Source organism: Epinephelus fuscoguttatus, linkage group LG9 (assembly GCF_011397635.1).
Source record: "Epinephelus fuscoguttatus linkage group LG9, E.fuscoguttatus.final_Chr_v1".
Classification (NCBI taxonomy): Eukaryota; Metazoa; Chordata; class Actinopteri; order Perciformes; family Serranidae; genus Epinephelus; species Epinephelus fuscoguttatus.
This window is the reverse complement of record NC_064760.1, coordinates 5,609,335-5,897,692: the sequence shown is the minus strand read 5'-3', so window position 1 is coordinate 5,897,692 and position 288,358 is coordinate 5,609,335. Positions and strand designations below refer to the sequence as shown.

The window sequence follows — 288,358 nt, the reverse complement described above, 5'->3', positions numbered from 1 at the left end:
CGCCCTGATAATACACTCACGTACTGAACCTGCAGTGATCTCTACTGATTGCTGAGACACTTTGTTGCTCCGGTGGCTCAAACTGCCTTGTATACACTGTGGAGAAACATTATTTTATCAGGAAACAACAGCAGGCTCAAGTTTGGGAAAATTGTTTTCCGACTGTAAGATTGCTGGGTTGAATACCAAGGTCTGTAACACTTCCTTCCTCCCTCGGTATCTATTGTTGAGTCGCCCTTGAATAGGACACAGAATCCCAGACTGCCTCGGCGTAGCTGTTAAGTGCCCACTGTACTGTCCTACTGCACTGGGTAGTAATAAAACTTTATTTTTATCGCACATTTCACACCGTGAAAGCAGCTGAAGGTTCTTCACAGGCAGCGCTACCACTGTGCGGCAGAGAAAACACAGCCAGAAGAAAAATATTAAGAGCAATTGATTGTCAAAATAAGCCAAGAGAAACTGCTTTACAGCTTCGCAGCAGCTTATTTGTTCGATACGCCTTCAGTATGAGGCAGACAGAGGAAGTGTCCCTCCTCATAAAGCTCCCTGAAATGTATCATGATGTGATCCAGACTATAAAAATTGAACAAACAGTAAAAAATCTATCTGTTACTGAGCAGTGCTCCACATGAGGCCCTTCTCCCTGGTGTTGTTGGGTCATGGTCTACCTATTTAAAATCAAATCAAGCCTCTGCAGGCTGTTGATTTACAGTACAGGCCTCGTCATGAAATTTACATAAAAGCCTTCGCTTGTTACTTTGTGGCCTTGAGGTTAAAAATGCATTTTTATGTATTTTGACATGTTAATTGCATTCCTTTCTCTTCATCTCAAGCAGGAAATTATTGCCATTAATGTAAGTATGCTGCATATTTGTGGTGATCCAGTCAACCCTGTACCAATTAAGTCTCATTTAAATCTTCACCTCAAGTCATTCCCAGTGTGACGACCCACTTGTAACTCTTTTTTATGTGTAAGCACATTAAACCACAGAAATTTGAGACTTTTAGAGCTACACATAGCAGTGCTGCACATTAGCTGCTCCAACTGACATCCTGAGAGAAAAGTGTGAACAGAAGTATGGTTATAGTTAGGGCTGGCTCAGGCTTGTCTTGGTCCAGCCCCTAGTTCGGCTGGTATAGGCCTAGTCTGCCGGTCTACCTCCTATGCTACACTGAAGCCCTTCTCTCCTTCTCTCTCTCAGATTCTGAAAAGTTGGTTCATCTTCATTTGCTAACATCCATGTCCTCTTACTGCATGTCACTAACTTGGCCTCTTCTCCGGAGCCTTTGTGCTCCACTGTCTCGCAGGTATCACTGGTATCGCAGCTACGCCTGAATCAATCTGAATGGGTTGTGGTTACACTGCTGCCGTGGTCCTGCCTGATGCTGACTACTACTGCTGTTACTATCACGCCTCGTTTCCACTTACGTATGTATACGGAGACGAGGCATCAAGAAGTCCATTAATTCCTATGTGAATCTCTGAGTTCCGGATATCACATTGGATATCCGATGAGCCTGTGAAACTCCTCCTCACCTCTGTAATATTTCTGTCTGGAATTTGTCTTGTGAAACTGAACTTTAGCAGTGGATTTTGGAGGGACGTCTGTCCGTCCTCGAAGAGGGATCCCTCCTCAGTTGCTCTTCCTGAGGTTTCGACCATTTTTTTCCCTGTGAAAGGGTTTTTTGGGGAGTTTTTCATCCTCAGCTGTGAGGGTCTGCGACTGCAACTCAACCACATGTTGTGAATAATTACACACAGGTATATAGTAGTATAACAGGAGGAGCCAGCTCAGTGGCCTAGTGGTAGAGTGTCCGCTCTGAGACTGGGAGGTCGTGGGTTCAATCCCCGGCCGGGTCATACCAAAGACTATAAAAATGGGACCCATTGCCTCCCTGGGTTGGAACTGGGGGGTTAGATCACCACATGATTCCTGAGCACGGCACCGCTGCTGCTCACCGCTCCCCTAGGGGATGGGTCAAATGCGGAGAACAAATTTCACACACTCAGGTGTGTCACAATCAGTGGAACTTTACTTTTATTATAGACCTTTTTCACAACAGACATTTTGATCTGTCATAGTAAGAAAATCACAGGTGTTCACAGCTCATTATTTCCAGGAAGTTACCATATGTAACTGTAATATTTCACAATAAATCATCATTATCACCTCACAGGCTTTTACTGTGATGTTTAACCAAATTCAGAACTTAACTGTGAAATTCATGCAGGTAGTTTTAGTTTAGTTTATTTAGTCCTTTGCAAGGAAATTCTTTTTTTTTTTTTTACAGTCAGTGCAAAAACATTAACAGACAAACGGGGGTTACATGATGTGGACAATTACATAGATATACAAACACACTGCAGGCTGGAACATTGTCAGACATGTTATTCATACATTTAAGGCACTTACAGCTGCAGGAATGAAACTCTTGTTGAACTTGGCTTTTTGTGCAGAGGTAGCCTGTACCTACGGCCAGAGGGGAGGGGAATGAAGTATTGGTGGAGTGGTAAATATAGTAATTTTACCGATGCTAAATCACATTGATATGAGGAGTGTGAGTTTACAGTAAAATACAGTAATTCTGCTAAATCACAGTAATCAGATGTACATAATCTGTGACTATTAAATTCAGTCATTTACAGGAATGTACTGCTAAATCACAGTAATATGCAGGTATAACTACTGTGAGATCACAGTGTACAGCTGCCATTTCACAACAATTTACTGTAAAAGTTACACAGTACTTTACTGTAAAAGTGATCCAACTGATAGCCAGTAATTTACTGTAAATGTACAGTCAAATATTTACAACAACATTAATGATGGCTGCATTCCACTTAGAGGAGGCCTTGATATTATGCATTCTGGTAAGAAGAGCTTACTGGGACACTTAATGGAACTGAGTCATCGTTAATGTTATCAGTTTCACCTGTGCTTTTCCTACTGTAACAAAGTTAAAATGTCTGCTGTTGTGTGGTCATTACAGGTCTTTCCCAAACCACCGCCGACACTTTCCTCCTACCCACTTCCACTCTGTTTCAAATGGAGGGTCCGCCACATTAACTGGCATCCTAAACCAATTAGCTGGGAGTGAGAGTGGGTTATAAAGCCTTCCAACAGGGAGCCTGCATCTCTGCAGACTTACTCATCAGGTGCAACACTGTGTTGTGTTCATCAAGGAAGACGCTCCGTACGAATGTAGGCTTCATGCATCTGCCCTCATATATGTAAACTACTCAAACTAAGACGGACAAGGACAGACAAAAAAAACAAGCAGTTAATTAACATCAGAGTGAAAAGCAAGAATATGTTTACAAAAAATTAAGAAGAAAAGAAAGAAAGAAGCTTGTGAGTAACTTTTATTTCAATTTATTTAGACTTTTTTAATGACAAAGGAATAATGTGCAAAAAGTCAGGTGAACAGCAGCAGAACATACAGATCAAATAAAGAGATATATGACATGTTTAGTGGGAGTGGGGAGGGTCAGGAAGGCTCTATGCTTTACTCACTTTTTAAAGAGAAACCTGACGAGATACATGGACACAAGTACATAACACCTTGTGAGGTACAAAGCTGGCAGACATGAGGAGACACCGGCAGACTCACAAAAAAGAGGGTTATATTAACTTAGAAATGACGCTTACAATTTACAAAATATGTAACAAAGTTCTGGCTGATAAGAGGTCAACTAGCAGAAATGAAGTTCAGCTTAAGTTCAGTCAGGGAGACTATCTTTATGTTATATCCATTCCCAGTTCCCTCTCTATGCCACTGGTTCCTCCAGTCAGCTGACTATGGGCGTTCCCTCTCCTGGTTAGCCAGTCAAACTTTGCCACGATCTCCTTCAGACATTCATGTTTAAACCTCTCCTTCTCTCTGCTCCTGTCAGCTGTCATTTTCGGCAGAATCATCACACCCTCCTCTATCTCATTCACCTCCAGTCACCTTATCCAGACCCCAGAACGAGCTCATCCAAAGCCCACTCCTCTTCACATCCAGATCCTCAGCTTCCTCTTCATCTCATCTCATCACCACCACCAGCATCTAGAGTCTACAACGTCTTTACCACCCTCCTGGAACAGATGACATCACGATGGGGTCTAAACGCCAATGATTCTTCACATTTCTCAAACCTGTGTGCACATGTAAATAAATATTCTTTTCTCTCGGAACGACTCTCTTCTGATTGAACTTAATGCAGGCTGTGCTAATGTCACACAGACTGGATAAAACTAACCTAACAAAAACTAAACTGACCACAGAGGGAAACATATATATAATGGCAGGTCAGACCATTTCCAGAACGACTAGATAACACAGAGACAAACACTTCCAACTTAACAACAAATAAAACGAAACAGGACATTTAGTCCATCAGTATACATATTTCGTCAATCAACCAACCACAAAAGCAACAACACACTTATGTAGTCTAAAGCTCTGGATCTTAACTGGTCCAACAATGTGGTCAAGACTTCTCCTCAGTCATTAATTCAAGGCCCACACAGTTTAATATATTCAGCATCACACTAAGATCATCACACTACCTGGCCATGTTGTTGAGCTAGTTTGCTGTCTCTGTCAAGTAACTGTCCATTAGTCACTCACTCTACAGCAGGAAACTGAACTTCAAAATAAAAGCTCTGTGCTGAAAATTTACTGCACTTAAAAAATAAAGTGTTTTTTTTTTTTGTTTTTTTTTACAAACTTTTGTGTATGTTTACGAGTCACTTGCAGTCCATTCAGAATGGACCTGTGACCTACTTTTGGACTGCGACCCAGTTGGGAACCACTGGTTTAAAGAAATAAACAAAATGAATTAGATACCCCAATCCCCCCCATGATGTGACAGGCACTTGGTACATTCTGATTGGCACTTCCTGTATTTAAGAGCTCTGATTAATGTGGTGCGTCTTTTGCTTCTGTCTGTCAAGATGTCCCTCCAGCACCTTCTGCACTGACAACCCAAAGACAGAACGATTCAAGTCAAACTAAAGTGTGACTGGAAGTTAACCAAACATGCATGTGTCACAGAAACTCCTGGCAGCAACACTAAAACTGTGAGTAATTATGTATGAAACGAACATTACCTGCCATTATTTATGTGTGTGCTGCTGTACGTGCAATGTGCATGAGGTCGAAAGGTCAAACTCAGTGAGGAGAAAATGAACTCTACAGAAAACTAAGGTGTGTTCAGGGGTGTTAAAGGAGGTAATGCATCTAGTGTAGTTTCCTAGATCAGTGGTTCCCAACTGGTGCAGCCACAGGGTCCAGATTTCTCCCTCAATCATTAGTTCAAGGTCCACACAGTTTTAATATACTCAGCATCATATTTGTGTTTGGCCATGTCACTGAGCTAGTTTGCTGTCTCTGTTAAGTAGCTATCTGTCATTTACTCGTTCTACAGCAGGAAATGGCACTTCAAAATAAAAGCTCTCTGCTGGAAATGAACTGTACTTAAAAATAAAGTGTGTTTTTTACAAACTCGGTGCATTCCCGAGTCACTTGTGGTCCATTCAGACTGAACTCATGACCCACTTTTGGACCACATCCCACCCGTTGGTAACCACTGCTCTAGATTGACTATGTTCCTGTAAACGCTCCAGAGCGTGGGATGAGTCATCACAAATATCTTAACATTTTACAGGAGGAGACAAGGCAGGGATTTTGATAAATAAATACTCCATACGATTTTTTGACACATCTCTGACAGATACTGGGGACACGGGATAAAAGCCTGGAAAAATTTCCATACCTGGCATCAGAATTTCATTTAGGCAAATAATTTAAATGTGCAGATGGCAAAGCTTTCAGTAACGGCCTATCATGATGAGACAGGTGGATTTTCAGTGCCTGGTGCACTTTAACCGAACTCTTTAAACTCATTGCACCCTTTTAAAGAACGTTATCAGATTGAGCACAGACGGTGTGTCAGCATATTCTGTCTGCTTACACCTGGATTCAGCAGCATGTGTCACACTTTCCCAGACACATTGCTAAACTCAGCAAAACAACACTGCCTAAAAATATTGTTGTGTTTTTCCTTTTTTTTGGTTTAGAGTAGTTTACATTTCAGCTCACTTTTTTTTCTCTGCATAGCTACAAAGACTCATTTATAAGTCCCCCCCTCCTCTCGCTCTGAAGTGTCTTGGTTTCCAGTAAGGAATTTGTTTACTGGCTGAGATGGCGATGGAGCTGTAAACTCCTGTTAGAGCGTGACAGTAATCCCTGAGCTGGATCTCAAACTGTTTAAAGCTAAGCCTGTTCCTTACAGTGGGCTTTTTGGAACGAGCCTGCGCCACATGCTTCCGCTGGCTGCTGGCCACACTGGACACACACACACACGAAGGTATGCGACCCCACGCAGATGGAAATAGATATAAGCACGCTGGCACACCCGCTGTTAGATCCAGAGTTTAGAAACATTAAGACATGCTCATAGCTTTTATAGCATTTCTGTGCATTTAATGCACCGAAACATCAGTCACAAAATAATAAACAAAACTAATAAAATATAGTAAATTTTATACACAAATATTATTTAAAATCAAAAACAAATTGACATAAAAATACACACATATTTGAGATTTTTCATGCCTCTGTGTCGCCGATATCTGTGGACATCTGTGCGTCCATCTCATTCCTGTTAACATGATATCTCAAAAAAATTTGGCACAAACATCCACTTGGACTCAGTAATGATTTTGGAGGTCAAAGGTCATGGTCACTGGGACCTTGGTCTGTCTCATTCTTGTGAATGAATAACTCGATAACACATTGAGGGAATTTCTTCAAATTTAGCACAAACGTCCACTTGGTGTGAACAGTGAATTTATTAGAAATTTGTGGTCAAAGGTCACTGTGGCCTTGCATCCGTCTCATTCTCATGTACGCAATATCACAAGAAGGCCTTGATGGAGTTTTGTCAAATTTGGTAAAAACATCCTCTTGGACTGAAGAATAAACTGATTGGACTTTGGTGGTCAAAGATCAAGGTCACCGTGACCTTACAAAACATGTTTTTGGCCATATCTCAAGAATTGATAGCTAACTATGACAAAATTTCACATAGATGTTTAACAGGATAAAATGATCAACTGATGACATTTTACATCCAAAAGGTCAAAGGTCAGCTTCACTGTGACAACATGATATTCTGTCTATTATTCGATGCCAAATCTCAGGAACAGAAGAGGAGACATTTGGTCAGGTACTGAACTGGTGACTCTAATTTTGGGTGTCCACCTTGAAACTGTGCTGACTGTATAGATCCTCTGAGCTGTCGGGGGGAGAGATGTGTCTGAAGCATTTTTATTTCCACAGACATGAATATAAAATGTATGTGCAACTTGACTGCTTCGCGGAGGCATGCAACCACAAAATGGTAATTCTAGCTTTAATTGGCATAATTAAAAGAAAAAAACAATGTCAACATTTTACCCTCCGAAGTCAGTTCTGTAAGAAACTGAAGCCTATAAATACTTCAAATCCAAAAGCAGCTATAATCGCAACTCAAACCACAGATGTGTTACATTATGTGGCAGATATTGTAGGCTATAACTTAATGTTTCAACAAAGCTGTAGTGAATGTATGGTGAGGTTTATTGCTGGTTATCGTTAGGAAATACTCCTGTTTAATATCTACGGCTCTCACCAGAACAGCAGCTATGATTGTAAAAACAATGGCTTTTCATGCTACTATCCCAGCAGGAAACATATTGACGTCTTGGTAAAAAAATAACCACTTTTCATGCCACTATTGCGACGGGAAATGCAGTGATGTCATGGTTAGAAACAACCACTATTTGTGCTCTAATCCTGTTGGATAAACAGCTGTGTCTCAGTGCAATACAACTCTCTTTGTGCAGTTATCACAGCAGGAACAGCAGCAATGCCTTGATTCGAAACAACAACCACTTTTTGTGCCATAATCAGTGCTGGAAAAGCAGCCATGTCTCGGTAAAAAACAACTGGTTTTCATGCCACTATCCTCACTGGAAAAGCAGCAGTGTTTTGGTAAAAAAAATACCCATGTATGGTGGCTGTACAGCCTTTGAAAATGCAGTGATGATTCATTAAAGCATTACTCGTTTTGGTATGTTTGAAATGTGCAAATGTAACATTCACTAACATTTTCTTTTGGCAACTGGGCTAACAACCAGTATTTTTATATTAACAAACAATAATGAGTCACATGTAGAATCCCATCACTCACAGCAAGACTGATTTGGAAAATATGCTTTTAGGGCCTTTATTAAAGCATCATGAGCCTGTACATAGACCCACTGAAACACAATCATTAGTGAACACACAAGAACATTTGACCCACATGTTCTGATGGAAACAAGTTATGCTCTTACTCCGCTGCTCTAACAATATATTTCCTCTAAATGTGTCTGACTACCTGTAGATGTGAACACACACACACACACACACACACACCTGGCTGCTGTTCCAGGGTCTGTTATAATGAGGCTTACATGTCAACAGTGACACAGACTTACACTCTGTCACTAAACAGCAGAACTGTTGACAGTGTAAGCAGCCAACATAAAGGATTTTAACCAAAACCCAAACAGTGCTGAGCCCGATAGGGGAGATGGTGATCTGATCAGAGTCCATGGGAAGCGGCACTGCAATATTGACTCAACAATTTAGCTCAGAGTTTTTTTTACTCTGCAAAATCCATGGCAAAACAGCGAGATATCACATGACGGCACCTGCTACTGCTCAGTCGTGTTTCAAGTTTAAAGAAGGAGCAGATTTGTGACTGCCAGGCTTTTTTTTTAAACTCGTTTCATTACTTATAAAAACCCTCTGTACCTTTACTTCTCAGCGAATATTTTCTCTCTGAGCGCTCACTGTAGAGGACCTGGAATTTGTTTTACAGTCTATGAAGGTGCTGCGACCTCAGGCTCATAGTACTCATCACTGGTTTCCCATCTAGGTCGAGAAACTCACTTTAAGTCACGTTGTGCAGTAAATTAGCGTCAGCAAATATGTACACATGACCTTTGGAAATTGTCCATGTGTTGCTGTATGCGCTGCCAAATGACGACAGTGATACATGCCTCTGTGGTCTGAAGGGAGCAAAGATTAGTTTGTATAATGGAGAAGTCTGTTTGATGTGAATTAATGGCTTTAAGGCGACAGAATTAAATCCTGTGAACCACATGAATCTATGAGCTCGTGTTTTATTTGCTCTGACAGATGCGTCTGGTCCCTCTGCCAGGTCCAGGTCAGGCCAATCACAGCCAATTAACTTATATAGGGCACGTTTGAGATGATGACTGACAACTGATGGAGCTTTTGTGCTTTATGCAGAATACATAATGACATCAGTTTCAGCCTGCACACCCTCTCACTGTGGACATATAGTGAGCATAAACCTAGTTTAGTGAAGCGACCAAGATGGTTGCAACCAGTGTTGGGCTTGTTACTCCAAAAACATTGTTCATTACTCGTCACTCTTTTCAAAGTAATATCATTACTGTACTTATTACTCCTAGCCAACAGTAATTATACTACATATTATATTACTTTTCTGTTACACCCCATAAATTTGGTAATTGCGTATCTCCCCAAATTTCAGATGTGTGCCTGAGGTGTAGTGAAGTGTAGCTAAGGCTAAACAGCTTCTTCTTTTTTTTTTTTTTACGTTGGGTTTTCAGTTGCCTGTGACCGGTATTTTCCCAAAGATCTGCCTGACTGGTGGAGAGTCACTCATGGAGCAACATTTCATCCACCACATATTCAACCACAAGCTTCATCACTTCTTTGTAGCTGCAGCTGTCCACGAGTAAAATCCAGTTTTGGTTGTTTAGCCAGTGCAGGGCTACAGATGTCTGCGGCCAAGGAGGGCTCACCTTTGGTGGGGTGTATTTCCTGGAGCTTCACGTTGTTGTGTTGTCAGTATTTCAGACCGGAAGTTTTAGGACGTGTTTTTCGCTGTGGAAAGAGTTTTGTTACAACTACCTGCAGCAGCAATGTTCTTGTCATGTTTCCTCCTGACAAACTCAAAGTAAGGGAAATATTTCCACCCGCCAAGGTAAGCATTTCCAATTAGCTTGCTGATTTGTGACTCGTTACTGGAAAAAGTAATATTACTACTGTAGGGTGTTACTAGTAACGTGTGTTACTTACCTTTGCAGTAATGCCAGCTGCAACTGATGATGAACTTTCTGTTACAGTTTCAAATTCAGATGGCAAAAAATTGCAACAACAACAACAAAAAAAAAGATGCTACACTGTCCCAGGGGGATTGGGGGGCTGTTGAGAGAATGGTTTGGGGGTCCGCTCTCTTTAGAGCAGAGAATGGGCCCTTGTGAGTGACATACAAATGCTGTTTTATGCCCTTGAGAGAGCATCTGTCACTTTCTTTTTTCTTTTGTGAAATCTATAACATTATATGCTCATTTCACTTAAACTATATAAACTATAAATAAACTATCTTAAAAATCTGTGTGATTAATAATTTCTTGTTTACTTTGGTATTTTTGTCGTATACAGTTTTGCAGTGATGATTGCTGATATGTATGTTGAGGGTGTCCATCGTGAAGTCTGTATTTGATCATGTGACGATACTGTAAAATGTAAGGCAGCTGTTTTGACGCAAAATCTGGCACTGGGGCCCGTCATAAATACTGGCCCAATTCCAGTCCGGCTCCTAAAGACTCAAGCCCTGAACCCTCACTGACTTAACTGACTCAGCTGTAAGTGATGGAGTGTGAGAGTCTGAAAGTGCTCCGGATGCTACAAATAGGAATGGGACAGCACTTATCTCCCTCTCTACAAAATGTTGTTAACATTGGCGGCTCTGGGCGTGATCATTTATTGGTTATTGTCAGCATATATTCCACACACAAAGAATATATATCTATAGATAGATAGATAGATAGATCTATATATATATATATATATATATATATATATATATATATATATATATATATATATATATATATATATATTCTTTGTGTGTGGAATATAACCACTGGTATTCCTCTGACTTCATGTGTGTTTATGTACCATCTTAAATCCTTGTTAATGTAATGTTTCATTGTTTATCTATCTGTTTTTTCGCTCTCCTTCCATAACGTTACCGTTTGCATATCTGCCGACCGTGTTTTCGTTTTTTTTTTATAACACTTCTGGTGTTCCGAGGGAAACCCCTGCATAGATATATATACATAGATGCCGCACCCTGGCTTGTGGGATGCGTCAGTACCGCCGCCATCTTGCCTAGGTGCTCTGACCGGTTCAGACCCGTGTCAGACTCGGCAAAAATGCCACATTTTTGCTCTGCAGTTGGGTGTACGAATGAAAGAAGTGTTAAAACCAACCAGAAGGGAATAACATTCCACAGGTAAGAAGTTGTTTTACAATATTTTACTGTTATGAACATGTTTAATGAGATATATATCTCAAGAAGTGATCCTTCTTTTAAGCTAATCAAGTAAAGTAACTGTCCTGATCTGTTCCTAATGCCAAATTAAGCTAACGCTATGTCACACAACTTAAAGAAAAAAGGTTAACATTTAACGTTATTAATATTACTTATAAAATTATGATGCTTTGTCAAACAGCTATGTTGGTGTGTGTGTTATTCCAAATTGTCAACTATCTGTTTCATGGCACCAACGTGACATAACACAGCATAACGTTAGTTAACTTGTGGCCTGAATTGTAACTACAAATTATGTGGAACTGCGTTTTTCTGACACACTTATTTTGTGTGTAGTTTCCCAAAAAACACAGATAGCAGACGGGCATGGGTAGCAGCAGTGAGGAGAAAGGACTTTGTCCCGAGTGACTCCTCAGTCATCTGCAGCTGTCACTTCAGACCTGAGGACTTCGACAGGACTGGGCAGACTCCTAAAAATAATACTAGCTACTGTACACTGTATGTTTTGTAAATATGACCTAATAATGTAAGCAGTTCTGTGTCCAGGCTCCCATGAGCACTGTGGTGTTATACATATGAGATTAAAGCAAAATTTTGTGTAAACATGCAGCTCTAAGTCATTTATTTTCACTTGTACAAAACCAACATTTGTTAATCAGAATCTGCACTGCAGCTCGGCACAACCCTGCTGATACACTATTTTTTGCACATTGTGTGAAATGTGGATAAACATTTATAGTCAAAATTGATAATTAAATGACACCACGGTGGGCATTGTACATCTAGTAAGAAAAAAGAATATTTATTACATGGGGGAAGTTTAGTTTAAATGTGTTGTAGAACTATTACTGTTACTTTATCTACATAAGATCAAATATTTTGGTATGAAAAGCTGCATTTTTTATTTAACCAAGTATCCTGTATCATAACTAATTTTAATCATAAATAATCTCCTGCCTCAATAGACATACATGCATTAGGCAGCGCGGCTCCACCTGGTCAAGATGGCGGCTGCATTGACGTATCGCTCCAGTGACGAGCGCAGTTGAATGGGGCATCTACGTATATATATCTATGCAACCCCTGTATTTGACGTCACAACGCTATGAACTGTGGGTAATTTCCTTACCGTAAGTCCGCATCGATGCTGACCCACGGTAAGGGGGCATAAAGGGCTCACTCACTGACTCACTGACTTGACGATTTGACAATGGGACAGTCCTCACACACTCACGCACTTCACATGAACGCGCCTCTAAGTCAGTGAGTCTGTAAGGGATCGGATTGGAATTGGGCCACTGTATGCCACTGCTCTGGCCCAAAACTGCTGTTTGTTGGGCCTGGATAGAAGCTACGTGGGTTCATGCAGGGTTAGGCCTCATTATTTTGGGCCTGATCATAGGTCTAATTTGTCTGTCACTCAACACTACGTCATGTTTCGTTGCTCTGATTGGTTTTTGGCCTGTCTAATTGCTTCCATATGAATTCTGATCTCAGGCTGTTGATAACTGCCCTTGGAAATCAAAAATGAACTGAGAAGTCCCAGACTAATCTGCATTTGTGATTTGGTGATGTCAAGCTAATAGAATTTGGTTCGTCGGTGTCCTCGCTCCGCAGCATACCTGTTCATCTCACCACACCTGTACTCTGTTCTTGCTCTGATTCTTTTGTGTGTGCTCCACCTGCTAATTATGTGTCTGGCAGACACACAAACAGGCTGGAGGTGCAGCAGGCTGGTGGGAACATACCATGTTTTACTGGTGTTGTAATGGTCTTGTTGTGGATGGTATTTGTGGGACAGGGTCATGTTGTGTAAGTATAATGTGGAACCTTCCTAACCTGTGTGTGAGACTGTGGGACGCAGGCTCATCCTAGCACTTAATAAAGGTCTTGTCATAAAAATGTGCTTACAAAACAATATACACTAAGACCGTTTTCATTAAGTACTTATAATGTGCAGTGTTATGAACGCTCTTATGTTATTAAGGGGCTTTTTAATTGCACCCAAGAGGGCTCTGTAGTACAGTGGGCCTGCTGTGTCAAGTACGGGTGGGATAAGAAAACATGATATACTGCAACATTTTTCTTTGTGATACATTGCTGTTATCAGCACAAGTGATACACTTGCACAGAGAAGTATTGGACCAGGAACTCTATTGCTGTGAGGCCACAATGCTAACCATTGCACCATCATGCTTTTAAGTAGTTATAATTTATCTGCATTAATATGAAAGATCTGTTTATAGAGATTAGCGAAAATGTTGTCATGTCTGGAGTTCATAATCGAACTGTAAACAATGAGCGTCACACAGAAAGTCTTGGCCCGGCTATCTGCTGGCTACATCAGATACAGTTTGGCTGTTGCTCCCAGAGGCTTTAATGTGATCACATGATCAGTGTGCTGACACGAGTAAAGAATGAAGTGGGAAGCGGTCTTTTAAGGAGGCAGGTTGGGGGCTGGATGGGTCACAAAATTTTCCCCTGGAGACAGGTGTTTGGAACATTGAACCTGGGACCTTTGAGTCATTTGAAGGTATGTCGTCACCATGTTTCTTTACCTAATCCTAACCACAGTAACTTGACTTGCCTAAACCTAACCTCCATCTTTACGTTAAGTATGTAACATCATTCATGGGGCACTAATTCGTAAGATATCATACAAACTGTTAAATGAGGATATGTTAGAGAAACACACACACACAGACTTAAGTAGGATTCATACTTATGCAGTGACTCGATGCTGCTCTGCATCGAAGCAGAGCCCACGCTGTACCTAATACTGTGGGCTGACATGCACCTTCCTAGAAATGTAACTACAGTCTGTCATTGTAAGCTGAAACCATTTCCCTCAGTGGAAACAAAGCTTTTATTTACTTTAATTTCACAGATAAGAAACAATAAATTGTGAAGACAGTAAAGCCTCCACAAAAATAGCATTTTAAGTCTTGTGTGTGATTTATCCTGGCTTCACATGAGCAGAGGGAATATCCGCTCATCACTAGGCTAATTCATACAATGTAAAATGCCATAGGCTTGTGCTAATAACGTTAGCATGTTGTATTTATTTGGAAAACGTGTTTAGTATAAGACAGTTGTTTTGTCAGTGAACCTTGTGAGTTGTAATGGAGCCGAATTTTGTAATGTTACCTTTGTTAAATGTTGCTGTTGTCCCTGGCTTCATATGAGTAGAGGGAAAGTCTGCTTGCTGCTAGGCTAATTTATACAATGTAAAATGCCATAGGCTTGTGCTAATAACGTTAGCATGTTGTATTTGTGGGGAAGATGTGTCCAGATAAAGGCAAGTGTTTGTCTGTGAATGCTGCGAGTTATAGTGAAGCTGATTTGTGTTTGAAACTGTCTATTATGTTTAATGTGTGTTTAATGTGTTTTGAATCACCTAAACTTTACAGCACTTCACAGAAACCCCGCCACAGACTAGTGTTTTGGAGGTGTGACTGCAGAGCGACACAGACACACCACCACACAAGTATAAATGATCACAACAGTGCAGGCGACGTGCGTAGGCTACGTCATAGGCCCTGCTGACAACATTACTCCATGATATCTTTACAGAGCAAATCATTGCTTGCTGCTATATTAACACTCTGAATGTTAGTAGGCTACATGATGTCATGACACCCCCAACTCAATATAGCCACCTGATGAAGTGAAGCCACAAGTAGGCACAAGGTCTGATGTGTGTGAAGCTTTGTATCTTCTTATTAAGCATCGATATAGTGGAGGACCTTTGGCAGCCCAACTGCACATTATCATAAAGAACACCTTGGTGTGAGGCCATAATATTTGACCAAAGGAGTTCACTGCTTTAAATATTTATTGCGAACTAAATATAAGTATCATTAATGTGACAGGCCCACTGAATGAACTTGGCTCATAATACAATGGCAGAGAGTGCACTGAGAGTGTATTGTCACGTCTCACCTGACAAATTCAGTGTTTATCTTTTCTCCAGGGAACCACGAAGTCATCACAGACACACAGGAAGTATTTGTGTAAGGTCAGTGTCAGATAGTGGAATCTAATATGTAGTTTTGTTGTGCAGCAGGGAAACTGTTGCTGCGGAAACATCATACCGGGAATATTTTGGATCCTGTGCTTCCAATCCCATGTTTTTCCACATAATATCAGCAGACACCAGACAAGACAAACATTTCCATGCTTGGTAGGCCTTCGACACAGGCAGCAATGCTGGAGTTTGCTCCCTCTGTTCTCTGTCTTTGAGTGTGTGTGTGTGTGTGTGTGTGTGTGTGTGTGTTTACAGTGTCTCGACACGGACAGATTGACCAGGACCAGACAAACTTTGAGAGTTGGTAAAAACGAAAAAGTCTGACATGCTATCTATCTATCTGTCTATCCACCGTATTTATCTGTCTGTTACTGTCCTCCCTCCGGCTACTCTTCTGTCCACCGGCTGTGCCCACCTGTCACCAGTAGGGGGCTGTGGGGAGTTGTGAATTCCTCCCTTCGACAGATTGATGAGTGCCAGTAAACAATGTACTGTCTGTCTGTCTGTCTGTCTGTCTGACTTGTCCCTGATGAGACACTGAGGCATCATTTAATGTTTCAGTCTCCTACACAGACTTCCCATTAGCCCTCTGTGATGGGCTATTACCACACACACACACACACACACACACACAATGTATAGCTGGAAAATAACAACGCTGCACCAGTTAAGTGAAGGTGGAAACATTTCCTCTTGAGAAGGTGAAAAGATCCTCAGTGTTTCGAACATGTTGGTGAAGTCACACTTGAAGAGAACAACAAACATTTAGAAGCAGATGTTTGATCATAATTAAACCATAATTTGTATCTTAGTTTGACTCATGAGTGGGTCAGTCGGTCAGTGGAGGCGACTAGATGTAGTTTGATTGACTATACTGTATATTTACAGCACAGTCTTTGTGCTAAGCTATGCTAACGGGCTGCAGGCTGTAGTCTTTATTTAACTGACAGAGTGGTGTCGATCGTCTCATTTAACGTTCTGCCTGAAAACAAATAAATGTACATTACTTCTTAAACTGTGAAGCTCAACACAGAGGGTCACGTTATTAAATAACCTTAAGTTTTTTGGGCTTTATATATTGTGGTGTGCCTGTGTGTGTGTTTTGCTAGCTGCTCGGCTGCTCACCTGGCAGCTGTACCTCCGCTTCTATTTCCTTCCATGCTTGTCCTTCTATACGCGATCATGGTCAGAGGTGGAGGACACATCATACAGGCGAGGCTTCTGCTGCCACAACTCCACAAGGTTTTCCTCTTTGCTGGAATCCCACACATTTTGTTTAGTGTGTTTTGCCTCCATGGTGAGCTGCTCTCTGTCTGTTTGTTTGGGTTTAGCACCGGTGCATCATTTCATGCTGTGTTTCTATTGGTTGGTTAGGAGACGTAGGTGGCAACAGCAGTCACACTGTGAGATGGTCATCCCAAATCTCTGACACTGTCAGAATTTTATCCCATGCTGTCTTTGATCGCAAGACTGTGACAGCGGCCATCCTTGAAGCTCTCTCACTGTGCAACGTAGGACCATGGTTTGAGAGCCACAACCAAAGATATCGCCACGTTTTTTTCACAATGATCATCTTGCGTCTGGGACAGCCCAAAATTGCAGTGTATACCGGGCTTAAAGACATGGTCACACATGAGCAAAATTAACATTCGTGAATATTTGCTTCCTGTTCACTTTCATAAAATGCAAGCAAAGAGGAGAATAAAATTTTCACTTCCGATTGACCCTTTCCTAAGTCCCGCCCCCGGGCACAGACCGGCCAGTCATAACGTAGCATCAGGCCGGCTCAGACCAGGGTCCGACAACAACACAGCTGTGCTCCATTGACTCTAATGCAGTCGTTTCAGATTTCCTTCATTTTCAGGCTGGTGTTGTGGATCTGGAGCTAAATGTTGTGCCTGGGGCACGTCGTGTATTAATGATACTCGTTACCTGGAGAGGTTGGAAAAAGATATACGTTTCTTCCCTGTTCCAAAACCAAAATCAAACCCTGAAAAGTGTAGGGTTAGCTAGCTAGCTACTGAAGATATAGCCTACTGAATGCATACACATGCTGCTTTTGCTTTGTAATGATTATAACAGTGAAACAAAGACCGACCCTGCTGTACAGGAACCAGTGAAGGGAAGCAGGGAAACTTTGCTGATATTGAACCAGCTGTGTGGCACACAGTGTGTGCAGATGAACAGGGATCTCCAAGGGAAGTCAAACAACATTCATCTGCACACACTGTGATGACACACAGCTGGTTCAATATCAGCAAAGTTTCCCTTTATATTCATTGTCTTGTGTGGCGATCAGCAGTGATGTGGTGGTTCACTTTTACACTGTGATCTGTAGCCTATAGTTCGGCTTTAGCTTCTAACTGTCTTTGTCTTTTTAACCTGTTGTTGCTGCTGAGTCAGTTTGACATCCTGGATATATCCTTCAAACACAGACTGTAGACCCCTCTGTCTGCTTCTCTCTGGAATCACTCAGTGTGGGCTCCATGTTTACTCTGACAGCTTGATGGACCATCACAAATGGGCGGGGCTTAGCAAAAGGTCAGTTTGGTGATGCCTGCAATACAGAATTATCAGCTGAATCTGCAGCTCCCCTCAGCTTTCTGTCAAACTTCAGCTTCAATGTCTCAGTTCACTCTCACAGCTATTTCAGTGATGTCTTCAGCTACAGCTGTTTCCAGTGAAAAAACCTTTAAAAATCCACTGTTCACTACCTGCTCAGCAACTAACCACAGACATACACAGTTAGAGACTAGCAGGTGAACACAGTGGAACATTTAGCAGCTCTTGGGACACATATTTCACTCAGGAGTTGGTGGAGACCAAAAACCGAGCTAAAAGAAGGTTGACATTTAACTGTATCAATTTAAAAGATGAAGATAAGTTTGTTTATGCTGCTGCCAACTGGCTAAAAATCTTTTTTTGCAGGTTTAAATACAGCTTTAGTTGAAAGCTGTGGTATTAAGAAAATAAATAAATAATAAATAATAATAATAATAAAAGCCAAATCCTGGTCTCTGTGTGTGTGTGTGTGTGTGTGTGTGTGTGTGTGAGAATGTTGGATGGATGAAAGGAAGAGACAAGAGACTGTTTTTGTCCCTCAAGGACATTTGGCCAGATTACTTTCTCAGGCACACAAGGCTTTGTAGAGATGGGTACAGGCCGTCCAGAAGATAAACCTGTCATTAAGGAGCTCAGTCCAGATTGGATGATGTCAGGTGTGAACTGGTCTGGACTGGATACACTGGTCACCTGCCTGTGGTAATCTTTGCAGTCAAATCATCCCAGTTTTTCTTTTTGTTCACCTTTTTCTCATAGTTTCTCCTCTCCTCTTTTTCCTCTACATTTCTCTCCTGTCCTTTACTTTCCTATCTCCTTGTCTCGACTCGTTGCCTCAATGCCTAACTTTTTGTGTCCTCGCCTCGCTTCCCAACTTTCCATCTCTTTCCATCGTGTACACACACAGTCTTGCTGTTTCCTATATTTCTTGTGCAAAGGAAGTTTGCCCCTGAACACCATGCATCCCATCTATCATGTCTGGGTATTTATAAGCATTTGTATGTGTGTGTGTTAATGTGTATGCATGTGCACGACCGGCCATACATCAAACCTGCGCATGTGGACAACCTGTGATGTGCCCAGATTTATACCAGAGTCAGTGCACTGCAATCCCAAAACACATTTTTTTTCCTGTGTGTGTGTGTGTGTGTGTGTGTGCGTGTGCCAATGTCTCTCTCGTCACTGTGACTGAATTCATGCTGCTCCTCTTTGGTCGTCTATTAAACATGAGAGTCGGTATCTGGATGGCAAGCTGCTGCCAGCTGCAGCCATGCTGTGTTTGGTGATGAGGTGACTCAAAGTTCAGAGGAGTGAAAAATTATTATGTTTTTGCAGTATTTTATTAAAACAGAACATGGACAGATGTGACTTTACTTTCTCGAAAAGCCACAAGAAGCTTCACCTTCCTTCTCCAGGCTGTGTTTTCAGTTTGCAACACAATTGAATCAACTTTAATTTCCCACAGAACAGACTTTACTCACCTGAACACTTGGGGGAGGAACTGTTTTGCTGTGCACCAAGATACATGTCAAGAAACATTTCACAGAACTGCCAAAGCTGTAGCAAATTCAGCCGCAGGTAAACAGACTAGATTTATAATTAATTACTGTCTATTTGGCCCCATTGCGAGCTGAAGGTGTCCAGTCAGCTCCACAATAGTTAGTTTCGAACCCTCTGTTACTCAAAGGATGCATCTGGTTTGTTAGAATTTGAGTACTTTTGTGATTTAGAATCCAGATGGGCCGAGAAACGCAATCTGTAAAATGATAATACAAAGTTGTGAACAAAACTTTTTTGGCACAGAAAACAAAGGCTTAAAGTAAAACTACCCATCTGTCCTTTCTGAAAATCCACCACAGTCTGCAGAACATTATGGTTCAACTTTGATCTGCCATGTTCAACAATTGCCAAGTTGTCGAAATCCAGCACTTGGGCAGTGATTTGCAGCATCAGACGACAACAAAAGCCGTCCTTTGACATCGGCATGATACCTGGGAAACGATGCAGGTTGGGCAGGCGGGAGGTGTGGTGGATGGGTCCAACGAACACTGACTTTCACCTGGGAGAGTGGTGTTCACAACCCATAAGATTTTGAAAATAGACAATGTATGTAACAAGCTGAAGTTGATGCAACGTCCCAGAACCAGTGCACATCATATGTCGACATGGAAAGTCCACAACAAAACGTTGATAGGTCAGAGTGAGAATGTGTCATGTGGTGTATGGGAGTGCTGGGTAACAATAAAGAGTGGAGAAGGGTTCGGGTTTTTAAGACTTATGTATATGAAGAGCAAACATGTTGACAGATTTTAGTAACGTCTAGATACCAGACGCCAAGATGGCACCAATTGATTCCAATGGAGTTGCTCACCTGGTGTGTATGCCAAAAAAGTTTTCTAGCTTCCAGGTTTACTTCTGCGGTTTGCAGCCAATGAATACGCACAGTGGGGTTTCTCCTGACGGTCCGCCCACGAGTTTCTGCTGTGCTCATAGACTTTACATTTTGATGACGTCACCGATTTTTAAATTTCTTTTTCTGGGCTTGAGTAAAGTTTTACAAACATAAAACCACCATGGCTCAAAAAATCTGAATAGAACGAGTTAAACTTGACCTTGATTGCAGTTCGAGGTGACCTGTCAACAGATTTACTGACGTCACTTTTACAATGGTAGCCTATTGGGGAAAATGCTTTTTCTTGCAGTACTGCAAGTGACCGCTAGGAAAAATTTGCTGCAAGGCTGAGCATCTTCCATGGGGGCCTGGCTTAAAGACACAGGCGCTGAAATGGAGTGACACAGACATAGAGTGAATACAGATGTTCCAGCAAAAAAATAAAGTATCTTTGAACAACAAAGCATGTAAACATGTCCCAGTAGAAACCCAACGTACAAGTACAAACCTGAAAATTAGCATAATGGGTCCCCTTAAAGTCTACAAACTTGCTAAAAAATTTCCCCCGTGACTGATTTATTATAATAAATTACACCAAAAGATTATCTACTAATGCATGCTAGTTTTAATATTTATACCCACACATAAAGAGTCACCAAAGATAAATGTTGTGAGATGATTAATGGGGTTTGAGCCCGGCTACTAATTTAAATAAAATCATCTGAGAAGTTTACAGAGGAAATGTTTCTTTGGTGAAACTTAACGGCATCTAAAACTCCAGCGGCTGCTTTTTTAAAAGGGGTCACAAAGTGCCTCACAATTGTACTTAAATACAGTTATAAAGTAAGCTAAGAGTACTTAGTTACTTTCCACCCCTGCTATAGAAATACTGAGTGCTTTTATTCATTCACTCACAGCTGTCCTCTCTCTTCCTGCTCAGGCTCATGATGATGGATGGACACAGAGCGAAGGGGCGTGGTTTCTATACTACGCATACAAACACACATGACCATAAACATGCATGTTTTCCAGTGACATCACACATGTCGGTGTGTAAGAGAGCAGATAAGTGTGAACGTAGAGCTGCGTGTGTGTGTACGTGTGTATGTACTGCCCTACTTTCTAAATGATCAATAGTGTTGTAAATTAGAGCTGAAGGCTGAAACAGGACGGTCAGCTGGTTCAATATGTACGTACAGACTGTGTGTGTGCGTTGTGCATGTATGCATCTCTGTGTATGGTTTAATAAATAACTGTCTGTATCCTAGTGTGTGTGTTTTAGTGTTTGAATGTGTGTGCATGTTAAGGTGTTTTTGTGCATAGAAATATCATTGGGTGTTGTGGTGCATTAGTGTTTGTGTGTGTCTCTTCTCAAGAGTGTATGTGTGTGAATGCATATCTCTGTGTGTGTGTGTGTGTGTGTGTGTGTGTGTGTGTGTTTCAGTGTTTAATATGTGAACTGGATTTCATTTTTGTTGTCTTATCAGGTTAAACTCTGAGCAGAAACTCTACCTGCTTATCAGCGCTGCAAGTAGAAAATTAACCAAAGAACTAGAACAATTATTACTGAATGACTTATAGAAAAGTCATTACACTGTTAAATTTTATCAGTTTAGTAGATAATATTGTCTCCCTGGGAATTTCTTGAGAAGTTTTGCCATTGTTATACATTATAATCCTTAAGATTTCAATCCTGATTGATTTGGTGAAGACTAACCTCTTTCACAAACACACTGCTACGTTCTGTGTTTAGTAGTAGTGTTTAGTGTTTTAGTAGTAACTTAACACCTCTCTGAGCTGTAGGAGAGTGAGGCCTTTATGCATAGGTAGGGGACACCATAGACATGATGCATGATTTGATGCAGCCCTTTATGGGTCAACAGTAGAGTTAAGAGTGATATGGACTGCGTTGCATAGCGTATGGATGATCCATAAGGGGAGTAAAGTGGACAAAATGTACAAACATAAACTTGGATTTCCTTCTAACACTGGTCTTAAGCTGTGTTCCCACCAAATGCGATGAACGCGATTTAATCGTTCATAACGCGAGTAACGCGCCGCCCGTAACGCTCGAGTTTCGACGCCTGACCATTGTTTGTTAATTCACGTTATCGCGTCATTCGTGCGAGTAGCGGGGAAGCCGGCTGTGCTAACTGGAGCTAAGCTAGTGCTAACATTCATAATACAACCATTCTGCAAACTAATTAAAGACACATATTTACAGAACTTACCAAGTAGACCAGTCTCCTCGGCGTCTTTCACCCAAGCCTGCTCCTTTTTGTTGCGGTCTCTGTAGAGTAGACACGTAGTATCATATAGCTCCAGGTAGCCACTGACGACCATGGCTGAGATAACCACCATCGCTGCTTTGTACCTGCTCTGGAAGTCCCAAATGGGCCAAACGCCATCGTTTTTGGGTTCACCCTATCCTGCAGAAGCGCATCCAGCTCGGCGAGTTTCACCACCTCCTCCAGGAACTCCGTCTGGATGATAGCCGCATTCAGCGGTACTTCAGGCTGACTGGGGCCCAGTTTGAGGACCTGTTGGCGAGGGTTGGCGCCAGGATCTCCCGGCAGGACACCAACTACAGGCGCTCCATTTCAGTTGCGGAGCGTCTGTCCATCTGTCTCCAGTGAGTCGCAGTTTATTACTGTGTCAACAACTGGACGTTGTTGACACACCCCAGTGACGTCGGGAGAATCTCAACGCTGATTGGCTTTCGCGGCACAGCGTTACGCGAATTTGCCTCAAAAGTTCAATATTTTCAACTCAAGCGATGATTCGTTGGACACGAATTTCGTGTCTAGCGCACTGCACTAGACGCCTCTATCACGTCCATTGCGTCGCGCTAGACGCGTCCATCGCGACGCGTCTAATCGCGTCTTTGCATTGACTTTGTATGTAATCTTGACGTGCGAATTTGCGAATTCGCGTTTGGTGGGAACACAGCATTACACCAAACAACTTTTTGAGCGATTTCATAGTCGTAGTCAAATTACCAGTGTTGGCATGAAATCATGAGAGATTTACCTCAGCTGATGCGTGCTAATGTGATCTTGACTGTTTGATGTAAGATGGTCATAAACCTCAGTCGGATCAGTCTAAAGCCCAGTTCAGACCAAAGATTCACGATGAGACGAAAAGAAACTGTTTTAGAACGTTTCAGAGAAAGATTGCAGCAGTGTGACCTGGCCGGTCTGAGCTCGACTCAAGCTGAATGATGGTGTCACCTGCAACTCAGCTGGTCAAATCACTAGTGGCTGGTTATAGAACGAAAAGTTAGTCACCTGTTTCAGCAGCCAACCGGCTCGTAGTGAAGTCTGCTGGTCAAGTCGCATTGCAAGAAGTTGCCTGTTTCTACTCATCTCATTGCAAATCTTTGGGCTGAACTGGTCAGAAAATTTAACATGTTTTTAGCCTTGGCTGAAGCAAATAGTGAAGAACAGCTGCATTGTCTGCAACACCAGACAGGAAGCAGCAAACCAGTTAGACAGTAAACATGGTGGGGACTCTGGGGGGCTGCAAGAACGTGAACAAGTCTCGGTTCTCTTGGACTGTGGAAAAGGAGGAGAAACTGGTGGAGTTGTGGAGCGAACAAATCTGTGTTCAATTCAGCAGGTATCTGATCCACCTACGGAGGCTGGAAGCAAGTTAAAGCAACAACATCCAAAATGTAAAGTTTGTACAAAAATACAGTTTCTTTATGGATTATATTGATGTCGAATTGACAGAATACTGTCGACGTATGATGCTTTTTATCTTGTGTTTCTAGAAGTGTGTTTTTGCAGATACGTAAGGAATTTTTGATATGTCGTGTTTCTTAAAGGGAGATTGGTGTAATATTTTTCAGCAGGAACAGGATGGGAAATAATCTCAGTCTTTTAAAAGTCTCCTAGTCTATGTTAGGCATGGCTCAGATTAATCACAGACTATGGATCATTATTACAAAGCACAGAAAAAGTTCATGAAGAAAGAATTTTAGAAGGAATGTATAAATAAATAATATGTGAACAAGAACATTAAATACCAAAGAAGCAAAAACAAAGTAATGACTAACTATATCAAAGATAATTGAGCAATTCAAAGAGCAGTAATCACAGGAAGTGCCCTGCAGTCACAGTTTGAGCACAGAGACGACAGCAAAGAGTCAAATGTTTCTGTAATGCAGGAAAAGTCCTGGAATGACAGAGGACAGGAAATAAAAGCAGAGGCGAGAAGGTGTGAACGCTCGTGTCTTGTCGACAAGAAGAAGTGTTTCTTGTTGACAAGAGGACTGTGGTGCTGATGATGGGTGACACATTCAGGGTCAGGGGTCACAGTGACTGACAGCTCAGGCCAGGCGTGTGTGCAGCCTCCGGCCTGACAGGCATGACGGACAGGCGGAGAGAGGATCGGTAGGCGAGTGGCTGCATGTCAGGATCACAGGCTGAAACCGGGAGGTGTTGGTCTGCAGTGTGGGCCAGTTCTGCTGGTGTGATGAAGATGATGATTTTTGCCTATTTTGCATACGCAATGGAAAGCCTATGACAGAAGACTAAGTCCAGAGTGTTTGTATCTGAAAGGTACAATCCTCTAGCATCTGCACTTGATTGGCACGTGACTTAAACACAACCTACCAGTTCAAACATGGCTCCAAAGACTTTTTTCGTTCCTTGTTGAGAATAAGCTGTATTTGATTGACAATATCTAGGACATGCTTTATGCCAGACTGTGCAGACCACCTTCTTTACCTCCTACATCTTTTCAACCACGCCTATTTAACATTTCAGACATCTATATCTAACCTTATGGGAGCTATGCAGCTATGGTTCAGTTTGTGATATCACTGATGTCCCCCGATATCCCCAAAATGTTTCTAAAAGCTCTATGCTTTTAGTCACCTCTGTCAAACTAGAGACCATGGCTGTAAGCAATTTATTTTTCCTAGGATGGTTATTTTTTAATTGTTATTTGTCATTTTTATTTACTTATTTTCCCTTCTTGTTTGTTCTTCTTTTTTTCTCCTTGTTAAAGATCCAGCGTGTGGGATTTAGGGAGATTTAGGCCAGTAACATACTTGCTGCAAACAACGCAAACGCATCATGGCATGTGTTTGTTTGATGCGTCGGTCGCACATCTCAACACGAGGTACCGTGACGCATGCGCGAGATGCAATATTGACATGACCACTAGAGGCGCTCGTGTGAATGAACATAGTGACTGTGAGATCAGACCAGACGGAGTCGCTGTCGGAGCAATGGCGGAAACTTTTGAAGAGAGGCTGACAGACCTGGTGCAGAACTACCCGCTTCTCTATGATGTTTCCATACCGTTACATAGTGACATAGTTCTTCTTCCTCATCAAGCATATCGAGGGCATCCACGTTTGTTTACAACACACGGCATGCACTACCCGATTCCTGGGTTATATTTCTGTTGTCTGCCCCGAGTGGAGACCAACAGTATTGTGCTGCATATAGTGCTGCAGCAAGTATATACACAGACACGGCGCATTGTGTACGCGTACGTTCGATCAAGCGGTAAGTCTTTTACGGCCCTTGGTGGCAAATATTGATGAGGATGGCAGATTGCAACCAGATGAAACTTCCTCAGGTTCCTCAAGTGTTCATCGCTCAGGAAGCTGAATTATCCACAGACGTCTCTTCCTCTCCAAACAGACCAGGTGATTTAAACTGGTAAACACACTGAATAAAACCGTTTCACGTTTCACCTGCTAACATGCACACATCTTTCTTCTCTGATAATTTAAGATCCAGATGTTCAGGAGGTTTTTACTGGAAGTCGAGGTATCCACAGAGGTCTTCTTCTCTCCAAAACAAACAGACCTTGTGATTTAAACCAGTAAACACGCTGAATAAAGCCGTTTCATGTTAGAAAAGTCAGTGTTTGTCTCACGCTGCTTGCTGGGGAGGGAATTCTAACTACAGTGGCTGATGTAAAAATCTGTCTCTATTCTGGGCTACTGTAGAAACATGGCGGTGCAACATGGCGATCTCCATACATGAGGACCAGCTCCCTATGGAGATATAAACAGCTCATTCTAAGAGGCCGTTTACACGTACACAGTGATTTTGATAAACGGAGACATCTTCCTTCGTTTGTGCCCTTCGTTTACACGCAAACGGAGATTTCTCCTCTGAAAACGAGTCTTTCTAAAAACTCCGGCCAGAGTGGAGATTTTGGAAAACTCCGGTTGCGCGTTTGCATGTAAACCGAGATAAACGGAGATAAACACAGTTATAGGCAGCTGACGTCGCAGTATGCGCCGTAACTTGCGCCTGTGTCAAAAGTGCGACCTGTGTTGCTATGGCGACAATGGATACATGGAAGTCTTGAGCTTCTCGTTACACTGCCACCTACAGGTTTGGCGTGCTCTTGTGTGTATATATACACGGGTAAGTGTAAACGAAGATCTTTTTGAAAACGGAGACGGTGAAATGTCCGTTTATGAAAATAGCCGGCAACGTGTAAACGGCCTCTCAGGTATAAAAAACACAACAATTACTGTTTTCAGGTGATTATACACTAAAGAAAACATACGTATTATATTATATTACATTTCAGCCAATACACTCCTCTATGTCCTGTACACTGGACCTTTAAATGGGCCCTGTAAGAACCAAAACTATGGCGTAGTAATAGTAGTAGGATTATAGTAGTAGTGTTAGTATAAAGGGAAGCGGACAGTCTGTCTGTTAATCTGTAGGTCCTGCAGTGATCAGATGTTGGACCTTCTGTCCTCTTTAGCCAGCTGTAATCCCACATCATCTGAACACACACACACACACACACAGCCATAACTAATTTCATCAGATCCAGATAGCCTTTGACATAAAGTCATTATATTCATTTTAAAATTCATACACTGTCCGACTTTAATAACACTCTGTGGTATAATCACAGACTCACACTGACTTTAGAAAACCAGCACATAATGTTTGTACATTCAAACTGTGTCGAGATGATACTGAAGCGGATTGAATGCAAAGTATGAGACACCTTACAGTGAACATAATCTCCGTAAAAAATCAAATTCATTAAATCTTATTGAGAGGTTTACATTATCTTACTGTGTTTGAAAGTGTGTGTGATTGCAAACTTTTAATTTATTTAAATATTTTTTATTGAAGATTTATGCAAAGCACTGTGAGCTGTATATTTGTAAAGAGACAATCTGATATTATCTGTTTATCTACTCTCCTTGGTTTGGAGAAAATGTAGGCAAATGGGACTTATCAGAGACAGTGATATCTGAAGTCATGTGTGTGTGTTAACCTGCATTATATGGAACACAGAGTTAATGAGTAAATCACCCTTCTCTCTTACACACACACACACACACACACACACACACACACATGTTTGACCTCCATGACTCCGGTTCTCCTGTTCGCCCTTCATGCCTCTGCTGCTGCGTGTTGCTGGCCCATCGTGCTGCTGATATGCTTACTGCAGCACTCTGTTTCCTCAAAGGCAAACCATTAACAGCAACACAGCAGCATGACACGGTGTTTGCCTGATAACTGAGCTGCACCTCGTTACAAACCCAACACACACAAACGCATGAGTGACTTTGTCAAAAGATCAAGTGTGGTCTTGATAAGGAGCTGCCGATCGGCCTGAGTCGCCTTTGAGCAAGGATCAAAGTCGCACAGAAATATCCGAAGGAGGCCAAAAGATTGTGCTCCATCCTTTTTCATTCATCAATGCTATTTGTTTTTACAGGATACAGCGACATTACAGTCACACCTGGAGCACCTGTTCTTAAAGGTCCGGTCTGCAGGACGTATTGGCAGCGTTTGAAAACAAAATTATCAGTCAGTTTTTTTTAGTGTAAAGTTGCCTGAAAGTAATGATTGTTGTTTTCCTTATCTTAGAATGAGCTGTTCAAATTTAAATAGGCAGCGGGTTCTTGTCCACTGTGATTAACATGTTGCAACACCATGTTCTGACATAGCCCAGAACAGACAAACCAATCAGTGGTTTGAGCAGTTTTCATGTTTGTGCATCGGCCACTGTAGTTAGAAGCCCCTCCTTATGACCAGCTCACCAAAAACACGTATTCTTTTAACCTGAAACTGCTTTATTCTGTGTTTTTACCTGTTTAAATCACTGGGTCCACTTGTATCGGAGAGCAGAACACCTCTGTGGATAATTTGGACATCTGGATCAGGAAGTAGGTGAGCACACATTCTCATGTGGTGGCCTGTCGGATATAGATTTAGTGTGTTGGTCCAACTAAAACCAGACTTTTAAAATACATAAACTTGTTAGTCTGACTGAAATTAGTCTTACCACCAGACAATCAGAGATCTCCGCCTTCTGATAGTCTGGGGACACTCCTTTCTAAAGTGTGTTTAACACACCGGAGAAAACGGCCGGCAACAAAGCAACAGCTCTTGCATTTTTGAAAAGGACACGCCCTCCCGGAAATGTGCGCTCCCCCTTTTCTCGTCCGCAAGGAAACAAACACACAGAGACCTTGAAAATGGATGCTGAGAGATTTAACTCTGTTTTATCAAACGTGTGCTCAGTCCACAAGATTGTGGAAATGAAGGACTTAGAGCGACTTTGTTTAAAACTTTTAACACAGTTGGACTATGTTTACGAGCACAAGAGTTCAGCGAGCCACCGAAGGACCGCCCTGCGGATTTACTATTGGTTCTGCAACGTAGGGAGTTTTTTTAAACTCTGAAATTGTATCCGCCCATCTAAACACAAAATCAGGGAGAAAGTCATCAGTCTTTAGTTAAGCAAAGCGTCTAAAGACTGACTTGTGAGTCTAGACTGAAATAGTACTAAATTGAATTTCAAAATAAATGTCACTGGGAGTTGAATTCCTCCTGCATGTATACAGTCAGTTGGACCCAAACTGGCCGAGGCGCTCTGAGCATGCTCCAGTTTCCGCCCCGGGATTTGACCCAGAAGTTGAAAGTATTAAACGTATAACAGAGGAAGATGCTGGTAACAACATGGAGAAATCTACATACAGAGCTGTGTATTTTTGGATGGATGAGGAGACACAAGCTGGATCTCAGTTCAGGGGCTGCAGCCTACGAAGGCTGCATTTGAAGACCGATTGCATCACACTGGTGCAAACAAGGCTGTCCCAGTTTGAAGGCACCTTCTAAATGCAGCCAAGAAATGCAGCCTTCTTTCCTGGAATTCGGAGAATGCAACGGATGATTCCTTCGTGGCCCAGCCTTTCCCAAGATGCAGTGCATGCCAGTGATGATTATATATTTAGTTAAGTAACAGCTTAGCTGTTAACTGGTGTTAACATTGCTATTAGCTAAAAACACACCGCTTCAACAATCGCTATCTCCGGCGGCGAATCATCTCCTCAAGTATTAAATAATAATATCTCTGGGTCCATGATTTAGGGTTAACTAACTTACCAGCTTACTCCTTCTCTTGTCAAGCGCAGCTGGTTGCTAGGTAACAGGAACGCCAATGGGTTGGGGTGATAACAACTGGTGATGCAACCAGGAAATCCTCCACAGACCAGACCGTCCCATTTCCAAGACCATTTGGTGTGGCCGATGCGGCCTTCAAAGGCTGCGGCCCCTGAATTAAGACAGCTAATGTTCGTGCAGCTGAAAGAGTTAAATATTTGAAGACACATGAGATGTGTCATCAGATGGGAGGAAAACATGGAATGGCGACGTGTTCAAAAAAGTGTTGGAACAGCTGGACGATGATCAGTTATTTGGAGAGAAGAAGGTCCAATCCTAATAAACTGGAAGGGGGCATATCGTCACCTATCATAGAGGAGTCGGACATACTTTGGTCAATAAATCAATTCCCCTCCTGTGCTTATATAAGAACAGTAGTTCAATTAAATGGCCTAGTGGAGCTGTAACTGTAGCTCAACTTAACTGTGCATGTAAAGTACTGACTGATTTGTAATGTGAAACTGTTTTATTGACTGTTTTCACCGGTTTTAATCACCTGGTCTGTTTGTTTTGTAGAGGAGGAGACCTCTGTAGATAATCTGGCTCCCAGTGAAAACCTCCTGAACATTGAACACTGAAGGAATTCTAACTGAGAGAAGTTTCATCTGGTTGCAATCTGTAATCCTCACCACTAGATGCCACTAAATCCCCCTAAATCTTACACACTGTTCCTTTAATCAACTTAGCTTTGTGTTCTGTGGCATTGTCATGTTGAAACAGGAAAGAGCCTCCCTCAAACTGTTCCTTGATTAAACCAAAGGCCCAGAGCTGAAGCTATGAAAAGAAGTCAACACCACAAGAACAGAAAAGTATTTTAGCAGCATCAACATGTTTTAATCTGCCCACTGACTTTAATTAAATGTAAGAAGTTTACTGCACATGTTGAAGCCTCGCTTCCTGCTGTTACAGTGGATTCTTGTTGAATCAGGATTTGCTCGCGCTGACAGTTTTAGTCACGTGACCAGCTGTGAGTGTGGTGTGTGTGTGTGTGTGTGTGTGTGTGTGTGTGTGTGTGTGGATAGTGGGGTCATCGAGTGGCTACCAGCAGAGTTATTGATGCTGGTGACCTTCAGGCCCTGAAATGACGGCGGTCTTCTCAATAATGGATTGGACTGCTCTTATGGGGAAAACTGAGTGCATGCATGTGTGTGTGTGTGTGCGTCTCAGTGTGTGTTTGTCCGTGTGTGTGAGAGAGAGTGAAAGAAAATGACAGATAGCTCTTTATAAGCACATTTGTGAGTGTGTGTGTGTTTGTATAAATGACTTTGAGTCTGTGTGTGTGTGTGTGTGTGTGTGTGTGTCTACCTGTCTGCATCTGCAGTGTGAGTGAGGAGGTGCAGGGGGAGTTCATGGTTACGGTACACATGCTGCATATTTGTCTCTCCACAGGAGGCAGAGAGATGCACAGAGTCCCATCAGAACCATGGACAGCTTCAGCGGGGGAGGGAGGGAGGTAATCGCTGCCTTACACCAAATATTATTAAAAAAAATACCTCTCCGCACTTACGGGGAAATTTAAGCCTATGTTTTTTTCAACTTATATCACAGAATAATTTTTAACAGATGGTGTGACTCATCTCTTTTAAAATGTTTTTGTGTCAGACCAGAGGTGTATGTGGTTCACCCACTGGTCGCAGTGTCAGGGCGCAGCAGTGGGAGAGAGTGGGTAAGAGACGTCCATGATATTAGATGTAATCAATATCAGTGATAATGTCTTTGCGGACCGGTAGCCAACACTGCATCGACCACTCCCAGGCCAAAGCCTGGTTGCTGTTAATCCCCGAGTGACCTACAGTTGCAGAGATGTAAACAAACAAACCACCATGTGCAGATGAACTTGTAGCCGGGTCTGGAGAGAGATCCTTATCCAGCTTGGTACAGGGCTCAAAGTGGGATGGTACTCATTGTTATATTTAACAAATTATATTTAATAAAATGCTTCCCATATCTCATATGTGCAGTGGCAAGTGACTTGGAAAATGTGGTGAGCTAAGCCAGTTACTCTACTTAAAAATGAAGTTTCATCAGGGGCGATTGCTCTGAGACAACAAAGGAGGCTGAACTTCCCCTAAAATTTCATATAAGAAGTGGTCAAATATGCACTATTGAATTTACATTAAAATAAGAATTTACTTTGCATTAAACGTGCGCTAGGATGCGTTTCACATCATGACTATGATGCTCAAACGTCAGCTGTTTATCACTAGTTTTCAAACGCGACCTCCCTGTCATACATTCTCGTGTCAGCACGGTGGACGCGGAGCCTCCAAGCATTCCTATGAGACAGCACTGAGCAGGTTTTTTTCATGCAGCAAAGCGAGACGCTCACTGGATAAATGCGACACAATCGTCACTTCCAGGGAGGCTCAGCTTCCCTGGGACCTAATGGAGCAGTAGGCGGGAGAGGACGCTCGGTGTCTGCGTGATGATTGGAGGAATTGTCTAAAAGGCTGAACCTCTTTGTGACTGACAGCGCTTCGCATTTCGAGCTCAGTCCCATGCGGATATTTGTGAGTGGAGTCTTCTGACAAAGTACCATCTGGAGCCATATAGCTCATTTTCACTGTTATCTGAAAATCTTTGAGGTGTGTGTTGCTGTGGTTCTATGGCATGAGTGTGGTTGAAAAAAGGCTTCAATTAAATGTTCCTTTTATAAGTTACTGCCTCGCCACAATATGACAAATTTTATGATGTAAACTTAAAGTGAGCTTCCCCTGTTTGAAAGACCAGCAGCCGCCACTTGACCATATGTCAAATCAGCGTTTTCTCAGTGATCAGAAAAACTGTCAGCTAAACAAACAGACAGGCAAAAAAAAGTTCAGTTAAACTGTTTATTATAAAATAACATACTTTAATGAGAAAATGGTCTTTTTTTAAGACCTTGTGACATTTGAACATGTCCTCCAATAACATGACATCATCAGTCGGCCTCTTTCTCTTGCTCTCTGGCTCTGTCACTGATTCAAAAACAGAATTCCGCAGTATATTTTTCAGTCAATAAAACCATAACAAATAAAAGACAGTAATTTAAATAATAAAATTAACAGACCTAAATGAAAACTTTTCTTTCTTTGGGACATTAGAACATGAACATGTCCTGCAAATAACACATGACGTCACTTCCTCTCTCCTCTCTGCCTGTTCTCCCAATGAGCAGCGTCAGAAAAACATTTATTTTTTAAACCTAAAACTGCTTATTTGGTGTTTTTATCAGTTTAAATCACCAGGTCAGTTTGTTTTGGAAAGAAGGAGACCTCTGTGAATATTTGGCTTTTGGTATAAACCTCAGTAAAGAGATAAAAAGGTGTGCACATATTAGCAGGTGCCGGGCTGGCGGCTCGTCTGCGATGTGCCGAATAGCATCAGAGAAATACCGATTAGTAAGGTGAAACCACGCTTAAGGCCAAGTGACTCTAGTCAGTGCTCCTTCACACTGAGAGGAACTGGCTGAGGTAGTTTGGGCGTCTGATTAGGATGCCTCTCTGTGGATGCAATGTATTCCACACATTACAGTCTGGGAGGAGACCCTGAGGCCCAGAAATGCTGGAAGGGTAATAAAACCCAGCTGGCATGGGAACAGTGTTGAACATCCCAGGAGGATGTGGAGGAAGTAGCCAGGGAATGGAGTGATAAGATGCTGGATGGAAGGAACGTGTTATTGGAAAGTACCTTTTGATTTTCTTCAGTTCATGTTGTCAGGTGCATCCAAAAGTCACCGCCATGATTTTTAAATCCCAGGTTGATATTGAATCACGGACAGTTTGGCAAAAGAGTCGTTCTTGTTGCTTCTCTTTATCCTGTGGAACTGAGCACTTCACTTTCCCGCATGATGGAAGACATTTTCTCAAAGCCAACTATTTGGAGGGAAAGCTTTCTCAGTTCTCCTCAACACAGGAAATGAATAGAATTTCGTGCCACTGTTCATCTCTGTTTGTCGCTGTCAGTCTGAATTGGACGTAGGAGGAGCAGAGAGGTAAAAGCAGGTGACGGGGAGCCGAGGTGAGGAAAGAGAGAAGTAGGAGGATGAGGTGAAGAGGGAAAGCAGCGCTGCTTTGAATGTATTAGTCATCTGAGATTTACAGTGAAGTTGTGTTTTACTGTGTGAGTCACTGTTCCACTGGAGAGAAGATGGAGAGGGAGAGATGAGCGGCACCAGCATCTAAACGGAGCTGAGAGTCTCTACAGCTGAAACTTCAGAGTGAGTAAGAAACAGATGAAGAGACAGATGAAATATTTAGTGTAATAAAGTTCAGCTGGAACAGAGAGGAACTCAGAGAGAGGAGGGGAGAGAAGCATAAAGACAGAGGCTCAGAGAGGCTCAGAGGCAAATGCTGGGTGGCCATCATGCCCACACACAGTTGAAAGCAAGTATATCACGAGGATCTATCGTTGGCTCCATCATAACAGATCTGTGTGTGTGTAGAAGCACTTTCAAACCCAAAGAAATCTATTTTAGATTCTACTTTAGTTCAGAGTTTTTGAAACGATCTCCGTTCACATGGAGCCGCAAAATCGAGTAAGGTAAAGCTGCAGTACCAGAGGCTGCAGTTTCAGGACTGCAGTTTTAGAACCGTTTAATTTTCCGAGTGAAGGCTGCAACCTGAGGTTTATTTTCATTTTTTTTGCTATACCCAAATACTGTTTCTTATTAAATAGTTCTAATCAGTGTTGGGCAGTAATGCGTAATTTGATTGATGAAGCCCAGGTAACTATACATTTCACTTGCCGGTCCTCTCCGCTCCTCTCACCCACACCTAAACACTCGTTCTGGGATGCACAGTGTCGGCCCGCTTTGCCTGACCTGACCGTGGAGGTCAGGCCGGGCGGGCCAACACTGTGCATCCCAGAACGGGTGCTCAAGTGTGGGTGAGAGGAGCGGAGAGGACCGCGACGAGGTGGAGTTGCCACAGTAGATCTACACTTTGCTGGAGAAGCGTTGATCAGTTCAACAGGGTGAACACCACAAACAGAGCTCAGCATTGTTGTTGTGATGCTCGACTTTCTCGCACATGCCTAGTGCGCATGTGCGAAAAGTCTCCGTTTTCAGAGGAACTGCATATTGCAAGTTTACATGACAACGGAGATGCTGCCGTTTCCAAAAAATTGCACTCTGAAACCCATTTTCAAAAAGTTGCGTTTTCAGGCACCCAAAACGCCGCTGTCGTGTAAACAATCAGCCAAAACACAACTAAAGTTTACAGTTTTCAGTTGAAATCGTTGTTGTATAAACAGGGCCTTAGTGAAGTCCATTTAAAGTAATCTTTACTGCACTAAACTGGTTACAGTTATGTTTTTATGTGTTGTTTTTATTTTTTATGGCCAAAAGCGAAAAAGAAAGTGCTGGCAGCTTCTTCTGTAACTAATTGTGTTAAATGATTGTATGATATTATGTCATACCAGTCGCAGGCCCCTGAACTGAACTGAATCAAAATCATTTCATGGCAAACTCTATAAAATATTGTATTATTGTCCAAAGAATTGATATATCATATGGTGTCGTCTGATGAAACTAGTGATTTACACCCTAGTGACACATCACGTCAGCGGAGTGCTGCACCGTGTGGTCGAGCCTACTTCACTGTGTGCATATTAAGTTGTGCCAAGTGATAACACAGTTGATTATGCAGGGTTTAGAAGCGTAGGCTATATTGACCTATAATTAATTAATAACTGGATCACTTTAACAACAGCATGCATTGATATGATTGGTTTATTTAAATATGAAATAAACACCCACACAGTTGCTCTGCTCCATCACGTTGCCTCTGGTACTATCAGATATTCATCCGAATCCTTTTTGAACATTTTTATGTAGCTGTTACCTGTTGGAGGGCTGTTGAGCTGCGTAGAGGAAAGAGATGTGAAGAAGAGCAATGCAATGTGCAATGCCCGCACCAGAAAGTGCTGCCCCCATGGTCAGTGTAGCAGCTTCAGCTGATTGTAATGGACGACCTCTGCTGCAGGTATGATGCTGCTGAAGCAACATTTAAACTTCTGCATTGTAGCAGCAACGCAGACCTCCTGTCTGTCTCTGTGAGCTGAAACCATTTCCCTCAGTGGAAACAAAGCTTTTATTGACTTTGATTTCACAGATAAGAAACAATAAATTGTGATATTGTGTTATCCTGGCTTCATATGAGCAGAGGAAACCTCATCACTAGGCTAATTTATACAATGTAAAATGCCATAGGCTTGTGCTAACAACGTTTGCATGTTGTTTTGTTGTCACCCTGAGCCAACTCAAACTCAAACTCTCAAACTGTCAGGTGACAGGTGCAGCCCTACTTTATATAAAACAAAGAAAAGAAGCAACTTCTCACATTTAAGAGAAAACAGTTGATTTAAAATGGAAGGAAACTCAAAGAGACAGATAAGAAATGTGAACATTTATCATACAGAGCACTGGAGCAGGCTGGTGAAGTATATATTATGTACTGTGTGATAGTGTGTGATAAGACAAGACTTTATTTATCCCACAGTGGGAAAATTCAAATGTTACAGTGGCTCAGCAGTCAGAGGTAAAAAAAAAAAAAAAGGGAAAAGTGGTTGAGTGCTAAATAAACAGGGATGAAAATACAACTAAAATTTTGATTAGATAAAATTAAAAAATATATAAAAAATCTGGATAAATTGTATAAATCATTCTCTTGTAGACACTGTATGTCAGTGGTTGAGAGAAATGGTAAAAAAAAAAGTTTTATCTGCATTTAAAGCTCCTTAAGTGAGAAATTCTCAGAGGAGCAGTGATGACTGTTTTTGCTGCGGCACCAGAGAGCGACAGAGCGAGAAGGTTAGAAACACAAATGACTGATAGAAAAAACAAGTAAGATAAGCTCAGTGTGCGGGAGGGAGGGTGGAGACAGGAGGTGTGTGTGTGTGTGTGTGTGTGTGTGTGTGTGAGAGAGAGAGAGAGAGAGAGAGAGAGTGTCACTGTTCAAACTGCCCAGGTCAGGCATCTTCGTGCCTCTCATGCCTGAAATATGAACTCACGCTGTTTTGAAGTAACAGTGCTGAGAGAGGACACACAGCAGCACTAAGCGTGTGTGTGTGTGTGTGTGTGTGTGTGTGTGTGTGCTCGCGCACGCAGTAGTACTGCAGCAAACTCTGATGATGAGTAATACTATAACACAAATCTCCACTGTGTCTCATTAGCAATGCAGGAGAATCACACACACACACACACACACACACACACACACACACAGAGGATTTTATTTTAGGCTCAGAATTCCAACATCGTCATTAAATATTAAACAGTTTATTTTCGCAGGAGCTCAAGGAATGATCACACCATAATAAACTGATTTTTTTATTTAAATTTATACTTTAACTTTGACGTTTTCATTATTTCACTTTAAAATTCAAAGTTAAAGCCCTCATTACACTTTAATTTTCTTTTTTATTAGACTTCTACATATTTCCATGATTATTTGTGTTGTAAAAATAAAAAAGGAAGTGCATGAAGTGCATTAGAGAGTAAATCATTTAGATATTAAACCAAAAAAAGTCTCTATAGAAGCACAAGTGGTCTGTGAAGAAGAAGTGCACCCTCCTCAGACTGAGCGGTGTGTTTGCAGAAGCTCATCAGAGCCAAGGTCAGATAGTGAGATGAGCAGTTTGATGGGATGTACGAGGCAGCGTTTGTAGTACGTTCACTAGGTGGGGAAATGTGTGTGTCTGTATCTGTATGTATATGTGTGTGTATGTGTAAGTGTGTGTGTATGTATGAATGACAGGGTGCTAAGAGTGCTGTCACAACTACCAAAGCATCCTAAGTGTTTCAGTTTCATTTTTAACATCCCTGGAGTGTCTGACCTTTCACACTGATCCACCTGCTAGCACACACACACACACACACACACCTAGTTCAAAGCCAAGTCAAAACACCTTTAATAGAGATTTAAAAGAGGCCGTGAGAGGCTATTCCAGATCTTTGAAGGGCCTCCTTCTCTCTGCGTCCGGTCAGGCAGCAACAACTGGTCGTCAGCAGACTTCGGGGTGTGAACAGGAATGTGTGGAAGGAGAAGGTCATCAGTGGAGGAAGGAGCCAGGCCTCTCTGAGCCCTAAAAACAAGCCGTGAAGCTTTAACATTGATTCTGAAGGATGCAGAAAGTAGGTCAGGGAGATGTGATGTAAATGTGACTTCCTATTTTGTAACTGCTAAAATCTGTGTTGTGTTTCCCATAACTTCAAGAGAAATAATTACCTGAGCAGGCTGAGTGCAATTCGAGAGTTTTATCTATGCCCCTAAAGTCAATATGCAAAATTATGTGTCATAAATTAAAGTTTTTTAACTCAGTAGGCAGCTTTGAAAACAATAGCAAGATTCCAAAAAATGTTCAAATTCAGACGTGAGCACTTAATTTGTAGCACTTCCTAGATGAATCGAAGCTAATGCATGCTAACTATGCTAACAATGGATGAGAAATGTGAAAGTTATGCGGGTGATGAGTTAAAATTTATGTAACTTTAAAAAAATATGGAAGCCCTAAAAGGCTGTGATTGAAATATTTTGTTTCCTATATTCTCCGGTGATGGCAAGTCAGGTGTTAAAAACTGTTCTCTCAAGATCAAGGTAACGGGGTCATTTTTGCTGACAACTGATAGATGACGCGAGCACTTTCGTAGTTGGCTATTGTGTAATTTGTAATGTGTTATCTTCAACAGGAGCGCATGAAGTAGGGTCAGCTTGTGTCAGGCTTTGATTGAAGAGTGATGCAATGATCAATATGCTCTTGTTGATCAGATATTGCCACACAGAATGCAATGGTTCCTGTAATAGTAAAAAACTTTTTTTCTTGCCTGTGTATCATTCTGTGTCTCCGCTCAAAATTCTGAGTTTTTTGCGGGTCCGTGAACGAAGTGCAGGCGGAACTCTTCTTTGAGTCATTGGATGATCAGTCGATCCGATCAGAGCTGACCGGATCAGATCGATGGATAAGAGGAGTAGCTGTTTGTGAGTGAACTCAATGAACTGTAAAGTGTAACTTTAACTGCGCCTGATGCTCTGCTGCTCCATCTGTTCCCACCAGGGGCGATTGCTCTGAGACAACAAGGGAGGCTGAACTTCCCCTAAAATTTCATAGCAGAAATGGTCAAATATGCACTATTGAATTTACATTAAAATAAGAATTTACATTGCATTAAACGTGCGCTAGGATGCGTTTCACATCATGACTATGATGTTCAAACGTCAGCTGTTTATCACCAGTTTTCAAACGCGACCTCCCTGTCATACATTCTCGTGTCAGCACGGTGGACGCGGAGCCTCCAAGCATTCCTATGAGACAGCGCTGAGCAGGTTTCTTTCATGCAGCAAAGCGAGACGCTCATTGGATAAATGCGACACAATCGTCACTTCCAGGGAGGCTCAGCTTCCCTGGGACCTAATGGAACAGTAGGCGGGAGAGGACGCTCGGTGTCTGCATGATGATTGGAGGAATTGTCTAAAAGGCTGAACCCCTTTGTGACTGACAGCGCTTTGGAAATACACACCGGCATCGTTGCATTTCGAGCTCAGTCCCATGCGGATATTTGTGAGTGGAGTCTTCTGACAGAGTGCCATCTGGAGTTCCTTATTTCCATAAGCGATATAGCTCATTTTCACCATTACCTGAAAATCTTTGAGGTGTGTGTTGCTGTGGTTCTATGGCATGAGTGTGGTTGAAAAACGGCTTCAATTAAATGTTCCTTTTATAAGTTACTGCCTCGCCACAATATGACAAATTTTATGATGTAAACTTAAAGTGAGCTTCCCCTGTTTGAAAGACCAGCAGCCGCCACTGGTTCCCATACTACGCTCTGCGCTCAGACAGTGCGGAGAAATGACTGTATGGTATATATATTCCAACAGGGCACCGGATGAACAGTCCAGCTCCAAAAGTAGAAAATCAAAATGGTGGTGGGCTGCCACATAACAAAGAATAGGAGGGAAACCCTGCCTTATATAGCCTACGCTACCGTATCTTGTCTCAAGCTCTTGGGAAAATGTTCCAGTTATCTTAGGAAAACATTTGGTATTTTGAAATAATGACATAAATAACATGATTTTGAGAAAACAATATTAACTTGAAGGAATAAAATGTTTCAATCCATGGCTGTTTAGTGCTTCTGTAGACATGTTAGTTCATACCTATGACCAAATTAAACCATCTTAACAGTGCTGACCTTTGACGTATCCATTTTATGATGAGACAATGCGATGGTTAGGGTTGAAGCACCGAAACAACTTGGTTACAGGTCGAGGAATGTCATGGTTTCGGTTAAAATAAGAATTTTGTAAAGGTTAGGGAAATTTTGTGGTTAAAAGAAACCAACATTTACTGTCTGTTGGAGATGGGAAACAAACAGCGGTCTCCTGTGTTAAAGTCTGATGTGTTGTTGACCCATCCATCCACCTGACCTCAGCATCACCTTACTTCCTCCTTCGCTCCAGACAAACAAGAGTCGTAATCCCTACAGCCACTTGTGAGAACAGTCTTGACCAGGCACTGCACCTTTTGCTATAAAATATATGTGTTAATAATATTACATTAAAATACTAAACTGCAGCTGAGGAGTTGAGTCAGAAGGTGGGTCACGTGTTTAAATGTAAAACAATGTTGATTTGATTTTATAACACTGGTCTCTATTAGTTTCTCAAATCAGCACGGATTCACAGATTTACTGGCGTGATTATAAAAGATATTATTCACTAATTGTTATTATTATTGTTATCATTTTGTCCCCTCTGAGTTTCTCTCTTTCTGTGGACGCCTCTCACCAACACTTAGTCTCATCTCTCATGACAATGGGAACAACACATTTCTGTTACGTTCCAAAATTAACAGCAACACAGGAACAGCATCAAAAGTACCCAAACACAGCCCACCTTTCTCCAACGAGATATTAACATTTCCACCCACACTGTCAGAGAGAAAATAAAAGGGAACTAAACGGTTCTGAAAAGAAGGTGGTATAAATAGTAACAGGATAAACCCTGAGGAGAAGTTCAGCGTCCTCTCTGGTTTCTGTTCGCAGTGATGAAAACTGAACCATCTGAGAACTGTGAATTCTTTAAAACCAGAAGAGTAAATAATAAAGTACAACATTCACTGAATTTATGCAAGCAGCATGGCTTTATAGGGACGACAGTGTTGGTCTACAGCGAAATATCTTGACAAATATTGGATGGGGTGCCATTAAAAGTACAGATAAGATCCACAGTGGCTGAATCCTGATAACTTTGGTGATCCCTTGACGTTTTATCTGGGGCCACCACCAGGTCAACAGTTTTTGGTTTATTCTGAAATATCTTGACAATTATTGGATGGACTCCAGTGACATTTGGTGCAGACATTCATTCATTTCTTAGAGGATGAGAACAACTTAATTCTGAATCATAGGACATATTAACTGGTGCATTCCAACATGTGGAAATCTAATAACCTCTAACTGTACGTTCACAGCAGAACCTTCCAAAGGGGCAAACTCTCTCGCGGATGCCCAAGAAGCACGACTGTCAAAAATATTTGTGGCAGCTTTGGTTGCTCTAGTCGCTCATCACGTGAATCATTCGAACGTTCGATCGAAAGGAGCCACAGAGCGGACTACTGGCTTGAAAGCAGCGTAGTTGCTGTTTGCTGTTGTCCAGTCAAAAAGCTCATAGTTGGCCTACACAAAGTTATGTTTGGTCAATGAAAACAGAAAATGTAGGTCATCCCATTCAAACCAAGCAAGGAAGACTTGCATGCTACGTCGCAACATTAGCCTGCTGTTCTCTCCTCTATTACGAACATTACACACTTTAAAACTCACCGGACCAACCAACTTCCTCCGTGACGCGCTCCCAAGCCCCATTCTTTTTATTTTGGTCTCTGTGTGCTGTAGGAACCAAAGTTACATGGCTTGCTCTCTGGGACCCGCTTCATCGAAGCACGTCAGCATTCCGACTGCCACCGAACTGCGTCAGAGCTCATTACCATTAAGTCAAACGAGTTTTAACTCCCCTCCTGAGCCGCTCCAGTTGCTTTGGTCTCCCAAGAGGTGCAGTTGACAGCCAGATGGCCCACGTCGCCGGGCTCTCATTGAAAATGAATGACTTCCGCTGCTTTGGAAGCTCTGGTCGCTTTTGGTGTGAACGTACAGTAAGGCTAACCTGGCTGATCTGTCTGATGCTCCAAACTAATAGTTGGCACCATTTTACCTCTGAGCTGACTACTAACTAACAGCAGGACAAGAATTCACAAAACTCAACCAAACTGCTGAAACTCTGACAGTCAAAACACCACTGCTATTTTATAATCTTCACATGTTGCATCGGCCTATAGCGTACATTATAGCTTGATTAGCTCGGTCAAAACTGTATCAAAGCCGTTTGCGCCTTTTTTGGTACAGTCTGTGTTGTCGTTAGTTGCGCTGTCTGTACTGTAATGTCTGACAGTGTTTGCCTAAAAACAATGATTTTGGATATCGCAGTTTTGGGTTTTGGACTTCGGATTATCTGGCTCTGGACATACTTTGATCACAGACTTGAATGAGCAATAAATGATAAGCCTGCAAGCTAGCTAAGCATAGCTAGTTTAGCGTGGCTACCCTAACTACCTCAGATTGTCTAAACCAAGAAATGTTTTGGTCTCGCCTGGATTGTGAGCATGTGCCTTGACCAAATGGGGCTGAGTAGCCTGCCAGCTATCTTAGCGTGGTTGGCTTGACTGCGCCCGACGTGGGTAGCAACTTTGCATTTTGTTTGTACTTTCTGCAGACATTGTTTAGTTGACCACATACACACTGAACTAGAACTGGAAGAGGAAGTTGAGGACATACTGAGGGCAGACTGGACACTGTGGTTACTTATCACCTCTCGAGGTGAATACAAGAAAAGACGGCCTGTGGCTCGTTGGTTAGCATGCTCATTTCAGTAGATATCTCCAAACTAAAATTCTTGCCGCATCTTCCACATTGCTTCTTTATTGATTCCCTGCAAATACTAAACTTTGGTCGACAACACAATGAGACTTTTATTTGGAACATTACATGAACGCGCTCAGTGTTTTATGCTGCTGAGAGGGTCAAGTGTCCGTCACCAGTGCATGATTCAGAGGCTGGCAGGTTTGCTGTGTTTGGCAGAGTTAGCGTTAGCATGACTGATCATTGAACCAGGGAGAAGACTATTCTGGTCTTCAACTTTGTCCCTGCCAAGAGAACACAAAGGCTTCTCTTCCTTTATCTTCATCCACCTTTTCCCTCTTTAAGCTCCTTTCCTTTCTTTACCTTCCTGTCATTTCTCTTTATTTATCCTTTCACCTTTTTTGGTCCACCAACACTATCTTCAGTCACTTGTCTCGTCCCTCCGTCTGGCAGGTGCATTATCATTCTCAGCCAGAGAAAATGTGTGTGTGTGTGTGTGTGTGTGTGTGTGTGTCTGTGTGTCTGTTTGTGTGTTGTATTTCTATCATACCACAGGGAGCAGCCGCTGGTGTCCACTCTCTTTTGTGGCTCGCTGCTATTTGCAGAGTGTATCATATGAGCACAATGACACACACACACACACACACTTATCACACACACCATGACCTTCACACACATGCAGGCACACAGAATTCTCATTTGGTAATACATATATACACACACACACACACACACACACACACTGATACCTAAATTTGCTCACATTTATGCAGACAAATACACAGCTCCTGCACACTGGATACACACACACATGCACACATAGGACACAACATGACTAGAGAGGTATTCAGAATACACACACACACACACACACACACACACACACACACACACACACACAAAGACAGGGAGCTGTTTAAAGCATAAATAAATGCCACCAGCATGCATTATGGCCTCCTCTCCTTTTCTGATATTGATATTCATTCGTCAAACAAAAAGCCCAAAATAACTTTGTGATGATGTTTAAAGTTCTATACATTACATTTACATAAATATTTATAGCTGAGAAAAAAATATAAGGTAGATGCGAACGAGATAGCAGACATTTACAATGTTGTATACATTAAAAAGTCTACCCAGTTTTGTGCACCCAACATGGTTTCAGTTGAGAGGTATTTGTCAAAAGCCAGACTTCGCTCATAATATAAAACCCTGCTGCGTTGAGAACTGGTTTTCAAGGTGTGATACTGGGAGGTAAATCTGTCCACCCATCTGTTCTCCTGACCTCTTCTGGCATATCTCAATGTCAAACTGTTTATTTTCTCCAGTTCTGTCTCGTCTAGTTGATCTGATGAGGAAACTTTCACTAAGAGTGATAAGATGTGTTTGTACTTGTACGTCTATCTTTGTAAAAACAATTTGAGCTGCGTTTACACTACGAGTGACACGGCGACAGGCTACAGTTCATTTTCAATGGAAGCTGGTGACATGAAGCTACAAACGGATGCCTGACACTTGAAAGTTGAGGTAGCCTTAACTTTCTTCAGCACTCCAACTAATCATATGATTTTGTTTCTAGCTGTGTTACTGTGTTATTCAGCTTAGTTAGCTGACGCTATGCTAGCCGTGCATCTCAGTGCACACAGGGATGCGATGGTGAAATGTGATGTTAAAGTGGGGCTCAGACGCTGATCAAAAGCAAAGATATTTTTAATGACTAAAGTTAGTAGACATTCAGCTGAGGTGCATTGTTGCAAGCAGCAGATAAGCACTCAGTCCTGTGATGGCGTAAGTACACTAACGAGTGTGTGAGCAATACATCAGCGGCAACTCAGCAGTAAAGTAGCTGGTTGTGTTGTTGCTTGTAGTCTGAACACAGAATAAGGGTGGGGACATTTTTGGAAAGCTAGGACATTTGATCAAGTCCTCACCTTCAGAGGATTCAGACTTGGTTTTAGGGTTTTGTTAGAATTAGGTTTAGGTTAAGGGAAATGTCTGTTTCATGCTTGTTGCAGTTGGAGCAGTGCGGACAGTGTGCACCATCCCTTGAGAACATCTGATTGTTTATACTGACAGAGGCCCCTGGTCAGGTTTTTATAATTTTGGACCTGTTCAGCCAACATTTTCTCAAGGCGCTTTGATAAAATTTGAATCAAGGTAGACACTCTTCTGGGTCCTGTAACTAGCCAACCATTGCACCATGGTCTGTGTGACCCTGTCTGCAGTGTTAAAAAGTCTTGGAGGTGCGTGGCTTTGGGTTCAGACCATACAGGCACAGTCACCCAGGTCGCATGAAATACATTTCAGGGTCGGGGTTAGGCGCTTAGTTGTGATGGTTAAGGTTAGGGTAACGCTTTATGTCGATGAGGGTCCTACGAAGATTGCGAGAGAGGGCTACATGCATTAATTTGTTTGCGTACAGTACAGTATCTGTGCATTGCAGTACAGTACGAATAAAAGTTAAATTGCTCTCACACTCATAACTGGCTCCATAATGACTGCAGTCATTATGTCTGTATCTGTGTGTATATGTAGGTGTGCATGTGTGTGTAATGTCACCTGGGAGCTGGCTTCAGGCTGTCCTCTGAAGCGTCTCAAGCTCACCTCGACACACACTGTGAGAGACAGAAACATGGAGAGAAGGCAAGGACAACATGAATGCTGCAGTCAAGAAGTAAGGGAAGAAAATTTAGACTGAAAGATGGAGAAGAGAGAAGATGAAGAAAGTACAGCAGACATGAGGCTAAAAAAAGACCTCACAGTCAACATTTCTCATTGGGATGTATTGTATGTTTCAGCTCTTTAATACACTTTACAGTGCAACCTGGACACATTCTCCATGATGGGCTCGGGGTCATCGTGTATTGTGGGTCTTAATATCAGACACCTTCACCCAGGCAATCCAGGCTGGGATGATGAAGTCCTAACTTGTGTCCAGGTAGCATTTTATGTCATGCGTTACCCCTCTTAAACCAGAGCCAACGGGAAGCCTTTTCAGCAGCTTCCAAGACACTCTTCTTCTAGCCCACAAATCCTCAAGAGCCCCAGGACGTGGTATCGTGACTGGCCTGCAAAGCCCCTGAAACCCACCTCATCTGACTCACAATGAGCCTTCAACCCATTCCTCTGACATTCACCCACCAGATCTGCGTATATGGCTTCCCTCCTTTCTTGGGCCTCCTCCATCCAATCTTCCAGGGGACATTTAGCTCTATTAAAACTACTTGCTTGGTTGCAGTGGACATTAGGATGATGTCTGGCCTGAGTGTGGTTGTTGCAATGGTTTCTGGGAACCTCAGTTGTCTCTTTAGGTCGGCAATGGACTGTCAGTCTGTTGCTGTAGCAGTGGTAGACTTTGTAGGGTGCTGCAGCTTATTGTAGCTGATGCCAGTGCAGAACTTGGTCATGTCTCCAACAATCACTCCCCTCTCCCAATTCCTTTGGACAGCAGCTGAGGATGTGGTCCAAGGATTCCCTTTTCTGGCCGAGTTGGCGAGCAGGTGAGTCCCCAAGGCCCCAGCTGAACAGGTTGGCTTGGAGGGCTCGGGAGGATGTCAAACTGACTGGACTAAGAACTTGAATCAAAGTGGTTCCTACCTTTGAGGGAGTAATCTTTTAGCCAATGGTATGCTCGAACTTAGTCCAGGCCCCCTGCTTGAACGAGTTTCCTCCACTTCAGCACGAACGTCCTCTGGGATAACTTTTGCCTCTCCTTTCTTCTGGGTTTGCGATAACAAGGTCTTGAACTATTTACGAACTTGGTCCGATCACTTGCTACAGTGCCCATTATGATGTTCTGCTCGCCTCAACCCGCTCAACGGCCTCCTGCGCCCGTCACTTCACTTCACTTTTTGGTGTGTATTTTTGAGTGATCTGACCCTTTAACTTTCATACCCTGAATTTTCCCCCTCCTTTCTTTCTGCCTGCCCTTCGCCTGAGGGCTTGAGCCTCCTGCACAGCCTGCTGGCCCCAACATCCATACATCCACCCCGGCCCCTCCCCTACACCTGCCAGAGGTTAAAGGAAGCGTTAGAAGTTTTTGTTTTTCTCCACTTTAGCGGCGGTGTGCATGAGTGTGTGTGCACGTTAAACAAGCAGAGCCAGCCTTAACCTTTACACGGCGTTATGAAAACAAGAGAGGTGGGGGCTGCAGCAAGTGTGTGTGTCAATTATTTTGCACCTCTGTGTGACCGTTACATGCATGTGTCTGTCTGCATGAGACCCTGTGCAAGCATAGGTCTGAATGTGTGTTATGGAGGTTGTCTGCCCACGGGGAAGACTGGAGGCGTACTTGTTTTGAATTCCTCCGCGCCAACTGTCATAATAGAGTTGTATGGGAGCCGTACACGGAGGGGGAGAGGAAAACTACCGGGCCGACATGACAACTTCCTCATGTCAGTGGATTAGGAAATGATTTATGTTTATACAGACTCGCAGCATCTTGGCTGCAAATCATATCAGCAAATATTACTGTAACAACATCATTTATGAAAAACAGATCAATTATAACCATAACAGTGTAACAGTTTTCTCTTTATCTCATGTGGTATCCAATGTTTGGAAATAACTGGGTTTTTATATATCTGTCAGTAAGGCTGAGCAATACGGACAAAAATTCATAACAAAATTCATATCTCAGTATTTTCAGGCTGAGTGATGATGCATGATATATATCTTCGTATTTTCTATGAAATGTGCTACATGTTCATTTGCAAGTCAAAGTCACATCTGAGACATCTCAAGCACTTTCATAAAAACAGACTGTGATCAAAATAAAATTCATCTTCTTCATTCATCTTCTAACCGCTTCATCCTCTTGAGGGTTGCGGGGGGGCTGGAGCCTATCCCAGCTGACATCGGGCGAGAGGCAGGGTACACCCTGGACAGGTCGCCAGACTATCGCAGGTCTGACACATAGAGACAAACAACCATTCACGCTCACATTCACACCTACGGACAATTTAGAGTTATCAAAATAAAATGCAAAGATGATTTGAAAATATACAGCTGCACATCATGTAAATGAAAGATTATGGGTGTGGTGGTTTGAAAGTGCTACCTCTCTCAGTGGGTGCAGTTACATGATGGCTTCTCATTCAGAATGAAATAAATCTGAATGAAATCATTTGGAATTAAAGCCTTTCCAGGTAGTTTACATGAGAAGTATTCATTCTGAATGAGGGTTTACACGGGAGATCAGTTTAATCACCTTTTAATCGCCCTCATTCAGGTCCGCACAAGGTTTGGGGCAGGGAAGGTTTCTGATTGGATAGGGGGCGGGGCGGATGTTATGTGTAACGGAAGAAAACACTGTAGTCCTCGCTCCGGATAACAAGATGCTTGACGACGCCGTTTTCAGTGCTTTTTTCGGGCTTGTTTTGCTTATATTCTTGAACCAGCAGTACTAATGCTTCGTCTGCTGCTAATGCTTCGTCTGTTGAGGAGGAGAAGGGAGGTAGAAGGTCGAAGAAGGGAGATAGAAGACTGTGCTGTGGTGAATGGAAACCGGTGAGTGCATCAAGTCCGACTGCTCTATCTCAGCCCATTGCTATGCAGCCCGTTGCTATGCACACTATATACGTCATCGCGCCAGAAGGGCAAGGAAACGAGCATGCGCAGAAAGACCGGAATGAGCGTATATAAGTGTGAGAAATTCTTTCATTCGGAATTAGAAACGGAATATTCCAGCCCCATACAATCGGATTGAATTTTCAATCGCATTGGCCATTTTCATTCCGAATTAATTGTTTACAAGATCACTTTTAATAGGAATGAACTTTCATTCCGAAAGAAAAGGGCATAAACTGTCCACGTAAACGCACTCACTGACAGCTTACCAGCTCTGAACTGTATTTGGGCACAAGCTGGCTTATTAACATTAATCTAAGCTTGGCTGGTTATTAACTGGTAATTAGCTTGTAGTGGTCCGGACCACTCAGCAAAAGGAAGGATGGTGAGGCGTTCACCAACAATGGCTTTATTGCAGTCTTCACCAAAAACAACAAACATGGCCTCCTCATGAGGTTTAACAGCAGCCCTGAGCTCATCTAGACACTTAATTCTACTGCTATCATCACTATTTACCACATGCTGTCTTCACCATGACCCCCAGAGAGAGAACTGCTCCCCACCACATACAACAAAGCACACGTCACACACTCACAGGTGGCCACAAGGCCGCTGCCCTTAAAGGGGAAAAAGGGTGAACTGGTAACAAAAGGTTTGCAGCACAGGACACAAAAACAGGAGTATAAAGGTATCAAGTAGGCCTAAATCCATTGTAGCATCTTTGTTGGCGGAGTAAAAAAGTCATCCATCTGTCGGCCTTTCAAATGGATCTAGTGCTGAAAAATGATTTAAATCCTTTTATTTATTTAGGCTATGAATCTTATTTATGCACAGAGCATCCACAGAGAGGCCGAGGGAGGGAGGGAGCGAGAGACACTGTCCACATTATATACGTCTTGTATATGAAATGTCTGTGTTGTCGCTGCATTTTTCTTAACAACATGTTGTCTCCAAAGCTAATATGCGCTCATCCTGTAAATTAGCATTGGACTCAGCGGTATAATCTTCTGAGCTCGGTCTGCCACTGCAGTTTGAATGTGGTGCAGCTTTGCTTCAAGTGTCGAGATGGATGCCCTAAAGTCAGCGGACAGGACCTTTCAGAGGGCTTCCAGGAGATTAGCTATGGTTGCCATGCTGAGCTTGTTGCTATCGTTAGCTTCGCCAGGGGGTCGGCTTTTCTCTTTTTTGCTGTGTTTGGCTGACCTTGATGCCATCTTTCGGTGACATGTTGCCAGTGCTGTAAATATCCACCATTTGGTAACAAATACATGTGGAATGACAGGGTTCTGGAAAATTGAATACACAAAAGTTTCAGGAGTCAGATTCAATGCGTGTCTACTCCATCATACCCAAACAGAAGTCTCTGCATTTTTCTTAAACACATCTGTCGCCTGCATCGAGGCACTGTCTCCATGTCACACAATGGACTACAACTACTAAGAAGAACGCTGATGCACTATGATCCACCTCATACACAAGCTAGCATGGGCAGGTGCTACTGCAGTCATTTCATTCATCTCACAGACTGATTTAGCGTAGGACGTGCAACATACAGTATAGACCAATGTCATGCTGTAGACTAATGAACAGACAGATTAAACAGAGGAGCAGCTCTGTGTCTCTCTGAGTTAGAGTTGCCACCCGTCCCGTTTTTCCCAGAATTGTTCTCTTTTTTCATCAGCTGTCCCGGTAAAAAAAAATCTCTCCCGGGACACAATTTGTCCCGTTTTTTGGGGAAAATGCAGCAGCAGCAGCAGGCCAAGGAGTCCATCCAGAATCAGTGCAACAGGCTCAAGAACATCTGTGTCAGTGTCAGAGAGACAGCAAAGAGGTAAGAGGAGCTGTGGGAAGTCCTAACAGTTCACTTAGTATATTTGCACATCCAATCATGTTTTAATTTGTATTTTTTTCCATTTATATTTAACCCTATGGGCCTGAACAACGCATAGTGCGTCCAAATTCACACCTGTTCTTTTCTATGGTTTTTCTCCACGACCGTGCGTCATAGCGAGAAGCCACGCATATCATGTGAAACAGCGGAATCGTAGCTTTCCGAATGTTTTCACAGCGAAAAAAAAATGATAAAGTTACACTAAAATTATGTATAACAGAGATTTCATACAGCTTTGCACACACATTACTCTTGGATGGATTACTTGCGAATGCAGGCTGGCACAGAAATGCCACGCATATCACATGAAAGTGCAGGACTAGAGCTTTCCAATGATACCACACACATCATTGTGCTGTCATCCCATCATGCTATAAATACAGATCAATTGTCTACCAAATAAAATTCTGACAAATTTCTTTACAACCCATTATACAGATCTTGTTATCAGTCACTTCATATAGTGAGGAATATCGTATCTTACCACGTCTTAGGCTTGCGTGTGTTTCTCCCTGTCTATCCACATTTGTAGTCCGGCTTTCAAGATGCAAATATCTCCATATTGTCCAGTTGACACTCCATCAAACTTTGTATGACAAAACCAGCCACTTCACCTTTGCGCACCCAGACAACTGTAGCCTAATTATGCATGCTGACAGGGCCGTAGTCACCATATACATTGAGGGGGACATGTGACAAAATACAGGCACATAGAAGGACATGGAATGATGGCAAATCTGGTCTCCTATATGTCCGAATTTCATGTTCATTGGTCAGTCTGAACTGGTAATAATGGCCGAGCCCTCCGCCTCAAACTTTTGGTCGAGTGTCCCTTTTTTTCACAAATCCAAGGTGGCAACCCTACTCTGAGTGTTGATGGAGAGCTTCTGAGTGTGAGAAAGGAGAGATGCACACTGGTATGGCTTTTTGGAAGAGCAGTATTATGCAGCTTGGCCTTATATCGATATAAATGGTATTGTCTAAATCTATATCTTGCTTGAAAATATATTGACCTGCAGCATGGCAGGTATCTCATCTCGATGTCATGCCATCCACCATCCCCTCCACCTACTAGTGACAAGTTAGCTCATATACTGCATTACTTCAGAAACACTGATATGAGCATAAAATGTATGAATATAATATATCCATGGTCCACAGAAAGGTACAACGCCAACATTTTCTTCTGACAACTGGGCTGCTCTACATCTCATATTGGTACGGAGACAGAGACGAACTGAGTATGATAAAACCTGGGCAAAAAAACTCATAAAACTCTCTGCGTGGCACCACTGGTAAGAAATAAAATAGGTTTGATTTGTAATTTGACTGAACCAACCGTTTACCTCCACCTACAATAAAGAAATCTGTATATTAGTCCATCTTAAGGCAAAAATCCAAGATAATGTGTCTGTGGGTCCACCTGGTTTAATCTCTGACAGAACAGACTCTGGAAAATACATTTTGAATGCTTATGCACTTCCAAATTTGTTTTCATACCTTTTTCTCTCCCGCATGATAAAAAGTAGGTCAGTTTGATAATTTGCGGTCATCTTCATGGCCTTTAAAATCACTTCTCAGAAGATAAGAGTCAGTGCTTTATTAGATGGTATAGACCACTTCATGCAGCAGAAATTAGCACGGCGGGGATGGGGACTGGGGATAAGGACCTGCGCTCCATGTCCTGCCCTCCAAAATTACACGTGGAATATCCTCATCATTATGTTCCCCATCACTAAGTGCCCCCCTGGCTGTGGGTGTGCATATTAACTCATCAGAGGAAGCCTTGGAGGGTGGCGGCGGCCTCACGCTGACCCTCATTAAGCATGATGTGGTAAAAACAAGAACGCCTGCATCAGTGCAGATGAAATTACATGTGATGCGGCTACACTGCGAGCAGTGAAAGGTCAACGGGAAGTAAACGGAAGTGCTTCTGCTGTTTGCAGGGAGGTCAGTGGTGGTTTCAGGAGTCAGGCCGCCATGTTGAAGGACTTGCAACACAAGGACAGTTTGTATAATGTTTAGGAACCATGACATCACAATCATGTATTCTAGCTGCGCATAAAGTTTGCCGTTTGGATCTGACAAGACAGTTGCACCATAGAATCTTGAATCGTCGAAACTTGAGGTCAAAAGGTCAAAACCCTGCAAGCAGCCCCTAAAGGCCGCAGTGCTCCTCACCAGAACTAGACTAATTTGAACTGAGTCACTGACTTAAATTACCATCCTTGGAGCATGTGCTTTAAAAATAAAAATAAATTAAGACAAACTAAATCAGTCTGAACCAGGAAGCACATATCCCTGCTGAGGCTGCACAACCCTCTGACACTGTTTAAATCTGCACCTGGATCTTTCTCCACCAAAGCAATAAAATAAAAAATGAAAGATAAAATATGTCCTAAAATAATTTCCTGTATCTGCCAAACTGGACACCCAAAATTAATAAACTGGCCCTTGGCTGGTCTTCTACAAAATCTAATTAACATGCATTCATGAGCTTTAGAGATAAACGATATCTAGACCACTGAGATTAAAGGTCCAGTGTGTAAGATTCAGGGGGGTATATTAGCAGAAATGGAATATAATGGAATTATTATGTTTTCTACTCACCTGAAAATAAGATTCATTTTGTTTTCATTACATTAGCATGAGCTGTTTTTATCTACATAAGGAGCAGGTCCTTATCCAGGAAGTCCGCCATGTTGCACCACCATGTTTCTACAGTAGCCCAGAATGTTTTCCTAATCCCGGTCCTCCCCGCTCCCGCTGGATTTCTGACCATTTCTGCCTGCTCCCACAGAGGGATTTCTGCTCCCGCCCATTATTGCACAGTGTGTGTCAGCTTCTGCCTGCACCTGCAAACATTCTGACCACACATGCCTGTACATTTGATTGATTATCAATAGACTGAGTCTTCATTTTGGCCATTATCGTGCAGCTCTGATAAGCATGCCTGTCGGTATTAAGTAGCAAAATTACATTCATAATTACAGTTATTCTGGTCTCTGTGGGATTCATTGTTATAGTTATTATCTGTGATATTCCTGAGAAATTCCTCCAAGTGTTCAACTTGCCTTTTGTACTGTAATGTCCTGCTCTTCTTTTCTCATCCACTTCACTTGTTAACGACTTTATCCTACATGTTACTTAGCCATAGTTCACAGCCCCTCCACAACGTGCCAAACAGCACTGGAAAACGCTGAATTTTAATGTGAAACTGCTTTATTCAGTGTTTTTACCACTTTAAATCACCTTGTCCATTTATTTTGGAGAGGAAGAGACCTCTGTGGATAATTCGGCTCATGGTGAAAACCTTCTGAATGTCTGGTTCGTAAGTTATCAGAGAAAAAAGGTGATCACACGTTATCAGGCAGCTGGGGCCAATCTTGTAGGAGAAACATTGATCTGTAACATGAAACTGCTTTTTGACCTCTCTGACTCCGCCCGGACGCCCACGTCCTCGCTCCCCCCCTCCTCTGTTAAATGGTATCTCCCAGGCGCACTACGTCATCAAACCATGTGATGTTTGGTATTGCGGGATTCAGGAAGCTCTCGACTTTTCAAAAATAACATTGTTTTTCTTTTATTTCTTATGTATTTCGCACCAGAGCAGCCTAAACACACAAAGTCCAAAATCGCGGTGAGTGGTGACAAGTCATGTCATGCCGTTTTTCGACGGGAAAAGTTACAGGATTACTCGTGATCTTATGTGGAGCGGTTAGCGGGGACTTAGCTGGTTTATAAAAGGTAAGAGTCTCACTCCTACCACTATTTTTGGCTGAGATATACCGCCTAGAAAGTGGGATCATAACTTTCACGTTTCATATGGCTTTATTTGGTGATATTTTATGGTGTTTCTGTGTCATAAACAACATCAGCTATCACAATCACACCTGATGTCAATAAGGTACAATGTTTGAAGCTGGCTGAGTGTTGTTTGATCACTGATAGGACTGTTTTGAAGCCGAGTGAGCACTCTGTCATTTGGAGCTCCGCCTGGATCTTTTCATGGAAAAACACTGTAGAATGGTCATACTTTGAGCAGTCTTCTTCAAATTTGAAACAAATGTTCATTGACAGTGTGCCTACAGCCCCACAGTGTCATTTACCTGCTCAGACGAAGCCACAGACAGTTATTCATCCTAAAATACATTTTTTATTTTAATTTATTTTAGGCAAAATCTTCAGCTTTTTACTGATTTCAGAGGCCCATTAGTCTGTCTCTGTATCACCTAGAGTGTTTCTGACACTTTCATAAGAAACTTCAGGGAGTTTTCTTTCTGGCAACACCTCATGCATGCATGTAGTCAGAGCGGTTCAGAGGCTACAGTCATTTTGATTTGGGTATGTCATTTTAGGCGTTTTCACTACAAAATGGGGGGGGAGTGCACGAGGTATTAAATGTTTCTAAATGTCCTCTGTGGAGAATTTGGCTCCTGGTTAAAACCTTCTGAACAATAAACACTGAAGAAATCCTAAGCGAGTGTTCACGTTTGGCACATGGGAGAAGCTTCAGTTGGTTGCAGTCTGCAATCCTCACCTCTAGATGCCACTAAGTCGTACACACTGCTCCTTTAGCAGCCTGTTAAAGATCCTAAAAGTGTTATAATGAGAGTCAGGTCAAAGTCCTTTCATGGAAGACTGTTGTTACACTTGACTGCACTGTGTGGTCCATTTTCTTTTTGTTCCATTACCACAGCATATTTAAAACAAGCACTGAGATCTTAACATAAAACACCCGGTTTCTTGCATGAATAGATTTTCCCTTTAAGCCAAACAGCTACAGGCTGAGCTAAGTGGAGCTCTCCTCTGTCACTGTGACCACAGCTCAGCTCCTCCTCTGTGTGAGAGCATCGATCCAGAAGAAAACACTCCAGAGGAAGGTGATGTGGCCTTGAGATGGCCTTGGTACCAGCAGAATTAGATGGAGGCTTATTATTATCACCTTTCACACACACACACACACATACACACACACTGACACACACCGACACACACACACAAGCGGCCCGTCCAACATGCATACCAATGGACAATGAAACCTAAACGGGCTCTCAATCAGCTACAACTACACACACGCACACACACTCCCAAACAAACAGCTTGGTACAAATACACACACACACAGTCACGTGTAATACCAACCACTGATCAATAGCAGCGCTAATGGGAACTTGCGACAAGCCACAGGACCCAAGCCAACACCCACACACACATTCTACACATACGTTCTACACATATACAGTACGTGCACACACACACACACACACACACACACACACACACACACTTTCAGTTGCAGTGTAACGAAAGAGGGAAAAAGAGAGAGACCTGCTGTGTTAAAATGCAAATGTTGCCTAGAGGTCAACCAACCCTGACACACATACACACACACGCACGCACGCACAATGCTGAGTGTGACACTACTGGAACGCCGGCCACTCATGTGGAACCAGCTGACCTTCGGCCACTGATACTTGTCCTTGAGTCACATGAGAGGGGGGACACACTGTAGTCTGTGTGAGCGGGGGTTGGTGAGAGAGAAAGAATGACAGGGAGTTCATGTGTGTGTAGCTGCACTGCATCGCTGCCGTAAGTGTACGCATCTATAATGGTAGCTAAAATGATTGTCTGCTCTTAAGCGTGTCACAAGGGTGCAGGGTTTTTCTTTTAATCAACATTCTGGGGGGACAAATATGACGGTCTGAGGGGTTCTCATCCTCCCAACATTGTGAGCATCAAACACTTTATTTCCTCACAAGTGCTGCGTCGTAGGCAACTGAACTTGCTTGAGTTTCTTGAAGACGTTTCCCCCTCTCATTCAAGAGGCTTCTTTAGTTCTAATGGACTGGTGCGGAGTCGCAGGCTTTAAACTCTGTGTGGGTGTGAATGCTTACAGAGTCGCTGAGGTCACATGTGAGCTCTGAGTTTCAGGTTCTCATAGCGCTCATAGCACTTATGATTACCATGACCTGGATGACTGAGAATCTTCACTGACACTTTATTTTATGCAACAACTACTTCCTGTTTCAACTGTGCGTAGTTCATCTTATCTCCATCTTAGGGCAGACTGCAGCCATTGCTTTCGAGGTTGCATCCTGCCACCACCTACCTTACCAGCGGCAATGGTGCGTCTATGAGTCACGTTCTAGCAGCTTGTCATAATAACAGTCCCTTTGAAGACCTGGCCTCACAACTGTATGTCTGTTATGGTGATAAACTGCTGTCAGGTCATGACCTCGGTCAGGATGAGCATGCAGATGAGCTTCTCTGAGATGGTTATGACAGTTTGTGCAGAAATTCCTAAGTTGGCCAATCACAGATGATCTTGCAGGTGAGAACAATGGTTGTGGAGGTCCTGAGCTGGTGTGGCTACGCATGCACTGCAAAATTCACAGAATTCACCCTTTGCCAAGTCCCGCCTCTGGACGCAGACTGGCTAATCATAATGTAGCATTGGGCCGGCTCAGACCAGGGTCCGACTAGCCTCGCGTCACCAGGCTCTTCACGTACAGCGAAGAGCCTGGTTTCCATTCACTCTGAATTTTGTCTGGATTCTGGTTCCGGTCTAGAGAGCAGATCCGGATTCCACCAAATTCACCAAAGTAAAAGTGTTCACCAAAGTAAAACTTTAAATTCTGGCGCACCATCGATTTCCATCTCCGGTTTCTCCACGTTGGAAAGTTGAATCGGAAAAGAAAGAAGAGTGAAGACTGGCGCCACGATCAATACATTTTAATCATTTAAACATGGACGTGCAACAGTCTGTTTTAGAAGAAGTTCTTCAAGAAACTTGTCGGGTACATAAAATAACCTCTTTAAAGCCGCTACAGAAGCATTGCCTGACGAATTTAACTGACAGAAAGGCGCATCCATCGAATTCCAGATCCTATCTCTCTCGCCCTGGTTGCTTACCAAAATGACCACTAAACAGCCCCAGACCAGGGTCCGACAACAACACAGCTGTGCTCCATTGACTCTAATGCAGTCATTTCAGATTTCCTTCATTTTCAGGCTGGTTTTGTGGATTTGGAGCTAAATGTTGTGCCTGGGGCACGTCGTGTATTAATGATACTTGTTACCTGGAGAGGTTGGAAAAAGATATACGTTTCTTCCCTGTTCCAAAACCAAAATCAAACCCTGAAAAGTGTAGAGTTAGCTAGCTAGCTACTGAAGATATAGCCTACTGAATGCATACACATGCTGCTTTTGCTTTGTAATGATTATAACAGTGAAACAAAGAGCGACCCTGCTGTACAGGAACCAGTGAAGGGAAGCAGGGAAACTTTGCTCATATTCAACCAGCTGTGTGTCATCATAGTGTGTGCAGACAAACGTTGTGTGACTTCCCCAGAGATCCCTGTTCAGCTACGAACTATCTTGGACAATGTCTCACACCCACTCCACCATGTGCTGGTCAGGCACAAGAGTACTTTCAGTGGGAGACTCATACCACCAAGATGTACCACTGAGCACCACAGGAAATCATTCCTGCCTGTGGCCATCAAACTGTACAACTCCTCCCTCTGAGTGGCCCTGAGACTTTTTCATATATATATATATATATATATAAATATATATATATATATATTTACGTTTATGTTGGTTAATAATTCCTGTTTATTTAACTATATATTTGTTAATACTATTGTTTAAATTTCTTATATTTTCACGTATCTTTCCTCTCTTGCAAGGAGCACCTGTAACATAAATAATTTCCCCTCGGGGATCAATAAAGTATTTCTGATTCTGATTCTGATTCTGATCTGCACACACTGTGATGCCACACAGCTGGTTCAATATCAGCAAAGTTTCCCTTTATATTCATTGTCTTGTGTGGCGATCAGCAGTGATGTGGTGGTTCACTTTTACACTGTGATCTGTAGCCTATAGTTCGGCTTTAGCTTCTAACTGTCTTTGTCTTTTTAACCTGTTGTTGCTGCTGAGTCAGTTTGACATCCTGGATATATCCTTCAAATACAGACTGTAGACCCCTCTGTCTGCTGCTCTCTGGAATCACTCTGTCATTTGTCCAAAAACATGATAATATGTCTTCAGGGAGTGCAGTTAGTTCCAGTGTGGGCTCCATGCTTACTCCAATAGCTTGTCGGACCATCACAAAGGGGCGGAGCTTAGTGAAAGGTCAATAATGGGTGATCTGGGAGTCCTTGAACTTGAGGCTTCAGAATGGAAGTCCACAAGCCAATGGGTGCGTCACAGCAGCTACGTCCTTTATTTTTACAGTCTATGGATAAAGCACATTTTAAAATACATTAATATTATTATTAGCACCTTGTTCAAAATAATAAAGTCTTTATGGGTCAGTGTGTTTCCCTGCTGGCTGCAGCATGTGTGTGTATGTGTGTGGGGGGTTGTATGAACATGTCTGTGTGTGTGTGTGTGTGTGTGTGTGTGTGTGTGTGTACCTGCAAGACAGGGAGTGAATGTTAAGTGTGCGCTGTACATCCATATGTGTGTGCTGACAGATCCTTTTCCCACCGTTCACTAAGAGTCCTCTGGTTGACCTCTGATCCCCTCAACCCTGAGAGATTAAAGCTTTACGGAGGAGAGAAGGAGACCCTCTTCTTCCTCTCCCCTTCACATCACCTCCAGCTTTTGTGTCCTTCCTCCACTAATATTTATCTCCACTTCACCTCCTTCTTTACCCCTTTTCCTTGAACATCCTTTTCTACACCTGACTCCATCTTCAGTCTCTCCCATCCTCCTCTTCATCCTTATCATCCACTTTGCCTTCCTCTTACCTAGCTCACCCCTCTCCTCCCCTCCTCCTTCCTTGTGTTATGGTAATTTCCTCAATATGCCTCTTCATCCTCCACACCTCTTTCTTCACCTCCTCCTCTCCGTCTTCCTCTTATCCTGCTCTTTATTGACAGGTTTCACCTTCTTCGTCCCCTCCTCTTCTTCAGGTGAATAGAATGCAGTATATTGGAATAAAATCGAACAGATCAGGTGTGTGTGTGTGTGTGTGTGTGTGTGTGTGTGTTGCCTCATGTTGGTTTATTGGCTCTAAACCCTGCATACTTTCAGTTTTACTTACAATGTTTTTACAGCATTTAATTAGCTGCATGTAAATTCACAAGAGGGTTCACAAATCAATACAACACCACTCTCTCTCTCCCTGTGTGTGTGTGTGTGTGTGTGTCAGCTGTTGTAATTTACTTTCAGCAGTTGAAGGCCCGTTGATTTGCAGCAGTCTAATGATGATAGACATAAATAAATAACATGTTTTATAGCTTTACAGGCTCTTTGAACTGCAGCCAGGTTCTCTGTGTATGCGTGTGTGTTTCTGTGAGGTTAACCTCTTTGGAAACACTTGTCCACAGGTCGACAATGATTAGAGTCCTGCCACCGTGGCAACCGCCCAGCTCCTGTCAGAACACAACACAGCTAACTGAAGGGCCGCTTGATTACAAAGACAAAGACGCGAGTGGACAGAGGCAGGAAAATGTAAATGTGTGGCAGCACAAGATGAAAAATTTTACAGGTATTGTTTTATTGTGTGGGGCAGCTGTGGCTCAGAGTTAGAAGAGGATCGGCGGTTTGATCCCTGGCTCTGACAGTCCGCATGTCGAAGTATCCTTGGGCAAGATGCTGAACCCCAAATTGCTCCTGGTGGCTGTTCCATCGGTGTGTGAGGGCTTGTGATTGGTTACTGAGTAGCAGGTGGCACCATGTACCAGTGCACGAATGTGTGTGTGAATGGGATGTGACATGTGTAAAAGCACTAGTAAAGACTAGTAAATCACCACACAAGTGAAGTCCATTTTCACCTTGTTAGTAAACGTTTGGTTAGTTGGTCGTCATGGTCTTGTCCTACCAATGTCTTGCTGGTGTGACTTTAATAAGACTGTATACCCACCAAAGCCTTTCTTTACTCAGCTGGAAACTGTTCAGCAGTAAACATTTCCCAACTGTCATCTTTGATCGGAAAAGGACTAAGTTATCACACAGGAAATTTGATGCTGTGTGTTTATCATTATGGATTTATATTTACTAAGTTTCCAAAAGACACCACAGTTCAAAGCTGGATAACAAAGCTTCTGAAAGGAGTAGGACCACACAGGAGCCCTTGTTGGAGTGGCAAGATGGCTAACATTAGCTTCTGGGCTAAAAATAGTAACGTTGTGTTCACATGGGACCAGAAAGGTCATTAGTCGGCAAGATTTCATTGGTCACTTGGTCACAGAAAAACAAATACAAACAAACATGAAACTCTATCAGGAGCTGCACCTTATCAGAATAAATACAAACCTATATGACTGGACCATGTGGGACTTTAATTTGAAAGGGCAGACACAGGAAGTGTCCACGCTCAGCAGTCAGACAGGAGTCAGGTTAATTTCCAGGGCTGGTACCTGCGGTTATTCCACAGGCTAGTTAATAACATGTCGGGCAGGAAATCCAAAGTGTGGGATCATTTTGAGAAGGTGAAGGACGAACCCAAGGTGATATGTAAACTCATCTTCATTGGTCGACTACAAACATGACGTATCATCTGAAACATGGAAGTAGCTACATGCCCATTAGCCCACAGCGTCATTAACAGGCGGCTCGCTCAGTGTGTGACGTGCACTTGGAGATAAAATATAGGTCTATATTAATGAAGGTTCATTAGTACGGTTTGTATTTCTCTGTAATGTAGCACAGTGTTAACAATGTTACTGATACTATTCTTTCTCACACCTTCAACTCAAACCACCAAAATATATCTTTTAATACATCAAATTAATATCGTAAACATGCGGGAGACTAGTCGACTAATGGCCCTAAATGACGACTATCGGTCGACTAGTAATTCTTAGTCGGGGCAGCCCCAGATACTTCAATCATAACAAACACAAAATGAGCTTTAAAATGATATACTGCATAAATAACAACAAAACATTTCTCATCAGAATAAAAACAATGTGCAGTTTGTTTCTGACAGAATATTCAGAGCTCAGTTGGTTTAATCTCCCGTTAACGCCCACTGGCTCGGCCTGAAACAGTCCACTGTGATCTAATCAGTCGTGATCAAATCAAATCAAATTCCACCCAACAATCAAAGTGTGTCCGTCCCTGATTCAGCGCCACATCTTGATAACAAAATGAAAGTAAACACACAGTAATTCAGTATCATTCACTACTCTGTAATTAAAATGCCACTCCAATGTTTTTGAACTTTTTATAGTCTTCACACAGCAGAGGGACGGATGTTGGCTCCTTCTGTCCACTGCCTTGCTCAAGGGGCGCTTGTTGCAACTCACCTTGCAGTGAGAGGAGAAGCTGATAACTTATCAGAGGACAAGGTCTAACATGTCAGCTGAAGGTGATTTAACACTCCTGATAATGTAATCAGGGGATATGGTGACAAAAACTAACTTTGCTTAACATTTGTGAGGCGACAACGTGGCCTTCACAAGTGCTTTACCACACACAGGCCTAAATTACCAGCACTGTAATTAGGAGGCAGAGTGTCTGTTTTTTAAACAAGAAAAAACACCTGAGCTTTTTACATGGAGCAACATTTTAGGATGAGTTCTGACTGATCTCAGCCTTTGCTGTGAATATGTAGTGAGAACTGTCCCACTGCATAAACTCACCATCTGTATTGTTGATCCGTTTACTGATTAGAATCACTTCAAGCCAGCTCAGCCTCATTTTTGCGAGCCTTCATCACAATAACAGTCTCAAATGGTTTTGCAATCACACATTAGGGCGCACTGAGACTGATAACGGCCCTCTAGAAAAACACCTCAAGGGGCTGTGTTGGTGTGGGCGTGCTGCTACAGGCAATTGATGAGAAGATAAAATGCAAACCAGGAGGTTCAGTTTAAAGGCGTATCGGATGATAGACACAGAAACAGCAGGGGATTCTCCTTTGAGGCAACTTATCAGCTGCAGTGTTGTTTTTTCCTAATTGTTGATACTTTAAAAACAGTAGAATTAGCAGTATTAGACATCACATGTTACACAACATGTTTTCACTGCCAGCTCGTCACATATCGCTGCTTGTTCAGTGGACTTTCAAGATCTACATATGATGCACTAGGTATCCTGGGTGCATGTGTTGTTGACTTTCTGGTAGGAATGCATGATATTGGATTTTTTGCCGATATCCAATATTTCTGGGGCACTCTGTCAATTTATACCTGTTACATGCATTGTGTCTTCAAAATACACTTCTGTTTTCACAGGAAGTGTCGGTTTCTGCTTGTTAGATGCATACAGCCTGATGATTAGTCCAGAGCCTGGTCTCACTCCGAAGCTGTCGAAATCCAGTGCGTGGGCAGTGACTTGCGATGTCAGAAACCAATGAAAAAAGTCCTTGAACATCGGCACGGTACGCGGCTGGTTGCTATTATAGTTATAGCATACAGTTTAATGGCGCCCGGCGGCATCGGGGGGAAACGCGGTGGGGCAAGTACAAAAGTTAAAGTGGCGAAAGTCCGAGTGGGGTGGGTGGGAGTCATGGTGGATGGGTCCAGTAAACACTGACTTTCATCCGAGAACGCGGCATTCTCGTCCTGTAAGATTCTAAAGCTTGTTCTTTTTTCCTAAACCCAACCATGTGTGTTTGTAAGGGAAAAACAATGTCAATTTGCAGTGTTGTACCGATGTAGTGCGTTTATTTCCTGTGAAAACAGAAGTGTATCTTGAAAGAAGACAATGCAAGTAACAGGCAGAACTTGGCACATGTCCCAGAATGTCAACAACCAACACACCCAGGGTACCTTGCACGGCGTACGTGGACGTGGAAAGTCCATGACCAAAATGTCGATATGTGACGAGGCTTGAGTGAGAATGTGTTGGTGCCCAAGCCACACCATCTACATGTTTCAAGGAACTAAATAACTGGGAAACAGAACGAGTCCCATTCCAGGACTTGTAGGTGCAGGTTGCTGAAGGTCAAGATACCAAAACAAAGTCACAATAAGGCAGTGTAGCATGGCACAAATGTAAATGCAGAACATCAGTGAGATCAGTGACTCTTGTCTGACGAATGATGCGCATCTTAAATAACAACCAACATTCTCCGAGAGAGAGATAAGACATGCATCAGACTATGCTCACGACTTGTAGAAGGATGAGATTTGTGTTGGTGATTCAGTTCCACCAGCAGCGCTGTCCCCAGAAACACCTGCATATCAACAACTCGGTGATTATTTCGCCAGCTGCTCTCATTTCTTTATTCCAAAATTCTGTCACTTTTGAAACAAAAACATCTCCAGAAACTAAAGTTACAACACCCCCACAGAGACTAAAAATAAATGTCTTTGGTTCTCTGCTGTAATCATATTCCACAGTTAGGAAAATATCACTTCATTACCCACGTCAATCACAGCCCATTGTAAGCTGGTTGATTTTACATTTCTTGTGTTTAGACTGAAACTCATGGATTGCTTGATAAACCATTTTAAACTGTGATACTGTTGCTGCAGATATGACTTCAGACTTTTCTCTCTGATCTCATAGCTAACCAGAGAAATCACTCTGGTGTGGGAAGATTTAACTTCACAGCTTTGGGGGAGTCATTCTGTAAAAACTTGTGATGAAACCTGCCTCACCCTTCTGCAAGGAGCCGCCAACCACCTCAGACTATTTCATCACTCTAGGTTTCAGGGGAGAGTTGTACTGTGGGAGACTAAATGTTGCTTCACGGGCTTTTCCACCCTGACAAGAAGAAAATTAAGACAGAGAAACAATGTGCTCATGTGTATGTTATTTCTTGTATTGGAGAGATGACAGTGAATACCAGGTAAAGATCTGATGTCACCTTTTATATTTTAATTTCATGTTATGAGGGCAAGATGGAGATTATATGAAAGGAAACTTTTCAAACCATGAAAATAATTCAGATGGTAACTACAACTCAGCTTGTCTAATGTTTTTTGCATCCGCTCAAAGTAACTCTCACCAAAGTTTTACTCAAGTCAAACCTGTCTGACTTCACTTGAGTCAAGGGTGAAGACTTAAGTGGAATTATATCTGTGCATCAGCTCTACACTGTAGCCTACGCCATTATGAGCATTTATACTTCTGTGGTGGTGTGTCTGTGTCACTCTGCAGTTACACCTCCAAAACACTAGTTGTTGGTGGAGTTTCTGTGTAAAGTTTAGTTGATTCAAAACACACATTAAACATGGCTTAATAGAGACAATTTCAAACACAAGTACACAAATCAGCTTCACTATAACTCTCAGCATTCACAGACAAACACTTGTCATTATCTGGACACATTTTCCCCACAAATACAACATGCTAATGTTTTTAGCATAAGTCTATGACATTTTACATTGTATAAATTAGCCTAGCAGCTAGTGGACTTTTCCTCTACTCATATAAAACCAGGGACAACAGCAACATTTAACAAAGGTAACGTTACAAAATTCGGCTCTGTTACAACTCACAAGGTTCACTGACAAAACAACTGTCTTATACTAAACACATTTTCCAAACAAATACAACATGCTAACATTATTAGCACAAGCCTATGGCATTTGACTTTGTATAAATTAGCCTAGCGAATAGCGGAGATTTCCTCTGCTCATATGAAGCCAGGATAAATCACACACTTAAAATGCTATTTTTGTGGAGGCTTTATTGTCTTCACAATATATTGTTTCTTATCTGTGAAATTAAAGTCAATAAAAGCTTTGTTTCCACTGAGGGAAATGGTTTCATGGTACATTGTGGATTCAACGCAGAAGTATAAATCCCACTTCAGAATTCACAGTGGTTATAACCAGAAATGTGCATTATACTCGACTCATCATAGTGAATAATGTGCTTTATGATGCCTTGTAGTTTGGTTTGGCTTGTTGGAATCATTCAATCATGCTGTTATTATGTGGACAAGTGGATTTATTTGTAGTGGTATGTGGATCACTTTGAAATAAGTTGTACAGTATATCAGGATAATCCTCTGTTGGATGGTGAAACTGTTATATAACACTGAGGTTTAGCATGAATATAATGACCCACATTAGCCTGACAAAACCATAGAGCAGTTTGCACTTAAGGCCTGGATAGGTCAGATAAATGAGCTTAAGACAATATGTAATCTCAGTTAGTGCTCGACTGATATGGTATTCTTTAGACCAATACCAATACCGATTGTAGAGGGGAATAAAATTCCCAGATAACTGATATGGCGCCCAATATAGTGGATTTTTGAGCTGTAATGATAAACAAATCTTTCCTATGTGCTATGTTTACCCTATTTTGCACTGATATAACTATACAAAAATACTCTGAAGACTTCTGTCTTAAAAATATAACATTAATAAAGTATGTTTAATATTTTCCATACGCTGTCAGCCACTTATAAAAATGAACAAAATGACTGAATTTGCGAGATCCCAGGCTTATCTTTGCTCTGCAGCTGTTGCAGAGAACTACATCAGCATCTTAGGAGAAGTACTCCCACACCTCACTGTCTGTTCACTGTCGCTTTCAGCCATCTGTGTGGTAGAGAAAAGAACATCTTATTGAAGCTTGGCATTTTTAAATTGTAGAGATAATTCATTTCAACTGACCATAGGCCACATATTGAAATTAGTCTGAAAAGTAACTATAGCTGTGAAATAAATGTAGTAAAAAGTACAATGTTTCTTTCTGAAAATAGTGTATTTAAGAGTAAAAGCATAAAGTAGCGCAAAAGTGAAATACTCAAATAAAGTACAGGTGTCTTGGAACTATCCTAAAGTGAATCCGTTTTTACATCTGGAGCCTCCCGTCTACAGTAGGCTTGAGATGCTTCCTCGTTTTTGAGGACTTGGCTCAGATTCCTAAGTTACTCTCTTATCCTGAAGCCTCCTTAAGGAATCTGACTCAGTTTGATTCAGCGGTGGGAACCTCTTGTGACTGCATGCCTTTGCTGACGTCGACCCCAACAGGATTCGAATCCTGGACCTTTCACACAGAAGACGAGTGCTGTAACCACTACACTAGGGAACTCTTCTAAATAACCATGGTGTCTCTACCCTAGCCAAATAGCCAAAATATTGAACACTAATCAGAAATGCTTTTTCTTGTCTCTTTTCTTGTCGGCTGCACATCCATGATGAGAATCTCCCATTCCAGCACATCCCAAAGGTGCTCTATTGGACTGAGATCTGGTGACTGTGGAGGCCATTGGAGTACAGTGAACTCATTGTCATGTTTGAGATGATGTGAGCTTTGTGACATGGTGCGTTATCCTGCTGGAAGTAGCCATCAGAAGATGGGTACACTGTGGTCATAAAGGGATGGACACGCTCAGCAACAATACTCAGGTAGGCTGTGGTGTTTAAACCATGCTCAGTTGGTACTAAGAAAATCTCCCCCACACCATTACACCAGCAGCAGCAGCAGCCTGAAGCGTTGATACAAGGCAGGATGGATCCATGCTTTCATGTTGTTTACACCAAATTCTGAGCCTACCATCTGAGTTGCTGCCATGTGATTGGCTGATTAGCTATTAGCAGGTGTACCTAATAAAGTGGCCAGGAAGTGTACTGAAAAGGGAGAACGTTACAGTCATTGTTTATTCATTTTCCAGCATGTCTGTCACAGACTTGCGCCAACTTACCATGAGGTCACCTTCTTTACCTTATGGTAGAAATGCACCACTTACATGGCCGTCGTTAGTCTCTGACTCCAATTTTCAGTCTGGAGAAGAAGATGGTGAGTGATCTGGATCAGGAAGTAGGCCACGTGGCTGCGGGATCAGGCTCTGAAGTAGCATGAGTGTGTTCGTACAGGAGGTCAAAGTGGAACCACAATTCAGCTCTGCCGTGTCGCTTATTTTTACTACAAAACAAGTGATAACTGGGTTAAATTGGTTTATGAGCTTATCTGACGCTTGACACAGACTGACTGACTGTAGACAGTCATAAAGCCAGTTAATAAAACATTATTGTAACCAAGAGGGAGAAATGCCCAAATTACAACAATAAAACCAGCGTTGTAAACTAATTTAATTTGAAAAGCTCAGCATCACATTAAGTAAGAGTCACTGAAGGTGAAAGAATTTATGACAAAAGCAAAGACGTGAGCGAGTTTCAAGCACAAACTATACTATAATATACTATAAGAACATTATCCTATATCCCATTTCATCAAAGCAAATCTTCAGTTCTGCCAATACAAAGTCTGAGTCATTTATGACTTCCTGTTCTGATAGTCACATACCAGTAGTACCAGCTCAGCAAATTGTTTGATAAGGCCATGATAGGCTGCAGATAACCTACAAACTAAAGCAGCTTTAATCATGAAAGCAGTAAACTACAGGTAGAGCCACTGAGGGCAGGTTAAAGGCTCATGGTTATATTTTTAGAATTTACTTTAAATACATTTACTTTGATGAAGTATCCAATTTATATTTGGCTGCTGGTGTTTTATAAACGCTTTCACCAAGCAGATTGTTATTCAGTTGTTTGACAGAGGGGACATCAGAGTATTAGTTTTATTCAATGTTTGCACACTAAGCAATAATTACGTTTTCACTGCACTGTGTAACTGCACTGATGTAATTACACCATATAAAGACAGTGGGCCCAGTCTTTAAAGTGTTCGTCCTTTTTAAAATGGTTAGGTTTGTTTCACCAGTGAGTGAAATGAAGCTGAAATACTGTTGCTATGGTTACCGTTGGTTTAATACTGACTCTGAAAGGTGCTTTAAACCAACACATTCTCACTCCGACCATATTAACATTTGGTCATGGACTTTCCACGTCGAGATATGACGTCTAAGGTGCCCTGGGTGTGTTGGCTGTTGAAGTTCTGGGACGCTGTGTCAACTTCAGCCTGTTACATGCGTTGTCTGATTTCAAAATAAACTTCTGTTTTCACTGGAAATGTGCAATTTGCATACAGTCTCTTTCAAAATAAAAGCACTATGTCGTTGTTTTGTTTAGCCAACACACTTTATAATCTTACGGGAAGTGAACATCAGCCTCCCAGTTGAAAGACGGTGGTTGTTGGACCCATGCACCACCCCTCACGCCCACCCTACCGGACTTCCGCTGCCTTAACTTTCGTTGCCGTCCCACCAAGTTCCTTCGTGATGCCGCTGGGTGTCATGAAATAATAACAGCAACCGTGTGTCATTGCCAACCTGAAAGGACAGTTTTGTGTAGCAGTAGCTCAGAGGTAGAGCAGGTCATCCACCAATCTGAAGATCATGGATTCGATACCTGGCTCCTCCAGCCGGCATGTCGAGGTATCCTTGGGCAAGATACTGAACCCCAAATTGCTCCCAATGGCTGTTCCATCGGTGTGTGAGAGCGTGTGAATGGTCACTGAGTAGCAGGCACCATGTATGGTAGTCTCGGCCACCAGTATGTGAATGTGTGTGAATGGGTGAGTGGTTGTAAGACTAGAGAGGCGCTATACAAGTGCAGTCCATTTATTATTTACCATTTTTTCATTGGTGTCTGACGGTGGAAGTCACTGACCAAGCGGTGGTTTCCAACGCCTTTAGCGTGAGACCAGGTTGTTTAAACAGTTTGGAATTTCATATTGACACCACAATGGACATCTGCCAGCCCTGTAGTGTTCATCCTTTATTTTCCTCTATCAGGGCACAGTGGAGTGTATTATTACATTTACCATATGACTTCTAAGCACAGACCAAAAAGTTGGTTTAAAGCACAGTTGGTTTATAGACAGTCTAACCCAGCAGTGTCATGGACCCTGTTTATACCTGGTATTAACATGTGTTTCAGTGATCTGAACACAACTGAGACAACTGCGCCTCCAGCTGACAACTTGTGTTCAGATTTCTATACTGACAAACGTCTCTTTCATGAGAAGGTCAAAGGGCCCCACACGTCATAATTATGTCCACATTCTCAGTAGAGGACGGTCACTCTGCTCAGGGCTGAGTTGTGGCTGGTTTGAAGCTCATGTCACCACTGTTCATACTGTGGAGAGTTTTACATACATTAGTTAGCTGTAACTATAAAATGAAAGGATGTTTTGTTGCCTCTCACAGCAGCTGGAGTCTGAGAGAAAAATAACTTAATTCACTGGGCCGACTGCCGGCAACTTTTAAGGTGTTACATTTACTTGTAATGTTACTCAATGCATGAGTTGACTTCATGAATCCATCAACACACCTTAAATTTTCACTGTGACAACTTTAACCATTCCCTTTGTTTTTATTGTCTCTCTTTGGACACTTTTAGTAATGAGTGGATCTTCAAGTGTTTAAAGATATATTTTGATTTTGACCAGATTATGTGAACTGGAGAAAAAAAGCGTTGCAGAGTCATAGCTGTCAAGTCTCGCATTTTGGCCGGGAAACTACCGTATTTTACCCCTCTTTCCCGCATTCTCAAATCTCCTGTCTTATAATATAATTTCAAAAAAAAAAAAAAAAATTCCTGTGCCTCTCCAAACTGAACTCTGTCACTAGCCTCGCGACATCTGCCACCTGCAGTAGCCTGCGTGGCAGTTGTCGCGAGGTTAGTGTTGACAGTGGGTCTATCATGTAAAATCAACCACTCTGGCCCAGCCCACAAATACACTCCTTCCAAAAAAGTGTTAAAGGATGCAAAGTCTGCAACAAATCTGAATCAGAAGTCATGAGTGAATGCCAGAGAGCCACATGAGTGAACATGAGAAATTAAAAGAAAATGTGTAATGAAAATAAAACGTAAATGTTTAACTTAAAGACAAGCAATGTGAAATGAACAGTAAATATGTAATGTGTTGACTTGTATATAAACTGAAAATATGTAAAATAAATAAATGTGCTTCAGATACTCTTTTGTGTTTTCATTTAGGCTGTATTATAACATAGGAATGTTCACAGCATTTCAGTGTCAACAAAGGTAGGCCTATCAGATTCTGATCACCTAATTGTAGTTAGTAAGTGGTTGACAAGTGGTTATTTTAGATATCCTGTACACCTGTCTTAAAATGTAAGGGATACTGGAGCTTGGTTGGGGTGGTGGGACGGCTCGTGGCGGGCGCCAGAAAATTTCCCTTATTTTCAAATCCAAAACTCGACAGGTATGTGCAGAGTGTTGTTCCTGTGGGCTACAGCAACACTAAACCCCTGAGCTTGCCTGAGAAGGACTAAATGCACAAAGCTGCTATTTTTAAATATCCCATGGAGAGAGACTCTCACTGCAGCCTGTTCTATTTTGTTCTGAAAATGTGGGCGTGCAGCCTCGTTCTGTGGACGATAAACCAAGTGCAGACTCCCATCTGTGTCACCACTGATGAGGAAATACAGCGAGTGCTGGACGGAGCAGTGAGTGACAACAACCCCGCCCACATTTAAGAGGACTGTCTGAACACACCGAGGGTCTACGTACCATGTCTGAAGGGTTACTGCTGGTTCCAAAGGTGCTGGACTGAAAGTGTTTGGTGGAAATGTGGCTAAAGAAGGTAAATAATTCTATAACTCAACATTACATTACATTTTCAAGTGTTTCTGGTTGGAAATTTTGAGGTCAGAAATTCTAAAAGCCGGTACCCCATCATCACCTACAGTATCTCCAAGCAGCAGGGTCTGTCAGCATTCTGACAATTTGAAAAAGAAAGTGAGCCACATTTGACACGCAGCAAAGACTGTGTAAAGAGTTACAGACATTTTGAGCACTTTTCATCCAAAGTGCCTTTTAGCACAGTTTGGGCCCAGTGGGAGTCAAACTCCTCCGCTGACACTGTCAATGCCTTGCTTTTCACAGAATGTGAATGTCACTGCTGAGAGGAGAGTAAATAAGTTCATGCATGAGTTAACAAGTGGGCTGTTTTAGCTGAATATATGTGACTTCAATAAAAGAATAAAATAAAATTAAATGGGAAAGTTACAAATGTATTTTAAAATTATAATTTTCTCTTTAAATTTTAACCTCCGCAAAACACTTTATTTTTGGTTTAATTTTGGAGGGTTAGACATGTGACTCTCTGTTCTGTCGTGTGTGTGTAGAGGAAACTGTCTTGGCATAGTGTTTCGTAAGGTCACACACACACACACACACACACACACACACACACACACACTCATACATTTGTCACAGGGTGTTGACCATTTAATCCTTCCAGATCTGCATATGAGGAAAAATCTGTCATCAATGCTCTCAACATCATTTTATATGTGTGTGTGTGTGTGTGTGTGTGTGTGTCTCTTTTATGCTCTACTTTGAATTTGATTGCTTGCTCTGTCTCACGTGACTGTGCTTTTCACCTCTCTCCCTCTCTAACCCAGTTTCGGTTTTTCCCTGCTCAGCATCTTCTGGTTTTTCCCACGTGTGTGTATTTGGTTGTGTGTGTGTGTGTGTGTGTGTGTGTGTGTGTGTCTATGTGTGCATTTGTTTGTTTGAGTGAGTGAGTGAGTGAGTGACTGCCTGAGCTGTCTGCTCGCAGCATTTTGGATGGATTTACCGAGGTTATATTAGGATTTCCCCTTTTTCTCTCCCGCTGTGTGTGTGTGTGTGTGTGTGTGTGTGGTCTTGTCAGCTCTGAGGTAATTATGGGAGATTTCTCCCTCACTGGAGCGAGCATGGGGCAGGTGCCTCAGGAACAGTCTCTCCCATTTGTTCCCTTTCTGTCTCTCTCTGTCCCTCTCGGATCTGGTGTCCCCTCTCTTCGTCTCTCTGCGTCTCTCCTCTCTGTGTCTTCCTCCCTCTCCTCTCATTGTGGCGGTGTTCATGTCATCAGATCATGTCATTTCATTTGTGCTGCCTGCAAATGCCACACACATATTTGTGCACACATGCATGTAATGTAAATGCTTTGAGTAAACAGTAACTTAACCCTGATTTTAAAACATAAGCAATGGCTCCTGGTCTCAGTCTGTGGGGTTTACTGCACTGATGTGCATATGGCAGACAGAATCAAGTAATGCCTCCCGATAAACAGAAAAAAAGTGAAGACATAGTGAAAATGCCTTGTAGTCCATGCCCTGAGAGTAAAGGCCAATGTCATGTTCCCTTGTAATAGGCATCGCTCTGTGATATAACTGAACTCTCTGCAGTGTGGAAAGTCTGGAGTTTCAGTTTGGAGTTAAGAGCCTCTACACAACAAGCTGATGGTTGGCTGTTGGTAAATGTCAGGCTGTCAGATTTTTTTTACTTTGTATTGGCATACCGACAGGAGGTAGGACCAAGGCCTTAGCCTGTTTAACCTGAAATCTATTGTTGAGTTTTGGCTCGTTATCTTACCTTACGTCATATTCTTACTCTTGAAAGGCAGCCTTTTGCTTTGCATGTTGACGCTGAAGGGGTTGGCAGCAAGTCACGCAAGTTGACTGATCTGACTATGATGGGAGCAGCAGTTAGTTTAAAGTAAGAAAACTACTTAGTAAGAGATAGGAAAAAATAGTGGCTGATGTTATTCACATGACATTTAGTAGAAATAATTCAATGTTGACTTTCAGTTTCACAAATGCTGGTCTCCTGGGTCAAAGTCCTGTGCCTGTTGGACCCATCCATCTCCCCTCCTGTACACCCTAAGCAGACACTGGTGCTCTTTAAACTACGTCCATTCCTCTGAACATCTAGTTTTGACATGGATCAGTTTACACTGGAGTTACTGGAGTGTCTCGTACAGATGCTGAGGTTGCTCCCAGCATCATCGTAGTGACAAAAATGGCAACAGTGTATTTTGATGCCCTGGGAGTAAGACTAGGCTGGTTTTGGACGGTATGCATACCACTTTCCCATAGACCCTTTAAAGGCCGACGTCATAATGACATCAGTTTCTTAGCTGGAGGTAAACCTGCCTCTCCACCACAGGGCTGTAGGCTACATAGGAGTCTTAAAATGTGCTCTTGTTGTGTTATTGGGAGCCAGAATAGAAGGAGTCATGGCTCAAAACCAGCCGCCACTGCCTGTCAACAAAAACAACTATGGTTAAATGTGATAAGACCAAAGGACTGGACGGAGGCCATCATCAAAAATGCTCACATGTGCAGCGCACACTTCATATCAGGTTAGGGAAAAAGTATTTCCTGTTGTAGGGATGAATAAGGTTATGTGTATTAAGGGTTATCATGTCCACCTCATCAGAAACTGGGGAGGGATTAAGAGGAATATTGGATTTCTTTGCAACACTAACTTTTTAGCACATTAGCTAACGTTAGCTTCCATAGCAAAACAAACAAGATTGGCTTCCTGTGACATCATCCATCCACTGAGTGAGAGCATACGGGTCGGCCAGTCTGGTCCCGTTGGTCAGTGTTTACTTATTCAAGTAACACTGGCGGTCCCGGAGAGTGAGTGACCTGACATGGTGCGTTGGTAAATTCAGTCTGACACTAAAATGAGAGTCCTGTTGGTGGAAGAAACGGAGCGTTATATTTCTACATGAATGAACCAACGGTTAAGTTAACCACACATTCACTCCGCTCGACACTCTGCTGCTCCGTCTCCACAGACAGAGTGTCCAGAGTGCAAATTTATGAATGGTCCAGTTTGTGCCAGAGCGCACTGCGGCACTCAGAATGAGTATTTCTAAATGCACCACTCACATCATCTTCCTCCACTGTCTAAAACAAGCCAACAGAACTTGCTAACTCGCGCTAGCTAATGTCTGTGGAGAATTTTTTTGCCTCCAGCTAAGCCCCGCCCACCAAAAACATCATGCTGTTTACTAATAGTAAAAGGGTCTATAGTGCCTGCAACCTATGGTTACCCATAATACCTGTCTTTGTGTACTGTAATTTTAGCTTCGGATGTGAGAGAGTTCGACTGCCAAACACTGCTTGTCTACTGCACAGCAACAACATGTAACCGTGGGGTGGAGGGTGGACAGCTTTAGATTTCAATGCATTAAAACTATGAATATGTGACGAGGCCGTGTTCAAGCTACAACGATGTGTTAACTTCTCTTTTTCTCCATCACACACTCCCTCTATCTCATCTCATCATTCCTCCTTAAATATAAGTCATCCCATTCTCTTGTTCCATCACTCCCACTCTCCCTCCCCTGTTGTCATCTTCTCTCTCCCCCTTTATCCCATCTGTGCTCTGCTCCTCACTCTACCTCTTCTTCCTCCTTCTCCTGTCATCCCTTCTTCTCTTTTCCTCCCCCCACCACCAGATTAATCTGATGTTCTGGTGACTGTCCAGCAACATCTGTTTCTATTGGCTGGCAGAGGTTTGGTGTGTGTGAGTGTGTTGGTTTACCCTCCAACTGTCTCTCACACTTGTTCTCTACCTCTTCCACCCTCCCTATTGAATTCAAACAGGCAGTTGAGTGGCATTATTTCTGTATAATCACTGCGAAATACACACACTGTCCTCCTCTGTTCTCTCTCTTTGCACTTCCCTTTATGTGTGTGTGTGTGTGTGTGTGTGTGAGTGTGTGTGCCTCATGAATCCAGCAATGCATTTCTGAAATACTCTCTGCCTCTCTGCACGTGACTCAGGGATTATCTCCCTCAACCAAAATAAAGCTGAGACACAGAGAGGGAGGTAAGGAAAGAGGAGGGAGTGCAACGAAAGAGGCTGCGAAAGAGTTACATGATGTTCCAGCGAGGGAAACCTCGGGGAGAGAGGCTGAGAGCAAATGAGACCGATACGGAGACATAAAAATAAGCCACTGAAGCAAATATGTTATAAATCTTAATATAATATTAGGAGTGTTCATGTGCCGTTAATCTTTCCGCCTCAGGAAACATTTTCAGCCAATCAAATTAATTGATGCGCTGATAATTAACCGGTCACAGATGGTGTCATCTGAAGCTGTGCGCTGTGACTTTGTGTAATTGTCATTAAAAACACTGAGCAGCGTGTCAGCGCTCACATCAGCTGTGACAACTACTGAATGTGTGTTTCTGTTTGACAGTTTGTGCGTGTGCAGATATTTTCATAATGACTTGACAGAAATTTGTACATACTGAACACAGTGTTCCTGCTTTGCTCTCATATCAGGAAGTAAACTATAATTATGTTTAGTCACAGGTAGGATATTAAAAAACAGCCCTGAGGTTTTATTTGCAGTCACTTGCTGCTGTCTATATTTACGTGTTACCCTCTGACTGTCACTGTGCAGCTGTAGAACATAACACGCATCATTACTTTGTAATGTAAAGTAACCTGCAGTGAAATAACACACTGCAGAGGTTTGGAAACAGCACCCTGTGATTTTGCTTTTTCTTTTTTGGGGAGGTTGCAGCATCACAACATGCAACATCATGCTGCACAGCAAGATCCCTGCAGTCACTCTGCATTACATCACTCTCTCTCACTCACACACACACACACACACACACACACACACACACACACTGAGGAAGACTGTCAGTGTGTACTTATGTGCATTTATATTTTCTGTCTGTGAACACTGTTTGTGTACTGCATATTTGTTTCCCGTACAAATACATGGGTATATGTCTGCAATCTGTTTTGATGCCTGTGTGTGTGTGTGTGTGTGTGTGTGTGTGTGTGTGTGTGTGTGTGTGTGTGTGTGTATGTTCCTTATTTAAGGGTTGTTCTCTCACTTTGTGTCTCTCTTTATTGAAAAACCTGACAGAGAATCAATACTGTTAAATCATTTTACTGCAGAGATAAATTTACTGACTCGTTAAATAAACATTTGGGGATCATTGCAGACTTACCTCTCACAGAAAATATGTGGTGTCCTACCACTGAGGTGAATAATTTGTATTCTCATATGATCTATATTCATAGTTTATTATATTTGTTTTGCAAGATAATATTTCCTTGATTTATTATGGTTCACTGCTACTGATACCATGCAGTCATAATACTTTAACAATTTCAATTTTTAATAGGGATGTCAATTTTGGTCAGCTTTGCTTTTGAGAGCCCGACACCAATCAACCGGTAACTAGCTGGTTCATTTTAAAAGAAACAATAAAGCAAACTGCCATGAAATACAAGAGGCCTTTCATTGTTATCTGGCACTCTGATGACTCAGTGAGCTTTAGGGCTGCATTTAAAGCACTATCCATTTAGAGGTGGTGAAATGTCGATGTTTTGTGATGTAAAGTTTGTGCCTTTAATTTTATCTTCTGTTGTCTTTGCTGACGGACAGCCAGCTAGTTGCTTTAACATGTGGAAACAAAGTGCCCACTGCCCACCTTTCAGTCTCCACTTGTTAGCTAGTGTTAGCATAGGCCACCTTGCACCACACCCCACCTAGTAGAGTGAAGGAATGACCCGCCTTACTCTGCCTCTGATCAGGGCTGTTTCAAGACACTCTGGGGGCAAGAGGAACCTTGGAGCCCCCCCAGATACCAGTGAAAGTACGATACCAGTGAAAGTATCACGGTTCTGAGTAGTATCACGATACCACAGCGAAAATGAGGCAGATGTGCATTTTGTCATTTATAAAAAGATAAATCACTTTTCTATAATACATCAATGATATTTCAATGGAATAAATTGACTTATTATTATTATTATTATTCATACTTCAAAAACAGCATCAATAAGTGATTAACATAGGGGGGATCAAAATAAAATAAATAAATAAAATAAAAATCAACCAGCCACCCTCCTCCCCTGACAAGTAAAGAACAGTCCCTTCATAAGTAAAAAACAGTCCCTAAAGTGCGGTGAGGCTTGTGGGCTGTTACCTGCCACAGAGAGAGAAATGTGAATAGCTCGTTTCTCCTCTGATACATCACATACCTGTGTGCCGCCACGGGTTAGGGTTAGCCAGACTTCCCCGTCACCGGTAAGCCTTATCTTGCGCCGTATTTGACAGGAATACGACATCTGTGACCCCCGTTCAACCCACAACTAGCAGGATTCGCCTTTTGTTCCTGCTGCTGGTTAAAATCTGTACTGTACTTGCATAGCGTGCTGAATGATTTGTTTTGTTTGCGATTAGACTTTGAACTTATCCCACAGTAGTGGTACCATGAGGTACCGTAGTACTGCGGTACTCCAACAATGCTAGCAGCCAATCATGCGGGACATGGTCTCAATTTGCGTGATGTGTGAAAAGAGACAGAAATGCTGTGCAGTCCCACGCAATGCAGGACGTCTGGTCACCCTACTTCCACTGCCACTCGCAAGCAGCAGCTAGTAGGGGGCCCATTAGGGGGGATTCCAATGTGTTGTCACTTGACCAATGTCAGCCGTCTCTGGGGGCCCCCTTCCAGCTCAGGGCCCTAGGCAATTGCCTAGTTTGCACGCCCGGTTGCGATGGCCCTGCCTCTGATTGGCTTACCCTGGCATTCTTACCTTAGCCCTAACCAATCCATCCATTGAGGGCAACGAGTACTAGCCAATCAGAGGGAGAGTAGGGCATATCATCCCATTGCCAGGAAATGCAAATTTGCTCCCAGGTAGGAGTTGGAAATGTTGCTCTTTTCCCAGTGGCCACTCACAGTATTGCAGTGAAGAAATCCCCTGTAGCCCAAAAAGAATTTTCCCCATTGGTCACCATTATAAAAGAGACATCTATAAAAGTGTTGACAGGACACCTTGAACTGCAAACAAGATCAATTATGACTTTCTTGTATGATTTGTTTTTAATCCATGGTGGTTTTTGTATCCCTAAAACTTTCCTGGAGCCAAGAAAAGTGATTTAAAATTCTGTTACATCATCACGATGTCTACGAGCCAAGCAGGAACTTGTGGGCGGGGCCAGTAGGAGAAACACTACTGTGCATATTCTGTGGGCCGCATACTGCAGAAGTAAACCCGGAAGCTAAAAACTTTTTAAGCGCATGCACCAGGCGAACAACTCCATTTGATTGATTTTGCACCATTTTGTCACCCAAAATGCAGGTATTATTAAAATCTGTTGCCACACTCATTTGGTGCGAAAACATGGTAGACATGGTATTTACCCTGTTAGCATTGTTAACTCTGTTAGCACAGCTGGCTGTGCTGACACTGCTAACAGAGCTAATAACAATGCTAAAGGGTGTTTGTGGCTCAAAATGACGCTGCTTATTCACCGGCGCGACCTGAACGGAGACTGGCGTGGGGGAACAATGTTTCCACAACAATGCTGTTGGGTCAGGACGGTGTTACTAGCAGTAATTGCAGAAAGAGCAGTGCCACTAGCTAATTAGCTCCCACCAGACCAGACTGGTGAGCAGTGCAGTAAACTGAAGTAGCAAAATCAACCTATATACCAACATGTGGAACTGGTCAAAAATATTGTCTGCGTTTCACCCATTAACAGTTGATTGTTGACATGTATTGTGCTTAAATAACCTGTGTTTAATTCAGATTCACTCAGTTCACATGGACATGTTTTCCCATGTTTCTGAACAGACCATTTTCTCCACAGGGACTAATAAAGTTTAATCTCAAAGTTCTGACCATAGACGTAGCACCAAATTCTGGGCCATATGCATCAGCAGCCTCTGTGAGCCCTCACCTCTTCTTCTCTTGATCCATGTCTCTCTCATGCATCTTTTAAAATCTGTTTTTACAAAGTCAGTTTGCTTTCTTTCCCTCGGACAGTGTTCGTTGGTGCTCAAGCAGCATAACAAGCATCACTTGGCTCTTGCTGCATTTAGAGAAGAATCCTATTGCAGTGCTGGACTAAACCATTTTGCACCTCGAAGGGGTGACACAGACTTTGAGAGCTTCCACTGTTTTTTATACAAAGTTCAGTCTTTCGTCCAATTTATTCCGCCGATTTACACCAATTACATGAGAAATAAAAAACAAAACAAAACTTTTCATCCCAGGCTTTTTGAGGGCCCCCCTCCCGTTGGGGCCCTGGATAATCAGTCCCACTTTTCCCCCACTGCCACGTCCCTGGCTCTATCTCAATTCAGGAAATGTATCATTCATTGTATGTGGCACACAAAGGCTTGTTCCCTGCCAATCCATAAAGTCAAATGAAAAGCTTATTTCCAGGAAGCTGCTCATTTGAATAAAGCTGCAAGAAATCACGTGAACCTGAAACGATATAACAGCGTTATATCAGAACGTACAGGGATAAATCAGCTGATGTGGGTGTGTTTTTTGGGAGCAGGGCTGAGGTTTGTGGTAATTGCACATCAGGATTAGGGACATGAATGGGACGTGATCTTCAGGAGAGGAACAGGGAAAAGTAAAAACATTATCAGATACACATATGATGCTGATCAGTTGAAAACAGTAATTGTTTTCTTTGTTAACAGAAACTGTGTAAGAATAACTGATGTACAAATTCCACAGAGCCTCATGTGTACAATAATCTCTCTCATGAGTCATGTTCTATTCTTGTATCTCATGGCAGTGTGTTGGTGTGTCGAGCAGTGACTTCCATGTAAAAAACACACCAGTCCTTACACAACCAGCTGCTTCAGGAGCAACCTGACTGGTCCACAGCATCATCCAGCCAAGCTGACAACCTGAGGTAATAAATTCCCTCTAAAAATAATTTTGCTGTGTTTATGGTTTATGGAGTGTTGAGTGTGTTACACTTCACCCTGTTATAAGGGATACCTGAGTTACATGTACTGTGATTCATTTTGTAGTACCAGCAGTGTACTTTATTTCTCTGTCTGTCTGATTCTTGATGGCAATATCTCCAGATGGCCATGAGGGATTTTTAAATTTTGCACAAACATTCACTTAGACTCAACAATGAGCTGTTTAGTGTGTGGTGGTCACAGGTCAAAGGTCAAGGTCACCATGACCTTGTCTGTCTTATTCTCATGAATGCCGTATCTCAACAATACGTGAGGGAATTTCTTCAAATTTGGCACAAACGTTCACTTGGACTCAATGATGAACTGATTGGATTTCAGTGGTCAAAGGTCAAGGTCAGTGTGACCTTGCATCTAGCTCATTCTCGTGAATGCAATATCTCTAGAACACCTTTAGAAGATTTCTTTAAATTTGACACAAATGTCCACGTGGTGGTCCATTGAAGAATTAACTGATTATAGTTTTGTGGTCAGAGGTCAAGGTCAGTGTGACCTCACAAAGTATGTTTTTGGCCATAACTCAAGAGTTCATAGGCTAATTATGACAAAACTTCACACAAATATCTAAAAGGATAAAATAAGGAAGTGATGACATTTTATATCCAAAAGGTCAAAGGTCAGCTTCACTGTGACATCATAATGTTCTGTATGAAACACTTTTCTGCCCATCACATGTCATATCTCAGAAACAGAAGGGGACATATTTGATAATCTTGGGTGTCCACCTTGAAACTGTGCTGATCATATAGGTCTGTGCTGCCGAGGGGAAGGTGTGCGTGAAGCATTCATGCTTTCACACACATGGATGTAAACTGTAACAGAACCTTGACTCCTTGACTGTTGTGTGGAGGCAGGATGGTAATTCCTGTTTATGGGGGGTCTTTATTGACTGTGACCAGTATAGAGTGTGCCAGGGCTGACGTCAAAACCCGGAAGTTTAGCATCGCGCTGGTTCCCGGAAGAGAAAGTGAATGTGATTTTTGCATTGCGTTTTGGATTATGTCAGAAAATAAGCTCTGTGGCTAACACAAGTTCATGATACTTACAGGTTTTGTTCAGCGAGATAATCTTCACATATGAACACCTTTCATACCGCATTTGAAGCTTAAATGCGATCGCCAGAAGTAAAAAGCTAACGTTAAGCTCTAACGGACTACATGACTACTCCACGGTCACATGACTCTTGATGTCACCGCCACTATAAGCTTTCAACTGATTTCGGCCGCTTTATTTTTAAAACATTGTATAATGGGGAAATTGGTTTAAGCTAAATAAGAAGCTGTAATGGCGGACTGCCAGCACTCTCGCCTGTTCGGTGGTGATTTAATGTCGTTTAATGTCCCTGACAGAGTTTGTAGTCATATTGAGCAACTTGTTAGCAACCGCCTTTTTTTACGACACGTAAAAGCTTCAAAATTCACAAGCAGGGTATTTACTGACGTGTTTTTAACAAAACCTGAAACTCGCTTAAGCTTTTGTTAACCACAGACCTTATTTGAGGCATTTTACCAAAATCCCATTCAAAAAACGCATTGACTTTTAGACGAGAGAACCGGAAGTGCTAAAAGCGCTAACGGAGTTCCGGGTTTACTGGCACACTCTATTTACCCAAGGATCTATCTGAGAGGCAACATTTCATCCACCACATATCAATCAACAAGCTTCATTATTTCTGTGTAGCTGCAGCTGTCCACAATTAAGATCCAGTTTTGGTTATTTAGCCAGTGTAGGGCTACAACCAACCACAGAGGACTTACCTTTGGTGGGGTGTATTTCCTGGAGGATTGCGTTATTGTGCTGTCAGTTGCAGCAGGTGTTTCAGGAGGTTTGACGTTGTGTTTTTCGCAGGGGACCCGCCTGCTTTCTACTGTTTACTGACATGTTTTCCAGCCTGTCCATGACGTCCAACATGAAACACTAGTAAACAAAAAAACAGAAAGGTGTGCTCATCTGCTGCAGAACCTTGTGCAAGGCTTTTTTTAGGGTAGTGCGAAGGTAGTGGTATCTTTTGAAACAAGACAACCTAAGGCATGCATTGGAAATCATGTCACCATAACTTGTCGAGAAGGGGGCTAAATAATCCTCCAAAGTCAGGCTAAATTTTGGTGAGGGAACAACTGGCATGGCCATTTTCAAAACAGTCCCATGAACTCTCACCTCAAGATATCGGAATGAAAATGGGCACGATGAGTACCCACAAGTCTCAGCTACACTTGAGAAAGCTTGTTTCTAGAAAAATGTTGTGTTCCTTCCAGTTAAAGTATTCCTAAATCGTACAATAATGCACAAGGAAAAGAACAACCAGCCTGTCTGAAGAACAGTGAAACGCCAAACACATGTACAGATACACGAAATGTTAACAGTACCAGTATTAGTCTCCGTCTCTCTAATCTGGCCTGGTTGGACTACAGCTGGTGGTGTGTGTGTGTGTGTGTGTGTGTGTGTGTAATAATTCCAGGGTAGCAGAGTTTGCATGACAGGCCATCTGCAAAAATGTTGACCATGCACACATACACACATGCATATTTTATGCATTGACCCAAATTACCTTTTTTTCAAGAATAAAGACAAGAATGTTTCCTCAGCAAGACTTGAACATTTATTTAAACATGTTAATTTGGCATTTTATCAAGTTTCAGTGCAGAAAAAAAGATATTTAAACAACCATTATTAATCCAATAAATGCTTAATGTGGTGTTTCATTAGGTAATTTTTACCAGACCAGGCTGTCATTCATTCATACATTCTGCAACCAAGTTATTATTTCCTTCATTAATCTAGTAACAGCTCAGTCATTCATTCATTCAATGATCACAATCTATAGAAATCTTCCACAGTAATGTTTGGCTAATTATGTCAGTTTGTTTTAAGTTATCTTCGTCCATTCATCACTCGACTCCTGAATCTCACTCGTTCTCCATTTCCCCATATTTCTCCTGCTCCCTCTGTGATTTATGTTTTCCCTCTAACAGCAGCTCTCCTGTCTCAGCTCCGTTCATGTGTGCCGAGGGCGGGGCATAGCTCGTTTACACTGTTGTTTGGGGCAGGTAGTTACAGTGTGGGTTGTGTCCTCAAATCTGTCTGGATCACTTGCAAGGGAATTCAGAGGAACTGAAATGAGGAAACTAATCTTGTGTAATGATTTACATGACAAGCTTTTCTTTGGAAAAGCCTTTTGAATTATAGATATGGTTAACTTTTTCATGTATGCATATTGAAAGTATTTAACTTAATTCATAATAAAAGATCAGGTTCATTTTAATCTGTCCTGCACTGACAGTGGTCAGAAGTACAGTTGGGTACGTTTGGTTTTCTGCTCATATATGGAGGTTCTTTATTAGACATAGAGGAAAATTATAAATGATAGAATGTCAGATATTTGCATTTAAAATACAGACTCAGTCTCCCATAATCTCTTTCTGCCAGGCCCCTGCAGGTAGCTCTCACAGGTCTTGCTAGTTAACACCTTATTTGCGCTGTAAAATGACCACTTGATGCTGATGTGCTCCTCCTTTAACATGCAGATTACACTGTAACAGAAACACAAGCAGTGACTGAGACAGGCAGCTGACAGCCTGCTGACTCTGCCAGGGTGAAACAACAGTCTAGATCACAGGTTGTTGGTGGAAGGTGTGAACTCACTGCAACAAGATGAAAAGAATTTAGCTTGAATGCTTCATAGCTCTCAAGCAGGATTTATAATTCTCTGTTGGATCAACACCATACCTGCGTCGATTATGGCGTAAGCTCTGCTCTGCACCTTCCCAGAAATGTAACTACACGTAGCGGCAACGCAGACCTCCTGTCTATTTCTGTAGGCTGAAACCATTTCCCTCAGTGGAAACAAAGCTTTTATTTACTTTAATTTCACAGATAAGAAACAATAAATTGTGAAGACAATAAAGCCTCCACAAAAATAGCATTTTAAGTCTTGTGTGTGATTTATCCTGGCTTCATATGAGCAGAGGAAATCTCTGCTAGTCACTAGGCTAATTTATACAATGTAACAGGCTTGTGCTAATAACGTTAGCATGTTGTATTTGTTTGGAAAATGTGTTTAGTATAAGACAGTTGTTTTGTCAGTGAACCTCGTGAGTTGTAATGGAGGCGAATTTTGTAACGTTACCTTTGTTAAATGTTGCTGTTGTCCCTGGCTTCATATGAGTAGAGGAAAAGTCAGCTAGCTGCTAGGCTAATTTATACAATGTAGTAAACTATATTATCACAGGTAAGATTTGCAACTTTCTTGTAAAAGTGGGAACTCAACCAGGGAGATTAACCAGAAAAAGTGAGGTGGATATTAAACATGCATTTACATTGAGCTCCTCAAAACCAAATATAAAGTCTGAAGACTCAGTGCTTCCACGCTAAACTGTTATGTGAAAAATAAATGGCTGGTATAACATACAGTAAGAAAAGTATAGTAAGTTATATTTTCTCTCTGACACAACATATAATAACAAACATTTATATTCAAACAGCTGCAGCTGCCCAACGTGATGTTGTCCCTTCTCCTCATATTTTGATGCCTTTTGCATTGTATCTTGATGCAGGGGGTCGACAGTAAGTCATGTAAGTGGAGTCATGACAAAGAAGGGGGCAAAAAAAACACTTGGTTAGGGCTAGAAAAAGATTTTGTTTGATGTTTGCAGTTGGGTTAGAGGTTCGCCTTGACCTAACCATAACCCTGACCTTTAGTTTTGCATGGGACACAAACACCTGTCTCCTGGGTCACAGTCCTGTCCTTATTGATCCCAGCCACCTTGCCTCTAACCCACCCTACACGGATTTACACACTCTTCATACTATGTCTGTTGCTCCGCCATCCATCCATCCATCCATCCATCCAGACATTTTCATCTGCTTATTCGAGGCTGGTCGCAGGGGCAGCAGACCAAGCAAAGCACCCCAGACCTCCCTCTCCCCCAGCAACGCCCTCCAGCACCTCCTGGGGGACCCCAAGGTGTTCTCAGGTCAAATGAGATGTGTAATCCCGCCAGTGTGTTCCGGGTCTCCTACCAGCTGGACGTGCAAGGAACACCTCTAATGGGAGGCATCCAGGAGAATCCCGATCAGACGCCTGAACCACCTCAACTGGCTCCTTTTGACGTGCAGGAATAGCGGCTCTACTCCGAGCTCTCTCCAGATATCTGAGCTCTTCTCCCTATCTCTAAGGCTGAGTCCAGCCAGCCCACGGAGGTAACTGATGTCGGCCACTTGTGTTTGCAATCTCATTCTTTTGGTCACTGCCCAGAGCTCGTGACCATAGGTGAGGGTTGGGAGGTAGATGCAGGGGCGCCGCCAGGGATTTTGGGCCCCATGAAAAGAATTTTTACTGGGCTCTAAACACAGCTGGCCGGGAGGCCGCCAAAAATTTTTGATGCTATTTTACATAAAACTATGCATTTTAATGGTATTTTTGACTATCATTCCCACATTTGTGAAAAAAGAACAATCTCTTCCTCCACTTCTACATTCCTCCCTGACAAACTTGAAGAGGATCCTGGACCTGGCTCTGTAGAGTGTACGTTATAGGGCTGACCCAAAAAATTCAAAGCTTCGAAGCTTCGTTCAATGGCACGGGATTCGACTGTGAAAAAAAAAATCGAATATTCTGCCTTTTTTTTCTCCCGTTTTTTGGGGGGACCTTGAACGCATCACCATCTCCAACAAGGAAATAGAAAGCCTGACGTGCATTGAATGGAGACCTGTTATCCTGCTTGAACACAGACGACTAAATTCTTTCAACAATGTGACTCAAAATAATAATAAAATAGATTTTATTGATGTTAAAAAATATGCTGATGGTGACATTTTCCACCGGTCCGTTGCACTCTGAGTCTGGTGTCAGTGACACATGCTGCTCTGTCTGCTTGCGCTGCAGTGCGCGCAGAGGGTTTTAATATTTAGTGTTAAATCAATAGTTAAACACTACTTATCAGCAACCAGAAGTGTTTTTTCGTTTGTGAATATTTTTATCTTAATTGTAGGCTTGCAAGAAACTACCTTTTCACTAGTTAGCTTCGTTAGTTTTCGTTAGTTAGCTTCGTTGTTTACTTGCTTATCCCTAACTAAAATGATCACCTTCTGAATATTAACTTTGTCCCTGGTCTATAAGCTGCCACCACATGAACCACTAACAAACCCACCTTGCTTTTTGAAATACTGGGTGACATACTGTCGACCCTTTGCTTCTTCCTCCTCTCTTAGCTTCCTTTCTTTCCGTTTTTTGCTACCTGATTTTTGAGGCATATTGTCTCCGCCTCCTTACCCGCTGTCTGTGACAAATTACGGCACACTGCAGCTGATCCAGTCGGACTGAACCATTTTACGTAAATAGAGAGGGGAGGGGGCGTTAATGTTTCCAAAACAAATAAAGTTATTGTTACCAGTACATTGTAAATAAAATATATTTGTGATTATAAGTTAGTTAATAACTTAGTGTCATATTATTTTTTGTCAGTATTATAATTTTATAATTTTATTAGGGGCCTCTCTGGGATCCTTTTAATCATGGGCCCCTAGAATCCTTCTCCTCCCCCCCCCCCCCTTTTTGGCGCCCCAGCGTAGATGGACCAGTAAATCGAAAGGTTCGCCTTCCGACTCAGCTCCCTCTTCACTGAGAATCAGTTTCTTAAAGTGGTGGAGGTGTATCCCCATGATCCTGGGAGCTGGAGGGGCCAGACTAAGACCGATTCAAGACCTTGATGGCACAGCAAATTTGGACACTGACTATCTCGCCTGGTGTGACAAAAAACTGAATGTTTTTGAAGACTTGTTTAGTTGTAATTCGCATTTCAACTCTAGGTCAGAATGAATAAACCAATCATCTGATCTGATGTAATAATGTGCTGCATATTTCATATTTCATATATGAAATATTTTATATTCATCTATATTTAATGTGTGCCTTACAGCAGCATAGAGATCCTACAAAACACACATAGACATAGAATAGTGCAGTGAAGAAGCTTGTTTAAATATGTATATTTAAATATAGAAACTTCATTTCTTTGCACGGGAAACACATCACTGTAGATTTAAGCAAAACTGAACACAGAAAAGCACCAAATGACTCATTGCATTAACTCTCAATATCAATGTTTTACACAGCTTGTTAACCCAATAATATGAGTTGCATGTGTGTGTGTGTGTCTGTGTGTCCTCTTCAGAGGCTGAAGAGCAGAAGTTGCCTTGAACAGACACCGGCCCATTGAAACATCAATGAAAAGAATGCGACACATCCAACACAGAGTACACACACGCTGCTTTGAGTCAGCCTCACACACTCACAGCCGACTGGACACACAGACTCGCACACATACATGTACATCCCGCAGTGTGGTGAATTCCTCTTTTTCCCGTTGTCGCACACACACAAGAGCGCACACACACACACACACAGGATTCAGATGAGTCACTGTTTGCACATTCTCTCTTCCTCATACACTCAAAAACATAAAAACCCTCAGCAATGGAAACAGTTTAACTCCTTAATGCACACACACACACACACACACACACACACACACACACACACACACACACACACATACTGCACTGACACACATTATTTGAACTCACACACTCTTAGCTAATACAGTAACGCCCAGGTCACACACTCCTCTCAACCCACACACAAACTCAGTCTGCTGTTCACACACTCCCACATCAGAGGTGAGAGTTCAAAGCAAAAACAGCTGCTCAGGCCAAAATGCTCAAACAAATAATTTCACTTATTTAATGGTAAAAACAAAACAAACAAAAAAAAATATTACTAATACAATGGTTTCATTACTCGTTTATTAATTCAGCTCATTTTAGGTAAAAATGAAAGATCATTTCACAGTGACAGTTTCAATCAAACCCACATGTCCCCAGTAAAGAATCACAACTAGACTTCCACAGCTACAGTAAAGTGAAATGTCATAACGTAACTTTAAGTCTCACAGATTTATATGAACGATGGGAATATGTTGCACTCTTCATGGGTATATATGATTTTAATTGGAATCATATTTTTGTAATTTCTACATGTTGCTATTACAGAAGCTGTATGTGACATTCAGAGCATAGCCAGGAATATGAGCCAGGATTCACTGCACATGGCTCTCAACATGGAGGCGGCTGAGCCTGCAGCTAGCAACTAATGGTGCTAGTAGCTAATGGTGTGAGCAGTGCTAACAACGACAACAGTGCTGACAGAGCTAACAGTGTCAACATGGGTGGGAACCAGAGGATGGGCTCTGCTCTATTTACCATCTTTTTCTTAAGAAACCTATAAAACCAAACAGTCTTTGTCTTCTCTGTGCAGCACTTTGCATCAAGCACTTTGATTGGCTGTTAAACACTACAGGAAATGGTAATGTCACTGTTAAGACAACAAATTACTCTCTCTGTTGCAGCAACACATATATAAAACTGACAGTAAAAACAGAATCAAACATTTTCTAAAATTCTGACATGCAGTCGAGCCTGCAGCCATTTGAAATGATTTGGATTATGCTTTCGCGATGATGCTAGTCCACCACCGTTGATCAGGATGGCATTAACCACCTTGTAAATGCAGTGCAGAGTGGCAGTGATCAGCTAGCCAGAGAGACACACATGCAAATTTGTGTTTCCAAGGATACTGAAGCCATGAGTCACTTTACTCGATGTTAGATTGGCAAGTACTGATTGCCTTCATTGGTTGGGTCTGTTAGGTTGGTTAGGTTTAAGCATGAGGAGTGAAATTGGTTAGAGTCAAGGTCAGAATGTCAGTGTAAGGCAGAGTGGGGTGGGTCATGCCTTCGCTATCCTTGGAAATTTGCAGTGCACGCAGTTGGGAGAAATTTTCCTTGAGGGCTTTCTACCAGAAAGGGATCTCTTGGTTGAGATTAGCAGCACACATTAATGTTAGCTGTTTTATTATTAGGCTTTAGCCGAAAACTACATTAGCCGTCTGTTATGCTATCGTTAAGTTAGCGGCTAATGGCTAATAATAAAATGACTAACACTAACATGTGAGGTAGTCACATGTGTGTCTGAAACAACCGAAAAATATTGTTGTCGTTGATATTATTGTTTGTATTCTCATCTTTATTAAAATTATTTTTATGCCTCTTAAATGTTTGTCATTTTGTCCCCCTGTGGTATCAAAAATAGTATTGAGTATTTCTATAATTATAAGTATCACTCATCCACCTCGTATTCCAGCCACCTCATTGCTACGTTGATGCTCTGAATGTCACACACAGCTTCTTTTAATAAAACCCCAAATAAATCTTTTCACATTTCAACCTAAATTGAAGGACTTCACGCTTCTTTATAGGTTAAGTAATTCTACATCACACATAAAGCATGTCTGCAACAAGTCCTCTTTCACTTCAGTCAGCGGAACAAGAATTATTTATTACGTAGCATTAGCTTTTCCCAGTTGATCCTAATTACCTATGTGTTTAACAAAATTCTGCAATATTTAATCAGTTCTTTCATTCTGAAGCCACATTTGGCTGTCGTTTTAACAGTTTTAAGTATCTCACCTGAGGATTTTTTGTTTTTGTATTTTGTTCCTGCTTTCCACAGCAGTTTGATGAAGCTGCGGCTCAGTTGAAAAAGGATGGCACGGATTTTTGTGCACCAAACAGAATTCAGAAGCATTTGAATGAAAATATGACGAGAGTTATGGGGTTGTTTGGTTATGTTGCCAGCACTGTCACTCAAATCTGATTGAATCACACTCACCATAATATCTACAGATGTCACTGCCCAAACATAAACTCTAGTTGTGGTGCAATAATTCATGAATATTAAATTTTACTTGATAAAAAATACTTTGATATATACTCTGAATCAATGTGGCTATCAATGCGGCACAAAATATTTGGCTGGACAGGCTTTTACACAACAGTTGGTCAGATACAACAAAGTCACAGAATTTAAGCTCCACTGAGTTAAATCTCTAACTCTGCACTCGTGATGCCTCTCTCATTGAGCCTCACAGAATCACTGGCCCACCTTGCCACTGCAGAGCTATTGCTGCTGCGTAATGAAACTAATAAGAGTAATAAGATGTTTTAATGAGGCTGCTTAATGAGCGCAGCCCTAGTTGAAGTTTTCAGGGCAGCACTAGATTCACTAAAAAATAGGTCCTGGACTTTAATAGGATTTTAAAAAGCTTGGCAATAGCTAATGAGAGCTGAATTAAAGAGACAACTGATTCTTTTTACAAGAGGACAGCACGGTGGACTCTTAAAGGAACCCTTGGACAAGTATTTTTAAAGTAATTTAAAAGGGATCAGCTGTAGTCCCCTGAAAAACTTTGTTCATATTAAACAACATTTCAAATAGAGGTTAACGTATGTAGAAGTAGTCCTTGTGAGCTAAACCTCAGGTTTCAAAGTTGTCTTTACTGTGATTACAGTATGATGTCATAGTGTGCTAGATTTCTTTATATGGTCATCTGATGCGGGCACACCACTGCAAGTGCTTGAAGCCTATACTGTATTGATACTCAACTAGTGGCCCGTGAGCCAAATCTTGCCTGCAACAGGGTACCATGTGGCCCCCCAACCATTTCCTAATTCACAATGAAAATAAGTTGATTGATAATGCACTTTCTGTATGAATAAGGTGCCAGGGTGCATAAAAAGAATCCAAATAGAGCTTGTTTATTAAAAAAAAAACTGCTGGGGAGGATTCCCCTGACCACAGATAGGGTGCACTAAGCCCTGAATGTCCTCAAATCCTAGAGAAGTCCCGCCGTAAACCTGACCTATGCGGGGCTCCTGGCCACTGGCCACCTGTCATTTTGCAAAAGTGGCTCCCGGGCAAACCAAGTTGAGTATCCCAGCTATACTGCTACATATGGAGCTACATGCTAACATCAGGAAAACATGTAATCTTTGTTGCCAATTTTGGAGATTTTCCCACATTTCAGATCATATTCCTGCTGGAACACGTCTGGTTGTGGTTGGAAGCTTTTATTGGTGATTTTTCACAGTAGAATATGCTGCTATTCTCTATTACAGTTATTCTCCAGCTGCTAAGCTAGCAGCTACATGTAGCTACATGCTAACCTGTTTAAAGGTTCATTCTCACTGCCGTGATGCGGAAATGCTGGACGGATTTGCGGAATATTCGCGCAGCATTTTTCCGCGTTTAAACCATACACACAGGTGCGGTACGGACGCGGTGCTGACTTTTGCGTTGTTGTGTTCCAAGTCCACACAGTGTGAACGGGTGTGAGAGAACATGGACGAGAGTAGCAGCAGCAGCGAGCTAGTAAGCTAACGTTTAACAAGTGTCAACATCAACTTTCTTTAACACTTACCACTCTCACGGCAGCCACTACGGGGGTCAAAGTCTGGGCGGAAACCACACAAAAGTTCCACCCCAGTGTGCAAACTTCCATAAGAACCCATGAAATCAGCGTTGATATTTTTCCGGGAGAATAATCCGTGCAGATATTCGCCCTCAATGAGAATGGACTTTAATGGTGATATTTCACAGCAGAATATGCTGCTCTTCTCTGTAACAGTCATTCCCTGACTGCAAGTACTACATTACTAAAGTACATGGAGCTACATGCTAACATCACAAACACATGTCATATGTGTTGCTGATGTTGTTAATTTTTCCCGATTTCATTCCTGCTGGAACATGTCCAGTTGTGTCCAGAAGCTTTTATTGGTGAGTTTTCACAGTAGAAAGTGCTGTTTTTCATTACTTAAGTACATGTAGCTACATGCTAATATCGGGGAAAGATGTAAAGCAGATAACTGATGTTGTGGATTCCTCCCAGATTTCGGATCATATTCCTGTTGGACCATATCTATCTGTGTTTAGAAACTTTTAATGGTGATTTTTTTCACAATAGAAAGTGCTGCTCTCTGTTACAGTCACTCCGCGGCTGCAAGTACACTGCTAACATTCATGAAGCTACATGCTAACATCAAAGTAATGTAAACTCGGTTGGCGATCTTGTAAAATCTCCCTGTTTTCATTTTCATGTTCCTGCGGGAACATATCCATTTGAGTTTAGAAACTTTTAATGGTGATTTTTCACGGTAGAAAGTTCTGCTATTCTCTGTTACAGTCACTGTCTGGCTTCAAGTACATTACTGAAGTACATGTAGCTACATGCTAATATCAGGGTAACGTATAGTTGGTTGCAGATGTGGTAAATTTCTCCCTGTTTTCAGATTGCAACCCTGCTGGAACATGTCCAGTTGTGTCTAGAAGCTTTTATTGGTGATTTTTCACAGTAGAAAGTGCAGTAATTCATTACTAAAGTACATGTAGCTACATGCTAACATTAGGGAAACATGTCTGGCAAATGACGTGGGTTTCTCTCAGATTTTGGATCATATTCGTGTGGGAACATATCCGTTTGTGTGTAGAAACTTTTATTGGTGATTTTTCATGGTAGAAAGTGCAGCTAATCTCTGTTACAGTCATTCCATGACTGCATGTACATTACTAAAGTACATGAAACTACATGCCAATATCAAAGTAATGTAAATTTGGTTGGCGATGTTGTAAAATCTCCCTGTTTTCAGATCATAGTCCTGTGGGAACATATCCATTTATGTGTAGAAACTTTTAATGGGGATTTTTCATAGTAGAAAGTGCTGTGATTCTCTGTCAAAGTACATGTAGCTACATGCTAATGTCAGGGTAACGTAAACTTGGTTGTAGATGTGGTATGTTTCTCCCCATTTTCGGATCACAATCCTGCTGGAACATGTCCAGTTGTGTTTAGAAGCAATTATCGGTGCAGAGATGTTGAGATACGTAAGACCCGGAAATGCTGACCAATCAGAGCAGGGCTTAAAGAGACAGGCGCTGAAACTGAGCTTCTCAGACTGGGTGAATACAAATGTTCCAGTATAGACAGTGTGAGGAAAATAAAGTTTCTAAACAACCCCAAAATACAAGTATGAACTTGGAAATGTGCATAATAGTTCAACAACAAACTTTTTTGTAACTACAATTTGGTTTTCTGTTCGTGTATACTCACTGGACTTCTTCAAAGGACTGTCTGCATCATGAGAAATGTAAAATAGATGATTCTTTAGGTGAAGCTCCTGCAGAGGCTATTATCTTGTAGTTGCAGGTAATCAGTGGCTGTGAGTCATTCAATAGGGTGAAATGTAGTTGGATTTTCTATTTTCCTCTCTACAATGCCCAAAGCTCACCTTGACATACAGGATGAACTGTTTTGAATGCTTTAGAGCCAAGACGAATGTAATCTAAACATCAGCTTTTTCCCACATGCCCCTGCAGCCTCTCTGTTCATTTATCACCTGTATGTCTGTCCACACTCACTCCTCCCGAGTTTGTGTGTACAACTCTGCCTCTTTGTACCTGTTTATATGTGTATGCATGTGTGTGTATGTGTGAAGGCATGCATGCATGTGTTTACACTCCAATCAATATTCCTTGTAGGCTCAGGACTACTAGCACGATTCGGCTCACGTTCTTCCTCTCTGACAGCCGTGACAAAGCAAACAGCAGAGTATGGATCAGGACCGCTGCTGTCCACCTGCTGCAGGGCATGCTGTTGACTAAAGAGCTAATATCTGAGAAGCTGTTCTTTGCTTGTATTTTTTTCTACAACGGTGTGCGTCACCGTCCCACTCCCCAGCAACAAAGATCCTATAATTCATGCAAAGTCTGCCTGCAGTGGTGTCATGGATTGATTTCAGCAAAAGTATGACAGTCTTAGAAGTTTTTTTTCCTCATGAATAAACACAAAACCGAAGGGTCTTAAAGACTACCTTGCTCTCTATTAATATATTTATTTGGCACAGCAACTATTAATCCTCTGATTTGCAGCTTTTTAGTTTGTGACCCTTATAATTAAGCTTGTGACCCCCTGTTGCACTCATAAACATCTTAACAGGGTTTTTCACTTGATTAAAGAGCGGAATAATCACCGGGGCAGAAAATATCCATTATCGCAGAGAAAAAACATCACACGCTCTGTAGACTTAAAGAATGTGTTTTTTTGAAACATACCTTTTCACGTAATGTACTGCAAGTTGCTCTTAAGGGACACCTAGTATGCTTTTTCTTATTTATCTTATATATATATATTGTCACAGTAGTAGTTTTCCATTCACCCTGGTTTTCCTGCTCCTCAGCATCAGTCATGCCCACCTCATAGAGGCAACTCAGTTCACCTGTTCCTCATTACTCACAGCCAGCATATTCCACCCTCACAGACACTTATACCAGATTGTTCTTCACTACTCATGCAAGACTCTGAAGCACTTTCTTCTGGACTGATTTCCCGTTGCCGACCTTGCTTGCTTCATCTGTTTCCTGGCAGACATATCAGCCTTTTGTCCCTGACCTTTAGATCTGCTTCTGCATCCTTGGTTTATGTTTGCCTGTGGCTGCTTAGCATTACCGTCCAACAACGACGCTACAGTGTAAGCGTCCCGGCCCGTCATTTGAGGCTGGGTCCAAAAGTGAGTTAGTTAAAGTGCCTGACTTTACAGCAGAAATAAACGTGTTTACAGCCTGGTACAATAAACTGTTTTGGTCTCTATTTCATTTTTTAATTTTCTATATATTCATCTGCTCCAGGCAAGGTACCCTGGGTGTGTTGGTTGATGATGTTCAGGGAAGCCCTGTCAACTTCAGCCTGTTACATGCATTGTCTTCTTTCAAAATACACTTCTGTTTTCGAAGGAAATGTACCGTTTATGTACAGTCAAAAGAAGTGTACTACATCAGTACAACACTGCAAATTGACTTTTTTTCCCTTCAACAACAAACACACGTGATTGGGTTTAGAGAAAAAGAACAGGGTTTGGTTTTATAATCTCACGGGACACAAACACTGCTCTCCCCAGTGAAAGTTGGTGTTTGCTAGACCCCTCCATCACCCCTCCCACCCACTCCAGTTGGACTTTCACTGCCTTAAATTTTGTTGTGTACCCGATACGTTTCCCTCTGATGCAGCCGGGCGCCGTTAAACTATACTGGTGACTGGCTGTATTTCATGTCAACGTTAAAGGGCAGCTTTTTTCATCTGTGTCTGAAGCCACAAGTCATTGTCCAAGCACCTGATTTCAACTACTTCAGAGTGAGATTAGGTCGACATTACATACACTGCTTCATGCTGCTATATGTTAATGTCAGGGAGACATGTAACATTGGTTGCCAATCTGTTAATTTTGTCATGATCTCAGATCATAGTCCTGCTGGAGTATGTCTGGTTGTGATGACTGATTTTGGGATAGAAACTTTTATTGGTTATGTTTAACAGTAGAAGGCGCACTAGTTAAGAAACAGGCAGCTGAGTGGCAGCAGAAAGAAGGTGAATACAGGTGTTTCAGCACAGACAGCGTGAGGAAAATAAAGTGTTTTTTGAACACTGAAGTACAATGTCCTATAAATTTACTTATATTACTTAGATGTGTGAGTACAAATTTAAAATTTGATGTATTTATAGCTGGATGTGGTTTGGACATTAGGACATGATAATGCTTATGTGCATACCAACAACAAAAAAAAACAACCATCATGTTTGATGCTACTTTATACCTGCCAAACATTTTTTTTTCCAGGCTCAGAAGTTGCTAAGCAGATTAGTTGCCCACCCAGGGAGTTTATTCTTCCTGTAACAAATCTCATGAGCCACAGGGAGACTGAGTGAGACAGTATGAGCACACTAAACTGTGCCACTCTTCATTTCTGTCTTTGTTATATGACTGCTACATTTTAAACTAACAAAAAAAGGGTGCCCCTGTGTCTTAAGGTGGATTTATACTTGTATGTAAGCTCTGTGGAGAGCCTGCGCTGTGGCCTACGCCATTGTGAGCATTTATACTTGTGTGGTGGTGTGACTGTGTCACTCTGCAGTTACACCTCCAAAACACTAGTCAGTGCTGGGGTTCCTGTGAAGTGCTGTAAAGTTGAGTTGATTCAAAACACACATTAAACACACATTAAGCATGGCTTAATAGAGACAATGTCAAACACAAGTACACAAATCAGCTTCACTATAACTCGCAGCATTCACAGACAAACACTTGTCTTTATCTGGACACATTTCCCCCACAAATACAACATGCTAACGTTATTAGCACAAGCCTATGGCATTTTACATTGTATAAATTAGCCTAGCAGCTAGTGAACTTTTCCTCTACTCATATGAAGCCAGGGACAACAGCAACATTTAACAAAGGTAACATTACAAAATTCGGCTACATTACAGCTCACAAGGTTCACTGACAAAACAACTGTCTTATACTAAACACATTTTCCAAATAAATACAATATGCTAACGTTATTAGCACAAGCCTATGGCATTTCACATTGTATAAATTAGCCTAGTGGCTAGCAGACGTTTCCTTTGCTCATATGAAGCCAGGATAAATCACACACAAGTCTTAAAATGCTATTTTAGTGGAGGCTTTATTGTCTTCACAATTTATTGTTTCTTATCTGTGAAATTAAAGTAAATAACAGCTTTGTTTCCACTGAGGGAAATGGTTTCAGCTTACAAAATAGACAGAAGGGCTGTGTCGCCGCAAAGTGTAGTTTGATTTGTGGGGTTAAGATGTCAACTGAACTGCAACATCCTTGTCTCAAATCCTCCTGAGTCCATTGTTGCACTGTCTACCAAAGGTATAAGATGCCCAACAAAAAAAAAAAAATAAAGTTAAAAATATATACACAAAGAACTGAAAAGGCAGCAGTATATACCAAAAGCTTTCATATCACAGTGACAGTCATTAATGAGAACGCTCCTTCCCCCTCTGATAATCAGCAGACAGCCGCGGCCTCCCTGGTTGACATGTGCTGCAGTAACACTCAGGTTGATGGACATTATGAGCACAGCTTGAAACATATTATTGACCGTTTCGACTGCTCGGCTGAAACTCCCATTTTATATTTAGAATAATTCAGAAACGCCCTCGCTGATGGCTGCTCCTCACCGAGAATGATGTTTGAGTGTTTTTCAGTCTGCTGCTGCACTTGTATCTCTGCTGGAGGTTGGATCCATTTTCTGCCCTCTGAATGTTTATTTTTGGCTCATTTGCTGTGTTTCTTTCTCCTTCTTGGTGTCCCATCATCCCACCCTTCCTCCAGTTTCCGCTTGTTTTTTATGATCCTCCTGATGCCGTAATGTTGTCGTCACTGCCCTGAGACACCAAGTCACAGTGCTGCAGTGTAGAGGGGCAGTTGGTGATTTTATAAATAGAGTTCTGACCTCTAACCAAGGCCTCCAACCTACATACCTTAACCCTGCCTCACTCCATTCCTTATATAGGATCACCTCTTTTTCAAAGTGTGTAGCAAGTTATTTTTTCATGCAGAACACAGTTTATGTCCATTCAATGTCAAGGCAGGACATTAATACTGAGCAAAGAAAAGTAACATAATTGATGTTTAATAGGTGCGTAATTAGTCTGTTTTTGACCTTGGAGGACTGGATTTGCATCACTATCAAATTCAGTCACAGTTTTCTTTAAAGGATTCCTCTGTCTTAGTCCTGAGTCCATCTACCTCACCAGGATGAGTCTGCCTACACTCAGTGGTTAATTACTAATAAAACACTGTTAAAAATCAAGGAGGCTCGAGAAATGTCCTTGTTTTTTTGTTTCGTTTTATTTTCTGGCACCATGGGAACAGACTTGTTTCATATTGTAAGTTAGTTCCCATGGTACCAGAGCCAGAAAACGATTCGTGCATGATGACCTTTTCTTTCACTGAGAGAAAAGAAATGCACCCTCTCCTCTTTCTTTCTCTGCAGCAGGGGTGCTCAAAGTTTTGTTGACTGAGTGCCAGTTCAGAGAGCCAGCGTATCATTGAGGGCCGCACAGGTTCAAGTCATATGATGTTGGACACTTTCACCAAGCAGTCCTGCACAATAGCGGGTGACACAGGAGTGGATTTTCACTTCTGTCACATCCTACTCTCACAAAAAACCTGTCCCATCCCATCCTGTTGCTGTATTGCTACTTTTAGCTAACAGCACTAGCACTGATGGCAGAACATAATTCCAACTCTGTCCCCTTGAAAGTATATTTGTATGTTACTAAACTAACACGGTCTCACTCCGAAGTTGTCGAAATCCAGCACTTCATCAGTGATCAGACACCAAACATTGATCAACAGTGCCTGCTGGCATCAAAGGGAAATGGGGCAGGAGAACAACAAAAAGTAAGAAGGCAGAAGTCTGAGTAGGGCAGGCGGGAGGGGCAGTAGATGGACCCAACAACCACTATCTTCCACCCGGGAGCCCGATGTTTGCTTCCTGTAAGATTATAAAGCCAAACCTTGTTCTTTTCAACTAAGCATAACCATGTGCATTATGAAAAAAGGTCAATTTGCAGTGTTGTACCGACGTAGTGCTTTTATTTTGAAAGAGACTGTATGCAAACTGTACATTTCCTGTCAAAATGGAAGTTTATTTTGAAATCTAACATTGCATGTAGTCTCTAGTTTCCCAGCGCGGCGCAGGGTGGCGAACCCCGCGCAGAGCTAGTTTCGAGCAGCGCAACCCGAGGCGCGCTCAGTTTGGTAGTTTGGCAGACCGAGGTGCGCTGAGATGGGTGTGGCGGCGCAGCAGGGGGAGGTGTCGACAGATCCAGCTTGGCGCAGTGACACTTTCATGACAAAAGGCTTCGCCGAAGGTGCGCTAAAAGCTCGCCAGCTGAAACCAGGTCTACTGTCAGTGCAGGCAGAGCGCAGCCGGTGTGAGCCGAAGTTTGGCTGACCGGCGGACAGTGCACACACGTCACCAAAACCTCACAGGCAGGTTTCCAGAATGTCAGGCACATTAACAATGCAATAAATATACACAATAACCACTATTCAATGCAACTATCTGCAATCAGAACATAAATGTACCTCTAAATCGACTGTTCTGTCACATCAGATGTCAGATCAAACGGGACTGACACCGTTTGGCACGTTTGGCACGCATAATGGAAACCCAACCTGATTTGATTAAAACAGCTGCAAACTAATGAGTTCACATCCCTCTCAGCCAACCACAAACAGCCACAGCATCAGATAGGGAGTATATATTCAGCATCTGTCATCTTAGAAAAGTCAAAAGAAAAGAAACAGAGTGAGACTGCGAGAGAGAAAGAGAGAGCGCGCGCGCACGAGAGAAACGCAACATTGATTTACAATTGTGGTGACCTCCTCCCAGGCTACCTTTGCATCATCAGCCTGTGGAGGTCTGCTCGCAGTTCCGTATATTCGGACACTGCGAGCTTTGACCTCCCAGACCAAAACATCAGTTTCCTCCTGGGAGAAGTTTGGCCATCTGACGCTGCTGCTCTCTTCTGCCATGGCGAAATGAGTAAACTCTCATTACGCCTTCGTGCAGCGCATTTAAGGGTGAGGAGAGGGGCTCATTTGATTGGTGTGATGTGTGTAAAACCCACTCCACGCCTTCTCTCCTCCCTCTTTCCGACTTGCGCAGGTAGGAGGGACGGAGGTGGGACAGAGGAGTAGCGCCTCCGCTCCACCCAGTTGGCAAAGCGCAGGTGCGCTGTGCCTCCGCCTCCGCTTCGCCCAGCTGGAGCACCTGGAGGAAACCCACGCTGACACAGGGAGAACATGCAAACTCCACACAGAAGGGCTCCCCTCACTCTGGGGTTCAAAGCCCCCACCCCAGGGTTTGAACCAGGACCCTCTTGCTGTGAGGCGACAATGCTGCACCACCATGCTGCCTGTACTAAAAGAAAACATAAATTGCTCCACATTACGTTTCCCTCAAAAATGTATTTGCCTTTTCAGATTAGATGTATATAAATGTAAATACGAGGAGGCAGGGCTGGTTATTCCCAGAACACTTGCAAGGTACCACCGTTGCTGAGCAACCAGTAGCTTTCTACAAGTTATCTTCCTAACCTGACAGATGCTTGTTAGCAGGGCGCAGTTTGATGCAGTAGTAAGATATTGAAAGTATTGAAATGAACTGTGGACGACTAAAATCCACGCATCTCATTTCACATTTGGGGGGCCACATGCAAAATATTTCTCAGGGCTGTCAATGGTTCACGAGCTGCACTTTGAGCCACTATGCTTTACAGTATGATGCATGTGTGTGTGTGTGTGTGTGTGTGTGTGTGTGTGTGTGTGTGTGTGTATGAGCATGTCTGCCTAAATGTGTGTTTGTATTTCTGGGTTGGCAGCAAGGAGCGCTTGGTTCGTCTGTAGGGCCATGGTGGAGAGGCTCAACAAACTGAACTGCCAAGCAGATTGAGGAGCTGAACCTGGACGAGTGACAGTGAGAGTGTGGGAGGGGGAGGAATCAGAGGAGGGATAGAAATGAAGAGCAAAGACAGGAAGAGACTGTTCAAGCTGCTTTGTGAATACTCTACTCGACTATGGTCATGACAAATTTAAAATATGCATTTTAGAGAGAGAGAGAGATTCAAGGTTGCGTTCACTGTACGAGAATGACGGCGTGTTCATTAATGTATTTCTTTGATTTACATTTGTTTGTTGCTCAGAATGCAAATTAGGTTCATTAAATTAGAGACAAAACACAAAAAACAGGAGAAAGAAAGAGAGTGAAGGGTGGCAATGAAGAGACGGAGCATACACTTGGGAAGAGAGGACAGAAAAAACAGAGATGGATGCAATTGAGGAGAGAAAAAGAGAAGATAACAGAGGGAAAAGAGGGAGGATGAGTGGGAATACGAGATAGAGATTGAGAGAATACGAGGAGAGAGATGAAAAGGGGCAAGAGAGTAAGATTTAGATATATTAGTGATGGAAGACAGAGGCCGAAAGATGAAGCGAGCGAAGAAGAGAAGGAGCTGTAGGAAAAGAGCCGGAGCATCAGCAGAGCGAGATCACAGTGAGCACAGAAAGACACAGCGAGAGTGAGGGAGAGCACAGAGTCATGTGACGGAGCAGCACGTGTCGGCAAGCAGTGTAAACTCTCCCTCTCTCTTCCTTGCTCTTGTCCCTTCCACTCAGATACAAGAGGTCCTCTCAGCCAATCAGGGCGCAGCGTCTCTGTAGCACACTGCCATTCTGGCTCTACCTCTCTTTCTCTCCTCTCTGTGTGACTGTGTCGCTCTTTTGGTGTCTGATTGACCCGCCAACACACACACACACACACACACTCACTCATCCATCTCTATCTCCTTGAATGTCAGAATCAACTTTACTGGCCAAATATGTTTAACCCTTTAACATCCAGAAATAATCCAAGTCCAAAAGTAATCTCACCCTACGCTCCCTGACAGCATCACATCTGTCTGTTACGTCTATCAGCTGTTTTACAGACATGTCTGGTGGATGTGCGGTGCATAATTTTATCCCCATTTTCCCAAATTTAGCCTGACATATTGACATAATCGCCTCTGATCTCTACTAGTATTTGAAATAATTTTGGCATGTCATCTGTATCAGCTGATATCAGCTTTAAAATGAACTACCTGAATCGACCATTTCTTATATTGCAGAATAAATGATTATTATATATATATATTGAAAAGTATTGTATTTCATGTCTCCATCTGCTGGTGGGCTGTCACGATAAGAGTATGCATGCATAATATGTTAATTCCTTTACAGAAGACACTTGATGATCACTAAAATAAGGTGGGGAAAAATGGAGATATCGATATCGGTATCAGTTATTGGTCAAATGAGTTGTTACATATTGAAAAATCCAATATCGTGCATCCCTAAAATTTTTGGCATGAGTGTAAGGACAGTGGAATAGAAAATAGAAAATCAATATATATTTAGAATATAGAAATATTTACTTCCTGGTTTTGTTACGCTTTAACCCCTTTTCCACCAAAATTGACACACCTGTGTTTTTTTAAAGGTGGTAATACCTGCTGAGAATAGGTAAAAGACTCCTTTCCCATCGCCAGTAGACGAGCATGCCTTTCTTTCTCTCTTTTTTCTGGTGTCACGGTCAACGTCACTAACATGTCAGAAAACCGGGTGAGTAAACAGCAGAAAGCAGCATGGAGGCCAATAGAAATGTTCACGATCAAGATCAAAATTAAGTTTAGAAAAATACCTCTACAAACTCAAATCAGCAAATCATCATAACCCAATGCGAGTTCTGGTTTTATCTGCCATCATTTAAAAGCTTTACAGACAGAAGTACGAATGAATTTTTAAGTCTGTTCAATCTGCAACGAGGCACTCCAAATCTCCTCCCAGAGGACAGCAGCTCGTACTCTGTATGCAGAACATGAGAGGAGTCATTGATGATCTTACTGTTACAGTGGTTACTTCTTTTTATCATCGCTCGGCTTAAGCCTGGAGGGCATCAAGCATTTGGTTGTGTTTGTGCAGCTAGTCTTGAACACTACTGGACCAATCAGCCTAATATTTTGTATGCGCATTCATGTCTTTATGCTCAAGGATCTGTCATGGTAGCAGTGATTCGAAATTGTTGAAGGACCTGTTTTATCATGTCAGTGACAGCTGACTCCTCACTCCTCTCAAATGACTAGTCGAAAACGCATGTTTTCCTGGAAATTCCAGGAAACTGTCCAGCTCCTTTTACACTGCCAGACTTTCGGCGAATGTTGGGCCGTTTTGCCGGCAAGCTGCGAGCGTTTAGACACACAGAACCGGATTGGCGAGTTGATCCGAGGTGCTCAATTTTCCGCCTCGTAGGGTAGACATATTGGTGGAACCCTTTTAGTTTAAACAGACCGAGGCGGCCTTCTGCAATGGGAGGGGCTGTTGATGACGCCGCACGTGCGAGCCACTGGAGGTGGATAAACAGGAAACAGCTGATAGCAGGAATTAGCAAGCAGCTAGTAGCAAGAGGGAAACACAAACCTGACAGACACTGTAAAGATGAGCAACTGGGGAGACAAGGAATTGCGCGCCCTCCTTGTCCTCGCAAACGAAGAGGCCATTAACCGTCAGATGACGGGGACGGTGAAGAACGGGCCGACTTATGAGAGAATCGCTGAAGGACTGACCAGCCGCGGCTTCCCTCCCACGTCACTGTTTACGTCACATGCTGAGCAACAAGTTTTGTTTTTATACTGCCAATGCTGAAAAAAGACTGATTGGGCTTTCCTGCAAATTTGCACAATTCCTACTTAAAAAGGGCTTCTGTTGGAGGCCATGTTTGGGTCTTTGTTGTCCTTAAAAAAAGTTTGGTGTCATTTTAAAACGGAGCATCTGCAGATTAATTCCATACCTGATATGTTTTGATCCACTGAGTTTGGCAGGACACAGATAAATAAATCACCACTTTCATTTTCATTTGCCGCACGTCTGCTGGAATTAAAACAATCTAGAATGGCTGTGATCAGCTTGGGCAACTGGAACACTATCTGTATTGTCTGTGCACCTTTCTAGTTTATATGTTACTCATTCAGTTTGTCATTCAAACTCACTGTCGAATCATTTGTACGACGTTGTTGGTTAGATGGAGACAGACAGAATTTGTGACTGAGATGACAAAGAGTCGCAGAATTTACCAACAGAGGGGTGATAAAAGGGGCAAAAATTAGCGTGTCCACCCAGGCGTCATGTTTACATCACTGGCAATCAGAGCTGGAGGTGCAAGAGACCCGTATACTGGGATTGAATGACGATTGTAAGACAAACGTTTGCGGGTGTTAGTGAAGTTTTTGTCCATCGGGAAAAGGGCTTCTGTCTGGCGTATTCGACTGCATATTTTTGTGTTGTGGACTCTTAGACTTTTATTTGCTGCTTCTCTGACTCTTTAAAACACAAGTGCTTAATCATTTAAATCAAGAAAATCAGCAGAATAATCAATAATGAAAATAATTGTTACTTGTAGCCCCACTTCAGACTCCTAAAGGTCTCAGTTTATTTTGCTCATTAGACCCCTGCTGAGTTTGAAAGTGGGCAAAACTATGCTGAAGGTTACACGAGGTCACCAGAGTCGTGTCAGAGTGATAACAGGTGAGACGAAGTTATCAGCAGAGACAGATGACAATCAAGAATAATTTGTACACTCAGTCCTGTGAAGAAGTTTCTTATCAGACAAAACAGTTTAAATAATCTACTGTATGTGGGTCTGCCTTTAGTCTGCAGGAGCTTCAAACAAACAAGTTTAACTCGAGTTGTCAGTAGTTTAAATAAACACAGTGCCCAGAACAGATGGACAGGAAGATACGTATAGGCTACTTAAGATAAAGCTACAAGTGAACAAAACTTTATGCACAGAGAAGTGGGTATGAAAATAAATATATATATAGACAATAAATGGGCGACAACCTCTTGGCAAAAGAATGTTGTGGTTATGTTGGTGCTACACAAGTAATGTGTAGTAGGAGCCCGTATGATGATACATTACTTTGACTAAGCTCATATACATGTTGTGGTGAGCTGTGTACATACAGTATATTGACTGATACCATACATTGTGGCTGTTAGTCATTAACAAAAAATAGTACAAACAGTGCCGTTAGGAACAGCCTCAGCTGTGATACAAGCTGTCAGACTTAATCATACACCGATATTATGAACACTGCTGTTAAAACATTTATAACATTTGCTGCACATCCATGATGAGAATCTCCCGTTCCAGCACATCCCAAAGGTGCTCTATTGGACTGAGATCTGGTGACTGTGGAGGCCATTGGAGTACAGTGAACTCATTGTCATGTTTGAGATGATGTGAGCTTTGTGACATGGTGCGTTGTCCTGCTGGAAGTAGCCATCAGAAGATGGGTACACTGTGGTCATAAAGGGATGGACACGCTCAGCAACAATACTCAGGTAGGCTGTGGTGTTTAAACCATGCTCAGTTGGTACTAAGAAAATCTCCCCCCCACCATTACACCACCAGCAGCAGCAGCAGCCTGAAGCGTTGATACAAGGCAGGATGGATCCATGCTTCCATCTGAATGTGGTTTTTCCAATCTTCTATTGTCCAGTTTTGGTGAGAAAACCCGTGTGAATTGTAGCCTCAGTTTCCTGTTGTTAGCTGACAGGAGTGGCACCTGGTGTGGTCTTCTGCTGCTGTAGCCCATCTGCTTCAAGGTTGGACAAGGTGTTGTTGCTTCAGAGATGCTCTTCTGCACACCTTGGTTGGAACCAGTGCTTATTTGACTTCCTGTTGCCTTTCTATCATCTTGAACCAGTCTGGCCATTCTCCTCTGACCTCTGGCATCAACAAGGCATTTTGGCTCACTGGATATTTTCTCCCAGTAAATACTCAGAGCAGCCCGTCTGGCACCAACAACCATGCCACGTTCAAAGTCACTTCAATCACCTTTCTTCATCATTCTGATGCTCCGTTTGAACTTCAGCAGCTCGTCTTCACCATGTCTACATGACTAAATGCACTGAGTTGCTGCCACGTCATTGGCTGATTAGCTATTTGCCTTAATGAGCAGTTCAACAGGTGTACCTAATAAAGTGGCCGATGAGTGTACGTCACATAACATTGCATTACAGCAGTAACAAATCTACTTATTTTAACCCAAACCATGTTTTTTCTAAGTCTAATCTTGTTTTTTGTTGCCTAAACCCGAGGGAGTAAACCTAAAATCAAAGTTTTTGCCCGTGTTGTAAGTGTATTTTGAAAAATACCATTTGCATTTAACGAGTTGCTGTTAATTTCCCATGAAAAGTTTATTTCGAAAAGACACAATGTATGTAACGAGTGTAAATCCACACATCATCCCTGGTTGTCCACAACTGACATAGCAAGGGTACTTAGCACGTCATATTTTGGTGTATTGTTCCACTGACATAGTTTTGGTATTTTATGAGTTGGGAGTGAGAACGTGTTTCACGGACTGACAAATCACAGTTTAAACCTCTTTCATGTAACCACTGAGTGGACCGCACAGGGCTCAAACAGAAATGGCTTTCCTAAATATTTAGAGCCCAATTGCAAACACTGTGTGGTTCAGTAATGATTGAGGGTCACTTAGCTTTTCTGGACTGGAAAACAAATTCAAATTGGAAGGTATTTGTGTGAAAACTGTTCCAACAGTATTCCCTCTGTCATGCTTCACTGTGACGACTAAATGGAAGTTTGAAATGTTTCATTCTTTTTCTTTTTGGGGCCAAAGCTATTTCAAATATAAATAAGACACTTGGTGTGTGAATAATACTGTTTTCATCTCTGTTAAAATGAATATTATTGGAGGAAAGAAGGACAACATTTTTAAAACAGGTGATTCCAGACTTCTGAATTAAAGTGGAAAACCAAAAGTCAATACGTGATGAGGTCAGAGTGTGAATGTGTTGTTTGAGTGAGCGGATTGGGGTTTACAATGCGGTAATGCAAATGTGTGTATTTCACTAAGTACAGTAGGATGTTTTTATAATGTCGGATTATTGCACACATATCCAAATGACTGGTTTAAGTGTTTATGAGTGTAAACATTTCTCTTTAATCACTCACTTTCTGCCGTCTCTATTTCTGGATAGTTCCATCTCTCCGTTTCCATCTGTCTCACTTCCTGGCGTGTGTTTAGCCGAGGATGAAAAGCTCACACACACTCTAACACACAGGGATGACTAGGTTAAACACAATGCATGCTAAGCTTCTGTGTCAGCATGTGGCAGATGGAGGAGAGGAGGGTGAGAGACGGAGCCGGACAAATGCAGGTATTTTTCATGGATGATCTGAGAAGCCTCTGTCTTTGCACGCAAAAGTGTGTGTGTGTGAATGAACACATGAAATCTGCATCCATGTTTACATCTGTACTGCTTAGTGTGTTTGTGTATCTAAGTGTGTGTGTGTGTGTGTGTGTGTGTGTGTGTGTGTGTGTGTTTAATCCATATGCATCTGTGTATGTGTGAATACATATGTCCGCACGTATTGTTTCTGTGTGTGTAAGTTTACGTCTATATTGTCTGACCAATCTGGGTTAATCGATACACACACACGATTGATTTACTAGACGATGTTATGTGAGTGAACGTGACGTAACAAATGGAGGGCAGGAGGAGGAAAGCTGTGAATGGAGTGTGTGTGTGTGTGTGTGTGTGTGTGTGTGTGTGAGCCGACAGATGTGACTGTGCAGTCTAATCATTATGTTGAATGTAAACATTCCTCGGCCAGGCAGAGGGAAATGCCGTAAGCCTCGACAGAGATGAGGAGTCCTGCAGAATTAAGTGTTTTTTTCTCTTTTATCCCACCGGTCAAACACCAGAGTTCTATCCAGCTGTCATGCAAGTTTTTAAGGCAATAAAGAAACCTTTGTATCACCTCTAGTATTAACAACAGATGAATTATTATATTTTTATTCTCTATTTACACGAGCAAATGAAAAAACTTCTTCACCAATTTGATGAAAAAAGAAACATCAAATTGACAACACGTGCATTTGCTTGTGTTGAGTCTATTTGCATGTTTTCTGAGCTCTTAAGGCCACTGTAGCAGTCTCTTGAAATGCAATATATCTTTAAACTAGTCCATACCCATTATGTACAGCATACCATACCATGATTTAGTCATACCAAAAATTAGAAAAACAACACCAACATTGGTCCACAGGGGGAGCCACAGTGATCGGTTGCATTTTAGCCATTTTGAAGCGTTTTTCTGTTGTTATAGCGCCACCCAGTTGCCAATTAGAGTTAAATTTCTCCAGTCACCTTGAGGCGTCCTGTTCTACATATCTACCAAGTTTAGTAAAAATCCATATGGCGGTTAGGCCTAGATAAGAAATGAGCTCTCTAGCGCCCCCATTTTGTTTGATGGGGTCAATAATGGAGGGGTCCCCTCAGATTATGTGTGGTCATATGCCTACAAAGTTGCGTGGTGATGGGTGAAACCCTTGAGATGTTCTACACCTTTATGTGATGAGCCACGCCCTCCGCAATATTCATTGCCTTATAGAAGCTCAGTTTTAGTAAGTTTTCCAACTTTTGCCAAGAGGCAACTTTAGATATTGGTCCCTAGATTATGTTCACCCAGTTTCATGCAGATCGCTCAAACTTCCTAGGAAGAGATCCATTTGAAGTGTTTTTCAAAACATTCAAAATGGCAGAAAATCTGTATAAGCAGAAGTTATGGGTTTTTGAGGCAAATGTGTTCCTCATGAGGAGAGGCATCTCTGTGCAAAGTTTCATGTCTCTACGACATACGGGGCATGAGATATGCCCATTCAAAGTTTGCAATTTCAATCGGTTGCTATAGCGCCCCCCTTTGGCCAATTGATGTAATATTGCTTCATTGGCATCCTCCCATGACCCTCTACCACTGTGCCAAATTTCACATGGATTGACCAAGTCAGTGAGGAGAAAAACGTGGAACAGACACACAGACAGAGTTTGTGTCATTGACACTGTAAAAAAATGAAGTGCTAAGTCATCCACATGCCTTCTCCTACAACATGCTAACGTTATTAGCACAAGCCTATGGCATTTTAAATCGTATAAATTAGCCTAGCAGCTAGCAGAGATTTCCTCTGCTCATATGAAGCCAGGATAAATCACACACGACTTAAAATGCTATTTTCTGGAGGCTTTATTGTCTTCACAATTTATTGTTTCTTATCTGTGAAATTAAAGTAAATAAAAGCTTTGTTTCCACTGAGGGAAATGGTTTCAGCTCACAGAAATAGACAGGAGGTCTGCATTGCCGCAAAGTGTAGTTACATTACTGGGAAGGTGCACGTCAGGCTACTGCGTAGGACACCATGTAGGCTTTCCGTCGATGCCGTAGGTATGGCATAGATTTGATGCAGAGGAATAAACCCCACTTTATAAGTTTAGTGCAGCTACGTTGTGTGTAACTAGTAATATGTAACATATCTGCCCAACATTAAGAGCCACTGACCAAGCAATGAGTTAGGAGTGAGAACGTGTTGTATATGACGCACATTTTTATTTGATGTATAGAGATCATCAAATCTCTGGATTATTGAAGAAGGAGGTAAAGTTGTTGGAATAACTCTTGTTTTATTGACTGAGAGAACTCATTACAGAATAAAAATCACTTGTCTGACGTGCTTACATGAGTTTAATTATTACTTTTTAGGGCTAAAATTGCCGGAGGGGATCTGAAACACGAGTCAGCAGAAAAGACGCCATGCTGGTATCAGTGTCAACAGCGCTCTGATTTACAGCACCAGGCTCAGTGTTAATCCATCTGCATAAAACAGGGCTTCATGGTCTCCAGGTGGAGTCATGGGTTAGAGTCTTGCTGCTGACATATTTATCTATATGCTCATTTATTTATTCTGCCATAATTCACAGCCATGAATCTCATTTGCCTCGCCTGAAATGAACAGGTATAAATCTATAGAGAAAGCAAAGGTACAGGGGAGCATATGGAGCAGAATAATCAATAGTCCCACCTGGAGTTCTTCCATTGTGTCCTTCTAATAAATTAGCCAATGTACACCAAGGTTACTGTGTGAAGTCACAGTGCTCAACATCATGAGAAAGCAAAATGAAACAGTAGCAGGAGTTGTATTTGCAAATATACATCTATACATTTTGTTTCTTACCTGTTTTTCTTCCAATAAACACTGCTGTACATCTCTGTCTGTGAGTAGTTTGCAGTCGCTCGTGATCTGAGTATTTGCTCAAGTGTTAAAGGACAATATATACACCAGCCACTTTATTAGGTACACCTGTTGAACTTCTCATTAACGCAAATAGCTGCTCAGCCAATCACGTGGCAGCAACTCAATGCACCTAGGCATTGTCGACCTGCTGAAGTTCAAACGGAGCATCAGAATGATGAAGAAAGGTGATTGAAGTGACTTTGAACGTGGCATGGTTGTTGGTGCCAGACGGGCTGGTCTGAGTATTTACTGGGATTTTCAGCACAGCCATCTCTAGGGTTTACAGAGGATGGTCCCAAAAAGAGAAAATATCCAGTGAGCCAAAATGCCTTGTTGATGCCAGAGGTCAGAGGAGAATGGCCAGACTGGTTCAAGATGATAGAAAGGCAACAGGAAGTCAAATAAGCACTGGTTCCAACCAAGGTGTGCAGAAGAGCATCTCTGAAGCAACAACACCTTGTCCAACCTTGAAGCAGATGGGCTACAGCAGCAGAAGACCACACCAGGTGCCACTCCTGTCAGCTAACAACAGGAAACTGAGGCTACAATTCACACGGGTTTTCTCACCAAAACTGGACAATAGAAGATTGGAAAAACCACATTCAGATGGAAGCATGGATCCATCCTGCCTTGTATCAACGCTTCAGGCTGCTGCTGCTGCTGCTGGTGGTGTAATGGTGTGGGGGAGATTTTCTTAGTACCAACTGAGCATGGTTTAAACACCACTGCCTACCTGAGTATTGTTGCTGAGCGTGTCCATCCCTTTATGACCACAGTGTACCCATCTTCTGATGGCTACTTCCAGCAGGATAACGCACCATGTCACAAAGCTCACATCATCTCAAACATGACAATGAGTTCACTGTACTCCAATGGCCTCCACAGTCACCAGATCTCAGTCCAATAGAGCACCTTTGGGATGTGCTGGAACGGGAGATTCTCATCATGGATCAACTGTGTGATGTCATCATGTCAATATGGACCAACATCTCTGAGGATTGTTTCCAGCACCTTGTTGAATCTCTGACACCAAGAATTTAAAAGCAGTCCAACTTGGTACTAGGTACTTGGTACCTAATAAAGTGGCCAGTGGGTATATGCACAAAGGCATGTGCACATAAGAAAATCAAGAGGCTGTTCTTTGACAGTGTCAGGAAATGCTCTGAGGTGTCAGACTTCAGGGTCGCCTCGTCTTAGACTGAGGAATCTGGTCTCCAAGTGGTGGCGTGGGTTCAAATCTCAACAGCTGTTTCTCTTGACCCAGAGGCAAGGTTCACTGCCACTGCCACTTTTAGGACTGCTTCAGGTTTGCTTTAATGAGTTGGGAGTCCTCTTGATTAACTCTAAGAAGCTATACTCTAAACTAATTTACGTGGGAGCTTGGGCATTAAATTAAGGGGTGAAATCAGAGCAGGAACAAGTTTCTCGAAAATTGTTCAATCTAAAGATATAGGAGCCACCTGGGGTGCCAGGTTAAAGAAGTTTGGTCTGAGTTTCTTCAGCAGTGGCAGTGACAGGAAGACAATCTGCAGTCGGACCTCCATGTGCTCAAGCAACCACAGACCGGATTTAAAAGACCAAATAAACTTTGGTAATCTGCACATTGACCCTGATCCAAGCTCTATGGGCTATTTTTGACATTTAGCAGCATTTTGCACATCTGTTATTTATGTATCATTTGCTGTTTATCAGTCTAGACATCCCTCACACATCTGTGACTCTACTGAATCCGTCAGTGCTGCTACACTGGAAGAATTCCTTGTCTCTGAGGATGTTGGCGATGGGTTTGGGTACAGTGTGTCAACTTTGCCGTCGTCATCAGAAACCACTGTGGCTGCAGATGACAGAGAAAAGAGTTTCGTCTCTGTAGAAATGAGTCCTGCTTCTTGCATTCCGTTTTGCGTCTTAAATGGGGAATTGGGATGAACCAATGGGATTAAATTCCTGGCACACTGAAGGATACTGATCGATGACATACTCACAGTTTTGTGAATACAAATACAACAGTGAGATACTGGGCTACAAAATAATAGGCGTAGCCACCGTGACATCACACATTGGTGTATAGATTTCTGTTCTGAAGCTTTTAGTTTGACATTTTTGCTATCGTCTTGGATTTTTTTTTTTAGCCAGAAAGGACAATACTTGGATTAGAAGGTGGAAATAACCCTAAGGCTAGCTGCTAGCTTGGTTAGCATGGTGCATTTACAGCTGGTGATAATACTGTACAAATGCTAATGCTAATTTTTGTCACTCAAAAACAGGCTCAAAAGCACTAAAATAAAATGCACTTACTGGATAAACTGAACAGTCGACTCTTTAAAGCAGGGGTTGCCAACCTTGGGCACACATGCCACCATTGGCACACTGTAGCTTAACTAATGGAACACTGGCAATGAGAAAGGAAGAGAGTTTTTTAAATGTTTAAGTGCATGGTTTCCCACATTCATTTATTTGTGGCAGTCCGTCACAGTAACAACATCTGTTGCCATGTACTGATTTTCTATTTTTGGAGCTGGAACGTTCATTAGGAGCACTGTTGAAATGTACAACGCCTGCTGTTCTGTCATTTATTGTATGTTTACTCTGGTAACGGACGGAGCAGCAGAACTCCAGGCGCAGTGAAAGTGAAACAACTGCTCCTCTCATCCATTGATTTGATCTGATCAGCTCTGATGAGATAAAACTTGAGCAACTTTAGCATTACACTTGATGACAGTGTTGATGTGATTGACGTGACACGTTTGGTGGTCAAAGCTAGATACTGTGACTTGACTGTAAGGGAGGAGCTCTGCAGCTTTAAACCAAGGTCTCAAAAAATAAAAAGTGAGCCCAGAAAATTAAAAAAAGGTTTCTTCTTTGTCCAGCCTGTAGACATAACTGAGGTCAATATTACATTAAAATGACATTTTGACCATTTTCACGTACTTCTTCAATTCAACTCCTGAGAAATAGCCTTCCCCTTGTCATAGCCCGATCCTAATTTGGGGTCTTTAAATGCTCTTCTTGCTCTCGCACTGCAGTAATCTGTATTTGTCTGAAATAATCAGCTCTCGAGATAACATTAAGTCCCAAAACAGATCAGAATTTAATAATCTCCAAATAACAAGCTGATTTATTTCTGATAAGACAAACAAAAGACTATTGTGAGCAGCCAAATTATAATTTTTTTCTGTTCATGGAACATTTTCAGGAGCAAGGGGTTGACATCATATTGATATGGCACACTGATTAACAAGGACATTTAAAAATGGCACTTCATATCAAAAAGGTTGGCGAACCTGCCTTAGAGGGTCTTTAACAAGACTTTTTTTTAGTCCCATGTACAGTACAGTCATGGACGGGGATATTAGCTATGGAGACCAAAACGGTTTTTTGTACCAAAGTGTAAACATGTTTATTTCTGCTGTTAAGTTGGGCCTTTTTAACATGAGGGCCTACGAGCACTGACTCGCTTTTGGAGCTAGCCTCAAGTGGCCAATCAAGGAACTGCAGTTTTTGGCACTGGCTGCATTTTTCCACTTGGGCTGCACCAGGGTTCGGCAATCTGCAGCTCCAGCTCCACATGCAGATCTTCAGCCCCTCTCTAGTGTTTCTCTGGGGACTCTGACAGAAAATTGTATGGAAATAAATAACCATTATTTTTAACGTTTTAGTGCATTAATTTATTGTTATAGACATAAAGTGATTTTTAAATTCTTCAACTGTAAAAATGCATAGCCTTAACACCATTTTAAAAACATATTTTAGCATTTTGTCAAATAAAATGTGCGTCATACGTCTGGCCCGGCACCTTTCCCTCAAAAAATATCACTAGCGGTTGCTTCAGTAGTCTTGAGTCTTTCTAGCTAGGCTAGCTGTGGATTCCAAACCAAAAAAGCAAAAATCTCAGGGGACAATAAAGACAAAGTTGTTTGCTTTCATTGGCAACGCAGCAAAGTTAAAGTACTAAATAATCAAATATAGCCGAGTGCAGAATAGCCACCTTGTAAATGGTAAATGAACTGCACTTGTATTGCATCTTTTTCATCTTCCAACCACTCAAAGCACTTTTACACTACATGACATTCACCCATTCACACACACATTCACACACTGGTGGCCAAGGCTACCATACATGGTGCTACCTGCTACTCGGTAACCATTCACACACTCACACACTGATGAAACAGCAATCAGAGGCAATTTGGGGTTCAGTATGTCGCCCAGGGATACTTCGATATGCGGACTGGAGGAGCCCGGGAAGGAACTACTGATCTTCTGATCTATTAGTAATGTTAATAGGCTAAATTCAGCTTAAAAGGCTGAGGCTCAAATATGTTTTCAGAATATGTGAAATATATAAAAATATGTTTTGTGGCTTCAGACAGATTTTTATTTTTATTTTTGGGCCAAAAGTTGCTCTGTTGATAGTACAGGTTGCCGACTACACCAACAGGTTCAGTCATGGATGGCCGAGTGATCTTCGGCACCAAGCTTAAGGTTAGTCCTTCCTGAACGATGGGACCTCTGGTCTGCTCATGAAGGCATTGGTTCAAATCCCACCTTTGACATCCTGCAGCTATGCTTAGTTGTTTTAGTGACAAGAGGAGGTCATGTTTCACAAACTGAAATTGCCTTTCATGATGATTGAATAGTGTTATACCTCTTAATGAAACATCAAACCAGTCACACCCTTCATGAGTCCATTGATGAATGTTGATGTCAAGTTGGCAGAAGTCTCCTAGTTTAATGACCCAACACCAGACATGGCAAACGGCCATCTTAAAAGTACAATGTGTCACTGTGGCTTATTCACATCAGTCATAGTCGTTGAAAATCTTTCAAATGAAAGTGCTCTCTGAATAAATACAATGTGTGTTTTTATGCAGCATTCTTCCTGAACATCCAGTAGTTAGTCTGCAGGGTCAGCTTGCTGACAGACATGCACCAACTCTCTGTACCGTTTAGATTTGGAGGAGGAGGAAAGCACTCCTGTGACCCAGTTTTCACAGAAAACACTTTTGGTTCATCTCAATGGAAATCAAGCAGCAAGGTTATGGGAATCATGTAGTTTTTAGGATGGCTTTTACAGCACACATGAGGAGAGCTGTTCTGCAGTCAGCTTTTATCTCCCAGGTCGCTGAGAATGAGGTAGTCAGGGAGGCGTGCCTGGTGATCCAAGATCTGCAATTCTGCTCATGGAGGCTTGAAAAATGTTGGCCTAAAGATAGAGAGTGTGCCAGAGTAAATATAGAGACAGTGGGATGTTTCATCGCTGTTGGTGCACGACAGCTGAACTCCCATTTCTGGTCATTTTTAATGTGTTGAACTTGAATTGAAGGACACTCGAATGAATAAGATTTGCGACACCGCCACACTCACGGCCCGCTGTGGAGGCTCCAAACTGTGCGGATGCAGGGTGTTTGTCTTCATCATAAAAATGACTGATGTTTGCAATGTTTCATAGATGACTAGTAATGTGCTGGACTAAATGTAGTCCTGAAAAAACAGAATATCTTGTGGCAGAGCATTTTGATTCAGTGTTGATGTAGGGAAATGGTTTGGGATTTATGGGTCCAAACAGTGTCCATAAAACCAAAATCTAGACAGTTTTTATGTCAACTGTGCCACACATTAACATAAATAGTGATTTTAAAGACATTGTCATCATGATCATTTTCAGAATCAATCATTTAGGAGGTGAAGCGTTCCTTTAAAATGCTATGACTTTTGACTCTTGGAAACAATACACTCCTGAGCTCTTCCTCCAGATATGTTATTCGTAATGATAAGTGTCAGAGGACTAAAGTGCCGAATTGATGAAAAGGTGGAACAAAGGGTGATTAGAAAGAGGAGTTTGCTGTGGAAGTTGTTGAATTTGCAGATAGCATGAAGGAACCAAACTCCTCTCTCCTCGCTTTTATCAGGAATTAGACTGTCTTCAGTGAGACAGCATTTAAATGAGGACATTTGAAAACGCTGCACGTTTACACCTCAGTTTGTCACCTGTGTGTGTGGGTGTGTGTGTGTGTGTGAGACGTAGTGAAAGAGATATAATGGAGAAAATGAGGATGATGGTAATGATAATAGGGGAGAAGGAGGGTGGATAAAGGTAAAGAAAAGGAGGTTCTAATGGAAAGCTATGGGAGGGAGAGGTGAATAAGGTGGAGGTGGTGACGGAGAGATGGTAATGAACGATGAGAGAGGGAGAGAAGAGGGAGGAGAGGACAAAGTTGATGAGGAAAAAAAGACAAGATAAGGAAACAGGAGGAGGTGGTGAAGGTGAAGAAGGCGTTGGGGGAGGGGATAAGAGGAGGAAGATCAGGTAAGACGAATGAAGATGAGCTTATAATGAAGCAGAAGATACTGAGGAGTGAAGGAGGAAGAGGAGAAGGACTGGGGTAATTATAAGGAAGGGAGGAGTAAAGAAGGAGCTGAAGCAGGGAAAAGGGGGAGTAGCTGAAGGCTAAATCCCATTTCATATTCTTACCCTTCATTTTCGAGTGCTACCTTGGCTATCAGAAGTTACAAGAAGTAGTGGTTAAAAAACTTCCCCAGTAAAATCGGACATCCCTTCAAAACCTTGAAACGTCAACAGTACGCTGGCGTTTATGTCAACAGGTGTGACAAGTACTGACGGACATTGTGATTATGCAACATGGTCTACAAGCAACTTCTTTTGGTTGTCAGGACACTTGCGATCCATTCAGAAATCAGGATTCGCACTCTGAATCAATCAAACATCAAATAAAAAAGAACACTGCGTCATTACCAGGCCACTGCTGTAGCTCTGTAGGCTAACGTTAGCAACCCGTGCTCCTACCGTCCCAGTTTGTACTGATATTTGAAGAGTGGTTACAAGCAACTTTGTTGCTGAACTTTAGTTAAATTTCAGTTATTAAATGGCATCAAAGGAGGAGAGTATGACATGGAAATATGTCAAAGTGTGGGACTGTCACGTACAAATTAGCAATAACAATGTCGCATTAGCTAACCACCTAGTTAACCAGCTAGCTAGTTAGCTAATCAGATAATTGGCATACTTTTACGGGGGTTTTTTTTATGTTTGTTGTAAAAAAAAAAAAAAGAAGAAGGACCATAATACACTGACACAATATTAAACTAAAAATACGATGGTTATAGTAATTTTTAAATCTTAATTAACAAAGAAAATAAATTAGTGTGCCTTTGAAAAACCTCAGTTTGGAGGGCCATGTAACCCAAAGGAACCAGACATACCCAACCAACTTCAAAAAACTAGTGCCAACAATGGCCCCCTGCATTGCTGCCTGACATTGCCATGTCTCAGCCAAAAAAGTTGCACATGAACACACCGCAAAGACCACAGCTAATGGTCTATGTTCTATGCTTGCATGTGAGAAAATAATTCTCCACACCAGCAGATGGCAGTAGTCTGTATTTGTCATTCAAAAGGGGAACTAGAAGACCGTCTTCACGCTAGTTAGCAAGTTAGCACATTAACAACACAATCCAATGTTGAAAGAAGAGAGCATATTTGTTGTGCACCAGTGAACAATAGCACAAACCATCATAAAATGTTTCTGCTAAAAAGCTCAATGACTGAAGAGATAAAATCTTGCCTTATGTACTGTAATAGGGTTGTTTTGATCTCACTCCCTGTTGACTTTAGCTGTTTGTTTACTTTCCTCACTTCCATTTCTCTTCCTATGCACTGAGCTGAACTGCCAATCAGAGTGGTTTCATTCACCGCTGGGTTCCACTGTTGTCGACACCACCAAAAAAAAAAGCCAACAAGGGGCAAAAGTGCGGGACGCACCACATCAAACGGGTGGCAGACGCTCACCTTGATGTGTCAGAGCTTAACACTTTACCCTACCCCTCTTCTCCGACAAGAAACAGGACACCATACCCCTGAACATGAACATGCAAATCAGAGGGGTAAGGGCAAAGGGTATTAGTACTGGGCTGAATTTTAGTGGAAGGGGAGTTGGAGAACACAGAAGAGAAAGGTGGAAGAGGAGGAGGAAGAGGGGATGAAGGAGGTGGTGAGACAATAGGATGAGAGGAGAGGAGTAGCTGTGAAAACTTCTTCTCCTCATTAGTCTCTGTTGAGGCCACTAATGCCAAAACACGCATATACAAAAGTTTATATGATTTATTAGCTGATATGATGTAACATCAGGCATCACATCTACACGCCTGACCCCAACCATGTGACCTTAAACTGAACTAATTCCAAACTTGACCCTAATCCAAGTCTTAACCTTTAAATAGCTCTTTGGATAAGGGACAAAATCCCTCTCCAAAATTATCTCAATTATCAAAGTCTCACAGTAAACTCAATTTGATCCTCATAAAGATAAAAGTTTAAGAACACACACACTCCGACACACACAGAGCTGCACCTCAGACAGAGACAGAGATGGAGGAGGAAATATCTCTCTCATTATGTCTCCATTGATTTAGACACACCCATATCCAGCCACACACACACACACACACACACACACACACACACACACACTGTTTCTAAAAGTTTCTCTCCAGCACTGTTCATACTTCTACCTATGAAAAGTCACACACTATAATTCATATATAACTTACTTAATCGTGAGCCAGGAGGCTGTGATCTGCTCCCATCAGATGACATCTGTCACGTGACGGGTGCAAAGGAAGTCAGGTGATGTATTATGAAGAGCAAGAAGTAGGGATGCACCGAATATTCGGTAACCGAATATATTCGGTGGAATATTGCAAAAAACCACACATTCGGTGGAATAAGTTAAAAGCAAGGCCGAATAATAGTGGCGTGTTTTGATAACGCAATCAAACAGCGAGTAAAATGTCGGCAGTGTGGCGATCCGTCCATCACGGCACTCGCATTTGCGACTAAAAATATTTTTGAGCGAGCAAAATAGGCTTAAATCATTCAGCACGCTGTGCGAGCAGCCTACAGATTTCAACCAGCAGCAGAAACGAAAGGCGAATCCCACCGATTGTGGGTTGAACGGGGGTCACAGACACAGACAGTAATGCATTCCTGTCAATTACGGCGGCCATCGGCTTACCGGGCGACGGAGAAGTCGGCTCCAATAATATCCTCTTCTTGATGTCATGACTGCCCAGAAGTACCTGAACAGCCAAGCGAGCCGAACACAGACCGTACGCGATGTGTCAGAGGAGAAACGAGCCGTTCACGGCCCACAAGCCTCACCGCACTTTAGGGACTGTTCTTTACTTATGAAGGGACTGTTCTTTATTTGTCAGGGGAGGAGGGTGGCTGGTTGCTTTTTATTTTATTTATTTATTTTATTTTGATCCCCCCTATGTTCATCACTTATTGATGCTGTTTTTGAAGTATGAATAAGTCAATAAGTAATTTATTCCACTGAAATATCATTGATGTATTATAGAAAAGTGATTTATCTTTTTATAAATGACAAAAGGCACATCTCCCTCATTTTTGCTGTGGTATCGTGATACTACTCAGAACCGTGATATTTTCATTGGTATCGTACAGTGGGTCCCAATTTTGGTACCATGACAACACTAATCTGGAGAGAGTTCATCTGCAAAAACTAATGAACAACTAAACATTGATATTCGGTATTTGGTACTCGGTATTTGGCCAAGCATTTAATATTATTCGGCTTTGGCCACAAATTTTCATTTCAGTGCATCCCTAGCAAGAAGGTCTGCGTAGAGAGGACATTCAGGGTGGTGGTAGGGTCAAACAAGCACAGGACTTTGAGCCAGGAGACTGGAACGCCACTCAGCCTTGCTTCCAATTTTTTTCCTGTGGCTACTTCAGGTACTGCAGCGAAAGCATTTACTGTGGCCCAAAAAGCATTTTCCCCATAGATGACCATTATAAGAAGCGACGTCTGTAGAACCGTTGACACCTCGAACTGCGAACAAGATCATTTATAAGTAGATCTATTATAATTTTTTCAACCAAGTCAAGAAAAGTGATTTTAAATTCTGTGACATCATCACAATAAAGTCTATGAGCAGAGCGGAAAGTCAAGGTAGGGCCAGCGGTAGAAACACTACTGCACATATTCAGTGGGTAAACTGAAAAGTTAAAAAAAAAATTTGGCTTATGGCCCTCAATACTCATTAGACTTGCCATCTTGAGGCTCATTATCCATATCTGATTATACCTCTAGGACTTTGACACAAAAGACTGTATGTACGTACGTAATGTCACATCACGAAGCCCACTCATGATTCTTTTTCTAATCCTAACCTCGACGGTAGAGGTGCTAATTTACAAGACATTATGACACTAATTTGTACGATAAATCATACAAACCGTGTGCAAAACTTTTCAAAAGATATCGTATGAACCGTTGAATGAAGATACGTTAACAGCAGCTGTAATGTCCTCACTCTCGTTAGCTGCTCACTAGTCATGGTAGCGGTTGTGTCGGTACAGCTGGAGTTATCGCTGTCAGCAGAATTAAAAATGTCTCCCTCCATAGGACAAATGATAGAAGGTCACGCAACACTTCATCCAACTCGTCGTAAAATGGGCAAGTCATAGACCGTTAGCATGCTGTCACCAAAACAACCACCACGTAGTCCTTCTCAGTGACGCATCGAGACGAATGACTGTATTTAAAGTTGTAAAACATGGCTCTCCTTCCTCCCACTGTACAATGCCAAAACATCCTTGATATGGCCGCTGCCGTCTTGCACTTGTGACGCCATTGCGCAGTAGTGGTCACAGCAATTTGGAGTTCCCGCCCATACACCCGTCCAACCAACTGTGAGCAGCGCCATTGCTCGCAAACACACTGATTGGCACACACAGCTGTCAATCATGACGTCAAACCACTTTTTTGTAGCATCAAATAACTAATTAAAACCAAACTTATCAGAAAAAGAATACTTAAACATACATCAGCATGATAAGAAAACCTAAGAATAAAAATGGTTTGGTTCATATCCCATCCCTTAACTTAAAGAGGGCAGGGTCTATGACCTATGCTGCAGCAAACCAGGGGGTGATCAAGATGTTTTGGCTTCACTTTTGGGGAGCTGTCATGTTGTTCTTTTACATACAGTCTGTGATCAGGACGCATAAGTGTTTACCATTCAAAAGACAAGTAGTCAAATGCATCCCAAAATACAGCGGCAAGTGGTTTGAGTGATCGTATCACAAGGCTGTACAGTTGGGATTGGACCACCCAAGACACACGTTAATACCAGGTATAAACAACCTCTGGGTCTGTAGACGGGTTGGGAGAGGTGTGTGTATGCTGAAAAATCTGTAAGTAAATGTTTAATATAAGAGGACAATTTAGATTTCCTGATATGAAGCCCCTTCACACACTTTCACAGCTTTAGTGACGGTGACATTTTGGCCAAAAATCAATTAATTTCAACAGATTCATGAAGGTGAAGCGAATCCATGAGAAGCTTTCATGTAGACAAATTAACCCACAAAGCACACCAACAAAAACAATTCACATGGCAACAACAAAGAAAGTTTGAACGAAGCTTTGCTCCCCTCAGTCTCTACAGAACAGTGTGTTTATTGACCGCCTGCTTTGACACAGCTGCGGCTGAACGTGCGCCCTCCCTCCCTGCTGATCAATGAACACATGACCCGTCTATGAAATAGGTCACGGCACTGATTGATAACTGCAAGCAAGACATGACTTCCTATAGTATACATCAATAGAGGATGTTTTCTGTCTGCGCGGCTGTGTGTAGCTCTGTGTAACGTCTCCTGACAGCTTTATGAGATGTTAATATATGAGGCTGATATTAGGCTTTTATTAAAGTTTGATTGATCACATCTTTATTGTAGAATTAATCAATGAGGCACAGGTTGTTTATCGGAGGGCCCTCAGCTTGAAGTGGTATTGATACAGCATGGATTTAACACATGTAAACATGGGGACAATTTAGTGTGCTGGACTTTGTTGGACAGTTTTAATGTCCTGTGATGATCTACATGCCGTCAGTGTCAATGGCTGCTCTGCTCTTGATTCTCGATTCAGAGTGAGCTTCTTCCCCGGTGTCGGTATTAACGGATCACTGGAGTTAGGCGCTGTAGTTGTAATGGGAATATAATGTTGTTTCGGTGTAAATTGAATTGCATCATTATCGCTGCTGTTTAGTGTGAGCGAACAACATCCAATGGGACCGGAGCGAGAAACGTGGGCTGAGAGAGAGAATGGAAATATGAATGAAACATTTAATGAGACGAGGTAGAAAATTGTGTTGGCAGACGCACACAGTGAGAGGAAGGGGAAGCGGGGCTGAGCTCAGCGAATGAATAATAACCTCTGTTAATGTAACAAAAACCAAACATTCACACAAGTGATGTTCCCATTGACATGCAGCACGAGTTTTAGGCAAAGTCCTGAACTTCTAGCAAATAAAATGTGAATTAATGCCTTTCCACAACTGCTTTTAGGCAAATAATATACTCATATATATATATATATATATATATATATATATATGTGTGTGTGTGTGTGTTAATGCATATAGCTAATCAGCCAATCAGGTGGACATGTCAAGAGGACCTGCTGAAGTTTAAACAGAGCAGCAGAAGACCACACCAGGTGCCACTCCTGTCAGCTAACAACAGGAAACTGAGGCTACAATTCACACGGGTTTTCTCACCAAAACTGGACAATAGAAGATTGGAAAAAGCACATTCAGATGGAAGCATGGATCCATCCTGCCTTATATCAACGCTTCAGGCTGCTGCTGCTGCTGGTGGTGTAATGGTGTGGGGGAGATTTTCTTAGTACCAACTGAGCATGGTTTAAACACCACAGCCTGCCTGAGTATTGTTGCTGAGCGTGTCCATCCCTTTATGACCACAGTGTACCCATCTTCTGATGGCTACTTCCAGCAGGATAACGCACCATGTCACAAAGCTCACATCATCTCAAACATGACAATGAGTTCACTGCACTCCAATGGCCTCCACAGTCACCAGATCTCAGTCCAATAGAGCACCTTTGGGATGTGCTGGAACGGGAGATTCTCATCATGGATGTGCAGCCGACAAATCTGCAGCAACTGTGCAGCACTAAGTCCCTGCTTGTAAGATGTGTATATGCATCAAAGGCCACTCTGACAAAATCTTCCAGAGATCTGTTGAGCAGTGACTCCTGAACGTCTACATAATGCTTCAGAGCCTGTAGCCTCACCAGTGTTTGAATGGCTCTGTTTGATTGGTTGCTTTGGCCCCTTCAGCTAATGTGTTGGCCCACCACAGGGCCTCCTCTGCATGTCACACAGCGTTTGCGTGTGACTGTTAAAGCCTTGAAGAATGTGGAGCTACAGGCAGTGTGAATGTGAAAAACTGCATTTATGTTTACTGTCAAGTCAGCACATGTAGGTTCGACCCCGGGCTGTGTGTGTGTGTGTGTGTGTGGGTGTTAATATTCATACAGTATATACAGTATATGATTCCTCATGTATGAATGTGTGGGGCCTTTGGCAAAGTGAGCTTATCCTTGGCCCGGGATTCACCTCCTATTAACCAATCAGATTAGAGAATGAAACCAGCTGCTTCAAGTTTTTATTTTGCTGTAATTGTTACAGTTCGCCGCGGCGTGCTTCACTGATGTCACATGGAGCTGAAAGGAGAGAAACATGTGTGAATAGCTCTCGGCAGGTGAAGTGAGTGAGATATGGGATGTAAACAGAGGGAGAGGAGTGGCTGCTGAGGTGGGACTTAAGGTTAGACCAGTGTTTCTTGTTTAAATGCTGCTTTCAAGTGCAGCAGAACGCTGTTATTTACAGCTTCTCTAGCTGAAGATGTGACCTGTTGAAGAACTGACTTGGTACTTTTTTATTCTGACAACTTGCTGTCAGCGTGTGTGGGGGGTTTCCTCTTCAGAGATACTTTCATAGTTTCTTTATTTGTGTTTTTTCTGCTTATTTCAAGTCCAGTGTGAACCTGTGTGAACTTGTAAAATTATAGACTGCGTCGTAAACATGGTGACTTTTTTTTAATCATATTGTATTTGCAGATAAGCAGAGCATCGCCATTCATTTTTCTGTCAGTATAATCACCCACACATATTTTCTAATATCAGGCTACTCAAACAAAACAAATTCAAAAAGGAATGAATTGAAGCACGTTAATTGTGTTTTTCAAAATAAGGAAAACTCATAATAACAAATTCGAAAAACAAAAGACCTAATAAAAAAATAATAATAGTAAGGGTGACTCTAACTATCACGGAAGCCGTTTATTAATAGCTGCAATCATTTTTTGAATAACGAAGACTTTTATTTATATATATCCTTTATTTAACCAGGAAGTCCCATTGAGATTAAAAATCTCTTTTACAGGAGAGACCTGGCCGCAGCAGCCAATCAAAACACATTTAAAATGTGACAAATACAACATATAATACAAAAATCCACAATAGCACAACAACGATTCAAACATATCGGCCTCTCAAGAAAACATGTCTCTGTCACCACATTCTTTATGATGCCCTTAAATTCATCAATGGATATATGTGTTATTAATTTTAGATCTTTCGGAAGCTTGTTCCATGTCCATGGTGCAGAGTAGGAGAATGCAGTTTAAACTCAGGTTCCTTAAAAAGCAACCACTTGGAGAAGCGTAACTGGAGACTACCAGAGCTGACACAGTTTGCCCAATATTGCTTTATAAATGAAAATTTACCAGTGCGATTGACTTGTACGGGTAGGCGAAACTGACCCTCTAACCTTTCAACCCAGTCTCGCTACGAAGTTGTCAAAATCCGATGTTTGGTCAGTGACTTCCTGCATCGAACATCAACAAAAAAGCTGTTACACTGCTGGTCGCCGTTATTGTTTAAAACTTATCTCGAGAGACTTAAATGGTCCATCGGACAAACAGCAATGGTGAGTCAAGTGGAAGGAAGCAAGAGGCAAATGGTGTTTTGCATGAACTCATCATGAACGGCTCAAGTCGTGTGGTGTTGTCACAAGACCTACAAGGACACCGGAAAGAAAACAAAGAAAACATAGACATGTATATGTGTGCATACACCCACATGTCCCCATATCAACCTGGTCTCACACCAAAGTTGTCCAAATCTGGCATTCGGTCAGTAACTTCTGGCGTCAGACGTCGATGAAAAAAGCTGTCCTGTCACATCAGCATGATACTTGGCTGGTCAGGGGGGAGATGGAGCGGGGCAACAATGAAAATTAAGGCGGCAGAAGTCCGGGTAGGTGGGAAGGAGGGGTGGTGGATGGGTCCAACAAACACAGTTTCACTTGGGAGGCCGGTGTTCACTTCCTGTAAGATTGTAAAGCCAAACCCTGATTCTTTTTTCCTAAACCCAACCATGTGCTTGTTGGCTTGTTTGTTGTTGTAGTTCATGGTGTTGTACCGACGTAGTGCTTTTATTTTGAAAGACACTGTATGCAAACTGTACATTTCCTGTGAAAACAGAAGTGTATTTTGAAAACAGACAATGCATGTAACACGGCATCCCAGAACGTCAACAACCAGTGGACCCAGGATACCTTGCATATCACGATGTGTGAGTCCATGACCAAATGTCATGTGACAAGGTCGGACTGAAAATGCATTGGTAACCTTTGCTGCAGAGTTAAACCAGCTCAGAGCCACTTAGTGCTGCAGCAGCAGTATGAATATGAAGAAACGCATATCAGCAATATAACTGATGCTTTATTCCTGACCCTCTTCGCTCGGCCGCCACCTTAACATACCATGTTATCATGTTTTACATCTACCCAGCACCACATGATTGCAATTCATTTACCACTTCCATTTCCCTGGTTGTATGCTTCACGCTGCAGGGCCGCTCATGTGCAGCTGATCACCAAGCATTAACAAGAGCACTTGAAGGCGGCAGCAAACACAGTCACACACTTACACCCTGTAAATACTGTATGTGCAAAAGACAATGTCAGTTAATAATGCAATTTCCTTTTAAATGTGTCGTCTCAGCCTTGAATTACATTATGTTTGACAGACAAATGTGCAGACTATTGTGTCTTTAGAACAATATTTTTTAGTACACTGAAGTAAAGGCCAATTCATTTTGCAAGCTGTTATCCTGCACACACACATTCCCTCTTCACACACAAGAAAACGTCATATCAAAGTGACGTGTAAAGCGTCACACAAACTTATTACTACTCTTAGTGAAAGATCTGAACCTCTTCTACCTCTGCATTAGCTTAAAATCATGTGTGTAGCCCCTAATTAAACTTGATTTCCCACCTGGAGAGCCGATCTCCAGAGCTGTGACTCGCCAGGCAATATCTTTTGGCCATTGTCTTCATAATGATGGAATTGTGGGTCGTTTGGCTCGGGATATTTCTTGATCTCAACAACAAGTCTCTTCTCATCCAGTCTTTGTGACACACGAGACACAGCAACAGTTTTCTTTATGCTTCCAGGCGAAGAGAGGAGTCGAGCTGCCACAGGAGCAGAGAAGAAGAGCTGCTACGGGAGCTGGTATGTACAAACAGAGACCGAGAAAAAAATGCATTTAATTCAGGGGTTGGCGAGGCTGGAAATAGGACAGTGGTGTAAAGTACCAGGAAATCCAATCTGGAACCCAGACTGTTGGATCAAGATAACTGCTTCATTTAACCTTCGGATTCTTTATTCTTTATTCTGTTTTATCTGTGTTTGAATGAATGTCTGTGACATGTGCTGCCTGTAAAACTACCTTCATGCTCCTTTTAAATTGCCCCCCGGGGACGAATAAAGTGTTTTTGAATTGAATTGAATTGAATTGAATTGAATTGACCTTGAAACTTAACATCACAAGCATGTGCAAATCTACATTATGTTTTACAGCCTAATTTTAGAATGTCATGTGTTTTTCAGTCCTGGTTTTAGGCATGTAGGATGTTGATGGTTCAATATAGAAAAACAAAGGTCGTAGCCTAGCTAGGTGGGTAAAATTAGTTCTGGGCAACTTGTAATAATTTATGCTACTTTTTGATACACAGACGGTTTGTTCCAGGTACATCAACATTTCCAATCAGAGATTGGCAGGAACTCTGTTGCTGTGTCCAGACTGCCACAACTTTAATGACACATGGCTGATATGACTGATAAATCAGCTTAAGCCTAGTTCACATTACACTATCTTCACTGCAATTTTGGCTTCGCTGAGAATCTTGAGAGCCACCTTGGGTTGGAGGTGAGTCAGCAGATAGTCTGCCACGACGAGTCCTCATGTGTGAACAAGCTTACAAGCAAGTTGACCCCTTGTCTGCGACTGGGACTGGATATCTGGCATGCTAGAAAACTGGAGAAGCCTGACACGACTGACAAAGAGCATCAGCCAATGAGAGGCGGGATACGTCCCACGTCAGCACGCAGGAGGACGGAAGAAATGTGAGGAGAACAAGCTGCAGGGTTGCCAGGTCCGCTTATTAGCCCCGACGTTGGGCTTGTTTCTAAAGTGGAGTTGCTTATTTGGGCTTGCTCTCTAAACATCACCTTCCTCTATATATATCTGTCGCTTCTTTTGGGCTTGTTTCCATAGCCCTGGTTACTTGTTTCTCTCCCAAGATCTGGCAACACTGACAAGCCGGCAAGCAACAACAACAATGGTGACGTCCACAGGATCACGGGGAGCGTGTTGTGTTTGGACCCAGGCCCTGGAGGCAGATCTGATTCAACACTGGGAAGAATATCCATGCCTTTACGATGTGTCGTCTCCAAGTTTGGTGATGTCACTGCGTTATCTGGGGCTCTGTCGGCGAGGGCAAAATCAGGGTGAAAACCATGTAATGTGAACTAGCCTTTACACAACTTGGTTGAAAATGTTTTCTCTAAATTATTTTCAGTTCCCAAAGTCAGGGCTGTATGATAAAAACTTCTATCTGTTCATGTAATTGAAGACATTTTCTGCCTAATTTAGATTTTTTTTTTTTCAGTATGATAATTATGGTTTACTTATAGTCCACTGATAAAAGAGAAGACCGGAGGCATGTCTTCTGAACATCAGGGAGGCTCTGAGGGGTCAAAGTATCTTTGTTGTATCACAGGACAAGCCCGATAATGGCCATTACTGATCAGTCTGTTGTTGAGATGCAGGTATAGATGATATATTATTATCATATCCCTCTTCAGACTGTGACAAAAAACAATTATTTTTTATACATGAAAATGTTGAATGGAAAAACAATCCTCTTCAATATGAAAAAAAACATTGAGTACGTTTATGACAGTTGGGCAGGTTTGACACTCAGATTGGGCAATTTGATGTTAGTCAGCTCTGGCAGCACATCACGGCAGCGTCTGCTGTCCAGTCACAGATACAAAGGACACAAAAGGCTTCAGAATTTCAGTCCAAAACAGCAGCAATTGTTACAGATTGTCAACCTGAGAAAAAGGGGAGAAACTAATCATCGAAAAGAGCTGCTGAAGTGTTTAGTTGGTGAAATGAAAACCTGTGTGTAATCCATGGAGTCTAATGAAAGACAGCTGGTACACACTGGCTCAATGCATCCTGCTGCACATTTAGTTTTTGGTTTAATTTGTAACAGGTGTCTGTGCGTGGCACGTCATCCATCAGCATCAGCAGCCATATCGCTCCTTCATTTTCACTGCACCTGAAAGGAGTGTGAACACAGACAGACAGACAGACGACAGGTGTGCCGAGATAAAGGCCAAACATCACACCAAGGCTTATCAATACAGCAATGGTCCTTGATAGGTCACTATCTTAGTCTCTTCACATCCAGGACATCAACATCTTAGGCTGTAATGTAACATTGACTTAGAGCAGGGAGCCTGGCTTTGAACTCCAGATCATCTCCTAAAAAAAGTTGTATCATAAATCTGTGCATGGATTCACAGGAGCTCACATAAGATGCCTGCAGGTTTCCTTCCTGTAGAGAAAATGTGATGAATTGCCATCTAGGACGCCCTTCCAGTGGAGGAAACATGATGAAGTTACCTCTAGGGTGCCCTTCCACTGGAGAAAATGTGATGAAATGCCCTCTAGATTTCCCTTCCAGTGGAGGAAATGCAATGATGTGCTCTTTCAGGTGCCCTTCCAGTTGAGGAAATGTGATTAAGTACCCTCTAAGGTGCCCTTCCAGTTGGGCAAGCATGATTAAGTGTCTTCTAGGGTTTCCTTCCAGTAGAGGAAACATGATGAAGTGCCCTCTAGGTTGCCCTTCCAGTTGAGGAAATGCGATGAAATGCCATCTAGGACGCCCTTCCAGTTGGGCAAGCATGATGAAGTCTTTTCTAGGGTTCCCTTCCAGTAGAGGAAACATGATGAAGTACCATCTAGGGTGCCCTTCCAGTTGGGCAAGCATGATGAAGTGCTTTCTAGGGTTCCCTTCCAGTAGAGGAAACATGATGAAGTACCATCTAGGGTACCATCTAGGGCACCCTAGATGAAGTACCATCTAGGGTGCCCTTCCAGTTGAGGAAATGTGATTAGGTGCCCTCCAGGGTGCCCTTTCAGTGGAGGAAACATGATGAAGTTACCTCTATGGTGCCCTTCTACTGGAGAAAATGTGATGAAATGCCATCTAGGGTGCCCTTCCAGTTGAGGAAATGTGATGAGGTGCCCTCTAGGGTGCCCTTCCAGTTGAGGAAGCATGATGAAGTGCTTTCTAGGGTTTCCTTCCAGTGGAGGAAGCATGATGAAGTGCCATTTAGGGTGCCGTTCCACTGGAGGTTATGTGATTAGGTGCCCTCTAGGGTGCCCTTCCAGTGGAGGAAGCATGATGAAGTGCCATCTATGGTGCCCTTCCACTGGAGGTTATGTGATTAGGTGCCCTCTAGGGTGCCCTTCCAGTTGAGGAAGCGTGATGGAGTGCTTTGTAGAGTTTCCGTCCAATGGAGGAAGCATGATGAAGTGCCATCTATGGTGCCCTTCCACTGGAGGAAATGTGATGAAATGCCATCTAGGACGCCCTTCCAGTTGAGGAAGCATGAGGAAGTGCTTTGTAGAGTTTCCGTCCAATGGAGGAAGCATGATGAAGTGCCATCTATGGTGCCCTTCCACTGGAGGAAATGTGATGAGGTGCCCTCTAGGGTGCCCTTCCAGTTGAGGAAGCATGAGGAAGTGCTTTGTAGAGTTTCCGTCCAATGGAGGAAGCATGAGGAAGTGCCTTTTAAAGTGTCCCGAAAATTCAGAAAACACGATGCAGTGTCATATAAGCTGCTCTACATGCTAGAAAACTTTCTCTGTGCTGGTGCCCCCCTTTTTCCCCCCTGCCCCTGTCCCTCAGACAGTCTGAGGCCGCCACTGGGTAAATGTTACACAGATAATATAACATGTTGTTTATCCTGGAGAAATCTAATCTAATTCAATAAATCTGTCGGCTCTGTTGGCCTAATATTCAATTCAGGCTGTTAAAGACCACTTTTACTTTGCATTTTTGGGGATTCTTTGATTGCAATTGGATCAGCATTGATTATTATGGCACCAATTATGTAGCAGATTTGTCAGCTCAACATTCATTTGTGAACTGAGTACTGCAATATAACAAAAATAATTTTCAAGATTAGTAGTGTTGTTTATGCCAAATTCCTTCCTTAAAAACAGTAACATCAGACAATTTTTGGGGGCAGGTGTGAATATTAGTCATCCTCAACATTTGTTATGTTATGGTTACAGAATGATGATAATGGACAATTAAATGCAAAATATGATGTAGGCTCAATATGTTAATTTTTCCTCTTGGCAGAAAAATGATAAACAGATTTTTAGGCATTATATGCTCACAAATGGTTTGGAAAATGGTGCATAAAGCTACAATGATTAGAAAGAAAATCTGAGCTCGCCCTCAGACACCCTAGGTTTAAAAAAATACCTTGTTGTGGTCAAAACATACGTAACACAGCTGTGTTGGGATGCACTAATATGTGAGTGGACACACATGACACACTGGGTTAATATGTAGTGCAAAGGTCAAGGTCAGCTGTCAGAGCGACTGCCTGAGCGAGCGAATAAGCCTGAGAATGATTGAGTGAAGAAGCGACTGAACGAGCATGAGCAAAAGCACAAAACACAACACAGCACAGAGGATGAGTTAATACCTATATCCGTCAGATTCCCTCCACTCAGTATTTTCCCTGCAGCCTTTCACCAGATTGGCCAACCAAGTAATGAAATTCCCCAGTTACATGTCAATGATCCCCGCCGCCTTGAATTAAATACTGCCATAAATCAGAGTGCTCTTGATTCAGTAATGTCCTCTGCAAGATGCCTTTAAGGATGAGAAATGTAAATTGATTCATTTTTAGGACCCTGTCCCTGAATATAACACGGAGGGAGGGCGGGAGTCTGGGAGCTAATGTTGGTTTTTGCATTAATACTGTTTAAAATGGAGGTCAACAACAACAACACATAATGAAAAGAGGAAACTGCCCTGTGCTTGATATTCATCATCTGATTTGAAAGTCTGCTGAAAACCTCCCCAGCATTTGCACGTCTGGATTTTATTCTATCATATTTGCATTTCTCCCTCAGAGTGTCATTCCAGTCAGTGACAGTTAAACTTTTTACAATCAAAGCTCGATTACAGCGACTGTGGAATCAGTAATTTACCACTGATTACTATGATTTATTAGTTCTTCATGGAAATATTTGATACTGTAAGTGTTACGCTGGTGCACACATCACATATTTTATTGGCCTTTTTCACAGTAAAATGTGTTTCATTGGCCCGCTCTGAGGCCGCTCTGTTGGCTCAGTGGCAGCATGGCTGACTGTCTTTAGTGCGTCTGGCTCACTGACGCTTTGGCTTTCTGACAGACTGCTTCTCTATTTAAAGCTTAAAAGTGCCTGAATCCTTTTTTTGTTTTACTGTAAATAGTAATAAAACAATGAAAGAATGTCAGTTGTGCATTCAGAAATTAGTATTACCTATAAACTGTAATAATGATCTTTCTTGAAAACAGTATCTTTAAAATCTTTGAGTCTTTGAATCTATGAGCAAAGCATCATAGTTTTGAAATCTGAAGGTGATTTTTGATGATTATTAAATGTAAAATAGCTGCTGCATTTGTGGTTTGAGTGACAGTGTCAGCTTTGGGTTTTTCCTCCCACAGTCCAAAGACATGCAGGTTAATCGGTGACTCTAAATTGTGCGTAGGTGTGAATGTGAGTGTGAATGGTTGTCTGTCTCTATGTGTCAGCCCTGTGATAGTCTGGGGACCTGTCCAGGGTGAACCCTGCCTCTTGCCCAGTGTCAGCTGGGATAGGCTCCACCCCCCCGCGACCCCTAACAGGATGAGCGGTTATGGAAAATAAATGAATGAATGAATGAATGAATGAATGTAATGTACGCTCCATTTCTAAGGTGGTGTACATGTTCAGAAGAAATAAACCAACATTTAGTTGTACTTTTACTTTCAATACTTAATTACATTTAATATAATAAAACTGCTTTTGATACTTAAGGGACCGGCTGCAGAAAACACCTTAAGTTTTCTCCTTAAGTATGACACTTAAGGCACAGTTGCAGTCGCAGAATCATATAAGGTTAGGGGATATATAAGGTTTCCTTATGTATAAGGTTTCCTTTGTTAAGGAGAAACATTAACTAATTTACTGGTTAAAAGATTTTACAGCGTTAAAAGTTTCCATGGTGATTTTTTGTTTGGACTCACACTTGTGACACCCGTCTTCTAGTCTCCTGCCATTTTTTCACTTTGTGAGATGAAAACAAGATAAACATATTGGTCGGAGGAGAAAAAAATATATACTTCTGGAGGAATACAATCATAGAAAGCACAAGCTACAAAGTAAACTTGATCCTCAAATTCCAGAAAACGACTGTAGGAAGCAGCATCAAAAATTCAGTCACATCTAAAGTGTATATGTAGTGTTTATCACTATAAACTCAGTCATGCTGCAGTCAAGATACAGTCAGAGATACCTTAAGTTTTTTTGTTTCACCTTGCTGTGGTTGCTAAGGTCTTTTGTGCAGTGGTCGAGGGACTCCTTACGTATAAGACCAAGACGAGGAGAAAACCATAAATACTTTTTACGGACACTTTAAGGTGAAGACTTCAGTGTGTTTTGAGCAACTGATTATATTTCATGGACCCTTAATTAGGACTTTAAGGAAAATCTAAACTTAAGGTGTTTTGTGCAACAGACTTTTACTCAAGTATTATTCTAATACATGACTTTACTTTCTACCAAAGTAACTATCTGGTAACATATCTGTACTTTTACTCAGGTATTGCTTTAAGGTACTTCATCCATCACTGCTTAAAGGTACCATGTGAAGGTTGTGACCAGCACACTCACAACAACACACCTGCACACACAAACAGTCGGCGGCCATACTCCAGCAACAAATTTAAAATGTGACAAAAGGCGAGGAAGAAGAAGACCACTTGCACAAAACATGGATGTAAATTTAACTTTGCAATGCACCTTCAAAAATTTGGCGTCACAAAGGTTTTATGAGAAAGGAAATTCCATTAGCGTGTTCCCCATACCTCCAGGATACACTTAATGTGTTTAGCATTCATCAGGCACCTCAGACATGCAACAGCTGCCTGTCTGCTGTAGTATGTACCAGTGTGTCCTGGATTCCTCTCAGCCACTTCCTGAGCTGGTGATCCTGTGATGAGTCAACATCCAGGGGGTGGAAGTGTCACTTCTTTCCTAAGTTTGACAGATTTTGTTGTGACTCCTGTTCTCCCAGAAAGTCCCATAATGACATGTTCCCTGCATGGAAACCTTGTTTGGCCAGTGGGTCCTAATTTGGGCCCTAAATTGTGTGAAATTTGGTGTGGAAATAGCCACAGGGCGCTGCAGCACCCCCACCCTCAGGTTCATCATCTCCACCTCCAGGTGCGGCATCATCCCTGTCTCCAGGTGACTGAGGCTCATTTGTGTTGTTGACTTATTTTTTCCACTGTGTCACATCTCACCTCTCTCTCCCTGTCATCCCAGACACCTTTTTTTAAATTATCGGAAGCAGCTCAGGCTCTCCAGATGGTTTCCTATAATAGTTTGTATGGTGTCATACAGTATTTAGTCTGTATTGATCTGTTGTAGCTGAAATGTATCCAGCCCCTCCAGTGTGAACAAAATACAGAAGTTCAACTACAGGCACAATGAAAGTGTGGTATCATCATCAGTGACAAATGTGCTGTGCCAGCACTCATCTTGATGACTCATGCGCATTTCTAATTATGTCCTTTTTCATATTGTTTGGCTGATGATGTCAAGGTGCGACCAAGATGTGATGTACACATGATGTGCATTTGTTGCTCATATATCTGTCACAATATGTTCATTTTCTTGTTTTTCATTAATTTTCCGTAACTGCTTGTGATGTTGGGGGTCACAGGGGGCTGGAGCCTATCCCAGCTGACACTGGGCGAGAGGCGGGGCACACCCTGGGTAGCATGGACACATGGAGACAGTTAACCATTCACACTCACATTTACACCTACAGGCAACTTATAGTCACCAATTAACCTGCATGTCTTTGCACTGTGGGAGGAAGCTGGAGTACCTGGAGGAAACCCACACTGACACAGGGAGAACATGCAAATTCTGCACAGAAGGGCTCCCCCACCCCAGATTCAAACCAGAAACCCTTTGCTGTGAGACGACAATACTAACCACTGCACCACTGTGCCTAATTTTGAACTGTTCAGAGCATTTTGACCAAAAATAAATTGGTTTAGAGTCCGAAAAGTTCGTTGCCAGCTGGAACCAAAACAAAGCAGGTGTTTCTTAACCTGAAGTGCGTACCGTGAGGACATCAGTTGGTGAGTCATGTATCCCTTCTTCAACAGTCATGGGCTTGACTTGGCTTGGTTTAGGTCCCGTTGAACTGAAAACGGTAAACTTTAGTTGCGTTTTGGCCGATCGTTTACATGACAGCGGCATTTTGGGTGCCTGAAAACGCAACGTTTCTGCACTTGCAATATGCAGTTCCTCTGAAAACAGAGACTTTTCGCACATGCGCATTATGCTTCCAGTCACTAGGCATGCACGAGAAAGTCGACCATCACAACAACAATGGCAGACTCCCGAGCTCTGTTTGTGCTGCTCACTCTGCTGAATTTATCAGCGCTTCCCTCATCATCGTCGTCCGTCCAGACAAACGTTAGTGCGGTTACCATTTTGTTTGTTTATACATCGCCGCTCTGTAGAAGGAAGCGTAAGCGTCACACCGCCAACAACTGGCCTGGCATCAAAATGTTGTTGTCTGAACGCAGATCTTTTTTCAAAACGCAAATGAGAAACCATTCTGTTTTCAGTGGATTGTTTTCGTGTAAACATGGCCTTACTTTGGGCCATCAGCCCAGCACGGCAGGGATTTTCATTTCCATTACAAAATGGCTACCCACTTGAGGGTGTGTCTTACTGATGATGGCTTGTCTTGGGTGATGACGTTTAAAAGCAGCGGGCTGATCCATGGCTAAAGCCCGCCGTTATTTTTGTTGCACGTGTTTTTCCACAGCAGGGCAGGTAAAAGAAGTTTACCTGTTGGAGGTTAGACTCACAAGTCAGTCTTTAGACGCTTTGCTTAACTAAAGACTGATGACTTTCTCCCTGATTTTGTGTTTAGATGGGCGGATACAATTTCAGAGTTTAAAAAAACTCCCTACGTTGCAGAACCAATAGTAAATCTGCAGGGCGGTTCTTCGGTGGCTCGCTGAACTCTTGTGCTCCTAAACATAGTCCCACTAGAAACACGTGTAGCGGTACAAAATGGCTCAGCCGCGCTCGCAGAAAACGCCGTCAAAGTTAGTGGATGTTTGTCGCGTTTGCGGCGACACATTCTTGCCAGCTAAAAGAAACAAACATAATCTTTTACAAGGCCATGACTCATCCATCCGACCGGACTATAGAGGCAATCACCTTGTTGTTTACAAATACTTCCAGGTAGAAAAACAGCAGAGTTTAGCTAATGTTATATATATATATATATCACATTTTTCACGTCACTATATCACCATTTAGACTAATCGGATGGTTGTAAAGTCTATAACCACAATGACTGAACAAACATTACTATTTCTGTGTGCACATTTTGTAATTAATAACATGGTTATCGTAGATTAGCTGGGCTAACCATTAGCTGTTAAGTTAGCCGTTAGTGGTGTCTGTAATAACTCAGTAACTCAATAAACAATCCTGGAAAAAAATATTTTTTCCAGCGGATATCTTAGTTACAACATAATTGAGCTAGCAAAGCAGTTTTGTGTTGCTATGTTTGGTAACGTTATTTGTTCAGTTTTGGGAAATCACGATGTCTAGAAAGCAGCAGCAAAGCTAACATCAGGACGTCATCTGTTAAAAGCCTCCCATTGTCGGATACGACATGAAACTACTCCAGTTATCATGTTGTAACTAAGACATCTGCAGGAAAAAAAAAAATTCACAGATGAGCACACGTTTGATAAAAGGGAGTTAAATCACTCGGCATGCATTTTCAAGCTCTCTGTGTGTTTGTTTCCTTGCGGACAAGAAAACGGGGAGCACACATTTCCAGGAGGGCGTGTCCTTTTCAAAAACATGCAGCTTAATTGGTGACTAAATTGGCCGCGACCCCCAATAGGATCAGCAGTTAGAGAAGATGAATGAACAAATGTGGAAATGAATGCACGTACCACAAAATGCCAAAACGAAAGTGTTTACATTCATGAAGAAGTTTCATCCTGACAAGATGAAACCACCTTCACTGTGAATGTGCGATTGCTGAGATGTCCAATTAACCCTGAAGTCATCTGAGGAGTTCGGAGGCTCAGCATGTTGTCAGCACAGAGTTATTTCTTGATTAGCAGAGACTACATAGGTAAACTAAGGATGTAACCTGGAATATTATTGGAATGTCCACTCAGATGAAACACTGTACTTGGCTGTACCACCTGACACATACCAGCCCTGCTCGTCTGACCTTAGATTACAGGTCTGTTTTTGGATGGCCGGCTGCACCCTGAGGACCAAACATTATTGAAATGTCAGCTCGGATGGTCTGGATGCTGCTAAGACACACAGCGTCTCAGCTTACACTTAAGATATACCTGGATTGTTTTCAGTGTTTGTGGTGGTCTGCTGCAGCTCGGCTTGATGTACTGAGCCACTAACACTGCCTGGGCTCCTGCAGCTTATGGCCTGTTTGTCATCCTGAGCAGAGTTTTCTTTTGGGTTGAGACATTTGTTTTGTAAGCCCCCGCGGCATTTCCTTGTCTCTCTGGCACATTTTGTGTTTCTTCTCTTTCTCCTTTAGTTTTTATTGTTTGCACAGAGAGATAACTAAATATAAAGAGAGCACAGAGTTGTTGTGGAATTCCCCAAAGAGTCAGTATCTTTAAAAGACGGCTTAGTTTGGAGGGTATATCATAAAAGAGAACTCCTCTTCTTGTTATGTTGAGTCCAGTTCAGACCAAACGACGCAACAAGACGAGTTGAAACAGCACATTCTCACTTTGACTTTGTCACATATCAATGTTTGGTCATGGACTCTCCACGTTGGCAGTGTCAAGTTCTGTCTGTTACATGCGTTCTTACATGTTACATGCACTTCTGTTTTCACAGGACGTTTACATACAGTCGCACTACATTGGTACAACACTGCGAAGTCCCGCCCTCCCCACTCAGACTTTTGCCACCTTAACTTTCGTCCTTGTTCTGCCGTGTTTCCCCCTGATGCCGCCGGGTGCCAGTGTTGAAGGACACCTTTTTTTGTTGGTTTCTGACACTGACACTCACTGCCCAAGCGTTGGATTCCAACGACTTCCGAGTGAAACCGTGCTCGTTGAAACGTTCAACTACTTGCAATGCGCTGTCAGCAATGTTCTAAAACCCTGCTGGTTCACACCAATGCAACTAGATGAGATGGTGTATCATCTCTAGTCAACAACTCTCTGTACTTCTGTTCTGATTTGCAGCTTTTCAGACTTATTCTGTGGCTGAATATGATTTGTAGCTTCTTAAAATCTGAATGAGGATAGTGACAGTGAGATACTGGCTACAGATGCATTTGCAGTGGTGACGAAAAGGTGAAAAACAGAAACAAAACGAGCATCAGATGGACTGTATTCATAGTAAATATGGCACAATAATATAAATAACCAGCACCAATTAATCAATCAGTGAGAATGTGTGTATGTGGGCGGGGCATAAGCAAATACAGCCAGCAGCAGCGGCAACCCACCGTCCAACAAATGGACGGAAACAGAGGGCTCGGTGGGGACGGAGCACCTGCTGCAACAAGCCAACATGCTGTCTGAGGTCATTTTGACTTGACCAACTTCACTACAAGCTGATTGGCTGTTGAAACAGGTGACATGCCTTACGTTCTAAAACCAGCTGCTGGCAATTTGACCAGCTGAGTTGCAGGTGACACCATCAGCCGGCTTGAGTTGAGCTCAGACCGGCCAGTTCACACTGCTGCAACTTTTCTCTGCAACGATCCAAAACACGTTCATCTCGTCTTGAATCTTTGGTCTGAATCAGGCTTAACAAAGATTAGCGGCACTTTCTACCGTGAAAAATCACCAATAAAAGCTTCTGAAGAAAATTGGACAAGTTCCAGCAGGAATATTTACAACATTGGCAACAAAGTTTACATGTTTTCCTGATGTTAGCATGTAGCTTCATGTAGCAGTGTAGCTAGGAGACTCAACTTGGTTTGCCTGGGGGCCAAAGTTCAGGTTTACACAGGGTTGTTTCTAGGATTTAAGGTCAAAAACCTTTCACCCCAGCTCCCCTCACTGATCCAAAATCCTCCTCAGAAATATTTTTTTCTCCATTCATAAATACACTTGTCTCACCTCTGACCTTTGACCTACTGAACATTACTGTCCTGTGACACTGGTGAAGAAGTGAGAGGTTATTCTGGTGACAGTCTGAGTGGATCACAGGGCTGGCTGAAGGCCCAAGATGCAAATATAAAACGTAGTAACAGAAGAAGAGGACATCACTGGAACACAGCTTGGAACAGCTTGCTGGCATTCCAGTAATGTTGGCGTCTTCTTCTGAGGACACCACCGACCAGACAACATAAAAAACCCAGCTCGCCGCCTCTTCTCTCTATTGTAAGACAATAAAGTGTTTGGAGTGCACAAAAGAAAATTAATAATATGTAGGGCAGTGGGTTTTGAAATCAGCCTGAGTCATGCATCAGATTCAAGTTGCTGTTGCTTATATGCACTGTGGTTGCACAACAGTGTGATAAGAAGAGAAAAGCCACAATTTGTCATTTACGAAAAACAAAACCTGCCATGTGACTGTGCTGCAGTCTGGTCTGTTTCCTGCTCCGGTGGTTGTAGAACTTGATCTTGATGGATTTCTTCCAGTATGATTGTGAAACGCTGGTGCAAAATGGGCAAAAAAAAAGCATCACCCATATCACCTGTTACCCCACGAAATATCTGAATAATAAAATCCATTTGTCTCGCAATGACGAAACACCAGACAACTAAATCGAGCCAAGTACATAACGTCTATTTCACAACAGTCTTTTAGAGTTTAAATGAGTTTACTTACTGTGTTGCACAGTTATATTTGATAAAGACATCAAGGTGTGGTTACATTTTATGAACTCCAGTCTTCAGCAGGCCTGACTGTGCATGTGCTTTAACAAGCAGCTACTGTATGTTCCTTCTGATTGCAGCAACGTGACAAGTAGAAACAAAGTCTAAGAGCCACACTGATGTGTATGAATTGAAATTAATATCTTTATTACCTGTAGTCTCATCAAGAGGAAGAGGAAGGGGAGGCTCTTCACTTCTGTTTGTTACAGACAGACAGATATAAATATACACACACATTTCCTTTTTTTCTCTCTTGTTCTTTCATTAACACTTCCTCTCTTTGAATACAGAAATATGTAAAAACATGCACACATTTTTAGTTTCTCTGTCTCTTTTTCTTGGTTGGAGGAGTTTGCATGTTCTCCCCGTGTCAGCGTGGGTTTTCTCCGGGTCCTCCAGCTTCCTCCCACAGTCTAAAAACATGCAGGTTAATTGGTGACTCTAAACTGTGGCGACCTGGCCAGAGTGCGCCCCACACACCACCCAACGTCAGCTGGAACCTCTCTTACTCTTGACTCTTACATCAACAAAGTACATTTCCACATAAGTAATTTTAGTTTCACTTGAGTAAAATATTCTGGTCGGCCACTCTTTCCATCCCTGGTTGGATGTTTTAGGACAGTGGGAGGACATCAAAAGTCTTGAGGCACCTTTACAGCAGGTAGAACAATGCACAACACTGTTTTTCATATTCTCTCAGGTCTCCCACTTATGAACTTCAATTGAATGCCTTTATTGTCATTGTACTTTACAATACAACGAAGTTAGGAGTGCTACTCCACCATGGTGCAAACAATAAATACAATAAATGCAGAATATTTTACTGCAAAAGTGGTTAAACTGACAGATATTGTAAAACTCCTCAAAAATAAAAGAATGCAAAGTAAAGCCAGGCTGAGAGGGAGAACACCTGAACACGTTCAATTTCAAAGTGCCAGCTCTGACTGATCCCAAATTTAGTGTAAAAAAAAAAAAAAAAAAAGCCTTCAGCCTAAGTTCAGGATGTTTCAAGACAATGCTTAAGTACAGAAAATGTACATTCTGCTGATGGAAATACAGGATTAATGAAAGTCTGACAAAGACAAACGACAGAGACCATCCAGGGCAAACATACAGTAGAAAGAGCAGAGTGGGCGAAGTCTGGAGGAGACTCAAAAGTTAACCACACAAGTGTCCGGCTGTGTCACTGGCCAGTCGTAGAAGTACTCAGATTTTATACTAAATTAAAAGTAGCAATATGATATTGTGGAAATACTTTGCTACAACTAAAAGTCCTGCATTCAAAATTTTACTTAAATGTGAGTACAAAAGTATGAGCAACAAAATATCCTGTATCAAAAATAAAGGTGCTCCTATTTTAAAGTGTCCCATTTCAGAATTAATGCTTTTTTTTCATCACCCATACAACCTGGCTTTATTTTGCAAGTGGCAGCTTTGGGGCATGGATAGATTACTGAATGGGCCCACTGCACACAGGCCCAGGGGCCCAAAAGGTCAGGGGGCTCCCTGGCCTTCAAAAATGTCACTCAAATTAACACAAACCAAATAGAGAGAGACTCAAAATGATCACAAAAAGACTCTAAGGACATGCAAAGAAACTGCTAAGGGACAGAAAAATAACTTCAATAATGGTCGAAACAACCACAAGGAGACACAGAATAACCAAAGTAGACTCAAAGTTATCTCAAAGACACACAGAATTATCTTAAAAAGATTCAAAGAGGTGAAAGACCCCAAAGAGCTAAAAGGACTACAAAACCCCCACAAAACAACCACAAAGAGACACAAAATGGCTGGAAAGACTCAAAATTACCCCAAAGAAGACACAACATTACCTCAAAGAGACACAAAACCACCACAAAGTCTATGTGTCTTGCTCCTGTGTAGGAGAGGTGGTGGGACTCTGTATCTCTGTGCCCAGGGGCCCATCATCTCACAGTCCACCCGTGAATTCAGGGCTGAAAAATGAAGCCAACATGAAAGTGCCAAAAGGCGCAGTTCCTCTAACGGCCACTTGAGGCTGACTCCAAAAGCAAGTAAATCCCCACAGACCCCTGTGTTAAAATGTCTAGAACAAAAAACAGTTTTGGTCTCTGCAGCTAATTTCCCCGTTCATGACAGGAAGTCTGGGAGGCATTATTTTGGGCTCTCAGTCAGCCCCACCCTCTTTTCCTAATATGGTCACTTCTGGCTCCCAAAATCCAAAATGGCAAAAACTAGAATGTCAAAGCCGAGGGTTCAAAACGAGAGTTCCCAAACCAGTGGGTGATGTTACGGCAGCCATGTTCATTGTTATTCAGTCTATGGCTGTGTCCAAATATCTGTCAGTTTAACCACTTTTGTAGTGAAATATTTTTCATATGAGAATCCATTTCTTCTGTGGCACCCCTGGAGCACGTTTAGAGGTCTCCCCTCCAGCATACTGAAAACAGAAAATTAATCCCTTCCTCCAAACAAATTTGTCTAACTTGGAGGGTTTGTTTAAAACCTGTCTGATCACCTGACTGCTCCTGTTTCTGTCAGACTGTAGTTTTTTGTTAAAATCCCAGATCCCAGAGCAATTACCTCGCTGTGTTCTGTACAGTGCTACTGTTACAGGAAGGAATGACGGTCAACACTTCAAAATAAGACCCAAGTTAAAAGAGGAGGAAGTGAGGACCACAGGAATGCTCTTGCTTTCCAAAACGGTCCTCATGTCTTACCATGCACTGGTCCTCACAAAGATAGAAGAAGCAGAACTCACATATTAACAATCCCAATAAGCTGGTTGAAAGTCGGTGATTGTTGAAATTGCTTTTAGAGTTTTTGCTCCCTCATCTTAGTATCAGCTTGTGATGCATACAGTGATGCATTGGCGCAGCGAAATGTGACGTTATCATGGGACATAGACACTGATCATCAGCGCAGATATTTTATGTCCAAATACAAACTTTAAGTGACGTTCATTCAAGATACTTTGTAGCAGGTAGCAGACACACACAAGCCTGTAACGATGTGACTTCAACAGCGGCTTGGCGATAAAGTAGCTGGGCACACTTGCTGTGTCGCTTGTAGTGTGAACACAACATTTGTCTGTTCTTTTATGTGAAATTCATCATGCTGCAGTCTCACCCAGGACTCCTTGAAAAAGAGATTTAATCTTATTGGGACGATTCATGGTTAAATAAAATTAAATAGAATTAAATCAAATTAAATTAAATTAAATTAAATAGAATAAAATAATAAAACAAAACAAAACAAAACAAAATAAAAATAGAATAAAATAATAAAACAAAACAAAAAATGAAATAAAATAGAATAATAAAACAAAAAATAAAGAATAAAATAAAGCAAAATAAAAAATAAATAAAATAATAAAACAAAACAAAATTAAAATAAAATGAAATAAAATACAACAAAATAAAATAGTATAAAATAGTAAAATAAAATAATAAAATAAAAAATAGAGAATAAAATAAGAAATAAAATAAAATAATAATACAAAATAAAATAAAATGTAATAAATTATAATAAAATAATAAAACAAAACAAAATAAAATAATTTAACAAAAACAGAATAAGATAAAGTAATAAAACTAATTAAAAATAAAGTAAAATAATTTAACAAAACAAAATTAGAATAAAATCAAATAAATTACCTAATTTGCTCCATTCATCGTCTATGGAGCAGCTCCAGAAGTTATACCCTATGACATCATAATTTTGAGTTATTCATTTTTACTAATATTTTTGGACTGTCTGAGATCATGGAAATAACATGTATGAATTTTGAGTAGTACCCCTTTAAGGTCAGTGTTGTCAGCCAGACTTCTGAAAAACTCACAGACACCCTGTTTTGGCCTCACCTGCCTCAGACAGTTAACCTTTCCCTGACCAACACACATCCACCCTCACAGAGCAGACAACCTCTGTGCTGCAATGCAGTGATACCGTTACAATCACCACCATTAGTGCTTGATTTTCCCATCTGGTGTGTATGAGCCGCAATAACAGCACAGAGAACCATAAAAATATAACGTTAGTATTGTATCGTGTCATAATTTTGATGCATGATGTAATATTCTGCACATTGCATTTTAATAATTTCAGTTTAAACTTCTGTAAACTCACATCCAGATATGAGCAATTTCCTGACTCCATTACATGTCATGATGCTGACACAGAGCCGACTGCTCACTCGCTGCCATATTCAATCCCTGATGCACTTGTCTTCTCGCAAAATGGCATGACTCACTAACCTGAAACTGATCATCAAACACAGTTATCAGCTCATTTTTATTACCCAAACCCTTTTTGCAAATATCAGCTCAAGTGTCTTCATCACACAAACATCCCAGACAGGCAGCAACACATGAACAGCCGGCTGCAACATGTTGCAACTGCTGCAGCTCCTTGCACATACAGTGAGTTTGAGGCAAATTGCACACAATACAATGATTCTGAGAGAAGCACCCACAGGTGAAAAAGTTTTACTGTGTGGCCTTTCTCTCCAACACAAAAGGAAACAGCATGCTGTGACTGAAATAGACGGTGAGATTTCTCTTTAATGCTACAATGACATCAGCTAATGTCATCAACTGTACGAGCTAAATGACTGACAGAAGTTGGTTTTGCAGTTGCCCAGCAACAGGATACAGCCAACACTTATGTCTGTGCTGATCAAAAACAAAGGCAGAGTGGTTCAACGAGAATTTTGAAGAATAAACAGAGCATCCTGAATGACCAGGTTTGTTTGTTTGTGACTGGGATATTGACGGAAGTCACTGGAGAACCAGTTTGGTTTTGTGCTAACTCGCTTTTATGCTGTGTCTGGTTTTGATAAAGGGCAAAAATGTTGGGTTATTTATCATAGCTGGAGCAGATGGAGATTTAACTCTGTAATATACTCATGTGGAGAAATCACAAACCTATAAATACAATAAACAAGTGGAACCTGACTTAAAAACCTAAACCAGCCACAAACCAAACCACAACTCAGCCCTGAGCGGAGTGACCGTGACCAAACATGGGGACAGTATGGAACGGTTCCATTGGTACCATCCACAACTTTTCGCAGTGGAAACGGAAAAACAGTGAACTGAACTGCTCAGTGGAAGCTTTACTGTCCCCATGTTTGGTCCCCCCTCTGTTGGGGTACCTAGCACACAGATCTGGTACTAAAAGGTGGAGCTGTGAACACTGCAGTCTGATTGGTCAGTAGAGGACGGTTACTCTGCTCAGGGCTGAGTTGTGTCTGGTTTTGAGGCTCATGTAACCACTGTTCATACTGTGGAGAGTTTTATTAGTAAACTGTAACTATAAAATGAAAGGATGTTTGACTAAGAAAAAAATAACTTCATTCACTGGGCCGACTGCGGGCAACTTTTGAGGTGGAACATTTAGTTGTAATGTTGCTCAATGTATGTGGTGACAACGTTAACGCACCATAAATTTCACTGTGACAACTTTGACACACGCTTTTAGTAATAAGTGGATCTTCAAACATTTAAAAATGTAAATTAATTTTGACCAGGTTATGTGAACTGCATATATCCCAATCCTCACTTGGAGAGAAAAAAAGCGCAGCAGAGCGTCGTTCCTGTGGGCTCCAGCAGCACTAAACCCCTGAGCTTGCCTGAGAAGGACTAAATGCACAAAGCTGCTATTTTCAAATATCCCATGGAGAGAGACTCTCACTGCAGCCTGTTCTATTTAGTTCTGAAAATGTGGGCGTGCAGCTTCATTCTGTGGACGATAAACCAAGTGCAGACTCCCATCTGTGTCACCGCTGATGAGGAAATACAGCGAGTGCTGGACGGAGCAGTGAGTGACAACAACCCCGCCCACATTTAGGAGGACTGTTTGTGGTGGAAACGCTAAACAGGCCGAGGGTCAAGGTACTATAGGCCCGTTTCCACTGAAGAAGTTCCTGGTACTATTTGGGGGGCAGGAACTACTACAGGATCGTCCTCTCGTTTGGCCCTCTCAACCGCCGTGTCTCCACTGAGCGGAGTACGAGGAAGGTTCCTGTAAAGTTACCGGGCTCTGGATGTGACGTAATTGTTGCGCGACCGTTTTGACCGGGGCGACGTAGGAACGCCGTTAGCCGATAGCGGTGTCTGTAATAACTCACTAAATGGCCCGTGAAAAAAATATTTTTTCCAGCGGATGTCTTAGTTACAACATGATTGAGCTAACTGGAGTAGTTTCATGTCGTATCAACAACGGGAGGCTTTTAACAGATGATGTCCTGATGTTAGCTTTGCTGCTGCTGTTAGCTGATGCTTTCTAGACATCATGATTTCCCATAACTGAATAAATACCACACATAGCAACACAAAACTGCTTTGCTAGCTCAATCATGTTATAATTAAGATATCCGCTGGAAAGAATATTTTTTTCACGGGCCATTTACTGAGGTTTTTTACATGGTGGCAAAAGCTATATGAACGAGCTAACCCTCGTCTGCTGAGTTTTAAAAATGCCAGCTATTTTGTTGCTTTCTGTTGACATCACATCCCTCCTTGAGTATATCTAATCAGCACCAAGTAACCCCCAAGCCCCAGCCAGGACTCTCTCGGGGCCGTTCTGAGTACCTACCCCGAGGCAGGGACTTGTTTAACCCCTGTAAAAGTTCCGGAACTCTGTCCTTCTGGGGTGGTTCCTGCGGTGGAGACACGCACCAACGGCCCCGGCCCCGTAAAATTACCCCGAAGTTCCTGCGGTGGAAACGGGCCTCATGTCTGAAGGGTTACTGTTGGTTCCAAAGGTACTGTACCAGAAGTGTTTGGAGGAAACGGGGCTCAACAGAGGAGGGACCCAAAATGGGGATGGTACGGAAAGGTTCCATTCGTACCATCCATAACTTTTCACAGTGGAAACGGAAAAAAAGCGCACCAAAGTGAACTGCTCGGTGGAAACAGGGCTTTGGGCACAAAACATTGGAAAATGGGGTCCAGGTTGAAAATACCAAAGTTATCAGTTAGCAGGTGACATTTTTTATTGCACTTTATAATCAGTCTTTGTCCTGTCTAAATAAGTACTGTATGTAGGAACTGTATGTATAAACTTTTTTGTATCTTTTAATGACAGGCACTCTATATACAAGACAAATTTCCTTTGAGACAATAAAGTCTATCTCATCTTATTATTTAATCCACTTTGTGTGTAGCCTGCTGAATACCTTCACATCTTCCATGTTATTATTTTTATTACTTTTAAATCACTGTATTGCAATAGGGAAGTTTTTGTAAATTATCCTGTGGCATTAATATTTCTGATTAATTTTAACCACAATGAAGTGAAATTAATTCTCATTTTATAGCAGGACCCCCTGGAGCCACTGCATGGACCCCCCGGAGGTCCCCAGGCCCCACTTTGGAACACCGCATGTCTTTAATACCTTGCTTTGTGTCTGTGTGTGTAAACAGATGCGCCCCCTGCAGGCGGCCTTCCCCCACTGCTCCTCCTCCTCTTCCTATACTCCGCTCTCTGACTCCGCGGCTCCTCATTCACTAGAAGATGGCGGACTGCGCCCCACTATTAGATGAGGAACTCTCGTCCTTTGTCTTCAATTACCTGACAGAAAACTCCGGCAGCCAGGTAAGACTCGGGCCTCTATGGATGCACCGAACCTTGGGCTTTCCACCCCGGGGCGCGTCTTTGCACGTCGCCGGCCGTGGCGCACGCTACGCCCGGTTGATGCGAGGCTCTCGACCGGCTTGTCAGCAGCATCTCCCCGGCACAGCGCGACCCGGTGTCTCAGTCTGCTGTGTGCGTGTGTGCGTGTATGTGTGTGTGAATGTCTACTATGTCTGGCTTTCACGTGTTTTTGGAGGAAATGTCATCAGCCATGGGCAGTGGGAGAATTTGACGGATTAAAGCGAATAAATATTTCTGTGTCGGTGCTGGAAGCGGAGAGCAGCCGGCGTGCTGCTGCTCGGGAGGATTATTTGGTATGCAGAGGGGCGCTTTGGAAACTTTTGACGCATTCTTGAGGGAAGTTTTAATTTCAGTGCCGGAGACTTGGACACGTGGTGCGCCTCTGCGCGCATGGACTTAGCCTCAGGACTATTATGATGTTAACACATTATAATAGTGATCCAGTGGTTACAGGACTGCTTGGCTTTAAAACCAAAACGTGCAGAGATGAGACTTGTGTGTCTTTTTGTTGATGCATTATTCGGCTGCTGGGATGTTGTGTTTTATTTATTTTTCCTCTCAGAGTCGAAGCGGCTGTTTAATAAAGTGTCTCTCTGGGCACACACTGTAATACATCAGTGCTGTGTAATGTTATTTATCCACTCCATTATAAGCTGCTTGCCACTGCACCGTGAGCTTAACAGGGGATCTCTGCGTTGGATCCCTGCAGGCTGTGTCGGTGCGCTGTGAAGTTGAGCAACTCCCACGGATGATTCCTGTAATTTATTGTCAAATCGGTCAATCTGTCAGGCGATGTTGTGCAAGCAATAAGGATGCAGAGGAGACGGTGTGTTTGGGTCATCCGAGAAAGTTGCTGCAGTTGAACGTTTTCATAAGCGTTTGCGTAATCGTTAGGAAACGGTTACAAAACCTTCGTCTGGTTCACACGATTGTTTGCTGCGGCCAACCGACAAACAACGGCCGCTTTGATTGCATGTCTGCAGCGGTGATGATGACAGACAGGTTATTAACCCATGGTGTTGCCCGGGGGGTCGCGGATTAGGGATTTTGCACCGAATTTGAAGGAAGCGCCAAATCGCCAAACCGCGTTCGTAAATCCCTGCAATTTTGAGATTCCTTTGCTTATTGGCAATAATGTGCAGCATCTGAAAATAAATTGCTTTTTAAATGAATGGCTAGGTTATTTAATCGACATCGGGATACAGTCAACGCACCAAGCAGCAATTATTAAAACAATGTGTGAACTTTTAGAACTGGCTCTACTGCTAATCCCAGAATAATCTCCTGCTCGGGAGAGCCGCGGAGGGCGGTAGCGAGTGGTGCTCACCAATTATAGAAGTTGAGATTTCATCAAAATGAGATGATGTCCTGCACCTGAAATGTTTGCCGAATCTTTAAGGAGAAAGTATTCATCAACATTCAATCATTGATTGTAAAATTTGATGTATGTTTTGTTGCGTATATGGAAGGAACCACTAAATTAGCAGATTTTTGAGCGGGGTTTGGCGACAAATTCTCACAGGACAGATCAGAGCATATCAGGTCTAATCTCCATCTCCCTCCTGACTGTAGAGTCGCGCTTCCGAAATACGTAAACCCATATGTCAGAGGAATACATGACCCCCGGTGTTACTGCATCACAGTGTGTGACGTAAGATTGCGTCGTGGTGATTGTTATGATTGCACGGTCATTGGAAGGTGTGATGGGGGGGGGGGGGGTGCGTGTGTGTGTGTGTGTGTGTGTGTGTGGAGGGGGGATCTGTCACAGCTGATTGGCAGCTTAAGCAGGTTAATTCAGTGTCTGGTGGGATCCAGGGAGACGGTGGGCTATTTATAACGTGCAGCAGTGACATGTGCTGCCACATCACACACACACACACACACACGCACACACACACAGAGACAGATGTATCCAAGAGAGAAGAACTTGCGCCCCATGAGGAAAGAAATGCACCAAAACATTCCCAATATGAAAACACATTTAACTAGATAGTGACGTCAGTATGTGATGTATGACATCACTCAACCATAACACACCTATGATATGCATGCACGGACTTATTACACGCCTGCTGAGTTTATACATTGGCTTTCTTATACTTTCTTCTATCAGTATGTCCACTGGTTTCATCATGATATTCCACCAGGGTCTTGAGCCGCATCTATAATACAGTCGATGGTGGTGTTATCACATGACATGACCATAAGATCCTGCAGCGTGTCTGTGCCTAATCAATTCTGTGCATTAATATGCCTTTAAATCCTGATCATGTGGTGATCAAATGGTCGGGTAAACTCATGCTGTGCAGCCAAACATCGCTCAAACCTGCGGAACTTTATTCTGAATATTCATGGAGATCAAAAATCAGAATTAGAGAGTCAGATTCAGGTTTATTGTCATGCAGGTTTGCACATACAGGGAATGTACTTTGGTGTATTGATGCATAAACCCAATAAGAAGATATGGAATCAAAGCAAGTGCAAAAATCAAGAAACGTGAAACACTTATTATACTACTACTATGAAATATGAACGTTATTCAAGGGGGTCAAAAGTCACTTGCGGACCCGTGACCCACTTTGGAGCATGACCCACCAGTTGTGAACCACTGATCTGAGGAAGGAGCAGAGGAGTTTCCAAAGATACCAAATATGGCAGGTTGACTTTGGGGAAATGTGACGTTGACGTGGAAGATACCTAGAATATTTCCATTCGATGGAACAGTGCGGCCATAAATGTCTTGGGTTTGAGTGGAAACATCATATATCTTCAGGAAGGAGTTGGAACATGTTGATACAGAGTATATGTCTCCGATAGTGTCAGACAGTGAGCAGTAAGATGATTTCAGCAACGTTAAAGCTACAAACAGAATGAGAAAACTATACATGTCCTATGGCAAGGGTCGGCAACCTGCAGCTCACGAGCCTTGTTTAGTCAAAATTTTAATTTTGATTTATCATTGTTTTTGTAGTTCTAAAGTGATTCTTACATCTTCCAGTTGTATAAACGTGTGGCCTGTATGCTGAATAAAAGAAAGGTTTGAACATCTTGTCAACGATGTGAGTCATACGTCCACAGCCTGGCGCCTTTTCCTTAAATTTGCCAAATCTCAATAGCGAGGGCCCAGTTTGAGTCTCCTTAGTGAGGCTAGCTGCTGATTACAACTCCAAAAACGAAAATGTCTCGAAGGAAAATAGAGAACTTCATAGTGAGTGGACCAGGGCTGCCCCGACTAAGAATTTTCTGGTCGACCAATAGTCGTCATTATGGGCCATTAGTCGACTAGTCGCCCGCACGTTTACGATATTGATGTATTAAATGATATATTCAGGTGGTTTGAGTTGAAGGTGTGAGAAAGAATAGTATCAGTAACATTGTTAACACTGTGCTACATTACAGAGAAATACAAACCGTACTAATGAACCTTCATTAATATAGGCCTATATTTTATCTCCAAGTGCACGTCACACACTGAGCGAGCCGCCTGTTAATGACGCTGTGGGCTAATGGGCATGTAGCTACTTCCATGTTTCAGATGATACGGCATGTTTGTAGTCGACCAATGAAGATGAGTTTACATATCACCTTGGGTTCGTCCTTCACCTTCTCAAAATGATCCCACACTTTGGATTTCCTGCCCGACATGTTATTAACTAGCCTGTGGAATAACTGCAGGTACCAGCCCTGGAAATGAACCTGACTCCTGTCTGACTGCTGAGCGTGGACACTTCCTGTGTCTGTCCTTTCAAAGTAAAGTCCCACACAGTCCAGTCATATAGGTTTGATTTTATTTTAACAAGTCGCAGCTCCTGATAGAGTTTCATATTTGTTTTATGATAAAATCTTGTTGACTGTCAGGGGGCAGCCCTAGAGTCGACAGATTTGTTCGTTTTCACCATTAAAGCAGCAAAGTTTCGACCTATTAGGAACATTTATAGGCTAATGTAGATTGATCAGATTGTGTTGCCATCACGCTAAGGCACAGATATGAATTGCGGCTCCAGAAAATGTCTCTTTTAATAGTAAAGGTTGCCGACCCCTGTCCTATTGTAACATGCATCTTCTTATATTTACTGTAACATCTTTGCAGGTCTTTCTTCTTGCTGCAAAATCCTTGAGTTACACACATGAGGGAGAAACCTGACCACAGAAGGAAGAACCAAACTGTATCACAACTTAAGTTCTTTCTTCAGGTGCAGTCCGATAAGGTTATCTATTCTACAAACGCAGCGTTAATATGTTAATATTTACTCAGGGTTATTAGGGCTGCCCGGTGGCTTTCCTCTAGTCCCTCTCTATCTCTCCAGCCCTCTTTCCCTCAGTGTGTGTCTGTGCAGTCGCCCCTGCCGGCTGGTTATTGTAATACTACTCTATCCTCGTGACTGGAGTTACAGAACAGGGTTGCTGCAGTCATGTGAGTTGTAGTGGAGGGAGGGAGGGAGGGAGAGAGGGAGGCGTTAGTCGTGACGTAGACGAGTGACAGGCAGTCCCTCCCCCCTCCTCCTCCAAACATGTGACTGCTTCCTCCTCTCTGTGAGTGTGTGTGTGTGTTGAACAGTCTACCACTCTGTCGCTCTCACATACATACAGTAGGCTACACATGCTGACTGTAATTTCTCTCCCACACGCTCTTAATCTGGCCTCTTTCTATCGTCCTGTGTTTCAGGAAGATAGAAATGAAGCAGGTTTATTGCATGTGGAATGTGCCTAACTTTTGGAAACGAGAGCGGTCCCGATTTTTAAAAATTGTCTGCTTTCTATGTGCACTAATGACGAGAAAACCTTGACCCAATAATTGAGATATCAGGACTGATCGAATGACAGATCTGTAACCTGTCACTGTGGCTCAGTGTTTACATCAAAGCTGAATTTCCTTCGTCATGTGCAGAACTGTACGTGCCTCTGTGGAGAGGATGGTGGTGGATGTGATGTTATTCTAAGTCAACAACAACATATTTGGTTTTGGAAACGTTCGCTTTCAGAATCACTTCACACCGCTGTGCAAGATCATTGACCACAGGCTCATGTGACGCCTCATCGATCAGCCGAAGCTTGGCTCTTGTATACCAATACACTGCGCTCCAAAACAAATGTGTGGTTTGCAGTAGTGCACGTCATCAGTGTGTGGTGCGTGTTTTCAGCACGTAGTTTCATACACTGCTGATACCAAAGCCCAATTTGTGGTCAGAGACAATATTCGGTGTGATAAGGGACAGTGCCACGTTCGTTCTGACTGGGCTGAAGTCTTGAAATCTGGTATGAACGCTTTGGGAAAGTTTCTGACTGGACAACTTTGACTATTGAGAAAAGCGGGGGTTTTGAAATATAAGGAAAAATGCTATGATGTGTATTTAATGTCCTCCATATGAAGTATTTATGTCGTGCATATCCTTGGTATTCAATGCTGTGCTCCTTGTACTATATTTAGTCTTTCGGCACATGGGACTACTGTGTTTTGCAAAACTGTAATGGCATGTATACAGAAAACAGTCGTCCCATGTGCCCAAAGACTAGATAATAATAATAAAAACTCAATTTTCAGCCAAACAGTTTGACCGAATTTGAACATTTCTTTAGATCTGTGTTTAGGCAAACCCAGAGAACACTTGAACCAGTTCAAAATATCACTTGCAGGGGAAAATGGGTTGATGTAACCCAGTTGTCAGAACAAAGTGTGGCATTGTACGTTTATGCAAACCACGAATGTGTTATATTTATATGTTTCATACGTATCATATCAAGGATTCTAATGTGACGTAGTATATGAGCCGATATGAGACAGCTGCTGAGCTGCAGACCACTGTTTGAGGCCAAGAAACAACAACATCACTTGTTTTTGGCGACCCTTTGCGGCATTTCCCAGTGACATCTGTGGCACCCCGTGTGGGATTTTTTTCAATGACACATTGCAGCATTTTCCAGTGGCGTTTGAGCCTCGTGAGCAGCTGAACCTGGGTGTTTTTCACCAATGTGTCCCTGCTTTTCCAACAGCTTTTGTGCCACCCAACATTGTTGTTTAAAGCCAAAACATGATTTTTCATAACATAACCAAGTGTTGTTTGTACCTAAACATATCCACACCTTCACCACAGCCTTGTTGAGAAACACAAAGTTGTCGTGGTGAAGAGGGAGCTGAGCCAGAAGGCAAAGATTTCGATTTACTGGTCCATCTACATCCCAACCCTCACCTATGGTCATGAGCTCTGGGTAGTGACTGAAAGAATGAGATCGTGGATACAAGCGTCCGAAATGAGTTTCCTCCGAAGGGTGTCTGGGCTCAGCCTTAGAGATAGGGTGAGGAGCTTGGACATCTGGAGGGAGCTCGAAGTAGAGCTGCTGCTCCTTCGCATCGAAAGGGGCTAGTTGAGGTGGTTCGGGCATCTGATCAGGATCCTCCTGGGCGCCTCCCATTAGAGGTGTTCCAGGTATGTCCAACTGGTAGGAGGCCCTGGGGCAGACCCAGAACATGCTGGAGGGATTATATATCTCGTTGGGCATGGATGCAAAGTATCCCTGGGTTGCAGAAACTTACAATGAGAACATGTTTACTGGCGACTGGGTTGATAATGTAGTTTCACAGTACAGCTTATTGAGAAAAAAGCTGAGAATCAAATTCAGGCAGATGGATTATTGGTGAAATGAATCCCCCTTTCCTTTAAAAAAAAACAGCAGAGCAGGAAACCATGTCTTTGTCATTTATTTGAGACAGTTAAGTCTGGTAGATTGTACCATAGTCATAGTCAGCTGTTCTCAGATCAGCAGAGAGCCCTAAAGCTCATATTTCAGTTTTAAAAGAAACCTAAAAGGCGTCCGTCTCCAGCTATGACTCGACCTATTGAATGGTTGTTTCAGAGTTCAGGTGGACTCCCAGACCTGTTTCAATGCTAATCATTGACCGAGTGTTTAGAGCCGGTCTGCGTCTATGCAGGGGATTGACTCAGGCCAATGTAACTTAACGTCGGTCACCACATCCTGCTGTAACAGGACACAACCAGCCACAGGCCCCAGGCCTGTAAAATATTAGCCGGGGCTCGTCAGTTACTCTGCTGTGCCTCTCCGTGTGGCAGTTAAGCAACCTCGCTCTCGTAAAATTTAAATTTAAGCACACGTGTTGGTGTCCTGTGAGACAATGTGGAGTCCTGCAGTTGGAAAGCACATATTTACCTTTCGGATCAGAATACAGTGCAACAAACATAAACTGCATGTGCTTTAAAATCACGTGTGGCTGTTTTTGTCAAGTTTGTTTTTAAGCTTTGCTCAGGTCTGGAAGTCAAGTAAAAATAGCTGCACTAGTTTCCTCACACGGAGGGTCATAAAAGTTTCATACAAATGTGCATCCAGGTTATCCTGCTGCACTGCTGCACTGTACGAATGTTGTCAGCATCGAAAAACAAATAGCTGATGAAGCCACTGCATCATGTGGGATTAAAAACAATTGGTTTCTGTTCAGTCTCGATCACAACAATCACCTGCAGCTCCGCACACCCATTAAATTAACACTTAATTGGAGGGGTGTGATAAAGAAGAGAGAAGGCCCAGCCTGAGAGAAACAGGATGTGAGCTTAAGATCAAAATAGATCAGTAATTGAAAAACTTTGGAAATACTTTTCAAGAACACATTGTTCCCAGACATCAACAAATTACTCATCACTTCCATGTTTGCCTCCGCAGTGCCCCGAGTTACATGCCATTATCGAGTAAACTAATTAGCTCTAGAGTGTTTGAAACGTTAATTGCGTCTCTGAAACGATGCCTACACGCACCGAATGGAAAACTTAATAAAGCTTAAAGCCATTACGGTGCTGCTGTGTAGCCCTATAGAGCCTCGTACTGTCAGTCAGCACTTTACCCTATAATCATGATGCCTCTGTGTGTGTGTGTGTGCGTGCGTGCGTGCGTGCGTGCGTGCGAGCAGCAGGCGGTCAGCTCTCATCCGTGCCTATCAGGTGATCCTATCCCATTTCGAATCAGAAGTCACACAGCCCCTTACTGACCACACTTAGCTCAGTAGTGTGATGCTGCAGGGACAGACGGACACCACTGTCAAGTCTTTAAAGCTTTTCGTCAACACTTATTAAATGAAACTCTCATCTCTTGCTGTTAAAGTCAGTAATTTCCGCATAATTTTCATTTTAATCCATCTTTTCTGCTCTCTGTGGCTAATTGATGTAACAATCATGATTCAAACCACAGTTTAGGACATTTTGTGAAAGCTTTTTGATTTGATTTACTCTTCGTCCCACACAGAAAGTTGTACTTTATTTTCCTTTTTGGTTACATTAAAGAAACAGTGTGAAGGATTCAGTGATTCAGTAACAGTTAGGTTCGTATTCCTTCAGGGTGCTTTCAGACCTAGAGTGGTTTCCTTTGGTCTGAATCAGGGACTCATGTTGTTCCAAAGTTGTATAATTGCCTAGAGTTGGTTCGTGTTCTCACGGCAGCATTTACAAGAGGACCAGATCAAATGCCTTGTGTGAGAAAGCCGCTCTTGATTGGTCAGAATTTCCATGTGGGAAAAATCCAGGAAGTAAAGCAAACGTTGAAGAAGAGTACATTTGCAAGATAAATGTGACACTTTCTAATGTCACAATGGAGGGACAACTACGCAGGTTGATTTTAGCGCTGCTCATCGTGGACTATATTGCTGTCATTGTTCATTTTAGTCAAAGCATACAGTTTGAAAACGAGGCGCGGCTCCAACTAGAAAACAATGTTTTGATGCATTGGATGTGCTGAATGTGCATATTAAGGCAGTACAGGAGGAGGTGCACATTAATAATCCTCCAGGACTGTAACATGCTCATGTTTAACCCAAACAATGTGTCATGTGACTGCAGTTGCTTCACATCCAGGTCGGAACACCTTCTCACCACAAACCAACTGCACCAGAGTTCGTTTGTAACCAGACTGAGACCACGTCTTCAAGAAGGTCTCAGCCCGGTTGTTTTGGTGCACACCTGAGTGTGATTGCTGTGTTCACACCTGCACGAACGAACCGCACTGAGGGGGCAAACAAAATTGAGTTCAATTGAACTGAACCAAACAGGTCAGGTGTGACAGCACCCTTAGTGTTCATGGTTCAGGTTTTTATCAGGAGCTGAATTTTTAAACTAGGTTAGGTATGATGTCAATTTGACACAGAAGTATTAATTCCGCTGAAGTACCTCATCCAACTCCACTTTAAAAGAATCTGAACTGTCCCTTTAACAAAAGAAAAGACAGATGAGAAGTGATGTAGAAAAATCTGCACAAACTTAATCAACAAAATAAAATGCCTTTTGATTGACATGTCATCTGTGAAGTACAGTGCACAATCATCAGCATAATGAAAACCAAAGACAGAGGTAAAAACACATGAAGAAAGGGTGCATTGCTCCTTTAAATTTAGTATTAAGGCCTCTGTAAAAACCTGGCTGGCGTGATGGTGAGGCAAAAGTGGGTGGCAATAGAGATGTTAATGATATCATGTATCTTCCATCATTGATATTTGTTTGAATCAAACAGTAATGATCACTCATCAGTGTGATTTACATGGTTTATATATACACCAGCCCTATAATGCATCTATACTTAGCCTGGAAGCAGGTCGGCGCTTCACTTTCTCGATGGGTCCCAATAAATCCGATTTAAATTGGACAGTGACAGTGAAGAGTGAAGGGTCCAGACAGCCAAGTAGGCAGGCAGACAGACAGGTGTATAAATAACAAGGCTTTGAAGTTCCACCAGAGAGTGATGGATACAGGTGTTATTGGCAGTGACTGGGATTTGCTCCGTGCCAGGGACAGACAGATAGACTCTCTTCAGCTGCATTTTATGTTTTCTTCTCTGTCCGCTGATTTTGTTGTGACTGTCCTCTGCTTTCTTCTTCTTTTTTTCCACTCTGTTCTGTGTCATTATCTTTCTCTCTCTGAGTCTCTGCTGTCTGTCTGAGTCGTGATGTGCAGTGCTGCAGTGCACTGTGTTCAGCTTGCAGCCCTGCAGTGACTCACCTGTCCCTTCTGTCACTATGTACCAGACACACACTTGAGCTCAGCACTTGCACATGCACACACATGCGTGCATATACAGTATCTTGTGCAGTATGACTGGAAATATGCTTAAAATGCTCATATAAGCTGCAGTGTGATCAAACCTCAGGCATGTATCTGGTGCTGTTGAGCGAATCACAGTGAGAATACTATAGATCACTAATACTGCAGCCTACAGTGAGCAGGTCAGAGTTCAGCAGGTCAAGGCATTGTGTTAATAAAGAGGGAAAAATGTTCCCCCGACAGTAATCTGACAGAGGAAGACACAGGAACCCAGCCGCCAGAAGAATGTTTGCATTGTACAGTTCAGCAAACCATGGATCCATAAACCTGCATGTTATTATGCATTATGTGGTTAACGTGTAGTTAGGTTAAGGCACCAAAACTTGCATGTTTTGGCTTAAAATACCTGGTTTGGGGACACAATCTCCATTGGAAAAGCAGTGATATCTCAGTAAAACACAACTGCTTTTCATGGGACAATCTGTGCTATAAAAGCAGCGATATCTCGGTAAAGCTCAACTGCCTTTTTCTGCACAATCTCTGCTGGAAAAGCAGCAGTGTCTTGCTAGAAAAACGCCTTCTGTGTCACTACCCCTGCAGGAAATGCAGCAGTGTCTCGGTAAAACACAACTTCATTTTTGTGTGCTGGAAAAGCAGTGATGTCTTTGTAAGAAACACTCTCTGTGACACTATCTCAGCAGGAAACTCAGCAACTTTTTGTAGCACTATTCATGCGGGAAAAACCGCTACTGGTTGCTACAAAACACCCCTGTTTGGTGCCTTAAAAGTGGCTGGAAACACAGCAATGACTGGCTAAATCACAGTCGGTTTTGTTGTGTGGTGGTCTTGAGCAGTGGTCTGCAGCTTGGCAGGCGTCTCGTCTTGGTGACAATCCGTCCACCATCACGTTTCACCTCACGATGACAGAGTCTGCTCATGTACTATATTTTGCTACCTTGATATGATAGGTATGAAATTTGCAAGTGTAATGTATTTGTGGTTTCCCGAAACATACAATGCTGCCATCATCTGATGACAGGGCTGGATAGGGAAGCATAAGGAGGATTGTTTTGAAGTCTGTTTGTATGTGTCCCTCTGTTTCCTCTGTGCCAAGATGGCAAAGTGTCACATCAGTAAATCAGATACAGCTTTGCACTTTGATTGTCGCTAACACTCACTCTGGTTCGGGTTAAGGAAACCTGGCTGATCACTGGTGGTTACTGTGGTGTGCCACCAAGGTGCCCGGCAGATATGTCAGTGTAGTTAACTACACATGTGTGTTTACGTGTGGTCGATCCTCATTGTGTGTGTGTGCGTCAGAGTAGGGTGCTGGGAATATGGCTGCTTCCTCCCAAATCCCTCCGAGGTTCATCAGGCATCCGGCTTAGATGCTGACCTCCCCTCCCGCGGGCCTGTGTTAATGTGTGTGCGCCTGTGACTGAGGATCACAAACTGTGTGTGTGTGTGTTTCCGTGTGTCACATATTTGAACGTGCTGTTGCTATCTAACATGCTAGCAGAGGCAGGTTAGGGGTCTTTCAATAATTAATTGCGTGGTGATTCGTCAGCTGCTCACTCAGGTCTGCTTGGCATGACAGGCTACAGCTCACACTCACACACACACTCTCACACTCACATTTGGGCTGCAGGAGTCTGGATTAAACAGGAATCATGATTTTCTGCCTCAGAATTGAGATTATAATTATCTCCCACCATTCTTCGTGCCTCTGTAATCTGCTTGCTCTCTGAGATCTCCTCTGGTTTGCTGATGTAATGCGTCAGGCTCCTGTCATTAATGTTAGCGCCTTCTGTTTTCATAGCCTTGTTAATTTCATCATCACCTGGAATATCAGGTAGTTGTATATATCTGTGCCACGCTGACAGAGTGACCCCCTTTTATGGACCACCATGTCAAAACTGTGAATATATTTTCCTGTACCTCATCACCTGCGACATCTCCTTGATTCTGACTCATCTTCCTCCAAAGCTTTCGCTGTCATCGTGTTACTCCTCTGTATCTTTTTCCTCTCATGGTGTAACATAGTCTTGTCATTTGTTGATGCAACTCAAGTGTAATTAAAAGCTCTGGATGTGATGCATCACATGTCCCTGCTGAATGCAAATATGGCAGAATCAATTTCACTGAGATTGTTTGGAGATATGAATCCAAATTGCTGTTTTAACATGATTAATTGTGCAGCTCGTGTGTGCAGGGTAGAACGTGACCGAAGATACGATGCAGATTCATTAAGTGCTCGCCACCAGTTGTGGAACATAATTATCACTGCGATGGATCAATTGATTTTCATCATGATAGTTTGTTATTTACATTTTCTGCTTTAATCAGCTTTACCGTAAAACTCCCCTACAGGACACAGTAAGGCTGAAGCAGAACTAACCTTAAGCTTAACCCGGGGATAAACGGGCAGAAGTACACAGTACTTCATCAGATACCACTAGCACGGCAATATCAGACTAAACCAGATCCTTGTTTCTGCTTCTTTGTACATGAAAGATTGTAATGTCTTATTCTGCATCACAGAACCAAGGACTTAGTTTGATCTTGTTGTTTTAAAGGTAAACGTTTGTATTTTTCAACCTGGACACGTTTGCCATGTTTTTGTGTCTGAAGTCCAGTTCAGACCAAAGATTCATGAGAAAAGTTGCAACGGCGTGAACTGGTCGGTCTGAGCTGGACTCTGACCAGGCTCAGATTGTGTCTGACGAAGGATCCCTACAGAGAAAACCTTGCTTGATCCGATCTGTTTCGTATTGTCCTTGTGCAACATCTTGCAAGACTAGAAGTCCACTAAAGGTGCTTGTTTTTGCCACTGACAGGCTCAAATTTTTGATATGGGTATCTGAAAAAGAGTTTTCATCACCTTTTTCTTGATCCAGTCTGTTTGATATTGTCTCTCTACAACAACTCAACTCGCAAGACTGCAGAAGAAGACTTGGTTTGACACAATGACAAACAGACTGGACACTTATAATAACAATCTGAGCCTGTCAGTGGCAAAAACAAGCACTTTTAGTGGACTTCAAGTCTTGTGAGCTAAGTTGTTACAGGACAACAATAACAAACAGGCAGGATCAAGTGAGAGGTAAAGATAAACTTTGATTTGGTCAGTAGGGATCCTTTCCATAAAGCTGTCAGACACCTATAACGCCAATCTGAGCCTGTCAGTGGCAAAAACAACCACTTTTAGTGGACTTTAAGTCTTGTGAGCTGAGTTGTTGCAGGACAACAATAACAAACAGACCGGATCAGGTGAGAGGTAAAGGTGAAGGGAACCTTTCCATAATGTGGTCAGACACCTATAACACCAATCTGAGCCTGTCAGTGGCAAAAACAAGCACTTTTAGTGTATCTATATGACAGTATGCTATTGCCTCATGTGGGTACTTTGCAGCCTGTGTCACAGCCACCAGCTGCAGTGCTCTCTCTCAATACTGGAACAATTTTAAGCTTATGATTCATTTTATTTTACAGTTTATTAATATTAAATCTGACTGACTAATCTGACTCTCCAGAGTAACTCTGAAATAAATGCCTGCAGCTCAGGGGAACAGGAGGAGTCAGAGGTCACCGTGTCAACAAAAGAAACTGCTCTCAGATCAGGGCAAGGACAGGACAGGTCTTTATAGACTGGGAACTGCCGCAGAATCCCTAAATCCAGTTTGCATCCACTCTTGCATGCACACTGCAGGATTTTCCGAACACGTCTCTTTCCCCTGAGGTAGAGCAGCAGAGGAGCACTCAACCGTGCGAAGTGTCCAACACGCACAAAGGCTTCATTGCGTGTGTTACAATGAGAGGCAGAGAGCACAGATATGGTGAGAGGAAGAAATGAGGAAAAAAAAAAACGAACACCAAAAGAGACACCAGTGAGCAAGCGACTTATTAGGTATTCATCGTCTGCCTTTTGCCGTCTTAATTTATATGAAAATCTATTCTGTTCATCACCGTGTTCCAGGTTGTTGCCGCCATGACTCAAACCAGAGTGGGATGTGAGGATGTAAATTTCTCCTCCATCTCATCTCTATCTCCAGGCGAAAGTTTTAATACAGATAATATACTTTACAGTCAGTGCTGTGATTCACTGTTATCACCGCTCATCATATTTTCATCCTGCTTTGCCTTGTTTTTTATGCTTCTTATCTTTATACCACATTCAGACACTCAGCAGACCACAGAGAATTTATCATTTTGGTTATTTATTGTTAAATCATCATTTACATACTGTTTAACCTTTGTGGCTCAGTGGCGACGAGCAGGTTCAGCATCTTGCCTGTGTCATTTGGATAAATGACTGTGTTCGCTGCTGTTGGCTTTACACGTAGAACTTTGGCTGGTTTGGAAATGTTTCTATAACAAAGACCACGTGGGGCAAGGTAGCACTAATCCAGGTGTCTGGGTCTTTGCCTTGTGCTCAAGGGGGACTTGGAGGCAACAAGGTGCATACACAATGCGTAGTTGGCAGGAAGTGGGGCCCAACAGAAGCCCAAAACACAAAGATTTAGAAAGAAAGATATTTTATCAATCAGTACATGAATATTGGCATATCCCTCGTACACACACCACACACATGCACATTCAGAAGGGAGGGTCAGCCATGTTACGGCGCCACTGGAGTAGTTTTGGAGGGTCAGTGCCTTGCCGCCAGTCCACATTCCATACTCGGTCTGTGCAAGGACCTGAATCGGTGACCCTCTGGTTCCCAAGCAAAGTTCCCACAAACTGAGCGGCTGCTGCACCAGAAAATGTTTGCTCTGCACCCCCTAAGGCCAGAGATATACTTCTTTAACTACTACAACGGTTCATGTGTGCGTGATGGCTGCCACGGGTTTCCTGCATCTGTTTGAAGCGTGCACATACTCAGAAATCAGACGTTAGCCTAGACACATCACTGTTCACACCTGTGTCTATCCTGTGTCTCCAGTTGACGACTTGGATTTCGTTACTACCCAAGTCACTTACACTAGACAGTCGAAGGGCCCCACACAGAGTTATTACGTCCACACTCTTGCTAGCTAGAGCCAATCATGTTGGCTTATGTTTCTGTACAGCTGTAGCTAGCAGAATCCAACGTGTCTCCTTCCATAGGGCAAAACGTTGAATGGTCAGGCGACACTTCGTGCTACTTGTCGTCAAATGGGCAAGTTATTGAGCGTTTTTGACCTATTGTACGACTATGAGTTCGATTTATATTAGCTTTTTTCATTCTTAATGTATCAGCATTCATATGCAGACATCTGTTTATGGAGATTAGCCAAAATGACCGGCGCAAGCAAGAAGTAGTCTTTGCTCAGATATCCACTGGGTACGCTGGATCAGCCTGAAATATTGGCCCTCACCACCAGAGGCTTTATTGTCGTCAGCTGATGGGTTGCGAGATTGTAGAGCTTTAGCTTGCTGTCACCAAAACAACTACCACACCCTACTTTGATGACGTAGTCCTTGTCGGGGACACATCAGCATCTATATACACTATAATGGAGATGTGGTCAAATGCGTCCCTGACCACCTCTGCAAGTTTCACTGATCGGATCTTGATGTGTCTCGTGATGGTTACACTTGTTTTTAGCGCTGTTCAGTTGTTATTGTCTCACCCAAGATGCATGATGAAGGGACCTTTTACATACCATTTATGGTGCCACTTCTTCTCAGAATCGACGATGTAGTAACCTCCTCAAGTGTCGCCATGTTTATGGTTTATGACATGCAAATCCCGAAACTCTTTACGGAGTACCCTCTCTGGTGTGCCCTCTTGTGGAATCCCCCAATAACACACGTAGAACACAAGAAAGTATGTGAACTGTTACGTTGACGACACAGGTGGTCGTCTACCCAAGTTTATCTCCAGCCCAACATGATAATCAGATCATGTTCTGTGGCTTTCTCTTTTACCTCACTGTGTTGTGTTTGTCCTATAATCAGCACACTTTGGATGTCTCTGTGTAAATACTCTCACTCAGGTTTTCTTTGCTTCAAAAATCAACATATTGACTGTTTTATCTTGAGTTTTTGCTTCAGAGGATCAATAAAGTGCTCTTGTGTTGTGTTGTATTAAGACTCTTCATTCCTCTTGGCATGTTAGATGACATGCAGAGGCACAGCATGAGTGTGCGTGTGTATATATAATGTGTTCACAGCAGAGGATTGATGCTTGTGTACATCCTTTAATTGAATTCCTCCTCACGTCGCGGCTGTTTTTCTTTTTATCCTGGCACATAAGTTGCACATGTGTGTACATGTGCAGATGTGTGTGTGCCATCTGTCCTTAGCTAACCTTTACTGGCAATTTGTATTCATCACAGGGACCCTGCTGCTATATTGATAGTGTCAACATGAGCGTGAGGCTGTTTGCCATTCCCTGCACATACACGCACCAGCGTGCGCATGCACACACACGCAGCAGCTGCAACACCTGGGGGAGATAGGAAGAGGTTGAAGGAGAGGGAATCCAATCTCGCCCAGCAGCTCAGGGCTTTGTAGGGAAGCATGTGCAGGCCCAGCGGTCGCCGAGCGAGCTGGCTGCCCTATTTCTTTAAAGCTCTCCTCCTCCGTTACCTGATTTATCATGGGGGCAGCCGCCAGGGAAATGTCTTATTTTAAAGCAGAGAGAGCGTACCGAGGGCTGTGTCTCTTTCTAAAATCTGTCGAGATGAGAGGCAGATGAGATGAGAGGGATGCTGATAGCACAGCGACATGTCAGCGCTGCTCAGAGCCTGATGTTAGCCTTCTCTTCACATCTGTACAGGAGGTGGCATTTGAAGCATAGAGGAGATCATGGAAGAGGGAGGGGTGGGATGTTGGGAATCTGAGGATTGCACAGTGCATTACGGCAGCAATCCCTTCTGTTTTAAAGGGAATTATACATCTGTATTTCTGCTAAAATAACATCATTAAAATCATTTGAAATTGATTGCATGTTTGGAAAAGCTGGATCTTGATAGCGACTCAGTGTTTTACAAATTGTGTCTCTAACAAGGGGTTGACACTTCAAAAACAGGAGCTTTTATGAAGCTTATGATTACATTTGTAGAAATATTGAAGCTCCTTTAAATAGGGTTTATATTAAAGCTGAGCAATAATGCTTTGATGTTGCTCACAGCTGTACAAAGTGAGATTTGAACTTAACTACCACTATAAAAAGACCTTTCTCACGGTCTACTACAGTTAAGAAATTGGACTTTGACTCTTTCTGCTGTTGTTAAAATTGAGACTTTGACGCTGTGCGACAGTGTAATAAAACCCAGGAGATGAATGAGAGTAGTGCGAGGGCCGCCGGAGGTGTAAATGCTGCTCCAATATTGGTTTGGGCTCCGTCACAGCCCACAATGTAGGTCCCTCTCCCTCTCTCCTTGACATTGTGCCAGTGTTTTGGCTGGGGCTCGGCCCGACTTAGCCGGCAGACAGATCGAGTTGTAAAGATGTCTGGACCATGGATGGGCAAGCACCCAACTGCACAAACACATCATCACTCCTGCGACACCGACACTATAGCCTGCTGGACCCAAGAGGGGACACACACACTGCTGGTCTACCAGCCTAAATGTATATACCAGTATATATCTTCCCTCCCAGTAATCCACTGGTCCAGCAGGATTATTGTGTGTGATTACGACTCATGCTGCTCAAGGTTAGGGATTACACGGTGCATTCATGGGTAATGCAGAGTTTCAGAACACTTCCTCTGCTGGACTTAAAGCAGTAATGCAGCAGCAGGGACGTGAACTTGTCCTCTGCTGGTAGTCGCACTACACCCATACATGTATTCGTTGTGCAAGTGGCAGCATCAGCAGTAATAGTTGCAAAAATGATTGCAGTAAGAAGCAGTAGTGGTAGGACTGCTCATGCAGGTGCTGTGAGTAGCAGCAGCAGCAGCAGAACTGTAGTAGTGATAGTAGTAGTTTGGTTTCCACTTGAGTCGTGGGAGCAGCTGTTGAAGTAGTGTTAGTAGAAGCAGAAGTAGAATTAATTATAGTGGTGGTTGTTGTGGTATTGGTTGTAGTAGTAGCAGCAGCTGTAGGAATATTCATCCCAGTCACCAGAAGAAAATGTTGGCATGGTATGTTTCTGCAAACCACAAATATTTTTTAATGACCCATCACTGTGTTTCAAGCAGCTCTTTAGCCCCCAAAAGTGGGTGTGTTGTAGCGACCTGTGGAAGTTTTTCTAGCTGATTTTTAGCCCCCAAATGTGGGTGTTTTCGAGGGAACAGTGGCTGTGTTTTCCCTAAATGTGGGGTTTTTTTTAATGACCTGCAACTGTTTTTCCAGCAGCTTTTTAGTCCCCAAACATGGGCGTTTTTTAGCGACCTATCACTGTTTTTCCAGCTGCTCTTTGGCCCCCAAATATGGGTGCATTTTAGTGACCCTTTGCTGTATTTCCAGCAGCTTTTAAGCCTCCATACATGAGCGTTTTATAGAAACACATGGCTGTTTTTTCAGTGTTCTAGCCCCCCTAAAAAAGGTGTTTTTAGCAACCTGTCACTGTTTTCCAGCAGCTTTTTAGCCCCCAAACATGGGTGTGTTTTAGTGATCACTAGCTGTTTTTCCAGCTGCTCTTTGGCCCCCAAATATGGGTGTGTTTTAGTGACCCATGGCTGTTTTTCCGGCAACTCTTTAGCCCACAAACATGGGCGTGTTTTTTAGCAACCCCTCACTGTTTTTCCAGCTGCTCTTTGGCCCCCAAATGTGGGTGTGTTTTAGTGATTCGTAGCTGTTTTTCCAGCAGTTTATTAACCCCCAAACATGGGCGTTTTTTAGCGACCTGTCACTGTTTTACAGCAGCTTTTTGGCCCCCACACATAGGTGCATTTTAGCGTCCCTTGACTGTTTTTCCAGCAGCTTTTAAGCCTCCATACATGAGTGTTTTATAGAAACACATGGATGTTGTTGCAGTGTTCTAGCCCCCCTAAAAAAGGTGTTTTTAGCAACCTGTCACTGTTTTTCCAGCAGCTTTTTAGCCCCCAAACGTTGGTGTGTTGTAGCCACCTGTCACTGTTATTCCAGCAGCTCTTTGGCCCCCAAATGTGGGTGCATTTTAGCGACCCTTGACTGTTTTTCCAGCAGCTTTTTAGCCTCCATACATGGGTGTTTTATAGAAACACGTAGCTGTTTTTTCAGTGTTCTAGCCCCCCCCCAAAAAGGTATTTTTAGCAACCTGTCGCTGGGTTTCCAGCAGCTTTTCAGGCCCCAAACATGGGTGTGTTGTAGTGACCTGTGGCTGTTCTTCCAGTTGAGACAGTGCCCCCACAACTGGTTATTTTAGGCCAAAACATAATCTTTTCCTTACCATAACCAGGTGGCTTATGTGCCTAAACCAAACCACACATTAACGGCAACATTGTTGAAACGCATAACATCCATGGTTTGCAGAAACACACAATGCCACATTTTTTTCTGGCCATTGGATTGGAATATATGACCTGCTGTAGTAAGATGGTAGTTATTGTTTTAAAGGCCACTTTAGTAGTAGTAGTGATAGCCTTGTGATTTTAAAGGCAGTAGCAGCAGTGGGAGGTGTTGGAGTAGCACTAGCAGAGGTAGTAGTAGTCCTGTACCACTAGTAGAAGTGGGGGGAGTGGCAGTAGTAGTAGCAGAGGTAATTATCACCATGTGACTGTTAAGCAGGTCTGTTTATAGACTAAACACAACGACGGTTGGTTTATCTCTATTGTAGCCTATACTATGGCACCCTCCTCTGTGTGTGTGTGTGTGTGTGGGTTGGTTCATGTGTGTGTGTATGTGGGTTCTCAAGGGCACTGGTGTAAATGAGAGGAAAGGTTAAAGGAAATTTCCATGGCATGGTGTACGGGAGCATGAGTACAAGAGGACACACACACACACACACACACACACACACACATACACACAGATGCCAGCATGGCATATAGCTGTGGCAACCAGGTGCCAGGGGAAGACAAGCACAGACTGGTGTGAACTTGCACTTTTACAAACAAACACGCTTGTGTAGCAACTAGCAGCGGTTATCTCAAAACACAGCCTATCACATTCAGTACACTTTTATTTGATATGGTTCAATGCAGCACACACACACACACACTGAGCATCTTTCCTCTTCCATTACTCTCCTTTAATAGCTATTTGTTGTTATTTTTAGATGTTGCTTCCTCAGATAAAAGCCACATTAATGTTTGCGTGGTTGTTCATTTGTGTGTGTGTGCCACTGCAGGAAGTGTGTGTGTTATAAATAGGCTTCTTGGCACAGACCTGCACTGTCACATCACACACATTTAACTTGTGTGTGACCTCAGGTTCAGTCGTTATTACTATAAGGTGTCCGTGTGGGTTTAGATAGTCTTGGCACTCAATCACGGCTGGAACCACTGGCGCTGATTCTGTCCCCTACAAAATAAAAGACTATCAATTAAAAGCCCGACACTAACTTAGTAACCGCCGATTAATATAATAACTCACCAGAATTTAATAAATTGCCTCTCTGTAGGAGTCCAAAATGCAATAACCTTGATATTGTGAGATATTCTCCTGATAATGTGATGTAATTTCACTGATAATTCATAATGATAAACACATTAGGGTGGAGCTGGTTCGTAGCGAAGGGCTCCAGCGCCTCTGCAGGGTGTAGTGATGGAAAGTTTAGAGGTGTGTATGTGTTGTGTTAGAGTGTGTGAGTCATGTGTGTGGGTTGAAAGCAAGCAGCAGGCTTCTACCTGCATGGAGCGGAGAGAGTCAGGGAGGTGGGCGAGGCCACTAATGGCCTTTTGGGATGCATCTACAAACACACCGTCCAGCACACACATATTTACTGCACACAGCCGTGTCTGCGTTCATATATGGTGTGTGTGTGTGTATATGTTCTGAGTTAACCCACAGCTTGTTTCAAACTGGTAACTTTCCACTGTCACTGCTGCCTCCGGCCTGCGCGTGTGCTCTTATTTCTTCCTCTTCCATTTTATATCTCGTCATGATTTTCTCTCCCTCCATTCATCTCTCCCTTTCGCTCATTGACCTACTTCCCAAAGGCTGCTCAGGCTTGCGTGACCACAGCACTCAGTGCTACGGTGATATGGCATTACACACACACACTACACACACATGCATAATGCTTACACATACATATTTACAGCCCCATGCACATGTGAGCATCCATACCATGCATGAAGAGAGGAGACCTGCTTCCTGGGCGCTGTGTGATTAACCAGAGGCTCAGTGTCAGCAATGAGATGCATCTCTCTGATAGTAACAGGTCAGAAACGAATGTGGAGTGTGGACTAGTAGCTGGAGAGGTGCCAGTTTTCCTTGAGCAAGGCACTGAATCCCCAACTCCTCAGGGCTCCTGTGCATGAGCAGCCCCCTCATGAATATATGGGTACTGCTTGACTGTTTGTGCATGTGTGTCCAACACATTGTCACTCCGACCTCGTCACACACTACGTTTGGTCATGGACATTCCACGTCCAGATACGACGTGCAAGGTACCCTGGGTACGTTGCTTGCTGACGTCCTGGGACACTGTTTTAAATTCAGCCTGCTTTGTCTCCTTTCAAAATACACTTCTGTTTTCAGTCTCTTTCAAAATAAATGCACTACATCAGTACAACAACGCAAATTGACATTTTTTCCCCCTCCACATATATATCGTCACACAGTGCCTTTCTATCTTTTTATTATACAAATTTCCTTTAAAGTCAACCAGATACATTTTGTTGCAAAAAATGGCTAAAGTGAGATGAACGGACTGAAAACTTTTATTACATAAAACAGATTAGCTTTTTTTTATTGTTGAAAAAAGGTAATAAATCCCAAAATAGTTATCACAATACTCAGCATATGGCAACATATTTAAAATCGTAATAATATTGTATCGTGACTGAAGTATCGTGATAATATCGTGTCATGGATACTGTCTTTTTACTTTAGACTAGCTCTTACCTGTTGGCAAAATATAGATTAACCTACCTCAATTTAACAGCCATATTCCTACATAAAACCTAACTTTACACGGGACTCCATATATACTACTTACCTGTATACTTACCTGCAATGCTAGAGTAAGAAAACGATGAAATAGATTTTAAATTGGGCTATAAATGATGTTGCAAATGTCTTAAAAAGCATTAAATTTAAGTGTCTGATAGCTGATGTTTACTTGAAGCCCTTGACTTTAGCGCAATATCCATTATCACTTTTTTATAGCTGTAGGTGCTGATAATCTGTAGTTATGTTTGCCAAGACGGTCCTCTTTGAATTATTGCAGCTTTCCTCCGATTAAAAGTTGCTTCTTTCCTGCTGCTGATTCTGTCAACACCTCCACGCTGCATTTTTCAGCTTGCTGCTGTTTGTTTTCTGTTAATACACAATGTTCATGAGGTGGAAACAAACCATTTCATGTGAGTCACAGTTGCACACCTTCACCTCCACTCTGTTGATCTGGAGCTCCGCCGGATTCTGCACAGATTGATCCCATAAATTTCATTAATTGCTGCAATCACGACATTGACATCTGCCTGTAGGGAGCGTCAGGTTCAGGTTAATGAGGAAATGATTTCAAATCAGCTCCGACTTTCTCTCGACTCTCAAACTCACACCCTCAGTGTGTTTTTTTGTCTGTCTGTACACAGTTAATATTTTATCCTCATCGACAGACTAAAAAACGAGTGGCGTCTTGTTGCACTCAGAAGACATTGACACACCCATGCCGTAGTGTGTACTATGTGTTTCCTTCTTCCCTCTCGTTCATTGTTTCCCTCTGAGGCGGGAGTGCTGTTGGCAGGAGAAATGTCACTACTGTGATGCAATATGGGTAATAAGCCAAATTCTTTCATGGTGAGTGTGTGTGTTTTCATGAGTATGTGCTTGAACATGTGCAGGAATCTTTTAGAGGCTGGAGCGTAGTTATGAATGTGTTTATATGGGTAAATGTTTGTGTGAGTGTGAGTGTGTGTGTGTCTCCTCCAGCTGCTGGTCACTGAATGTTAATGGAGCGTTTCAACAGCTGAGCAGTTCTGAACACTCCGGGCTGGATCAGCTTGTCCTGGTTTTATTGTCACATCTCTGTTGGAATTCTTCTTCACGTGATTTCTCTGCATTCATGGTTCCTCTGGAAAGGGTTTACTCAGAACCTGTGTGTGTGTGGAAGCTGCTGGAGCAGAGATTTGTGCTGATGCATCGAAATTATTTGTGTCATCATGCATAAAATAAATATTAGCACAGATTTGGCCCTTTGTTTTCATTCTGGCTGAGGTTGAAAAGGCCTCTGAAAAAGCATTAAAGGAACATTTTGAATTTTTGAATGGGGTTTTATGAGGTACTTATCCATCGTCATGTTACATACAGTAGATGGCAGTGCCCTGATGGTGTGCCTTCAGTTTGGAGAAGCAGGCTGAAGTCCAACCCAGAAGATAAGAAATGCACTGCAGTGGACTGTTGCAGCAACAAAACAGACTTTAGCCACTTAAAAAAAATCTGTATTAGTTCAAGTGTACTCTATAATGACAGTATTTAGAGTACTTTACCTTTTCGTCAGACAGCCCATTAGTGGCTTCAGATCCCTATCTATGCTCTCGTCACAGCCACCAGACTCCATTGAGAAAAACAGTAATTTTAGCTCAGTGAACACAGGAGCAGATGGTCTACCGCTGCTTCTGTCAGTTAGTTAGTTTGTGTTATTATGTGACTTCGGTGAATCCAAACCAACCCTTTTAAACTCCAAAGTCACACAATAACACAAACAAAATAACTGATAGAGGCAGCAGTAAACCAGCAGCTCCTGTGTTCAGTGATGTTAAATCACTGTTTTTCTCAATGGGGTCTGGCATGAAAGAGAAAGGCTTAATTTTCCTGCTGGAAATCAGTGTTTGACATTAAGATAGAGCAGTGAAAATATTCTAAATATAATGTACACTTAAACTGATACTAATTTTTGTAGGCTAAAGCAGTTGTTCCCAACTGATGGGTCACGGTCCAAAAGTGGGTCACGGGTACGTTCTTAATGGACCACAAGATTCGTAAAGTGTCAAGTTTGAAAAAAGACACACTTTATTTTGAAGTACAGTGAATTCACGGCACAGAGCTTTTATTTTGAGTGAGTGACTATTGGACCCCTACTTGACAGAGACAACAAACTAGCTTGACAAACTGGTCAAACCCATGTATGACACTGAATATACTAGACTTCTGGGACATTGAACTAATGACCAAGGAGAAATCTGGCCCGCATGGCTGTACCAGTTGAGAACCACTGATTTAGAGTATGTTCATTGCTTTACCTCGCTGTCAGACAGTGATTTCCAATGGGAAAATTAAGCCCTGTGTAACACTCTCTGTAATGCCAAACTCCATTGAGAAAAACAGTAATTTAACATTGCTGAACACAGGTTGGTCTACCACTGCCTCGATCAGTTGTTTTGTTTGTTTTATTGTGTGACGTTGGAGTTTTAATTGGTTAGTTTGGCTTCACCAAAGTCACACAGTAACTCAAACTCACTAACTGATGGAAGCACCAGCAGCTCCTGTGTTCAATGAGCTTAAATTACTGCTTTTTTCAATGGAGTCTGGTGGCTTTGAGGAGAGCATAGATGGGGAACTGAAGCTGTTGATGGCCTCCCCATGTCACTGTCCACAGCAGTACATTGCTTAGCTTTTGTGTCGGACTTCAGTGTGCTGTACGAGTTGGGAACCACTGGTCGAAAGCCTCGCATTGTCTTTAGATGTAAGAAGGTGTCAGACTTTATTGTTTTCAAGTCCTCTAGTGTGTGGTAGGCATACGTTAAAGGTGTTAGTTGATAGTGGTGTCAGTGTTTTTCCTGTAAAACAGAGATACACCACTGCATTCAGAAGCCCACCTGCCAATCACAGCAGCACTGCCTATGTGTGTGTGCGCAGCGGCGTGATCAACCCCCAAGGCTCTCTCACTCTGTATCGCCGCACATGCCTCTCTTTCCTGTCATCGCACACCTTTCAGTCTCTTTTATTGCACACACACACACATCTCTCCTGTGTTTCTCTCTCATGCTTGATGCTTTTCCCTCAGCTCTGCTCAGCTTTGTGCTTTTCTCAGCAGCGCCTGACCCCGTTTCAACTATCTCCCTTTTTCTCTCACTCTTTTCACTTTTCATTTACTCTCCCTCCCGTTTGCTCTTTGGCAGTGCCTCTCTCTGTCTCCCCCCTTTTTTCTCTCTTCCTCTCCATTTACTGTATTCATTCCTTTCACCCTTTTCTGATTCATTTACGTTCTCTTCGATGTCAGCGTTGCTCCCCATCTCTCCCTCCCTCTCGCTGCATTTCACGTGGATGTCTTTCTACCGATAGTTTGGAGCTGTCTGCCATGAGATTGCAGTTTACTGGGTCGACACACACACAACCCCACTCTCACAGTGACATGTACAAGTTACCGTGAGTGACTGATGGATATTTTGTCAATCAAAGCTTGGATTCAGTTTGACAGCACTTACGCACACACACACACACACACGCGGGTGGGATGAGGAGCGCAAACACTGTCAGAGGCAGGCCGAGAGCCAATTGACACAGCATGAAATACAGAGAGAGAGGGGGAAAGAGTCTGGGAGTCTTCATGGTCTGATAGCTTATCGATTCCTCTGCAGGTGATTTCAGGAGGAAGACGATCGGGGCAGGAAGATGGGAAGTAGACAAAAGAGACAGACGGGTGCGAAGAGTGGGGGAGAAAGATAGTGGAGGGTGTCATTATTTAGGCAGAGGAAAGCAGATATTGAAAGAGTCGACTGTGCTGAGATTTGATTTTGAAATGGAGAGTGAAAGACCTTTGACCCCTGCTATCAGTTGCATGTCATTTTCTTTTTTTAAATTGTCTTTCTAGGAATTGAAGCCTGTTCAGCTGTTGCAAAAAGGTTCAAATTTTTTCCTTAGAAACAAAACTTTTCAGGACCAAAGTCGAGGACCAAAAGGTAGAATCAAAAACTAAAGGTTGCACAACTTTGGTTAGCCCATGAGTGGAAACCAAGCTAATCAGTAAGCCTTAGAAAAGCAACACTTCACACTGTAGTCGATGTCCAGGCTGAAGAGTAGCCATTTATGGCCCTGGTTTCTCCTGCAATTTTAACCAGGCTAATTAGTAAGCCTTGGAAGGCCCTTTATGGCCATTTCAGTGGGAAGCAGGGTGAAGAACAGCCCTGCAAAGCCTTATCTTCTCCTGCAGAGCAAAGCAGGCTAATGAGTATGTGTTGGCTAGCACTTTATAGCTCTGCAGTAGCTTAGCGTTGGATAGCTCTATTTAATCATGAGGCACCGAGGCCAGTTAGTGTGCCTTTCTTAGCCCTGTATGGCCTTGGTTACTCCTGTCTTGCAGACCAGTCTTAATTAGCCTGAGATTGTTCTTAAGGGTTATTCTAATGAATAAGCTAGCCTGACTAGCCCTGGTTGGCCTGGTTAAAAATGCAGGGTGCTGAGAACTTCCTGGTTAGTCTTATGAGGATCTGCAGAGGAAATCAGTCTAAAGAGAAGTCCTGTATGCCAGGTTCTTTTGGCGAAGGCATAACCTGCTATACTCTCCCTCTAATTGGCAGTTAGATTTATACAGTTAGGGTAAGAATGTCAGGGTAAGTCAGTCAGAGGTGGAGCAGGGTGGTGCCTTTGACGACTTGGACTTTCATGTCCTGTATAGCCTTGGTTGCTCCTCCATTTAAAGTTAGTTATATGAATTAGCCTGAGTTGGCCCCTTTTATCTACTTGCTCAGCATAATGTGATATATATTTGTTTTACAAACGGCTCATTTCTCTCACTTTTACAATAACGTTACCTTAGCTTCTGACTTTAGTGATCAAACTGCTTCTTCATCCTTAAGTTAGCACTTCACTGTTCACAGTTAGCTTTGCACATATTGTTTAAAGTATTTATTGTTTGTTTTGTTTACAGTTGTTAACTATGAAACTGTAGAGCTAACTACCAAAAGTTAGGTAGTAGATAACATTAACTTAAGGATGATAGAGCACTGTGATGACTAATGTAAGCGGTGAAAGTAATAAAGTTACTGTAGACTTCACAGGAAGTAACTAGACAGACGACATTAGCTACCAAACCGTTAGCTAATGGTGGTCACTCAATTTAGCATCAATGTTAGCTTGATTTTTAGAGCTAAGCTAAAGTTACGTTGCTATGACTCTTTTTTGCTGACAGAACATAAATAGACAGCACTTAGAGGTTAGCTTTGTATGTAAGAGTACTTACCGTTAGTTTTGTATAGTGTTTTGATCATCATAATCACGTCAGTGTCTTAGTAAACCGTTAGCTAATATTAGTCACTCAGTGTAGCACCAACATTAGCCTGATTTCTGAGGTTAGCTAACGTTATGTTGCTATGACTCTTTTTTACACCAAAAACATAGAAGTGACTGATACACTGTAGTGTTGCACGGTATACCGGTACTAAAATAGTACCGCGGTACTAGAGTATTCCAAACGGTACTATACTGCATTTGGAAAATACCGGTACTTTGAAATTGATTCAGTTCATTAATTTAGTTAATTTATTTTACTCATTTATGCACACAAACGCCTTTCTTGTTCCTATTGGAGCACAGATTGCACAAGTGGTGTGTAAGACAACACCTGTATCAACATTCGCAGCTGGCGCTCGTGAAAAAAGACAGGAGAAAGTCTGCCTCGCAAAGGGAGACAACACGAGACAACACAAACTTGGTGGAACATTTGAGTTACCAAACCGTGACGTCCGTACCGAGGTACTTAGCGAACCATGATTTTTTTGGTACCGTTACACCCCTACTATTTATTGTTCTAAAGGTTTGTATCCAAAAGGACTTTTCCTTAGGAAAAGTACCGAAGAGTATAGAAAAGTATCGAAATTCATATTGGTATTGGTACCGAAACAAAGATTTTGGTATCGTGACAACACTAATACACTGTTTTACAAAAGCAAGCAATAAAGAGCTCGACTGCCCTCGTCATAACTTAATAGTGCTTTTCTTCATTTTAGTAGCCATGTAGCTAGGCTAGCTGACGAGCTAACCTCACTATTAATGAGTTTTTTTACATGGACGTGAATAACCTGTTTATGATCGGGTTTTTGGAGTATCCCGTAAACACCATATTCCTTTTATGAGAACCTGAATGTGCTAGCTGGAGTACTCTGAAAGAAACCAGGATGTATACTGGGAATATTAATAACCCAGTTTCTCTGTGCTCAGGTAAACACTATATACCGAATATGATCATAACCAGGTTATTCATGTCTATATTGCACTCATTGAGGTGATTATCAAAATGATCTGTGATACTGTTTGCAAAAATTGATGGTCTACAAAGTTATTAGTTAAAAGTGAAGTAACTAACTTTAAGTTATAGCAAGCTAGTAAGTGTTTGCCCCATGAAGGCCAAATCCTTTGTGGAGGCTCCAACCTGGGGCCCTTTGCTTCATGTCACCCCCAGTCTGTCTTCCTGTTTCCTGTCTCTCTCACTGTCTTGTAATAGAAATAAAAAGCCCTGAAAATAATCTTTAAATGTTTAAAAAGCACTGTGATCACTAACATCACAGTTAAAGGTAATGTTGCAATAATAGGAAGTAAGCAGACCTGTCGTATGTGAAATATAGGCCTACGTCATACTACACTGTGCAAGTAGAGACCTGGCCCTGCAGTAAATCATACCAGTTGGAAAGCTCTGTTTCAGCCCACTTTCACTCTGCGTCAGAACACTCGCTATTTGATACTCAGGTCAGAGCCAGACCTGCCTCCTCTCTTTTGTAGCTTTTATGTGTGTTTGGGTGGTGTTACTGCCATATTGTCTGCTAATGTAGTGGACCGCCTACTAGGAAGACTGAATGATCACACTATGTGTGTGTGTGTGTGTGTGTAGGTGTGTGTGTGTCCCGGTCCCTGGGTCCGGTTCATTAGTCCCGGTGCCAGCCGCTGAATGAGGAGCTGAACACCTCGGAAACCAGCAGAGAAAAGCTTTCTAGAGCGTTCTGTGCTTTCTAACACTCTGGTCGTGTTCTTGTATGGTTGCCACCAGCGCAACAGGAGGACACACCGCCAATACAGATTTTCAGCTGTACTGGTGAACCAGCAGTTTATTGTGTGTGGGGATGCCCTTGTTCCAGCCAAAAGCTTCGATACTGAAGTTGGTTTAAAAATGTCCAATCTTGTTTTAAGTGTTGTTGTCACATGTGGTGGAGGTTTGGACATTGGTCATTTTGAAGACTGGGTTTGAATTATTTTGACAGTAATTCCAAGCAACCAGTTGTCCACTGGATCTAGTGATGAGGCCAAACATGGCCGCCGAAAGATTGGTTGCAAAAGCCTCTGTAGGTTGCTGTCAAGGTGAACGTGCAGTTCTGTGCCCCAAATCTGAAATCCCGAAGGTTGGTGATGTCCTAAAGTGAATATCATGACATTTTACTGGCAAAATAATGGGAAGGGGTCATTTTAGCTGCCGTCTATGAGAATATACGGCAACGTTTCACAGTAGTACTGCAGTAATACTTCACTACTGTATGTGGTTTTGTAGTAATCCGGCCTCGGTTTGATGATTGACTGGGAGCAAATCTGCCAGTTTCCTCTCGAATGGAAATAAATGTCAAGACCGCTGAGATGACTAACACTTGCATAAGAACATCCTACACACACATAGACACACACACACTCGCACACTTAACAGCTCATCAAACACCCACAAATTTGCAAATTCACTGAGTGACAGTGTTCGTTTATAATTTAACCCCTTTTTCTTGAAGTGTGCTTTTCCTCGCGAGTGTGTGTGTGTGTGTGTGTGTGTGTGTGTGTGTCGGAGAGAAACAGTTACAACATTGTTCCTGGCTGGAACCAGCCTGCGTTATTAAGTCAGATATCTGTCTGGTCTCCCTTTGAACCTCAGTGCGTCACTTGCGCACGCACACACACGCACAGTTTGAGGGTCAGGGCACACATTAAACTCACTGCTGTCTAGCACACACACATCACAGCCATGCATTTGTGTGGGTTTTGTGTGCATGTGTGTGTGTATAAAAGACAGGGGAATGAGGGTAGTATAGTAATAGGATGAGGTGGCGGCGTGAAGGTCGTTCTGCCGCTATAAACATGGTCACACATGCTAACACACAAGGTCTCACATCACCTGTCTGTCCCACCCTGTGTGTTATTTACTGCGACATTTTCAGAGCTAACCGGCTACCTGAGCTTTGTCCAAGTGTGTGTGTGTGTGTGTGTGTGTGTGAAGGCCAGTTCCAGCCTGCCAGGTGAAAGATTTGCTGCAGACATGGTGACAGCGAGGGACAATCACCAAAGCAGCTGCTACCTGAGAGAGAGGAGAAAAACAGATAAAACACATTTTCCTTTTCAAGATCTTCGGACATGTTTCTCTAACATTACCATGACAACTCTTGTGCTAGAAAACAACATATAAACAATTATTATTAATTGGTTAGTCACTGGTGTCATTTATTAAGCAAAAATGTCAATTTTCCACTGGTTTATAACTTCCTAACTGTAAAAACTACTTGGTTTCTGATGTTTTATACATGTATGGATTACTGAGTGGGCCCACCGGACACAAACCCAAGGGCCCAAAGTGTTAGGGCAGGCAGACATTGGAGGAGATGGGCTTTGGTGAGGGCAGCAACAGAAAGTTTGCTGATCCAGTGGGGAGACAGGATGGTCCAGGATCTGACTCCCGTTGCAAAAAGGATTATAGGCAGGTATCATTTGACTAGAGAAGTTTTGATACTGCTTTGTACCAGGTTATTTAGGTTGATACTTTGAGTACGAATACTCAGTCCTAGTTAAAACCTCTTTGTAGGGTTTCAGTTGTATGTTTCAGTTTCTCTTTATATATTGGGTTGCTGTGGTGATGTTGTGTATTGTTGTATACGTGTCATATTTTGTCAGAGAAAACCTGAAATGACCAGATGCAGAAAGATAAGAGCGTGTCTACACAAACAACACACAAACAGCCATAATGGCAAAATAAAAGAGGACATTGTGTGTGCGTGTGTGTGTGTGTGTGTGTGTGTGTGTGTGCTCACGGGCTGTTTGTGTACAAACAGCATTCAGAATGTTCTGTCTCAACGTGTGTGTGTGTTTCAGTGTGTTTTTGTGGGTCAGCAGGAACATAATGGCAAAATAAAAGCGCATGTGGTGTGTGTAGTGTGTGTTCGAGTGTGTTCCTGTGTGTATGTGTGTGTGTTAAAGTGCCCGTGTGTGTGTGTGTGTGTGTGTGTGTGTGTGTGATGAAGAGAGGAAGCAGATCTTTTGATGGGACAGCTGGGAAGTTCAAAGCCCGCGCGGCTTCACGTCTGATGATGAACACACACTTACAAACACACACACACACACACACACACATTCTGGTTTTTGTACTTGGCACAGCTGCAGCGACACACACACACACACACACACACACACACACACACACACACACACACACACTCCTACGCAAACACACACGTACGCACACACGCCTCTCAGACGCAGGTTCACTTTCTGCAGAGCTGTATTTAGAGATAAACCAGGATGTCAAAGGTTGTCGAACAAAGTCTGAGTCTCTCTGTCTTTGTTTCTCTTTTCTACCTAATATGGCTCTGCTGCGTGAGGCTCGCCGTCACGTGCGCCGCAGTCCGGCAGGGGCGCCCCATACACACACACACACACACACACACACACACAGTTCACCGTGAGACGTCTCACACACTGTGATTCTTGGTACTCCAGGGGTCGCTGCATTGTGTTAAAAGTGTTTGTTTAGTTGTGTGTGTGTGTGTGTGTGTGTGTGTGTGTGTGTGTGTGTGTATGTGTGCGTGATAATCTCTCTCCAGCAGTTTGGAGGCAAAATCTCTTAAATCCTTTTGGACTTTTTGTTGATTCATCGATTCTACTGTTGATGTTTTGGTCTCCTTCCCTGTTTCCTGCTCCTCTACTTCCCACTACTTGTCTCCACCTCTCCTTCTCTCCTTGCTGTCCTCCATCCCTGCTTCTCTCTTGATGCCCCCCCCCCCCCATCTTAATTTTTATCCTTATTTATTTTTCTTCAAACCCGCTCGTTTTCTCACCTCACCCTTTTCCCCTCCTCCTCCTCTCATCTTCTAGCCTCTTCTCTTGTTACCTTTCCTCTCCTCTCCAAGCATCTCCTCTTGTTTCCTTTCCTGTTGTTTCCTCTCCTCTCATCTCTTAGCCTCTTCTCTTGTTTCCTTTCCTCTCCTCTCCAAGCATCTCCTCTTGTTTCCTTTCCTGTTGTTTCCTCTCCTCTTCGTTTGTTTGCTCTCCTCTCTTTCCTTTCCTTTCCTTTCCTCTCCTGTACTTCCTGATGTCAGCATGGGATATTTTGCCTGTGTAGGTTGTTTGCAGACTCTTGTTTGATTGGGAACATTTGAAGCTTTTTTTTTTTAGCGTGTGTGTGTGTGTGTGTGTGTGTGTGTGTGTGTGTGTGTGTGTGTGTGTGCACATCCGAGTGTGTGTGTCGGTGCAGACTCTTGTTGTGTTTTGGAGGCAAATCTCATACATTTAACCATCTGTGAGATTAGTGAAATGGGTCTTTTCTTGCCGCGGCTGCAGCTATAAAGGCGCCTTTAGACTCCAAGAATACTGAGGAAACTTCAGAGAAATAACTGACACCAGGAAACTGAGCCATTTCTGACAAAATGTTCGTCGGAAGCGAGTCTGGTTCTGTGCTGTTTTTCACCAGAGCAGAAAGCACTTGATATTAAACCACTAGGCGTGACTATTTACCACCTGAGCTCCGTGCAGCTGCTTATTTTTGTAAAGTTATGGCTCATTAACACAGCAGAGAACATTGCATTTAAAGAGAAAGGGGCATGTTTGTGTTCAGACTTTGGAAATAACTTTTATAAAGCTCAAACTTTTGGTTTAGCCGATGATGTCAGCAGTTCAACAAGTTGTGTCTCTCTCGTAGTTGGAAAAGTAAATTGTTTTTACTCTTTGTGCAGAAAAGTCTTATGTGTTTGTTTGAACCAAAGCTGGAGGGTATTTTGATGCTCAGCGACATTTCAGAACAGCAGAGTGTTGGACTGGAACTTCTAGAGCAGAGCAACTGGTTGTACAGGACTAATTCTGTGTGTGTTAAGCCATTAAGCCCTGGTTATCTTCTCACATTTGGCTAAGCAGCCTAGTCTGCTCGTTTCTGGACCTCTACAGGTGGACTGCAGAAACAGGGTCATATGCTCTCTGACCAATGGGAGTCAACAGAAACGTCTGATGTCAAGTGGATCTTTCTTCTTTCCTTCCTCCCTCCCCTCCCTCTCCGGACATCAAGTGGTGTATGGCAGGATTTGTTCCTGCGGTGTATTACTCATTATGCTAATGCTAAGCTCAAACCTTTTAAAGCTTTCTTTTCAAACATTGTCTTGCCAGCACAGGCTGAAATTGGAGACTAATTCCAGCCTTTAATTGGCGAAAAAAATGACAAAGAAATGAAAATTACCCTCCTGTCAGAAAACAGTGAGGTGTGCTTGATTTTTCTTATTTCAAAGACCTCAGGTACAAAGGTGAGAACACCTTCGGAAGAGATTAAAGGTGGCATCAAAAGATAACATGCTCATGAGCTTCAAATAACAACAATAAATGAAGCGTGGAGACAAGGTTAGTGAGGTAAAAGGAGGAGTTGAAAAGGGCAAAGAGAGGAGAGAGGTAGGTGGAGGATCAAGAGAGATGATGAAACATCTCTGCAGTTTAATTGAAAACAGAGTGTGAGAGATAAAGACGCAGAAGAAGAGTTAATTTGCGAAAGAAGAGGGGAAAAGGGTGCCGAGAAGCCTCGTTTCCACCAAACACTGTTGGTTTAGAAACAAAAGTAACCCTTCAGACATGGTACCTTGACCATCGGCCTGTTTAGCGTGTCCACTGCAAACAGTAATCTTTCTTGTGGGCGGGGTTGTTGTCACTCACTGCTCCGTCCAGCACTCGCCGCATTTCTTCCTTTATCAGTCTGCACCTGGTTTATCGTCCACAGAACGAGGCTGCACGCCGACATTTTCAGAACTAAATAGAACAGGCTGCAGTGAGAGTCTCTCTCCATGGGGTATTTGAAAATAGCAGCTTTGTGCATTTAGTCCTTCTCAGGCAAGCTCAGGGGTTTAGTGTTGCTGGAGCCCACAGGAACGGAACCCAGTCTTATTTCAAAAGCCGTTGAAATCCGGCACCTGGGCAGTGACTTGCGGCGTCAGAAACCAACAAAAAAAAAGCGTCCCCAAACATCATCATGATACACCACCGGTTGCTGTTATAGTTTAACAGCGCTCGGCTGCGTCGGGGAAATGCGGTGGATGTAAGGACAAGGATGGACAAGGATGAAAGTTAAGGCGGCGAATGAAACAAACACCGACTTTCACCCAAGAGAGCCATGTTTGCGTCCTGTTAGATTCTAAAGGCAAACCCTGTTCTCTCCACAGTATGAACAGTGGTTACATGAGCCTCAAAACCAGCCACAACTCAACCCTGAGCGGAGTGACCGTCCTCTACTGACCAATCAGACTGCAGTGTTCACAGCTCCACCTTTTAGTACCAGATCTGTGTGCTAGGTACCCCAACAGAGGGGGGACCAAACATGGGGACGGTACGTAACGGTTCCACTGGTACCATCCACAACTTTTCACAGTGGAAACAGAAAAAACATTGCTTGTCTCTGTAAGAAAAAAAATTTTAATGTCTCAGAATTAAAGGGGGATATTAAATGCACACAGAGACAGAAACACGTGATGTGAATTTGTCCTCTAATCACGTGTGTATAAAATGCATAGACCTGAAAGAGCTGCAGTTTATTACTGTATTGTATGTGTGTTTGCACGCGTGTGTGTGTGTGTGTGTGTGCATGCCTCTGCGATGATGTGTCACCCCGGCATTCCTCATTCCGCTCAAGGACGAAGTCACTGATTGCACCGGCCACCCTCCACTGCTTCCGTGTGTTTGTGTGTGTGTGTGAGCGATTGTGTGACAGGGTGTTTGTGTGTTACTGACTGCCATGTGTGCTCATGGTGTCCTTGTGTATTGGTGTGTGTGTGTGGAGCGGTGACAGGTTGGCGGTGGTGTGAGGTGACTAAGTGGGGGACTGAGGTGGGGGAGGTTCACAGATATACGAGCAGATCCTTCACTTGATACAGGTTTGTGTGTGTGTGTGTGTGTTGAAGATACACACTTCTTCATCACAGTGGGAGGGCTGATACTTGATCATAGTAGCAACTGATACGCCGCCCGCTGCCAGCCTCACTGCTCTCCATGTGCGTGCTGGCATGTGTGTGTGTTGTCATCATGCATGTGCTTCCATTGTATGTCGAGGGAAGCGTGCGCTCACTGCGGCCTGTAGGTGAACATGTTAAGTGCAGAGCTGCTCACAGCCCAGTCTGACATTAGCATGCAGCATGTCGCGCTGCATGGTCACTGCACAGGTGTGACCTCCATCCTCACATCCTGGTGTCTCCTCAACACGAGCCACCATATTGGAGGATGTGTAGCTGCTCTGTGAACAGCTGCTTGTTGTGTTTAGAAATAGAATTGATCAGATATTGTTAGTTTTTGGCTGATATTGATTAAAAACTGATCATTTTTAACATTGATCCATCTTGTTTTTAGATCATTAGTGTGTCAGTCAGCTGACACACTAATGCTGATCATTTTAACCCTTAAACCTCTGGGAGTTCTCAGTCGTACTCAGTGGAGGAGTGTAGCTAAGTACATTAACTCGTACATAAGGGAGAGCTGTAGCTCAGAGGTAGAGCGAGTCGTCCACCAATTGGAAAGATTGGCGGTTCAAAGCATCCTTGTGCAAGATACTGAACCCCAAAAATTCTCCCAATGGCTGCTCCATAGGTGTGTCAGTGCCTGTGAATGGTTACTGAGTAGCAGAGAGCACCGTGCATGGTAGCCTTGGCCACCAGTGTGTGACTGTGAATGGATGAATGTGACTCGTACTGTAAAAAGCGGTTTGAGTGGTCGGAGGACTAGAAAGGTGCTTTACAAGTGCAGTTCATTTACCATTTAAAAGATCTGAATACTTCATCCACGACTGGTTGTACTTTACCTAGTGTTGTATCAGGATTATTTTTTTGACCAAAAGATGAATGATACATGATACATACTGTGTACTATATGTTCACGTTGCTTTTTATAGTCAAGTCCATGAAAGTTTTAGATTATAAGGAGCCAGGTACTCAGTCCAGGCAAGCTTGCCGTGGTATACGTTGTCACTGATTTTGCTTTTGCTGTTTTTAAAAATCAATACTTTGAAGGATGACAATTATTAACTAAAGTGTCTACTCTGTAGCAGCAGCAGCAGAGTCGGAGCACAGAGTAGCAGGAGTCAGATTTCATTTATCACGTCACAGGAGTAAGAAGAGTTGACCAAAAAGACAATGGTGGAGGATTTGGTGTCAAAGCGGAGAAGCAGAAGCGCCTATTTGGCCGTATTTCGGATCTTAACCCAACGCTGATGGGAAACCTGATAACGTGAATGAGGGAAAAGGACATGGTTACATGGTTAAGAAGTTCTGCAGATGTGACGCCAGCCGCCTGCGGCTCTTCATCTAACAGCTCACTGTGGCTGCTCCTGACTGTTCCTTTGCTCCACACATTGTCCACAGATGCCCAAAATGGCCGCTGTCTTGTTTTGTAGATGCAAGTTGTGAATTTCTTGTGACTACTTTGTAATAAAAGTAAACTCGTGTGAAGCTACAGCTGCAGGAAATGATCAGTTTGCATCAGCAGTAACTTAACACGGTGTTCTACAGACGCTGAGCATCGTAGACAAATATCTTTGCTTGTAAATTGGTAACACTGGTGTTATGAGTCAATTAACAAGTGGGAAAATATCCTCACTGTGGCCTCTCTAAGTCCAGGTCCAGGTGGATTAATTTCTACACTCTTACCTTTTCATTTGGAGGCATAAATCTCAACTTTAAGTCTGTAAAATCTGTAAAACAATATTGCAGTGTCCTCTGTAAATCAACCTATCAGTGAGGATCTTACTTCTGTTTAAATAGCTCACCTGGTAGAGCGGGCGCCCAGTGTACAAAGGCTGTGTCATTGCTGCAGTGGCCGTGGGTTTAATTTCGACCAGCAGCCCTATCCTATTTAATAAAGGCACAAAGAGCCATAAAAATAATCTTTTTAAAAATTCCATTTCTATGCTTTTACTTTCATGTTAAAGTTGCATAGAGGAGCAGAAGCACATGTCGATCTGAGTATATCAAACATTCTCCAAGGTCTGTGGACAGACAGTATTTCTGTAAACTTTTGCATAGTTTTGTCAAGATCAAGATGATTTTGACACCATGAACCTACTTTCTCTGCTGGAGCTTCAACAACTTTCACCTTTACAGTTTGTGCTTCCTTTCTTATACGTGTCTCTGACTGCGTTCTGACTCTGTGGTTTGTTTGTCTCGATGCTGCAGGTCTCCCTTGAAACTAGTCATTCTTGACCTGTTTGAAAGCGTGGTTAGCCTGGAACGCAGCGTTAGCTTTGCCCTGACAAACATCTTAAGTGGGAGCTGCTAGTGTTCTTCCAAAATAACCTTTGGACTGTCGCACTCATCCCAGCTGTCTACGTCTGAGTGAGTGGAGGAAGTGCATTTGAAGTCATGGGCCGTGTGTCATGGAATCTGACTGACGTGGCCTTTAGCAAGGCACTCACTGGCCAACTGCTTCATACCTGCAGCAGCACATGATGGTGCAGAGTGTTCCCACAGAGCTGTAAAAGCTGGTATATTTGTCCTGCAGCCAGAAATATCTGCAGTTTTCGTCACCTTGCCGGCATCCAAGGGTTGAATTAGGTCAAAGATCAAGGCTCCGTGGGCTCTGTGTATTCTCTTGACCTCTGGTTGTGTTGCATGCGACGGGCTCAGCAGTAAAATCTACTGTAGGTAGATGTGTTAATGCCTAGTCATGCTTTATTTTTCCCTCTCCTTGCTTTTCTGCATGCATCATGTGACGTCTTGTATAGGCACTCCTGGGGATGTGTGAGAGTGTGTGTGTTTGTGTCCACCTGGCTGTCCTGACAGTGATGGATAGGACTGGCTGCAGAGGGAGGGCTGCATCTGCTGTCACCTCTCTGCACACACACACACACACACACACACACACACACACACACACACACACACACACACTTGCATGCAAACATGAAAGCACACACAGCAACATATTTATAGCTGCATGCGCGTGACTAAAATACCCTCTACTGTTTCAGCGCGGAAGCACTCAGTGCGCCTAGAGGACATGCCTAAAAAGCTTCTGTTACTTGCGTGCTCGTGAGGTCACTGTCTGACCATGTGTGTGTGCGCGCACGTGTGTGTGTGAGGCCTGTGCCAGAGGACAAAGTGCTCCTGTGATGAAACTTGATCAAAGGTGCTTGAAGAAAAGTGAAAGTGGTCAAAGTCTTGCATTATGTTCTGCTGTCTCAGAGTTGTTTAACTTGTTTGTATTTTTCTCGACGCCCACTCGACCTCTGCACACCGCCCGCCACCTTTGGACTCTTTATTGAGCAACCTGCTGGTGTGTGTTGTTGCTGCAGCATCTCTGATTGGCCAGTGTATCAGCCTGGAGGCCACCACACAGGCTCTTTCTTGAGCGCTCACGTTGAACTTTTCAGAGGCTGTTGTGGAGTCGGGCTGCGGTTTGAGGCTGTATAAAAAGTACGAGACGCTGTCAGGATGCTTAAAGCCTCGCACGTCTTAATGTTGTTGTTGATCTGAGAAACCGGAGCTCATTCTGCCGCCGCTTTCTGCATAAGAGCAGCTGCTAAATGTCTGATTAAAATGGGCACGGGTGAAATTGGATCTTAAAGGAGAATATTGTTGTCATTTAGAGTTACAGCCCATTTAATTCTCTCAACATCTAGTTCACATTTTGTCCAGTCATTATGCAGTGCATTCCTTATGTAATTGGATTTGTTTAATTTTACCTTTAGGTGACGTTCAGATGCCACAACCGGCATTCGTCACTTTCAGGGACAAGTTTTTGCATCAAAACCACATCAGTTGTGTTGTTGTCTGCAGAGGTTTGAAGCAGTTTAGACATTTTATTTGTTGATGCGGTCCGTCAGTGAACGATACTGACCTGCTCTGAGTTAAAAGTTAAACAATTACATAATAGCCCAGGTGTGTTTTTATATGCTGGTTTCCATCATCCTATTTCATACATTAACACCAAACTGTCTTTGAAATATGCATGTTTTTACATAGGGAATCACCAATTTATCACCTTGTTGACTGCCACTGGTCTGTCGGCAAATAGGATGATGTTTTTCTGTTGTGTCACAGCCATCATATGCAGGCTAAGAAGCAGAGCTCGAGTCTAACGGCGTCCCATTGTTCTGGGGACAGTAGAAAACATGTTTGGGATGAACCTCCCTGGTATGCTTTATTTCCCTGGAACTAAAGGGGGAATAAGTAACAGCAAAAGTTAAAGTTAAACAATAGCAGCAAAAAACCCAACCATTTCTCTGTATCGTATCAGAATTTCAAAGAATTGCAGATTGCAAAGTTGCATAGTGCAAACTTCTTGTAACAAATTCTTGCGATGCAGACACCCTAAATATAGACTTTTATTGCCACATCATTGGCAGCATCTGCCATTAAAGGAGGTTTATTTAGTCAGTCCACATTAGTGGTATCAGAGCACCGCAGCGGGCCGTCACTGACTGTAGGTTAGCCTTGTGTCTATCTGGGCCAAGCACAGTGTTCTGAGCCCTGGGGATGAGAAACACTTTCTTAGCCATCAGACCTCGGCAGAAAATAGAGCCTCAGTGAAAATGGTTTCAGATAAAGGCTGTGATCATTTGGTCTGCACATGTTTGGAAACCACCTTGCTAAAAACATCTAAGCACCTTCTACATGTTGAGCTAAATCAGGCGATTAAAACACGTTAGCTACAACATGCTGTATTCTGATGTTTCACAGTAAGAAATGTACAGCTTCTGTACCGGCAGCAGCACAGACTTAATGCAATAAATCAAAACTAAAGCAATAAAACATCCCCTGAACGACCCTAACGGTTGCTTAAAATGCAATAATTGTGCAAGTAATCTTCCTTTCAGATCTTCCCTGGCCAGATATCCATGAATAGCTCTATTGAAGTGAGGGAACACGGGGGATAAAAATAAATGAAAAGCATGATGTTTCAAGCAAGAAAAGCAAACTGAATCACAGAGTTGAATAGATGAGCTTTCACAAGGTTGTAAACTTGTAACTGTTTGGAAGAGAAATTGTCACATTTGGAGCAAAACCAGTCGACTTGTGACTCCACATGGTGTTTGATTAATATTTAGCTCTGACGGCAGATATCCTGTGAGATGACATGTTGGATGGCACACAACATGCTCACGCTGGATGGTTTGAGAGTGAGATACATGATCTATCCATCTTCCCCTCAGCACTCCATGACTGTGAATTTAAATATATTTCAGATTAGTTGTCGAAATTTTAATTTATAAGCAGAAACCTGAAAAGAGAATTTAATTTAGATAGATTTTATGAATCTGCTTGCGGATCAGTTACCTGATATGAACCATTCTTCATTTGCAAGATAGAAAAATTCAGCTTTTCCAGCTTGACACATAAATTTAAAAAAAAAAAAAAAAGATAATCAATAGACCCTTTTACTGTTAGTAAACAATATGATGTTTTTTGGTGGGTGGGGCTTAGCGTAGGGCAAAACAGTTCTCCACAGACATCAGCTAGCACTAGTTAACAAGTTGTGTTGGTGTGTATTAGACAATGGAGGAAGGTGATGTGAGTGGTGCGTTTGGGAATACTCAATCCAAGTGCTGGAGCGCACTCTGGATGGATGATGTCACAGGAAGCCAATCTCACAAAGGAGGACCACACTTGTTTGTTTCGCTATGGAAGCTAACGTTAGCTAATGTGCTAAAAAGTTAGTGTCACAGAGAAATCCAATATTCCTCTTAATCCCTCCCCAGTTTCTGATGAGGTGCACATGATAACCCTTAATACACATAACCTTATTCATCCCTACAACAGGAAATACTTTTTCCCTAACCTGATATGAAGTGTGCGCTGCACATGTGAGCAATTTTGACGATGGCCTCCGTCCAGTCCTTTGGTCTTATCACATTTAACCATCTTTGTTTTTGTTGACGGGCAGTGGCGGCTGGTTTTGAGCCATGACTCCTTCTATTCTGGCTCCCAATAACACAAGACAACATTTTAAGACTCCTATGGAGCCTACAGCCCTGTGGGGGAGAGGCAGGTTTACCTCCAGCTAAGAAACTGACGTCATCGTGACGTCGGCCCTATAAGGGTCTATAGACGGTATATCAGCTTTCTGCAGCTTTGATTTTGAGGTTGGCCTTCAAACCCCTCGTATAAGCAGAACGCTGCTATAGATAACTAGCTGCTCCTTCATGATGTGGAGCCTATAAATAAAAGAGAGACAGACAGAGGTGAGGCTGCTCAGCTTCAAGCTGAATTCAATAATTCCCTGACATGTGTGGTTTAGTTCTTCAGTCTGACACTTTTACACTTACAGGTACTGCAGGCAGCACTACAGAGGGAAGGGAGCCGGCTGCACACTATATTTATAGCTGCGCTCACTGTTTCCATGCTACACTCTCACATGTTGGACTGCATAGCAGCATATGCTGCATCCACCGTCAGCGTGCGTCCTTCAGGCGGGGAGCTATGTGACCTTCATGACTGCTGCATAACAGCAGATAACAACAGAGGAAGGAGGAGCAGGAGGAGGAGGGGGAAGGGGGGGGGGGGTCAAGATGGGGCGATTCAGGGTAAGGGGTAAAGAAGGCAGAGGAGGAAATGAGAGTAAAGGGGAGAGGGGTGGGAAGGAGGTGAGAGGAGGGAGAAAGAGGAGCAAAGGGAAGAGAAGGAGGTAAAAGGAGACAGACGTCTCTGGATAGGGCTGGGTATCATTCATACATTTTCCATAGCACTACCTTGACTTTGATACCAGTCCCTGACACCTTCCCCAGTACCAATTAAAATCCATTGACAAGTCTTATTTTATTTCAGCTCAACATAAAACAAATAAACCTATTCAGAAGAATGTGGTTTAACTTCTGTCTCAACTCTTTAGTTTTATGTTTTGGGACCTTGGCACTTTTCCACTCAAAGCAGTTTTGAAGATGTTTGATGTTAAAGTCCCTCATGGGTTCAGTTTTCCAGGATGACACTGACCCACGACTGTCCTCTTCCCCTCGAGGCCAACACTTCACTGCATGTTCACCCGACCACCGAGGAGGAAACTCCCCCAGAGTCAAGTCTGGGAGTCCAGTCCGGCACTGTAATGTTGGGTGAACTTGAATGCTGAAAGGAACATGGCTGCGGTTAGTTCTTCTTGCAGTCCAACACGGAGCAACCTTCATTGCATGCAGAAACAAGGACATTGTTGCCAAGGCTGACAACAACGAATTTGGCTCAACACTTGAACCTTTATGGAATAAATCTGGCTTCTTTCACAGTCAACTTCCTTTCAGAAGATGGCTGCAAAAGAAGCCGAAAGTTGCTCCGCGTTGGGCTACAAGAAGGTAAACTGCATGGCATGCGGCAGCACAATGGTGCAGTGGTTAGCATTGTCGCCAGCAAGAGGATTCCTGGTTCAAACTTGAGATGAGGGAGCCCTTCTGTGTGGAGTTTGCATGTTCTCCCTGTGTCAGCGTGGGTTTTCTCCTGGTGCTCCAGCTTCCTCTCACAGTCCAAGAACATGCCGGTTAATTGGTGACTCTAAATTACCCGTACTCCTTGGACATACGCTCCCTAATGCAAAGTCAAAGAAGGATAGTAAGGGAAGGAAAAGAGGTGGAGGTAAAAGAAGAGGTCACATAAAGTTAAAAAAAAAAAAACAAATCAAAGAAAAGATGACAGGAAATGAAGGTGGACGCGAGGACTGAAGCTGAGGAAAGAATTAAAACGGAGAAGAAAGGACGGAGATGGCAAAGGTTGAGGAGAGAAGAGGAATTAGGAGAGAAGAATGAGCAAAGAGGAGAAAAGCCGAGGTCAAAGGAGGGGAGACGGGATAAAAGAGGAGGAAATGAGAGTTGAGGAAGAAGAGGAGAGGAGAGAAAGGAGGTGAGGATGAGAGGGAAGAAGAGGAACTGGGGGAAATAGACACTTAATGCATTTACTTCTTTAGAGAGCGCGGCCGTTGTGAAAGTTTGCCTCGGTGCATCTGAATGCAAACTGAGCTCGCTTTTTGTCAAACAGTTGGCCTCAGAAACCACCTCTCCCTCTTTCTCTTTCACATGTTGAGTCCCCATGTGGGGGCCCGAGGCGTGATCATGTGTGTTCCCGTACGAGTGTGTGTTTGCGGGTGATTCGAGGACGACGCGGCCTGCCAGTGTTTTTTGTCTTGTTCTTCTTTTTTGCCACTTTGGCTGCTGAAATAGAGATGATTCACAGATTTGAATGAGAGTGGAGATAATTAATAGTGTTTATGCGTGTGTGTGTGTGTGTGTGTGTGTGTGTGTGTGTGTGAGAGAGAGAGTGTGAGTGTGAGTGTGAGTGTGTATGTGTGTGTGGAGGCCAATTCTGCAATGCTGGCCGTCTCCAAGGAGATGTAGGAGGCGAGAGAAGCAGCCGTCACGTGTAGTAAACCCAAGAAATGTCACTGTGTGTTTCACAATGCAAGTGTGTGTGTGTGTGTGTGTGTGTGTGTGTTGGCAGGGGTGTTAAAGTCAACCCTTTACCTGCTTTAGTGCTGCCTAGCAACCCTGTGCATGTGCACCGAGGCTGGGGAGATGCTTGATCACAGGTAGCCCAGGTGTGTTTGGGCCAGTGAGAGTTTATGTTTCCAGCAGGTTATTACCTTCTTTCTTTTCCTAATCCATCCATCCTTTTCTTGCTTCCTTTCCTTGTTGCCTCTTGCATCAATGAACACTTTTGTCCATTTCCTTTGCTATCTTTTCTTTCCTTCTCTAGTTTGTTCCTTTGATTCTCCCCTTCCTCTCCTTTCCTCCCTTCCTTTCTCTCCTCCTCTCTGTATTTCGACACACTGCAGCTCAGTGAATGGGAGCGTCTGTGTCTCATTAGAATGAATGGGTGTGGATTAGAGGTTTACTGATGTGTATTTAACCCAAAGTCTGTTTGAACAACGAGGTTTAAATTAAGCCACGCTGCGTCTTTAGGATTTCGTTCAGCTCAACTTTGCTGATAAAATCAGTGACTCGTTGACCCTCGTTGCAGATGAGTTTGGTATCTTTATGAGCCATTGTGTCAATAATAAGCTTTCAGCATGTTTGCTACCTGAAGTCAAAGTTGAGAAGTTGCTGTGACGTTGTAGTGTAGCACATATCAATACTTAAACCTGCATTAATTAAAGCTCGTTAATTTTGGGTGACAGACGCACTGTGGGTCAGATGAAGTGATCTCTCCTCCAGCTTTCTCCTAAGATGTTAATTTGTTCTTACCTCAGCATTGTACGCGGCGATAATGCAGCCAGAAGCGTCTCAAGTAGCTTCCAAAGGTAAAAAACTGAGTGTCTGCCAACAGTCCAGCAGGGATACGGTAAAGTTGCCATGGCAACGCCGGTCCTGGTGAGGTTAATGAAATGCTGATTGCAATTCAAACTCTTGTTGTTGTTGCTCTTTGTGCAGAGTCGTTATTAAATTGTTTGATGAACAAATTAGAAAATTGAGAGCAGAGTGAACAGAGGAGGAAATAGAAAAGAAAACATGTTGTGTTGCAAACAAATATGATTTGAGGATATTATTTTAAGGGTCCAAAAAGAGTCAGTTCCTCAAAATACAGTTAAGTTAATTTTTCTGTTATATATAGATATTTAGGTATTTGTATTTATGTATATATGTTACAGGAAGAACATCAGGTGTTTAAACACATGTAAATACAATACTGATGATGATTGTCGCTCCATAATTTATTATTCCCCAAGTTCCCTCCCACCCAACTTTTGCCCATTTCTGATGTAAAAAGGTAAATGAAATAAATAAATAAATTTGTAAAAAATAAGTAGATAAATATATGTTTAAAAAAAAAAAGTAAAATAAATAAATAAAATTTTTAAAAAAAAAATTGTTTGATGAACTAATTAATAGAAAAAAATTAAAAAACATGGCTTTATATTGCAAACAAATATGAATTGTGGTACCCATTTTACCCGGCCTTTACCCCTTTCAGATGTAAAAAGGTGAATAAAAATTAAATAAAGGAATCTGTAAATAAATAAAAAGATAAATACAAAAAATAAAATAATTAAAAAATGTCATTAATAACAATTATAAGATAAATACACATACAAATAGAAAAGCGTCAGAATTTTACATCAAACACTTAATGCTCCAAACAAAATAAAAAAATAAAATAAATTAATAAAAATAATAATAGTAATAAAAGTGATAACTACCAAAAATACAAATGGCCTCATTATACTGTAGGGAGTCACTGTAATTCAGTGAAGATAAAATAAGAGGGGCTGCCATAGGAGGAGTAAAATATCTGGGCTGATCCGTGAATGGCAAAATTGATTTTTATCCACTTTAAAGAACAACAATATGACCACTATCAGGGAGGAAAATATATTTCTGAGATGCTTTACGCAGCCGTCCTTTGCACACACCAACACCGCTCCACCTGGTTGATTATTTAACTTGTTGTGTGAAAACAAAGGTAAGAACCAAAACACATGTATAGATTTCCTCTGCTGCGTACAGTTTACCGGCTCGTTTTATATCCTGATAATGGAGCCAAATTAGTAATCAAACAATAGACATTTCCGCTTTAGCTGTCTGAAAGGCCATAATTAAACAGTCTGTGTGTGTGTGTGTGTGTGTGTGTGTGGAGGGGGGTGGCTGGAGAGAGATGAAGGTTTGTGTTGGCCTGCAGCCAGCGGTGGGAATTACAGGTTATTTGTCAGAATAATGCTGTTAGTTGACTGGAGAAGTGTGTGAAGCGGCGGCAGAGTCGGATGGCTGCGAGTTGTATTTTAGGAGCTTTGTTAATTATGTGTGTGTGTCAGTGTGTTTACACAACACTGTCAGAGAAAAAATAGTTCACATTGTGCCATTTTGTCACTGTGGATCTATCTATCTGTCTGTCTGTTGTTTCCGACACCTTTTGTAAGTTTGTGTTTCCCTTGCTGCTGGGTTTACGAAGATATCCGGATCTATACTTGATAAATAGAGGTTCAGTTTGCTTTACCTGTAACACCGTGTATTTATTATGACAATAACCAAAGATGAACCTCCTCTGAAAAGCTGACTTTGTTCCCATGTGTTTTTGAAAGCAGTAGTGCAACTATAATTATGTAAAAGTTGGATTTCTGCACTTACCCTAATGTCAGTAGAATCTGTTGCTGAGTGAAATCTTGCACTTTCACCCACTTACCGTTTGCAGTAATCGTTTTTTAGTGTTTCATAAGTCTCCCTTCACAACCTGTCGCCTGCCCTCCTGCAGACTAAAGTTTTTTAGTCGTTCGCACTGATCTTGTGCATCGGCCTAATTTACCCAGTTACCCATAAACGACCTCTGAGCAGCACTTTTTGTAATCTAGGATTTGTCGACAGTTCCTAAACCTCCTACTCCTGCCTGTATCCCCCCCCCCCGTGCTTCACAGACACGCTCCTGCACCCCAAATGCCCTATTCACCCCTTTTTTGCTGCTGCTTAAAGCTGCAAATCTCCCACTTCAACCAAACGAGGTCTCGCACTAATCCCTGTGTATTGACTGACAGATGCATCCTGGGATATCAGGGAGGCACAGAGGTGATTTTTTTTTTTTTTTTTGCAGTAATTGCAACAGATGCAGTGTGCTCATGATAATTCTCTTTGGTGTTATCAATATTGATTTTTGTTTCCTTACTTCTTTTGCAGTGTGCCAGTTTAAATTCAAATCGACAGCATTTTAGTTTTATTATATTAGTTTTATTTTAGTTTTAATAAGTGACTCATCCTGACAGAGTTACAGGAAGTTGGTCCTAGGACTGCCCCCACTAAGAATTTATCTAGTCGACCAATAGTCGTCATCACGGTCCATCAGTGGACTAGTCTCCTGCATGTTTCTGATATTAATGTGATGATTAAATGATATATTGTGGTGGTTTGAGTTGAAGGTGTGAGAAAGAATAGTATCAGTAACATTGTTAACACTGTGCTACATTACAGAGAAATACAAACCGTACTAATGAACCTTCATTAATATAGGCCTATATTTTATCTCCAAGTGCACGTCACACACTGAGCGAGCCGCCTGTTAATGACGCTGTGGGCTAATGGGCATGTAGCTACTTCCATGTTTCAGATGATACGTCATGTTTGTAGTCGACCAATGAAGATGAGTTTACATATCACCTTGGGTTCGTCCTTCACCTTCACAAAATGATCCCACACTTTGGATTTCCTGCCCGACATGTTACTAACTAGCCTGTGGAATAACTGCAGGTACCAGCCCTGGATAATGCTTGCTTTTTTTTTTCTTCTGCGATTAAGCGACCAATAAAATCTTGCCGACTAATGACCTTTCTGGTCAACTAACATTTGGTCGACTATTAGAGGGGCGGCGCTACATAAGTGAACGATCCTTACAGAATCAGAGGAGGCTTGTGCCGACACTTTGAGTGCACATAAACCTCCAAATATAAACTTTCAGTGTAGACAATCCAGGAACAATAACGCTAATGCTCAAATTAAGTTAGAATTGATTAATCTCTCAGTTTTAGGCTTAAAACAAATGGAAAAAATAGTTTATTTACAAGGTTTAACTCTGGATAGTACCCTTATGAGTATATATGGCTTGGTTTGGCCTGTTTAACCCTGCAGTTTAAAAAAAGATATCTCAGTTAGCCTCCTCTAGCCTTTGGTAGCCCTGTAGTAGAATCCAGACTCAAGTTAAGCTCCATATATCCATACTAGGCTACACAGCTAACCCTGCAGTCAAAACAAGGCTAAAGATTAGCGCTGTTTAGCCTGGGTAGTGGCCTTTAGCTAAACCGGGCTAGTTAGTAAGCTTATTTTAGCCCTGTAGGGACAACTAGGCTAAAGATTAGCCCTACATAGCTACAGGCTAAAGGAGGTTAAGTCAAAAAAAAATAGAACAAAATACATAACGTGATTTTGCTTCCTCAATCTGTTCACGCTGAGCGTGTATCAGCTGATCACTCTGCTCACTGACAGCAACGTTGCCTGGGGGGACGTTGCTTTAAAAGAAGTTGCTGGTGTGCAGTTGCCTTGAGAGCAGATGGCCCAGCCGTCTGTCTCCACATTAGCACGATACTGATGAGATGAGTCAGTTCACACACACACACACACACACACACACACACACACACACACATATACTTCTCCTGCCTATGTCTGTGTGTTTAAGTGTGCGCGTTTTCTGTCATGTTCACGTATGAACTGTGTGTCTGCAGATGTCCCCTCCACCTTGTGTTTGGATGCATGCACCTACCTGTGTGTGTGTATATGAGTGTATTATTGATTGCAGTCTCTTCTGTTCTGCTTCCTCTGAGACAACAGGGAACATCGCTGACTCACACTGTCCACCACACACACACACACACACACACACACACACACACACACACACACACATGAGAACAGTAACGGCAAAAACTGCCGGCGAATGCAATTGCTTTTTCTGATAGAAAATCAAAGTATTTCTGATTGAAAACTATGTTTTTTGAACGCTGCATCAAAAACAATCATTTTCTGCAGAGAGAAAACATCAGTGTGTGTGTGTGTGTCTGTGTGTGTGTGTGTGTGTGTGTGTGTGTGTGTGTATATATGCTGAGGAGTCAAGCTTTGAAAACACACACTTAATGGTAAGATGGGCCACCGTATTCAAGTCCAACGCCTGAATGCGTCTGATAGACAATCCGCTGGTCTTATGATGCATTCTGAAATGTGGAGAAAATAAAAAAAAAATGAACCCATGATGGATGAAAAAGCCGAATTTTGAGCGAGAGGAGTGAATCTAACATTCAACACACACAGTCTGAGGAGAGATGAGTGTTTGATTCGAGCTCCGGGGTGCATTGATTGAGCACACTCTCAGTGAAGAGGATTGTGGATTTTGTGGATCAGACTTGAGTTATTCTCAAACAGTTTGGTTTATTTTCCATCAGTTACTTCGTATTTGTCTGGTTTTTATGTCGCTGTCCGCCTCTGTTACATTAAAAGACACTTAGCAGACGCTGTTGGCTAATAAGCAGGCAGGGTTTGGACACTCTGACACACGAGAATGATTTCCTTTGTGTAAGGGGAAATGAGACCACAGTCGAGACAAAGTGATTCATCTAACTCACATTAGCAGGTTCAGTTATGTTTGGGACATATTTTCTTAAAAAGGAAAACTGTGTATGTTCAACTTTGATTGGTTTAGATGGACGGCACCCTCTGCTCGTTTTGTGCTGTTTAATGATAGATGATGATTTAGTCTCTTAAAGGAATAGTTTGACATTTTGTGCTGTATGTTTATTCCATTTTTTTCTCCAAGTGGCTAATTTAAGGCTAATTTGGACATTTATACTTGAGTGATGGTGTGTCTGCATTGCCATTGCACCTCCAAAACAATAGTTGGCATTGGGGTTTCCCTTCCTTTGTTGAGTTTCTGTAAAGTGCTGTGAAGTTTGATTGATTCAGTGAACACAACATACATAAAAAAAACATGGCTTAATCGTGAATATATTAAACAATAGTTCAAAATCCAGCTCCATTAAAACTCACAAGGTTTACAGACAATACAGTTGTCTTTAGCTGGACATGTTTCCCGATTTATACAACATGATAACATTATTAGCATAAGGTTAGGACATTTTACATTGCGTAAATTAGCATTGCGGCTAACAGACTTTCCCTCGACTAAAATGAAGCTGAGAACAACAGCAGCATTTAACAAGGGTAACTTTGCAAAGTTCAGCCCCCATCATAACTCACTACTGACAGAACAGTTGTCATATGCTATACATGTTTTCCCCACTTATAAAACATGCTAACATTAATAGCATAAGGTAAGGACATTTTACATTGCATAAATTAGTAAAGTGGCTAGCGGACTTTTCCTCTACTCAAATGAAGCTGGGAACAATTAAACAAAAGTAACTTTACAAAGCTTTGCACCCTTATATCTCACAAAGTTTACTGAGAGAACAGTTGTCTTATACCAGACACATTTTCCCCAAATATACAACATGCTAATGCTATTAGTATAAACCTATGAGATTTCCCATTGCGTAAATTAGCCTAGCAGCTAGCAGACTTTTCCTGTACTCAAATGAAGCTGGGAACAATCTAACAAAGGTAACTTTACAAAGTCTGCTTCATTATAACTCACAAGGTTTACTGACAGAAGATTTGTCTTATACTAGACATGTTTTCCCCAATTATACAACATGCTAATGCTATTAGTATAAACCTAAGAGATTTCCCATTGCGTAAATTAGCCTGACAGCTAGCAGACTTTTCCTCTACTCATATGAAGCAAGGAACTCCTACAACATTTAAGAAAAGGTAATATTACCATATTCAGCTACATTATAAGGTTATATATATATATATATACAAAACAGTTGTCTGATACTAGGCGTGTTTTCCCCAAATATGCTACATGCTAATGCTATTAGCATAAGCTTATAAGATTTCACATTGCTTAAATTAGCCTAGCAGCTAACATTTTTTTTCTCTACTCAAATGGAACCAGGATAAACTACAGACAAGATTTAAAACTCTGTTTTGTGGAGGCTTTTTTGTCTTTACGATTTCTTGTTTCTTATCTGTAAAATTAAAGTAAATAAATGTTTTGTTTCCACTGAGGGAAATAGTTTTGAGTTTATGAAAATAAACAGGAGGTCTGCGTCGCCACAACATGTAATTGCATATCTGGGAAGGTGCATGCCAGGCTATGACGTAGGGTACACATCTATGCAGAGTTCAGGCCCTAGCATTTAACGCAGAATTATAAACCCTGCTTTAGATGAGAAGATCATTGCCACTCTAATGGGAAAAAAACTAGCATAACACTTTCCAAAATAAAGCTCAGCAATTAACATGATATATCTTTATAGTGTCCAGTCATTATGCATCATTTCCTGGCTCCAGCTTCTTACTTAAAGGACAGATATGAGTGGTATCAATATGTCAAACAATTCCTGTAACTCTTACTGTCTTTTCCATGTATACGTCTTTCTTTCATTCTTTCTTTTTCTTTTCCAATCGTTTCCTCCGCAACACAGTGGAGTCTAATAATACAGGTGTTGGGAGCGTGCATGCAACTGTGAATGTGAAGTAAAATTATGCTTAAAAGGAACACAGAGGATTAATAACACGTGGAATAAAGATATTTTTAATGCAAGCTCGCCTAAAGTCTGACAGCATGGAGGTTCCTCCTGCTCAGCTAACCTCCTCTGGAAATAAATCTGAAAGATGTAAGTGTAGGAGAGTCAGGGGTGAGGTGTGCGGTTGCTGCTGACTGCCTGTAATGTTTTATAGTGTTGTCGGTTGTGTTAGCGGATGCAGGCCCCGCTCGCTGTGTCCCATTAAAAAACTATTGGTGTTCCTTCTACTGCTGTGTATTTACTGCAAAACTGATTATATCGTTCTGTGCTGCTGGAATTTCAAAGCGGGGTTATTGTGTCTGTCTGTGTGTGTGTGTGTGTGTTAGTGTGTGTGTGTGTAGGGGAGGAATAAGCTGTCAAAGTGAACAGGAAGACTTTTTAAGGTTTGCCCATTACTATCAGCCAAAATAACACATGCAGATATATAAGCAGAGGGGCACACACGCTGATCAGAGTTGCTTAACACACAGACCTGGCTCAGTGCAGAGTGAATTTGAGATGCGTGCGTAGGGCACTGGGACTTATAAGCCTTTTATTGCCTATTTATTAGAAGTTAATACAATACCAGGGAGAGACTGAGGTAGGCAGACACACACACACACACACACACACACACAGAAAGATGATGGTCCTGATAGGTTAGAAAAAGACGGATGGTACTGTGAAGTAGCAGGGTGGTCAGGAGTCACTCTATTGCATTTTTTTAGTGGCTGAAGAAGAGTTATTATTAATGGGCAATTTAGTCATTATTAGCTGGTGGCTCCTTGGTCTGGGACACAGTCCAGTTTTTAGACATTTAATTAAAAACATCAACAGCCTTAATGGCTACTATGCTTCTAGATAGACTCCTTTACCATTCCCCGTAGAGCAGTATGCCTTAGTTTTCTTTTATTTTCTGGTGTGTCACGCTGGAAAACAGCGTTAGTTAATAGCAGAAAGCGGCATAAAGGCCAGTGGTAAAACAACTGAGACTGAACGCAAGGGTTGTTATTGTGAAATATATTCAGGGCTGTGTTGTCGACAATGCACTTGTTTGCATGCCTCCATATAATTGTGGAGAACCAGTGGAAATGCAGCTCTCATAGCAGCAGGCAGCTCCTCAGCATTGCCGCAGCAGCAACACTGTCTGTGTGAACACTAAAGGTGGGACTCACCAGAGGCCCGCTGATATATTATCACGATATGTAGGTTGTGTACATTGTGATATCATTCATTATCATACATAATAAAGTATCAATACTTGACGTTCATCTATCGATACAATGTCGCCACACAAAATACCCCACTGTATCGAATTTAACCCAACCCCTACTGAACACCGCACACGTGTGAGCTGCAGCAAGGTGGCTGTGGTCTGGGCGTTAAACCGAATTCTGTCACCCATCAGAATCAGTGTGCCAGCACTGAAACCCTAACCACTCAATAACTTGTCCAGGGTGTTGTGTTTCCATCCTGTTGATCAGAGCTGGAGCTGATAAATACCCGTAATTGCTGTAGAGTCATTTGTCCTGGGAGTAAATGCCTGCTGTAACCTTTCCCACTAAAGACAGATGCCAGATGTTGGTGAATTTTTTGTTTAGTGGGAAAGCACCCTTAGTGCGTTTGACCCAAGAATATTTACTCCATCATTACCACCATATAAAGAAGATGTCCAAACACTGACAGGAAATTGGAAAAGGCTCCTTATAAAGCAAGAAGAACAAAAATGAGTTTATATCCCAAAGGTAACAAAGTTTTATGAGCAAAATGTTTACATTGTCTTTATGTGTTTTTTTTCCCACTTTTCACTTTTTGGATGCAAAAACAGTAATTTCATCTTCTGTGCGTCTGAAGCACCTCCTCCAGTTCTTCTTCAGGGCCTTTCTTCTATGTAATGGGACTGTTTACCTCCACTACATGCACCTGATACCACTTTTTTATAAGCCTAGAGACAAGCGTGCAGAGATTTTACTCCACCATTGCTATTAAAGATTCACAGGAATACAGCCAGCTCTTATGTTTGGGAGATCGCCAAATCATCCTTTATGAAATATCTATTTCCCTTATGATCCCTGAATGAAGCTGCCTGTGTGAGCACACTGAGTGTGAGTTGGTGTCAGGGACACACACACACACACACACACACACACACACACACACACACACACCGGGAAGCCCTTTGATCTTAGTTTAGCTGGCTGTTAATATAGCAGGGATTCAATGCCAGAGGTCAGCTATGATCGCACCCTGATTCTCGGGGTTGGTGGTGTCAGCGGGGTGGCACAGGGTGTTCTTTAGGAAAGGTTGAGGCCTCAGGGTGAGAACACGGGGTGGGTCAGATGAGGTTCATTACAGGAGAGGCAACAGAGACACTTTAAAGATGGTTCTGATATCTTAAAGGTTATCATTACTCTGCACACAGTCAACATAGCGACCAATTCACAAGAAGCAAAACAGATTTAAATAATTAATCTTGCCTCCATAAACATAAAGCACATCCTTCCTGTGCAGTAAACTGTTTTTCCTGGAAAGGACCAATCAAACATGGAGCTTTCACGGGCCGGATACGCTGTAGAGTCACTAATGTGCACTGCAGAATGTATTAAAAAGTTGTGGATTATTGTCTTATCGGTATAGAAGAGCAGATTCTGGTTGTGTAATGTCCTTTAAACGTGCAGAATCAGCTGTGCGGCCGCAGCTGTAATCGCTGCTGCGTGTCATCGTGAGTGAGCGTGTGTGACAGCTGTGCTCGTTTTAACAGTAATACCACTCATTCTGGGCCAAATGGTGTGGGTGTGTGTGTCTGCTGGAAGTGTGTGTTTGTGCGGAGGATGTGTTGGTGGCATTTGGTAGAAGTATATGTGTGTGTTTGTTGTTGTGTCATTGTTTGTAATGTAAATGTGTGTTGACAGTTTCGGTCTGTGTGCTTTTTATGTTCAGCTGGAAGGGTTTGTTTCTTTGCTACGGGGCATGTCAGCTGATGGATTCAAACCTGTGACCTTTCTCGTACTGGACAGGTGGCCCGCTGCATCGAAATGCAAGGGAGTCATTGGGACACGAGCGCAGCAACCCTGAGGCCTATTTTTACATGTGTGTTGTGTGAGTGTGTGTGAGAAAAGACCACCATCACAGCCACGCTAGCAGCCAGCGCAGTGTGTGACTGTGTGTGTTTGCGGGACAGAAATAGAGTGTTTCTGTTGGAAATCTGTGTGTGTGTGTGTGTGTGTGTGTGTGTGTGTGTGTGTGTGCAACATGGGACAGCTGTTTTTCACTGTGTCCTTTCAACCCCAACACACACACACACACACACACACACACATATAGACCCCAGCCATCCTCAGCAAAGGTCAGAGCTCCACCCCTCCCGGCCACACTAGAGTTTCAAAACAAACCTCCCCCCTTTCCAATCCCCCAACATTCCCACTGCTTCCCGCGGAGTGGTGTTATGGTACAGTGTCACCCCAAAACTTCACAAACACACCCTCTCACACACAGTCTGGGTCTTTAAATGAACCTTCCGAGACCGGAGTTGATCTTTGATCCTTTTTTGTGACCTTTGATCCAGAAGAGCATCAGAGCCGACACCTTTCACCTCCTCCTTCCTTCCTTCCTTCTTTGCTTCCCTCTTCCACTGTGTATGCGCCTGTGTGTTTGTGTGATAGCAGCAATATAAGATGATGGGTGATTTTAGGAAGCAAGTGTTGGTCAAAGTCGCGCTTATGTTTAGAAGTCTGTCTGCGTCTCTCTCGTTGCATCAGAGCTTTTCCCTGAGGAGGAATGAAGAGGGCAGAGACAGAGGGAGAGAGATGACGACTATGGCTGCAGAAATAACTTCCATATTTAGACTCAGAGGGCGAGGGAGATACAGAGGAGAGAGAGATCCTGTTAGAGACAAATTAAGGGTGCTTTCAGACCAAGAGTCATCTCCTTTGGTCCGAATCAGGGACTCATGTTGTTCCAAAATTGTATAATTGCCTAGAGTTGGTTTGTGTTCTCACGGCAGCATTTACAAGAGGACCAGATCAAATGCCTTGTGTAAGAAAGCTGCTCTTGATTGGTCAGAATTTCCATGTGGGAAAAATCCAGGAAGTAAAGCAAACGTTGAAGAAGAGTACACTTGCAAGATAAATTATTATAATTTAGGAGACCACCTCTTCAAGAAGGTCTCAGTCTGTTTGTTTTCGTGCACACCCAAGTGCGATTGCTGTGTTTACACATGCCCAAACGAACCGCACTGAGGAGGCAAACAAACTTGAGTTCGATTGAACCGAACCAAGCAGGGCAGGTGTGAGTGCACTCTGAGAACAGAGCATCATTGGTCGTAACGCTCTTGTACAGTTTGCAGTTCCAGGCTGCCTCTGATATAAACAACCTGTCCAATCTTGAAAAAACAAATTGGTGGTCCTAAATTGCCTAAATCAGCTTATAATGAACTTGTGAGATTGGCCTTTACTGGAGTGAAAGCGGAGTAATTGAAATGAGAGATTGATTAACAGCAACAAAAGAAAGAAGCCTCTCTTACCTTCTGTCTCTTTCCATCTCTCCTCTTCCTTTTGTCTCTCTCCGTCTTCACTAGTATTGATGTTTTGAAATAAATACTTGTCAGATAGCTGGACTTTATATTTAGAACAGAGACATGCTTCCTCCCTGTCTCTCTGTCCGCCATGCTCCGTCTCTTCTAACCTCCCTCTCATTAGCTGCATGCTGACCTATCAACTGCGTGTCATGATCCTCCTTTAGAAAGTTCAAAAGCTTGAAGATCCCATGAAATGGTCGATAGAAAGTCCTGGATAACCGTGCGTCTTCAGTGGTGACCTTAAGCCAAACCAGTGGGTGTAACCACACAGATCCTTTCCTTTTTGCTTGTCATGTGAAAATAACTTTTTCTTGCTCCGAACAACTAACAGCTTGTTAGGTTACACTTAAGACTGACCCGTCACTGTTTAATGTTCTGTCCAAGCAACCTGCTCCCACAGGAATTACATCATATTAATGAAGTAATAAGACCATTTGGGTGCAGCATAAAGCAGCCATAATGGGTGTGATTTAGGCTTATGCCTCCATTTAGCTGTTTGTGGTGTTTCTGGATGTGACATCACATTAGGAAACCAAAGGCCCCTTTCACTTTCATTCTGTAACCCTGGAGTTATCTAGAACAGTGGTTAGTAACTGGTGGGTCATGGTCCAAAAGTGTTTTTTACAAACTTGACAAGTTCATGAGTCACTTGAGGTCCATTCTGAATGGACCTCAAGTGACTCATGAACTTGAAATACAGTGAAGTACAGTGACAGGGACCGGAAACTAGCTTGACGGGAAAGCCAAACTTAGCTGTGACACTGACTATATTAAACTGTATGGACCTAATGACTAATGACTAAAGAGAAATCCAGACCCCGTGGCTGGACCAGTTGGGAACCACTGATCTAGAAGTAACCATAAGGAGCTGTATGAGAGAATGTAGATGTCCGAAACAGTTAGACTGGACATTAAACAAACTTTACCCTGGTGCAAAGTCCATTTAATGTCCATTGAATAAAGCAGGTCTTTGTCCCAAGAATTCACAGTGAGCAAGTGGGCATGTTGATGAGATTTCTGTCATGTGGCTCGCACAAAATGAAAATGTCTAACTGGTGAGAAGCCGAGATGCAGAAACTTCTGTCAGTAATAATTAATAATTTAATAATTTATTTGAAGAATTTCAGTCAGGATTTAGAGTGCATCATAGCACTGAGACAGCCCTAGTTAAAATTACAAATGATCTTTTGATTGCTTCAGACTCGTCTCTGTACTTGTTTTACTAGATCTTAGTGTGGCATTTGACACGAGTGACCATCAAATTCTGCTACAGAGACTGGAACATTTAATTGGCCTAAAGGGTTCTGCACTAAGCTGGTTTAAATCTTATTTATCTGATCATTTTCAGTTTGTTAATGTTCACGATGAATCATCCTTACGTACTAGTTTGTTTTGGAGTTCCACAAGGTTCTGTGCTCGGACCAATCCTATTCACTCTATATATGCTTTCTTTTCCTTTCCCTTTGCCCTGTGAGGCAAATTGTGATTTGTGATATTGGGCTTTATAAATAAGATTGATTGATTGATTGATTGATTGATTGATTGATTGATTGACTGAGTAAGGGTCAGTGGGGAATTAGTCACAAATTCACCTTTGTGTACTTCCTTAGGGCCTAAAGTGGCTAAAGCCTAGCTGCTATTTTCACTTAGACATTTCCTATATATAGACATCAGTTAGTATGTGGCGTGACCAACACTTTCAAAGTGATATAAATTCCAACACTTCTGGTAGGCACTGAAAACCTAATGAGATCCAAAATTCAAGAGTAGACTCCTTTCAGTTGGAAATGAACAATGGACAGAAAAACAGAACCAGTTTCTAGTAGCTGGCAGTGGAAGATGGTGGCTGCAGTGGGCGGCTCCCAGCAGGACCAGTACGGTTGAGCTCACAATATGCTCTGCAGTTACGGCTGGCCTTGTTCTCAGTTCAACTAATCTGTCAGACAAATCCTCACTCTCATATCTAAGCTTTCAAATAGCATGTTAAATTGTTTTATCATTAACTGAAGAATACATGAGCAGGAAAACAGTGTCCTGCCACTAGTTGATGCATTAATTCCCGTAGAGAATGTTGCTGCCCAAAGACAACGTGAGCTCTTACATTTTATACCAAAAGCCAGCTGAATGTTTCTGAATGTTTAGTATGTTAAAGACAACCCGTGCTGAGCATTTTCTGTAGCAGACTATAGGTTTTTTTTTCTTTAGATTGATGAATGGGGTTTTCTTGCCTTCCAGGCAGCCATTAGTTTCCATTTATTTCAGCACAGAATAAAAATCAGCTTGCAGAGACTTGAAACTTGCTTGAAAAAGGTAATCCATCACAGTGAGAAACATGCCGTCTTTTATTTTTGTCACAGTTATTGTTGTGTGGTGATGCAGTGTAAAGCAGCTCTGAAACTTTCCCTTTGTTGCGTTCAGGTGCTTTTGGGAAAGTGGGACGAATACATCAACATAAAAACTGTGGTGGCAGTCTGGCATGACTTATTTCTTTAGGTCTCTCTCTTGCTTTTATCTTTCCGTTCCCCCTTCATCTTTTCCTCCATCTCTCTGAGTGTCTTCCTCCCCTGTCGTTCTCTCTCCTTGCACCATTAAGGAGTCGTGACCGGACGGATAGATGCAGGGACTTGTGGATGTGGGGATGGAAGGGGGAGGGTGGGCAGGGGCACGGGTGTGTCGTGATGCTCGGCTTCACCTCTCTGCTCTGCAGCGCTGAGAGGAGAAGAAGGGATGGAGAGGCGGAGTAAAGAGGGAGAGATGATATAAAGCAAGTGGAGGGGGTTAAAGAGCATGGAAACAGAGTGGAGGAGAGGAGTGAGGGGAATTAAATGAAAAGAGGAGCATTAAAAAGGAAGGAAGAAGGGATGAGAGGAGGAGGGAGGGGATAAAGGAAAGGAGTGACAGGGAGAAGGGAGGAAGAGAGGTTGAATTTGCAGACACACCGCGCGCTGCATGAGAATGAGACAAGACAGGACACACACACACACACACACACACACACGCACACACAGTCAGTCGTGATGCATCTGCTAGATGAGCCATTAGATCAGGTGACCAAGGTCTGGTCCGTTACCTTTTACCTGCTTCTCCTCTTCCCTCCATCTCTGCACCCTTTAATTTTATCACCTCCATCTCTCGCTTTCCTCTTCACATCACTGGTCTCTCTCTTTATTTTTCACCTGTCTCCTCTTCTTCTATCCCTCTCATCTTTCTCCCTTTTCTGTCATTCTCTGCCTCCTCTATTATTCTTTATTTCTTTCATTCCTTCCCCATCTCTACCTCTTTTCTTCCCCTCTTTTTATCCCAGACTCTTCACTCTTCTTCCTTCTCTTCCTCCCCCTCTTCTTCCCTTCTTCATCACAATCTTCTGTCCTTCCTTCATCTGTGTCTTCAGTAATGAAACTCGTCACTGTTCGCACTAATAGAACTGCTGCGATATAGAAAGGCCATAAATCAGCCTTTCTGTGTGTGTGTGTGTGTGTGTGTGTGTGTGTGTGTGTGTGTAGGAGACCAGGCCATTTAGATTCGTCACTGTGATATAAGTGCTTAATCTGCCCGGATACAGTACCTGTATCACGTGCACACTCGCACATGCACACAGCTGTAGGTGGTGCCACCTTGTCATGAGGTCGAGATAAATTCAGGGTTTAAAAAGTGTCCTTCGGTTTTTCCCCTTGGGTGAGAGCCCCTTTACAGTGTGTGTGTGTGTGTGTGTGTGTGTGTGTGTGTGTGTGTGTGTGGAGGGGGGGGGGTTAGAAACAGGTGTGTGCTATCCAAGCTGCTGTAACATTAGACACCTACTGTCATTGTCTCTGTGTAAAGGATACCAAAGTGCTGACTGACTTGCTAACCCCTGTAGAGTGTGTGTGTGTGTGTGTGCGTGTGTGTGTGGGTGTATTTTTGATGTCCTGGGAAACTGCAAGTATTGCGCAGTCATGCATTTGCAGGTGTGTGTGTATGTGACAGCAGCCAGCTGGGCTAACCAGCAGCATGTGCATAGAGGGTGTGTTATTATTCCACCTGACAGTATGACACAATATTATATCAAGGTTACAGCTAATGATGATTCTCATCCTTTATTAATTAACTAGTTCTATTGATTTAGAATTAAATAGAAAAAAAAGTCTACTTTTTGCACGCAAAAGGTAAAAGTTTGGTTTGCATGTACAAAATCTGCAATTAAAAATTAAAACAAATCCTATCACATCAGACAGGACCCATTAAAACAAACAAACGGCACAATATGGCGCTAATCTTTATGGCATTTTCCATTCACTTGCATGAAACGGTTAGCATTAGCTAAACTTTTGAGCTTTTTATCAACTACCCCAGTATGCTAGCTAAATTGACTATCCATATTTGTGTTTTTCATTATCGAGGTATACTTTAAGAAGCTAAGTGTTTTAGCATCTTTCATTCATTTACACGAATTATCAACTACACCCTTATGCTTGCTAAATTGATTAAGTAGCTAACTAGCAGACTCGGGTAGGCCATTGAGCTATATTTTAAAAAGCTAAGTGTTATAGCATCTTTCATTCACTTACATGCAATGATTAGCATTAGCTAAACTGTTGAGCTTATTATCAACTACACCAGTATGCTAGCTTAATTGACTAATGGCTAATAGCAGACTCGGGTAGACCACTGAGCTATATCTTAAGAAGCTAACTGTTATCGAATCTTTCATTGACTTACATGTAGAGATTAGCATTAGCTAATCTTTTGAGCTTGTTATACAACTATGCCAGTAGGCTATGCTAGTTAAATTGACTAATCGGCTAACTAGCAGACTCGGGTAGACCATTGAGCTACACCGTATAAAGCTAAGTGTTTTAGCAACCTTTAGTCACTTAAACAGTTAGCATTAGCTTAACTTTTGAACTTATCAACTATGCCAGTATGCTAGCTTATCTGACAATTCGGCTAACTATCAGACTTGGGTAGACCACACATATTTGTGTTTTTATTGAGCTTCACCTCCTGGGCTACACTTTTAAGGATGCTTATAAAATCCGTGATTATACAGATTTGGGTGGTTAACCTCGGCATGCTAGTTAGCTTAACATGGTGGCACAGAATTGGCTATATCCGAGACTGGCCGGCTGGTCACCAATCATGGCGAAACAAGTTGAAAATTGGATGACTCAGGTCACCAGCTGATGCATCAGTGTATCTGTTCACGTTTTAGTAATATTACAGTACCTTTATTTAGTCAATAAAACATTGAGACCATTTTGTCAACCTTTAAACCCCTAACAACCCTTTCACGGAAAGGAAACGAGGACAAGCGGCAGGGGGCATGATGGGAAATGCAGTCTTGATTCGATCACTGCCTCCCCTCATCTCCACCTTGGTCTCTTTTGTTTACTCTAATTATACAAAGGTGTCATAATTAATTAGACTTTGATAAAGCGATATCAGATGCTGCGTGAACTCACTCCTTTAAACCCTTTAACCCTTGCTCCTCCTCCTCCTAACATTATCTATGTTGGTTTTTTCCCTCAACCCTCTAACCTCACAGTTCACATGCTGAGTGGCTCTTATCTACACATTTCCTAGAAATCTCACAACGACCTTGAGAAGCCATCGGTGTGTGTGTGTCTGTGTCTGAGTATGTGTGTGTTTTGCCGAGCTGTGATAAGATTTTTCTATTAGTTACAGCCAGCCAGGCCCACCCTGCTGTAGGGGAACACAGCCCGTTACAATTGAATTGAGAATATAGGATTTACTCACGCAAATGGGCTCTTTGGATCACTGATAGTGAGTTTGTGCGTGTGCATGTGTGACGCCATGATGACGGCTTCTTGTATGCAGATGGGACACTGAGTTAACAAGTACACTTGTGTTGTTGTTGTTTGTGCAAACAGCATGTGTGTGACTTTTTCTAAGCATCCCTTAACCACTTATGCATGAATAGCGGTTTTTAAATTTGCATTTCAGTGTGTCGTTGATGCTTTTGTGTATGTGTGTGTGTGTGTGTGTCCCCGCAAGCGAGGCTTCACATTAATGAGAAGTCAGTCTGCCTGGTGACCAATCTCCACTTTGCAGCTCCACGCTATAATGTGCAGGCTGCAACCGAAGGAGAAATCACAATCAGCTGCAATTTGTCTTATACACACACACACACACACACACACACACACACACACACAGGTTTGTTTATGTTTTTGTGCGAGAGCAAACAGGATGTGATTAGGCATGTAATTAGCTGTGAGCGCTAAGGTTTCCATCAGGTTTATGCTGCTGCGTTAGCGAGCCGCTCCGACCTGACTGAGAGAGACACACAGAGACAAGAGCATCGAAGGTTTGGGGTTTGACCGTTCGCTCTGCGGAGTCTGATCCATCTGCTTCATCCATGTGGCCTGTCTCATCTCAGGGTTGACCTTGTCAGGAATTGATTGGTTGATTGATTGGCTTTTAAGGCTATTGATTCATTAATTGATTGATTGATTGACGGGTGGGTCAAAAGACCAAAAGAGAAGGAGCTTCTCCTTTTTAAAATTCTCCTTCGGATTTTATTTGTCCTTCGATTTACAGCCTGCTGAGGACAACAGTTTTACAACTTGGTCCTGCCTTGCATCCTTCCTTATACTATAAAGAAAGCTGACAAAAATAAATAAATGAAATAACTATGATAATTAAAATCAGAAACTGTCTGTTGAAAAATGATAAAAACTATGACCAGCAATGAAATGACTTCTAAAACTTGTTGCAGATTAGGTTTGCAGTGGTGCACTGGTTTCAAGGTATACTGTGGTATAAAAATGATCAAATATCATACTTGTACATTTATTTATCTACGGTTTTGAAAATCTTCCATTGAAATAACGTTTGTTCAACAACAAGAAAATCCCTTCTGTTGTCATTCCTTTCAGCGTCATTGTAACTTATAACAATAGTATGTATTTTGGTGATACAATGAAACGCAGTATTTTCTAGGATGCCTATTGTATGAATATTTCTTGTATAAAAATCAGGCTTTTGATAATCTATCACTTATGAATCATTAATTTGATCTGGCCCCGACAGACATGCATCAGAGACAGAGAGAGTTATGGCAATACAGCACCCTGCATACCAAGACAACACTTTATCCTGTTAAAACAATTCTCACAACTTGGATTCATTTTTTATGAAAAACCCTTTTCGGTCCTTTGATCTGAGGACCATTAAGGACTGAAGGAATATCAATAAGTTACAGTGTAATCAAGAAATGGACACACGATTTGAGGTAGCCAATAACCCGTTTTTATACATTTGAAGAACTTCTGGGAATTGGCTCCTAACTCAAGTTTTACAGTTAGCTTAGGTTACAGAAGCTAACGATCACTACCTAGCATCATGTAGTTCAAGCGAGCTATAACCATAGCCAATGACGACGAAATTTAAACAATGGTGGAACAGAACAAATCTATAACGAAGAGAAAAGAAGCAGTAGTCCACACGTTGGAATGGATATAATGGCTGCACAGACCACTGCCATCTACAATGCTGCTGTTGACAACATTTGAAACGGACGTTTCTATTTTTGTACGTAAAGAGAGCATAGATGAGCCTCAATTGGAGTAACAATGTTGTTTCCTAGCAACCAAAAGACAACTTGAAACGGTCTATAGCGGCATCGAGATGAAGACAAGAAGTGAAAGGAGACAGACATATAGGTGACAGCAGGTCTATACATGGCAACTTTTCAGCTCATTATCTTACTAGAAGCTTACTCATCGTTTCCCTCGTCTCGTTTTGCTTCCTCTGGATGAACCCCACCTTTCCGCCGCCGCTATTTCAGTGTCAGATTTCAGCAGTGGCGTCTGGGCTGTGGAGGAAACTGATGATGAAGTGATGCGAGTGAACACACCTGTCATGTTTTATCACCTTTCCCTGGATTTTAGTCCACCATAAAAAAAAAAAAGCTCCCCTCCTGGGAGTTTTGCTTACATTCAGGTCGTTCCACACACGGAGGCATTATCTAATTTGACTCTTTATAATTGATTAAGGCCCGCTGCCACCGGTGACTCAGTGATATCATATTACGAGGCCGCAGGATCGTATTTCCCCACAACGTCCTTGCTCCTCTTCCTCCTCCTCCTCCTCCTCCTCCTCCTGCTCTGCAGCGCTGTTTCTCTGTGGTTATGGAGCTTCAGCTGTTCTTTCGTCAGAATAAGCAGAAAGCGTTTGTGTTGCTGCAGCGTCGTCCTTTTATTTTGCAGACGGCGTAGTCAGGAAGCAGGAAGGACGACACAACAGCAACAGACAGCAGGCTGGTCCAGGGTCAGCGCAGCGGAGCTGATAAGAGGGGAGAATCCAAAGTGGGCCCTCAGTTTGGCTCGGAGCCTAGACTGAAAACTTCTAAAATTAAATTATTTAAGTTTAATTTAATTTTAATTGAACCACAAAAATAACCTTTAATTTGTGCTTTGACTTTTTCTTGCTGATCAAGTTGCTCTTGAAACAAGCAGCAGCTAAATTTCATAAATTGAAACAAATTAATGTGAACAAATATCCGAAGTCTCACTAATTAAATGTGATTGGCCGAGGATGGGATCAAAACTGCGCAACAGAGGAGTTTAAATGAAGGTGAAGTAATCTGATTGGCCGACCTGTCGCTGCTGAATTAAGGTCAGGTGAACTGATGGATTTGGAGTTTCAAAATGTGACGTGATTGGCTGAGTCGCGCAGGTGTAATCAGGGTCAGGGAAAGGTGTCTGTACATGTGTGTGTGTGCGTGTGAAAACACAGTCCTCATACAAAATGAGTATCCTCCTCCACCACACACACACACACACACACACACACACACGCACCATCATTAACCTCCCTGCTGACCTTTGACCCGACCCTTGTGATAAGGTTCACTGTGATTTTCTCCAATCCTGTTAAGAGCTTAAAAACACTGCCTTCCTGAAACGAGCAGCTGAGAGGAGGATGGGCGGAAAAGACAGGGAAGATGGAGATGGAGGTGGAGCGGAGGATTTTAACACACATGGATTATTGGAGAACGATCACTTACAGATTACAGAAAATCATAATTAGCCAATATTCAGTGCCAATTACCTTAAATCCCTCTGTCTGCACGCCAGAAAAATCTAAAGAATCCTGTATTCAGTCTGGAAAAGTAATTTGCATGGAATAATGAGTGTCACGCCTCAGACTGTCCGCAGCATGTGACAGGAAGAACAGGAGGACGAGGGGAAAGATGGAGGGAGGAAAATGAGAAGCGAGACGCGCCATGGGTTGACGGGTATTCCTATTTGTTGCGTTTTAATGAGTTCCTGCGTCAGAGTGATTGGGCAGGTTCGACCTTGATGTCTTGTGTGCATAAACAAGCATGTATGCTGTTAGACGCACATGAATTAATGCGAGACAGCAAACAGAAGATAGAGCAGCGCAGGTCACATGGTGGTGTTTACTGCGGGAATTAATATGTGAGGAATGGAGGGGAGATATGAGCGAAGGAGAGGCGGGGAAGATTTACATTATTGCAAGGTAGGAAGGATAAAAAGTGTGGGAAGAAGAGAGGGGGAGCAGGAAGAAGGGATGATAGGAGGCAAGGAAAAGTAAAACAGGAAGGAAGGATGCTAATGAAGAGAAGAGTTATAAAATTGACTACAAAAACTAATAAAGGATGAAGATAAGGATGGAAAAGAGAAGGAAGAGGATAGAGGATGTATTAGAGGAAATGATGGATGAAGTGCTGAAACCGAAGCCTCAGTTGAGTGTGTAGTTTCGGACAGTTCGCCAATCCAATCTGCTGGTTAGCTTGGATCAGCGTGCACTGTTAATTGCTAATGAAGCTATTGAGAATGCCTTCAGATACACTGATCTTACAGTGATGGATCGACTCCTGAAGCAGCGGAGGAAAGGCTGCAGCTTCAGGCTCTGCACCCTGAAAAAGTCCCTGACTGAGTCCCTTCAAGCGGATTTATGTTTGTACATCAGCTTTATGTAGACCCTACGCCGTAGCCTGCACAAGTGGTCAGTGCTGTTGTGAGCATTTATACTTATGGAGTGGTGTGACTGTGTTGCTCTGCAGTTATACTGTAGCTCCAAAACGCTAGTCTGCGGTAAAACATGCTTTATAGCGTCAGTATTCAACACAACTCACAGGGTTAACTAACAAAACAGTTGTCTTATACTTGAAACTTTTCCCCCTCAGATACTACTTACTAATGTTATTAGCATGAGCCTATGACTTTTTACATTGCATAAATTAGCCTAGCTGCTAGCAGACTTTTCCTCTGCGCAAATGAAGCTGGGTTAAATCACACACAAGAATTTTTGGCTATTTTGTGGGGGCTTTAGTGTCTGTGAAATAAAAGTAAATAAAGGCTTTGTTTCCACTGAGGGAAATGGTTTCAGCTAACAAAAATAAACCGGAGGCCTGCAGTTACATATCTGGGGACATGCGCGTCAGGCTGCGGCGTAGTATACGTAGCCTATCTACGCAGAGCCTATGCCATAGGTACAGCATCGATTCAACACTGAAGTATAAATCTTGAAGCGTCTCTTAGGTCCTTACGTTAAAAGCTAACAGGCTAGTCCGAAGGTCAGAAGATGTTTTGACAGCTCTTGTGTGTTACAGCACCATTAGGACCATTGCTTTATAGAAATGGTTCCCATCCTGTGGGGTCAAGACCCACCAAAGAGGTCATAAAACAAATAGAAGAAAGATTCACCAGTGGTGTCGTCAGATGTTGCATAAAAGCAAGTCTACCACGGTGACGTTCCTGCGTCAGAGGAAACATACATTATAAATACAAACCAAGATGTCCACACAGAGGACTGTAATGGATTGGTAGCTCGAGTGCAGAGGTCTTAGTGCAGCTGAAGGCCGAATCCGAGTGCTGTGGAATTAGATACTGGACACCTGAGATAGGAACATCGTAGACACCGAGGGTTAAAGCTTGTTCAGTGGCAATTTAATCAACAGAGGTCTCGCACAGGGAATATGGAAAGTGGTTGCCAGTGCTTAAAGAGATTGGGAGTCCACATGTTGGAGGAGTGATGACAAAGGACACAGAGGACATTTTGATGTGGGATAGATGTTCATGCTACAGGCCGCAGTTGAGTTTAAACGGTATCTAAACTGAAATATTTAATATTGGTGTTTAATTTAAAGTTTTGTTCCTTAAACCTTAATTTAAATCCAGTTTAATGATCTTTAGTTATTGCTATGTCTCAAAGACATTCAGAAAAAGCCAAAGTGGTTGAAAACCTGTTTTGTAACGCCATATTTTTTGTATCATGATCAACTTTTCCTCTGTTTGTTCACCTATTTATTACCTTATTCAACTTTTTCATTTATAAACTTGACGTAAACTCACTCCTGCAGCTCAATTGAAAGTGAAGACGATTAAATCCTCTTAAACTCTGAGCGTCTCTACGCACACTCTCAGCCTCCCAACTCCCTCTTCCCTTTTTCCATTCAACACCCCCAGTGATTTTCCTTTTTTCTTTCCTAACTATTGTGTACTCACACTCAAGTGTGGCCCTGAATGAACCTGGCTGACAGGGCCTCCACGCCGTCTCAGCTGCCACTACCGTTTTTATTTTTGAGCTCTGAATCGGCTTCCCCCTCCGATCCCATTACCCGGCAGGCCCACTACCTGCAGCGTCAAGACGGCAGCTCTCCAGCCCTTTTAGTCCACTGTTCTGTCTTGTCTTCATCCCTCCGTCCTCATCCTCAAACACGCTGTCATTTGCAATTTTACTGCGGGTCTTGGAGGTTGTGGATGTTCACAGTTTTGACTTGGATGCAGCTGTCGGCCCAGGTACACTTACACGGCCATTTTAGTCAGTCGATACTGATCTCACTATTTTAGATTGTGTGGTACAAAACGTTTTTTAGTTGTCATGAGCATAACGATTAAAGGGTTTTCAGACATATCAACATATTTGAGCATTTTGCATTCTGAAATCCATTACACATACAGAAACACATAGCTCAAAACCCAGTATTACATTTAGGGCTGTATATTGGTGCTTGAGACCTTGAAGGTATCGGCAGAAATAAACTAGTGCCAAGTAGTATCAAAACTGCCACCTGATAGTCAACCAGAAAGGTCATTAGTTGGCAAGATTTCATTGGTCGCTGAGTGGCAAAAAAGGAGAGACACAGGAAGTGGAATCCTTTTATACCCAGATCTAGAAAAAAGTGACTATTTGCGTGGTTTTAATCGCAGCCAATCATCACAGATGCCTTTCACTTAAATGTTATACGCAATTGGCCCACTACGGTAGCAGCTAAAACACAAACAGTCTGTGGTGTAATGAAGCTGAGATGGTGTATTAGGTAGAGTTGGCAATTCGGAGTGCCAAGATGCCACCAAAACGTTCCAAAGTATAGCTGTACAACACGTAACTGAATGCTTCATTCGTTGGTTTTAAATGAAGTCCTCTTTTGGTATCGGAATCACTTAAAGGCCAACTGGTATTAGTACTGTTTTAAATGATATCTGGCCCTAATCACATTATACCACTTTAATTTAGAAAGAACATAATGACTAGGCAAAGCTTTACAGCTGTACAAGGAGACAGATGAAGAAAACAAGTTTCCTTTTCAGAAATCAAAGTCTATAAATTTGAATTTCGTCAAAGCAAATGAATATGAATGAATGACTTCAGTGTAGTTCGTACTGAGGTTGCTGAACTCTGTCCAAATGACTGTACTTTCCCTCCATTTGTGCTCCGGGCTCAGCATCTGTCACCCTCCCACCCCTCACGCATTTCACCGAGCTGCTGTGCCGCCCTACACTCACTCTTGATTGGCTGTGGCTTTATCCATCGGCCAGTAGAACAGTCCGATTTAGCCTTGACTGCTAATCTGACAACAATTAAGCAGGGTGCTTAGTGATGAGGTGAGGATGGAGTGGCGTGGGCGTGGCCCTGCCTACTGCTCAGAGAGGATTGGCAAGAAGTACAGCTCCTGCTGTGTAATGTATCTAACACAGTGATCGATGCGTAGATGCATCTAGACGTGATTTACCAGAATGCATTTAGCTGATGGAGCAACAGATAACACAAGCAAACACACGTCACCCACATGCAGCAGAGCTACATGCAGTCGGCCTGTTGCATGAAGCAGAGGCTGTTTGGCTTAATGTGCGTATTTCCATCCCTCCGTCATTAGCCTCTTACATGCAGGGAACAGGCGAGGGTTCACCTGGGCTGCCGCTTCCAGATTTAGCCTCTCTGGCTCTGCCGCTCTTCCTAGCGGAGTGTTGGAGGCGCTGAGGGAGGGGATAGAGCCAGATTAGGTTGCAGAGTGACAGAGGTTGGCTGGAGGTGAGATCAGTGTAACGGATCTCCCAGCAGGAAGGAAAAGCCGTAGACGGGCTGAATTCCATGCCGTCAGTGACCCAAATGAACCTTGAATTAAGCAAAGAAAGTGACTCAATGGGAGATCATGCCTGATTTTTTTGCAGTTGCCGTGAATGATTGGTGATTTTCAACACATTACCAATGATGCAACACATTTACAGTATCAAGATCTACCTCTCTCAGGCAGGCAGCAGCTTTAATTTTGTGGGATTTTTTTTTTCAGGAGTCATTAGTGATATTTATGAGGGTCATTACGAAAGTTATGAGAGCATTAGTGCCATGTTCGTTCCTCTTCTGTGAGGCTTTTGAGCGTCCAAGGTAAAATAAAAAAGAAGCTCGAAACAAAACAAAAGAGACAGTTTCTTCTCTCTGACAAGGAAATGTCACAGCTTTTCTCTGAACTTTGAAGGTGTTTCATTCTTTTGAAGTCGGCTGCATAAAATCTATTTTGCTGCAAAATAAAAATCCAGAGCACCGATGATATAGAGGCAAATAAATCCTTATTTTGGCTGAGTCACTTGGGTTTGGTTGGAGAAAAACCACCAGACAGTTGACAGAGATGTTCCCTTCAACTCCTCTGCCTGTCAGATCAAAAGCAAAATCAAAACGTCATCTGTCTTAATATCAAAACTTGAATTGAAACTGTGGAAAAGAGCACTTCTCGGTGGATTTAGACTCAAACTGGAACTTCTGTGCCTCCAAAACTTTTTATATTACCCAATCCTGTTGTTGTACAAGCCTCTTAGGGTTTCACCTTTTAAAAAGCGGCGATGGATCGTCCGACAGAAACAAGAGAGGAAGGGAATGAACATTTGATTGAACTCTTGAGTGTTTTTGAGTTTGGGCTGGAAGCGGCATCAGCAGCACTCAGTTGACAACACTTGTTGTATTGACTGAAGGCCAGAAATCATTTGGAGACTTGTGTGTGTATGTGAGAAAGAGAGATAAGAAGGAAGTGAAAGAGTGTGTGTGTGTATCTGAGACAAAGAGGACGGAGGAGAGCCTTTGATAATGTGATACTAACTGTGTCTGTGTCTGTGTGTGTGTGTGCGTGCTTCAGAGTGAGAAAAGAACAAAGACGACAGTATGTAGAAATGTGTGTTTTTGTCACTGAGTCAATATGCGAGAGATTGACTTCCCTACATCTTTCCCATCTGTCTCCTTTGATCATCAGTTCATCTCTCCTGTTGTCTAAATGTGATTGTAACGAGGTCAAAGGTCAGAGGGCACAGTGCCATTACAGTGTTCCTAGCACCAGAGAAAGTTGAGAAGGGCGAACTTGGACAGAAATGCTCTTAAATTTCGTCACAGTGCTTAACAGGATTAAGTTTAATCCCTTACATTGTATAAAAGCAGTTAAATTCTTGCACAGATTCAGATTAGCAGCACCTGGATTAACTGTTATTGGAGTTACAGTGTGCATGAAGGAACAGTAAGGCCCTCTACACACGATCAGTGTGATGCAGAGATGCAGATGCAGAGTACAGGATCAGGTTTTGAGAATGTGGTCTGTGTTCACACAGCAAAGGTGACAAAATGAGATGAAATCAAACCAGACAGTGGGGGCGCTATCATTGGACTCCGTTCTCCCACAGTGCAGTGCACTGTGGAAATGAAGACGCTGCTCTCAGCTGGAAAGATTTAAGATGAATTGTTGGTGGTGAGAGAGCTGAGAACATTTCTGACATCACATGCATGGTGTGATTTCCTTAAAGTTAATATGCTAAAATATCTCTTATGTGTATACACCACTAAAATCATACACTATGACTATTAGTGTGTAGTATGGATCATTACAGCTGCACAACAGCTCACTAACTTGACGTCCCACCCAAAGGTTGTCGAGAACAGCGCTTGGTTAGACTTCCAGCATCAAACGCCGTCAAAAAACCCATCCTTTCGCTTCGACGTGATACACGACAGGACAACGTTAGTTGAGGTGGCGAAAGTCTGAGTAGGGTGGACAAGTGGGGTGGTGGATAGGTCCAACAACCACCGACTCTCTCACATTTCCCGTATGATTGTCAAGCCAAACCCTGTTCTGTTTTTCCTAAACCTAACCACGTGTTTTAGTTTGAAAGCTCTGGGATTGCATTTTAGTCTAGATGGGCCGGATTGGAGACTTGGTCTTTCCAGTCATGACTTGTCCATTCTCAGAACCCATTGGCTGTATTTGGCGTCTGACTTCTGGCAGACGGTGATACAGCCTCTGGGGGTAGACCCCCGATTTTTTGGCATTTCGGTTTGATTTGGGCGGAGGAGGCGAATTTCCGTTTCCGACTTCCGTTTATATATAAGTAAATATGCTGAACCATTGCGATGGATTCAGAGTTTGCAGTGACGCCAATTATGTTCCACCTCGTTAGTTCACCGCACGGAGCATTTAACCTGGCAACAACTGCAGCCGGCTCAAACGCGATTGGTCAATATCACGCGGACTACAAACAGCCTACAACTGGAAACCAGGGCTCTTCCGCTCTTCTTCCGGAGGGAAGATCTCCGGGGTTTGCCTACAGACTACATTCACTGAATGTAGAGTCTGTATATAGAGACTAGGACTTGTCAAGTCAGAACACTGTACTGTAGCTAGCCCTATCCTTTATCCTTATCGTGTGGGTAACGGTACGGTTCTCTCCCATCGTCATGGCTTTCTCCAGTGACAGATAATGCTCCTGGTGCTGCTCTGATATGTCACTGTGTTTGCTTTGGAACAACTCCCAATCTGTTTTCCGCCAACTTGACCACCTTATACTCATGTGTTACTTTCAGTAAGAGTTCCACCTCATCGTCTGCACAAACAAAAAAATCTCTGATCTTAATTGTTGCCATTTAAGTAGCCTCTTCTGTAACTAAGCAACTAGCGCCGAAGTGGATGATATGCGCCCTGTGTACATCAGCCTGTGCATGCCCTGTGTACGTGAATGGTCGTGTGATATGTGTTTTCTGGCGTCAGAGTGGAGGGAAAGGGAGTGTTTCTGACGTGGTATTAAAACTCTTGCATTTATGGAGATTGTTTTCATTTTAAAATATCTTCATAAAACATATTAGTGTGGATGTTGTCTCACTCTACACCTCTGCACCTCAGTTTACTGTGACCATGTGTGGGGAGCGTAATAGTGCATTTTCTTGTCACTGGTAGCACGCAGGAACAAGCAGAGAACACATAACGTCTCTCAGTGTTTTGGTCGGGGGCACCTCAGCAGGACAGATGGGTGAGTGATGTTACCCTGCTGAAGACATTCTGTCCCGTGGAAAGATTTCACCCAAAGACATATAAATAAATGCACATAAACACAAATGCATAATCACACAAACACACACAAACACACACAGACAGCCTGCAGCAGCCGTGATGGGAACAGCCAGTACTTGACAACACTCTGGTTTTCAGCAGCGTCCCACTTCCCTCTCAACTGGCCTCATTTGTGCTCATCACAGCACATTCACAAATACACAGCAAACACACACACACACACACACACACACACACACACACACATCTGCTTTGACCTCATGACTTACTGACTGACTGCCTGACCGCCTGCTGGTCATTCACAGAGTCAAAGGAAATGAACTAAATCAACTTAAGAGGAAAATTAGACAGAATGTTCCTTTAAAGGTTCGTAAATGTAACACAGCTCCCTCTTTTATTAAACCCTCACTGCTGAGGCATGTAATAAGAAACACTGGTTGCCAATTTATCCTTTCATGCATAAACGCCGGTGTGTGTTCACAGTCACATAAATCACTTTATCTGTCATGGGGGAGCGACGCTGCGTGAGGTCAAGGACACACACACACACACGCCACCCCAGCTCATCTGATTAGACTTAATTGGTTCCACAATAACCCTCATTCACTTGCATCATCGAGCTTTAAGACATGGTGTGTATCTCTATCTGTCGTTCCCTCTGTGTGTGTATGTGTGTGTGTGTGTGTGTGTGTGTGTGTGTGTGTGTGTGTGTTTGAGGGGTCATCTGTGTCTGGCAGCGGCTCCTCAAGTCACTGGCAGCCTGTGGAAGAACTGGTCATGAGACCAGGATAGAAGCTAAATATAGACACACACACACACACACACACACACACACACACACACACACACACACAGCGATGGTTGTTTAAGTGCAGCATCTGAATGAACGAGCAAATTTATCAAAGAATTTGCATTCTGGGTAATGTCTCGTCTCTTTCCGTTTATTTTTGCTTCCCTTGTCCATCTTTCATTCCCACTTAAAGACGAGAGGAACTCCAGAGGGAGCGGAGTGACAGACTCCCCGTCTCCGTCTTCCTGTGAGTCTCTGGAGGATCAGCCCGCCCGCCTGGTTTGTCAGGAACATGTTTCATTTAGAATAATCAAAATTTGGAAGAATTCATTTTCTCTTTCTGTCACTCTTCTCGCCCAACGTCTTCCTCCGCTGTCTGTCGCTTTACTTGCTACTTTCAGCACTCGGCTGTGATGTGTACTTTGTGTGCACCTGGGGGATTAAGAATGATAACCACGAGGGGTCAAGTCTCAAACATCCGCTTGTTAGAACTCATCTAATGTGAGGATATGCTGCTCTTCTCTATGTATGGTAAATATCTTTGGGTTTTGGACTGTTGGTCGACTAAAACAAGCAATTTAACCTCTTAAACTCCCCCTTCCTACAGTAGACCCATTCTGTCTTACTCTAGGGAGTGTAGGGGATCTTTTTCAGGAGGTAGCAGATCAACAGTCGATGCCACATAGATGTTTTATACATCATCTGAAAGCTGGGAACCTGCAGATTATTTTGAGATGCAGCTCAGTGTATAGGGGCTCAAAGCATTATGATGAAAGTATATGACAGCCATTCCCATATGAAGAGACGTGAAGAGGGAGCTGAGCCAGAAGGCAGAGCTTTCGATTTACTGGTCCATCTACGTCCCAACCCTCACCTATGGTCATTAGCTCTGAGTAGTGACCGAAAGAATGAGGTCACGGATACAAGTGGCCGAAATGAGCTTCCCCCGTGTGGGGGCTGGGCTCAGCCTTAGAGATAGGGGGAGTAGCTGGGACATGTGGAGGGAGCTTGGAGTAGAGCCGCTGCTCCGTCACGTCGTAGGGGTCAGTTGAGGTCGTTCGGGCATCTGATCAGGATCCTCCTGGGCGCCTTCCTTAGGAGGTGTTTCAAACATGTTCCACTGGTAGAAGGCCACGGGGCAGACCCAGAACACACTGGAGGGGTTTTATATCTCTGCTGGCCTGGGAACGCCTCAGAGGAGCTGGAAAGCGTTGCCGGGGAGAGGGATGTCTTGAGTACTTTGCTTAGCCAGCTGCCCCTGTGACTTGGTTTCAGATAAGCGGTTGAAAATGGATGGATGGAAGTTGCTGCAGCCATTTTTGGGTTGATACCTTAAGTAGCACAGATGTGGCTAAATTGAAGCTTTTTTTTTTACCACTTGAGAATTGATAAAAATTGTCAAAATCCTTCCAAAATACCACATAAAGACAACAAGGCCTTTAGTACCACACTTGACAAATCCATGCTGGGATTTGGTAACACAAACTTTTGACATTTGGAGATTTGGATAGTGAGCATTTCTGCACTGGAAACTGCCGAGAAACCCCCTTATTGTCAATAGAGCCATAAAAGACACACATCATCTGAATCCTCGAGGTCTCCGGTTTGTGGCTGTAAAGTTTCATGAGGCTGGGATTTTCTTCGAGGTCAACGTGGGTCATTTGATACAGTGAGGTCAAGGTTCAAAGAAATGGTCACACTGCAAATGAAATGGCTGCCATGGGGGCTAACGTCATCACACATGAATAAAATTGAGCTCAATGAATCCACCAGAGTCTCAACTTTCCAGTCATACCCAATTTATGCAATGCCAAGACTGTTTAGGGACCCAAGTGTGCAGAAATATTCAAATACACCATATTTAGATTGGTTGAAAATAACACATTCCTACTGCACTGGAAAAGTGGTGTGGTTTCTGACCAAAACTGCAAGGGATTAGAATAAATTGGCCATGTCTGTAAAGGGGAGACTCCTGGGTACCCAAAGAACCCATTTTTATTCAGATGTTATGAGGAAAGAGGTTCAGGGACCCCTCCGAAAATGGCCATGCCAATTTTTCTATCGTCAAAATTTCAGTGGAGAATTTAATCTTCACTCTAGCTTTAAAGGAGGTTAAAGACATCCCTGTGGGCTCTGTAAACTTACAACAATACTTTCTGACATTATATAGACTGAAGGAGGCCCCAGGGCAGACCCAGAACATGCTCAAGGGACTTCATATCTCGCCTTGCCTGGGAACACCTTGGAGTTCCCCAGGAGGAGCTGGAAAGCGTCATTGGGAGAGGGACGTCTGGGGTGATTTGCTTGGCCTTCTGCCTCGGATAAGCGGATGAAAATGGATGGATAGATTGAACTATTGACTCATTAAACATAACACATAACCAGTAGACTTGTAATTAATGGCATGATTATTGCTTGCAGCTGTTTGACTGTAGTACAGAGAAGTTAGAAACGTGAGCTTGTCAGGCTCGATGGGCGGCAGGTTTGAATCTTGTTTGGAGGAATTCAGACTAACGGTAATAAGCCGCAGCAGAAGACAGCGTTTGTACAGAGCTGCTCCTGCTGTGAACTGGTGTTGAATGTCTGAATGTAAAGCAGGTTGCCGCTAAAAACAAACCATTTGGGTGCTCAGTCAAGCTTCTCTGGATAAATAAAGATTAAGCAGCGTGAGATAATGATTCCCATTGATCTGCATCCTAATTTAGCTTCCGTCCATACCCATGTGAGTCTTCATTGTCTGACTTTGTACCTCGATAATCAAACAGCACATAATTGGCTTTTTGTGGCCCTTATTAAACATGGAGGGGAGGGGGGCCCGCGGATGGAGGGGGGGGCGTCCTTTTTGTTCGCAGTAATTAAGCACATCCCCTCTCTGTTGGCTGCTGAGGAGAAAAATGAGTTGGGAAGTTTAAATTGTGCAGCTATCCCCTCTCATTACCTGTCAACAAATTACTCACTGAGTCACAAGCGATTCCCTCGTGTCATGATGAAGCATCGGTTGTCATCCCGGAGAAAGGGACCCTTCAGACGGTAATGTCATCCATTGATTTGTGGACTCCTGTTTTGAAGCTTAGAGTTTCACTATCTTGGATTTTTGGAGCCAGAAGTGACCATGTTTGGACATGTTGGTGGAGCTAATTGTAACACTAGCTGCTAGCTTTCTTAGATTGTTGCATTTACAGCTACGGGCAACTGTGATAATGTTATTTTTATTTCACAGATTTGAAACAATAAATTGTGAAGACAATAAAGCCTCCACAAAATAACATTTTAAGTCTTGTGTGTGATTTATCCTGGCTTCATATGAGCAGAGGAAATCTCTGCTAGTTGCTAGGCTAATTTACACAATGTAAAATGACATAGGCTTGTGCTAATAATGTTAGCATGTTATTTGTTTGGAAAACGTGTTTAGTATAAGACAGTTGTTTTTTGTTAATGGAGTCGAATTTTGCAATGTTATCTTTGTTAAATGTTGCTGTTGTCCCTGGCTTCATATGAGTAGAGGAAAAGATCGCTAGCTGCTAGGCTAATTTATGCAATGTAAAATGCCATAGGCTTGTGCTAATAACGTTAGCATGTTGTATTTATGAGACAAGTGCTTTGTCTGTGAATGCTGTGAGTTATAGTGAAGCTGATTTGTGTACTTGTGTTTGAAATTGTCTCTATTAAGCCATGTTTAATGTGTGTGTGTTTTGAAATTAGCTACAGAGACCAAAACCTTTTTGTACCAGGCAGGAAACATGTTTGTTTCTGCTGTAAAGTTGGTCATCTTAACAAGGGGGTCTATGGGGATTGAGCCAGCCTCAAGTGGTCACTAAAGGAACTGCAGTTTTTGGCACTTCTACATTGTCTTCCTTTTTAGTCCCTGGATGCTGCCACTTAAGTAAACACATTCTAGGACAAAATGTTCTTTGCTTTTTCCTGGAAACAGTCTCTTTGTGCACAGAATGGGTTTACAGTGATTAAAGAATAAGCAATCCTGAAGCTGTACAGACAAAAGCACAACCAGAAATCCAAAGAAGAGATCAGGCAGACTGCCTAATTGACAAGTGCTCTCTGGGAAATGCAGTGCTGACACACCACAGCAATTAGTGCTTAGCACCAAAGATGTCTCTCTTTTCTCCTCTGTCTTCCTGTGAATCTCTGTGGATCAGACAAACCGTCTGCTTTGTCAGAATTATGTTTCATCTGGGATAATCAAAATTTGGAGGGCTTCATTTTTTCTTGCAGGCGCTCTTCTTGCCTAAAATTTACTTCCACACTTTCACTCTGTTATACCTGCTTAAAGAAAGCCAGCCCTCACCTAGTAAAGGCCACATTAGTCATGCGTAGAAGGAGCTTATTACAACCCATATTTGCTTTTACTGTTAGGCAGCGACCTCTAGTGACCAGAGTTATTACGAGGAGGGCAAAGGAAGTAGAATACGTAGAATAAAGAGCAACAAAGTCTGTGGGGAGGTGGTCCAGGTTGGGACCTGGGTCAAACATCCACAGGACTTACACCCAGTAGACTGCTGTTGGAGTGTAACAAACCATCAAAACCAGCCAAACCATCATCTGTGTTCTCAGCCCAACCAAGTAGCTTTAGTGCGTAACTGCGACTGCTTCACAACGACATGTCTAAAACTGCAACCATTAGTATGAGCAGCAAAAATGATGTCATTTTGGGAGTCATTGGCAAACAACCTATTCCTAGCACAGCCTGGTCCTGGTCGAGGTTTTTACCCATCAGAGGGGAGTTTTTCCTCGTCGACATCTTGGGGAAGTATTCAGTCTTCGTAATTTGAGCATGGTTTCATCATGAGATAACTTCTGTTGTGACTTGTCGCTATATAAATAAAACTGACCTGGCTTGTCGTTAGGGTACGAGGGTGTACTGTTTTAACTCTTAGCTGTGCTGCGTTCTTTGTGTGTACCTAAAGATTTAAGAATTATATCCACAAGGAGGCAGATGAGGGTCGATTCATCTTCTGTCGATACTAAATATCTTAAATTGCACAACAGCAATTAGCACTTAGCGCTAAAGATAGAAACAAAATTGAAAAGATCAAGACTCCTCTGAATTAGCACTTGAAACGAAAAAGTAAAATCTGTTAATTTAGTGCCCCTTCTCATTACTCGATATCCCTGCGCAGGGTTTCCTCATTTATGAGGGTCGTGAGTCGATATACGTTCAGGGACATCGGAGGTGTCATTTATAAACCACTTCCTGTCAAAGTGACCTACAAGAAAGTGAGAGTTAAGGCGATGGGACACTTAACGGAGTCCCCAGTCTGGCACTCTGCCTTATATCTTCTATGTCACTTCAGTGTGCGAGGCTGCGGAGGTGATTACAACTCTCCATCCGGCTCCTCTCATCACCATTTTTCAGCTATATGGGCTCCGGTCTGTCACTTAACCTTCACATGTACCCCCCCTCCCCATTTTCCATATTACACTGTTTCTCAAAGATGGGTTTAAGGCGTCAGTTTAGATCATTTTAAGTTCTCTAAGATCGAGTATACAAAAATATTTAACTTTAATTTTGGATTACACGCAACATAAATAACTTCTGCTGTAGTGGTGATGAATGGAAGAGACAGTTCCTCTGCTCTGTGCATCTATCCCAATCACTCTTGTGTTACTGCTGCTAATAACTGAGGGATAAATGTTGTGAAATCTGATTGGTTTTGCTGCAAAATCTTAAGAGTGTTTAGAGTTCTCCTCTTGCCAGGTTGGGAAAACTTCCAGAGCAGCTTTTACAGAAGATAAACAGGCATTTGGATGTTTTTGAACTTCAGAATTTATTGAGAAAATTATACAAGTAATTGAGTCAAGAAAATGAACTTAATATCTGTTTTCTGTAGCTGTGGTCAGTTATGAACCTCCATAGAAGTAGAAATGTCTGCTGGACATTTGCTTGTCACTTCTATTAAATGCAAAATGAGGAAAATTAGATTTTTTTTCCTCTTAGGAATTGAGTTAAAGTGCAGATTTATTTTAGCTACTCTGCCATACGTAAGAGGCATTTTTGCAACATCTGCGTCTTTAGTTGAAACTTCATGTTTGTTAATCTAAACCCTCTTGATCCCGTGCTCCGGCTGCTCAGAACAAGTGGCACCAAAGCCTTTAAGGGTCAAATCAAATGATTCGTGTAACACAGCAGTGGATGCACCAGCTAACCTGAGAAATAATCCCTTATATTCAGAGGAGACTTATAGTCTTCTCCCCCCTCCTATGATCTACAGCTGGGAGTCGAGAGAGCTTGACCTTGTATGGTGGTGGTGGTGCTGTATCTATGTGTGTGTATAATTGAGTGTTTGTGTGCCTAAAGGGAAGTTTGGACAGTCCAGAATACTGGCGAGGACTCACCGGCACATGATTGAGCTTGTGACTGACCTTAAAAAGGCCTGCTGCAGAGCTGCCAGGAAAGCAGCAGCTACAGCTTTGATTTCTTTGTGTGGATCAATAAGGTATCCCATTATTATCAGAACCATGTACGGTTGGTTTATGTGAGGGGGAAGTTATTCTATTTTCACTAACATGTAACACTAACATTTATCACAGCTCTAAAGAAATCCCCAAAACATGAAAATGAGTATTACATTTGTAGAAAGACATTTTGCTTTCTTTGTGACATTTATTTGGCATTTTAAAGTTTAGTTGCTGTTGCAGTTCGGATGACGTCTGATTGGCCTTATATCATTTCCAGTTAATATATAACAGCCCAGTCGCCAGAGTTCGTCGGCATTGTACGTTTCTGCAGTCCATGGATACATGACATTGGTATGTATCATATCAACATTTCTTAAGTGACAGTAGTTCAGACAGTACATGTGTCTCATCAGGTGGAAGAAGGGATAGTGGATGGAATGACAGCTAGGCAAGATGGCTGCCAATCAGCAGACGGCAGCAGACTACTGTTTAAGACCAACAAACAACAAAAGTAGGTATTGTTTAGGGAGATGTTGGGACGTTCCAACAGAGGTTGTAGCGACAAAAGTAGCTATGTGTTTTAACAAGACATCGGGACATTCCAACTATGTTTGTAGCGACAAAGGCGAGTATTTTTTAACGAGATATCGGGACATTTCCAAGTAACTTGTAGCAACAAAAGCAAATTTCCTTTTAACAAGAGATCGGGGCATTACAAATATGTTTGCAGTGACAAAACCGGGTATTGTTTAGTGAAAGGTTGGGACATTCCAACTGTACTTGTAGCCACAAAAGTAGGTATTTTTTTAAGGAGACGTCAGGACATTTCCAGCTGTGTTTGCAGTGACAAAATTGGCTATTTTTTAACGAGAGGTTGGGACATTCAAAACAGTTTTTGTGGTGATAAAAGTGGGTATTTTGTAACAAACCATCTGCACATTTCCAACTACGTTTGAAGCAACAAATGCGGATATGTTTTTAACAAAAAGTTGGGTAATTTCCAAGCATGTTAGTAGCAACAAAACTGAGTATTTTCTAAGGAGAGGTTGGGACATTTCCAACCAAGGTTGTAGCGACAAAAGCGGATATTTTTTTAATGAGAAATTGGGACATTTCCAGCCGTGTTTGTATGCACAATGTCTCTATCTTAAGCCCAAACTCAATATTTTCCTAACCCTAGCTAAGTTGTATTTGTGCCTAAACCTAACCACTTGTTAGCAACAGTGTTCTCAAAGTACAGAATTAAAAATTGAAACATAAAGACATGTAAAGCTTCAACATATCCGCTACATATGAAATGTACAAATATTACATAACCTGTGGTTTGTAGAGACATACAGTGCCGACATTTATTCTTGTTTTTGTGTTGTTTAAAACGGTAAAGTAGGTTGGTTTCTTGTAGAACTGCAAAAATTGATTCCTATTAACATGATCATAATTATGGAATTAGGGCCCAGTGTAATTGTTTCAGGTCGGTTAGCAGCTAATTGCTAGTCTGGATTTATGTGCTAAGCTAACCAGCTTGTATATAAGTAGTATGTAGTGTTTCTTGAGGTTGCTCACCTTCATATTTTTAGCTTTTAGTCCAAGAAAAAGCGGCTTTTAACTCCACCCCCGCAGGTTTAACTCAACCAATAAGATGCATGCAGCTTCTAAGAAGTTCTTGTGTAACTAAAATCCCAATATGCTATTCATAGAAAACCAATGGAAAGACACAGAGCTTTACCTCAGCACCATGGTGAGGAGTCAAACAAGAGATAACCCCTGAAAGAATGTGTTGCGTGTGTGTGTGTGTGTGTGATTGCGTGTGTTTAAAGATAGAAGTGAAGGATGCTAGAACACCACCGCAGAGTCTCGCTGGCCTTTCCATATCCACTTGCTCGTTTTAGCCCAGATAGCTCTCCCACGTGCAGGCCTGCTATAAATAGTGCAGGTTTAATGCGCGATTGTCCCGGCAGGCTTTTTATGACTGAACGGGCCAGTAGGTTTTCTCTGTTGTTACTAAGGCAGAGATTAGCCACAAATGGAAGTCACCACACTTCATTTCTTTTTAACACCCCGCTCCACCAATACCACTCCTGTTACACTGTGATACCCTTTGTAAGCAGACACCAGCAAGTGGATTTCATGGGTTTCAAAAGGTCAAAGGTCAGGACAAAGTTTTGCATTCGTATCAGCACAAACCGTAGATGTGGCCACTGTGAATTTGTCTGAAATCCAGCTTTGTGCCACAGTGTTTTCCTCAGTTCATTTGCATTTAATCTGCTCTGTTTCAGCATTGTTCTTGTATTTCTGTGGCAGTATCTCACATTTCCTCTGTTTATAAAAACCCCTTAAACTCAGAATGAACTTCTTGCAATTTTCCCTGAAGTATGGCCGTTCAATAACTTCAAAGGTGTCTGTATTCTACGTTAATTTCATGCCCATTTGCTTAATCTGCCCATTCTAATGCTCCATTTAAGCCATAATAGATTTAGACAGAGACACAGTGAGTGATGTGTTCATTCTTGAGATGCTATTGTGTTATGCCACTGCTATTATACCACATTAAAAAAGGGAAGAATGAGCCACTCTTTCTCCTATTTATTTCCCTTTTAGCAAGCATAACACATTCTTTTTTCCCAGGGAAGGATGACTGAGCACTTTGGTGGGGTTTTTTTTTTCAACAACAACAAAAAAAAAAACTGATTTATATTCATACCTCAGTCTTGTGGATTTCAAACTCTTTTTTGCTCAGGGCCACCTCAGTAGAGGAAGTTCGGGTAGTCAGTGCGCTTTCTTTTTCAATGCAATGGGATGCTTTATGGATTCAAACATGAATGTAGGTAGGTGCAGTCTCACTCCTCTCACCTCTGGGCTGTTTGACTGCCTGACTGGGCTGACGGCGTAGTGAACTGTGTTTGACCCAGTCCAGGAGGGTGTTATTTGTCTCAAAGAGGAGAGGGACTACACAGAACTTGTGTGAATGTGTGTGGTATATTAATGAGTTTTGGTAAATCTGACTGACGGCTCTCACAAGAGACTGCATGACTGGGTTGTTTGTTGTTGTTTACTTGTACAGACTGCCACCTTCTTCGGAGGATATTGTGCGGAAACGATCGGCCTCTGGGCTCGAAAGGTTTCTTTGAAAAGTTTATAGCTGCACAGCAAACAGCAGCTGTAATCACTTACAACAGATTCCAGTAGTGACCCGGAGTCATGGCGAAACGAAACAGCCACAAAAACTTCCCAAACCACTTCAGCATAATCCACTTCTGGGCCTTTGATCCATATATTTCCATCCATTGTTGCTCTGCCAGTGACTTGCAAAGTACATGACTAGCTGCAGAGCAATGAGGATACAACAGAGTGAGTGTGCTGAACTGGTCAGAGAAGTTTCTGTGAACATCTTTTACCACTGAAGCACAGCTTTAATCTGATTAGAGAACCTAACCTAACCTCTTGATTGACAAGAGGAATTGTTGGCATTGTACATTTCTGCAAACCGTAGATATGTTACACACACATCATAATGTAGTGGATACACTGACACTTTATGTTATGGTCAGCTTTGTGCACAAACATCACTTGGTTATGTTTAGGAAAAGGTCATGTTATGGCTTAAAATGCCCAGTTTTAGGGGCACAGTCCCTGCTGGAAACACAGTGATGTCTCGGTAAAAAGCAACTGCTTTTCAGGCACTATCCTGTGGAGACTGCTTATAAAATATCCACGATTGGTGGCTAAAAGGCTGCAGGAAACATGGCAACAAATCCCTAAAAAACACCTATGTTTGGGGGCTAAAATCCCGCAGGAAACTCAGTGACAAATGCTAAAAAGCATCCTCATTTGCCATCTAAAAAGCAATAGGAAACACAGCGATTGGACCCAGAAATCCCTATTTGGTTTTTAAAAAGTTGCAGGAGTCAGAGTGACAGGTCTCTAAAAAACACTGGCTTCTGGGGGCTGGAAAGCCACAGAAAACACAGAAATGAGTCCCCTAAAATACCTCCATGTTTGGGGCTAAAAAGCAACAGGAAATACAGTGACAAATTGCCAAATAAACACCCTTGTTTGGTGTCACAAAGCAGTAGGAAATACAGTGACAGGTCCCTAAAAAACACCGGCTTCGGGGGCTGAAAAGCTGCTGAAAATGAAGCAGCAGATCCCTGAAATACTTCCATGTTTAGGGTTACAAAAGCAGCAGGAAACACAGTAATGCATTTCTGAAAAACATCCATGTTTGTGGGCCAGAATGCTGCAGGAAACACAATGAAAAAACCCTAAAAAACACCCTTGTTTGGGTGCTGAAAAGCCGCTGAAAATACAGTAGTGGGTCCCTAAAGTACGTCCATGTTTGGGGGCTGAAAAGCAGCAGGTAACACAGTGACAAATCCCTAAAAATGCATGTGTTTGCAGATGAAAATCTCCAGATGACAGTCAGGTCACACACTACTTCACCTCAGAAATGCTGATATGACATACATACATATGAAACGTACAAATGTAATGTGTGCAACATACAATGCCAGCATTTTTCTTCTGGCGACTCAGCTGTGATTTAGATAGTAAAAGACTGAATGTGTGTGTTTCTGGATCTGTTTGGGAATCTTAGCCCAGTAACATCACAAGCAGCCAGCAGTAGAGAGCATGTTTTAGGTCGAAGGTCGCCGCACTCGGACCTTAAAAGCAACACGATGTTCAGTGTTCATGCACAAAACAGTTTGAGTTTTGAGAACAAGGAAACGAGAGCGGATCAGGGAAGGCATCGCTTGTTGCTGAGCTGCTGCGTTGTCTTCCTCCTCCTCCTCCTGGCGTGTGTGAGTCATGTTGTGTAGCTGTCAAGAGCTTCATCATTATTCAGAGTCAGCGCGGCGGTGGGAACATGCCGCAGCCACATTCGCCGGCTGCCTGTTACCTTCTGCTGCTGCAGAGAAGATGTTCAAATGCACGTCAAGTGTGTGTTGTCTCTGTGTGCTTGGTCATGTTTGTGTGGGATGTCCCATTGTTCTGAGTGTGTGTGTGTGTGTGTGTGTGTGTGTGTGTGTGTGTGTGTGTGTGTGTGTGTGTGTGTGTGACATGGGCCAATCTGTTGGTGTTTCAGTGTGTGTGACAGAGAGCAGGACACACCAGCAGAGTGTCATATAAGGCATAGGATCTCGGTGCTGGTATGTGAATGTGATGCAGAAGAGATCACATGATGTGTGTGTGTGTGTATGTGTGTGTGCTGCTCATTCTCTGCCCCGCGTACATATGTTTGGTTCACCTCTTTACTGGTGCAACATGTGCACGCATGTTACTTCCATGTGTGTGTTTGGGAATGTGTGCGTGTCATGCCCAGGGATGTATTTATTGATTGATGGCCACAATGGAGAGAAGGAAGGAAGGAAGGAAGGAAAGAGATCGAGGGATGACAGAGGAGGGAAAGAGAGGCTGAGTGGAAACAAAGAAATCAATCAGCCTGTCCTTTGAGTTTATGAGGGGAGGAGGGAGAGAGTGGAGAAAGAAGGATGGAGGAAAGAAGGGCAGAAGATGAGGGAGAAGGAACAGAGAAGAGGGGAGAAAGAGAAGATAGATGAGGAGAGGATAACACAAGGGAGAAGCTGAAAAGGAAAAAGGAGAAAAGAGAGGAACAGATGGAAGAGAAGAAAAGGGAAGAACTGAAAGGGAATGAAAGAGGGGGAATGAATGAAGGAAAGAAGAGAGGAAGAATGAGGAAGGATGCTAAGAAGAAAGGGATGGATGAAGAAAATGGGAGAGAGAAAAAAGGAAGAAATTGAGAGGGACAAAAGATGACAAGGAAGAATGAAAGTAGAGGAATCAGGAAAGAAAAGAAGAATGTTAAAGATTAGAGGAGGAAGGAGGAAGAAAAGGAGAGAAGACAGAAAGAAGGAAGAGATTATGAGGAAAGAAAGATGATAAGTAAGAAAGGAGAGTGCATGCAGAGAAAAGAATGCTGAATGAAGGAAAGGACAAATGAGTCAAGGAGGGAAAGTGAAGGGAAGAAAGAACCAGATGAAAGGAGAAAGAAAGGGGAGGATGAGAGGATAAAAAATGGTGGGAGAAAACAAAGAGGGAGGGGAGAAAAGAAGGAGACAAGAAGGAAGTTAAAGGTCGGGGGAGAGGAGAAACAGCTGAGCAGCTAGATGGATAAAAAAGAGAGGGAAAGATGGACAGGGGGGAAAGAAAGGAAAATTAAAAGGAGGATGGGAGATGGGGATGTTGAAAGGAAAGGAAAGGAAGGGGAAGGACAAATGAAGGATAGAGGAGAGGAGTCAAGGAGGGAAAGCGAAAGAAGGGAGGGAGTAGAATGAGCAGAGAGGAGATGCAGATGAGGAGGAGTGAGGTGAGAGGAAAGGAAGGATGAGAGGGAAAATGGTGGGAGGGAAGAAAAGAAGGAGACGAGAAGAAAGTTGAAGATTGGAAGAAAGGAGAGGAAAGAATGGAGGAGCAAGATGGAAAGAATAAAAAAGGGGGGTGGAAGGGAAAGGAAAAGACTAAGGGGTAGAAAGAGAGAAGGAAGGATGGATGGATACAGAGAATAGAAATGAAAGTTAAAAGAAGAGAAGACGAGGATGTTGAAGGACAAGAGGAGAGGAGAAATGAGAAGGAAGCAAGAAAAGGAGAGATTATGAGGAAAGAGATGAGTAGAGAATGAGGAGAAAAGGATGCTGAAGGAAGGAAAGGACAAGTGAAGGAAGGAGGAGAAGAGTCAAGGGGGGAAAATGAAGGAAGAAAGGGAGCAGAGAAGAAGAGAATGAGATGAAAGAGGAGAGAGGAAAGGAAGGATGCTCTTAGTGAACGAGTGGTAGAGGGGGATGAGTCAGGCGCACGTGAGCGGGATGTGAGCTGCATGCTAACTAACACACACACACACACACACACACACACACGCACTAGGTGAAAACACACACCTGCATCAGCAACTGGAGGGAGAGGAAGCAGTGGGAGGGTCTTATAGAGGGCATCCTCTCATCTTCCGTCTCCTCCCTCCTTCCCTTCTGTTTCTCTATCAAGTCACGACTGCCCCCCTCCTCCCCATTGCTCCTCCTCTATCGCTCTTTTATTCCCTCTCTTCTGACCCACATCTCCTTTTCCTCCCCCTCGCCCACTGAATCTTCTCCATCCCCTTCCTTCTCCTTTTTCTCTCCTCTCCTCCCTCCTTACTTTGAGCTCCTTCTCCTCCTTTTTTCTTTCTATTCCTCCTCACCCTAATCCACTCCCCCTCCATCCCTCCATTCTCCATTCTCTCCACTCTGCTGATTGGCTCTTTGATCACGTCTGCTCGGGGTCTAACTGTGTAATTCTGCTCTGTAATTTATGAAACTGTAAATGATATCAGCTCGTGCTATCCATTCCTTGACCCAAATAAACACTCCTCACACAGATCAAATAAACACACACACACACACTCACACAGTGTGGGAACAGTTGTACTTGTCGTTGTATGAGGTCGTAGATCAAGACGCTACGAGCACCGACCGTAAATACAACATGATATTGTGGTGATTAAAAATCTAGAGCTGGATGTGTTTCCCTGGACGCTAGGAAGTGGGAAGTGTTTTTATGTTGTGTATGTGTAGAGGAGAAGTCTGTTGATTAAGAAGAGGTGTAAAGTGAAACAAAAAAACGCTAAAATGCCAAATTATTAAGGAAAGTAGTGTTGAAAATAGTGAGCAGTAATTAGAAATCAAATGAAACAAATGTTGGCAAAAGCACATTGTCGCCTCACTGCAAGAGGGTTCCTGGTTTGAATCCGGGCTGACGGAGCCCTTCTGTGCGGAGTTTGCATGTTCTCCCTGTGTCAGTGTGGGTTTTCTCCAGGTGCTCCAGCTTCCTCCCACAGTCCAAAGACATGCAGGTTAACTGGTGACTCTAAATTGTCCGTAGGTGTGAATGTGAGTGTGAATGGTTGTCTGTCTCTATGTGTCAGCCCTGTGATAGTCTGGTGACCTGTCCAGGGTGAACCCTGCCTCTCACCCAGTGTCAGGCGGGATAGGCTCCAGCCCCACAACCCCCAACAGGATAAGCGGTTAGGGAAAATAAATGACTGCCAATTGGAAAGCTGAAGTGACATTGGCCGGCCTACTCCTATTTTGCTTTGACTTGAGCTGGGACTTAAGCCTTCTAAGAAATATAATCGTTCCTAGTTCTTGCGATGTGGACATGACAGAAACAAGGGTTTTAAAACTACAAAAAAGTTCCTCCAGTCTGAAAGTGCCCACAGTGAGAGCTGCAGGAAGAGAAGAGAAGAGAAGAGAAGTGCACTGCTGTTTAGAAGCAGAGATAATGAATTATTATATTGTAAATTCATCATTTCTGTGTAAACTGCTGATTAGTTTTTAGGAAATGTAAATTCTGTAGATTGCTTTTGAGAAATGGTTTCTGGTGAGAGGCAGAGACAGTAGCAGAAACAGAACATCAACGTGAATATTTTTCTTAACTTTTTTTTTTTTTTTTAACATGAGCTGAAGGGTTGGACAAAAATGTGCATGTTGTAACTGTTGAATGTAGACCATGCTGTTTTTATACATGTCTAGGACCTTCTGCAGTCTGCTGTTGCAGTAGATCTGTCGGTTTGACAGTCATGATCCGACTTGATGTAAAACAGACCGAACAAAAGAATAAATATATGGAGGTTCACCAGTGCTGACAGTTGGAGAGTAATCCTTTTTTTTTTTTAAATAGACTGTGTTAAGTAAGCATTTGACAGTCACAGGAAAGACGGTGTTGTTAGCTAGCTAGGCTGAAGCCCAATCATTAAGAATGATTTTAGCATTTTACGGACATCATTGACTGCGCTATAAATATCCCAGCAAACATTTGTATGTGGGGCCCATGTGGGTAGTAAATAGGCTGAAAAAGGGGCCCTACATTGGATTGTCTAAATGCTCCATATTGGCCCCATGCCAATTGCCCACATGGGTGGGTTTGGGCGCCTCTAGTTGGAGGTTTTCTTGCACATCCGACTGGGATGAGGCCCCGGGGCAGACCCAGAACACGCTGGAGGGTTTACATATCTCATCTGGCCTGGGAACGCCTTGGGGTCCCCCAGGAGGAGCTAGAAAGCGTTCCTAGGGAGAAGGACACCTTGGGTTCTTTGCTTGGCTTGCTGTCCCCATGACCTGGCCTCGGATAAATGGATAAAAATGGATGGATGATGGATTGGTGAGTTTGCCCAAGTAGGCCCCACATGGGTCATGCTGTGGCTACCTCGGTACAAAGTGTGTATGGGTCCAAAATGGGCCACTTATCTGGTTCCCACTTGGGTAAACCCACCATCTGGGCAAATGTCATGGACCTAATATTAAACTTGTGGACAGTCCCATATAGGAACCATTTTTCAGCCCATTTACTACCCACATGGAGCTCACATACAAATACTGGCTGGGATAAGTTCATGGATTGGAAAGAAGGATTTCCCTGCACGCTGACTTGCACTAACACAACAATGGTTAACCATTGTTTTGCACTGACTGTGCAAGTCAGTGTGCGGGCAATCCTTCTTTCCATGTTAAGCACTTTCAGTTGTGCCAACGCACCTGATGAGAGAAGCTGATTATCCTGGTGTGCAAAAGCCTCTTCAATGCAAATAAGTTCATGGATTGCCTTTTAAAATGATTTACATGGATAAACTTAAAAGTTATTCAATGCCCCGGTGGCAAAATATTTCCTCCTATGGTGCAAAGACAAAATATCAGAGACAATGTGTAGTTTATTTAGTCAGTTGGAGATGAGGAAGAAACCTTATCTTGAATGAAAACTACCTGTTGGATTCAGTTTGAAAGGTGGTTGGTGAAACTGGTCGATCCTGTCTGCTGGCCCACTGAGAAGAATGGAAAAATGTGTGTCTGTGTTTGTGTGTGTGTGGGCGTATAAGTGAATGAGAGACAGAAAGACCGGTAACGAACGATGTTTCCTCATCATACAATAGGACATTGATCTCTTGCACTTCTGTGGAAACGTCTCACACGTACACACATATTTAACAAGTACACAATGCTTGTAAAAGATCCAGTTCGACTGCCTTCATTCCCCACGTGCTCCCTCCTTGTCCCCTGCCTCTCCTCCTCATACCATTCTTTCTTCCTTCCCCAAATTCTTCCTCCGTCTTCTTCTCTCATTCACTTCCCCCAAGAGACCACAGTCACTTCCCTTCACACTGAGTCACGTACACACATACACACACACTTCCTGCTTTTCTTCTTTTTTTTCAGTCCTCTCAGTGACGTGGCTCAGTGTTTCTGTCTGCGTCTCAGCCGTGTGTTGTGACTGTGGACCACGTGGCTGCTAACTTCTGGCTGGAACATTATTTCAATACATCACACATCGGGACTCTGATTTTCAGGAGTTTCTTTAGAGTGTTCTTGAGGGTGTTTTCAGGCATTTGTCACCACGTGTTTTCAAAGCATTTTGAGGATTTCAGTCATTCTTATTAGGGTGAGAGGGGTTCTTGAAGGGGGTTCAAGGGGTTATAGGGCTCCATCAGGGGCATAGAGGAGTCTGTCCATGTCCCCTTACACCCTGTTGCAAGGGGATTTAAGAGGTTTTAAGGGGAGGTTATTTGGTTCCTTGACAGAGCTCCACAAGTCCTTTGGGTTAAGGCTTTGTCCAGGAATTTTGGGGTCATTGGTTTTTTTTTTCATTCCATCACAAAGTGGAACTCATACTGGGGTTTGAGGGTTTCTTCAGAGAAGAGTTCTTGAGAGTGTTTCAGGGGTGTGCGAAAGGCTTCCATTTGTTGTTGGGAACAATTTGAGAATCCTTGAGGGGATTTCAGCAATTCTTATTAGGATTAGAGGGGTTCCTGAAGGGGTTTGAAGGGTTGTTTAAAGAGATATAGGGCTCCTTGAGGGGTCTAGAGGAGTCTAACCCTAACCCGACCTGTTTGAGGGGTTTAATGGGTTTTAGGGGAGGTTATTTGGTTCCTTGATAGACCTCCAGAAGTCGTCAGGGTAAAGAGTTTGTCCAGGAATTATGGGGTCACTGATGGGGTTTTAGGTTCTTGAGAAGTTCTTGGAGAGTTCTGGGGAATTCAGGTTTCTCTGAAGGCAGTCCAGGGATGCTTTAAGACTTCTTGTATCTTATGAGTGGAACATTTTTTCAGTACATGTTGAAGTGGGACTCTTAGTGGAGTTAAGGGTTTCTTTAGAGTGTCTAATGAGTTCTAAAGGGTGTTCCTGGCATTCCTGAAATGGTTTAAAGGGTTTTTTAAAGGGTTATAGGGCTCTTTAAGGAGCTTAGCGTTTAAGGGTTTTTTGTGGGAGGGTTATTTGGTTCCTTGACAGGGCTCCAGATGTCTTAAGGAGGAAACATTTAGGGGTCATTGATGTAACTTTAGGTTCTTGAGTAGTTCTTGAAGAGGTTTTCACAAGAAGGGGGGTTAAGGGGTTTCAGGGATCTTTAAAGTCAGTGCAGAGATTCTTTTTGGGGTTGAAAGAGTCCTTTTGAGGGTTTTAGGGTCTTGGGTTTTGAAAGTCTCTAAAGGGGTTCTAGGGAATCATGAGGATGTTTTATGGATTATTACGGGCACTGGGATCGTCCTTGATGGTACTCGAGGGATGTTGAGGGGGTTCAAGGGGTTCGTCTGGGTTTCACAAGTCCTTTAATGTGGTTTATATGTGTCAATCAATTAAAAGTATGTTTAATCTCCTCTCTGATTTCAAATATAATCTGTAACTGAATGGAAACTTTTGTTACAGTAGTCAAGCAATGCAGTAATGCCACTGAAATAATTCCTCCATGTTAAATGCACAGAGCATATCCCTTACTTTTTAATAAACTGTACGCTATTGAAATGATCCTCGAGATTTTTCTGACTGCATGAACCACAGAAAACAGACAAGAGCAACCGTGACCAAAGAGTCCACAGTTTTAAACGGCCTAAACAGAGCGGCTCATTTCACTGATTAACACGCCCTCAGCTGATGAAGGGGAACTAATCACCTGAAGACCTCTTGGGTCACGGTTGCACTCTGTTGTGAGCCACAGGGAGATGTGCAGGATAAATGCACGAAGACGCTTCCAGATAGGTGCTGCTGGTGTTCGTGACACATTTTCTGTCTAATCCTGCATTGTGCCGGGGCAGATGCCTCTATTGGTTTCAGTTTCGAACCTCCTCTAACATGGAAGTCTCATTATCTATAATGAGTAGCTGTTGAGAGATGAGGAGCTGTTGATGAGAGCTCCTTGTGACTCCGACAGTGAACAGTGTAATAATATACAGTATATGCCAGATGATGGAGGCTTTTATCCAAAGTGCCTCGCAGTACTTCAGCTGCATACATATTTTAGAAAGGGAGGCCCAATGGGAACTAAACCCCTAATTCTAACAATGGCAGCGCTGCAATGAGCGATGAACTTCACAGGAAACACCAACCTTGGCAGTCTAACAGAGGGAACAGCGTTATTTCCCATGTTTGGTGGCTTGTGTTTCAGAGAGAAGTGGTTACAGAGAAAACATCAATTCCTTTGTGATCGCATAAGAGAGCAAAGCAGCAGATACAAGTGACGCATGTTCATTTCTCACTGAGGATCTCTCCAGCTGTGATCAGCACCTCCAGTTTTTCAGGGGGTTATGTTTTACACAGTGACTCATGCACTTTTGTTGCATCTCAAAAAAGACAAACCGCCTGGGAATTGAGCTTTAATCTCGATGTTTGACTAACGTGACCTTTCCCTCTCTCTCGCTCTCTTTTTCCATCTTCAGTATGGGGAGGAGGAGGTGTGTTCGGACCGTTTGGACACTGACTTCCCGGACATCGACCTCTCCCAGCTGGACACCAGCGACTTTGACAGCGTCAACTGCCTCAGCGAGCTACAGTGGTGCAATGATCAGCCAGCGGACGCATCACCGGCCTCCATCCACTACAGTACAGCAGATGAGCTCTTTGAGGTGAGGCGTCTTCCCCGAAATACAGTTGAGTTATACAACGGATGTTGCCTTAACTCTGTACCTGTCCACCAAATTTCAGTCAATCCACTGACAAGTCTTATTAAAGGAATACCTCACAAGGAATCCTTCATAACACAAGGTGAGTAACTGATAAACAGATGATCATTTGTGGAGGTGAAGTATTCCTTTAGTAAGATTAATCAGTGGATTGACTAAAATTTGGTGGACAAGTACAAAATGAAGGCTAATTCCTAAAATGCAGCACATGATGGCATATTCAATTTTCATGACCCTGACAGCCCTAAAATATTAGTATGTGAGTATTTATGTTTTGGTCAGAGTTATTTTAAAGAGTAAATAAATACCATGTTATTTCAGTGTGGTCATTTTACTCATACAGCACCCTGGGACTCAGGGTCAGTTGGTACAACAACCAAAGTTTCTTTTACTTTTGACACGTGCAAAGCCCCAACCCTTCACTTGATCCCTGTGCTGAAATTTGCAGCATGTCTCAGGGGGTGCTGCCAAGGTATTCCCAGTTACGCTGTGTGTAATATGATCATGGAAACAGTCCATCAGTCTGGATCGGCCCACTGCTTCTACAGGGCCAGCGAAAGCCCCGAGGCTCCAGTGTCAGGTGCCCTTGCTGGATGAATTCAGGGAATACCCTTCTGGTTCGTCTCTATCTGGAAGCAAACCCTGGATCATTGATTGTGTATAGGTTTCCAGCCCTGGCAATGTCTCGAGGTCCCATTACAGAGGCTAAATTGAGCACATCTCGAGAATAAAAAGACGACAACAGAGAGATAAAGTAGCATTTAGATCCAGATCATCGGCTATGTAACGCAACTCTGCTGGAAATTGCTCTGGTGCTGCAATGCACCGCAGAGTATTGGTTAAATGAAGACCGGCACGACATGATGGGAATGCAGGTGAAGTAAACACAGACTGTCTCCGTCTGTACTCTCTTTATTTTTATTTCGATCCCCATTAGCTGACGCCCGAATGACTCTTTGTCTTCCTGCTGTCGACGCAAAACTTTATGACGCAGTTGGCATCTGAGAACAGACTCAAAGTGCCACATTAACAGTAATAGTTATCTGTATTGACAACACACTCTTTAAAAAGAAAGATGCAACAACAAGAAACTTCTTTAATGCTGCAGACCTGACCTGATAAAGAGAGGAAAGAGACAAAAGAGAAGATTCATCATGGAAACAGGCGCATTTATCTCTCTGCATCTCTGTTATTCAACCCTGTTCAGTTCTTTCTTTCCACCTTAGTTAAGACTTACACTTTTATTTCTCCTTGTCGATCTCTCCTTTTGCCTCCATTTTCCCTCTCCTTTCTATGCGGGCCGTGCACCAAACGAATTTTCAACTGAATAACTGTTGCAGAGAGTTCACAAAACACTCAGGACGCCACAGTTTATTCCACACTCCTGAAGCTGCTCCTCCTTTTTGACGTCAGTATGTCAGCAAGTCAAAATATCCTGAGTATCACAATTTGAATTTTTCATATCATATTAAAATTATACCAGTATTATTGCGAACAAGAGGATATGACACACTCCTACTTGACATAGCCCAGATTGAGTTGAGGCGACAAAATCAAAAATGTAAAGTTTCTACGCACATACAGTTTATCTTTATGGGTTATATTGATGCTGAATTGACAAGAATACTTTCTAGAGTTACCATAGAACTTCAGTTAATAGCCTGGGCTATTATTTGATTAAATCATTAAAATCAAGAGGCCTATATTTGGGACAGGTCTTTAATTCCTTTCACACAAAACTATTGCTCAGCAAAGATCAGGAAATACAATCAAATTTTTTAGTGTAGTATGAATATTACTTGTTTAAAAATGAGGCTTCAGGTAATATATCAATTATGAATCATTCATTTGATCTAGCTTCTCAAGGCAGCGCATCAGAGAGACAGAGAGTTACGGCACTTGACGATGACAGCATCACAACACCACTTTATCCTGTTAAAACAATACTCGCAACTTGGATTAATTTTTTATCAGAATCCCTTTTGATTCTTTTGATCTGAGGACTCTTACGGACTAAAATAATATAAATAACTGACTTGGTAATCGAGGGATGGAGACATATTTTAAGGTAGCCAACAAGTATTTGGTAACCAGACGACGCCTCTAACTGGGACAAGCGGTTATTTGTCAAAATGTGTAGCCAGACCAGGCTAGTAAAAGGGACTGCTTGTTTAACTGGGACTAGGCTTTTGATGAAGTTTTAGGTTATGTGTTTTTACATACACATAAAGAATTGTTGAATTGCCATGTTTCTTAAAGGGAACTTGTACGTAATATTTTCCACCAGGAGCAGGGTGGGAAATAATCTCAAAAGGAATCAAGTTAGTCTTGCAAATAGTGATGCTGCAAGATGTCCAATCATTATATTTCAGCTTTAATTAATTCTGTCTGTTGTTGCGCTGCTGCTTTTCTCTCTGACACAGTTCTGATTGTTTCTCTCACGCCTTTCTTCCTTGAACTTTCAATGCCTTCTGCTCACTGTCATAACCACGTAACTCACCCTTGCTTCACCGTTGTCTTTTTTATCTTCCCATACCTCCACCAGCCTCCAACCTCCAACCACGGCACATTATATTTTAGCCAATATCATATTGATCAGACTAATACAGCAGAGCAGACTGTCAGGCGGCCTTTTCGTTATAAACACGCAGTAATGAATAGAGTGATGAGCCGACAGATGAAGCCCCCCCTGTCTCTGTCTCTCTGCTGTCCGCCGACACGCCACTTATTTACAGGAGCGTATCGGAATCTAATCCCATGTCGGGCGGGATTGATCGATGTTTGTGTGTGGCGGGGCTTCATTTAACCTTGGAGAGTGCAGGGGGGGAAACTGATAGAGTTACAAAGGTGATGTATTACTTTTATAACAATAATAATGATGTAAAGGCATCTGCACTGTCAAATATACACTCACTGGCCACTTTATTAGGTACACCCTTCTAGTACCAGGTTGGATCCCCTCTTTAATTCTTGGTGTCGTAGATTCAACAAGGTGCTGGAAACATTCCTCAGAGATGTTGGTCCATATTGACATGATGACATCACACAGTTGCTGCAGATTTGTCGGCTGCACATCCATGATGAGAATCTCCCGTTCCAGCACATCCCAAAGGTGCTCTATTGGACTGAGATCTGGTGACTGTGGAGGCCATTGGAGTACAGTGAACTCATTGTCATGTTTGAGATGATGTGAGCTTTGTGACATGGTGCGTTATCCTGCTGGAAGTAGCCATCAGAAGATGGGTACACTGTGGTCATAAAGGGATGGACACGCTCAGCAACAATACTCAGGTAGGCTGTGGTGTTTAAACCATGCTCAGTTGGTACTAAGAAAATCTCCCCCACACCATTACACCACCAGCAGCAGCAGCAGCCTGAAGCGTTCCTGTTGCCTTTCTATCATCTTGAACCAGTCTGGCCATTCTCCTCTGACCTCTGGCATCAACAAGGCATTTTGGCTCACTAAATACTCAGAGCAGCCCGTCTGGCACCAACAACCATGCCACATTCAAAGTCACTTAAATCACCTTTCTTCCCCATTCTGATGCTCCGTTTGAACTTCAGCAGTTCGTCTTCACCATGTCTACGTGACTAAATGCACTGAGTTGCTGCCACGTGATTGGCTGATTAGCTATTTGCGTTAACAAGCAGTTGAACAGGTGTACCTAATAAAGAGGCTGGTGAGTGTATATGTATATGTTGTGCTCTCTTCTGTTTGTCACTGACGTTGCCTTCTTTGTCTCTGTTTCTTCCTCACTCATGATGGAATCTAATTACAATCCAGGAAATTAAATTAATATCCATCAAATCTAATTATTATAATCAGGTAATATCTGTGAGTGCTTTGAATGTATAAACATACTAGTAATGCTAATGAAGCCTCTCTGATTATGATATAGACAGACAGACAGACAGACATTTTAATGAGAAAAAACTGCCAATGAAATTATTTTAAAACCATGTTTCAGAAGTTAGATTCAAACACTATACAGGGACGTGAGTAAACCAGGCAAAAAAGAAACATATGTAACCCAAAGGCAAATGTAATTATCAGGAGAAGCATCGTATATACTCCCACAGAGTTTAACTTTTGTTCTCTGCTTACCTATGACTGTTTTTGACATCCTGTAGAGAATTTCAAAGTCTAAACTGCGAAGAGAAAGCGACGCTGCGAGCCCAAGAGACAGAGAATAAATTAAATAATAAATAGTTTGGCAGCTGGGAACAGATAGAGCCGGATGATAAAAGAGAGAGACAGATGAATGGAGCTCGGTGGCTTCCCGTAGGCCAGCCATGCTATCACCTCTCCACCAGACTCTGCTCTCAGCAAGATGGCAGCTCCATCACAGTAAACAACCCCTGTGTGGATGTAACAGGAGGGGATGACGGGGTGGAAATTCTGGACTGAAATTACAGATAAACAATTTTTTTTTGCCTGCTATCTTCAAAATTTGCCCATTTTCATGCTTGGAAATTTTGGAAAAAAGTGTGTACTCCATCACGGGAAACCAAGATAGTGGAGAGACTGGGTGACATTATATGAGAGGTGGACAGCGCCGACTACACAAAACAAAACCCTGTTTCAGCAAATCTTCGTAGTGGTCTTCCTAATGAGGTCAAAGGTCGGAGTTACATCATCCTGAGCATGTTAATAAAGACGACAGAAAAATAAACTTTAGACAGCGGTTGATTAGATGAAGACGGAGTAGAGGGGGATTCATGCAGTGATTCAGCAGTGACACAGTGCTGCCAAAAGACTTTTTCAATCTGCCGAGGGCAATAATTTCCACTTATAAATGCAGTATATATATAAAAATCTGTCAGAGCATAGTTATTTTCCAACTGCTTTAATGACTCAAGACCAAATGACTCAAACATGGCTGTTGTTTCATGTCTGTGGAACGCAGGGCGGGGTTACACAAGGTTTAGGAAATGAGAAGTGTGCATTTTTTACATTTTTTTTTTATCCATCATAACAGCTTTTTTGTATCAACTATACAAGTGTGGTTTCTTTCTGAATTACAGGGTATTCCCCCAAAATAAACTGATAGAATAACAACTGATTTTGGGGGCCAGTTTTCCGTTGTGTGGTTTTCTTCTGGCCGAAACTAGACAGCGTTAACGATCGCTGTTTGATATCATACAAATAGAATGACAGACTGTTCCTTTGAACTGTTCGGTCTCACTGTATTCTCACCCGTGTTCTCTGTGCTTGACTCCTTCAGATAGAAGAGGAGAATGCGGCTCTGCTCGCCGCTCTGACAGACAGTCTGGATGGCATGGTGGATGCAGAGGTGGGCGGGCTCTCTGTCTTCCCCACCCTCGGGGAGGAGCCTGACCAGGAAGAGGAAGAAGAGGACAGTCTTCCTCTCAGTGCCGAGGACATCAGCCAGTCCCTGGGGGCCGAGACAAAGGACCCACCTCTAGTAAGAACACCTCTATACTCCTCCAGACAGGGCACTTTTTCTTTACCTTTGTTACTGAGATAAAAAATGAATGGAGAACATTCACTTCCATCCCCCCTGAGGATCCCTGACCTCGGTTTTGCAACCAATATCTGAACATTTACCCCTCGTTTAAGAACTGGATACGTTCACCTCAAATGCCCTCGTGTTTCTTTTTTGTCAGTAGTGTTCGAATCAAAAAGTCTCTGGCAGCTCAAAAACGGCCGCCCGTTGAAGTGGAGCCTTTCATACGTGCTTCAAACAAAATCCACTCCTCTCTCTCGCCCTCGCCACGCTGTGCCTCTCCGTTCCCATGCTCCCCCTCGCTCCTTCTCCCCACTATCTTAATCTGTGTCGCGTTTGCTAACCTTGATGTTCCCCTTGTTGGCCCTGCAAGGTTCAAAGTCTGCCTTCAACTCCTGGAAAACAGAGAGGTGCCGAGGCACACTGTAACCTTTCATCCAGCCCCGTCCTGTGTGTGTGTGTGTGTGTGTGTGTGTGTGTGTGTGTGTGTGTGTGTCTGTGTGTGTGCATGTGCTGTATTTCTGTATTTCTAAGGACCACGTGTCCACCCATGAATAGAAATAGTTTTAAATCCTTCAGCTTAAAGATGTGTTGCAAATTTTTATTCAAGGAGTTTGGAAAGGAATCACAGTTGCCTTTGGGCAATGATGATGATGATGATGATGATGATTAGTTTTTAATTAAGTACTGAGTCAGGCTTATATTAAGAGCATTTTGATTTCCACAAGTTAAAATCAAATAGATGTCATAAAAAATAACAATGAAAGTTATTATGCACAAACAGAGCTCGTTCATTAAAGAGCAGTTATTCACAAAGTCAAAATACAGTCAGGATTTATGACAACGGCCACAAAACGTCACTTAACAAAAGGCCTTTTACTCTAAGGGGGAAAACAGAGCCTTTACTGAAGAGTTGCTGTGAAGCTTTCTACACGTCAAATGAACTTTAAACTTCAGTGTTAATTTGTATTTTTCACCTGGACTCTATTTCCCCATGTTTTTGTGTCTAAGTGACAATTGGGAATTCAGAGCATGTTCTCACTGTCAATTTATGTCCACTGAAAGTGTTTGACAGCATTATATAAAGAATCCCCACTGACATAGATCTTTTTGTTAAGAGTAACATCAAAACATTTTTGTTTAACCAGAAACAGCCAAAATCACTGTAGTCGAACTGTAGTGTTGTGTAACGTTAGCGCTGCATTGCTGTCTCAAAACATTCATGAAATTTATTGAAACATGCTAGTTCATTACATCATAGCATTTATGGCTGTAGGGTGTTGATACTATGGTGAGTTTACTTAATCATATCTGTAGTAAATGTAATAGTGGCTCTTATGTGAGTTTAAAAATGCACTTTCCCAGCATTTACAAGCTGGAGGAAAGGACGCCGCCCTCACCATAGTCCCTAACTGTGACTAGCCCCTTGAAACCTGAGCCAGTTGGCTTGGTGTCTTTCAAAAACGTGAGAAGAAGGCAACAGGCGACGAAAGACGAAATGAGCCAAAAATGTGCAAGAAATTAGTAAAAAGAGAGAGAGAGAGAAAAAAAGTTATAAACAAACAAATGACCTGGAAAAAGAGCTTAAAAATTATAATAATTCTGCAAAATAATATAAAATACATAATAATAACGCTAATTATAACTATGGTTTTTCTCTAGCTTAAAAAAAAGAATAAATTAATATATAAATTAATGAAAAAGAATTTTCAAAATCTATTTGTGGATCATTTCTTACCAAGTTGCCCATTGCTTTTTTCCTCATGTTTCCTAAAGAAATTGCACCAATTCGCTCAGGGATCAGAGGGTTTGAATATTTACATAAGGCGTCTGAAAGCAGCACAAGAAAAGTGATGTCACTGCAGGTTTCAAAGGGCCAGAGAGAAAAAAATAACCCGTAAAAAAGTATTTTTAAAAATCTGGCATACACAAAAAAAGTTCCATAGATCAGAGAAACTATATTTCATTTTAAATTCTTAAGTTAACTGAAAGGTGAGGAAAAAAGGAATCAAAGGATAATTCAGGCTTTGTCCAACTTGGATCTTATTTTCTTAAGTTGTAATAGTTTGGACTGCTCTTCTGAAATCTGGGAACGTGGTGACATCCCTGACTTAAACTTACTTAAACTGCACTTTGTTGTCACAATGTTGTCACACAGTATATGGCCAAAACTACAAAACTAGACCATAATCTCCTTGAAATCAGGTTTAAGTTGCAGGATCGGGGATAGAAGTAGCCAGGAGTCCTCACTAGTTTAGTAATCCAGACGTGTATGTGGTCCTGCAGCACGTGCTAATGTGTTTGCGTGTTTTCAGCCCCGTCCTCCCCCTCTGTGTCTTTTCACACAGTGCTGCTGGGTGCCTCTCTCTGTCTCTGTTCGCCCCTCCATCATTCCCTGAACCACACTTCTAGGAACAAACCTTGTTTTTCTCTCCTCACTCTGTTATCAGCCCCTGCCTGCACCTGAACCACGTCACCCCTAAAACACACTACACCTCCATCTCATCACACAGGAACAACAAATTGCCGTCTCCCTTTACAGTGAATATTGTGCCCTACTTTCCCCTCGGTTCACTCTGCTGTCAGAAGAATGCAGGCCTGCACTCGGCTCTGGAGCTTAATTGAAGCAGGAAGCTATTTCACTGCAATAAACGTCTTATGATTACTGCTGTAATGCCGCCTTATTGCACTTGTCAAGATGAATTCAGCCCACTTCCTTAATTTGACTTAAATTTCTCGGCAAAGGGGGCTGCTTACAGGGTGTTCTTGTGTGCTCCCATTTAGCGGCAGTCTACAAAGATACTATTGTTTGGCAGCCATGAGTCACGCTGGTTGGCTGAATACCTAAAGCGTAAATATTCACCGAGCTGCGCTGCCTTCAATTACACACCGAGTCGTACTATAAAACAAGCCTGTCAGTGAGGTCAGAGGAGGTTAGTGAAGCGCTGTAATGAAAGGTTGGATGTTTAGCAATAGTTGAGGTTCATGGAAGTAAACTAAGCAGACAACAAACAGGAGAGCAACATACGCTTGAACAAAACTGCAGAAGAGCTGCTTTTACCAAAGTTTTGATGTTTATAAGTGACTGCAAGTCAAATAGAGGACCTGCAGGTTTCATAATCCAAAATTTCAGAATTAAGACTTTTAGCCGTGCTAGCAGCGTGTCTCTGGGGACGGCAATCACCACCACTTTAGTCCAGAAAATACTTCAACATTGGGTGAATTGCTGTGACATTTGGTGGAGATAACCACGGTGGCCAGAGGATGAATTGTAATGACTTTGGAGACCCTTTGACTTTTCCTCATGTCTGGCCTTGAGTCAAGTGTCTCAACAGCTGTTGGATGATTTGCCATAAAATCTGGTGCTCATGTTCCCCTTAGGATGAATTGTAACGACTTCTGTGATCCTCTGACTTTTTATCCAACAGTTATCATTAATTTGATTTGCCTATACTTTGGTTTATGACCAAACTAATCATGTTCCCATCAGCCTTAGCTACCGAAGTTACTCTTTAAACTCAAAGTACGACTGTGCCTGAGTTCTGTAGCTGCTCACATGGCTGTGAACACAAGTTAACCCTTTTTTAATTCCACTGCCCCTGTAATCTACTGTTCTGACTCTGACTAGGTTTTGAATACTGGTCAGGCTGATATGATCCCTTCAATGACTTTGAAAGACTCTTACAGACTTTAAGTACAAAATATCACGTGTCGTATTTCACCCTTCTGTTTATTTAAGACTGCACTGGTGCAGAATCTGACCTGCATCAGAGACAAAAATGACCAGAGGAAGGGGCATTCCTTCCAAATGGGTGGAAATGATAATGACTGTAATGACCTTAGATGGTCCGGTACAGGAACAAGGGTAGTTTGGCAGTTGAGGAAGCCAAAAAGATGCCAAGCCTCACAGCGATAGGCATTAATGTGTAGCTTACACTGTGCTGGCATAGTAACAACAAACAGGACGCAGCCAGACAGAACTGGCTTTGTTGCTGTTAAATACCATGGAGGTATTGTTTAGTCTAAAACAACAGGTCAGCGATACCGAGAGGTCACGACGCCATCGTCTTCAGTGTTGTGTTGCAAAACGTTGCAGCCCCACATGACTGCTCTGCCCTTGTGTCACCTTGACGACTCCTTGGTTATCAGTCAACTTGTGTCAAAATAAGAGCGAGTGTGGGCTGGTTAATCAGTTACGCCTGCCAGTTTTCTGTTTCCACTTCCATCTAAGGAGGAAAGACGCTGAAGGTCAAATGAGAAGTGGTCGGTTCTGTTGGATAGTTACAGTTATATACTGAGTAGAACCTGAGTGACTACAGCGTAGGTCATGGTAGAAACCCTCTCCGTCATGCTCACATCATCTGTCAGTGTGGTGTCTTGGAATTTTCTGACATGATGACAATGAGTTTGGGTGCAAACAACATCATCTGTGCATGAAATCTGAAAGACACAGTTTCTTTAGCATTAACAGGATTAACAGGAAGTAGATTTACACTGAGAAAGCAGACAGGGAAGTAATGGTGGGATTTACTTTAAAGGGATAGTTCAGAATTTTTAAGGTATGATTGTGTAAGGTTCTTATCCGTGGTCCGTATACTGCCCACAGTAGATGCTGGGCAGCATGCCTCCAGTTTGGAGAGGCATACAGGAGCACCGACACCAAAGTCAAGCGATATACTTCCGTGGATGGGGACAGCAGCGAAACATATTTTAGGCCCCCTCATCTGGAAAACAGTGGATTGCCCTCTTTGGGTTGGGAGAGAGTTACTTCCTCAAGCAAAGGTGTTCAAGTGTCTCTGGGTGTTGTTCACGAGTGAGGGTAGCATGGAGCGTGAAATGGATAGACGGTTTGGTGAAGTGTCTGCAGCGCTGCGGGTGCTGTTCCGGACCGTGGTGGTGAAGAGGGAGCTGAGCCGGAAGGCAAAGCTTTTGATTTACTGGTCCATCTACGTCCCAACCCTCACCTATGGTCATGAGCTCTGGGTAGTGACCAGAAGAATGAGATCGCAGATACAAGTGACCAAAATGAGTTTCCTCTGTGGGGTGTCTGGGCTCAGCCTTAGAGACAGGGGGAGGAGCTCGGACATCCAGAGGGAGCTCGGAGTAGAGCCGCTGCTCCTTTGTGTCGAAAGGAGCCAGTTGAGGTGGTTCATGCATCTGATCAGGATCCTCCTGGGCGCCTCCTGTTAGAGATGTTCCAGGCACATCCAACTGGTAGGAGGCCCCGGGGCAGACCCAGAACACGCTTGAGGGAATACACATTTCATCTGGCCTGGGAACACCTTGGGAGAGGGCTGTCTGGGGTGCTTTGGTTAGACCAGGCCCTGGATAAGCAGATGAAAATGGATGGATATATTGAGAACAATTTCACAGCTTTAAATTGCTGTCAGACAGCAATTTCAGAGGTTTGTTGTTATATTGCCCTCTTCAGAGCCTCCAGATTTCATTAAGAAAAACAGTAATTTGCTGCACACAGGAGCTGCTGGTCTAATGCTGCCTTGATCAGTTAGTTTGCTTGTGTTAATGTGTGACTTTGTCATATAAACGGTTAGTTGAGAAAGTGGTAGACCAGCAGCTCCCCTGTTCAGAGAGCTAAGATTACTGAATTTGTGAATAGAGTCTGGTGGCTTTGACCAGAGTATACATGGGGAACTGAGGCCATTCACGGCTTCCCTGTTGAAGAGGGTTGTTTGACGGCAGAGTTAAGTGGCGAAAATATTCTAGATATAGCTTACACCCAAACTGATATTGACTTTTTTTTTTTTAAGGTGGATAACATGCATTTCGCAGCTGCCCCTGTCCACACTACATTGCTTAGCCTGTACTCCTGTCTGCTTCTCTAAATTGGGAGCAGGCCGACTAACATCTGCTGCAGGTAGTACTGGCTAAAAAAATCCCAACAATCCCTTTAAACTTCAGTGGCATGAACTCCAGTTTGATGCATTTCTTTTTCTTCAAAGAGAAGTCTCGGTTTTTAGCCCAAAGCTTTCTGTTTAACATGACCCATCTTTAACCTTAATGCTAATGAAGTAAAGTTTAGTTCAGAAACCAGCAGCCCATGCTCATCTTGGTGATAAACAGTTTGTGCTCTGCATGTTACATACATGTAGATATCAATGATTGACCTTGCATGTTATTTCGGCAGTAACCGCTCATAGTTCACCCTGCACCTGCACTGCGTGTGTCAAATACAGTAACAGCAGAGCTGAAGAAGTCTTTCTATCCCCAGACACACAGCTCTGGCTGTTGCTTCATTCCTCTGACAGCTGGCAAGATAACACACTTTTCCAAAAGTTCCCTCTCGCACACACACACACACACACACACACACAGGTTCCTTTTACTGTCACACAACCACATATACTACTACTATCACTACAACTACTGCTGCTGCTGTTTGGCTACTACTGCAGCTTGAATCTCTGCTTCTGTCTCTGTTGTTGCCACTACAACCTCTGAAATTATTTCCCTCGGGCATCATCTTGGTACGCCTCCAGGCAGCAAGTTTGTGACAAGCAAGACGAGTCAGGCCGCCTGTCTCTTTGGAGGACTCAGAGTTGTCTGTCTCTATGTGTCAGCCCTGTGATAGTCTGGCGACCTGTCCAGGGTGTTCTCCGCCTCTTTCCCAGTGTCAGTTGGGATAGGCTCCAGCCCCCCACGACCCCCAACGAGATAAGCGGTTACGTAAAAATTAATATTTAGTCTAATTACAGACTTTAAGAGCGATACCAGATAAGAAGAATTCAGGAAATACAAATTTTCTGTCGTCTTTACTTCTAAGAATCGTAATGTTGCTCAGTCATGAGTCATGAGCTGCCTCATATCATTTACATGCCAAGAACACATGTGAACAGCACTGTCTGTTTCTCCAAAGCACAGGCAAACTTGTTTTTCCACTTTGGATCAACCAAAAAGTGTCATGCAAGGAGCTGAACGTAGGAATGTCATTAAAATGTAATTTTCAGAATTTGAGAATTTGGTTCGGCAGTTTTGCAAAAACACAGTAAAAGTTCTGCATGTGGCAAGTTAATTGACAAAGTAGTGACATATAGTGTGAACTGATTGACCTCCATCTTCACTGTCTCTGTTAACGACTACACTGCTACTGCTATTACCTGTAGCAGCCACTTAACTGAAGTAATACCAAACCCGTCACAGTTTAAATATCTGTTTACACTACATCTACCTATATTTATATCCAAGCTCTGCAACGACCCGGTGTTTTTCTTTTCGGCTGGGTTCATCACCATTTTCCCATCTGGTATCTTCTCCTGTTTGTCCCAGAAAACAAAATACTAACAGCATTAACAGTTTTAAAATATGTTCCCTGACTTCTAAAGATCCTTTAAGATTCACTCGTCTGAAATGTCTCAGAGCTCGGTGAGGCTGCTGTGGTTCCAGGACCCGACAGAGAGCAGAATATTTCACTTTAACCGTATATAAATCACATCATTCTGCATCACAGCTCTGTTTCCATTGTGTATACTATCAGTGGCAAAAATAGCAACCCAGCATTCACATGCACTCACACAGAAAAGCCTTGTGTAATAACATTATGCTGTTTACTCTACTGAAGCTGCCAGATGTGTGTGAGTGTGTGTGTGTGTGTGTGCGCTCCATTCCCTATTTCCATCAGTTGAGTGGTTCGCTGTCACATGACTGCTGTCACTCATGTGTTCAGGCCTGAGTGTGACGCTGCCCTCTACTGGTGGGAAGTGATACTGTAGCATGTGTGTTTCTGCCGATGTACAGTACACACACACACACACACACACACACACACACACACACACGAGTCTGTGTGAAATTTTATTAGCTTGATTGGATTCACATTCAGAATATCTGCAATGTATTTATGACCCATCATAAATGTAATTTGACATGAACTCTAATTAAATCCAGTTACATTATTTTTATTGCTTTGTCTACAGTAATATTTTTACTCTCATACTGACATGTAGATGTAAATAAAAAGCACATTTGGAGCCCCTGTACGTAGAATATTTTCAGTCTTATTATCAGGATGTAATCACGGTTTTGTTTATATTTTGATAAGTTATAAGTGAATTTCTGGATTATAATTAAATGTAGATTCACGTAGTCAGACGGCGCTGGAGAAAGGTGGGACCCCTTCAAAATTCAGCACTAAGGAAAAACAAAAACCTAAAAAGAATACTATAGAAAGGATGGATTTGTGCTTAGAAACATGTAGAGAGCCAAGAGTTGCTGCGTCCGTACGCGCTGCCATCTTACATCTTACTACTGAAGTGTTATCATCAGACAAATGCCACATAAAGCGTGTAGGCTGCTAACTTGTTGTTTCACACATGGCGCTAAAACAAAGTTTGGAGACAGATGTGGCTATGCAAGACTTGTTTTCTCAAGCTGTAACAAGCTGGAGGCATGCTGCCTTCTGAGATGGGTGGCCACAGTCTACCTGCTGCAAATCAGACCACATGACATGTGAATCGGATTAATGGAATAAATAAGTAATAAAATGACCTGATTGTATCTCTGATTAGGGCTGCCACTAACGATTATTATTCATTGTCGACTAACCTGTCGATTATTTCTTCGATTAGTCAACTAATCATTTCATCGAAAAATGTGTTAAAATGTTGAAAAATGTCGGTCTGTCTCTCCCAAACCCCAAAATTATGTCATCTAATGTCTTGTTTCGTACTCACGCCAAAGGGTTTTAGTTCACCGTCATGGGAGAGTGTGTAAAGCTGCCAATATTTCAACATAAGAAGCTGCAATAAGAGTATTTTGGAGTACTTTTATAGTACTTTTCTATGAAAAATGACTCAAACCGATTAGTCGACTACTAAAATAGTCACCGATTATTTTAATAGTCGATTAGTCATCGATAAGTCGACTAATCGTGGCAGCCCTATCTCAGATGTCATTACAGATATGTTAACAGAAAATCAGATAATTTAAACTGTATTTTTGGGTGAAGATGGGTGACACATTAAAGGAAACACCATCATAAAATGTGAGAACAGCTTCAGCTTTCTTGTCCTATCCCCAAGTCTCTGAATTGGATGGATGGAACCACAGAAATATAATCTATAATATGTTATCTCATTCTGTTTCTACTTAATGAAACACCGTTCTTCTTAAAGATATTCCTAAGTGAGTGTTTTGATGATGGTGGTGGAGAGCGCTGTTTAACATGCAGCTCCAAAATCTCCCACAGGTGTTCAGCTGGCTTCAGGTTTGGTGAGCGTGGAGGCAAGAGATGAGCATTGTGAAGATTCTAACTGAACTCTTACCAATGCTACGTGTCAGTATGGTCCTTTCACACGTCTTTTTTTGTTGGTTCTTTTTGATTTTAAAGAGAAAAAAATGAAACAAATATGGAACAGAATTATCATTGCTTTATTTTCTCATATGTACGGAGGTGGATGAGGCAACGAGAGATTCCTCCGCCTGTCTGTGATTCAGTTTTGCTCGATGTTTTAGAGATGGTTGGTGTTTGTGCCCTCACATGTGAAACACCTGTTGCACTCGTGGTAGTGTAGCCACACTTTCGGACGTTAAGTTTCCTCTGCCATTGTCATTAAGATGAGGGTTTCTGTGTGTGTGTGTGTGTGTGTGTGTGTGTGTGTGTGTGTGTGTGTGTGTGTGTGTGACAGAGAAATTGGGAATCACAAAAATGCACCATAGTCTTGATCTTATTGCAAAGTAGAAATTAAGCGGTGAGATAAAAGCGGCGGCATGCTGGTGTGGGGGTTAGCATTGTCACCTCACAGCAAGAGGGTTCCTAGAGCTCCTCTGTGCAGAGTTTGCATGTTCTCCCTGTGTCAGCGTGGGTTTCCTCCAGGTGCTCCGGCTTCCTCCCACAGTCCAAAGACATGCAGGTTAATTGGTGACTCTAAATTGTCCGTAGGTGTGAATGTGAGTGTGAATGGTTGTCTGTCTCTATGTGTCATGCCAACTGCCCCCCTGCGACCCCTAACAGGATAAGCAGTAATGGAAAATGAATGAATGAGATAAAAGGTGCAAGATAATATTTACTTAGCCTTAAGATAGGAAATCTATTTTCTCAATTTCTCAGTCCCAAAAGCAGAAGCGGTGACGTCAGAGGTTATTCATACTGTGGTCTTTAATAATTTAGCTGCAGGGCCTGATGAATGTTGAGTGTCAGTTGCCAACTACAGTGAAGGCCACAGGATATGACTGACATAATTTTCATACTCTTAAAACTCACTGAGTGAGGCCTCATGAGCTGCGCAGAAGCGTCTGTAGTACATTCTCTGCAACTGCACCTCCGCTTTTTTCTGTGTGTGTGTGTGTATGTGTGTGTCCCACCACAGAACAAGGCCTGCATTGATGCTGCCAGTGGAGCTCTGGCCGATGTCCAGAGTAGAGTAGAGTAGAGAAGAGTAGAGTGTGTGAGGGGCCCGGACGCTGCCGGAGGGACTTTCAATGTTTCACACAGACACAAACCTTCAGTCTCCTCTTCACTCTCCTCAATGGGACTCTCAGAGGAGCATCATCACACGCTCCGAGCCAAGTTGGCTGCATTAGTGATGCAGCCGATCGTCCTGTCAGTCATTTGACCCAGATAGTATTCTGTGGTTACAGCCAGCGCTGTTGGGTGGCGATGCTGGACTCATTAAAGCATTACAGTAATATACAGTCAGTGATAGTAAACCACAACCCCGGGATGATGATGTGTAGCCTCAACAACAATCAACCAGCACTGTAAACAATAATCTGCTGTGTTTGTTTCATCTGTTTATGTCTCATCAGTTTGATTTATGACTTTCCTCTACATTAGGTTTCACATTACTATCACGTAAAGATGTATGCCAGCTGCATCTCTGTGATGCCAACCTGTAAAGTGGTGTTCAGAGTCTGTCTCAGATATATGAAGTCGCCCATATAAAGCTGAATCAGAGGTGGGTCAGCAGGTTTGAGGTGTACAGTGTTTATGTTGTTCTGGCACCACCATCGAGGTCATAATCACCATAATGGGTAAATATATAACAAGATGCAATATCGTAAACAGGAAACATTTGCAGTGTGGTTTTATGTCCAGTCAGTCAGTAAATTTAAAGTGAATCATCTGATGAGTGAGTGAAATTGGCCGAACAATCTGAAAGTGATTCAAACTGCTGAGTGTATTTTGGGGTTTAAGCTTCAACTCACTAAAAGCAACAAATTCAAGCTTATAGATTTGATTTGTAGTGTTCAAATGCACCTTGTGAGACAAAGATAACCAACGTCTTTACAGTTTTACAGCAACATTATGCAAGAAATAGTATTTTTGGTGCCCCTATGGTCTCTGAGTGATACTCCACTCTCGTGAATGCGAGGTAGGCTGTAACTGTAAAGTCACACTCAGATACTTCAGAAACTGCTTCATAAAACTGATTATTCCACTGGGAGTTCACACGTTCAGGTGTTGAACGAGCCCCAAACTATCAGTCATTAAAGAAAACGTAGCAAACGTTTAGTTACGAGGACACCCAGAGTACTGTAACTTCTTTCACTTTGCAGCTCTGACTAATCCAAACACAAAATCAGGTGTGAATTAATCACCTCTTCTCTCACGTTGATTGCATTCGTTTACAAACACAATCTTCCCGGGAGTTGAGGACCTCCAATATGGCTGCCAGAGGGTGTGTTGCATTCAGTGTCCCCTCTGTCTGACTCTGCAGAACCTTTTTCTGTAAATCACGTGGGAAGCCCTGCTACATATCCCGCTGCTCCAATCCTCATTCCTATCACATCTGTATTTTCTACATCGTCTCCTTCTGCAGCGAACGCTGCACAGCTTAGCGGGGGATTTTCTCCCTAAGCTGATTTATATCAGCTGATAGCCCTGTCATGAAGCTAGGCACTGGAATGAATGGATGAATAGACAGATGAAAAAAAAGCAATGAAAGGATAGTGAGGAATGAGGAGCGGTTGTGTTAATATCCATTTGAAAGGTAATGCTCAGAGCGATTCTGGAGAGGTTTGTTCTGTCTTCACTGTGACTTCCTGTTTGATGTGAAGGGAGGAGGGTTTGGAAAGATGGAGGGATGAGTGGGAGGTAAAAGACAACAGAAAGAAGGATGGATGGAGAGGAGGGAAGATGGCTGTCGAAGGCCAGAGATAGAAAGTATGAAGAAATGGGAAGGGGATGGTAGCAAAGATTTATGGAGGAAAAGAGCTGGAAGACGGGATGAGGATTAAAGGAAAAGAAGAAAGGATTGAAACAGGTGGTAGAGAAGAGGTGAGGAAAGAGGATGGAAGGAGGAGTTGGTGTTAAATGAGAAGACATCAGGTGGGATGAGAAAGTGACAAGAGCCGTATAGAGGGATTGGGAGAAAGACGAGACTGATAGGATGGAGGGATGGAGGAGAAATTGAGGAGCATAAGTCCCATTCGATGTTATTATAGAGAGAGAAATAGCAGAATCCTGCTCTTTAATGGGAAACGTGAATGTGCCATGTAGCTGTCAGCTTTACTGATGTGATAAATGTACAGTATGGTAACCTCGTGGCCTCTTCTGCACATTATTCCCTCGTACAAACATCCATCTGCAGGGAGTTAACAGCTGACAGGATATAGATTAAAAATTGAAATGAACGGCTGGAGTTTGGACCATTTCCCACTTTCTATCAATGTGGGAACATTTGGCCCGTATAGGGACATAATTACAAGTACTAAAGCACATCCTCTTTTTTTACCACTGAAAAAATAAATAAGGAAACACCACTGCTCAAAATATGTTGGATGCTAATTTGCAAAGTTCAGCCTAACTGATTTCTCCCACCCTCTTCCTCACTAGCTGATGACGCTGCTGCTGACTCCTCCCAACGTGCCCACGGGCAACGACGCACACAAAGATAGAGTCCACGGCCATCGCTATAGCAACAGAAGCCTGCACCTACGGCCTGTCAGACCTCTGGTCAAGGTGAGGCACGAATCACTCTGAACACCTGTCCATTAAAGGTAGATTTGGCTGGTTTACAGTCAGTTTAATGTGATTTAAAACTCTCCCTAAAACTTCCTCAGACTGAAGTGGAGCTGCGGCAGTGTGTTCTGTTGTAACCCCAGACACACATCTCTGTATTCACTGGTTAGTGCCTCATTCCCTGTGTCTTCTGAAGGCGGGCGAGATAACAAAATTGGATTTTTCCAGTCACTTCCCCTCAGAGGTGACGAGTTAAGACAGAAGTAATTTGCTGTTGCATGCAGGGCCTGCAATCAGCATCAGTGCCGCTGCAGACGTTGTGCTTCAAGCAATTATTTTTTGCAGGGTAGAGTCAGATTCATACAGAGAACAGATATCAGCAATTGATTGGACATTTTGTCCAGACTGCTCACTAGAGAAAATACAGCAGCAGGTTGTTCAGGTGCTTGAAATGACCAATGTTATATTTCCTCTCTTGTGCTCATACTAATAATGGCTTCTGTCTTTAAGCGGAGGTGGAGGCAGGTGGATGGTTGGGTGTTCTAAGTGTCTGACTTGGAGTCCAGTTGCGCTGAATTATTTAACTATGTCTACAATCTTGCCTAAACTTAAAGGGACGCCAGAATCAAAAATATGGATTTTTCCTCTTTCCTGTCGTGTTCTTCATCAGTCTAGATTGTTTTGGTGTGAGTTGCCAAGTGTGGAACTAGATGGCACTCGGCTTGTGGTGCTCAAAGTGCAAAAAATAAACATTTAAGAAACTCAACAGCAATATGTCTTTCCAGAAATTATGACACACTTACTCAAAATAATCCACAGACCTTGTTGTGAGCACTTTCACCCACCAACTGAATCCCTGCACAGAAGGAAGCGTACATCCACTGTTAGCTCAGCTAGCACCACTGAGCTAGCTAAAGCTACAGTTCAGCCAAGGAGGAAGCCATTAATATTTACATCTCAAACTTCTCTTCCATGAGTAGATGCACACTTCCTTCTGCACAGTGATATGGTTGGTGGGCGTGGTTCGATAGAAAAAGAAAATAGTTCCTACATGAAACTGCTCACAACAAGGTCTGTGGATTATCTTCAGTAACCAGGTCATGAATTCATGAGTTTTTCCAAGTGCAATTATTTGGTGCTTTGAGCACCACAAGCTGAGTGCCATCTAGTTCTGTTATATTGGAGAGAAGGCAGACATCTCTACAGCTGATATCTCCAACACTCTGCAACTCACACCAAAACAATCCACACTGATGAACAGCACTACGGGTAAAATGTGTATTTTTGATTTTGGGGTGAACCGTCCCTTTAACCAACACTAAACTTTGTCAAGTGCTCCAGGAATAAGCCCTAAAACCCAGAAATAAGTTTTGGCACCCCTTTAAATTCAGCCTTCTTCCCCAGAATTTGGAGGATGCGCCAGTGACGATTATATATTAAGTAAACTAAAAGTCATTACCTGAAAACGGTCCATCAGCCTGAAATATATCAAACAGCAGTGTCTCATCTCCTCAAGAACTGAATAAAATATATATAGTAACAATCTCTGGGTCCATGATTTAGGGCTAACTAACTTACAGGCTTACTCCGTCTTTCGTTAAGCACAGCTGGTTGCTAGGTAACAGGAACACCAACGAGTCAGGGCGAGAGCAACTGGTGATGCAACCAGGAAATCCTCCGCAGACCAGTCCGTCCCATTTCAGAGACTGTTGGGTTTGGCTGATGTCGTCTTCAAAGGAGGGGCCTGACGTAGACCGTGAAGGCCGCGTCCTTCCGAGACGAGACACAGCTTATAGGTTGCGGATTACAAAACTATTGTGTCTTTGACAGGCAGTGACAAACAGTCTTATTTGTTGGACTTCTCAAAAGCTTGTGTGTGTGTGTGTCAGTCTTGTAAGATGTGCATCATCCTGCCTTTAAACAACATCAATCCCACCTAAAGTCATTACATTACAGTGGATGTCTGGGGAGAACTTCAGCATTGAGGTTTAATTATAGGCTTTTTCAGCCCCGACAAGAATAAATTATAATGGCGCTCCAGAAAAAGTGGAGGCTTCAGTACAGAAACAATAGCCTTCAGTATTGGCCTTGAAGAACTCGTATTGGGTAAACCCTGCGTCTGACAAGGCTCGGATTGTTGCTACACAGCATTCACAGGCACAGAAAAGCTTTCCAAAGTCCAGCCAGCAGTTTTCCAGCCAGTACAACAGTTTTTATTTTCCAAATGATAGATGTCATTTTAGACTAAAAACTCTCGGAGCCTTCACACTCACAGAGACCTTCAGCTGCGGCCCATGATAGATGTGGTGTTGGGGAAGAGAGGACATTTACAATGGCTACTGCTGTATGACTTAGCAGTAATTGGATAGCTGCTAGCATTGTGCTTCAAGTGGTCATTGATTACAACACCAGTCATTTATCTTGTACAAGCATAAAGCATGGTGAGCCTTCACACAGCCTTCTGCTCTGGCTCAAGCGAAGAGGATACAAAGTACATACAGGATGCAGCGCGGGGATAAGCCAAGCCTGTATCCATCACACACCCTCCTAACCTCGCTCCGTCGAGCTGTGTGTGTGTGTGTGTGTGTGTGAGCTTTAGTTTTAGAGTCGTGTGGCTTTGCCGTGGCAGATGGCAGGAGTATTGACTGACAGGGCAAGAGGGCAACAGTGAATCATAGTCAGGCTCTCTCCTCTCTCTGTATGAGCAATATAGAATCAGCCGTTTCATCGCAGCTGCACACTGATTCATCCCTCACAAAGTCGTAAGCAGAATATACTGCTGTGTGCTCAGTGTTCCTGTATCCAGGGCAGGAAATTGAAGACGCACCCATGTGTTCACGGGTCTGTTTTTCTTTTGTTTGGTGGTTCATTTTTCTTGTGCCCATGAACTGCTGTTGACAGTGTGATGAGATATTTCCAGCACAGCTTCAGTGGAGTTTGATCGAAAATGAAAAATGTTTAATCTAAAGCTGCAACAGTAAATGTCAGGGTTTAGTGTCAGCTCCTCGGAGTCAAAGACTGAGGGCTTTTCAATCTAAGGGTGCCATTTCTTATCGATGTCAGGTGACAGAAGCCAAATTAGATGATGTGTTGCATTCTTGACTGTCTACGAAATCCTTTGTTTTTTGTCCGCTAAACTCAGGAGCTTGAAAACCCCAAATTATTGTACGCACGTTTAAAAGTTTAGGTTCTGATCAAGATGTCTGATAGAGTGACTTACCTGACAGGCCAAACTGTGTGGTTGCTGATGGTTATTTCCACATACTGTATAAAACAATTGTCATAGCCACCATGACGTCACACATTGGCTTGTGCAAAGCCTTGAATTTGGCATTTTGGCTGTTGCCATCTTTGATTTTTGGAGGCAGGATTGACCACATTTAGACAAGAGGGTGGGGATAACCCTAAAGCTAGCTGCTAGCTTGGTTAGCACTGTGTACTTACAGCTATGTTTAACTGTGATAATAGTAACACTAATGCTAATTTTCTCTATCTGTACTCAGAGGAGAAACTGACCATCGTATTTTAGTAAGACTTTTTTAAGGTGACCAAAATGTTACAGTTAACTTTCATGAACTGAATACACACTAAGGTAGTGACAGCTACAGATGCTCCGATACTCTGAATCTGGGCTCAGGCGTGGTCATGTTACCTAAACAAAATTGTTGCTGCTGTAGCTACTTGTCAACAGTTGGTACCTACCTGCCATTTATAGTGTAGATGGTGTAACGTGACTTCAGCCAGATGGTCTGACATCATTCTGATCAAATTTGATTATGTGAGGGGAAGCAAGTGTTCCCAGAAACTGGTTGTCTGAACTGCAGGAAATAACAGCTGAAGTAATGGAAATTACCAACAGTGCCGACAATGGTTGTTTGTCAGACACTATATATTGTCATGATGTTCCAATCCTGTGGCTTTCTCTCGAGATTAAAAGACCATCAAATGTGCAACTCAATGTCTCGTGTATGCTACAGCATAATTGGCATTATCGGCAAGATACATTGTTGACTCACTTTTGGAGCCAGCCTCAAGTGGCCTTCAGAGGAACTGCAACTTTTGGCACTTCCATGTTGGCTTCATTTTTTAGTCCCCAAGGTGACAATTGGTTACGTCACTCTCAGACTCTTTCTTGGCTTACCATTGCCCACCAGCATTGCAGTTTTTTGGTCTAATCAACTGTTGGCAGACAAGGTTAACAAGATCTAAATTCGGGTCTTTTCATTTGTCCATTATCTATTTATTTGTACAGTGGCTCATAACTGCCATAAAACCAGTATCAGAGGCTGCATATGTTGCCCAAGCAGGAAGGAGAAAACTCACACTGTGCTATGTAACTATATATATATAACTGTTTATAGATTAGCCTAAATGGCTGTGGCAAAAAAAGGAAGTGTTGGTCTGAAATATTGGCCGTTGCCCCCAGAGGCTTTGTTGTAGCCAAACTGATATTCGATGAGTTCTGAGACTTGATTGTGTGCTAAATGTGTTTGCCATGTAGAGAGCAAACAGTTTGAGGATAAAGTCTCACACTGGTATTTCTGTTTGTGTCTCCGCCCTCAGAGTGACCTCTGTCAGGAGCGGAAGCCCCGAGCGGTGCGTCCAGCAGGCCGCCTGTGCACCGAGCTCCACCGCCACCTCACCACCGCCCGGGACTCAGAGGACGCCCCGGCTGCCGACACAGAGGAGGACGAAGAGGAAGAAGAGGATGAGGACAGTGAGTCGGAGGAGGATGAAGAGGAGGAAGGGGAGGAAGAAGAGGAGGAGTCTTCCAGCAGCGAGGTGGAGGGCGGGGCGGTCGTGGCTGCTGTCCCCGCTGAACCAGCCAAGCCTCAGTTCAGCTCAGAGAAAGAACTGCACTCAGTGGTGGAGCTGATCACGTACATGCACACCTACTGCCTGCCCACACGCAAGCAGCAAGGCTGGGAGCGTAAGGACCGTGACGTCCCGAGGCCTCGGGCCAGACCTGAGGCCTCCCGCCTGGCCACCACAAACTCTCACAGCAGAGTTGTCTTGGTGGCTACTCCCGGAACTAGTGGGGGCTTAACTGGGACAGGCAGCAGCATCCCCAAGAGGCTCCCCTTTGCAAGGCGAAGGGAGATGAAGGCCAACTCCCTTCTCCGTGAGCTCCTGCAGCAGAGCAGCTCCTTCGATGTGAGCAAGCCTTACAGACTGCACAGCCCTCCCTACTCCCACTCCCACAGCCCCAACAGAGTAGGAGTTTGTGCTCCTTCTGCCTCAGCTAAATCAGCCCCAACCCACTCCCCCAGCTCCACCACCCCTAAGCTAGAGCTTCGTAAAGACTCTTCCTCCCCTGAGAGGAGAAGCCTCTCCTCTGAGGCACCTCAGAGCCCAGAGGAGACAGCAGAGGACAGCGGCTCTTTCTCGGTCCGGCGCTCCCGACGCCTGGCCTCCTTCCCCAGCCGCTTCGCCAAGAGGCTGCGGCCTGCACGGGTGAGGGAAGCAGAGGGGAAGGACAAGGAGGCGAAAGAGGAGGGACAAGCAGGGGTCAAACTCCTGCCGACCCAAGCAGGAGGGGTGACGACGACAGAGACGCAGCCAGAGCAGCTAACGCCAGGCAGCGGCAGCGCTGGTACAACAGAGCAGACCAAACCTTGCTGCCACAATGGTGAGATGGGGCGGAAAGATACGGGCACCATTCACACTACAGGCTTCTATTCTCAGTTTTTATATGCTAATATCACATTTTATTTGGATGGCTAACTGTCATCCATATCTCATAGAAACTATTCAAGTTTGGCCCATTGTTTGGCTGTCTCTCCATTTTTGTCTCGTCATCCTCTGAGCTAACACGGCGCTGCCAAGCTGCTGTAACACTGATGTTCTGACAAATGTGACGGTGTGAATGATGTGGAGTTCATTTCATGTCTGTGATAAGTCACATATACTGAAGCTCAAATGTCTCACCACTAGGTTTAAACATGATCCATGTGATCCAGAACAGAGTTTAAAAATGTGACTGATTATTAAGATCTGAGTCACATAATTGGTTAGAAAATACCAGAGAGAAGACACTCAGTCGCAGAGTGAATGTAGCCTAAGATTTGTTAAGGGAAAAATCACGGTGAAACACTCCTCTGAGCATGGAAAGTTATGCATGGTTGTAACTTGCTTTTTATTCTGATTGCAGAGAAGCGCGCCTGCCTCTGTCTGCCTCTCAACCCCAAGTCCACAGGGTGAGTTTCTCTCCTTCTGTGAGAAGTACCTGCTGTGTTTCATCATACAGGAGTGGCTTTGTAAAAGCACTCCTTCATTTTTCATGCAGCATTTTTGTCTGCAGTTGCAGAGTTAGTTCTTAATGTTGAGAATTGCAGAAGCATCTTTTCATAAATGTCTTTTGTTCGTGGCTCTTATGGAACTTTCAGTTGATTATAATCAGTCTGTGCAGGATTTTGCAGGCTTTTATTTGGGGGGATTGTTGCGATATTAAGAGCCTGATTCACTGCAGCTTTACTAAAAAATTCCAATGCACGTTTTCAGACTTTTGTAAATAAAATATTCGTTCCACTGAGGGAAATGGTTTCAGCTTACAAAGATAAACAGAAGGTCTGCATCAGCACATGTAGTTATATTTCTGGGAGCTGCATGTCAGGCTACGGCGTAGACTCTATGTCGACGATGTGCCTACGCTGTGGAAGTATGAATTCTGCCTTACAGTTTGGAACTTCATCTCCATGTGAGATATCCAACTTTGTAATTACAACCAGCCATGGTGAATTACAACCAAATTCACCATGGTTGAATTTTTAGTGTGCTAATTTTCCAGGAATCTAAAATTCGTCTTTATTTCTGCATTAAAACAAAAAAGCTTGAGCAGCCTCTGCAGAGCAGACAGGTGTAAAGTAGATGCCTCCTGGGAAATCATGCGATGACAAACATCTGCTTTGACGAAGAGAAATGTTAGACCTGGGCCTTGATGCAAACTGCTTCTTAAAATTCAGATTGCTAAATATTTGGACAGGTGCAAATATCAAACAGCATCTGGTAGTTAGAAGATTGTTTCTGTAAAATTTTCCATTTGGGCTCACTGTTGGGTCGGATAGAAGCCGTTAAGAGTGTCTTTGATGATAATTAATGTTGTGTTAAAGACTCTAGATAATCATCAACTCGAGCCAAAGTGGAAGATATAAACTTTAAATATGAGCTTTTATCGCTCCTCTAGATGAATTGATTTGAATGCAGGCTATGTAAAATTACTGTATTGTCCAAGTCCAAGCATGCATTAGTATGCACTTAAATGTATAATAGTTAAGGCTCCTCTTCCAGGTGGAGTTTCCTCTCCTAACATCTGATGTAAATTCCAAATGGTTCTGAAGCTGCTGTTCCACATTTCTGAGGAAATGCATGCAACATCATGGGAATCGTTTATTTATGAGCGCTGAGCGGGACACAGATTCCATTAAGGAGCAGAGGATTGTTTCAGCCGAACTAATCTAATGCCTGTAAACACGCTAACTACTTGCGCTAATCACCTTTAATTTTTAAAATTCAGCTCTAATTGATTTGATCCTATTTGTTTTATTGTCCCAATTATATAATCTAGTGCTTGACGATGTGGTGGGAGTCCATAATTCATACATTTTCACTTCCAAGTATTGAGTGTTTGGCCCGGGGATTTGTTGTTGGCAGGGAGGGAAAGCTTCTGGAACAAAGTTAAGACTCAACTGACTGACACATAACACAACGCTAATGAACACATTTACAGCCAGTACAGCAAAGTTTGACACAACTATCCAGATCAGGCTGGACTGTAAATCTCAGATCACTATTAGCTGTATAAATGTCTCCTAAAGATTGTCTCCAGGCTTTAAAAAGAGAGCCTGAATCAATTTTTATGCCCCCATGCTTGTGATAGCCGAGGTCAGAGGCATTGTGTTTTCGGATTGTTGGTCTGTCTCATTCTTGTGAACACAATATCTCAAGAGCGCCTCGAATGAATGTCTTCAAATTTTGCACAAGTGTCCACTTTGACTCAATGATGAGCCGATTAGATATTGGTGGACATAGGTCAAAGGTCAAGGTCACTGTGACCTCGTGTCTCTCATTCTATCAAACGTGATGTTTCAGGAGCACCTGTAGGGAATCTCCTCAAATTAAATGGGATGTTCACTTGGATATTTGGTGGTCAAAGGTCAAGGTCAATGTCAACACGTCCATCTCATTAGCGTGAATGCAATATCTCAAGAAGGCCTTGAGGCAGTTTCCTCAAATTTGGCACAAACGCCCCACTGGACTCAAGAATGAACTGAAAAAAAAATTTGATGGTTGAATTCAGAGGTCACTTTGACTTCTAGAAACCTGTTTTTGGCCATATCTCAACACTCCACTTCGACTTCACAATGAATTAATTAGATTTTGGTGTTTGTAAGTGAAAGGTCATGGTCACTGTAACCTTGTCCGTCTCGTTCTCTTGAACACAATATCTCAAGAACACCTTGAGAGAATTTCTTCAAATTCGGTACAAACGTCTGCTCGGACTCAACAATGAACTGATTATAATTTGGTTATCAAAGGTCAAGGTCACCACAACCACGTCAGTCTCATTATCATGGATGCAATATCTCAAGAAGGCCTTGATGCTGTTTACTCAAATTTGGCACAAACGCCCCACTGGACTCAAGAATGAACTGAAAAAAATTTGATGGTTGAAGTCAGAGTGACTTCATGACACATGTTTTTGGCCATTACTCAACGGTGTAGGCTCTGCATAGAGCTGACGCACAAGTATGAATCCGCCTTTATGTCCAAAAGTTCGAAGGTCAGCGTCACTGTGACATCATAATGTTCTGCAAAAACACCTTTCTGGCTATGACGTCATGTCTCAGGAACAGAAGGGGAGACATTTGATCAGATACTGAATTGTTGACACTAATCTTGGGTGCCCACCTCGTGCTGATTGTATAGATCTTAAGTTGTGTATGAAACATCCATGTTTTCACAGACATGGATGTAAACTGCATCTGCAACTCGACTGGTGCACAGAGGCATACATCTGTGAGGCGGTAATTCCAGTTAGAAAATGATTTGCAGTCATGTATAATCTCATAAGCCTGTATAATGTTTGGAATTTGTAACAAGATAAACCAGGCCTAAACTCAGAGATTTTATTCCAGGATCCCTAATGAATTGGGACCTCTGGCTGGCTTTCTCAGATTTTAATCTGTGCCAGACAGAGCGCCCTCACTGCTCTTACTTTTCCAAATTAACCTCCCCACCATCCAGCCTCAAACCCTGGAACTTCTCCAGCTCTAACCAGTCACAAAGCTGAATGTTTCCCTGTACAAACCGCTGGCGTGCGTCCATCTCCTAAATGAATCTGTCTTCTGAAGCGCTCACCAAAAAAAGAAAGAGTTGTGTGTTTTCTTTATTTTATTTTACTCTCCTGTTCTTTGTGGAGGGTAAGTAATATCCCGCCTGAAGCCAATCCACTCGGCACCGCTCCTGCCTTTCATGGCAACTGGAGAAACAGAAACAGACAGCCAGAAATAGAAAGCAGAAGAAGAATAGGGGAGAGGACAGCGGAGTACGTATGGTTGTTGTGATAAGAAATGAGGAGCGCCGAGAAATGCCGGTAGCATTTACAGGGGGAAACATAATTCAAATTCAGCAGACATCAGCTGAAACTGTGCCGTTTTTATTTTAGGATAGGAGGAAAGCTTTCAGTGGGAAGCCCTTCAGGGCTGGTACTGGATTCTTGTTGATTTTGGATGTTTGAAAAATACAACAGATTCCAACATGACACAGCAGTCTATAATTTCTCTCCTCTTTGATCTGTGTGTCTCCTCACCAGAGAGTCCCAGTACAGCACCAAGCCTTTCGAGCAGACGCTCAGTGTGGATCTGTGTGGAACAGCAGGTAAACACAGCTCATGTTTACACTATTGTTTGTTTGGATATATGATGATGTCAACAGGTTATAGCTCCAAAGATACAGTGATAAAGGACAGGGATTGTGGGACCAAATCTTATTTGGTTTGGTATCAGAAGTAACAGGAAGCCGAGATGGATTACCTCTTGAGCTGAAGATGCTTAAAAGATGCTTCTTAAAGGAACAGTTTGACATTTAGCAGTCAGATGAGAAAATGGATACCACTCTCATATCTGGATAAAGCTGGAGCCAAGCCTGCTAGCTTAACGGGGGCAACAGCTAGTCTGGTTCTGTCTAAACCTGAGATAACAAAATGCCTACTAGCACCTCAAACATCAGTAATTTACACATTCTATGTTATTTGTTTGGTTTGTTTAAATATTTGTAATAAAAATAAAAACTGTAAAAGTATCAGGATCATCAGGTTCAGGGTGTCCCCTGGGTCTGAAACACCATTTTTTGGATTCCAGTCAAATTTTGTAGTTTTTTTTCCCCCAATAATTATATTTTTCCCAACAGCGTGTATGCTACAGTTTACATGAAATTAATCATTGCGCAAGTGGGATTCTGAGTTTATTTATACAATCCAATCAGATTTGACATTATCTGGTGTTAATGACATTTTTGACAAATTGTATACTTTGTCATTTTTTCATGATTTTTAACAACTTACTATACCATGACGTTTTATTATGATTTCGGACGACATGCTACACTATGACTTTTTTTTTCCATGATTTAGTACAACATACTACATATGTTTTTCATGATTTTTGATGACATACTGTACTTCGAAGTTTTTTCTTTTTTTCGGACGACATACTATACTATGACTTTTTTCATGAGTTCAGACGACATGCTATACTATGACTTTTTTTTCATGATTTTGGACGACATGCTATACTATGACTTTTTTTTCATGATTTTGGACGACATGCTATACTATGACTTTTTTTACATGATTTCGGACAACATTCTATACTATGACTTTTTTACATGATTTCGGACAACATTCTATAGTCTGACTTTTTTCATGATTTTGGACGACATGCTATACTATGACTTTTTTTCATGATTATAGACAACATGTTAAACTATGACTTTTTGTCCTGATTTCAGACGACATACTATACTATAACTTTTTTTCATGATTTTGAACGACATACTATACTATGACTTTTTTTTCCTGATTTCGGACGACATACTATAGTATGAAGTTTTTATATGATTTTTAAGGATATGCTTTTCTATGACGTTTTTTCTTGATTTTGGGCGACATGCTATACTTTGAAGTTTTTCCTTGATTTGGGACGACATACTATACTATGACTTTTTTTCATGATTTGGGACGACATGCTAAACTATGATTTTTTTTCATGATTTGGAACGACATACTATACTATGACTTTTTGTCCTGATTTCGGACGACATACTATACTATGACTTTTTTACATGATTTAGGACGACATGCTAAACTATGACTTTTTTTATGATTTGGGACGACGTACTATAGTATGACTTCTTGTCCTGATTTTGGACGACATACTATAGTATGACTTTTTTTCATGATTTTGGGCGACATACTATAGTATGACTTTTTTTCATGATTTAGGACGACATACTATACTATGACTTTTTTCATGAGTTCAGACGACATGCTATACTATGACTTTTTTTTCATGATTTTGGACGACATGCTATACTATGACTTTTTTTTCATGATTTTGGACGACATGCTATACTATGACTTTTTTTTCATGATTTTGGACGACATGCTAAACTGACTTTTTTCATGATTTCAGACGACATGCTATACTATGACTTTTTTTACATGATTTCGGACAACATTCTATACTATGACTTTTTTTCATGATTATAGACATGTTAAACTATGACTTTTTGTCCTGATTTCAGACGACATACTATACTATAACTTTTTTTCATGATTTTTGACGACATACTATACTATGACTTTTTTTCATGATTTTGAACGACATACTATACTATGACTTTTTTTCATGATTTTGAACGACATACTATACTATGACTTTTTTTTCCTGATTTCGGACGACATACTATAGTATAAAGTTTTTATATGATTTTTAAGGATATGCTTTTCTATGACGTTTTTTCTTGATTTTGGGCGACATGCTATACTTTGAAGTTTTTCCTTGATTTGGGACGACATACTATACTATGACTTTTTTTCATGATTTGGGACGACATACTATACTATGACTTTTTGTCCTGATTTCGGACGACATACTATACTATGACTTTTTTACATGATTTAGGACGACATGCTAAACTATGACTTTTTTTATGATTTGGGACGACGTACTATAGTATGACTTTTTTTCATGATTTTGGGCGACATACTATAGTATGACTTTTTTTCATGATTTAGGACGACATACTATACTATGACTTTTTTTCCTGATTTCGGACGACATCCCATTCTATGACGTTTTTTCTTGATTTTGGGCGACATACTATACTTCGAATTTTTTACTGATTTCGGATGAGATACTATGACTTCTTTTCATTATTTTTGACAACTTACTATACTGTGACGGTTTATCTTGATTTCGGACGACATACTATACAATGATGTTTTTTTATGATTTCGGACGACATACTATGCTACAAAGTTTTTACATGATTTTGAACGACATAGTATTCTATGACTTGTTTTCATTATTTTCGACAACTTACTATACTATTAAGTTTTATCATGATTTAGGATGACATACTATACTTTGACTTTTCTTTTCATGATTTGGGACAACATAATATACTATGATGTTTTGTCATGTAATTTTAGGACATAGTATACCATGATTGTTTTGGGGTTTTTTTGACACAATATACTACAATTGTTTTTAATTAATTTTTTTAAAAACTGTTTTAGACATACTTTATTGTGACATTTTTATGACATAGTATAATATGTCTTTTATTGACATTTTATGACATACTATACATAAAAAAGAGTCACAGAACAAAACAGACTCAGGTTTATTAGTCAGGAATGTGTACACATAAAAAAGTTGTTTGCTTTTAATATTTATACACAGAAATAGAAATAGAGCTACAAATAACAGGGTCAAGGAAGCTGGTCAAAAGAACATAATAGCTAAATATAAACATTTAGCTATTATGTTCATACAAGAAGGTGAAAGAACACAAATACATATAGAAAGTTTATCATGTATACACAATACAACAACAACATTAAATGTTTTGGTCAGACTGTTTACAACTCCGAAAATGTGCCATGTCACACAAATAAAACATGATAACTCACTCATAATAATAATAAAGAGTTCAAATGAGCATCTGTTTTGTAGGAATCATTTCTACCTCTTGTGTATGTCGGACATTAGTCCTTCTGATAAACCTTGCATTGGGTTAGTCACTCAGTTCATTCTCTTGTGCTTTGTTCCCACTCTGTTGACCCATCTGTTGATAAAACTGTCCAAGGAGTTATCACAAACTCAGACCGTTTAGTTGTGTTACCTCGCAATCAGAGTATAATAAATGTGATTGAAAGTGGTGACGAGATCTTCATATATAAAGACATTTTCTTTAAAGAAGTCTTAAAGGCATTGAATCAATGTTCAGTATTCCTGCATATACACTGTAGATACATGAGGGTAATGTGTTGGAATATGTCCTGGCAGGGTTCAGTTCATTTCCTGCTCATGTGGGTATCTCTTCCCTCTCTCCTCAGGTCTCACCCCTCCCACCACCCCGCCTCACAAACCAGTGGAGGATGAGCTCTTCAAACCGGCAGATGGAGGAAAGGGAGGTGAAGGAACGTGTGGTGGCAGTAGTGGGGATGGTGGAGGAAGTGGCAGCGAGTCCTCAAGCACCAACACCAGTGTTGCCACGAAGGGCTCATCCTGGCTGAGCCGCGCTCATCACCAGCGCAAGCTTCCACAGCAGACAGAGTTGTACGCCCAGCTGCGGCGCATGGGCCAGGCTGGTGACAGCGACACCCACCGCACCTTTGGTGACCACGACTACTGTGCGCTGAGCCTCGGGGAGAGCCGCAAGCGTAGTGCCGCCATGCTGGGCGCCATATTGCAGGCGCAAGGAGGGAGCGATGGAGTTGGCACCTCAGCACCCAAAGCAGCTGACGATCAGGTAGCGGATGGAAATGGAAAGGAGAACAGCGAAAGGCTGGTGGTGTCAGAGGTTGCAGAACCGCTCGAGCAGCAGACGACGCCAGTGGTGATACCGTCAACGGCGCCGTCGCACTGCCAGTCGGCAGCTGCCACACCACCGGCCTCAGAGGAAGAGGCGGAGCGTTCGTGTGCATCTCGCTCACCCTCGCCTATCCTCCACCTGTGTCCCGACTCCCCCGCTAGCAAGACAGACTCCAGGTGAGACAGAGAGACGGCGTCTGCAGGAGGAGGGGAAGAAGAGGTGTTAAGATGTGGGTCAAGGAGATAAGACTGACAATGAAATGTAGAGGGGGAGTATCAGATCGAGAGAAAGAAAAGGAAGAATGTGGCGGGGGGGAAGGAAACAATACAAGTAGAACGCAGGATTAGACCGAGATAAACCCCAAAGAGGATGTGAAAGAAATAACAACTCTGCATTATTGAAGGACATTTTAGACATTTATACACTCCAAGTCAATCCAAGTACAACTCTGAAGTAATTTTCTCAACACATTGGGCCACATACGGCAAACCAACCAGTATAAATGTACTCGTGTAGCTGTATCAAAGAATGGCTACAGGAACAGCATGTTTGCAAAATGGAAAAATCTCCGACAGTGGAAAAATGTGTATCATCCAAATAGTAACAGTATATCATCACGCAACCCTAGAGAGTAAACAAAGGCACCAAAATGACAGAAAGATTAGGTTGAATGCCAGGGGCCACTTCCATAAAGCACCTTTAAATCCTAGTTAAGGTTACGCACTGTACATACGGTGATGCACTGGACTGTGAAGGTGATGTATTCAGTCACTGGCAGGCTTTACCATCTGTAGCATGTCAACAGAAATACAGTATGAAAAGAACTGTTCTATAAACATTTCACTCTGAGACTGTACTGCTCTAACTCAGAATAAGGTCAGTATTCATTTCTACCTGTGTAAGATACAGTTTGACTTGGCTGTCTCACTGAGAATAAGGTCAGTGGTCATATTATTTCTGTACATGGAAGACAATGGCAGGGAAAAGGGTGGGGATGTAAGAGAAAGGAGAACAGAGCGATGCTGTGCTGCAGTCGGTGGGAGAAAGTCTCCTTTTTTGCCGCAGTTCACCTGTTTCCTCATGTCTGACATTTCAGTTTCACCTTGTGTCCGCCCTTATCTCACTCACTATCCTCTCTCTGTGTCTCCTTTTCTTCCTTGTCCTCTTATAGTGAAAACTCGGAGATCTGTCCCGACGACGAACAGAGGAACAAAGCCAAGTCTGACGAGGTAAAAAGAACATTCAGGCTCTTTTGCATACTGAAACTTTAAAATAACTCCACCTCAGTAGCCCTGAGCTCACCAGACTGTACAACACACTTCTAAAAGTCAAATAGTCCATGCCCTGAAGCATCCAAAGATGATTCTGGTACATGCGTTTTCACGTGTAAACACACATAAGCAAACTCATAACACATAATGTATCTTCAGAAGGATACTACAGCTGCAGGATCAGAACAACAGACTGCATGCAGATGAAGAGGGGCATGTGAAGTGTTGAGCCTCAGGATGCCGCCCTACACTCAGCCTTCCTGCTTCAGTTCCCACGTCTATCTGTATTCTGTATTGTCCTTTGTCCTGACTGTTGCCATGGTTTCCCTGTTGCCAGGACAACTGCCAGGTGTTTTACATCCACAACCTGCCAACCAGCGTGACCCAGAACATGCTGAGGAAACGCTTCCAGGTTTTCGGCAAACCTGAGGACTGCAAAGTCATCATCTGCAATGAGTAAGTGTCCTGATCTGGATTCCTCCCGCTGGAAAAGAGAAGATAGGAGAACTTTTTTTTCGAGATGCAGTTAACCTGGTTCTTGTGCTATCGGTCGCAGTTTGACAGTTTTAAAATGCAGCCCGTAAAACAAAATGAAAGTATTGTAGTCAGGTAATGTTTCAGTGTCATTAATTCATAGTACATTGAGAGATTAACGTTAAAAAAACTGAGTCACTGGACCTGGAGTGTAAATAGCAAGTCATCAGAAAAGCCTGTCTCAACTCCCCTGAAGTAATGTGGCAACTTCTGGGAAACTGTTGAGATGTAAGAACACCACAAAACAAAAAGAAGGAAGTTGTTGAGGAACCAATCCTGCCAGTCAGTGGGCTACAAACATTTTAAAGTCTTCAGCAGGACTGAAAATCACAAACTGACAATTTGTTGGAACAACTTTAAATATACTTTAATATCTTCTCTTAATCTCTTGTCTGAAAGAAAAGGTCTGGTGGTACTTGTGCAAACTAACATTGTAATGACTGCTGCAGCAGTTTGAGCCTCTGGTGTTCCTGTTTTTGCTCCAATGCTGAGTCATCATTTATGCCACTATTTTCAGTTCTTTGTCGAAAAAGTTGGGACACCTCTTTCTGCAACATACATAACCACTGACTCCTGCCTATGAGACATCTGGCACTAACAGGAGTCCCAGGCTCAAACTCCAAACTTTCTGAGTGAACAACGTTGTTATTGGTGACACTACTCTGAGGCTGTTAAGTGAACCGTAGTCAGCATCCTGTTGCTCTGAGCGTGAGCACCTGGGCATCGGCTAAAATGTTGATGTGACATTCACGAGACTAACTGCGACTGACAGTCATCGTGTTTATAGAACATCGGAAATAAATATAACATTTAGGATAATGTGTCATTGACACTGTTCCTATAACTCATTTGGGCCACTGACTCCATTATACTAACTCGTTTTCAATTTGCAAATTGTTTTATTAGCAGACATTACAAAGCAACCAACGGTGTACAGCTAGCTGGCTAACCTGAGCATAGTTCATGGTTAGCTCTTGGCTAGCAGGAAGGGCTTTGAACCGTTACATCATTTATTGTTGACTAAATTAACACCGTAAGTTAGTATCATGTTGGCTGGTGAGACAATTTGGCAAGCTAGCCAACTAACATATCCACTCAGTGTCTTGCTAGCAATAACATTAGAAAGCAAGCAAGCTAAGGTTAGCCAACTAGCTCTAACTTAGCTACGCCTCATGGATATGGTGTTGGTGGCTTTGGGATGTCATCTGGTAAATTAATTTGCATATGGAAGCAGCAAGCCAATTTTGCCCTTAAGTCTGGATGAATTAGACGGTGTTAATCATTCAAGCAAACCCAAACCAGTGGTTCGCAGTGGGCTGGTGGCCCGAGGCAGCGCTGGGTCAAACCCCTGTAGAGACAGCAATAGAAATTCTGCTATTCTGGCAGGTACTAGGGCCGGTCCAAAGGGCAGACCCCCGGCCCTTAGGCATCCAGTCTTGCTCTGGCTGAATTCAAGTTGCTACAGGGTGTTAAGGTCTGTCTCCAGGCCACTGTCAAAAATGTATATAATGGAAACTCTGTGTTGTGGTGGTTGCCAGTCACTTGTTGATGCAAGCGGACTCCATTTCTTAGCTAACATTAGCTACGGTTGCACACTGAGTCCTTTACAAAGAAATCAGTCCACAGGCTGCCAGATGGAAACACAGAAAGTCAGGGAAGGTCTCAGTTTTTAAGTTACCTTCTATCTTGTTCACCTGTCAACAGTTGTCGAAAAAAAAAATAAAAAAAGAATTGATACATGTAAAAAGTTACGCACAAATGTGCCCTTGATCAAGGCATTGACCTCAGAACTGGAGTTGGAGTCCCAGGGCTCTGCACTGTTGCTGGCCACTGATACTAAATAGTTAGAATGGGTGGTTTACAGAGGACAAACTTACCCATGGGGATTAATTAAATATGACTTTAAAAAGCTAAACTAAAAAGGGTGTCCTCTTTCTGTTGCCTACAACCCCAAACATTTGTCCTTACACTTACTTTGGACATGTGTTCAAAAATTATACTGTCCTGAAATATACTTGATCTAGTAAATACAGATCAGGTATCAGTCAGAATGTTTTTGGTTTCATTTCTCCTGCCGTTTTTCTGTATTGGACTGCATGTTCCTCCATGTGCCGAATGCACATTGAATGACAGGATGCACATGATTTGTCACCACTCTCCATCTCTACTGATGCCAGTAACATGTCTCCACTCATCCTCTCAAAAGCAATCATTATCATAATGCGTGTGTCTGTCTCTCTACCTGTCTGGTTGTAGGGAGCGCTGTGGGGTGATAAAGATCCGCCAGTCAGGGGTTCAGAAGCACTGGAGAGAACAGGAAACTGTTTTCCAGAATGGACCTGCAGGCCTACGGAGGCTGACAAGGAAACGCTACATAGATCTTGGTAATGACACACACACACACACACACTCACAAAGTTATACTGAGTTATACTTTTACTGAGTGGCTGAACAGTAAACCAGCATGATGATAAAGCTTGATGATAAAGTGACTATGCCAGGTTTAGTGTTGGCCGTCTATATGAAACTATTAGAGATTAGTAGCTAGTTTTGTTTCTAGACTTAGACTAAGAAAACAGATTTGTCAGAGGGTTTGCAGCTGGATCATGGCGCAAGTTTTTGTATCAGAATTCACCAAAGCTAAACTTTATGTAAAAGAGACGGTTTTAAAAGAGACATACCTGCTTTTTAACCGCGTTTGGCAGCATCATGAATGGCATTGTTCACAGACTTTACTATGTACTGGTCTGTTACTAGAGGATTCCACTGGAGATGAACTCCTGGGTTTGCATGATGTAAACAATAAACACTCATATAGGAGGTTATTATATTGTTAAATCAAAGATCACGCCAGGAAAAAGCAACAGCGACACCATCGCAGATGGTATGTAAATCCCTAAAACAAGCAAGTAGTGACAAAGGCACATACCATAAAACTTAAATGAAAAGATTAGTCCCAATTAAACACCCAGTCCCTTTTACTAGACTGGTGTAGCTACAAGTTTTGACAAAAAAAACGCCCGTCTCAATTAGAGGCCTGGTCTAGTTGCCAAACATTTAATTTTTATAGAAGTTCTGGGTTGTATAAAACCGGGTTGTTGACTACTTGAGCTAATGTTATTTAGCTGCTTTGATGGGCATAAAATGTCAAAACAGAGATGCTACATACGATATGCTTGGTTTGATTCTCCACAATTGAATCGTTGAGTTCATTTTAGTGAAGCCGTGAGCACCAAAGAATACAGTAAATTATTGAAATTTACGGGCATGGTAAACAAGAAACATGTATCAATTCCTCAATTACCCATTGAGTTATTCACATTCTTTTAGTCCATAAGGGTCGTCAGATCAAAAGAATCAAAGGGGTTTTCCATAATAATTAAACCAAGGTGTGAGTATTGTTTTAACAGCATGAAGTGGTGCTGTGTTGGGATGCTGTAATCTTCAGGTGCCATAAAACGAGTGTCATAACTCTCTCTCTCTGATGCGGAGTTAGATCAAATGAATGATTCATAACTGATATGTTATTCGAAGCCAAATTTTTATACAAGTACTATTCACACTGGTATAGATAAACAATTTGACCTTGATTTTCTGTCTTTAAGATGAGGCCGGCCCGGGCCCCGTCAAGAGCAAGTACGATGCACTGGACTTTGACACTCTGCTGAAGGAGGCCCAGAAGTCCCTGCATCGCTGACAGCACGGCACCCCCTGACTGGCCAGCCTTAGTAAACTGCAGCAACACCCCTCCAACTACACGGCTCTGCCCTAAGACAGGCCTCTTAGTACCTCCATGCAAGGCGACCTCGCAAAATGTTTACATTTTTACCATTGGAATAAAGTAACGATAAGGACCTCGTTGTTTTTTAAGTTTCTTTCACCGGAGGATACTGCTTAAAAACGAGGAAGCCACTGGGAGTCCAGAGGAGTTAAGAGACCATGGAGGAAACAGGACTTTTAACAGCAATGGTACAACAACAAAAACGATAAATGATTCAGTTCTCTGCTGAACAACAATAACAAAACCGTCTGTGTTGGTGACATCATTGCCCAGCTTGGAAGAGCGGGCATGAGAGACCTCTGTAGCAAATCCTTGCTATTCCTGCGTTGCGTTGGTCGTCGTGGTGTGTGTTTCTGCGTGTGCGTGTTCTATGTTCTGTTTGTTTTGTAAAAAAAAATAAAAAAAGAAACCCCTACCCTCTTTCCGGTTACGGGTGGTGAACCTGCAAGCTGTGTTCACCATGAAGTTGTGCGGTTGTATAACCAGAACAAAAAAAATTCAAATAAAAAAAATAACCCTGCTTTGTTTTAGCGAAAATTGTGGATGTTATAAATTTCAAAATCTGTTGTGTGTGTGTTATGGACAAAGAATATAAAAAAACATTTAACGTAATCATTTGATGACTGATAAAGTTTACAAATCTAAAATGAAGAAGAAAAAAATCATGTTTTTTTCTTTTTTGTAATTGTAGTGCTTCCTTGATTTGATCTATGCACTGTAAGGAGGTAAATGTCTCCGCTGTCCTCCACTGTCCCACTTTGAATCTAATCTCTAACTCTGCCATGCTGACTATTTTGGCTTCTGCTACTGGCTGCTGAGGGCTCTGTTTGGTAGGCGTTTTATACATCAAGGCCCCCAATTACCCAATTAGGTTCTGGGAAAAAGTTTACCTCGAAATGTTTCCATTCCACAAGTACATAAGTATTTATTGGAAAAGCACTTAAAGTAAAAACAAAATGCCCATTAAGTTCTGCTGTACTTTTTAAAAAATTCTATTATGTGACTATATTATACAAAGAACTTTCAAGTGTGACTGAATGACCACTGTCAAGATTAAAGCAAGTTACAGGATTGGCCCTAAAGTTAGAAATAAGGGGTCTTAAGTTGAGGGGGAAAAAGGGGGGCGGCCCAATTTGTAAATAAGGGGCCTAAAGTTGAAAATAAGGGGACTAGGGTTGGAAATAAATGGCATGAATTTTGAAAGAATGGGTCTAAAGTTAGAAATAAGGAATCTAAAGTTAGAAATAAGGGGTTTAAATTTGGAAATAAGGGGTCTAAAGTCAGACATAAGGTTTGGGTTGGGTTATAACAGTAGCTGGGTAAGAGTAGGGTCACGGTTGTTCCAAAATGGGTTTTTACGTGCTTCATTTGTTGATTCCAGGTAATTTTTTCCACATCTAGGGGGGTCTTGATGTATCTTTGATAGGGTCCCACTGAACATGTGTCCAATAAAGGCTGCAGCCTAATGACACCCCCCGCATGCCACAGCCAATGCAAAACTTACTGTTTACATTTGGACTGCAGCAAGCAGGACTAAAATGGGGAAATAAAGATGGTAGCCATGACGCTTTTGTACCATACTTAGTTCACTGCTGAGCTCTGTATGAATCCATCACATCCGCACTTAATCCAGATCATTCCAGTCCAATCTTCTTTCACATAAAGTCCATCAGTCATCACAGGGCAAAGTACTGTAAATGGAATTTTGATTGTCCAGGAATCCCTTTTTTGTTTTTGGTGACCTTTACATTGGGTCAGCTTGACATTTGATTTCAAAGTGCAATGGAGAACAGTATCAATTTGCTCCCCATAATCCATCCGCTGCCATTGCCAGGAGCAGACGAATCTGTTGGTTCAGATGGAATGTATTCAAGAACCTGAATGTAATCATCATGTTTTCCCCATTCCTGCTTGCCCAAAGATTGTGGAGTTTTATGGTGCTTTAAAGGTAGAGGTTGCTTTGTCGTCTGGTTGACTGCATGTGAAAGATCACGGCTTGAAGTGCAGTCTGGGTAGCGCCTATTTTACAATCCCGACTCAGCCAGTAGCACCCGCCGTGAAAATAAGGGAGAGAGCCTCCAAACCTGCCAATCCGGTGGCACCAAACCTACACAGCCAGGGAACGAGCGAGGGATGGGCTTGAAAGTAATGGAAAGAGCAATCGGCCGAGAATCAGGTTTCTCGTCCGGGAGGTACTGTATCAGCTGAGCATCTCTACCTCACATCCATCCATCCCTCCCTGCTCCCCCTGTGTTTTTATTTCCTCCTTCGACTGGATGCTCTCCCCCAGCCTCTTTTGTAAGTCTCTTACTTTGTTGGGGTTTTTTTGTCAGAAATGTTCTTTGCGTGAGGGTTTCTCCAACTAATGGGCGGTTATGGGTAGTTGGGGGTTTGTGTTTGATTTTTTTATACAATGACTCCTCCTACCACTAAACCCCTTGCGAGGGGAATAATCTCTCTCTGTCTCTATCTCCTCCTTCGCTTGCCTCATAACGGTTTTTAGCGTGTCCGTTTCTTGGAGTCTCGACTGTGTGTCCTTGTGTAACTGAGTGTTTTGTCTTTGTCTCGTGTTTGAGTCGGACACTGCTGACGCTTGCAGGTCGGTGAGGACAGGTCAGGAGGGGTTGAACGGTGGCTCAGAGGTTGGCTGGTCCTTGAGTGCGCTTGGAGGGGAAGACTCCCCTGAATTTCTTGTTTTATTCAGGGACACGCCAATCGTCCTGATTCCCCCTGTCCCTCCTCTCCTTGACTGGGAACTTCAATAATCCGCAGCCCGGCTCCCTATCTCTCTCTAACTTTAACTCTATCGCTTTCCGTCTCTCTTGTGGGTTCAAGACCTTGTTTCCAGGTCTTCCCCAAAGCCTGGTGAACTCCCTGCTTTTTAACAGATAATAATCCCTCTTCCCCGTCCTCTTCCTCGACCTTTCTCTATCTAATCAACTCCTTGGTAACACACACAAAAAATTGAATGTTTACATCACTCGATTCTCCTTTGACTTTATTAGGAACGCACACTAAGTACAAAGGCGCCTTATTCAGTGTTTAAAGAAAAAAAAAATAACAGCAAAGGAAGTAGAGGCCTAGCGTTACCTTCTCCAGGCTCACTGATGTCCAAAACTAACAAAACCAATTTAGTGCTATACATACTGATTGAGAAACACGGTTTATAAAAAAAAGGATTAAAAAAAAATACATTTCAACAACTAATCTCAAACAACTGAATGAGTATTTGTGCTTAGTATGTATACTACTAAAAAGTGAGAGAATGTGCTGGTTTACATATTAAAAAAAAAGAAATATAATATATATGAATATAAAATGTGTATATAGCACTATGCCTCGTTGTAAACATAAAATGTATTGTGTGTTTTTTTTGTTTGTTTTTTTTTAAGTGGCGGGTCATAGTTGATTGCTAATCAGTCGATAGATGGTCAGGTCGGTTTAGTTCTAATGTTTGTTCAGTACAGGGAGGAAATGAAGGGAAAATCTGAAATAACTTCACACAAAGTCCAACACTGTTTAAAAAGAAAGACAAAAAAGATCCAAGTATCCCTTTAGACCATCACACTAGAAGGTTCTATTTCTTTGCTGTTTATAAAATGACTAAATATTTTTCAATGTTTTCTGTTTTCTTAAAAAGCAATTTGAAATGCAATACATAATAATCTTATCTTTAAGACAGCCTTTCCGAAAAACTGAGGTAATAACGTAAGGGTGTATGGTTGGTTGTTGAACTACAACACGGGCAATCTTTGAGCTGCAGATTCAATAGGCTACTGTACTGTATGTAGACTGCTGTTAAACACAAAAAAAATTATAAAAACAAACTACAGGAAGAATGTGGTTAGTCGCGTTGTCAACACATAACACGTATACAGAACGAATCGTACTATTATACTCTTGCACAAATAACGTCCCAAGTAGTGAAATATCCTCACAATGTTTTCTTCTCATTGAAAGGAAGCCGTTGTAACTATGTTATCACCACCTTTTGATGGTGCACAGATTTGTTCAAATCTGAGTTGCATTCAGCACTTACTCGTATATCAGTTAACAGCCAATAACTATACTTGTATGACTCTGGTAAAGGAATGTGGGAGGGATGAAAAGGAGGGAAAAAAAAAAGCAAGTTGTCGCTGGTTTGACCCAGTTCGAGTTTCAGATAAGGCAGACACTGTAGGAAACTTTTACTGCTGCACCACTACTTCATTCAAATTCGTTACACATTACAGAATGGCAGAACGATAATGGTCCAACTTGGTGGGAGACGCTGCAAGACTGCAGTACTTAAGCAGGATAGATGCAAAACATGTAATCTAAAATTGAGACTTGTTGAAGCTGAGAGCATGTGGTGGGATTTCTACAGTGGCTGCCGCTGTGCCTGTGAGGGTGCCTCCATTGTTCTAGAGGTGAATTACATCAAAACGACCCCATTTTTCATCATGGCAAGCCTTAAAAATCAATCGGGGGGAAAACAAAGCTACCACTAGCTTTTATTATTACTGTTTCAACTCCTTTCCAATCCAATGTGGTTTATTATGAAATAATTACTGACGTAATTAAAACTTTTTTCAATAGCCATATTATAAAAAGTATATACATATATATGAATATATATTTGTGTGTTTGTGTAGATATCTAGATGATTATATACTTTCTTATAGAAAACTTTGATGTTGACCATTCTCCTCAGTGTTTTGAGAACACGTTGACACATTTCAACATAATAATACCGCTGTCCACTCGGTCTAGGTCCTAGGTCGATGGACAACGAATCCAAAAAAAGAAAAAAAGAAAAAAAAAAGTTTAAAAAAAAATCCTTCCAAAGGGAATTACCCTCGTCAGAATGCAATACCTTTCTTTCCATTCTTCATTTCAGAAAAATGGGAAATGGCAAGAAAACTGTAAAACTTGATAGGCAAGTTGACCAAAAAATAAAACAACAATAAAGAGCGTGGCTTGTGGCGGCTCGTGAAAAATGTGATGTTTTTGACGGCCGCATCAGATTCAGTTTTATAGATGTCATGTTTCCAATGCCATGGCCCTCTAAAAACACTTATTTGTTTTTACGTCACTTACTGTTTTAGTTTGGGAAAACAATGTATCTGTCAGCTAGCTACACCATCAAATTAGCCCCTACCAGGACAGGAGTGCTTGCAATACCGGCCTCAGATTCCACGTCCATGTTTGATCAGCGAAATGGTTGTGTCACGTTTAAACATCAACCTTTGTACAATCCACAGAAACTGATGGGTATTCTGTCAAACTTGATGGCAACAGTGATGTCAAATCGGCACTTAGTAGGGACTGCAAACTGTCAAAATCTGCTAAATGTGAGTGGGTGTTTTTTTGGTGGAAGAAAATATTTCGACAAAGGGCATACATTGTTTTTGTTGTTTTTCATTACTATTGATTTTATTGTCTATTTACATCTAATGACTATCAAATTCACAAATGATTTTTTTTCTTTTTTAACTTAGTTTTTGGTAAAACAAAAAAGGTAAATACTGCTAGTGAGATTTTATATTTTTACATATGTTGGTTTTATTTTGCGTTTCTTTTTTTTATACGCCACTTAGTTTGGATGTCTTTAAATGGTGTTTTTTTTTCTTCTCCGTTTTGTGTGATTTCATATGTCTTGAGAATGTGGAGACAAAGGCATTTCAGTATTTTTGAATTGTTAAAATCTAGTTTCATAGAAGCGGAAGTATCTGATGTTATAAATTATATTTTAATTCATGTAAATAGTTTAAAACAGAAGACTATGGCTTCCTTTTAAACTGAATACATTTCTCTTCAGAGATTGTTTACATTATGAAACTGTAGAGATGTGCTCCTCATATACTGTATAAAGTACATATATTCATTGATTTGCCTCCAAAAAATAAAATCCTAATGAACAGCATTCTCTCAGTGCTCATGGTGATTTTTAAATAATAGAAATACTGCATTAAAACATACATGTTGTTTTAGCTCACTGGCTATTTAGGTCACGAGAACCAATACTACAGTACTAAGTTCTTTCTGTACTGACGGGGCAGCATATATGCCTACAAGTGTTTGTGTGCTGTTAAATGACATAAAAAAGGAGAATACTTACCAGCAACAAGGAAAAACAACACATGGAAGACAAAGACAAGTGCAGCTGCAGCGACAGCTCCAAGACTCATCGAAAAGGAAAATGTTTTTCCTGAGGCTAGCCTATTTTGTTAATTCTTTACAATGGGAGTACCGTGTATTTACACTATATTGCAAACACCAGGAATGGGATTTAAAATAGTAATCCAACATTATTCACATTAGTCATTCTGCGTCAACATTTCTTATCATTATTAGTTATTTATTAATATTATTATTATTGGTTATTTTCTATTTAAACTTAAAGATAGTTTTGTGACTCCAATTCACTTTCATCTAACATCAGTCACAAGCAGTTAAGAACTACTGAAATTGGAACAGTTTGACCACACAGGATATGCTTATAGATGAGCCACCAAGATGTCATGAACGTCATGTCAATAGTCAATATTTAATAGTTTCAAAATTCGCAAAAATGACCCACAAACAATTGAGTGCCAGATATGCCAAAGGAAACCGGCATATCACATCACATAGTACAATGAGCTAGGCAAATTCTCTGAAAACAAAGTAACAGCTGAGCTGTCTTTGTGAATAGTATTTTTTCTAACTATTATGGCTGATGTTACTTCGACCTGCAGGTGGCTAACAGTCACTTGATTTTAGGTGCATTGACTGAAAGCTGCTGTTTCAAAAAAGTCTGACCTCTGTCCTCATCTGTCTTCACTGATTTAAACCTCAGACTTTCGTGTCTTGAAATACTCATGGGTGATGACTTACTAAAAGCTAATATATTAGTTTTTAAGGTCAGAAATCTCTCATGATTGACCAGGTAATCACCAAATTTCATACATAAAGTACATCTTGGTGACAGTATTGACATATTGAAGACCAAGTATATAGTTAGTTTAGAAAGATTTTGAAGATTCCAAGATGATAGAAAGGCAACAGGAAGTCAAATAAGCACTGGTTCCAACCAAGGTGTGCAGAAGAGCATCTCTGAAGCAACAACACCTTGTCCAACCTTGAAGCAGATGGGCTACAGCAGCAGAAGACCACACCAGGTGCCACTCCTGTCAGCTAACAACAGGAAACTGAGGCTACAATTCACACGGGTTTTCTCACCAAAACTGGACAATAGAAGATTGGAAAAACCACATTCAGATGGAAGCATGGATCCATCCTGCCTTGTATCAACGCTTCAGGCTGCTGCTGGTGGTGTAATGGTGTGGGGGAGATTTTCTTAGTACCAACTGAGCATGGTTTAAACACCACAGCCTACCTGAGTACTGTTGCTGACCGTATAGGGTCCAAGAGCAAAGTATTCTCAAAGAAGCAACTTATGTAATAGCACAGAGAACACGATCTACAGGTGCCTGTTAACTGTGTCCACCCATCACATGCGCTTACTGAATTTTATGGACTTGTATTTGCTTGATTAGTACACACGTCAGTTTCTAAGAGTCGTTATTCATCTTTAGACTTACTGTTCAAATATCATCATACCCTGTGTCTGCATGCTAACACAAAACTGCATGTATATTGTACTGCTATGATCAGTCTCTCCATGCTGTGGAGGTTCAGCTTCATAAAGCAGTATGCTACACACACACACACACACACTCTTCCCAGTCTTCCCCTGGTTAAACAGCATCCTATTAACAAGCCACTGGCAATTTTCCGCCTGGCTGGCTTGTGATTCACATGTCAGTGACTGCACTGATGATGTCTGTGCACGGGACATCACTATACCAGCACTGTTGTACTGATGGTCTCTGGTCTCCTGTCACTCCCACATCAGCAAAAACACGTGGGAACATTTATGTTCCACGAAGCCCAAAGGCTACGAGGGAAGAGGAAAATCTAAATGCACCAGGCCCTCAAGAGGGCAGAAGAAAAGGACAAAAATAGTAAACAGAAGCAAATAGAGTAAACACAATTTCATGGATGATAAAATAAGGAGGTTTGATACACAGAGGATGTCTCAGATTAAAGCACTGTAGTAAGACAGGCCATGGGGAAAAAACACTGAAAACCTGGAGTCTGGAGAAAGATATTGACCAACTGAAATTGATAAAATGTCACTGGGATCCATGCAGCAGGCGCCTCTGTGAGCTGAGCAAAACATAATCACATCAGGCATGTTAAGAGAAACTGACTCAAACTTTGGAACATTTAGTTTCAGAGCCTGTTTTGTTTTTCCCAGTGAAAACAATGCTCTCAGTATGACAGGGCTTTCACACCAACAGCAAGGCCATTATTTCCAATGGAGACAGCGGCTGTGCTCTTTCTTGGTCAGCTACATGAGCCACAGCAGTGTGCACTATGCTCATGTTCCATTAGGTTGTATAGCCAGAGCCAAATCAACTGACTGTCTGACACCATATAGGATGACCTCCACCGTACACCCAGTACATTCATCCAAGAAAAACGGTAAAAAACTAAACAAAACAAAACAAAACAAAAAAAGCCTAAAAACTAAAAAAAGAACAACTATTTTTTCAGTAGTCCAGTCGATCAACAATCTATTGTCCCAAACTAAATTTCTACTGTGCAGAGACATTATTTGCTGTAAGTGTATCTGTTCAACCAAGAAAATGATTGTCTCTGCAGTTGGACAGAAGATAGGAAGTGGGCATGCTACATACTGGAAGTCACGTTTTATCAATAATGTATTTTCTAGCCTAATATTCATTGGCATTACAACTGTTGTGCCTTCACTCAGGGGCAGTGAAAGTCAGTCTGCTTTATTTCCCTTTCTTTTCTTTGTTTTTTGGACCCTTGATTTCCCCGTCTTGGTGAAACACACAATAGCATGCGTTGATGTTCCAGCAGCCTGAGCAGTCACTCACTTGGCTTTAGCTAGCATCATTAGATGTTGATATTCAGTTGAATTTAGGTTGTGATCAAAGTTCAATGTTGGGACCATCCACACACACACATTCACACTGGTGGCCAAAGCTATCATACATAGTGCCACCTGCTACTCAGTAACCACTCGGATGAGTTCAGTATCTTACCCAGTGAAACTTTGACATGCGGACTGGAGGAGCCGGGGATCAAACGCCAATCTTGAGATTGGTGGACGACCCGTTCTACCTCTGAGCCACAGCTGACCATAATGTCAATGTCCACACAACATAAAATTCTAATGTCTTTAGACATTTACAATGTCATCAACCCAATTTTCATTCCAACCAAAATTAAACATCTGCCCGATGTAAGAATCCAATGTTTTTCTGACATCATACTGACGTCCTGTGCCAGCTGGGTAAAGACAAATCCTAGAACGAGGGTGGACTTAACCATATGATGAGGAGCCTCAAAGAGCTTCCACAACTAGCATGCCCCCCTACCATGGGACTTTTATTTCCTGACGACACCATAATAAATAAAATAAAATAAACCCAATTCCCCACCAAAATGATCTGAAATATAGCTCTGGCAATTTTTGTTGGCCAATAGGGCGGCAGTAGCTCAGTCCACGGAGACTTGACTTTCACAAAACTTTCAATGATTTTTATTAATTCAATGACTTTATCAGGCCTGGAAAATGTAACTGGAATTCCATGACTTTTCCAGGTTTTCCATGACCTTGGGAACCCTGAATCCAGCTACCACACAGAGCTTTTGTATCATGACTACAGCCTCCTCCTAATGCGCTCTCAGCCCGCTCTGCGCCGACTCTGTGGGGGCGACAACATAATATAGCGATCACTTTTCCCAGGCTCAGAGCTGACACTTCCACAGGAGTCGTCTCATGGTAAACAGAGACAGAACGACAGTGGGGCAAGAAGACGCTGCTGAAGCAATACGCTGCGCAGAACTCTATAATAACAAAGGATGTTACCCATGGTGAAGAAAAAAGTCAAAAAACAAAATAAAAAAGTTCACATGAAGAAGGCTGGGCTGGGATTGTTCTATACATTGGATGAATACTGACGTCCAAATCGAGTACTTATGCCTGTACCTAATTATAAGGCTGTTGTATTAGACTGCGTTAGTGTTGGCTAGGTGTCCCTGCTGAGTGCATACACGCACATTATAAACTTCTAACCACAGTGAGATGGGTATTAAATAATTCATGTGTGATTAAAGTAACTTTCCTTTGGGTTTTGTATTTGTAAAGCATGAACTTTTTTTTTTTTACTTTGGTGATTAATTGTAGAGCCCAAAGCCAGAGGAGAAAGCAGACGATTAGAAATCATCCTGTCAGCCATTTCCTGTCCTGCTGTCCTCTGTTTGGTTGTTTCTGTGGGGCAGTCGTGACTGCAGCAAACAGAGCGGCTCTGCAGTGCAGTGCAGAGTTATTAGACACACAGTGTCATCCCCATGAGCTTCAGCTTAACTCTGACAGGGACACCAGGACAAGACACTACTGTCAACCATGAACCTCATGATTCCTATTTATCTGCGTCAGTCCCCAGTGTGGAGACTGTGTGAATCGTGTTTGTTTATCAAGTCTGTCTGATCACATTGGAGCTAAATTTGTGACATTTTTTAAAATTGTTCTAATCTGCATGTGTTGGATTGGGAGGCATTTGTTGTCTAATTTGTGTCAGGCTTCCTTCTTTCCTTCTTGTATTTGTCAAGCGTAAATTCCCTCTGATGGTTAATTTGTGTCTAAAGCTTTAGCTGAGCAACAATGTGTTTTTATAATTTTGTACTATCTCACACTACACATTTCAATTTGCCTTTCTGTACAGCGAGAACCTGCAACTCTTATGCTCCCATTGTACAGATCATTTGATCAGCCATGTATTAGAAGACAGAATGAATTCACCCTTCGCTAAGCCCCACCACTTTGTGATGGTCCGACAAGCTGTTGGAGTAAGCATGGAGCCCACACTGGAACTAACTGCACTCCCTGATGAAATATTATCAAATTTTTAGACAAATGACAGAGTGATTCCAGAGAGAAGCAGACAGAGGGGTCTACAGTCTGTGTTTGAAGGATATATCCAGGATGTCGAACTGACTCAGCAGCAACAACAGGTTAAAAAGACAAAGATAGTTAGAAGCTAAAGCCGAACTATAGACTACAGATCACAGCGTGAAAGTGAACCACCACATCACTGCCGATCACCACACAAGACAATGAATATAAAGGGAAACTTTGCTGATATTGAACCAGCTGTGTGGCACACAGTGTGTGCAGATGAACAGGGTTTGGCTTCACCTCCGTGCTGCTGCCAGCACCCGGATATCTGCCACCGGACGGGCAGGGATCTATGCAATGACCCACAGCTGGTTGAATATGAGCAAAGTTTCCCTGCTTCCCTTCACTGGTTCCTGTACAGCAGGGTCGCTCTTTGTTTCACTGTTATAATCATTAAAATGCAAAAGCAGCATGTGTATACATTCAGTAGGCTATATCTTCAGTAGCTAGCTAGCTAACCCTACACTTTTCAGGGTTTGATTTTGGTTTTGGAACAGGGAAGAAACGTATATCTTTTTCCAACCTCTCCAGGTAACGAGTATCATTAATACACGACGTGCCCCAGGCACAACATTTAGCTCCAAATCCACAACACCAGCCTGAAAATGAAG

The 288,358-nt window shown here is 42.4% G+C and overlaps 1 protein-coding gene across 1 annotated transcript; it reads left to right on the top strand.

Moving 5' to 3' along the window:
• Positions 1 to 145,930: 145,930 nt before the first annotated feature.
• ppargc1b (peroxisome proliferator-activated receptor gamma, coactivator 1 beta) lies at positions 145,931 to 280,840 on the top strand. Its single transcript, XM_049586423.1, has 12 exons — positions 145,931 to 146,069; positions 238,418 to 238,603; positions 243,886 to 244,086; positions 256,919 to 257,044; positions 261,608 to 262,673; positions 263,196 to 263,241; positions 266,856 to 266,920; positions 270,666 to 271,320; positions 272,316 to 272,373; positions 272,753 to 272,871; positions 275,206 to 275,333; positions 276,555 to 280,840. The coding sequence occupies exons 1-12, from the start codon at positions 145,989 to 145,991 to the stop codon at positions 276,644 to 276,646; spliced, it is 2,823 nt and encodes a 940-aa protein (XP_049442380.1). The 5' UTR covers positions 145,931 to 145,988; the 3' UTR covers positions 276,647 to 280,840.
• The last annotated feature ends 7,518 nt before the right edge of the window (positions 280,841 to 288,358 follow it).

Coding starts and splice junctions, on each gene's coding strand:
- ppargc1b (XM_049586423.1), top strand. CDS start 145,989: ATGGCGGACTGCGCCCCACTATTAGATGAGGAACTCTCGTCCTTTGTC. Junction 271,321..272,315: donor GCTAGCAAGACAGACTCCAG/GTGAGACAGAGA, acceptor GTCCTCTTATAG/TGAAAACTCGGAGATCTGTC. Junction 275,334..276,554: donor GAAACGCTACATAGATCTTG/GTAATGACACAC, acceptor TCTGTCTTTAAG/ATGAGGCCGGCCCGGGCCCC.